The sequence below is a fragment of the Meles meles genome, chromosome 3 (assembly GCF_922984935.1).
Source record: "Meles meles chromosome 3, mMelMel3.1 paternal haplotype, whole genome shotgun sequence".
Taxonomy (NCBI): Eukaryota; Metazoa; Chordata; class Mammalia; order Carnivora; family Mustelidae; genus Meles; species Meles meles.
In genome coordinates this window covers 58764778-59053135 of record NC_060068.1, presented here as the reverse complement: position 1 = coordinate 59053135, position 288358 = coordinate 58764778, and the positions used below count along the sequence as shown (strand labels likewise).

At 36.1% G+C, this 288358-nt stretch overlaps 1 pseudogene; it reads left to right on the top strand.

Moving 5' to 3' along the window:
- The first annotated feature begins 66764 nt into the window (after window positions 1-66764).
- Window positions 66765-223403, top strand: LOC123939227 (annotated as a pseudogene).
- Window positions 223404-288358: the final 64955 nt, after the last annotated feature.

Genomic DNA, 288358 nt, shown 5'->3' with positions numbered 1-288358 from the left:
ATTAAATTTTCTGCATTTCTTTCGCCGTTCTTTTCCATATCATAGATACTCAATAAATATCCATCATTTGATTTATGTCAGTATAACTTTAAGTTTTCAAGTCAACAAACTAGGTTTTGGAAACTTTTTATGGAGACATACCATAAAATATAATTATTGTTGAGATGTTCATTTATAAACTTTTGTCTTAGATCTATTTAATCTACTCATTCTTAATTGTTTACATTACTCATGAAAATTTCATAAGACCTTAAATAGCTAACCATCATCTTAAGTTACATTTCTTGCTGACAAATTCTGTAACAGAGATAACAACCTATTTGACTTTTTGTAAACCTAGATAGAATAAAAGCATTACATTTAATGGTGATAACTCTAAAGACACTGCTATATTAATTAGAAAAATAAACTTATACTAGCTTTTATTTATCCAAGTTTATACTAGGCCATGTGAACTTGAAAAACCTTTGAGTTACTGTATTTTTGAGAGCATATTTGATTTATATAAGTGTTTAATTTTTTTAACATCTTAATTTTATTTTATTTTTTTCATGTTCCAAGATTATAAATGTTTAATTTTTTAAGCCAATTAAATAAAGCTCTTTAAAAATTCATTTTGGCAATGCCATTCAGAGGTAGAAAAATATTATACATCTATAACATACTTACTGTGATGCCACACCCCAGCAGACTCTAAGCCTAGGGTGAGTGATGATTCAGGAAGGTCAAAGAAAAGACCCAGAGACAGCAGCTGTGACATAGGTTTATCAGGGGAACTTACCTACAGAGAACCCAGGAGTAGCCGACTGCACAAAGCATCTGTTCCTGGGATCTATATAGCATAGCAACTGAATCTAGTGACTATCCTTGTCCCTTCCCCTCCTCCTGCGGCCAGTGTTTCCAAGGAGATCAAGGGAGATCTCCTTCAAAAGGGAGATGTGATAGGTTGACCACCCCCAGAACCTCAGACCTTGAATGTTGAACAACACCTTCTGTGAACTGTGCTTGATGGGAATATGGAGGGAGGACTAGATCTCTACACTCTCAAGATAACAGGGGCATTCAGGGTGTGCTCGCACAAACTATCCAGCATATACCATAGACATACATAAACATACACAGACATACACAGAGATCTTAGAAGCTTTTGTTTTAAAAGTTTAGCCCCAAGATGGTATGACAAAGTAAAATTCGCTAGTTTATAAAGAGTAGGTGGATCCAAATTGTACTTCTGGAAGATGGTGTAAGTTTAAGGTTATCTGTTCAGATAGCTTCAATGTTTACTAATATTTGTGTAGAAGACTTTAAAGATTTTTTTTATTCTCTTAGTTTCCAAATAACATTTTCTTTTTCTCCTTGGTAAAGCTTTACCTCCCTGAAGTTTGTATTTCAAAGACATGGCCTAGATAAGAGTCCTTAGAGAAGTCAGAGAACATTTACACCTCAAAGGCCTAGGAAAAGAATTTAAGTTCCTCCAAGATGGCCATTGGTTCCTAAATCTAGAATTTTACAATACTTACAAGTCTTTTGAGATGAAAGGGAAGGTTTGGGGATGGATAAAAGATAGCTGGACTTTTCCTGTTCTTGCAAAGACTCAATTTGTAAAAAAAGGACAGTTGTTTTTAACTCCTCAATGAATGACTGCAAAGGGTTTACCCACCCATTTAATCCCAAGTTTCCTTCTTTAGATCAGGGAGAAGATCTTCCACTAACATGGAAATCAAAATACTCAAGTTCCTGATGTAGAGTTCTTTATCTTTGCAATGTTTTTCTTTCCCTCTAGGTGTGTCATTTCATTTACCTAAACATATTTACATATAAACATATCATTTACAAAACATACCTGTTAGGCTCTGAATATCAACTTCCAATTTGGCCAACTTCTGACCATAGAGCTACTTTTCTTTTTTTAAATATATATCTATTTTTTATTTCTTATTTTTTATAAACATATAATGTATTTTTATCCCCAGGGGTACAGGTCTGTGAATCGCCAGGTTTACACACTTCACAGCGCTCACCATAGCACATACCCTCCCCAATGTCCATAACCCCCCTCCCCCTCTCCCAACCCCACCTCCCCCCAGCAACCCCCAGTTTGTTTTGTGAGATTAAGAGTCACTTATGGTTTGTCTCCCTCCCAATCCCATCTTGTTTCATTTATTCTTCTCCTATCCCCCTAACCATTGAGCTACTTTAAAAATCCTTTCAAATATCTAGTCAGGTTTTAGGAAGTACAAACCATTATTTGTGACAGTGTTGAATAACCCCATGGATGAAAAAACCATCTCCAAAGAGGGTGCAAAAGGCACTCTCCTCCCAAGATCCAAAGCTACTTCCAAAGATAGCCCAAGAAAAGACTTAGACAACTCCCAAGAGAGCTGCCGACAGTTGGTAGGAGCCTAGGCAGCACAACCTATGAGTTGTTGGAGGGCAACCTGTATTTCTGTCTGGCCATATTTTCGGGGCCCCCCACCTGACAGTTTAGCCACTTGCATAAACAAGAACCTGACCACCTGCATGCCCCAGGCAGGCAGAAAACCAAGCAAAAGGAGACAAACATGAAGGAAATAGCTGTCACTGGGAGAAAAAAGGATCAACAACAATGGGTACTCCAAAATGAAATTCTCAAGAGTCTCAATGTGGAAATCAAAGGATTGCATTTCATTTTACGTTCCTTTCTTGACTGGGCACTACAGAGATTCAGAAGAGTTGACTCTGGTGAACATTCTGACCCCCTGATGGCTTCTGCCAGTTTTCCCAGGATCCCATCTGTAGGCTCAGGAGTGAATGGCATTTAAAGTAGAAATTATAGGCCTGAGATCTACCAAAACATTGGCAATGTTTTCCATTAACTTTAATTTTACTTTGCCTTTTGGTGTTTAAGGGAGTAACTGATAGTATTTTACTAGACACTCCCCCTGCCCCTTTGTAGCCTCTTCAACTCTATGAGGGGAGCCATTTAGGGAGGCCCTCCTTCAAGGATTGATAGAGGGGCATTCAAATGAGTGTGGAAAGATTTGACAAAACCTTTGAGGACAGTTTTTCTCGTGTCCTACTTGATTGAGAATGAGACATTGATTTCTGGGAGAGTGTTTTGTAGATGGACCCCTGGGAAAGTACAATGGGAGAAGCTGAGGTGTTTTAGGTTCTGGGCTTGGAGCTATTACAACTCTTAAGGGCACTAACTTGGCAGACTTTACTTACAGTGTTGATGTGTCTTCAGAGTGGGAGTCAATTCATATGGAAGATTAGTAGAATGAGTAGTCAAGTAAAGAAAGATAGAGGGTAGTAGTAGGAGTCATGTTAATGTTATAGTCTTTTTTTCTTTCCTTTTTTTTCCCCCCTCTTGTGTCTTTAATTTTTCATTGGTCTTTTACAATGAATCTTTCAGTGAATCCATTTTGGAATCTTTAAGACTTTGGGAGTCTTCTACATACCAGTTAAAATCAATATCCCGCTCTGTTTGTTGATTTGAGAACCAATGCTTTCAAGTGCACTTCTTAAATGAATGACCTTATGTAATTGAACGCTGACCATAATGGCCATTGAAATTTTAGCTTGTCTTAGTAAGATTTTGCCATTTTTGTCGATATCTACTGCTTCTGGGACCACAGTTCTCAGATATAAAGTAAGTAGGTCCTCTGAAACTTGAGGACCCCATTTCTTCAGCTAAGCATTGGGTCTCTGTAGAGAGAAAAATGGAGTCTCTCATGTCAAGCAGGAGCCTGTGTAAAGCAATGACATAAGCAGTTAAGATTCTACAGCTAGGAGATATCACTGGGACCAATGTCAGCTGACACTGCAGAACTGATAACTAGAGGAGGTCTGCAGAGACACAAAGCCAATTTAATCCCTTTGAAAAGGGAAGGATTTTGGCAGCAAACTGTCAGACTCTTCAGATCTGACCTCTCTATGTCTGATAAAGGCAAATGCCACCAAAGGCTCTGCCCTATCACTGAACAGAACTGAGATCCTTCACTGCTTGAAGATCAGAAGCAGCAAGTGCCAAGAGCTGACCTGGACCAGACCACAAGGCCTCATCTCAACTTCATGCCCACAGACTGGCATTGCTTTTGGTTAGTAACTTCCGGCACCCTTCTGTTATCTTGTTTGTTGTATGGTTTGTCTGCTGTACTGTTTTGTGTGCCATGAAAGAAACCAAGTTTATTCACATGGAGAATTGTCATTAAATTTGGAATCCTGAGCCTGCTTTATAATTGTGATTTAACTTTGCTTTTTGATTGAATAAAGCTGACATTGTGGAAAGACACAAGGGGTGTGTGTGTGTGTGTATTCATAGCATGCTCATGACAGTCTCTTAGAGCCGAAATAACACCTAATAGGGATATGCACAGAGTTGAGGATTTTGTGTTTTTTTACCATGTACCTGTTACACAGAAATGTTCTTGATGTTAGTGGGTGACCTAGTGTCAATTTAACCTGTTCTATGACCAATTTATCTGACATGGAAGTCTTAAAGTTAGACAATGAGCACTCTAATAGTGTTTAAGAGCCCAACTCATGCCCACCAATTTTGTGGCTTTGGCTTCTGAGATTCCCATAGCCACAGATCTCTTAATTCTTTCATGTGAAGATTTCTTTATAGTGGCAAACACCCTAATGGCTGTTGATATGCAGATTTAAGCCTACTTAGATTTTGATATGCCTTGGTCAAAAACTGTCTGATTTTCTTGTCTTAAATTATTTCTCCAAGACCCCTAGCAATTTATGCTGTGGACTGAGCTTGAGGCAGTTGTGAGTTGTGGGTGCCCTCACAGCTATCATATTGTTTCTTAGACTGAAGCATAGCTATAATTTTCTCTTGAAATAATTCTCCCTAATTTCATCTGATTTGGTATTTCTGGCTGCTTTCACACAGCTCCTGAAACCTTTAAATCTCACCATAAGTCTGGAATCTCTCCTGTCCCAATATCCACCCCGTGGAAATCTAGAGTCTCTCAGACTCCAGAGTTTTCCACACAGAAGAATTATGGAAAACAAACAAACAAACAACAACTTGAAGGGCTCAGAGCACAAAAGAAGCGGAGCTCAGTCCAGGAGAAGCTTACCAGAGATCCCAGAGAGTGGCTAAAGAAGAATTGAGCCAAAAGATCTCTACAGGTACACTCACGTTCATATAGGAGTTATCCTCAGAAACTTCAGAAGCTGTCTTCGGGTGCCGCCTCATCACCAAAACCATCAAATGATGAAAAATAATACATTTTGGTAATGAGTTTGGTGTCCTTTATTCAAGGGAAAACAGTCAATGGATTGGGGGAGTACAGTGCCTCATAAGCAATGAAGTACTTACTGTTCTTAAGGAATTTGGGGCATGAGTGAATTTTACAGAGCATTAGAAAAGGCAATGAAGAGACAGGGCATGGTTGGGTCAGAGGTCCTATTTTCTAGGGCAAGGTAATCTAGCTAAAGCTGAATTGTAATGGAGGATAGTCAGAAGAAAGGCAGGTAGGGGCAAGCCATCCTCCCCTGCCCCAAAGAGAAAACTATCCTTAAAAGGAAAAAGACCCCATCCTGTTATTTTACACCACCCTGAGAGGAGCCCTCCACCCTTTCCCATGAAAACAACTACTTGATAAGTAGATGAGTAATACATCATCTGGCAAAAATCTGATTAGGTGACAGGCACTTGAAGGGTTAATCAGATTAAAACAGCCTGCCACCAATCTCATAAAACCCCCTAGACTTAGAAACTCCAGTGGCAACCCTATCAGGTTCCCTCCTTCTTTGAGTGCTTTGTACTATCACTTTATTATACTCAATAAATTTTGCTTTGCTGCCCATCTCTCTTCATCTGGTCTGCCTCTTCATTTTTGAAGCAGTGTGATCAAGACTTGCCAGCATCGAAGGAAAAGAAAATCCTGAAACAACTGGACGATTGTGATGAGTGTATGTTAGGATTCCTTGACAGGTGTTTCCCATATATGCAGGTGTGCAAGTTTGGATTTGGGATGTGGGGTGAGCAATGGAGGCAGCCTCCATTTTGTGGATTCTAACATGCAAATTTATCAGTTGTGACTCATTCTTCTTAAATATAGAATATTTCCTCAACCTTTCTTTGTTTTTAACTTTGATATTTTTTAAGAGTATAAGCTAGTTGTTGTGTAGACTGTCTTACAATTTGAGGTTTCATTGACATTTCCTCATGACTAGAGATAGGTTATTCATTTTTGTCAGGAATGACACAGTTGTGGCAAAACTGTAGGAAACTCTGGGGAACAAAGAAGACTATGCTTTTTAAGGAGAGAAGGGGTAACCTGGGAAGGATATTAAGAACTAAAATTCCATTAGAATAAACTGAGAGTTAAGAATGCGGTAGCTTTTCACTGGCTGAGCTCTTGCCCAGAGGGGATGAAAAAAGCATTTCTTCTTCCACTGAAGTAGAATAATAGTGATGTGGGAAAGAAATTTAGGATTCATGGATGACAACAAAAAATTATTCTTGAGATGTATTTGTTGCAAAAAGGTGGTTTTATTAAAGAACAGGGACAGGACCCGTGGCAGAAAGAGCTGCATTGGGGTACTGAGGAGTGACCCATTATATACTCTGATGTGGGAAAGGGTTAGGCTTAGCATAAATTTTTGGAAGCAAGGTTTCCAGGACCTTGAAGAGACTAGCTACTGTTTGGAAAAGGTCACTTATTACTGTCTCATACGATCTTAGTCATGAAACCCTTTAGATGTATATCAGTGAAATATATACTTGGGGGATGATTCCCAACACTTATCTTGGGGGGCTTAGAGATAAAGGAAATTCCAAAAGGAATTTTTATATGGGGGCCAGACTAAGATTGCTTTTTGCCCTTAGCAAAGTATTAATAATGGAGGCAGTTGAGTCCCTAGAGGAGTGTCACTGCCTGTTTCAAGGACTTGTCAGTGGGCTGTAAGTAGTAAGGAAATGTAATAATTTCTCCTCTGGCTTTGTTTCCCACATCATGAGTAAATATGTGCAAGGTCAAGTCTATGGGAAGTCAAGTCTGTCTCTTTCTGTTGGGTCTGCGATTGATCATGAGTGGTAGGACATGAGAGCTCCCCTTGCTGAAACTTCCCAACTCCATTTTAGCAAGATTTCCCATTACTAATTTTCACAGTCTAAATAACCTTTACTGTTTTCATCCATAAAATGGGCATAAAAATATATTACAAAGTCTCTTTAATATAAGAAAATGAAAAATTAAAGTGATTAATGTTTACAAATATATTTTTCTCTTTCTTCCAAGCAAATTTTAGTTATTTCCTAAATACTGAAAAAGGCAAACCCTCTTACACTGAAACTAACAAATCTGAAAAAGTACACATACATATTTTTATACACACACACATACACACACATATATAAAGTGGGATAATGATTTCATTGATTTGTTTTATGTTTAACTGATTTAAAAGGCAACACCACAACTATGTATCAACTCAATACCCAGATCCTTACTCTTCTATCTTAATTCTTTTAAAAACTTGTGTACCTTTAAACTATAATACTTATAGATTTTATCTGTAAAGCTATGCTTTATAAATCTATACAAACTGAATGAATAAGCTAGACATGTCATTTTAACAATTGTAGAAATTAAAATAGTGGGGAGGTAACATAAGAGACAGAACCACTAAATTTAAAACAATAAAAAAATTCACTAAAAAAATAGTTGTTCCCAGCAATCATTTTCTAGAGTACTCAGTGCCTAAGAAATTTTGTCCTTGACATTGCTAGGTCATTTTGTTATGGTGATGAATGCATTTGGTCCTCAAATTAAACACACACACACACACACACACACACACACACAATTTTCTTTTATAATAAGATTTGTTTTTATTATGCCAGTTCTTTGTTAATCTTAACTAGGAGATGGTTCTCATTCAAATAACATTGCATCCACATTTAGGAGGGCCTGCTTCACAAAGTACTATCTGATAATGTTTTTCAATCAACAGAGCCCTTGAAACTGTTCAGTTTGTTTGGCATTTGCTACTGAAGAGTGCATCCATCTTTGAAAACAAGATGCAGGGAAATACAGTCCTTGTTTTCTCCAGTACTTAGTTTGTTCAAAGGACTGTAGCCATTTCAAGAGGTGCTAAAGATATGCATGCATAAGGCTTGATCATGCTTACAATGAAGAAGTATAATGAGCATTTATGATTTGAATTGAAGAGTTTCAAAAGGATGCAAATTAGCATCTTATCTAAAAGGATAAAAAATACCCCATCAAGTTAAAGAGCAATTTTCCAGACTCCAAGCTTATCATGAGCATTTTTAAAACAACCAGTGTTTACTACAATTGCCAAGAGCATACCACATCAGTTCACTTCCCCAATGGGAGAGTATTTCAGAAATATCAAGGACTCTCACAACTCTTTATAAAGTGTGTGGGGATAGTAATAATTGGGAAATGTCTTCTGAGAAAACAGGGTATACATTTAACTGTCAAAGTTCAGAGCAAGAACATGTCATTCATATCCATCTTTATTAGTTTTCTATTGTTGCGTAACAATTACCACAAACTTACTGGCTTACATCAACACTCGTCAATTCTGACCCAGTTCTGTAGGTGAGGGAGGAGTCTGGGCAGGCTTGGCTGGGTTCTCTGCTTAGGCTCTCCCAAGGCCAAAGCCAAGGTGTCACTTGGGCAGAGCTCTTTTTGGGATGTTCTGGGGAAGAATTTGTTTCCAGGCTCATTCCTGATGATGGCAGAGTTCGGTTCCTTACAAATCTGTAGGACTGGGCCACCTGGGTGGCTCAGTGGGTTAAGCATCTGTCTTCAGCTCAGCTCAGAATCCTGGGGTTCTGGGATCAAGCCCCAAGTCTGGCTCCCTGCTCAGCAGAGAGTCTGCTTCTCCCTTTCCCTCTCTCTGCCACTCCACCTGCTTGTGCTTGCAAGTACCCTCTCTCTCTCCTCTGTCAAATAAATCAAATAAATAAAATCTTAAAAAAAATTTACCTGCTGCCTATGTATTGATTCCCAAATGTGTACCTCCGGATTTAAAAAACAAAACACAAAAAACTGTAGCACTAAGGAGGAACAAAAGAAAAAGAAGTCACCAACTCCTTCCTTAATAAGTCAGGATGGTAAAGGGAAGCGAAATACAATAATTAATAATTATAATAATAACTATTGCCTCTTTAGCATATTTTTCAGCGGGCTGTTTTTAAGAAACAGCAGGCACAGGAGAAGCTCAGAAAAAGTGAAAGACACACTTTTGTAAGGTTCATTTACAGGGAATAACTCACTTTTCCTAGGTATCTCCCTAGTATGCAAGAGGTATACAAGTTATTAAACTTCTGTTGGTTTTTCATCTGTTAATCTTTTATTATACCAGGGTCTCAGCCAAGAACCTAGAAGAGTAGAGACAGAATTATTTTCTTACCCTCCAGTAGAAATTTCCTACTCCTCTTTCATTCTTCCACCCAACTTTCTTTCCTTTAGACATTCCCCTTTCTCACCTCCCTAAGAATAATTGAATGAACAACATTCAGTCACTTAAGTAATGTGAATTACAAGATTATAAACCCACATTCCAGTCCAGATATCCACAGAAAGCTACACTTGGGCAGACATGAATTGAGCTGCTGCAACAGGAAGACCTAATGCTCCTATATAGTGTGTCTATTTTTAGTGACACCACCCAAATATCATTTTAGTTGATAAAAATGAAATAATTTCCCACAGTGTTACCATTAGAGCATTTTATGCTCTAATGGTATAATAGAGGTGCTAATTAGCACACAAAACCAGGGACTATTTTTTGTCTTTCCTCTAAATTACAGAAATCATAAAAAATTCTATATTTAATACCATTCCTGTTGTATGTTCTTTATAGATAGAACTTCAGAGCCCTGCTAAACTCATTTTGCAAAGCACACACATTCACAAATCATTAATGACATGTATTTACTCTGTAAGCATTTTTCTTAAAAGGAAATGTTGAGTTTATTTTAGACATTAAAAATTTTTCATTTTTGCTACATAACTATAGAAAAGAGTTCTATTAGCATGCCTCTGGCTTTCTACAAATATTCCACATGAGAAACAATTAAACTTTCCTGCAAATGTAAATAAATTTTTTAAATGAGAGTTTTCAAGGGGAATGATTCAAAAGTTATCTTTGTCCTCCAAGCACTAAACCTTCATAGAAGAGGACAGAGGAGCATCATTTTGTTTGATTTTTACAAATTATTGTCTAGAATGTACTACTCAAAACATGCGTCTGTGATGAGATAAGAAAATTACTCTAGAATGTAAATAATTGTTGCATATACCCAACTTGGATTATATAGTCACCTGTTTCTTCCAATGTCCAAACCATATTCTAGGCATTTTAAAATCATTTTAATATTTCAGGGCAAAGGTACAATTTTTAGGTTATTACTTCTACTTATCACAGAACTGTGGTCAATATGGGTCCTCAAAAAATACTAGTTGACTTAAGCAGTTATAATGATCATATGCTCAGGTGCAAAAAAATTAAATGATCTCATATATGTAAGTATATACATTATAATTTTAAAGTGTTTACAAAATGTAGTGGGCATACAAATATTTCTGATTATGTTAGAGTTTAATGCTTTCATAAATTAATAGTTTCATTATAATATTTTGAAGAGCTAGAGAAGGAATTTTTCCATGGGTTGTTAAATAAAATAAAGAGAAAAACCACACATCATACAAAACTTGATCAAAGGAAGAATACAGACAAGACTGGTTAGAGAGCACCTACTTCTTTCTTATAAAATGTTATTTCTGATACTGTCTTTTGGACTTAACAGGATAAGCTGTAAGGTAACACTATCTGTCTTAAGAAGTGAGAAGGGAACATTTAAGTTTTAGTAATCAAAAGATCATTTCCAGATGGTAAAATATTCTCTTGGGTCAATTTGGCCTCAGTTACTCAGCTAATTCCTCATCTGTTTTAGTTTGAAAATAAGGAGGGTGAGTGTGTGTAGGTGTGTGTATGTATCCATTAACATTTATAACAATCAGTTATTTATATAGAATAAATATCTGTGAAATTTATTTCTTTATCTCCCAACCTGTGACTCCCAGCTTCCAGTCTTCTGACTTTTCTATCCTGATGCAATTTGAACCCAACTACTGAAAGCAGGAGAGCGAGGTTCTTGTCTCATGGAGCTGAAGAATGAATCTCTCCGACAAAGGAGAGTGAGCAAAGTGATAGAGTTTATCACGCGAGGATACAGAGTAAGCGGAGTCCCTACCAGGTTGCCAGTGAGGGCTTTTTATCTCTGGCTTTTTATTAGGACTTTAGCAGGAAACTTGCCAGTGGTTAGGTCAGTGGCCTGGAACCAGACATGATGTTTACATGTTGTGCACAAGTCTTTGTTTCTGTGACATCTGTGGTCTACAGTTAGGTAATGCTAAGTTTGGTTTATCTTCATAGTGAACTTTTCCTCTGAGGCTTGATCAGTTTTTGTGGTTATATTATTTTCTGTGGTTACAATGTAATTATTAGAAAAACATTTCAACCCTTGAAATTGGGATAGGTTGGCCTAAATTTCCCCAAAGTCTACAGTTCTGTCTCAGAATCTGCAAACCTGAAAAGCCCTCAGATCTAGTCAGGGGCATCCTATCTCTCCCTGCCTATACCCTTTCCCTACTCACTGCATTCTTGTAAAGAAAATAAGCCCTGGAAACAGAATTATGGAAGAAATAAAGAATGGCTTACTTCAAAAATACCACTTTGACCCTCCCCAAAACCAATTTGCCCCCAAACAGAGAGGCTCTATTCTATGATCCTGAGATAGGCCCTGAAGCCAAGGGCTGGCAGAACCCCATGGACACATGATCTGTTTAGGTATGTTTTGTTTTTAATTTCCTTCCCATCTCCTTATCGGTCTAGGGTTAGGAGGAACCACAGTATTTCACATTTCACACTTTAGAAGTCTAACGCCATCAACATTAAGAAGTTCATCACCTTTAACACCATGTAGTGCCTGTGTTCAGGTGTTCAGGACCAGGAGATTTTTCCTCTTTTTCGTGTGAAATAATTTTTTTTTTCCTTTTTCCTTTTTCCTTTTTTTTTTCCCCCCCCCTGAGGTAATAGATACAGTTATGGGTCTCAATCTTCTAAAGAAACCTGGCCCTGAACACTGAAGTTTTACCTGTATTACTCAGTAGTAATCAATGCTTATTGTAACCAGGAAGGTGTGGGATCACAAAGTTTTCCTGAGTCCAGCTCAAATGGAATGATTTAGGAACACCTCAAATGCCTGTGGATAGAAAAGAGTCAATGGATACCAGATCCTCTCCCAGCTAGAAAACATCTGTGGAAGAGTCTAGAGACACTTCTGAAAAGCAGCCCTTAAAGATTTTTGGCCACTTGTACAAACTCTGGCTCTGCCATGAGTGCTCTCCCTGCCTGGCCCTTCTGGAAGACACAGCTTCAAGTCTCTGTCAGGCTCATGCTGCCCTGAGTAGTAGATTCAAGTTAACACCCATCTTGCCTTGATTCTACATCTGGTCACTCATGGTTAGACAACATTTCTCACCTCCGTTTCTTCCCTGCCAGATCTCCACCGTGGCCAACCCAACACTTCCACACTGGAGAAGGGGAAATCAGAGGCCACAATGCTGTAAGAAATCACTGAGGCACTATTCACAATTGAAAGGAATTTTTGAAGAACGGCATTTTAGAAATGTCAATCATAGCCACACCCACAGAGTTCTTAATAAGAAAAAAAAGGTTGATTAAAAATAATCAAAGCTAGAATCACAAAAAGAAGGAGGAGTGCCTAATAAATCTGACAATTTTTAAAGCCAGAATACAGAGAGTCAGAAGGAGAAATCCAAGTACTAATCCGACGCTGTTTTTAGAGTACTTTCAACACACTACAGCATACAAAAGACCAATTTAGGAGGTCAGGACTTTGGCATCATAGCAAGAGCACTGGAAACAATTTAGGAAATTTTAGGTGGTAACAGGCTTCAGGCAGACAAAATGCTTTAAAATGGATAGTGCCTGAGAGAAATGTTACTCAGATAGGTATCTAGTTTTAGGCAATTTCACTGCTAATGACCTAGGAGAAGGAAATGGCATGAGATAACAAAACATGCAATTAATAGAAAATTCAGACTTTTGATAAATCCGTAAAGTAAAAATAAAAGAAAACTGAATGGTTTGCCTAGATTAGAACATCAGAAAAGAGCTTAGTTATAATTCCTTTAAAGATTTATCTAGCACACAGAAATTGTAAAGTAATACAATAAGGATAGGGATAAATAGGGAAAGAAAGAAAAATATTGCTTACATATTCAGGCAAAGATGTAAACGAAAGGCTGAAAAGTTATTAAGAATTAGGATATTAAGACCTTACTTATCATATAGATTGAGGATAAAGTGGAATAAAATATTAAAATGAAGCTGGTTAAAATTAGTTCAAATTAAATTGAAAATATTTTTGAGCAAGAACACTATTATTTACTATCTAAAATGATAGTAAATTATTCACATTTTTCAAATCTATAATTTCCATAATTTTAAAACTTATTCCATTTCTTAACTTTTTTCTTCTTTTTTTTGTTTAGGATTTTTGTTTATTTATTTGACAGACAGAGATCACAAGTAGGCAAAGAGGCAGGCAGAGAGAGAGGAGGAAGCAGCCTCCCCGCTGAGCAGAGAACCTGATGTGGGGCTCAATCTTAGGACCCTGGGATCATGACCTGAGCCAAAGGCAGAGGCTTTAACTCACTGAACCACCCAGGTGCCCCTTTCTTTTTTGATCACAGCAAATCTAATGTCATACACATAGGACTTCTCAGCATCCACCTTTCACACTTCCACACATGGATACCTAAGGCTTCTAAGTATGGTACAGAATATCTGAGTTCTTGTATAGTAAATTAGCAGAAAGATGAGTCTAAGCCCAGTATTACACTCTGTAAATCCATTCTCAGGTATCCCCATTTTTCCTCTCCTAAATGTATGTTTCCCAGGTTACTAATGGTGTTTATTTTATAGGAAACCTTTACTAAGGTCTTGCTTCATATGTGCAATTTATTACAAAGTTTTAGATGTAACCATCTTTCTCACTAGCCTTGAGAATGAATGAATAAATACAGAAGTGTGAATAGTCTGTTCTAGTCAAAGTAGTATATTTCATCAGAGCATTTGTGTGGCATTGTATTGAAGAATCCTCTAGCTAGGACAGCAGTGATTTTCAAGTGTCTATGATTGTACAGAGGCAATCTTCTGATACTTTACACAAATTACCAAATTTAATGCTCACACACTCAAAACTATTATGAAAATTATTCTTATTTTGGAGTTATAAATTTGAGGTACAGAGAAGTAACTCCCACAAAATCAATCTTCAGTAACTTACTTCATCATTGCCAGACTATGAGCCTTAATTTTTTAATTTAATTTTATTTTTATGTGTGTGTTCAAAAATTCATTGTTTATGCAATAAACAGTGCTCCATGCAATACTTAATTTATCTTTAAAAAAAAAAAAAACTTATCCTGGGGACCACTCTGATACCTGTGCACAGTGAAATAATATGACAGCTAAGTAAATGGATCATAACACAATTTTACCTAAGGTCAGCTCTCTCTCAATGGGATGTAGTTGAAGCCAAGATATTGATTATTACTGAAAAATACCTATATAATATTATAATCTTGATATTTCTCAAAAATAAAAGGGACCCTAGGATATTCTGCAAGAAGGAGAGAGAATGCTTGTCAGGAAGTCTGAAATGGTATAAAATGTGACTCTTTAAAACAATGATACAAATCCCTCACTGAATGGGTTCATCCACATCAAATGGAGCCTTCTAACAGGTTATTACAACATAATATTTAATCCACGGTACCAACTACTAATTGAAGAAACATATCCACGAACATTTTTACCATTAAAGAAGCTGGTTAAAAGAACGCTTTGTGGGCACCTGGGTGGCTCAGCGGGTTAAGCCTCTGCTTTCGGCTCAGGTCATGATCCCAGGGTCCTGGGATCAAGCCCGGCAACAGGCTATCTGCTCAGTAGGGAGACTGCTTCCCCTCCTGTCTCTCTGCCTGCCTCTCTGCCTACTTGTGATTTCTCTCTCTCTCTCTCTCTCAAATAAATAAATAAAATCTTTAAAAAAAAGTACACTTTGTACCTTAATTTTATTTGTGTATTTCAAGCAGATCAAGAAAAAGTAAAGGAAACAGTCAACAAAACAAAAAGGCAACCCATGGAATGGGAGAAGATATTTGCAAATGACAGTACAGACAAAAGGTTGATATCCAGGATCTATAAAGAACTTCTCAAACTCAACACACACAAAACAGATAATCATATTGAAAAATGGGCAGAAGATATGAACAGACACTTCTCCAACGAAGACATACGAATGGCTATCAGACACATGACAAAATGTTCATCATCACTAGCCATCAGGGAGATTCAAATTAAAACAACATTGAGATACCACCTGACACCAGTTAGAATGGCCAAAATTAGCAAGACAGGAAACAACGTGTGTTGGAGAGGATGTGGAGAAAGGGGAACCCTCTTACACTGTTGGTGGGAATGCAAGTTAGTGCAGCCACTTTGGAGAACAGTGTGGAAACTCCTGAAGAAATTAAGAATAGAGCTTCCCTATGACCCTGCAATTGCACTGCTGGGTATTTACCCCAAAGATACAGATGTAGTGAAAAGAAGGGCCATCTGTACCCCAATGTTTATTGCAGCAATGGCTACGGTCACCAAACTGTGGAAAGAACCAAGATGCCCTTCAACAGATGAATGGATAAGGAAGATGTGGTCCATATACACAATGGAGTATTATGCCTCCATCAGAAAGGATGAATACCCAACTTTTGTTGCAACATGGACAGGACTGGAAGAGATTATGCTGAGCGAAATAAGTCAAGCAGAGAGCGTCAAGTATCATATGGTCTCACTTATTTGTGGAGCATAAGAAATAACATGGAGGACATGGGGAGATGGAGAGGAGAGGGAGTTGAGGAAAACTGGAAGGGGAGATGAACCATGAGAGACTATGGACTCTGAAAAACAACCAGAGGGTTATGAAGGGGCGGCGGGGGGGTGGGGGGGGTGGGAGGTTGAGGAACCAGGTGGTGGGTAATAGGGAGGGCACGTACTGCATGGAGCACTGGGTGTGATGCCAAAACAATGAACACTGTTATGCTGTAAATAAACAAATAAATGAATTTAAAAAAAAGAAAAAGTAAAGCATAAGTATATGGTTATATTTCATAATGTGCTGAGCTGTGAGTGCATTCAATGGTGGTTGCATTGCATAATAAGGATAAATAATGGCTAGTTAAATGAAAGAAACAAAGGTATGTCAGAAGCTAAGACAGGGACTAGCAGAGGAGAAAAAAATAGGAGAGGAGAGGGAGTGAAAGGAGAAAAGGGAAAGAGGGTAGGAGGGGGAAGTAGAGGAGGAGGAGGAAGTTAAGAAACAGGAAAAAGAAAAAAACTCAATCTATTGCTTGCCAGGCAAAGAACACCTAGGAAGAACTTCACATAACAGTATCCTCAAAGGGAAATCAGGAGATATTAAATATTAGAAAAAAGGAGTTCATAATCCTTGTATTAATTAATCATCTAAAATGAACCCTCCAGGTAGGGCAGAATGGATCACTAGTTTGTACGTATTCAATTAGAGGACGTCTCTTTTGTTCATTGGAAAGCATCTTCAGTTTGTAATAAGTGCCCCGATGATGTTACTCAGAACCAGTTATAAAAACACAATTTTCAGGGTTTTAAAAATATATTACTTAAAAATTTGTATCATAGGGGTGCCTGGATGGCTCAGTGGATTAAAGCTTCTGCCTTCGGCTCAGGTCATAAACCCGAGTCCTGGGATCGAGCCCCATGTCGGGCTCTCTGCTCGGCAAGGAGCCTGCCCTGCTTCCCCCCCTCTCTCTGCCTGCCTCTCTGACTACTTTTGATCTCTATCTGTGAAATAAATAAATAAAATATATTTTTTTAAATTTATATCATAGTGTTAGATTTATATAAAATTTGTGAAAATTGTAGCAGTCCAACCGGAACCAAATCCAATTTCTCTTGTTAGTAAAATCTCACATTAGTACAGTGCATTTGTCATAACTAATGTACTAATATTAACGGTACGTTAACTAGACTTTATACTGTATCTGGATTGCCTTAGTTTTTGCCTAACTTCCTTTTCTGTTCCTGAATCCCATCCATGACATCACACTATATTTAGAAGGCATATCTCCTTAGTCTCCTACTGGCCATGATAATTTCTCAGACTTCCTTGTTCTCAGTGAATGGCTTCTACAGTTTTGGGGGTTACTAATGTAAAGAATGGCCTTTAATTTGAATTTGTCTAATGCTTTTTCTCTTGTAGGACTGTCATTATATATGTTTGGGAGGGAAGTTGTAACCCGAATTCTGTTGTTTTTAAATTAGTGTACATTACATTTCTTTCTTTGTGCTACCAAGTTCTGTGTTTTGATAAATGCATGTTTTCACAAGTATCACATCTTACTGAATAATTTCAGTCCCCTAAAATTTCAAGTGTACTTCATATATTCAGTCCCATCCCCAAACACCTGGCTACAACTGATCTTCTCACCGTCTTGGTAATTTTTTCTCTCCAAAATATTATATAATTGGGATCATATAATGAGTAGCCTTTTCACATTGTTTTTCTTCACTTAGCAAAATGCATTTTTAATTTTTTTTTCTTTTAGATTTTATTTATTTACTTGACAGAGAGAGTGAGCATGAGCGGGGGGAAATGTGGAGGGACCGAGAGAGAGAATCTGAAGCTGACCCCACACCCACCGTGGAGCCTCCAGGGGACTTGATCCCATGACCACCAGATCATGACCTGATCTGAAATCAAAGAACCAGATGCTTAAACTACTGACAACCGGATACCCCTCACTTAGCAAAATGCATTTACATTGACCCAACTCTGCATAGACTGGTAAGTCATTCCTTTTTGTCTATGGGTAGTATTCCATTATAATTGATGTACCACAGTTTGTCCACTTATTCAAGGACATCTTTGTTGATTCCACTTTTTTGTGTGTGTGACTATAAATAAAGCTGCTATAAATATGTATCTTCACATGCAGGGTGTTGTAAGGACATAACTTTTCAAACCAGTTGGGTAAGTAAGTAGGGGAATCATTACTGGATCATATGGTAAAACTATATTTTGCTTGAAAAGAAACTTCCAAACTGTGTTGAAAGCGTATCATATTTCATTCCCACTGGTACTTAATGAAAGTTTCTGATACCACATATCCTTGGCAGCAACTTGTATCATCTATTTTTGGATTTTAGATATTCAAATATGTGTATAGTGGTGTCTCCTCTTGTGTAAATTTGTAGTTCCCTATGAAGGAATGATGTCAAACATCCTTTTTAAATGCATACATGCCATCTATACATTTTCTTTTGTGAGGTACCTGGTAAGCTCTTTTACCTATTTTTTAACTGGGCTCTTTAAATTATTTTTGATGGAGTTGTAAGCACTGTGTGTACTGTGGACATGCATTCTTTATCAGAGATGTACCTTAAAAATACCTTCTCCCGTATGTGGCTTTTCCTTTTCTAACATTGTCTTTTTTAGAGCAGTGGCTTTTTTTAAAGTCCAAGTTATCAATTTTTTTCTGTCAGAAATCCTGATTTTAGTGTGGTATATAAAAACTTATTGACAAAGCAAACCAATTTTTCTGTTATGGTTTCTTCTGGAAGTTTTATATTTTTGCATTTTACTTTCAGGTTTACAATCCAATTTGTCTTAACTTTTTTTTTTTAAAGATTTTATTTATTTGACAGAGCAATAGAGAGACAGAGAGAGAAGGAACACAAATAAGAGGAGTGGTAGAGAGAGAAGCAAGCTTCCCTCTGAGCAGGGAGCCCAATGTAGGGCTCGATCCCAAGACCCTGGGATCATGACCTGAGCTGAAGGCAGATACCCAACAACTGAGCCACTCAGGTGCCCCCAATTTGTCTTAACTTTTATGTAAAATGTAAGGTATATGTATAGGTTCCTTTTCTTGCATACAGTTATCCAGTTTCTCCAGCACTATTTATTGCAAAGCTATCATTCCTCCATTAGATTGACTTTGTGCCTTTGCAAAAAAACAATTTGTGTAGGCTATGTCTGAGTGTTGTTATATTCCACTGACCAATGTGCCTTTTCTGTCACTAATAACATGCTGCCTTGGTTATCAAAACTTTAAATTGTCTTGAAGTCATTAGTGTGAATCCTTCATCTCTGTCTTCCTTTTTCAGAATTGTGTTGACCCTTCTAGGTCTTTTGCCTTTCCATAGACCTTTAGAATCAGTTCATCAGTATCCCCAAAATAGATTGCTGGGACTTTTACTGAGATAGTTTTGAAAATATAGATCAAGGGGTGCCTGGGTGGCTCAGTTGGTTAAGCGACTGCCTTCAGCTCAGGTCATGATCCTGGAGTCCCAGGATCCAGTCCCACATCAGGCTCCCAGCTCCATGGGGAGTCTGCTTCTCTCTCTGACCTTCTCCCTCTCATCCTCTCTCTCACTCTCTGTCTGTCAAATAAACAAATAAAAATCTTTAAGAAAAAGAAAATATAGATCAAGTTAGAAAGAATGTATATCTTAATACTTAGTTTTCTAATAACAAACATGTAATAACTTTAAGGTTTATTTATTTTAGAGAGAGAGTGTGCTCGCGCACATGCATGAATGAATAGGGGGAGGCAAAGGGAGAAATTCTTGACTCAGACTCCCCGCTGAGCTGAGCCTGACCTGAGGTTTGATCTCATGACCCATGAAATGAGGACTGGAGCCCAAACCAAGAGTCTAACTGCTTAACTGACTAAACCACCTAGCTGCCCAGACAAACATGTAATAACTCTTAATTCATATAGATCCTCTATAAGTGTTTCCTACTTCCTACCACACAAAACCTATATATGTTTGATTAGATTTATACATAGTTTACATTTATATTAGTGCTATTGTAAATGATTTTTTTTAATTATCCAGTTTACTTGGGTATTGCAAATATGTAGGAAAGTATGGCTTTTGTATATTGACCTTATATGTTTCCTGGGAATGTGCTTTAATTCTTTATTAGTTTTAAGAGATTTTTGCCAGATTCTTTGATTTTTCCACATGGACCTCTCTCTCTTTCTCCAAATAAAGACAGTCTTATTTCTTCCTTTCATATATATATTATGTATTTCTTCATGTTTTTAAAAAATTTTTGCCTTACTGCACTAAAACTTCTAGTAAAATACTGACTAGAAATGGTGAGAGAAGACATTTTTGTCTTGTTTCTGATCATAGAGGGTGAGTGATCTCTTAGCACTGAGGATCATGTAAGTGCTGGTGTTTTATAGGTGTTTTCTTTAATCTGGCAAGGAAGTTTCCAGTTATGCCTAGTTTGCTGAGAGTTTGCATTATAAATAGGTATTGGCTTTTGTCAAATGCTTTTTTTTTTTTCTACATCAATTACTCTATTATATGGTTTTCATTCTTTAGTGAATTAATGTATAAAATGTATTGGGTTTTTTTTTTTTTTGAATGAACATACCTCACATCCCTGGCATCCCTTGATGTAAATTTTTTTCTTAAGTTTTTTGATTCATTTGCAAATATTTTATTTCAATTTTGGGGGGGGTCTATGTTCATGAGTGTATTTAGACAATAGTTTTTTTCCCCCTTGCAATGTCTTCTTCTGGTTTGGTACATAATAGGCCTGACTTCACAGGATGAAGTAGGAAATGTTCCTTCTGTTTCAGTTAGGTGGAATATTCTATAAACATCAATTAAATCAAGTGGATTGAAAGTACTGTTCAGGTCGTCTGTATCATTACTGATTTTCTGCCTGCTATATAAACCCATTACTGGCAGACAAGTGTTGAGTTCTCCATTTAGAATAGTGTGTTTATTTCAAAATAAAAGTTAAAAAATGGAAAGGGAAATAGCTTTAAAAAAATCAGGAACTGATGAAATGTAAGGATGTGGAGCAGGAATAAGGAGAGGAAAACCTCCATCATCCATCAGGGCTGTCTGTGTTCTGAGTGTTGGGAAAGGCGTATCAGTGAATATGAAGTCCTTGGACGGCAGGCTGTGGCAGGCCCAAGTTTTCCATTCAGGGGAACAGATTAAGGGGCAGGAACTGCTCAGTTGGAACTGTAGGGGCTGGTTGGCCAGAGGGAGCCCTTTTGTTGGGGGCTTGGATTGACCCTGCCCCTCCCGGAGGAACTTGCTTTCAGGCCCCGGATGTAGGGGTGGGCCAGCCAGATGGAGACGTCCAATCAGTGGGGCGCACATATATTTGCTATGGTGGATTGAAATTCAATTGGCTGCCCATATTGCTGACCGAGCGTGACTGTGCAGTTTTCCCTATGTGTTGCAGTCTCATTGGCCACCTGTGTGGGGGCCGGGCGGCCACCTCTATAAAGGTTAGTCTGTGAAGTAGTGTAGGAGTGGTAGCATTGGGGTCATCAGGAGCATCAGGAGCAGCAGTGTCGGAAGCATCAGGATCGTCCGGAGCAGCGTCATAGGGGAAGCATAGTCATCGGGAGCAGCATTCTCGGGAGCGGCCTTGCGGGGAGCAGCCTCGCCAGCCAGGCAGCGGCCTCGCCGGGGAGCAGCGCGGCTGGAGTATCATCATCGGGAAGCGGCCTCGGTCAGGGAGCAGTGCCGCCAAGAGTGTCCTTGTTGGGTAGGGGAGCCATGGGGTCGTGGCCGTCATCGGGTAGCGGGAGTCATCGGGTAGGGGGAATCAGGGGGAATCGTGGGGGAATTGTCGGGTAAGGGAAGTAGTCGGGGTCAGTGTCCCGGTCGTCGTCATTGCCTCTTTGTAAGAGAGGGCCCGGACTGGTTGGTTTGATTTCCGATGCTTGGCGCGAAATAAAGCTTTGCTTGACTTTTGCTTTGTGTCGGTCTCGTTCCTTTGATCACAGACCCTAACAGAACCTCCTTCCTAGCCTTCCCTTAGCTTGTATTTGCATAGGGTTGTGTGACCTGTTCTAGTCCATAGAATGGCGCAAAAGTGAAACATACATTTTCAGACCAGAGTTTGTGAAAGGCCTATAAATTCTCATCTTTTCTCTTTTCAGTTCAGACTTGATGTCAAACATTCAGGGCAATTTTGAAGATTACTTTCTAGATGACACAGATTTTGTAGTTTAGGAAGCCCAAAGACTGTGTTAAACAAAACGCGATTCACATAACTAAGAAATTTTCTTTTTCACTGTGTTCAGCCACTGATTTAATACATATTACTTGTAGTGCAGATAGTTACCATTATAAATACAGTAATTAGGACACGGGGGTGGCTCAGTGGGTTAAGGCTCTGCCTTTGGCTCAGGTCATGATCTCAGGGTCCTGGGATTGAGCCTTACATCGGGCTTGGGCTCTCCGCTCAGCAGGGAGCCTGCTTCCCTGCCCTCCCCCCCGCCTGATTCTCTACCTACTTGTGATCTCTGTCTGTCAAATAAATAAAATCTTTAAAAATAAGTCAATAAATAAATGCAGTAACCTATGGCTTATCCCTTCCCACAAGACCTAAAGGGACAGAATTAGGGCGGCAGGCAACCATAGAATATGATAGGGTACTTCAAAAATGAAATAAAATAAAACTATAACAATAATAACAAAACTTGAAAATGCAGGCTTATTTAAGACTGTCATTTAACAAGACAGTAATATTTCTTGCCAGCCAAAGGTAATTAGAATGCAGTCATTTATATGATGTTATAACTATGTAGTTAATTGAGTCTCAAGCTTTTGGAAAAACTGCAGGTGAAAAACTTCCTCACGCAAAGTAAGTAACAAAGAATAAATTCTTATCTAAATGCACAGTGTTTTGTTCATATAATACCCATTAACACAAAATGAGAAAAGGTATACATATAAATTCTTTCTCATTAAAGTAAAATTATGCACTTTAGCATTTTTTAATGTTATATTTAAAAAGCATATACCATAAACTGACAACTAAAACTGCCTAAGTTCATTTTCAAGTAATTGGTAAAAATGATCTCCCACACACACATACACACACACACACAGAACACACCATTTTTCTTCTTTTCTAGCAAATAATGACAAATTAATGAAGACAATTCTTCATACATCCCCTTGATTTATTGATAATATATTTATTCATCAGATGAAACACAGAAGATAACAAGGGGGTTGAAATCTGACAAAGTCGTTTTCCATAACATAGCAAAGTAAAATTGATCAAAAATTATGAAATGAAATCACAGGTCAAAAATTTTGTCAGAAATGTAAAAAATAACTAAAGGAAGTAAATGGATTCACAGATTTTAGAACCTAAGAGGCCTGAATTGCACAGTTCTTTGCGAGTACCGTGACCACTCAGGAACTTCTCTCACATACTGAATTTCGTATAGCAATTAGAGCCTTTCAGATTTCTGTGGTATGCCTGGGTTCAACCTCAGATCTCTAATTCACATTCATGTCATAATATACTAAAACAAACAATTGTTGTCTAGGTGAGTTTTATTAATAAGGATGAGTCTATTTTCAGTCTCTTGCTTATAAGTAAATCTCTTTGAGCATGTGACACAAGAACATTATTAGACTGAATTCTACTCCCTTAGCATTTATCTCTGAGAAGGATTATAGCTAGAACTTGAAGAAACCTATTTCATTATGTTAAGATGATGATAAGAAAAAAAGAAAAACAGCAATAGTTAAAATTTATTAAGCACTGTACAAGTCAAGAACTTTAGTAACCATTTTATATTATTTATCTCATCTACAGTAATTTTAAAAAAGGAGAGCTGCCCACTATTGTGTTTAACAGATAAGAAAAGTGAAAAATTGAGAGATTAAGCAAACTGCCCAAATTATTACAACTCTTAAAATTTAGAGCTGAGAGTTGAAGCCATCTGTCTCTAATTTCATGTTCTTTACCATGTTTTGTGTTGAGTACCAACCATTTGTTTTCTCTATTTGTTAACACTCTGACACATTGTGGTTGTACCCTGCATTTCAATGTCATTTTTTTTTAAAGCTCTCTTTTCTCCATGACTCCTTTCAATGTCTCCTTGTACATGCTGTACTTCTGTATCACTCCTGCTTCTACAATCATAATTTTACAGTTTAGACCACCCTAATAAGTGTATACCAAAGACAAAAATATGTGTGATGGTATTTATAGGAACCCATGTGGTTTTGAGATAAAGACAGTAGGATCACCTCTGTTAACTGCAATACATCTTGGTGAATACATGATCAAGAATGTCAGGAAAGTTAGAATGGAGTCTGAAAAGCTGAGTGGCTATATCAGTTTTCATGGCTGTTTTGAAGAACTACCACAAGCTGGGTGACCAAAAACAACATTTTTTTTTTTCTTCTCATAGTTCTGGAAGCCAGAGTTGGAAATCTAAGTGCTCTCAGGGCCCCCACTCCCTCTGGAGCATCTAGGGGAGGCCTTCCTTGAACAGAACCACTTCTGTTGGTTGTTGACAACTGTTGGCATCTGCCCTTTCAAAATGCTAATACAAGAAACAGAGCCACTTAAAATGTGACTTGTAAATTTTTTAAAAGATTTTATTTATTTACTTATTTATTATTTATTTGACAGAGATATCACAAGTAGGCAGAGGAGCAGGCAGAGAGAGAGGGGAAAACAGACTCCCCGCTGAGCAGAGAGTCCGATGCAGGGCTCGATCCCAGGACCCTGAGATCATGACCTGAGCCGAAGGCAGAGGCTTAACCCATTGAGTCCACCCAGGCACTCCATGATTTGTAAATTTTCGGGGCAAGTAATATTGTAGGAAAAGCTACCAAACATTATGTCACATACACTGGGGTGTTTAAATTATTTAATTGGTATGGTATTTAAACTGGGATGCTTAAGTTATTTTTGGTTGAGTTGTAAGAGTACTATGTGTACTGTGGACACATGTTCTTTCTCAGAGATGTGCCTTGAAAATATCTTCTCCCAGTATGTGGCTTTTTCTATTCTTTTTTAGAGCAATGGTTTATATTAAAGTCCAAGTTATCAATTTTTTCTTTCAGAAATCCTGCTTTTAGTGTGGTATATAAAAAATTATTAATAAAGCAAATCAATCTACCAGGAATGTAGATTTTATTTATTTAAGCATATTATTTGGATGTATGCATCATGGGAAAGGGAGAGGCACATTTGAACAAAATAAAATAGTTTAACCTGCTGAAATTTAGTGGAAAAGTAGGATGTAGAAGTACTATTTCTAGGACTCCTACTAAGTGTATGACCTGAAACATGTTATTTTAATTTTGCGTCACCAAGTGCCCCAAAATAGAAAATAAATATTAAAAAGTTAAGTCCTGCTAGACCTAGATAAAAGCTTCAATACTATTAACTATTATAACACATGCTATATAAAATATTAAGCACTACCTAATAATATTGGAATCAACTTGAATTTTTAAATTATTTTCCTAGTTAAAGATAAGGGTGTTACCTCACCCTGTGTGGATTCCTTTAAGTTAGCATTGTGTCAGATTATATGAAAATCAGTGCTTATGAATATAAACTGCCTTTTTTTAAGGTAGATAATTTAAAAATAGAATTTTTAGTAAAACTTTCTCCTTAGCAAGGACATTTTTCACAGTGCCTGATAGCATATCAACGTAATTGTTAAACTTCACATTGTCCAGAATGTATTTTGTACTTTTAAATTGCTGAAAAGCACATTTTTAAATAGTTTTATGGTACACTATATAGCTCTTCTCAAAAAATTTGTGGATGTAAATGTATATAAGTATGCTTTATAATTTCAAAGCCCAATAACTGCCAAAATTCCCAAATTATTCTTTAAACTCCGTACCTAATAGAGTTCCTGTCCCTTTGATGTCCTTGGAAGCTATGGAAGCATGGAGAACTTCTCGCCTTGTCTCACTGCTTAGCATACCCACCATCTCTGCAAGACATGGCTTTTATTGTTACCCTTAATTGCCCATTGTGACAATTTGGCATCATTTTTCACTTTGAGTCAGACCCTGAATTTAAATCCTGCCTCACCCCTTAGTCTGTCATTGGCCTTGCATGATTTTTCTCTATTTTTCTCATTTTAATATTATCATATATAAATAGAAATGTCATTAATCACTATCCCACAGAGTTATCATAAAGGTTGAATGAGTTAAAAGACTGCTTGGAAGAGTGGGGGGGGGGGGGCAGCTTATAAGTATTTATCAAAAATGACTGAGCAATGATGATGATGACAATGATGATTTAAATCTGTTGTGTAAACTTTTTGTACTACCGCATATTGTGGCAAGGAGCTAAAAATAATAGTTAATAGGTATTATTTGCACAGGTGATAACAGAGGACAGATCTGAAGAGTAAATAAGCTACTTACTCTCATGTGACAGGAGCTAAGCCAAACAATGCAGATGAAATTAATGGTAGGCAAAATATGCTAGAAAAACAGTAAGAGCTAGCTATCTATATGAGTGCACTACATGATAATCACTACATGAGAATCACTAGTCTCTTCTCTGATCTCTTAGGTATAACATGTGAATCTTCCAAAATTTGTTGAATTCTGCTCATGTTCATGTATGAGTCACAATTTCTTACTGATGAGTTCGTTTCTAGGAGCACAGTTCCATGTTTTCGATATTTCTACCACCCTACAATTTTATCTCAACCTTGGCCTAGGTGCTTTAGCAAGTGGATAAATCCTGCAATTTTTATAAAGTTTAGTTAAGGTCAGTATAATATGAGAATTTCATTCATGACTCGGAGAACCTTCAAAGATACTCCTTTCTACATTAGCACAACCTCGACATAAAAATGATAGGAATTATAATAATATTGTAATGATTAGGGATTCAACTGCTGACCCTCCAGCCTGGCAGGCTCTTCTTGAACTGAAATCTCTTTCAAGCAAAAGGTGTATATCGTCTAATGCTTTCCCTCACATCCCTGGAAGCGAAGAAGTAGATCTCCACAAGGTCTTTTAAGCACAACAATGTGGCAGAATTTACTCTCCCGTGAATAGGAGGTAAAGAGTCCTGGCTGAATTCAGCCTCAAAAGCCACTACAGAAAACATGGCTTTAAAAGTTTGTTGACTAAGCATGGAAAGAATGAGTAGGATACAGTATTATGGATGGGAGTCCAAGAAGGAGAACAGTGACCTATTACCACAACTGATGATGTCACAGGTACTGAGATCAGTGAATACAGCTGTTCCCTTCTCTCTCACGGCTCATTAATTGTAGTACAATCACTACCATTACAAAATCAGAAGTCAAAGTGAGAAACGGCTGTGTGATTTAAACAGCGGTTTTGTTAGATTAATGAACTTTTTGTAGTAAGCGATATGCCTAACTGAATACATAAAATAGCTACCACCCAGAAAGTACTGAATACATGAAAGGTATTATTCCAATTTTACAAGTATTGAACATATTAACTAATTTAATACTCAAAACAACTCTGAAAGGTGGTGTAATTTATCCTCAGTCTACAGATAAAGTAACTGAGGCACAGAGAAATTAAGTTGATTTGTTCACAAGAAGTCAGACTCTAGAATCTGATCATCACTGACCCTTCGTGGTGACTCATGGTATTTTCCTGTTCACCCCTCTGCCACAAATTCAAATGTAAACAAAAGTGCAGCAAGAAACTTACATTAAACTGTTAAGAAGCCTAGAGGTAACAAGACTCCTGGGGAAATTGAAGCGCTAATGAGTCATCTGTGAATAAACTGTGAATTTCTTTCTTTCTTTCTTTTTTTTTTTTTAAGTGTCTTTTTCAATCTGGCATCTTTCACAACCACTAAATAAATTTTCAAACATAACAAACAGGAAACATAATAAAGCCTGTAGCAAGTGTTTGTTTATTTGCCTTCTAAGCTGTAGCTATAAATTTACACTTATATCCTTGAGCAACAGAATTTTTAATTCCAGCCAACACGGACGATAAATTTTCAGAGTGTTTAGAGACCCCTGAAAATATCTACATACTCTTGTAGCAACTTAGTGCTCTCTCCTACTGCATACCCACAGAGCCACCGCAGCTACTGTCTGGACGGAGAGATCCCCTGATGATCAGGCAGTACCCTAATAGTCTCCCTGATCCTCTGTGTCCATATAGGTAGAACAGCACTTCAGTTTTTTTTTTGTTTTGTTTTTTGTTTTTAAGATTTTATTTATTAATTTTGACAGGGAGAGATCACAAGTAGGCAGAGAGGCAGGCAGAGAGAGTGAGAGGGAAGCAGGCTCCCTTCAGTGCAGAGAGCCCGACGTGGGACTCGATCCCAGGACCCTGAGATCACGACCTGAGCCGAAGGCAGCGGCTTAAACCACTGAGCCACCCAGGCGCCCAGCACTTCAGTTTTTAAGTGAAATTATTTTTCCTACACACCACACAAAGTTGTGATTTCCAGAAATACTGAAGAACCCATGTGGACAAAAATGAAATACACATTATGGTCACTACTTAATGAGCTAACAGAGAACATGATGAGTTTGCCATGACCACTGGTTATATCCTGTTGTGCAATACAGGCATGCATACGCATACTCTATTTTGCCTTTTAGGAGGCAGTGACTTTGTCCAATTCGTGTCTATTTTTCTTAAAATAGTTACTATACAGCTTGGCTCTGAATAATCACTCAATCATAATAGCTGAATGAAACAAATATCAAGAAGAGGAAAAAAATCTTTGAACTGATAAAAGTATTTTATGTCTAGGTTTTACCTATTCCAAACATATAAACATCTTTTTAAGCCCTTTCAACATCAACCAATAAACATCTCAACAAATGATCATCCATGTTCTAAATGCCACCTTCAGTGAATCAGAGTTGGTTTGTCATAGAGAATTATAGCACATATAATGTCTTTGGAGTTTGGGCTCTGCACTCAGACAGCACCAGGAATTGATATTTATACCATTGTGAACTAGGTTTAATTATTTAAACGTCCGTGCCTCTGTTTCCCTCATCTTTGAAGGAAAAATTGCAATAATATGACCTTCCTGGGTTTGGAGGATGATTGAGGAAATAAAAATCTGTAAACACTGGTCCCTTTTAATATATTAGTAAGTATTAGCTGCTATTATGATTATTATTATTTTATCACTTAATTTTAGCTTCATCATAACCCTTGTCATACACTGAGACTATCCCAGTTTGAATGAGAGAGATTTGCTCTTTTAGTTAAGCAACTTAGGCCAACTTTTGCTGAAATTCTTACTCACACTAAGTGGAAGATTCATGATTCTTTTATCAAGTAGTCTTTTAACCAAATGTGATTTAGGTGTTAAAAGATCATTTTTCATTCCTGAGCCTTAGCCAGTCCTATTTTGGCTGTTATTTTGTATTTTTAAAAACACATGAGAAGGCTGTGGTCAAGTCGACATTTTCTAAAATTGCTATCCCCTGGGATATGTCCGTATGTACCATCCTTCCTCCCTAAATAGGTTGAAAAAACATTCAGTTTACACTCACACAGAGAAAGTGCTTGGGAGTCATCCCCCCCCCCATCCTGTCAGCAAGGAAAAAGCTGAACAAACTCAAAATCAACAACTCTTCCCAGATCCACTGGAGAACTGAAGTCACAGGACAGATGTCTGCCCAGAAAACTGGAGTAGGTAGTGAATCACAGCTCACTGGGAGCAGAAGCTGTTGCAGCCAGAGACTGGGGGAAGATCATCATTACTTGATGAATTCTGGAGGGTGATGGTGAACTAGCCTCAGAACTCAAAACTAGAGGCTCAGTCTTGTTCCGGCAGTGCTACACTCTCAGCAGACTTACCTCTAAGAGCCCCATTAGGTCCTCATGGTGAAGACTGGATTGTGCTTAGGTCAGAGAGGGGACAAGTGACCATTTTGCAGTCAGCTTAGAGCTTTCTGTCTCTAGGAGCACAGTTCCATGTTTTCGATATTTCTACCACCCTACAATTTTATCTCAACCTTGGCCTAGGTGCCTTAGCAAGTGGATAAATCCTGCAATTTTTATAAAGTTTAGTTAAGGTCAGTATAATATGAGAATTTCATTCATGACTCGGAGAACCTTCAAAGATACTCCTTTCTACATTAGCACAACCTCGACATAAAAATGATAGGAATTATAATAATACTGTAATGATTAGGGATTCAACTGCTGACAGGAGCTTGGCAGGATCTTCCTCAACTGAAATCTGTCTCTTTCAAGCAAAAGGTGTATATAGTCCAACACTTTCCCTCACATCCCTGGGAGCGAAGAAGTAGATCTCCACAAAATTCTCTTCTGAAGGGAAACAACTTTACCAGAACCTTATCTGACTTGGGGGAAGAGGAGCAGGCAACATGAATCCCTGTATCTAGGTTTCCCGTATCTCCTAAAAGAAGTGGGGAATATGCCAAAAAAAAAAAAAAAAAAAAAAAAAAAAGAAAGAAAGAAAGAAAAAAAAACCTACAAAGGCCAAAACCAAGGGACCCTCGACCTCTAAAAAAGACAAGATTATAATCATAAGATCATTATATGCTTCCCCCCCTAAATGTCTTACCCATATCGACAGGACTCCAATATAGTAACAATAGATTACAACTGAAAGAAATGAAAGTCACAGGCTCTAGTTTAGATAGAATTTCTAGGGAAATGCAGAAATAAAGAAGGTAAAATAAAGACAACAGAAGAAATGGAATCCTCTGAGACAAACAATAAACACACCTAATTCCAGCCAGATAAACAAAAATCCTCACCCTAAAGGTCTTTTACTAAATACCTATTGGCTGATACATTGTGCTTGGGTTTCAACAAAAAAAGAAAGGCGGGCGCCTGGGTGGCTCATTGGATTAAGCCTCTGCCTTCGGCTCAGGTCATGATCTCAGGGTCCTGGGATTGAGCCCCGCATTGGGCTCTCTGCTCCGCAGGGAGCCTGCTTCCTCCTCTCTCTCTGCCTGCCTCTCTGCCTACTTGTGATCTCTCTCTCTGTCAAATAAATAAATAAAATCTTAAAAAAAAAAAAAAACAAAAAAAAAAAAAGAAAGGCATGCTAAGCAGAAAACAACAACAACAACAACAAAAAAGCAGCGTAAACATATAAAGCAAGCATCAGAGCTTGACACAAATATGGCAAACACTTTTAAGTTATCGGGCAGGAAGTTTTAAATAGCTGCAGTTACGATGCTAAGGGCTCTAATGGAAACAGTAGGTGATTAATGTAAGATGAGAGATGGAAACTCTAAGAGTTTGTTTTAGTGGTAGGAATAAAAAAACACTGTAACAAGTTTTTAAAAAGATGCTTCTGATAAGCTTGTCAGTAGATTGGACTTAAGTGCTGAAAGAGTGAGTTTGAACATAGGTCAATGGAAACGTCCTAAACCGAAAAGCAAAGCATAAAGGAATTAAAAATAAAAGAACAGAAGATCCAAGAATTGTATGACAGCTACAAAAATGTGACATATATTAAATGGGAATACCTGAATGAAAAGAGAAAGGAGAGATGTTATAACTGAAATAATAATGGATGAGAGTTTTCCAAAATTAATGACAAAAAAATGAACCACAAGTCCAGGAAGCTCTGAGAAGACCAGGAAGGGTAGTTATTAAAATGTACAACCACATATCCTATTCCAGCAAAACATAGATAAATACAAAATCTAAGAAGCCAGGAGGTTGGGGGAGGGGTGAGTAACTTACCTATAGCCAAACAAAGATATAAATTACACTGGACTTCTCTTTAGAAAATTTGCATGTGAGAAGATGGTGGAGGGAAATATTTGAAGTGTGGAAAGGAAAGAAAAAAAAAAAATCCAGCAAAACAGACTTATGTATCCAGCATAATTATCTTTCAAAACTGGAGAGAGAAAAAGTCTTTCTCAAACAACAACCACACACACACACACACACACACACACACACACACAAAGAGAATTCATCACCAGTGAAACAATCTCACAAGTAATGTTAGAAGAAATCCTTCAGAAAGAAGGAAAATGATTTGTTCGAAACTCAGATCTATGCTTGGGGACAGGGAAAAAAAAAAAAAGAGGAAGAGGGGTGGATAGCTACTGTGTCTGATATAGCTCTATGAGATTGAAAGAAGGCCTCCAAGCTGAGGTTTCTTCACCAGGCAGGAGGGAGAGAAGGAAAGCATGCCTCCAACATTCCCAGAGTTGAGGTGTGCTAGCTGAGAGGCTAGTACCTTTCTTGCCTCACCTGGAACAACAGAACTCTCACAGTTTCATCGGGGCAACTAAGAATAAAGGAAAAGGAGCAGGTACTCTACTGTGCCTTGCACAGCTCAGTAAATTTAGGAAAAGACACAGAACTTGAGGCTTCTCCAAGGAAAGGAGGGAGAAGAGTGGAATGTGTCCTAAGTCCTGCCCTGTGGTATGGCAGTAAGAGACCCCAGAGAAGGCAGATTATGAGCACCTGAAAATAAGTGTAAATGCCCTCTATTTAGGAATCTATACAGATGAGTCCAGAAGAGACACATCCATAGAAAAGGTTTGAGAGGCTCCAGAATTTCTAGCCATGCTGATTCATGAAGGTCTTTTTATCAAAGTCGGTAGGAAAAGACAAAGAGAAGTACCTGTTTCTTCAAATGCAGACACCAATAAAGCTATGAGGATAACAAAGAACAGGAAACGTGAACAGAACAAAGCAAATCTTCAGTAGCTGACCCTAAAGAAATGGAGACTGAGGAGTGACATTGTCCACATGGTGGACAAAGCTGGAAGAAGCAAGGAAGGATCATCCCCGTGAGGTTTTAGTGGAAACAGCCCTGTTAGCACGTGGAATTAAAGCTTCTAGCATCCCAAACTATGAGAAAATAAATTTCTGTTGTTTTAAGCCATTCAGTTTGTAGTAATTTGTGTGGCAGACCTAAAAACCTGTTATAGTGTATTTAACTAACTACAGAAGCAGGAGAAACAATTCGTACCTCATTCTGTGAGGCCGGCCTTACCATAATACCAAATCAGCAGAAGACATTACAAGGAAAGTAAACGCTGACCAATAATTTCATGAACATAGACCCCCAGATCCTAAATAAATATTTGTACGTAAGGCCAAAATTTTAAGAAAATAATTAGATACCATGACCAAATCAGATTTATGCCAGGGAGCAAGGAAGATTCAACAGTCAAAAAAAAAAAAAAAAAAAAAAAAATCCATCAATGCAACTTACCATATCAACTGGCTAGAGAGAAAAACAATATAATCAGGTCAATTGATGCAAAAAAATCACTTAACAAAATTCAACACCCATTCATGATAAAAACTCAGTGGATTAGAAATAAAAATTCATTCCCTTGTTACAAATGTACCACACTAATGCAAGATGTTGAAACAGAAACTGCAAGGGAGAAATGAATGTGGAAATGGTATATGGAAACCCTGTGCTGTCTGCTCAGTTTTTCGTAAACCTAAAAGTATTCTAAAAAATAAAGCCTATCAGGGCACCTGGGTGGCTCAGTGGGTTAAGCCTCTGCCTTTGGCTCAGGTCAGGATCTCAGGGTCCTGGGATCCAGCCCCATGTCAGGCTCTCTGCTCAGCGGGGAGGCTGCTTCCCCCTCTCTCTCTGCCTGCCTCACTGTCTACTTGGGATCTCTCTCTCTCTCTCAAATAAATAAATAAAATCTTTAAAAAAAAAGCCTATCAATCACAAAAAAATTAGGGAAAATCTTCTCACTGTGCACCTATTCAAAATGTTTCATTGGACATTCATTTGTTAAAGACTCTGACATATCTTTCAGTACACATTTTATTTATCCTAATGTCTCCCCAACTTTTTTTTTTTTTAAAGATTTTATTTATTTATTTGACACACAGAGAGAGATCACAAGTAGGCAGAGAGGCAGGCAGAGAGAGAGGGGGAAGCAGGCTTCCTGCTGAGCAGAGAGCCCGATGCGGGGCTCGATCTCAGGACCCTGAGATCATGACCTGAGCCGAAGGCAGCGGCTTAACCCACTGAGCCACCCAGGCGCCCAACTTTTTTTTTTTTTGACAATGAAATCTTTCTTTTAACCGATGGCCCATCTAAATGAAGGATATTATTATATCATATGGTCCATATTGAAGCATCATGTTGCTTCTTCACTTCCATTCACAGATTCCTAGGTGGAACCACCAGCCTCCTGAAAAATAAGAAGTGGTCATTAACCTTTTAATTTTCACTCAGGCATCTTGCTAAAACAGGTATTTCTGCCTGCGGTTATTCTCGCAATGGTTACTGACATCCCAGTGATAGTAGCCGTACCAAGACTTTTGTAATCATTCCTTTTGCTCCTTTGTGTACTTTTTTAAATTTTCTTATTATTTTCCAAAGTACTACTTTTATTTGCTATTTATCAATCGTTCTGTATTTACTTAGATTTCCATCTCTTTGCAATCTGATCACCGTTTCATCTCATAGTAGAGTAGTAACCATGTCTCAAACTTTCAACTCATTAGCAGTGGCATGAATTAGTTGATAAAACTATTGCATTTAGCACTGCTCTGCAGGCACCCTTCTTACCTTCAGCCCTGTCTACAACCTTACCAACAGGTAATGTGTGTATCATTTGTATTTCTTTTTTTTTTTTTTTAATATTTTATTTATTTATTTGACAGACAGAGATCACAAGTAGTCAGAGAGGCAGGCAGAGAGAGAGGGGAGGAAGCAGGCTCCCTGCCGAGCAGAGAGCCCGATGCGGGGCTTGATCTCAGGACCCTGAGATCATGACCTGAGCCGAAGGCAGAGGCTTTAACCCACTGTGTATCATTTGTATTTCTGTGTAACTTCTAACATCATCCTAGTAATCTACGCAGTATGCATCTGTCTTAATTTCCAGCCCACCGTTTACATGTAAAAGTCCTGTCTGAAAGTCATCAGTTTTCTCATACAAATTCAGTGTCAGAAATTTCTTCCAGCATGCTGAGCAATGCATTCTATCACTCTTGTAAAAATGAAACATTCTTACACCACGAACTTTCTCCTGGGGCAGCCATGTACATTTTGACACAAGCATATATTGACTAGATTTTCTTTCATTTTAATGTCAAAATTTTATTGATCCAGGAGAACTGAGAAGAATTGTAAAATAACTAGCAGAACCATACAGTTTCATCACCGTTAGGATTCAAACCAATCTTAGTTATTATAATTAGACTGCTCTACTCCCCAGTGAACATGCTGTCATACTACTCTTGCTGTCAAACTTAATTGAGCAGCTTACCCAACATTTTAAGACTGCATACCAAGTTGATATTTAACAACTGAGGCATTAAAAATAAAAAAAAAAAAAGGAAGGAAATAAACAAGGAAAGAAAGAAATCCACCACTTCATTCTAATGAACAATTCAAATTATTTGGGGACTCACCCTGGTGATTGGAAAAGGAAATTGGCTAACCAAGTATCTGAAATGAGAATATAGAGGAATATGGATAATTAAAGGAAGAGCAGCCGTACAATACAAAACCATACGGGACACAATATAATTATACCCAGTCCTATCCTTCATGTGTCTACTTCAAATTTTCACTCTTACATTATTTAGTTTGAGTAAATATGTGTGGGTAATGGCTAATTAAGTTCAGGCAGAAACAACATTCTTGAAGCAACCAAATTGTGTAATGGTTTTGTCTTTTCACATGGGTGGATCACTCCCAAAATAGATGGAAACACATGAGTGGATATAAAAGAAAGAGTACTATATTAAGATCATTGTGGAGCTCATACTTAAATAATGATTTTAGGGGCACCTGGGTGGCTCAGTTGGTTGAGCGACTGCCTTCGGCTCAGGTCATGATCCTGGAGTCCCGGGATCGAGTCCCACATCAGGCTCCCTGCTTGGCAGGAAGTCTGCTTCTCCCTTTGGCCTCTCCCTTCTCACGCTTTCTTTCTCTCTTTCCCTCTCAAAGAAATAAATGAAATCTTTGAAAAAAAAATAATGATTTTAAATTTGACCCTTTCTAACAGTTCTAAGAAACTGATCTTTTTGTCTAAGAAGGATTTCCTTAGTTTAAGTCACACTGTAAACACCGTTTCTCACCAACATATTTGTACAATGAAATTTTATTTATTTATTTATTTATTCAAGATTTTATTTATTTATTTGAGAGAGTGAGTGAGAGAGAGAGAGAACACAAGCAGAGGCAGAGGGAGAGGAAGAGGTATAAGAAGACTTCCCTGCTGAGCAGGAAGCCAACATGAGGCTCGATCCCACAACCCTGGGGTCATGACCTGAGCCAAAGGCTAATGCTTAACTGACTGAGTCTTTCAGCCACCCCACATACAATGAACTTTTAAGAGTGGACCATGCTATTAATAATTTCCCAAATATTCTATCACCCTTATCACTATAACAATTAACTCCTACTGACTTTTCCTATTTCTGTTTCATTAAACTTTTCTCTCTTTTTTTCTTTCTTGTTTTTGGATTATAGCTGCCACTGTGTTCTAATATTTGAAAAATTTTGAGATAAAATTATCATCTTGATAACAGCTATATTCCCTTCATATCCATTTGAAGAAGAGACTGTTATCATTTTGAAGATTGCTCCACACAAGTTAAGAAATGTACAGATGGCTGAATCAAAATAAATAGTAATAGTCAAAATAGGAACAATAATCTCACAGGAAGCTCATATACTCTGCATGCTTTATAAGTGTTTTTACATTCATCTTCTCCATCCATCTTCTTTATCCTCAGAGCAACACTGAGAAATGGAAATATGTGAGAAATACGTAAATTTTTTCATGAGCACACATAGCTAATTAGAAGCAAAATAAGCATTATAAAACAGATCTTTGTTTCTTTTTCTAATTATAAACACTAGTTCAAAAGTGGGTATTAACTTTTTTATTGGAACCCACAGTTTTCAAAATACAGTAAAAAATTCTGTCACAGATCGGGCTACAAAAACCTGAGAAGCATAAATAGTACCACGCCTACAATATGAACCTACTAGCTCAATTTTAAGAAAAACCACTCAACTGCAAATTGGTGGAGACATGTTTTCAAGTCAGAGAAACTAGATTCATAGATTAAAATTTAAGAAGCAATTTACTCAGTGATTACTGAAGTCACTTGATAGGTATCTATAATTATGTTTTTAATGCAGTTATGCTTTGTAATAATGAATCAACTTGGTCAATGATTCCTTTCATGTTTCTTTTCAGCCTCAGATTTTTAGGAAAATATCCTAATATTAGAAAAAAAAAGTTATTTCTATGGTTGGACTTTCAAAGTAGGTTTATTCTTATCAAATAAAAATTTTGTTTTAATTAGAATAGATTTTATATTTAGAATTTCCATAGCAAGAAGTGCAGCAGAAACAAATATTCATAGAACCATCCTAGGCGCAAAAGAAATATTATAATTAAGTGTTTATGTTAGGCCTGTCAAGGCCCCATTATAGCACCAATAACACAGGTAGCTATATTGCCAATTACAACTCATGCACAGGAATTTACTCATTTGCTTAATAGAAGAATGTGAAATGTGGTATTTGACCCTGAGGGAGAGCCTAAACTAAAATGACCTCTACCAACTCTCCAGAGTGAGTGCCAACTGTTCTTTCTGTAAGGGCTAGCTTTCTGCTCATGACCACTCTAGATCCCATTAAAATGGTTAAAGCCTATTGCTTATGTCTGGGCTAGATGGTGCTAAGAAAATGATCAAAGCCATTTCCATGGCCCATATTCCTTTTCTCACTCCTGGGTCTCCCTCATCTTTCTAAGACACTTTCATCCATCTTCTGCAGTTGGATTCCTTCTGCTAAAGCTACTTGTCTCCTAAGTGTCTGTAAGTTATTTAGAAATTATTATTATTGTAGTAATGTAAGCATTCTAGAGATCATTTTAGGCTTTGTATTTGGTTTTGAAGACTAGAACACTCTTTGAAGAAAAACGTATTTTGCTTTGACACAGATGCAATAAGAAAGTGCCATGGATTCCTGAGGAGGACTGAAAACAGCTTGGGGACAAAAGAAAACACAACCAAGGAACAAACAAAAAAAAATAATGTCTGTATCTTGGTCTCACACACTTTTTTTTTTTTCTAAACGCCTTCACCTGTAAAATGACACTAGCAATCTAAATCTTCCCTGCAGTGACTTTGTGAGGTATGACTAATGATGCTAAATCATGCTCAAAGAGAAAAACAAAGCTTTATATTTAGAAGAAGTTGTGACAATTAGACAAGTACCTCCGCAAAGCCTTTGAACAAAATCACACATTTCCACTTCCATATTCTGGATTATGGCATGTCTTTTCTGAACATTTATAGAATTTCTGAAAAGGAAGGCATTTTCTGATGCCCCCCAAATGAAGCTTATCTTGTTTTTCAGTTTCACAATGGGGAAAAACAGCATTTCTTTGCTTCATTAATTTAAAAATAGGACTACAGAAGCTGAATTACCTGACAGACGAGAGAAGAATTACAGGATACTCTGCAGATGTCAATTAGAAATATTTAGCACAATGCTATTTCCTGCTAATGCAAAATGCTAGAACTAGAGAAGACCAAGATTGAACTCTGAAGGTTTGAAGAAAGATGGGAAAGTTTTAAGTGAAATCTTGATGGAAAAAACATCTGCGACAAGATTGGCCGCTTAAACACATGTAAGGGAAACACTGTTTACCTGAAAATGTTAATTTTATTTTCATTGGTGGGAAGAGACTAAAGGAGGCTTCCAACTATAGAATTTATAAGGAAGAAGCAATTTTTATTCTGGATGAGAGGCCTTTTATCATTTTGATCCAGGATGAAGTCTTTTGCACCCTAATAAGATTTTCTCAAGGACTTTGAAGTAATCAGAATAGCACATGCATGATGCTTTTTAAAAAGTTACCCATCAGATTATACATATATTTTTCATCCGAGTGGCTCTTTTCAATTTAAAATCTCTTTTACCTATTTTTTTCCTATTTTTCTATGAAAAATGCTAGGTTTGTTACATTTTATAATATTTCAGGTGTCATTATTAATTAACTATTTATATTGGTTCATCATGTACTCAAATAAGACAGCCAGTATAACAAGCAAAAAATAAATGTATAAACAATAAACGGAAACTTCTAAGAAGCTATGGATATATGTTTAAAAGTCAGAATTTCCTAACACTCTGCACAGTGAAATTAGTTTGATTTGCAAATATATCTTATTGCATATCATTGTTCTTACTCTACGGTGCCATCTCTCTGACTCTGTCTCTTTCTATCATCTATCTAATCTGTGTATTTTCAGAATGTGAATCACAGTAAAAAGACTATAGTGATATTGTATGTGTGGATAGGTGGGTTGGGGAGAAAAGCTCAGATAATGCAGATGTGTGCACTAGTTGGAGAAGGATCATTCATGTCGCGGCAAGGTCACGTACTTGCAGGTGACTTAAAGAATCAGGGAAACTGGAGCATCACTCCCACACAGGAAGAGGGATGTCCTACGAAGGAGCACAAGTATTAAGAGTGTTTTATTCTGAACTAAGAAGGATAGAGTGACATTCTCTTATTTCCCATCAGATAGCATAGCTTCCATGTACACAAACAGGCGCAGGAAAATTAACTTCCTACCTCATTCCATCTCCCATATTAGGTTCTTATATAGATATTTTATTTTGGATGTATGCCATATGTGTAGCCTCAAAGGCACACATCTTCAGACTAGGCTATACATTCTCCTTTATAAGAAAGAAAATGTCAACATATAAAGATGGAAACTAAAACACAAACCTTCCATAGTAAAAAACTTTAATGTTAGTAAAATAGATTTAGCTGTTTCCATTAAAAACCATGTTTTTATTATAATTATTTCTAAAGGGACACCTATGTTAATTTCCCAGGGCTCTATAACAAAGTATCACAAATTGGAGGGCATTGAACCCCAGAAATATATTGACGGTTCCAGAGGATAGAAGTTCAAATAAAAGGCCAGCAGGGACATGGTCTCTCTAAAGACCCTAGGGAAGGACGCTTTCTGGAGTCTTCCAGCTCTGACAGCCTCAGATGTTCCTTTGCTGATGACAGTATGACTCTGATATTTATACGGAATTTTCTCTTTATTTGCTCATATAATCTTTCTTTCGTTATATCTGTTTCTGGGTCCACATTAACCTTTTTTTTTTTTTTAATGAAGACATAGTCATATTGGATTAAGTACCACCTTAAAAGTCTCATCTTAGGGCGCCTGGGTGGCTCAGTGGGTTAAGCCGCTGCCTTCGGCTCAGGTCATGATCTCAGCGTCCTGGGATCGAGTCCCGCATCGGGCTCTCTGCTCAGCAAGGAGCCTGCTTCCCTCTCTCTCTCTCTCTCTGCCTGCCTCTCTGCCTAGTTGTGATTTCTCTCTGTCAAATAAATAAATAAAATCTTTTAAAAAAAAGTCTTATCTTAATTTGATCATCTGCAAAGACCTTTCTTCAAAATAAAGTCACATCTGGGGTGCCTGGGTAGCTCAATGGGTTAAAACCTCTGCCTTTGGCTCAGGTCATGATCCCAGGGTCCTGGGATCCAGCCCCACAGCATCAGGCTCTCTGCTCAGCAGGGAGCCCGCTTCCCCTTTTCTCTGTCTGCCTCTCTGCCTACTTGTGATCTCGGTCTGTCACGTAAACAAATAAAATTTTTAAAATAAATAAATAAAGTCACATTCAGAGGTACTGAGTGTGGAGACTTGACAGTCTTTTAGGGAAATGCAATTCAGTCCATAAATACTTCCTAAAGTCAGTGGTGCGAGATCCTTTTCTTAGAGCCACATCCTACGTTCACTTACTTTGTTATTCTTTCAGTTCAGTATGTACCTGTTCGAGTGTAGCAGACCCAGAAAATGTGCACATTTTAGCAGTTGGAGCTATCCTTTGAAAAGGGGTTCACTGTATTATTTCACAAAATCATGGGCATATTCACAAATACTCTAATCCTTTCTGGTGGCTTTTCTAATTTATAATCATCCTTCTCCTAAGCATCTGGTTGTACATTCCCTTTTGGAGAGCTAGTGTGAAGATAGGCAGGAGCTGTGCTGTTGATGAGTGTGGCCCACGTTTTCCCTTAGTCTGGCATTCTTTGTCCCACAGCAAATGCTGACCCTACTGCCGACATCGGTGGTCCCCTCTGCTAACTCCTGAAACAACTAACTCTTGAAACAACTAACTCTTGTTGGTCCTCTGCCCATCATGGTGACCTCCCCCCTTCTAAATTCCTACTATTTCCTATCATCAATACAGATGCTAAAGGAAAATAAAATCAGTCAAATTAATCTACATTGAGATTTGAATGGCTGATAATGCTAAGAACCTACTTATGCATGTCTGTTGAATCCAATATATTTCTTATAAGATTTTTGAAACTGCTTTAGAAAAATTTCAGGGTTGAGAACACTTCTCTTAAACTGTATCATTCCATGAATCCCTCTTTCAACAGAAATCCTTCTAGAAAGATAAAAAAGAAGAAAAATACAGTGCAGACCTAACTTAGAACCATAACCTAATCCACTAAGGTCTTCTTCAGCTGATTCCTGTCTGGGAGAGAGTTATTTTTAGCTTTCCAAAAATATGCTCATTATTGTTGCTTACATTAAAAAGAGACCATTTATGCCCAATACAGAACTAAATAACAACATGGCAAGCTTTGTATTAAGAATATTGTAACAAGAAAAGAATTATGTAGCTTGTACGTTGATGGATGTTAACTTATTGTGGTGATTATTTCACAATATATACAAATATTGAATCATTATGTTGCATACCTGAAACTAAAATAGTGTATGTTAATTATACCTCAATTTAAAAAAAAAAGGTTGAATCCTTGGCTCTTTATATCTCATAAACCTAAATCACTGAGTTTGGTTCACTGCTTTTGTGCATTTATTTTATTTTATTTATTATTATTATTTTTTAACCTACTGCTAATCCAGTTTAAGTCCAGGGTCTCCTGATTAATTTTCTAGAATTATTTTAGGAACGGAAAGAGTAAATTCCAAAAATGGTCAACTTTTTGTTGGTCCTAATACTAAATGGAATCCTTCTAAACTTTTTTAATTACTAGTTACATTTGATCAGTGGAAGATTAGCTAATCTCTGGAACCTAGGGAAAATAAAAAGATTTGGGATATAAATGAAAAAGGCAATGACTTTAAGGGCTATTTCAAAGATGTTTTCAAAGATCAGAATAAAAAGGGTGACTTTTTTTTTTTAAGATTTTATTTATTTATTTGACAGGCAGAGATCACAAGTAGGCAAAGAGGCAGGCAGAGAGAGGGGAAGGGAAGCCGACTCCCTGCTGAGCAGAGAGCCAGATGCGGGGCTCGATCCCAGGACCCTGGAATCATGACCTGAGCTGAAGGCAGAGGCTTTAACCCACTGAGCCACCCAGGCACCCCTGGGAGATTTTTTTTTTTTTAAGATTTTAATCTATGTATCATCTATCTATCTAAGGTAGAGAGAACTCATGTGTGAGGGACAGAGGGAAAGGCACAGAGGGAAAGGGAGAGAAAGAATCTCAAGCAGACTCTGCGCGAAGTACTGAGTCTGACACGGGGCTCAATCTCATAACCCTGAGATCATGACCTGAGCCAAAATCAAGAGTGAAGGCTTAATATAATGAGACACACCAGTGTCCCCCAAGGGAAATGTTTTAAAGGACTCGGGAAGGAAATGCAAAATTTTATGGACTGTTCTAGTTGATTTAAATGGCTAAGCAGAGTAATTGTTTCCCCTATGATCCATGTAAGAAATCTGTCTTCTGAGGTTCAAGGGGGAAAAAATCAAATAAAACAAAATGAAAGAAAAATGTCAGATATTTGACAAACTTCTGGAAGCTCTTTTCATGGATTTCAGACAACCAAGCGAGGCATCCTTCTGAGTCTTTCCAAAAACAAAGGAAGATATTTATTGTTAATTAAAATGGTTGCAGAACTCCTTCAGTATGGAGAGGTTTTAAATCTTGGTGTCTATAAACCAGAGCTCACAATGGTTGTAAAGGTGTTGATCTTTTATGCCAAGAGGATACTGCACGGTTATGATTTCTCATAGCAAAGAGGGTTTTGTGTCCTGTCATCAAGTTCAAAATGTCTTTCAGAACTTGGATTCAGTGGATGTAGCAGAAATTTAAAAGATTTAGAAGACACACAAGAAGCTTATTTTCAGCTTCTCATTTTCCTAGAATGGATAGGTTTTTTTTTTCTTTTTTTTTTTTTAAAGATTTTATTTATTTATTTGACAGAGAGAGATCATAAGTAGGCAGAGAGGCAGGCAGAGAGAGTGAGAGGGAAGCAGGCTCCCTGCCGAGCAGAGAGCCCAATGAGGGACTCAGTCCCAGGACCCTGAGATCATGACCTGAGCCGAAGGCAGCGGCTTAAACCACTGAGCCACCCAGGCGCCCGAATGGATAGTTTCTTATGAGGAATATTTTGATAGAGAAGTTTATACAAACTCATTAAACATCAGAGGCTGACCTCAGTGGGAGACATTATTTGAAGCTCTTAAAGAAAGGCCACAAATAACTTTTTGGGCAGAGAGAGAGAATGTGGGAGTTCAGGTGTTCTTTTTTTAAAAACACCGGAAGACCAAAAGCAAGTTGCCTGAAGTTCAATAAAATGTTAACTATGCTTAAGAGTAGTTTATGAGTCATTTCATTAAAACACTAATCTTTATCCATTTGTGTTCCATCTTCATGGTTGATGGCTGTGGCAGGCAGATTAATGCCCCTCACCCAAAGATGTTCGGGACAGACTCTCCACAACCTCTGAATATATTAGGTTGCATGACAAATGAGAACTAGGCGGCCGAGATAATTAAGTTTACTAATCAGATGACAAATTAAGGAGATTATCTGGGTGAGATCAATATAATCAGAAGCATCTCTAAAAGTATAAGAGAGGCAGAATAAGAATCAAAGTGAGAGTTCTATGGTATGAAAAGGAGTTGACTGGCCACTGATGACTCTGAAGCTGGAAAGGGACCGGTCAAAGATGTGAGCAGCCTCTAGAAGCTGGAAAAGGCAAGGGGATAGATTTTTCCCTACAGCCTCCAGGAAAAAATGCAGCCCTGTCAGTACCTTGATTTTAGCTCAGTAAGAGTTGTGTTGGGCTTCCAAAGTACAGAACTAGAAGATAACAAATTCATGTCATTTTAAGTCGCTGAGTTTGTGGTGGTTTGTTAAGGCAGCAATGGAAACTAACACTATGACTGGTGTGGTATGATAACTTCTCTGAAATATAGGGCTGAATGCTGCTCAGGGGTCACCGCTTTGGTGGGTCATACATTTCAACAAGTAAAAAAAAAAATAATTTTCCTAAGTCTTAGTCATTTCTATTGATCAAGAAACACATAGAATCTTCCCTATCCTTCATGGCACCTACAACATTGTTATAAACATTGTTGAATAGACTTCTCTTCCTGATAACTTGAAACAAAGTAATACCTCCCCTTTTTTTCCTGTCATCATCTTTTATTCGCTTCGTCTTCTTAAGAACTAGTCATCCCTATCTTTAGTCACATTTCCCATCGTGCTTTGTACTTTATCAAAAATCATCAAAGGTGATTGAGTTTACCTACTTAAAAGTTCTAGCTAATTAAAAACAAAATAAAAAGTGTTATTGCTCATCATCTAATTAATTCAGACTCCTCCCAGTGCTAAAATAAAGAAAAATTTTGTAGTATGCAAATTCCTTTTGATATAGTTATAGATGTAAATGTTCTGAATATTTAAGCTGTTTCCATTTTAACTAAACCTAATGAAGCTAAGAAAGTTAACCTCATAACTCCTAATTAGAAGATTCTCTATTATTAGGTAGTTGTGATTTATATCTTCATATAAGAGTGATGCATTGCTGACATTTTCATATTACTGACTACTGTTGCCTATTTCTAAAAATAGGAACACTTATGTTTCCCTAGGCAATTCTTTACAGATCATTAGGAATACCTTCAGAATAACTAAGACATTAAACCTAAACAATTTCTAAAGAAAACCACTAACAAGGCTTCTTTATCTAAAAACTTCACAATTTAGGCCAATGCTGTTTTATTCTATGGCATTAAGAGTTAAGCACACTTGTTTGAATGAAACATTCAGAAAGTTAATAGTCATAAGAAACAAACATATTTTTAAAAGTGTGTTAGTGGATACTGTGTTACACTTATTATAATAACAAAAGCAAAAATAATTATAATCTTCAATGAAAATAAACATTTACCTTAGTTTTCAGTGATACACATTTCTAGAAAAATCTATGAAAACATTTTGACAGCATGTTTCAAAGGCATTAAATATATTTATATAATTACTTTAAGATGTTAAGGATGATTATCTCTAGGTGGTAAATCACTTCTATATTTTCTATTGCTTGTCTCTTTACTGATATTTTTATATTTAACAGTTAGTAATAATATCATTTGGAGATTATCGCAATTTTAAAGGCAACAATGTTCCAAAAATTTAAAAAATCTTTATAAACTTTTCTCCTCCATTTCTAAGGATTTATCACAAATAAGCTCTGAAAAACATTTAAAATAATTTAATTACCAATAATGATGCATTTTTAACATTTATTTCTAATTTTTGTTTCTTGAATTTTCTTTGGATCGAGCATATAATTTTTTTTAAATGTGCATTTAAGTTTTTTTTTCTTCAAAACACCCAATTCTTGCAAAACAGCTAGAATCCACCAGTTTTTTCAGGTATACTCTCAAGTGCTATGAAGAAATGTAAGGTCAAGTCCTGAAACATTGAATCCTGAATTCATAATGAATACAATAAGTCACCACATTTAAAAAAAATCAGAATGTACATTCCATTTAAGTTAATAGCAAAGCAATTATTTTTACAATCATAGTAGAAGAGAAAATTAACCCAAAGTTAACACCTGCATATGAAGGCTGAATATCAATTCACATTAGTTGCTACAACCTATATATTTTGAAATAACTTTTTGTCAATGTCATTTTTCCCATATCATCTCTCTTTATTCTATTAATTGTATAATGGTGCTTTCAGATGCGAATGGCAGTGTTTTTAGGAAAGTATATTTATTCATAAAAAATATTTAGCTCTTGACAAATATTCGACAAGTGCACATATCCTTAATCTAGATTCTTACAATAAAGAATAAAAGGTATTCCTAATGATAATTATCCTATAGGGAAAAGGACATTATACCTGGTGTAGTGTTCATCCCTAGGAATTTAAAAACAGTTTTCCAAATTAATCTCTTCTATGTGAGAAAAGTAACTGTTATGGTAGCCCAATACGCTCAAAATATGTTTTTGATGTTTGTTGAAGCATAGTAATAACTAGGTAGAGTAGCAACAACAAAAAGTTGAAGGGTAATAGATATTAACATCCCAATGATTCAATGAAGGACCAGTAAAGGAAGGGTAAAGCTTGTTAGAGAGTCGGCCATGACCTGTAGAAGCCAAAACACATGGTCTCCTGCACTGCTGCACAGCATAACTAAAAAGACACTTTTGTGCTTATTGAAACACATTTGATATTCAAGGCCAAACACTGATGAGTCAAGTGTGTCCTCTTTCCTGAAGAGACTGCCAAGGAGATCTGGAGGTCATTTTGGTCAACATACTCAGTGTGCAAGCAAAGGGCAAATGAGTCCAGGATAAATATCCACTCCACCTGACATATACCATCTCGTTTTACTCAGTTCACAAAGGAATAAGAGCTTCAGCACAACTGTCATCAGAGTGAAAAGACACTTGGTCTGAATAAAAAAGAAAAGTTAATTGTTTTCTTTTTTCCGTGAAATCCACAATAATTTTGCATAGTTTGAAGATTTAATATTTTGCATTCATTTTATGAAGAACTACGAAATAGGAAAGAAATCTACATGTGGATTAATTTTAATCCCCAAGATTTGTGTGACCTAAGGTTGTGAAGAGAACTCAGATTGTGGAAGAGACAAATCTTCCCTTCAGCGTCATCATACAACAATTAGGTGTTGGGGTCAGAAGGCAATAAAAGGTATTACTGACTAACCCAAATGCTGCTCACTATTACAGTGCACTGCCTCATTTGCTGAAAACTTTCTTGACTTAAAAATCTTTACCACATCACTTATTCATCTATGGGATTTCTCAACCCCAAGACTCAAGATGGTCTTTTTTGTGTGGAGATACCTCACAGGAGAAAACTGCATCTTATGCTATCAGAGAAAAAAGGAAGAACTTGGAAGCCTGTGTGTAACTTCTTTTGCATAAGTGTATCTTTTTCCTGATCTTCCTTTATTGTACTTTTGTTATAATAGATTTTATCCACATTATGACTTTATGTGAAAGTGTGTTAATCCTTCCAAAAAATAAACGAATGACTTGGGTACCTACTCCCCGAACAGTAATGACTGAAACATATGCCAATAGAGCTAACAGATATATTGCTTAGCTTTTGTTGTGTAACACGATATTCTCCCCTCCAATTTACTGGCTTAATTACTAAATAAAAATTAGAAAGCCTTGTAAGTGTGGCTTTTTGAGGTTTGCAAGATATCACAAAGGGAGGAAAGCATCTCCAATTCTTGACGTTCAACTTGGTTTCTTTTCTTTTCTTTTCTTTTCTTTTTTTTTAAGATTTATTTGTTTGAGTGAGAGAGAGAGAGAGCGTGCATGCACAAGCAGGGGGAGGGGCAGAGGGACAAGGAGGAGAGAGAGAGAGAATTTTAAGCAGACTCTGTGCCCAGAGGAGAACCCCACTCGGGACTCAATCTCACATTCTGAGATGATGACCTGAGCCAAAACCAAGAGTTGGATAGTTAACTGACTGAGCTATCCCTGGGCCCCACCAGCTTGGTTTCAATTACATAAAGTCATGTCTGTGAATTTCTTGAGTTTCATAAATTTGATTTTTTGCTTCTTTTTATCAGCACAGACATAGACTGGGATTAGACATTCAGACTTAAAAGACAACATTTTTCTAGGTGTAAAGAATCACCCATGAACTTTTTTAAATATGAAAATTAAGAGTAATTAATGAAAAATAAGTTATGAAAAATCTTAGAGTATAACCAACAACATGGAAAATAAGTTTTCTGAGGCTCAGTTTCCACTGGGCAGAAAAGATGACCACTGACCAGCAAAGCAGTCTGAAGCTGAAGGGACCCAGTCCACAAACTGTCATAGGGAAATATATATGCTCAGGATGATGTGCTAAAGAGACATTCCATTGTGGAGAGATGGCTGAGGATTGCAGAATATTGCAGCAGCTGGCCACTAGCTCTCAAAGGGTGGGTTCTTATAAGAAAGAAAACAAACGAAACTTTCTTTCAAGCCTCAATAAGACTTATTAAAAAAGGATTGCAAGATAACCAGGGAGTTAGGGAATTGGAGACCAGTTTGTATGCTTTCTGTCACAAAAACTTATGCTCATTCATGGCTTTTCAGAAATATTTCTCCAAAACAATCACACTATTTTCTATGTACCATTTTCACATACACACTTTTCTATCAAAGAGAAAAAGTTTATTTCACAAGACAAGTGTACTTATTAATACATGTATTTCTCAAGGGTTTCAAGCCCTTTATGAGGAAATGTTATAAAAATAACACATATACCATGTTTTGAGGATTGTTGTCAAAAGTGGATGAAGATTTAAAAATAGCATGTGTTTTTCCTATTCTTTCATTTTTCTAAAGGTCATTTTGACTGTTCCCAATTGGATTTTCTTATCAGTGTAATACTCCTTATGCATCTAAATGGACTATTAATTAGTTGTTCCATTTACTAACCTCTCTGGTTTTCCCTTGGGAGAGAAGGAAATTCATGTGTAAGAACGGTTTTGCACAAGTATTAAGCAGCTAGTAGAACGTCTCGACGAGGACAGAAAAGTACCTGAGAGCTAATACAATTTATTCATTCATATTCAACTTACTAGTAAGTTTTAACCTTCTGGTAATGCATAAGGACCGAACATCCAGTGAATGACATGACAGCTCTTTGGTTAAAAGCAAGTAATTTCTTTTCCAGGAAGGAAAATGGGACATAGGTGAGTAAAAGAAGAAAGAAGAACAAGGGGGAAGGCAGTGAAAGAGGTAAGAAAATAAAATAAACAAAATTTATTTAATTCATAAGAAAATATTTTTTGAAATATATTTTGAAATATCTAGAATATGGATGAAAATATTTTCAGTATAAATATAAATGATGTCATTTTTCAGAGCTTAATAATACTGCTTCTGGTTTTCAGTTTCAGAATATTCTCACTGAAGTCATCCTACTAAAGTTATTAATTTATGTTACACCAGCTGATGTCTTTAAAATTATCTTGTTAGTAATTATATAAATTTTCTATGAAAACATAGGCATGCCTTACGCACACTCTGGTGTCAGGGACACTTCACTTTTGTATTAAAATAATAGTTTACCTTCCATTATATTTAGGGATTATAACTATGTTTTGAATATATCCATCTCTTTTTTAGTGTTCTGATATTTTTTTATTTGGTTTAGTTTCTAAGATGTGTTGCTTTTAGCCTGTAATACTTTATTCACTTTAAGAAAGAATACATGTTTACATTAATCAAAAGTCTATAATATTATTCATGGGAAAATGATGCCATATCAAAAATGCAATAAACTAAAATATAGATTACATTGACATATTCTTAATGTATGATTTTCACAACTAAAGTAATGTTCCTCAATATCAGCAAGCCCATATTATATGATTAAATTTCAGTACTATTTGAATCAAAGGGTCATTAATTTAGATTTTTAAAAAATATTCTTCAGGAGAAAATAGAAATCACAATATAAGTTTCAAACATCTATCTCTGGTAATAGATAATGATTAAATTGATGGGGGAATAGCTGAAGAAAATATAGTACATACATACAGTACAATATGATTTAGCCCTAAAAAAGGAAGGAAAACCTGCCATAAGTGAAAAGATGAATTAACACTGGTAATCACTTAGGTAAACTAAGTTTAATAAGCCAGGCCCAGGACAAATACTCCATGATTCCACTAATGACACTTTATGAAATATCTAAAATAGTTAAATTCATAGAAACAGCAAAATGGTGGTTATCAGTGGCAGGGGGTTGGGGAAAATGAGGAGTTACTAATCAATGGTATAAAGTTTCAATAACTTCTGGAGATCTGTTATGTAACATTGTGCCTCTGGTTAACAATATTGTATTGACATTTAAAAATCTGTTAAGGAGATCGACCTCGTGTTAAGTGTTCTTACTACAATAAAATACAATTTCAAATGAAAAAAAAAAAAAAAAAAAAAAAAAAAAAAGAACAAGAAGCCTAATGACCTATACCCAGCATGGATCTGGACTGCAAGGCTGCAGCGCTTCGGCAAGTACTGGCTTTGCTGCTGCGGAGCCTCCGAGCTGCCCTCCGACACCAGCATAGCTCTGCCCACTGCGGTGTCCAGGCAGACAGCTTGGCGGTGGGCTGAGTCCTCTGTGCTAAGGCCTGTAGCTCTCCTAACCACTACACAACTGAAGTCCCTCTCGGGCTGCTCCAAGGCTGCTGTCTTGAGGATGTGCTCCAGCCACTGTTCACGGCTGCGCAGGGTGGGGAGCTGCTCTCCTTTCTCCCGAGCATCCCCGGAGTGGACCCTAAGCCGTCGGATCGCCACCTACGGGGAGTCGGTCCCCAACCTGGCTCCTGGCCTCGGTCCTCCTTCCTTCTCCACATCCATCTCTCGGGTGTTAAGAGTCTTGTGGGCAGGCGGGCAGCTTGGGAAAGTGGCGGGCCTCGACACTGGGCTCCAGCCTGTGGTCTTACTGCCTCTTGGTGGGCTGTGTGCTCCCGGCTGAAAGTTGAGAAATAGGCAAGTGTGGTGACCACAACGCTGGCCAGCTGCTGCTTCTTGCAGGTGCCGAGAAGCTGCAAGCTCACTGGCGGTAGCTTAGGCACAGGACGTCTAGGAGCGGGCAGGGGGCATCCGGGGCAAAGCTCGGGGGCTTAGACTGGCAGCAGGTGGCTGGCTTGCTTAGCCATACACCCAAAATAATTTTATAAACTAAGTCATTTAAATAAATCATATTGATAGATGATTGATAGTAGATAATCTGCTACTGGTTTAGGTTCTTTATTTGGAGCCTGATAGATCCTCACCTCTTCCGCCATTATGGGGACGATGGGAGAAGGGAAGAAAATGCCCAGAGAGATTAAAAAAGAGCTAAGAAGATCAATTATCACTAAAATCTATGTGCAATTATATCAAGTCTTATAAGCACCTTTTTCTGCCTTTTTCACACAGTTCTGGTAGTCAAATTTGTATATGGGTTTTGCGAACCAACGACCTGGTTACTTGGACCCTTAAAAACCTTATAATTTTCTTTCTTTTTAAAATTTTAAGTAAACTGGGGCACCTGGGTGGCTCAGTGGATTAAGCCGCTGCCTTCGGCTCAGGTCATGATCTCAGGGTCCTGGGATCGAGCCCCGCATCGGGCTCTCTGCTCCGCAGGGAGCCTGCTTCCTCCTCTCTCTCTGCCTGCTTCTCTGCCTACTTGTGATCTCTGCCTGTTAAATAAATAAAATCTTTAAAAAAAAAAAATTAAAAAAAAAATTTTTAAGTAAACTCCATGCTGGACGTGGAGCGTGAACTCATGACCCTGGGAGATCGACAGTCCCATGCTCTACTGACTGAGCCAGTCAGATGCCTCCAAAAAATGAGAATTTATATAAAAGACATTAATTTTTATGGGAGAGAATGTAGCTCCTTTCCTGCAGTTGCCATTTTACCTCTAAGTAGCAACAAACATCCAAACCCTCTGCTCTTGGCTTACTTGCCTTTTTATGTGAATTGATACAAAAGGTGTAACATATTACATGTAGTTTTCCTTTCAGGCTGGGAAAGACTATTTGTTTATCACATGGAGAATGAAATGCTCAAGTCCATCTAGCCTGGAGGAAGAACAAATGATTGAAACATATGTCAGTATGCTGCATTCAAGAGGGAGTCACTCGCCAATTTAAATAGTATAACAGTAGTGGCAAACAGTTATTTTTTTTCCTGAAACCTAGCGGATTATTATAACACAAATGTTAAAATGACATTAAAGGGTAAACTCAAGTAAATCCAGTGCTAGATCTATCCCCAGTTCCCTGATTTGGCAGTATACCAAACAATAGAAAACAAATAGGGATATGCTTTCAAAGTTCTACGCTGAGGCTTTCTGGGGTATCAGTGATTGAAGGAGGAAAAAAAGTGCTAAGAAGATAATGTATTTGGTCAAGTGCCAGACAGTCGATTCCAAGGCACATTTGGAAGTCAGAGAAAATTATAAAAGCAAAACAACTAAAATAGATGGATTTTGGTGTGATAAAAGAATATACAGTTAGAGAAGCAAAGTAGAACATTTATGGATCATCTTGTTCTTACATGCTCACTAGTGAGAGTATAAATTAACCATATCTCCTTTGGATGTTAAATCTGAGAAATCTTTTTTTACGTAGATATTCACATATAGGTACAGGTACATCTATAAAAGGATATTCATTTGTAATTAGGGGTATAAGCAAAGACTAGAAGCAACCTGAGTTATCCATCTATCCATCCATATAGGTGTAACTGAAAAAAGAATGATGATATATCTATATACAATAAAATATAAAATACTATACAGTCATTAAAAGACATGAAGTTACGCTATATACTGACATGAAATTATTTTCAAGTTACATTGTTAAGTGAAGTCAAAAAGTATGTGTAGGAGACTGTTATTGTGTGACAGGTTGATATTTACATATGTATAGACTATCTCTTGAAGAATATATTACTATTATACAAGTAGTTATGAGGGAAAGATGAAACAGAAGACAGCATGGAAAAGAGACTTACTTTTAACAAGATTTCATTCAGTTTAGTGTGTGTGTGTGATTGTGGAAATATTTTAGATAATTAAAAAATTATATACAATAACCATTTGAGTGCAGTATTCTGGATAAGATTACATGTGGCTTTATAAATTGAAAGCTTTATGATATTTGCAAAGAGGCATGTCATAATGCTGGAAAATTGTGACTTGTGGTAATTCTGCTGATGGACATGAGGCCTCTAGAAGAATGGGATATTTTCGTGTCTCTGGGGAGGACAAAAAAAGTATTGCTGAAAGTTTACTCTTCCTACTGATTCCAGCATGTTCAATGGATTACTTCACTGAGTCAAAGGTTTGCTTAGCTGACAACTGAGATTTAAAGGAAACCAACAAAAGGCAGCAAAGCCCCAAATGGCACAATGCCCTGGCCAGCTCATGGTGCTGTTTAGTCACAGTTGGCTCTGAGAGCAACTTGGAGAAAAGGTTTCCACGTCGGCTTTATTCTGCCTTGTTATCAGCCTCCAAACAACACTGAGCAGTGGGTGATGCCCCAATCTTTCCTCCTTGTCACCCTTGAGAAGGCTGGAGTTTTAATCTTCTCTTTTTCATGAAGCTCTCAAGCGTCTTTTTCTGTTGGCAGCTTGATCTTCTGGTCCCTCTCTCAGCATGGCTTTCTGTTTCATTGCGTACTTGGAGACTCTGTACCAAAAACCAGAAAAGGAATCAACTGGAGAGTCTGACCTGGATATTTGTATTATTCAGTTTCCTAAGTTATAGTTCTGTAGGTGTCTTTGCTGTTTCGTACCATGTTCAATCACCTATGGCTAAGGAATTTTTATTAATCTGCGGGAGGGATACAAATATATCTTTTTTGGAGTTTACATATTCCATCAAACCAAAGAAATTAACTCAGGAGGTCTAGGAAAGACTAAACATTTTACAAATTATTTACAAATCATTTGCCTATAGTCTTTTGGAAACACTTCTTCTTTTTTCTTTCTTTCTATTTTTACACTGGCATGCATAATACATTCAAACTCGACTCTTAATATCCCTTTTTAAGAGCCACAAAGAAGATTTCCAAGCCTATTAAAGATGATTAAAGATGAAATTAGGATTCTTATTTCCTTGGTCACAAACATTACTCATTGGAATCTCAGTTATGCCTGGCAGGGTGAACTTAAGCTCTTTCAAGTAGATGTCATCTACCAGCCCAAGAAAGATTTCCTGAAATGTTTTATTTTATTTTTTTTATTTTTTTATTTTTTTATTTTTTGGTCCTGAAATGTTTTAAATTAACCTTATTTGTTACTCTCTGAATCAATTGAGGAGGTGTAGCATAGGACACATGAGCTCTGAAATAATCTCTTCTGAGAAGTGTGTAGTCCAGAGACACAACAAGTACCTGGGCTCCACCATAAAGACCATTTAGGCCCTCCCAGGTCCGAGTCTGAACACCTAACTCTTCTCAATGTCATTTATCTTCTTTTAATCTCCACTAAGTCATAACGAGACTTAGAGCCATCTCCGTGCATGCTACTTTCCTAACCAAGCCCTTTTTTTTTTGACAGTTCTAAACCACCCATGCATCTTGCTATTCTTCATTCTTTCAAGTTATTATGTTATACTTACTGCTTATGTCACACAAGTTAGCAACTCCTTGATAATTATCCATTTCCTGAATTCCTCTCAGGTTTTTTTTTGTTTGTTTGGTTGGTTTTGTTTTTTAGAAATTTGCTTTAAATATTTAATTTTTTATTTGACAGAGATCACAAGTAGGCAGAGAGGCAGGCAGAGAGAGAGGAAGGGAAGCAGACTCCCTGCTGAGCAGAGAGCCTGATGGAGGGCTCAATCCCAGGACCCTGGGATCATGACTTGAGCCGAAGGCAGAGGCTTAACCCACTGAGCCACCCAGGCGCCCCTGTTCTCAATGTTTTGAAAGGACTGTTTCCCTTGAGAACAGGACCCATAACTTTGGTTTTACTGTACCCTTGTGTTCCCAGCATGGTGCAAATGTTAGAAAAAACTCAATAAAGTCCTGTCCATTAATGATGTAGGAGGATTAGAGGAATAGTGGCTCCATTTTGTTATACCTAAATGGATCAAGGTTCAAATCCTATTTAAAACATTCAATTTAAGTAATTAAATTAAATAAATCATCTCTTAACCTTCCTGTGAACCTTGTATCAAATCTCTATTTTTGTCAATAGTGACAGACAAGGTTGTGGGAAAATGGCTTTGTGCTCAGTTCTGGGAAATGTTTATCATTTTCATATAATAAAATTCACTTTTCAGTGAATAACAGACATTTTAAAAACATCTGCCAAAAGATTGTTTACACAAAACTGTTTCTCCCCAAGAGAAGCTGCTGTTCAGTTGGAAACTTACGTGTCCTACTTGGTCTCCACAGTCAGCATTTCACCTAAATTTATTTACTTGCTTCTTTCAAATGGATGAAGCCGAAACCATAGTTTTTACCAAAAAAAACATAATATTTTAGGTAGATAGTTCTCTTTCTGCTCATATTTTGGTGATTCACACTGCAAAGATTGAAATGTGTTCAAAACACTTTAAAAAGAAATATTCTTTGCAAGAAGAATGTTGCCCCCACTTCTATCGAAGTGACTGCAGCCCAAAATATTGTAGGTGTACACACTTCTACAGGACATTTCAGAAATAACAATACTAGGTTGATTTATAACATACTGATTTTCAGAGCCTGTGTATTATGCATTCTCATAGCAACTTCTATTTCTAATTTTGTTGCATTTATAAGATTTGGATTAATTATTCTTCTGCATGTTTAATTATTTAATGAATATTTTCCTTTCTAAGCTCCATGAAGGCATGATCCATATTTGTTTTTATACTTCTGTATCCTCAGTGCTTAGTACTTGCAAATAATAGGTGCTACATTTATATTTGTTCAAAAATTAATGAACAAATAATGAAAAAAAACAGAAATAATAGATTCTCTGTGGCTTGAAACTTATAAATTAGAATCTCTTAGAGAACTTCTATTTCAAATCCCCATGGACTATTAAATATTAAATTTACTCCCCTCTCTTATTAAAAAAAAACCTGGAAAATCTGGACAAAATATACTTAACAGTTCTTTTCAAGCACTCAACACCACATAATGTAGGGACGTATTCATTCTCCCTTGCTGTCCCCATAATTCAGGAAAACAGAGCCCCATCAGGACACAGAGATTTCTGCATGGGTTACCAGAGTTCCTGGGATTTGATGTCAGGATTCTGAGAAGGAGAAAGATACAGAGAAGAAACACCAAAGATTTAGATAAAAGCTTACCTTGAGTTCTGGGCCAACTTCTACTAAACTTTTTGTATAGAAGTGTTTCTGGAAGGCCTAGCAGGGAATGGTGCTGAGTGGCCGAAAATAGAGAAATATCTCAGAGTGTTGAGGAGGAGGTACTGAAGATCCAATTCAACCAAAGTAGAGAAAGCTTTGTGAACATTCCTGGCTTTTAGGTGAAACTCCAGAGAGGACATGGCCTGAGTATGGTTCAGCACCCTGAGCATAAGGGCCACACTCTAGAAATAAGAACAAAGGTCATTTTGTCTTACTCTAACAAAACATAAAACCAAGTCAGTGACAGAATCAAGAACTACCAGTGATTTTAAAACAAGTCAAAAAAAGTTTGCCATTGCCAGGAACAATATTATCATCTAGAATTCCATCATCTGGTTATCTATAATGACAAAATATAGTATACCATTTTGAGACATGGAAACAAGCAGCAAACTGATAAGAGATAAAATAAGCAGGAGAGGAAGACCCAGACGTGGTCTAAATTTGAAATTAGTAGACGGGAGCCTCAACATGACTATGAATGATATGTTAAAGATGTAAAAATTGAAAAGGAGAATACAGCTCTCACACAAAAAGAACGGAATAAATGGAAATTTTAGGATTGCAAGATGCAGTTCATTAACTTGAGAATTCAGTGGATGGGGCACTTGAGTGGCTCAGTGAGCAAAACATTTCCCTTCAGCTCAGGTCATGATCCCAGGGTCCTGGGAAAGAGTCCCCCATCAGGCTCTCCACTCAGTGGGGACTCTGCTTCTCCTGCCCACTCTATCTCTGTGCTCCCTCTCTCTCTCAAATAAATGAAAATAAAAATCTTTGGAAAAAAAAAAAAGAATTCAAAGAATAGATGCAATAGTGGCCTGGATTGAGCAGAGAGCATGACTGGTAATTTCCAAGACAAGTAAACAGACCCAAACTTATACATATGGAGGAGACAAATTGTGGAAGAGGACAGATTTAAAGTGAAATATGTGATGTTGTGAACAGGTCTAATATATATGACTGAGCAACAAAGGTGTGGAGAAAATAGAAAAATCATTCAGATAAAAGGAAAACATGGACAAGAAGTTTCCTAGCATCTTTATTTAAAGTAGTCTCTAACTGGAAAACATACAAGTTTATAAATTTAGAATATATACATGAAGGTGACATATTCATAAGATGAAATATTACTCAACCAAAAAAATTAATGGAATACAGATACGCAGAACAGTTTTGATGAATCTCAAAAGCACCGCCTTCAGCTAAGAAGTTATACTCAAAAACAGTGCATATTTATGATTTGATTTATAGGAAGTTCAAAATCAGTGTAAATTTACCATTGAAGAAGTCTGTAATAGCTACCTCTGAATGGGCACTGACTTGAAAAGGCACTGGGGAACTATCAGAGAAGATAAAAATAATCAGTGTTTGATTTGTAGCATGTTATTTACTCTAAGGTTCTTATGCTTTACATTTTTAAAATGCAGATTACTAAAAATATGGGTGAACAATTAAAATCAATATTATTTAATATATTTGTGTTTGTGCAATGACTATTTGTTTCCCAGTAATATTACGCCGTCCAAGAGCATTTTGCAGGGACAGTTTGTAGAACTTAATTTTTACCTGGGAAACAGAATTTCTGTGTTCCTGTTTCAGCCTCACAAGTGACTGACTGCAAAACACAAGGGAAATCACTGAGTGCTGTTCTCTAGGAGCCAGCCTGTTAATGGGGAGAGGAAAGAAATGTGTAAGGAAAGACATATGTGAGACAGAAATGAGCAGGGCAGTACGAGACATAGGAAGCTAGAGTGGACTACTTAAGGTAGGGTGGTTAATGAGGAATCTCTGAGGGTTTAGGATTTGAAGTTGAAGAATCCAACAAGCCCAGCCATGTGCAGAGTCTTATGTTGCTTTGCGAAGGAACGTGCAGACTCTATTTTGTCTAAAATAGTTACTCTGCTGATTGTCATGAAATCACCTTCTTTTTTAATAGCAAACATAAATTGAGCCTATTTCCTCTTTCATTGCTCCCTCATTTACTCATCCATTCATTCTTTCATTCAAAGATTGGAGTGTGAAGAAATTAAAAAGAAAAAGGAAAATGGCAGATCATCACAAGGTTTCAGGTGGAGCCCAGCCATCCCCCATTCTAACACATGTAATTGATTCTGATATAGGGGGTCCTAATATAGTATATTGAGGAAAATATCTATACATTTTTTATACACATTACATGCTATAATTTGATTTCTGGATTTTTCTCTTCTGTTCTGGCTTATGAGACACCTTAAATTTAAAGTAACTTCTGCACACCATTTTTTTTAACTTAAATGTATTTATTTTATTAATATAACTCTCAGGGTCATGACCTCATTTATAGTGTCAGAGACATAGCACAATCCTTCTTATGTTCCTAATGTACTTTCCATGCAACAGTTCAAACACTGGAACTTCAGAAATACACCAATGTAAATGGGCTTAGGTCCATATCAGATGAATATATTTGTCAGGCTTTCATCTTTTTTTCTCCTTTCCAGATACTGTTTATTCTTCCAAATTTTAAGTTTTCCAATGTGGACTACAGGTACTTACCCGTGTATGTACTTTTTCTGGCTATTATGGCTTTGCTCTCTCTATCCTTCGCGTCATTGTTATAGCTTCAGAATAAGCATATCAGATTGGAATTAAGTAGGATTTTGGAGATTGCTTTGTCCAATCCATGTATTTGAGAAAACTGACAATAGGAGATTAAAACAAAGGAACAAACAAAACAGAAACCCTCAAGAAGCCGAGCAAATCTGGGACACTTGGGTGGCTCAGTCAGTTAAGTGTCTGCTTTCTGGGGTACCTGGGTGGCTCAGTGGGTTAAAGCCTCTGTCTTCGGCTCAAGTCATGATCTCAGGGTCCTGGGATCAAGCCCCGCATCGGGCTCTCTGCTCAGCAGGGAGCCTGCTTCCTCCTCTCTCTCTGCCTGCCTCTCTGCCTACTTGTGAGCTCTCTCTCTCTGTCAAATAAATAAATAAAATCTTTAAAGAAAAAAAAAAAAAAGTGTCTGCTTTCTGCTGAGGTCATGATTCCAGGGTCCTGGAATGAAGTCTTGCATGAGGCTCCCTGCTCAGTGGGGGGTCTGCTTCTCCCTTGGCATGTCGCTTCCCATGTTGTGTGGGTGCTCTCTTTCTCTGCCAAAAAAAAAAAAAGGAAAGAAAGAAAGAAACATAACAAATCTGTGATACAACTAAAGAGCCATACCCTGTAATTCATGACACAGAGCCCTCTAAATCCGTCCCTACTTAGCAAGAATGGCCTCTATGCATTACACAATCAAGTCCTTCCTGCTATTTCTACTTTAGTTTGTTTTTTAATCTTCTCTGATTATGTTTAACCTGGATTATAAATTTTGTGATGACAAATACGTACCATGGCCTAAACTTCCTTTTCAGCCCCTCTTAGAAGCTGCTGGCATAGGGCATTACACATGACAGTGATTCTAAAGGTAGTCAGTACATTTATTTTTTTTTTCCATTGACACAATGTATAACCATGTTCATAAAAGAGTAAATCCATGTATTTAGAAAGAACAGAGGAAAAGTGGCCTAGGGAAAAGCTAGAACAAGCCAAGCAGGTCACCATGGTAACACCAGGTTGAAAATTGTCATTCTAAAGTTGCAGCCATTTCTCATATGTTCAGGATACAGGGCACCATCTAGTGGTTTCATTTACATTCCAGACATTTCACACCCTTTCAAGCTTCACTTCCAAATAAACAAAAGAAAACATTTCGTTTTTTAGTGTGCACACTTGTAGCTGTGGAATGCAGTCAGAATTTGGTTTGCAAAATGAGTAGGTAGAAGTTTTGTCATTTACTTGTTTGCTCTCAATGCTTAAGAGCTCATTTCAAAAGAGGCACATGAAACATTTAAATCATTATTAAGACTCTAAAATACTATGTAAAATTTTAACTTTATGACATATTCAGAGTTCCATACACATGAAGATATTTATTCTGAAGAATTTCATTCCCAAATCACTCATTATGATTTTTTTTTTTTTTCGGAGAAGTAAAGAAAGACCTTTTCTTTTTTCCTGTTGAAATCTAGGTATATCAAACTAAGTGCATTTAAGTATATTTGCAAAAGGAACAGAAGTTTTCATCTTATACATGCTTTTTCTGTTCCTCATGGGAAAAACAAAAACAAAACTCAGCCTTATTGGGATATTAACCAGCTCCCCATGTATATAAACAGAACATTATATTAAAAACCCAAGTTTGGGGGCGCCTGGGTGGCTCAGTGGGTTAAGCCGCTGCCTTCGGCCCAGGTCATGATCTCAGGGTCCTGGGATCGAGCCCCACATCGGGCTCTCTGCTCAGCGGTGAGCCTGTTTCCCTCTCTCTCTGCCTGCCTCTCTGCCTGCCTCTCTGTCTACTTGTGATCTCTCTTTCTGGCAAAATTAAAAAAAAAAAAAAAAAAAAAATTAAAAACCCAAGTTTGTGTTTCCCAAATATACATGGAGTAAAAATATGGACCTGTCAAGATTATTTATTTTCCTTTTGGCCCTGTTAAAAAAAAGTATCTAATTAACAATTATATTTATTTATGCACTTATAAAAAGTACAATAGAAGAATATCAAACTATTTTTTTTAAGATTTTATTTATTTATTTGGCAGACAGAGATCAGAAGTAGGCAGAGAGGCAGGTAGAGAGAGAGGGAGGAAGCAGGCTCCCTGCTGAGCAAAGAGCCCGATGCGGGGCTCGATCCCAGGACCTTGAGACCATGACCTGAGCTAAAGGCAGAGGCTTTAACCCACTGAGCCACCCAGGTGCCCCTCAAACTATTTTTAAGAAGTATTTTTTGGGGGCACCTGGGTGGCTCAGTCAGTTAAGCGTCTGCATTTGGCTCAGGTCATGATCTCGGGGTTCTAGGATCGAGTCCCATATATCTCCCTGTTCCTGAGGGTGTCTGCTTTTCCCTTTGCCTTCCCCCCACTTGTTCTGTCTCTCTCTCAAATAAATAAATATTTTTAAAAAATAAAAATATTTTTGGTGTGTTCAAATCTGTGAACTAAGTAAGTTTTCATGTTATACTATGCCATGTCATTCTGAAAAATCTCTCTCACCTGTCTGCTAATATCTAGGGGCCCAGACTATAAAAGTGCCAAGGAAAGAACACAGGAATTATTTACAAAGCTCATATATTAAAAAAAAATTGTCAGCATTTCAGATAAGCCAATGGGTTTATGGATCATGCCTCTCTCATAGTATTTTCTATACCTGGAGTGGTTATGCTCTGTCTCGTGGGTAAGATGACCCTCAGTCATCCCTCATGTGTTACCTCAAGCCCCTGTCTGCACAAAACCTTTATCAAATGTTAGGCTAACTCGCAACTTGATATGCCCAACTCTCGATGGTTCTCAATTATTGGCTGCAAATTGGAATCGTCTTCAGATGCTTCTGTTCATCCTCAGAGACTTATATTTAATTGATCCTGGGTGATGACTTGATTATGGGAATTTTCAAGACTTCATAGGCGAATCTAATGTGAGCTCTATATTATCTCTTCCTCTATCTATTGAAATAATCTATCCTCCATTTCAGTATATGTTCCTTAATGGAAGAATTTCTATCTTAGTTGTCCTTTTATATCACCAGCATTTATCATAGTGATAGCATAATATTAGGCATTGAAAAGATATTTATGAGACTGTGCTGAGTAAAGAATTGGTGAACAGTCATAGGATGGTTTCTAACATAAAGAGTTCTTAGGGAAATGTGATGGAAATATATAAGGCCTCATATCCTGAGAAAGGTATGGATGTGTTGAGGTTCAGGAATGCTTATTAGGGTTAAGGTGGAAGCAGGAGTTCCTAGAATAGTTGTTGTATTGGAAAAAATATATATATCAAGGGCAAAGTAGCCATGAAAGGAAATGATATCATGTGATGTGCCAGTGACTTCTCCTCTCTAGTGCTTTTATGTAGGGCTGTAGGCACTGACTATACACCTTTCTACTTGAGTGTCTTTCACCATAGGGCACTAAAATGACAGGGAAGAAAGTAAAGTAGTCCAGGAACTTGGGCCTGATAGCTAATATCCCATCCCTGACCCCAGGACTTTGGACACAAAACCAAAAGAACAAAATGTTTATAATGTTCATAATGGTTTATTATGAAGAACAAGGAAATTGAAATCTAACAATGTGCCTTGTAGTGAGATGCCTGATCACCTGACATTTACACAAGGCATGGCCGAGAAATGATACCATTGAAGTCCATGGTTGAAATAGGAAAAAGAGCTTTCTATTTTTGTTGGAGAGTTTCCTTATTGTAATTAAACCCAATCCCTGTTTATTTAATACCTCATGGAGCTCCAGTCTTATTAATAGTTGCCTGGTTCCCTGAAAATAAGCATATAAAAATTTGCCTTTATATCTGTGTTAGCATAAGCGGACCCTCATATCCATATCCCGCACATAAAAGAGGCATGAAAGCTGCGTTCAGAGTACTTGCCATTGCGTGATTAACAGCTATGTTTTAATCACCGAAGTGAGCAGGCAGAGCTGTCCAAGGCTCTTTCTGAAATCACTACTTGCATGACTTCTAAAAGAAAAATGAAATATCTTTACAAAATGAAAAATCAGTAAGAACATTGATCTCAGGATCAAGCATCCCAGAGAACCAGTCCCAAATTTATACTTGAAAACAATTACTTAAAAATAGGAGCCTTTTCTTTTCATGTATTTAAGAAATGAATTAGAGGTAGATGTTTGTAGAGGAACTAATAAGCAGTAATCTCAGTGAGGGTAAGTTTAGTTGTTTCCATATATATGTCTGTATTTCTATAGATATTTATATTATACACATATAAAAATGTTTATATATATTCATTTATGTATTCCTTTATATATAAAGGAATTTTTTATTTATTCCTTTAGTTCATATATACATATGTTTCCTTACATATGTAAGGAAACACAGATCAAGAGAGATTAAACAATTTTTCCAAGGTCACTTATACAGTGTATTCATTTAAGAATAAATAGTTATTGAGAAGTTACTGAACACCAGTACTTTTATAGGGTAGAGTGGGTAGTAGTGATCAAGAAACAAAGGCACTTATGCCAAAGCTTACTTTTCAGTAGGAAAAGGAAGCAATATAAATAAGTGTAAAAACAATAAAGAAATAACAATGGCAATAAGATCTATATAAAGAATCAAAAGATGCCAATTGAAAATTTAAAATACCATGTGGGGGGGCACCTGGGTGGCTTAGTAAGTTAAGCCTTTGCCTTCAGCTCAGGTCATGATCCCAGTGTCCTGGGATCAAGCCCCTCATCAGGCTCTCTGCTCAGCAGGGGACCTGCTTCCTCCTCCCCCTCTACCTTTCTCTCTGCCTACTTGTGATCTCTCTCTCTGTCAAATAAATAAAAATAAATAAATAAAATCTTAAAAAAAAAAGAATTTAAAATACCACGTAGGATGGCATCGAAACACGAAACTCTTAGGGATACATTTAATAAAATATGTGTAGGATTTGTACACCTAAAGCATGAAAGCCTTGGTTTTTAAACCAAATTATGAGACCTGAGTAAACGACAATGTATACTGTGTTCACAGATCAGAAGACTCAATATTGCTAAGATATCAATTCCACCCAACTTGATTTATAGATTTAATAAAATCCCAATCAAAAGTTCCTAAAGTGTTTCATAGAAATTTATAAGATGCAAAGATTTATATGAGAGTGTAAAGGATCTAGAATAGGCAAAACAGTTTTAAGAAAGGGACTAATGAATGGCTCATGATATGAAATTTTAAGATTTGCTCTTGGGTTACTTTAATAAAGTGAGGGTAAACATACAGATCAGTGCATAGATGGCAGAATACAGAAATAGACCTATGCGTACATGGGTAATAGTTTTTTGGTCACAGTGCCATGGTAACTCTATGGGAAAGGATAGTATTTTCAACTTACAGTGTTCCCATATCCATACAGGAAAAAAAAATGAGCCCTGCATGAGCAGACCATGTGCAATAATGAATATACAATCAGTTATCTAACACTTCTGAAGATTCTTCCAAATTTACACTTTATCACACAACTCAGCAATACCTCTTAAAGAAGTGAAAACTTAGGTCATACAACAATGACTCACATTTTCATAACAACCTTAATTGTAATAGCCAAAACCAGGAAACACCTCAAAAGTTCATCACCTGTAAGTGAGTGAACAGATTGGTGGTGTATCCATACTGTGGATAAAAAGCAACAAAATGAAACTCCAGAGTCATTAAAAAAAAATGTATGAACCTATAAAAAATAATCATGTATGAAAGAAACAAGACACAAAACACTACATATGGTTTGATTTCACTTATTTGAAGGCAGATTATTGATTTGGGGTTGATAGAAATGTTATATATCTTGACTGAGGTGATGTTTACAGCCCTGTATATATTTGCCAAGATATATGTTGACTAAAAGGAAAGACATCTCCAAGAAAATAACACATTTTTTTAAAATTGGGGCACCTGGGTGGCTCAGTCAGTTAGGCTTCTGCCTTGGGCTCAAGTCAAGATCCCAGAATCCCCAGATCGAGCACCAAGTCAGGCTCCCTGCTCAGCGGGGAACCTGCTTTTCTCTCTCCTCCCTACCTATGCTCTCTCTCTTACTTTTTAAAGATTTTATTTATTTTACAGAGAGAGAGCACATAAGCAGGGGGAGCAGCGAGGGATAGGGAAAAGCAAGCTCTCTGCTGAGCATGAAGGCTGATGAGGGTCTCGATCCCAGGACCCTGGGATCATGACTTGGGCCGAAGGCAGACAGACTGAGCCACCCATGTTCCTCTGCTCTCTTGCTCTCTAACTCTCTGTTTCTCTGTATCTCTCTCTCTCTCTCAAATAATTAAATAAAATCTTCAAAAAATAAAACAAAAATTAAAATATTAAAACCAATAAAAATAATACAAATGCAGAACCTATTGCTACCTCTACAGCAAGACTTCCTCTATAGCAAGAATTGTGCTAAAATTCCTCCAGCTCCATTTAAACTCTCTGGAAGAAATGTTTCTCCCAAAATTTGGGAGAAACTACCTCCCCACAGGCAAGAATAGAGAAGCAGAAATAACCGAATCACTTTGCAACAAGAGAAGGAGGGACGGCTTCTCTAGTGTGGGCGAAGAGAAAAGGCATATGAGACAAGGGCATGGAAGTAGACAGAGACTAGTTACTTAAGGCTTTACAATTCATGGTCAAGGGTTGAATTTTATTCTAGTTTTCAAAGTGGAGAGGGGTAAAAAGGAGTGGATTGTATAATTTGTATTTTAAAAAATCAGTCTAGGGGCACCTGGGTGGCTCAGTAGTTAAGCATCTACCTTCGGCTCAGGTCATGATCCCAGGGTCCTGGAATTGAGCCCTGCAACAGGATCCCTGCTTTGCGGGAAGCCTGCTTCTCCCTCTCCCATTCCCCCTGTTTCTGTTCCCTCTCTCACTGTGTCTCTCTCTGTGTCAAATAAGTAAGTAAGCAAGTAAATAGATAAAATCGTTTTAAAAATTCACTGTTTTTATTGAAAGTAGGTGGTGCGAGCACAAGAGAACCAACACAGAAAAGATCTGGATGACTGCTGCAGTGGACCAAGAGAGATGTGTCCTACCAGAGTGGTGGGAGGTGGGAATTGCTTAGGAGCTTAGCAAATAGAACTGATGATAGATTGGCTGCAGAGAGTGAGAGACAGAGAAAAATTAAAGATGTTGCTAAATTTTTGTCCTGAGCTACTGGGTGGATGCAGTTGCTATTTGCTGAGTTGAGAGCACAAAGAACTCAGGTTTGGGGATATTGTGGGGGAAGGGTATACAGTTGAGATCTTGGACTTGAACATCCATCTTCTTTTGTAAAAGATCACAGCACTACGTGTCGGGGGAAAAAAAGCCTCTTAATAGCTTTTTTTTTTTTTTTTCTGTTGTAACTTGGATACATGTTTGCACCCATTTTATATTGCTCTTTCCTTTTCGTCTCCTTTCTACATCCACTTAAACTCAGAAATCTCTAGTGACAGAAGTCAAAGTATGTAATATATTTTATGATGTAGCATTCTTTTGTTTTTTATATGTAGCATTCTTAATAACAAGAAGACAAAATAAATCACAAGGACAAAGCCAAAAAGAGCAGCTCAAAATCCCCAAGGGTTAAGCCTGCAAGCAGGTTTTAAAGTCTTTCAAGAGAATTTCTGAGAAAGAGACTGTTTGGTAAATATATGGTAAAACCGAAAGGAGTAAGAAGAAATGGAAGAGCATTAATTCATTTCTTCACAGATAATTCTCTGTCAAAACTGTATGTTTAACCACTGCATATTAAAACGTGTGCCCATAAAGTCAAGAAAAATAGTAGGCGTCGTAGAGAAAAAGAAAAAAATATATATATCACTACCTGCAGAGAAAGAATCACGTTGTCACTGCCCTGGTATACATATGGCACGGAACAGGTGGTTAATAATGTCTGTGGAACTTAACTGTATCCAGTTGTTGCCTGTGTCAGAGAAGTACCGTCACTGCCATCTCTATTATTATTGTCATCAACAGCATCATCAAAGCCAATATTTCTTGGGCACTGAAAGATCTAAGTCACTGGTTTTCAAACTGTAAAGTGTCCCCAGTTTCTGCAGACAGACTCAGAGACCAAAAGAGGCCACTTGGGCTCTAAACCTCTTTCTTCAGGCTCCATGTGACTAAAAGAGCTACACCTGAATGTTTGCAAACCATGACGGATAGAACAGGGGTCAATAAGGTACCTTCTCTTTTAAGTTTTTATTTTATTTCCATTTAGTTAACTTACAGTGTTATATTAGTTTCAGGTGTACAATATAGTGATTCTGCACTTATATACACCACCCAGGTGCCCTCCTTAATCCCCATCACTTACTTCACCCATCCTCCCATCCACCTCCTCTCTGGTAACCATCAGGTTTTGTAACCTATAGTTGAATCTGTTCCTTGGTTTCTCTCTCTTTCCCTCCCCTTTGCTAATTTCTTTGGTTTCTTAAATTCCACATATGAGTGAAATCATACGGTATTTGTCTTTCTCTTATTTCATTTAGCATAATACTCTCTAGCTCCATCCATGTCATTGCAAATGACAAAATGTCCCTCTCTTTTTTGACTGAATAATATTCCATTGTTTATATATACCACATCTTCTTTATCCATCATCAGTCAGTGGACACTTGACTGCTTCCGTAAGTTGGCTATTGTAAATAATGCTGCCAGAAACAGCACAGGGGAACATGTATCACTTTTTTTTTAAAGATTTTATTCATTTATTTGACAGAAAGAGAAATCACAAGTAGGCAGAGAGGCAGGCAGAGAGAGAGGAGGAAGCAGGCTCCCTGCAGGGCAGAGAGCCCGATGCGGGGCTCGATCCCAGGACCCCGAGACCATGACCTGAGCCGAAGGCAGTGGCTTAATCCACTGAGCCACCCAGGCGCCCCAACATGTATCACTTTGAATTACTGTTTTTGTTTTCTCTGGGTAAATACCCAGTAGTGCAACTGCTGGATCTTAGAGTGGTTCTATTTTTAAATTTTTGGAGGGACCTCCATACTGTTTTCCACAGTGGCTGCACCAGTTTGTAATCCCGCCACCAGTGCAAGCGAATTCCTCTTTCTCCACATCCTCACCAACACCTGTTGTTTCTTGTGTTGTTGATTTTAGCCGTGTCTGTTGTATATGTCTTCCTTGGATAAATGTCTATTCATGTCTTCTGCCCATTTTTAATTGCATTATTTATTTTTGGGGTGTTGAGTTGTAGAAGTTCTTTATATATTTTGGATACTAACCTTTTATCAGATACATCATTTGCAAATATCTTTTCCCATTCCTGTAGGTTGCATTTTAGTTTTGTTGATAGCTTCCTTCTCTGTGCAGAATCTTTTTATTTTAATGTAGTCCCAATAGTTTATTTTTGCTTTTGTTCCCTTTGCCTTAGGAAACATATCTAGAAAAAAGATTCTTTAGCCAATGTCAAAGCAGTTACTGCCTGTGTTCACTTGTAGGATTTTTATGATTTCAGGTCTCACACTTAGGTCTTTCATCCATTTTGAATTTATTTTTGCGTGTGGTGTTTCATTCTTTGACATGTTGCCGTCCAGTTTTCCCAACACCATTTGTTGAAAAGATTGTCCTTTTCCCATTGAATATTCTTTCCTGCTTTCTGGAAGATTAATTGACTACTCAGTTGTGGGTTTATTTCTGGATTTTCTATTCTGTTCCATTGATCTATGTGTCTGTTTTTGTGCCAGTACCATACTGTCTTGGTGATTACAGCTTTGTAATATACCTAAAAGTTCAGAATTGTGATGCCTCCAGCTTTGCTTTTCTTTTTCTAGGTTTCTTTGACTCTTCAGGGTCTTTCGTAGTTCCATACAAGTTTTAGCATCATTTGTTCCAGCTCTGTGAAAAATGCTGTTGGCATTTTGATTGGCATTGCCCTAAATGTGTAGATTGCTTTGGCTAGTATAGACATTTTAACAATATTTGTTCTAATCCATGAGCAGGGAATGTGTTTCCATTTCTTTGTGTCCTTTTCAATTTCTTGCATCACGGTTTTAGGGTTTTCAGAATACAGGTCTTCCACCTCTTTGGTTAGGTTTATTCCTAGATATATTGTAACTGTAATTTAATTGTAATTGTAATTGTAAATGGGATTGTTTTCCTAATTTCTCTTTCTGTTGCTTCATTACTGGTGTAGAGAAATGCAAGAGATCTGTGGATTGATTTTGAGACCAGGGCTTAGGCTAGCAGGCTTGGAATAGGCAAGTCCTCAGGAGAATTCAAGGGCGTGGTACATTGCTACCCAGTTAGGTAGCAAGTGTCTGTGCAGTATTGCCTCCTGCAGGTGGCTCTGAATTTATGCTATGGGACAGGAAAGGAAAATGGTGACTGCCAGCTCCCTTGTCTTTAGAGAAGTCCCCTGTCATGCTCTGAAATCAGTATGAACAGATCTGTCTCCCATTTGCCTCTTCTCCACCCATCTTGTGTAAACTGCCATTTTATGTTGCCTCTCTGCACAGGTGCTTTCTCTGTAAGGGCAGTGACCCAGTTATCACTCACCCTCCCGACAAGCCCACTGGGGATCAGCTGACTTTTACAGCTCCAAGCTCCAAGTATACAAACTCACAGGATTCAGCCCCTCTGTTTTCCAAAACCAAACATTATGGGGATTAGTCTTCTCCCTGGGAGATACCCGGTGTGAGGGCCCATTTCTCTGCTCTCTCTAAGAACACAGCTCCCTCCTTCCTGCTGACAGCTTCCTTCTGCCTTTCTGAACTTCCTAGCCTTTCAGACATAGCTTCGTCTCTATATTTAGTTGTAGTTTGTTTTGCCAATCTTCAGATTGCTCTCCAGTTTATTTACTTGGGTGTGGATGTTATCTAGTCGTAAATATGTGACAGGGAGCAGTTAGGGTCCTCCTACTGCCTACTGCACCATCTTCCCAAGTTCCTCTCTTCTTTCTTTTTTTCCTTTTTGTAAGGTCCCAGAGAATAAATATTTTATTTTCTTTTTATTTTTTATTAATTATTTCTATTAACATATAATGTATTATTTGCCCCAGGGGTACACGTCTGTGAATCGTCAGGCTTACACATTTCATAGCAATCACCATGGCACGTACCCTCCCCAATGTCCATAACCCAACCACCCTATCCCTACTGCCACACCCCATAGCAACCCTCAGACTCTTTTGTGAGATTAAGAGTTTGTCTTATGATTTGTCTCCCTCCTGATCCCAGCTTGTTTCATTTTTTCCTTCCCTACCCCCCACAACCTCCCTCCCTGCCTCTCAAATTCCTCATATCAGAGAGATCATATGATAATTGTCTTTCTCTGATTGACTGATTTTGCACAGCAAAATACTCTCTAGTTCCATCCACATCCTTGCAAATGGCAAGATTTCATTTCATTTGTTGGCCGCATACTATTCCATCATATACATATGCCACTTCTTTTTTTTTTTTTAAAGATTTTATTTATTTATTTGACAGAGAGAGAGATCACAAATAGGTAGAGAGGCAGGCAGAGAGAGAGGAGGAAGCAGGCTCACTGCGGAGCAGAGAACCCGATGCGGGGCTCGATCCCAGGACCCTGAGATCATGACCTGAGCCGAAGGCAGCGGCTTAATCCACTGAGCCACCCAGGCGCCCCACATATGCCACTTCTTTATCCATTCATCTGTTGATGGACATCTAGGTTCTTTCCAAAGTTTGGCTGTTGTGGACATTGTTGCTATAAACATTTGGGTGCACGTGCCCCTCCAGATCACTACACTTGTATCTTTAGGGTAAATACCCAGTAGTGCGATTGCTGGGTCATAGGGCAGCTCTCTTTTCAACTTTTTGAGGAATCTCCATGCTGTTTTCCAGAGTGGCTGCACCAGCTTGCATTCCCACCAACAGTGTGGTAGGGTTTCCCTTTCTCTGCATCCTCTCCAAAATCTATCATTTCCTGACTTGTTAATTTTACCCATTCTGACTGGTGTGAGGTGGTATCTCATTGTGGTTTTGATATGTATTTCCCTGATGCCGAGTGATGTGGAGGACTTTTTCTTGTGTCTGTTGGCCATCTGGATGTCTTCCTTCCTTCCTCTACCCATTTCTTGATTGGATTATTTGTTTTTTGGGTGTTGAGTTTGATAAGTTCTTTATAGATTTTGGATACTAGCCCTTTATGTGAAAGATCATTTGTGAATAACTTCTTCCATTTTGTCAGTTATCTTTTAGTTTTGTTGACCGTTTCCTTTGCTGTGCAAAAGCTTTTCACCTTAATGAAGTCGCAACAGTTCATTTTGCCCTTGATTCCCTTGCCTTTGGCCATGTTTCTAGGAAGAAGTTTGTGGCTGAGGTCAAAGAGGTTCCTGCCTGTGTTCTCCTCAAGGATTTTGATGGATTCCCATTTCACATGGAGGTCTTTCATCCATTTTACGTCCATCTTCATGTGTGGTATAAGGAAAGGGTCCAGTTTCATTTTTCTGCATGTGGCTGTCCAAATTTTCCCAACACAATTTGTTGAAGAGACTGTCTTTTTTCCATTGGACATTCTTTCCTGCTCTGTCAAAGATTAGTTGACCATAGAGTTGAGGGTCTATTTCTGGGGTCTCTATTCTGTTCCACTGGTCTATGTGTCTGTTTTTGTGCCAGTACCATACTGTCTTGATGATGACAGCTTTGTAATAGAGCTTGAAGTCTGGAATTGTGATGCCACCAACTTTGGCTTTCTTTTTCAACATTCCTCTGGCTGTTCGAGGTCTTTTCTGGTTCCATATAAATTTTAGGATCATTTGTTCCATTTCTTTGAAAAAAATGGATGGTATTTGGATAGAGATTGCATTAAATGTGTAGATTTCTTCAGATAGTATAGACATTTTGACAATATTTGTTCTTCCAATCCTTGAGCATGGAACATTTTTCCATTTCTTTGTGTCTTCCTTGATTTCTTTCATGAGTACTTTATAGTTTTCTGAGTACAGATTCTTTACCTCTTTGGTTAGGATTATTCCTAGGTATCTTATGGTTTTGGGTGCAATTATAAATAGGATTGACACCTTAATTTCTTTTTTCTATCTTGTTGTTGGTGTATAGAAATGCAACTGATTTCTGAGCATTGATTTATTTTATTTTGTTTTATTTGGACATTTATCTGTTCCACATTCAGACTGCAACATATTTCGTCATGATCTCGCATTTTGAAGTTTAGCTGAGTCCTAAGTAGTTTGTACCTAGCCACAAAAAATGTATTTCAAAGAAGAACATTAAGATCTGATGTTTAGATGTAAAACACTTGTCTTTCCTATGTACAATAATGGGACATTTAATTTTAATTTTTTTCTCTTTTTTAAAAAATTTTTATTAACATATAATTATTAGCCCCAAGGGCACAGGTCTGTGAATCGCCAGTTTTACACACTTCACAGCACTCACCATAGCACATATCCTCCCCAATGTCCATAACCCAACCACCCTGTCCCTCCCCCAGCAACCCTCAGTTTGTTTTGTGAGATTAAGAGTCTCTTATGGTTTTTCTCCCTCCTGATCCCATCTTGTTTCATTTTTCCTTCCCTACCCCCCCAAGCCCCCTACATTGCCTCTTAAATTCTTCGTATCAGGGAGAGCATATGATAATTGTCTTTCTCTGATTGACTGATTTCATGCAGCAAAATACCTTCTAGTTCCATCCACGACATTGCAAAAGGCAAGACTCATTTCTTTTGATGGCTGCGTAGTATTCCATTGTATATATATATATATACCACCTCTTCTTTATCCATCATCTGTTGATGTACATCTAGGTTCTTTCCATAATTTAGCTATTGTGGACATTGCTGCTGAGCATTGATTTTATACCCTGATACTTTACTGAATTCCTGTATGAGTTCTAGCAGTTTTGGATGTGGGTTTTCCACATAAAGTATCACATCATCTGCAAAGAGTGAGAGTTTGACTTCTTTGCCGATTCAGATGCCGTTTATTTCTTTTTGTTGTCTGATTGCTGAGGCTAGGACTTCTAGTACTATGTTGAATAGCAGTGGTGAGAGTGGACATCCCTGCCATGTTCCTGACCTTGGGGAAAATCTCTGTTTTTCCCCATTGAGAATGATATTCACTGTGGATTTTTCATAGATGGCTTTGATGATGTTGAGGTATGTACCCTCAATGCCTACATTGTGAATAGTTTTGATCAAGAAAGGATACTGTACTTTGTCAAATGCTTTTTTAGCACCTACTGAGAGGATCATATGGTTCTTCTTCTTTCTTTTATTAATGTGTTGTATCACATTGATTGATTGACTTGTGGATGTTGAACCAACTTTGCACCCCAGGAATAAATCCCACTTAGTTGTGGTGAATAATCCTTTTAATGTACTGTTGAACCCTTTTGGCTAGTATTTTGATGAGAATTTTCACATCTGTTTTCATAAAGGATATTGGTCTGTAATTCTCCTTTTTGATGGGGTTTTGTCTAGTTTGGAGATCGAGGTAATGCTGGCCTCATAAAATGAGTTTGGAAGTTTTCCTTCCATTTTTATTTTTTGGAACAGTCTCAGGAGAATAGGTTTTAATTCTCCTTTAAATGCTTGGTAGAATTCCCTTGGAAAAGCCATCTGGCCTTGGGCTCTTGTTTGTTGGGAGATTTTTGATGACTGCTTCCATCTCCTTACTGGTTATGGGTCTGTTCAGGTTTTCTATTTCTTCCTGGTTCAGTTTTGGTAGCTTATATATCTCTAGGAATGTATCCATTTCTTCCAGATTGTCAAATTTGCTGGCATATAGTTGCTCATAATATGTTCTTATAATTGTTTGTATTTCTTTGGTGTTCATTGTGATCTCTCCTCTTCCATTCATGATTTTATTTATTTGGGTCCTTTCTCTTTTCTTTTTGATGCCTGGCCAGGGGATTATCAATCTTATTAATTCTTTCAAAGAACCAGAACCTAGTTTCCTTGATTTGTTCTACTGTTGTTTTGGTTTCTATTTCATTGATATCTGCTCTGATCTTTATGATTTCTCTTCTCCTGCTGGGTTTAGGCTTTCTTTGCTGTTCTTTCTCCAGCTCCTTTAGGTGTAGGGTTAGGTTGTGTACTTGAGACCTTTCTTGTTTTTTGAGAAAGGCTTGCGTTGCTATAAACTTTCCTCTCAGGACTGCCTTTGCTATGTCCCACAGATTTTGAACAGTTGTGTTTTCATTTTCATTTGTTTCCATGATTTTTAAAAAATTTTTCTTCAATTTCCTGGTTGACCCATTCATTCTTTAGTAGAATGCTCTTTAGCCTCCACGTGTTTGAGTTTTTTCCAACTTTCCTCTTGTGATTGCATTCCAGCTTCAGAGCACTGTGGGCTGAAAATATGCTTGGAATGATCCTAATCTTTTGCTACCAGTTGAAACCTGATTTGTGATCCAGGATGTGATCTATTCTGGAGAATGTTCCATGTGCACTAGAGAAGAATGTGTATTCTGGTGCTTTGGAATGGAATGTTCTGAATATATCCGTGATGTCCATCTGGTCCAATGTGTCATTTAAGGACTTTTTGTCCTTGTTGATCTTTTGCTTGGATGATCTGTCCATTTCAGTGAGAAGGGTGTTAAAGTCCCCTACTATTATTGTATTATGGCCAATGTATTTCTTTGATTTTGTTATTAATTGGTTTATGTAGTTGGCTGCTCCCATATTAGGGGCATATTTATTTAAAATTGATAGGTCTTCTTGCTGGACGCACCCATTGAGTATGATAGAGTGTCCTTCCTCATCTCTTATCATAGTCTTTGGCCTAAAATCTAATTTTTCTGATACAACGATTGCAACCCCCAGCTTTCTTTTGATGTCCATTAGCATGGTAAATTGTTTTCCACCCCCTCACTTTAAATCTGGAGGTGTCTTCAGGTCTAAAATGAGTTTCTTGTAGACAGCATATTTATGGGTTTTGCTTTTTTATCCATTCTGATACTGTGTTTCTTTTGATTGGGGCATTTAGCCCATTTACTTTCAGGGCAACTATTGAAAGATAGGAATTTAGTTCCATTGCATTGCTTGTAAGGTGACTGTTACTGTATATTGTCTCTGCTCCTTTCTGGTCTGTTACTTTTAGGCTCTCTCTTTGTTTAGAGGACCTCTTCAATATTTCCTGCAGGGTTTGTTTGGTGTTTTTCAATGTCTTTTTAATTTTCGTTTGTCCTGGAAGCTTTTTATCTCTCCTTCTATTTTCAATGATAGCCTAGCTGGATAGAGTGTTCTTGGCTGCATATTTTTCTCATTTAGCACTCTGAATATATCATCTAGGCTTCCAGGTCTCTGTGGATAAGTTTGCTGCCAATCTAATATTTCCACCAGTGTATGTTACAGACGTCTTGTCCCAAGCTCCTTTCAAGATTTTCTCTTTGTCACTAAGACTTGTAATTTTTACTATTAGATGAGAGGCTGTGGACCTATTTTTATTGATTTTTGAGGGGGATTCTCTGTGCCTCCTGGGTTTTGATGCTTGTTCCCTTTGCCATATTAGGGAAATTCTCTACAATAATTTGCTCCAATATACCTTCTGCCCCTCTCTCTCTTTCTTCTTCTTATGGTATTGCAATTATTCTATTATTGTTTCATCTTATGGTATCAATCATTTCTCAAATTCTTCCCTCATGGTCCAGTAGTTGTTTGTCTCTCTTTTGCTCAGCTTCTTTATTCTCTGTCATTTGGTCTTCTATATTACTAATTCTCTCTTTTGCCTCAATTATCCTAGCAGTAAGAGCCTCCGTTTTTATTACACCTCATTAATAGCTTTTTTGATTTTAAGTTTGTTAGATTTTAGTTCTTTTATTTCTCCAGAAAGGAATTTTTTTTTTCTTCAGAAACGGTTTCTCTAATATCTTCCATGCCTTTTTCAAGCCCAGCTAGCACCTTGAGAATTGTCATTCTGAACTCTAGTTCTGACATATTACCAATGTCTGTATTGAATAGGTCTCTAGCTATCAGTACTGCCTCTTGTTCTTTTTTTTTTCCTTTTTTCTTTCTTTTTTTTTTTTTGTGATAAGTTTTTCCACCTTGTCACTTTATCCAGACAAGAATACATGAATGGGAGAATAAAATACTAAAAGGGTGGCAAAGGCCCCAGAAAAATGTATGCTAACCTAATCAGAAGAGACCCAAAACTGGTGGGGGGAGAAGGAAGGGGGAAGAATGAAAAAGGAAAAAAAAAAAAAAAATATATATATATATATATATATATATATATATATATATATGACTGGTAAATAGTACAAAGCCACCCATTTGATTTTGGTTGTATTTCGGTCTCTTAGAAGAAACTACCTCCCAGAATTTTAAAGAAAGAAAAACTTATATATATATATATGAAAATAATGGTAAACACAATGAAGGGATGGAATATGACTGCAAAGATGAAAATTTTTTAAAAATTCTAAGAAAGTTATTGATAAGATAAATTGGTTGGAAAAAGAAAAAAGAAGAGAGAATGTGTTCAGGCTGGAGACTAGAACAAAAGCCATGTGTTAGATTTAGGGTATATTTTGATCTGTTAGAAGAAATTGTATCCCAAAATTGTTTTAATGGTTTTATTTATTTATTTGATTGAGAAATCACAAGTAGGCAGAAAGTCAGGTAGAGAGAGAGGGGGATGCAGGCTCCTCCCTAAGCAGAGAGCCTGATGCTGGGCTCCATCCCAGGACCCTGAGATCATGACCTGAGCCAAAAGCAGAGGCTTAACCCATTGAGCCACCCAGGCGCCCCTCAAAATTTTTTGGAAAAAAAAAATCCTATATGTATACAAAAAATAAGGTTAAATACAATGAAGGGATAAAATATAACTATAAAATGAAGGTTTAAAAAGATTTTTTTTTAAAGAAAGGTATTCTTAAGATAAACTAGTTAAAAATGTTAAAAAAGGAAAGAGGAAAAGTTAAAAAATAGAATAAGAAAAAAATAAAATTAAAAAAAAATTTAACTTTGCAAGACTAAAGTTTCATGGGGAAAAAGCCATGGATTCTATATGTTGCTTTCCCCTTAATCTGGAGTTCCACTGTTCTCCTTGATCAATGAGCTTGGTCTTGGCTGGATGTTCTTGCTGATCTTCTGCTGGAGGGGCCTGTTGTAGTGATTCTCAAATGTCTTTGCCTGAGGTAGAATTACTCTGCCCTTGCCAAGGGCTAGGCTAAGTATTCTTCTCAGGTTCGCTCTTGGGAGCTTTTGTTCCCTGAAGGCTTTCCGTAGAGCTCTGGAGGATGGGAATGAAAATGGCGGCCTCCCAATCTCCCACCCAGAGGAGCCAAGGGCTCAGGGTCCCACTCCTCAGTGTGCCCTCAAAGAAGAGCAATCAATCACTCCTGTCTCCCTGGTCTCTAGCCACGCTCTCACCTGACCTGTGACCAAGATTTCTATCTCTGGCACACATCCCCATTTGGAGTCTCCAAACCTAGCAGATTCCTGCCATGGTGCTCCTTCTGGAGGAGGAAGGTGAATCTCCCTGGATCTGCAACTTGTGGGATCTCTGCTCAAAGAGCAGTGGCCCGACTATGCCTTGGATCATGGTTTAAGGTAAACCTGAGCTGAAAGCTCACTCCTCAGCTTTGTCTCTGTAGCCAGCTTCCCCGTTCTGATACCTGGTAGCTCTGCCATACTCAGACACCCCCAATCTTTCTGTGACCTCATGGAACCGGAGACCTCACTGCTCCTGTGATGGCTCCACCCCCGCTAAGCCTCTGGAGCGATGTCCTCAGTGCAGCAGACTTCTAAAAGTTCAGATTTTGTGCTCCACTGCTCTACCACTTGCCAGGAGCTGCCCCCTGCCCCACCACAGTATATCTTCCTGTCACTTTGGATTCATTCTCTGCATGTCCTTTCAGAAAGTGGTCGATTTTCTGTTCCTAGAATTGCTGCTCTTCTTCTCTTCTATCTCCTGTTGAGATTGTAGGTGTTCAGAATGGTTTGATAACTATCTAGCTGAACTCCTGGGACCTGATGTCATTTCAGTCTATTACTCTTCCACCTTCTTGCCTTTCACTGAGAATAAATATTTAAACATTGTAGGCCATATAGCTCAAATATGCATGGTAGCACTAAAATAGCTATGGGCAATACATTAATGAATGAAAATGGCTATTCTTCAACCTATTCACAGAAATCAGACAGCTAGGTGAGCTTGGCCTGTGGGTTGTACTTTGCCAGATCTACATCTAAGGAAATTATTTCATTTTTCTTTAAATTTCTGCTTCTCTAGTTTGGCTGCCTGAATCTTGAAATTGATGTAATTTAGGGTGACTAGGAAATTTGCATGAAAATATGGGGTTTTGTGTAACCCTCATTAATCTTACAGATTCACTTTCTCATTTATTATAGCAAGAGCTATAAAGAAATCAGTATAAATATTCTTTGAAATTAAAACCTTTTAATATTCCTTTGCATATGATTAGTTTATTATCTCAATCTTAAAAAGAACCTGTTCAGTAGAAAGAAAGGAACTTAGAGTGAGTGTATGTGTATAGGGGAAAGAGAGTGAGAGAGGGCTCAGGATTGCTTTGATTTTTTACATCTATGTCTGGCGTTTGAGTAACTTCCAAACTGAGAAGGAAATAGCACAGATTCCATGGGATCTGACAGACATATTTGTGTTCCTTAACCATAAGGACTGGGACTAATATCCTGGTCAAAGGTAAGGAAAAGAGAAATCCGTGAAGGGAGGCATTGGGCTGATAAACATTAGCCCAGTGTTTCTCTACCTTGACATTTGGGGTCAGGTAATTCATTATTATGGATATTTATCTTGGCTTCACAGAATATTTAGCAGCATCCCTGGCCTTTACCCACTAGATGCCAGTAGCACCCTCCACTTATGACACCAAATATGTCTGCATTCCTTGGCAAATTTCTCTGGGCAGTGAAGCTGCCCTCAGCTTAGAATCACTGGGCTAGAAGAATCAAAGGAGACTGCTTTTCATGCCAGCCTCAGCTAGAAATTATACATCTGCTTCCTGCCCTTTGCAATCACAAATATCTTTTCCCTTGGCAATAGTAACTTCTATTTTAGAAGGTAATAAACAAATATATATGCATTAAGGGGGACTTTGCCCTAATCTATTCTAATTTTATAGATAGTTTATGAAAATAAAATTACAGGAACAAATAAGTTAAATTATCACTAGAATGATTCTGTATGTTTCTGATAGTTTATGTGGACCATTCACATATATAACTTACTAAAAATAATGGTAGAGGGTGTCTGCTTTGCATTTACTTTCTGACTACTTAGCCTATCAAATGGGAAAGTTGTATTTAGTTAAATTCCAGTTTTAAAAAGAAGCATAATGGGAAAACCATAAAAGAAGTCATATTAAAAAGTTGCAAACCAGTTCCATTCAGGTAATTGGTTTCATATTCCATAATAATTTCATATTGGCTTTTCTGAATCACTGTAGTAGACCTGACTGCAAATCTCACTGACATTTAAACAAATATTTAAAAGCACTTATTTCTTACAAAAGACTAACTCTGTTTATTGTGTCATAGTATAATATGTTTAGAACAGGGAATTCCAACTCTGTACAATCTTGAGAGATTAAAGTATCATATAAAATATAGTTTGTTGCATACACAATGATATTACTATAGACTTTCAAAGTTCTGATGATTTCAATGAATTCTGAACTATTAAATTTTTAATACAGTCATATAAAATTCTATGAAATCATTTATATTTATTGAGCATTTAAAATGTATTAGAGCTGGGGTGCCTGGCTGGCTCAATCAGTACAGCATCTGACTCTTGATCTTGAGATCGTGAGTTCGAACCCCACATTGGGTATAAAGAACACTTAAAAAAATAAGTACGGGGGCACCTGGGTGGCTCAGTGGGTTAAGCCGCTACCTTCGGCTCAGGTCATGATCTCAGGGTCCTGGGATCGAGTCCCGCATCGGGCTCTCTGCTCAGCAGTGAGCCTGCTTCCCTCTCTCTCTCTCTGCCTGCCTCTCTGTCTACTTGTAATTTCTCTCTGTCAAATAAATAAATAAAATCTTTAAAAAAAAATAAGTACGTAGTTAAGTAAAAATTTTTAAAATGTGTTAGACCCAAGGACATATTGGGTGAATAAGAAATAAAGATTGATACCTAAAGATCTCACTAATTTAAATACTGGCTCAAAGCTCAGTCAAGGTGTCTAGAATTCAATAGAGAGTCAGACTTGCTAGGAAATGTTATTAGCTCTCTGATGCTTAGGTGCACAGAGGCCTCAAATGTGCAAAAAACCTTAATACTCCTTTTTGCTCTTCGCTATTGAAATTCATGTTATTTTGTAGAAACGTAAAAAATCTTGATGCATATATTACAAGCACCTAAACCATACTCAATAAAGTAGAAGCTACACTTATCTTATGAGATGTTCAGTACAATATACATCATCAGATACATATTGCTTTTTTGAGCAAGGCCTTTTGGTACATGCAAACATGACTGAAACAAACTCTGCCCCGGACCACCTTACAGACATAATGCCAAGAATGAAGATAGAGACTCAGACATTTTTATTTCATGGATGTTCATCCAAAGTGTGTATTAGAGACATGAATAATAAATAGTAAATACCACAGAATGAATAAATAAATAATAAATACCACAGAAATGCAAAGAGGAGAGCAAAAGTATAATCTAAGGCAATACAGACGTGGGCTGGTTTCATAGAAGAAGTATCTTACAATGGCATCAGAAACCCCGACATGTTTTAAATGAGAGGCAGAAATATGCAGTTGAATCACAATAACCAAATGGGTTTATGATAACTGAATTTTAGCTGTATGAGTGAGTACAGTCTTAGTGGGTTATAAGACTGGAAATGCTGCTGACTAGTTGAAACCAAATGGTTGAAAGCCTCAGACTTCACACTAAAAAGCATGTAATATCTCTCCAGGAGATGGGAAGCAAACAGGTCTCTGCACAGTGCATTTCAAATGCCACAAAAATGTTCATCCCTGGCAAGTCCACTTTTAGAAAATCCTAGTGGAAAGATTTAGCTTAAATGGTGATCTTAGACGTACTGTTTATAGTAATACAAAACAAAATAATTCATAAGCTTACCAGTAGATATGGATTCAAGAAATTGCAATCCATTTACTAACCAGAATGAAAGTCCTATGTGTACAGGGTCCTTTTTCTGGTTTGTTACTACAGTTTCTATCTCTTCTGAAACTAAAACAGCTTTTTCATAAATGTTTATCCAATGGATATGTAACTGAATGCATTTTCTCAATATTAAATATACACATGACTCCTCACTTTCTTACATAATATGCCTGTGAAGAAAAAAGTAGCTGAGATAAGACATAAAATGTCCAAAACTAAAAAAACAAAACGAAACAAAAGAAAAAATCCCCAAGATTTTTCAATATCAAGAACCAAATGCTTTATGAAATTACCAAACATATCTGCCTGTTAGACATAGATAATAAAGATATATTTCTAGCATGCATTTTGATCATTGATTTTATTTTTCAACATAATACAACGTTCAAAATGACGTTAAAGTGTCACTCTCTTTATCTTTTTTCAAATACACTATTTTCTTTCAAGTATTTTTTTACTTCTGTCTTCTGTCTTACTAAATAAGGGAGAAATGCAAATCAGTATTCAAATACATATTGAATATATTTTAATACATTCAACAACGGCGATGTTGATAGTATTGGAGCAGAACTCTTTAGGTAATAGGTAACATCATGATGTAATGATGTTTAACTTTCATCAGTTGATATACAAAATACTAAATATGGTTTCTTTTTTTTTTAAGATTTATTTATTTATTTATTTGACAGAGATCACAAGTAGACAGAGAGACAGGCAGAGAGAGAGGAGAAAGCAGACTCCCTTCCAAGCAGAGAGCCCAATGCAGGGCTCAATCCCATGACCCCAGCCAAAGGCAGAAGGTTTAACCCACTGAGCTGCAGAGGCTTTAACCTGCTGAGCCACCCAGGCATCCCCTAAATTTGGTTGCTAAAAGGCAGATCATGAGCAGTAGCTTGTGAGAGAGTGGACTGTCTAGGAGTTGAATGTAAAGTTTGTACAAAATTGGGGCAAAGCAGCTGATTTAGTCACCTCTAAACTCTAAATCAGTGGAGTGAGAATTTCCTCATGGTCCAAACATGACAATGCTCACATGCCTCCAACCTCAGAGATCCTGAGTTCCTTGATCCACCTTACACGACAAATCTGGGTTTTTAGCAAGAAACTAGGGTGTTCCTGGTATAGGATACCTGAGATTAACAGATAGTATATGAGGAAAGCATATTATGATAGTGCCTACATTTTTGGTTTCTGGTTGTCTTAATGCTTACTTATGTTCCCTTTTTCTTGGTATTTCAAGCTTATTGACATGATTCAAAGACCTTTTGAAACTGCATCAAGGACCTCCACATCCTCAGCTTTGCCTCCTTAATCTCCTTGAAACAAATAGCATGAATAATCTTTTGCCTTCCTACTTACTTTTGGAGAGTGTAGATAATAGGAATTTATCTAGAACTGGCTCTTTTTGCCTTGGGCTACTCGGTAACGACTTATAACTATTCCTTCCATTAGTATATCAGTTTCTCTCGAATCCCAAGGAAGAAACCATAATGGGGGTTGCAGAAGATGTGTTTTCTTTGAAACTGAAAAAGCTACAGCAGTTAAAATACGGGTAAAATTCTGTCTTGGCAGGATTCAAATACTATTTCAGGTTCAATGTTAAATAAAGGTTTTTATATAATTCTATAGCTGGAGGTTTTTATATAATTAGCTGTAGTTCAGCTTATGCTCCATTATAATAAAAGTGTTATTTTGCAAGGCAGGAAAAATCAATTGGGGTTTTTTTTTCTCTGAAGACTGTGTACTTATATTAATACTTCACCAGCTATATAATATGCATTTTTCTCCTGTAGTATTCTTCCCCTTAAGAGTGAAATCTTACTAAACAAGTTCATATATTTCAGAAATGAATAACTGAATTCAGAATGCTCCTTCAAATACAATGTTAAATTTTGGATTAGATTAAATGCAATAAAACAAATTCAGGAGCAAACCAATATATTTACCAATTTTAATAGATATTTATAATTATCTTAAAATTATGTAAGTTAATAAATATTTTACTAGCATATCTAGGCCAAATGAGTTTAAAAATACTTAAAAATCTCTCAGTGACCAAATAGTATGTACTCGTGGACATTCTTTTGTATTCCCTGATAACAGTGTATCATAAGGGGCCCTTGGAAATTTTTCACATTTGACCACAATTAACAAAACCAAAGCAAGAGCAGTTAGATGAAGATAATATACTATAAGGACAGAACTATGATTTTATAAATATCAATTATCTGAAGAGTGCTAGTGAGGAGATTTTATTTGTAAAGTAACAGAACTACCCTACCTGAAGTGACTTAAATGAAAAGGAACTTATTTTCTTTCTTTTTCTTTCTTTTTTTTTTTTTTTTTTAATTGAGAAGTTCAAGCATAGCTGGTCTCTTTCCTTATGTATATTCTTCACTCAGGGAGGCAATTACCACTCCTTAAAGGACTTCGGCTACAGAAGCTCCAACCTACAGTTTCTTTTTCCAGCAAAACCTACAGAAGAGAGATTTGGATTTACCAAAATTTCAGTGAAATAGTGAGCTTGAGAGTATGTGTTCCAAACCGGATCACATAGCAGTCTGTGAATTAGGGCAGTAAGGATATGCTATTGACTGAGGACTCACTCATGGCCCCGTGTTTGGAGCTAGGATTAGAATCCTCGTCAATTCTGCAAGGAACTCTGGACTCAGTGTGAGGAAGACGGTTCCCCACAGTGTGATACACTTTTTGTCAATGATAAACTGGAAACTGGGTAGACAGAAAACTCATTCATCACCATGAAAATTGCTCCATATTTGGTTTAAGATTAGATGGAACGGGTTTAATGTACTGCTTATTACTGATCAGTTTATAAATTCCTCTACTTCATCTTTACCCGGCATTCTGTGGCTGGATATTTGGAACAGGCAGTCGGTGGCAGCTAGTTCTGTAGAGTATCTTGTGATAAGCAGGTGAGGAAAGAGTGAGAGAAAGAGATTCTTTTGTCATTCTCCTTCCACTCTCAACTTCTCTTGAACATGCAGGGTTTTTACTATTTTTTTGGAAGCATCAGTATTAATCCATACTAGCTCCGCAGTCCTGTTTCCTAAGACTTCCAGAAGTAGGTGTCACTGCTTTGTTTCACCCAGCCTGGAAAGAAAACTAGGTTTAATTTGTTTTTAATGAAATGAAATCTACAGTGAAAACTCTTCTCCCTATAGTTAAGGAAGCTATTTTATTTTCTTAGCTATTTATAATTCTCTTTTGTTATTTTCTTACCAAATCTGCATCTATATTTCAGTTAACATCATATCTTCCATAAGAGCTAAGCAGTAACTTCTGGAGAACATTTTGTACAGAAAAAAAAGAAAGAAGGAAGGAAGGAAGGCAGGCAAGCAGGTATGCAGGCAAATAAAAGCTTAAATTTGTTAAATATACTTAGTTTTTTCCATCATGGAATAACTCATTGTCTTGGTCAGGTATATTGATAATGAACTTGAGACAAGTTGGAAAATTAGATTGCCATTGGATTCAGATACTAAAAGAAATGTAATTTCAATATTTATATTTAATCCATCAGGTAAAGCTGGATAATGATTAAATATAGCTTTAAAATAACATGTATTAAAAATTGGCCAAGAATATATCAGAAGATCACTAATCTCTTATGACAGTGACCAAAATGATTCCTTTTCCTCTACATTGAACATTTCATTGAATATTAAAATAAAAAGAAAATCGAAAAGTCATCTAGTTTAAACCTTTTCCCTTATAAATGTGTTATTTGAACATAGAGATTAAATGTCTTGCCCACAGACATAGCTATAGCCTAATTTGAAAATAAAACAAAGATCTCTTTCTCATAGACTAATGGTCTATCACCTATTTAAAAATGTATGGACACATAATGCTGTAAGTTCAGATCAACTGTAATGTCTTTTGTCAAGCTAATTGCCTTAAAACTTGGTTCAATAAGTAATAATATGCAACCTTAAAACACTAAGATTTTGATATATGTTGTATGGATAAAAAGGACCAAGAAAGTTTTATTTACAATATACAATTTGCCATTTGTTATTTGTCATTTTACTGTAATAGTAATGAAAGTTTAGGTATTTTACCATTGATTTTAGTTTTAGCATTTGAAAATGAAGACTACTTTCAATTCAGAGTAATTTAAAAATAGCGATAACTGTTTATGACAGGTAAACAATACAAATTACCAAAAAAAAAAAAAAAATCAGCTTACATATGTGTAGAAATCTATTGCCCTAAAGCTCGTCTGTTGTTACATGGGTCACTGATCAATAAAAATATATTAATTTTATGCTTAGTTTTAAGTGGCAGTGGGTGAGAATAAGGGGGAGATGTAATAGTCCTTGTCCAAAAAATTTAGAAAGAGGATCAAGAAGAAAAGACTTCAAATGAGATACCATTTGAGAAAGATACAAAGTATTCTATAATGAAGGAATAAACATGTTTACTCAAACTCATGTATAAACATTTTAAGGAAAAGGAAAAACCAGACAATTCCATTTTACTGCATTTATTTATCATCTGTTAATCAATTTGCTTTAGTCTGCTCCTTCTGCTGTATTTTCTAATCCATAAATTACAACACCATACAATGTAGCATAAGAACTGTGAGGGGTGCCTGGGTGGCTCAGTGGGTTAAAGCCTCTGCCTTCAGCTCAGGTCATAGTCCTGGGGTCCTGGGATTGAGCCCACATCAGGCTCTCTGCTCAACAGGAAGCCTGCTTCCTCACCCCCCCCATCTCTCTCTTCCTGCCTGTCTGCCTACTTGTGATCTCTGTCAAATAAATAATTAAAATCTTAAAAAAAAAAAAAAAGAACTGTGAGAAAGCTCCATACGGAAACTCCTTGACATGGTATATAAAAGATCACTCTTTTGTCCCCTCCAAACTAATATAAACTATATATTTTTTTCACATTATGTTATTTACTGAATACTATACTGAATTACTTGAAATTTCTCCAATAGGTCAAATTATTCACAGTCCTTCTGAATGCCCTTTCTTTAATCATCCCCCAAATATGTTCGTTTTTGATGACCTTCAGTTTTGAGGATTATCAGGTAGGGTTTGATATTTTTCTCATAATTTGATAGGGCTTATATGTTTTGGAGATTAAGACCACAGAAAAAGTTGTTATTTTCATTACATTTCAAGGGTGCATACCAGCAACTTGACTTACTGCTGTTGACATTTACTTTGATCATCTGACTAAGGTAGTGTTTGTCAGGTTTCCCTGCTGAAAATATATTCTTTTTTCCCTCTTTCTACATTGTCTGCTTTGACCACTGTGTGCAGCCCACACTTAAGAGGTGGGGAATTCTGTCCTACAGCCTTGAGGGGTAGTGGAATACCTATATAAATAATAGAGTTATTCTGCATGACTTACCTTGTCTCATCCTCAATTTATTATTTATTCAATCTTTTATTTGTAGAAGTATGGAATCCTAGATATTTATTTTGTACTTTGAGCTATAGAAAAGATAAATGTTTTACCTCCTTTAAACATGGTAAACGCATCAAATATTTATAGAACTTTTGATTTTAAATGAATTTTATAGATATTACTGCCATTGAAGAAGTTCTGTCTTAAAGTTAACAATCAGATAGATCAGTAACAACAAACTATACATTCAACTTCCAATCAAGAAGTTTAGAATTAAAAGAGAATATGAAGAACCAGACACTGACTGTGTTCTTTTTTTATAAACTTTATTTTCCAAGGGCTACAAGAAAGACTATGAATTGATATGCTAGAGATAAGCCCACATTTTTTCTATGCCACTCTCTCTTCCTTATTGGAATAATACTAAACCTGGTTAGGCTGGAAGGGAAAGAAAAGTGGTCAAATAAATGTGAAGGGCATTCTAATGCTGGGGTGCTTCTTTCTCATTTTCAAGACATAATTTGGGGAAATTCAAGTGCATTTTTTGAGGCTATTGATGCAAAAGGTGTCTGGATGGATGGACTGAAGAGTCAACAGAGTCAGCCTTTTCTGACTTATAGCCTAGAGGTGGTGTAAATAGAATCAGAGATTTCTTGCATATTTTGGAGTAGGATAAAGAAGGTCCAAGAGTACTGGTACAGTGAAAGTGACCAAGGTTGAGCTGATTAGGCCATATAGTAAAAATACCTCAACAACAGGGTCCATGGCCTTCCGCGTGTTGTGTAAGCAAAATAACCAAAGGAATAATTAAACCAGAAAGGTTTTAGTAGATCGATGAAGGAACCCTAATGAACAGAGAAAGGAAGGTAGAAGCTAGATCACAGCATATGGCATATACGCCAGTTTTAAGACCTGAGATAGAATCTATGTTTGGAAGAGAAGAAGAGAAGAAAGAAGTGCCTGCTTAGCTCAGTTGGTGAAGCATCGGACTCTTGATTTTGGCTTATGATCTCTGGGTCCTGAGATAGAGCCCCACATTGGGTTCCATGCTCCACACAGAGTCTACTTGGGAGTCTGTCCTTCTCTCTTTACCCTCCACCTGACTGTGTATGTGATTTCTCTCTCTTTAAAAAAAGAGAGAAAGACAAATTGTAAAGAAACCAGCAAGACTTTGTATTTATATGTTTGTATTAAAGGTAAATAATTTTTTAAAATAATTTTTAAAATTTTTTATAAACATATAATGTATTATTAGCCCCAGGAGTACAGGTCTGTGAATCGCCAGGTTTACACACTTCACAGTACTCACCATAGCACATACCCTCCCCAATGTCCATAACCCCACCATCCTCTCTGTCCCCCCCCTCCCCCGGCAACCCTCAGATTGTTTCGTGAGATGAAGAGTCTCTTATGGTTTGTCTCCCTCCCGATCCCATCTTCTTTCATTTTTTCTTTTCCTACCCCGCAAACCCCCCACGTTGCATCTCCACTTCCTCATATCAGGGAGATCATATGATAGTTGTCTTTCTCCAATCGACTTATTTCACTAAGCATAACACCCTCTAGTTCCATCTACATTATTGCAAATGACAAGATTTCATTTCTTTTGATGGCTGCATAGTATTCATATATATATATATATATATGTGAAATATATATATATATACCACTTCTTCTTTATCCATTCATCTGTTGGTGGACATCTGGGCTCTTTCCATAGTTTGGCTATTGTGGACATTGCTGCTATAAACATTCAGGTGCCCGTGTCCCTTTGGATCACTAAATTTATATCTTTGGGGTAGATACCCAGTAGTGCAATTGCTGGGTCATAGGGTAGCTCTATTTTCAACTTTTTGAGGAACCTCCATGCTGTTTTCCAGAGTGGTTGCACCAGCTTGCATTCCTACCAACAGTGTAGGAGGGTTCCCCTTTCTCCACATCCTCACCAACATCTGTCATTTCCTGACTTGTTAATTTTAGCCATTCTGACTGGTGTTAATTTTAGCCATTCTGACTGGTGTAAGGTGGTATCTCATTGTGGTTAACATATAACAGACTAATCGTTGATCTTGAAACTGAGTAACTCTGTAATAGCAAAATTAATAGTTTCCCTTCATTACCACAATTGAGAAATATGACCACTTTAAATACTAAAAAAAAATCAAGTTATTTAAATATTTCTGATAAATGGAGTCCCCATAATTGAAGTTAAATGACTACAAACAAATAGATCCACTGAGATTAACTATACCTCCCAGAAGAAGGGATGAGTCAGGTAAAAGATTAACCCTGAGGCCTAAAATTCCAAGGGACTTACAGTTCTTCAATGGCTGATGCTAGGAACCTATCTTACCTACTCCCATCTATGACTTTCAGGATAATGTGTGTGTGTGTGTGTGTGTGTGTCTACAAAAATTCTCACTGGATATATATACTGCTCTGGATTTTACTTTTTTCATGAGAAAATCTGCCAGAATGTAAAATTGACAAAGGCTTATTAAGGAATCACCAAGACCTAGGAGAATTACGATAGACTCACATTAGTTAGATTGATGAGTGTCATTAGATGAGTTTGTCAGGAAACAAGCAGTATTGGGCTACTAGGGTGTAACACAAAAGCTTATCCTTTTGGGACCATGGTAAATGAAGATCATGGCCCAGAAAAAAATGATTATAATGGGATATTCTCTTTCTTAAGAAATGCCCATCATTTCCACACAGTATGCAGCAAAACATGCAAAGTGAAGATCTAATAGAAGCAATAGAGACTGGGAAGTTGAGCCACCTGAAAATAAAGGGGTTTTGTTTCAGAATTCTCCCTTATGATAATCCAACCTTCCTGGTGACAACTGACATTAATAGACATATGATTCATATTCAAATGTGAGACAACTTGGAAGTCCTCTGAGGTATTTCATGATGAACACCATAAGATATGACAAGACTTTTTTGGTAATTTTGTAGGTTATGTGGACCTATTTTTTAATCATAAGCAGATAGGTCTTGTAGATTTATATTACATACATAATAATCTTTGAACATTTAGAACTTTAACAGAATCAGTGAGTTATAGTTACATGCCCTCTCTACAAAATTTTTTATTGGACATTTTTTTTTCTGACAACCAGCCAAACTTATTATTCTGAAGGTGTTAAAACTATAAAGAAAGAGTTCAGAAAAGGACATAAATCATGAAACTCCAATAAAACACAACTTTACAAGAAAACGATTTTACAAGTTAAACAGATATTCACAAACTGTGAGATTCCAAGTTATCTATTATTTGTGAAGCTATGTAATTGTCATGTTGATAATCTTCTTTCTTTGAGGATATGCCTTACCCCTCTGGCATCTTTTTATTCTTTATTGACATTATTAGCCTGGGAAGAAAAACTGAATTATTTGAACATAATAGCTATGGGGAGTATATTCTTTTCCTAAGACTATAAAAATATTTATTGTACCCCCATTATGTGATAGGCATCTCATGAAATAAGCAGGAATCCCAGTCAGATATATATTGATAGTTTTTAAAGAAATAAAAGTTCCAGTAGATCAGTACTAATACATTTTCTACCATAAGATATTTTACTAAGTGAGCACTACTCAAGTGAAGTTGAAAGGACATACACCTACTATAAATGCCAAATGAAATTGGCAATAAGTAATACATAGGCCAATTTCTTTTGAAGATATTTACAAATTACTGGAGAAAGAGAGACATTTCTATGACTATTGGTTATCAGGGTATTTTTCTCTTTTATTGAGATATAATTGACATATTATGTACGTTAAGGTCTACAGGGTGTTGATTTGATAGTGCTCTTGAAACAGCTGACCAATATGTTCCACAAATCAAGTGTCTTTTTATAAGTATTCTCAAGTCTTGCTTCTTGAACTGATTCATACCAGTATGAGGTTAGACAGTTAGCTCTAGGAGTAGGAGCCATTTGTTTTGAGTCTAAACATGATACCTAGTAAGTCAGAAATTCCAAAAAATTAAGGATGTGATAGTAGTTTAAAAAGAAAACAAATATCCTATTTAGAACAATATTAACATTTTGGAACCCAACATTATGTATTGCACTGTCCATATATTAATCCCCAATTTATGAAAATGGAAAAATTATGTCTCTACTAAAGTTTAAACTGTAGGTCTGTTAAATTCAGCATCTGCTTGTGAGATTTGTTTTTAAGTATATGAAGAATTCCCTTGAATTATTCTCCTTCAATTGCCCTCATCTGTTATATCCAATATCTGAACTTTTCTATCATGTCATTTATTTTTTGTACTGTAAAAGGATTTTCCTATGCCTAAAAGAAAGCGACCAAGAAGAAAAATATGCTAAAATTACTTAATCATGAAAAAAATGGCAGAGACAGAACAAGCTCAACAGGAAATAGTTTTTGCATATAACCATTCACTGTTGAAATAGGAAGCTGGATGGAACTACAGCTTTCAAATGGCAACCACCCCTAGCTGTCATGTTCAATTATCCAGAGCCTTCTTCATTTATGGGTGAACATATGATGCAGTTCTAACAAATGCTATTTAAAAGAAAGCTTCGTGTAAAGAATCTTATTTACTGTTTTGTTTTAGATAAAAACAGTAGAAGAAGAGAAAAATTTGCTCATAATTCCTCTTTGTCCTTCCTGCCTTCTTGAACACATGTGGGAAAACTGGACATGAAACAGTGTTCTCATTGCTCCTCTGCTGAAATCCTTACCGACGTGGTGCTTTGAATTGTAATTTTAGTCTCTGTAACCCGAAATAATGTCATAAATTCAATGCCACTTTTATATTGTCATCCACCATGCTATGCATTTTGAAGAGGAAAAAGTCCGGGGGAGGGGGGGGGGGAGTGGCAATGTATATATTTTTGTACACATATCTATTTGTATTTCAAAGAATGTTTGAAATGTATGTTATCCTAATATTCCTTACTTTATGATGTGGCTCTATTATTAGAAATGTTTTTCTAAAGCTAACTTTGTTGAAAGCAATGTCTGGTTAATTGTCATGACTTCCAAATTATCACTAGATTTTTTTTTAAAACATATGAGTTTAGAGAAAAATTGAAAAATTGAAGAGAGAGAGAGAAAGTAGAGGAAACCTAAAACAGCAAGCTGCTCAATCTAAGAGTTTAGCGTAAGGGTGCCTGGGTCACTCAGTCAGTTAAGCATCCAGCTCTTGATCTCAGCTCAGATCTTGGTCTCAGATTTTTTGTTTGTTTGTTTGTTTTGGTTTGGTTTGGTTTGGTTTTTAAGATTTTATGTATTCATTTGACAGAAAAAGAGAGAGAGAGAGAGCACAAGCAGTGGGGAGAGGAGGCAGAGGGAAAGGGAGGAGCAGGCTCTGGGCTGAACAAGGAGCCTGACATGGGGCTTGATCCCAGGACCCTGGGATCATGACCTGAGCCGACACTGATGCTTAACCCACTGAGCCACACCGGTGCCCCATTGTTCTTAGGGTCTTGAGTTCATTTCCCACATGATGCTCTATGCATATCTTACTTTAAAAAAAAAAAGTTAAAGAGTTTAAAGTAGTGTTTGTCCTTCCCCACTGACTGCTTTCTTGTATAGACCCAAGATCTAAACTACACAGAAAACTCAATCCATTCTCTCTGACATTTTGGTAGTGATTTATGAAATCAGTAGAGAATGATTTGTGTGTTCGTATCAATATTAAATCTATCTTCAACTGTAAGTATGCAACTTCAACTCTAAGAAAACTCTGTGTGTGTGCACATGTGTGTGTTGTACTGAAGATAAGGGCATAGGAAAAAAATTGACCAGGTGCATTTCAATATAGTAATGTATTCCTAATAAGTAATGTGTTCTAATGAAGATGTAAGTCAGGAAGTATGACTTAGTGTATGGTGATCAGGAATGAGCCAAGATTCATATTTCAGTACAAGGACAAACAACTGTTTGACTCTAACATGTTTATTAATCTACATTGTTAACTCTGTAGTACATACAGAAGGTTGGAAGAGTGACTGTGCACAGCTGGCTGCCCTTTTGTTCATACAAGGATTTTGTCAACACCCACAAGGCCATGAGTGGGCATGGTGCATACACCATCTCTTTATGAACACCTATTATAAACTAAGGTCATCGGATCCTAGAACAAGTAACCAGAAGGTGGGGGGAGTATTACAGAGCAAAGAAAACGGAAGGTCATTATGCATATTTTAGGAAAATCAGATCAGAAATGATTTGTGTGTGTGTGTGTGAGGGAGGTGGATATAAGAAATGTTTAAAAAGGTATTTGATAGAATAATATAAATAATATCTTCTCTATGAAACTTAAACAAAAATAATAGAGAAGTCGAGACTAAGATTTTAAAAATGAGGGTCAAATAAAGTATTTACTATGGAAAACTGAATTAATTATACTGAACATCAAAGCTGCGGTTCTTTCAAAATAAAGAAGAAAAGGATCACTGATGAATTTGATGATAAAGAAAATATAGTAAACAGATTACAGCAAAAAAAAGGCAATCTATTCTTAAACTAAGATAATTACAATCAGAAAAAAATGACAAAAGTAAAATATTGTTGTTAATCACTTCTCATTATCCCACCCTTGTGTATTTTCAGAGCAACAACTTGGACTAATCTGATGTTATAGGGAAATTCAGGCTTTTACAAGCCAAAATTCATTTACAGACCAGAACATCAAAGAAACTATAAAAAAAAAAAATGACACTGCAAATTAGAGACATTTCCATTCCTAAAAGTGAAAGATAAAAAGTATTATGGAATAGTATCTCATTCATAAGACATTTTAAAATCTGTAAACTATAACTAAATAAAATATTTTTTAGTTATGAGTGCAATATTGAATACACTGGCATGATTATTTTGGGATGATGTCTGTCATTATATCTAATTTCATATCCATAAGATAGCATTAAATTCTGAAGTATAGGACACTAGTACTAGAATGTATAGAAAATAAAATTTATTAATAGGAACTTCTATTAAGGCCCTGAACAATCAGCTGTTAAATGTTAAATTAGCTGGTATAACAACAATGGTAAATTTAAGATTTTAATAATGGTTTATTTAAAAAGTAGTTCCATTATAGAGTCATTTATAATATGTATACCTTATGTATGCATAATACATACTTTATGTATACTAAACGTATTCAAACTTTTCATCATAACCCAGAATGTAGTAAACTCTTTATAATCTTTCATGATTGGGAAGTTCCAGTGAGCCCTCTTTCGAAATGGATGTGATATGGTACAATTTTTATCAGAAACAGATAATGATAAAAAGTAAATAAGGACATATCTTATGTGCCAAGAAAAAATTTAAATTACTTTAACCAAATTGGATCAGAATAATAGACTTTATTTTATCAAGTAAAATCCCTGATTTTTAATTTTTTATCATATCAAACATATGGTTAATGATAATGTATCAGGGAATAATTTTACCACTAAAAGTCTAAGTGAATAAACTGATAATTTTGGAGATCAATTTCCATTATTTTTGTGAAAAAATCTGAAAACAATCCTTATTAATATTGGTTATCATTTCAGGTTATCATTTCAGGTTAAAATTTATGTAAGATAAACTATCTGAATATTATAGAACTACACCTATTTTACCATTTGGCATTTTTTTTCTGTGAAGGCTAATATTTTCAGTTTCTACACTGGTGAAAGTAGACATGTAATGGGAGCTTCCAAATAAATTGATAGAAATTAAATAGAATGATAAATGCAAGATGCCTAAAATAGTGTTGTAACAGAGTAAACAAAGTGTAATTGATATTAAGTTGTGAAGATTTACTTTCAGATGTGTACTTGTTTTAAGCCAGAACATAAAATGTCACCTCTTCCAAAGACACAAGGATTGTAGGAGTAATAAAAACCAATTTCCCGGAGTCCCTTGATTGTGAGAAAGTTTTCCGTTACCTCTACCTGTCCAACAGTGAAGAACTAGAATGGACTGGTGTTATAGGAATAGTATTTTTTTTTCTTTTTTACCTGTAGGGGAATAATTGTGTTTTTTACTCAGGTGGCTACAACACTGTGGCAGTTTCTTAGGTATGAGATGTAGGTAGTTTATCTTTGTCAAAAGAACATTCCTAGTCAACTTGCACAGATCACAAACAGCAGTAGGAAGTAAGTGGGAAAACAGAGGCTGGGTGATATAGTAGCCAAATCTGGTAGAAATGAAAGGAGAAAAACATGAAGGGCAAGAGAAGAAATGTCAGCTAGCACTGAAGAACTGAAACCTTTTCTTATGTATCCTGGGATATGTGTTGCCTTTGCCAACCTCACAGATAACATAAATGAGGTTTAACATTAATGCTTAGTGGTTATCCAAAGTGATATATATATAAAATCAAATATGGTTATACCCAAATGTAATCTGCCATTCCTCCTCTCATTCTTATAATTCTAAGCATTTATTTTTTATTATGTTAATTGCTTAGAAAGAAACAGATTAGGTAAATCAATGGCAATATCAGCATAGTGGACATTTAACAAGTGCCTTTTAACTTGTTTACCAATTAAAATAACTGAAATAATCGACAGCAAAAAATAGTTTTATGTCTGGAATATCATACATGGGACAGTGCTTACGTGATATAAACTTTAAACTGGAAGCACTTTCTGTAGTTTTTCTAGAATAGAATATCTAAATCTAGTGGTTTGCTAAGGTTTATTGATAAGCTAGGGAATGATTAGGGTCAGAAACCTTGTGATTCCTATTAAATAAATGTGTGTGTATGTGCACACGCATACACATGTGTGTGTTTGTGTAATTGTGTGTATGAAAGAGAGACCTCAGGAAACAAAAAGCTATTTAATTGCAAAAGACATAAAATCCTAAGGTCCTAAAGGATATATCATGTTTAAATAATCACACACTTCCAAAGATACAGTTTTAATATTATGATTCTATTTGGCTGTAATTCTCACTCATGTATCTCAACATTTAAATATTTATATAAAGTGTTTTAAAATAAGTTCCAGGAGAAGTTTTATAAATATACGTTAAATGTCAATGCCTTTTTCTTCTTTTATAATCTATTTTATAATCTTTTCTTCTTTTATAATATATTCAAACAAACCCTAAGCAAAACTTTCAAGTATATATATATCTACAGAAAGAATTCTGGACATTAATAAAAACCATGTACATTACATTTTAAAGAAGTCATGGCATTTCTTCTCTGTAATTTGTGCCAAAATTATCATGGGACACTTAAATCCAAGAAATTAATTAATTCCTTACTCTCAGCAAGCCATACCCTCAGTATGCTCCTAAAGTATGATCCACAGGGTGTTACGAGACTTTCCCCAAAATGCAAATGTGTCTAGCATTATAACAACAGAATGACAATTGTAGTAGTCAATGAATAATGTTTTGTCAATGGCCTTATAAGCATAAATATCATGAATTTAATGAACTTGATGTCCAAGAAACTGGATTGTTGAAATGTTGAAAACTAACACCTCCTGTAACCTCACCTATGATATCTAGCCTAGCTGATGTCCTGCCTTCTGTGAGCTAGGGATGAAAATGTATTCATCTCACCTAAGATCTGACCCCCCCACCCTTGATCACAATGGACATTTGGTGCCTGTATTGTAAGAGGACCTTATTCTAGATGATTTCTAGTTACTTACACTCTGTTCTTCTTTATATATGGTTGTGACTTACTTTGTTAATTCCGTTTCCTATGGACTAATATATAATTTCTCCTGAAGCACAACACGGCCAAAGTTTTATAAATAATAGTATCACAAACTGTGGTGTCTGGGTGTCTCAGTTAGTTCAGTGTCTGGTTCCTGGTTTCAGCTCAGGTCATGATCTCAGGGTTATGAGATGGAGCACTTCATCATCATCATTGGGCTCCGTGCTCAGCAGGGAGTCTGCTGGAGATTCTCTTCCTCTCCCTCTCCCTCTGCCCTTCCCCTGCTCACATGTTTGTGCTTGCGTGTATGCTCTCTCTCTCAAATAAATAAATCTTTTAAAGAAATAATATGGCAAATATTTCTAAAAAGTAAAAAAGAATGGCTCCCTTTTATGGAAACAGAGAAATCTATTGATAACAAGGAAATAAAACAACAGAATTTTTATAACCTTACAGCAATTGATCATAGTCCTTTATTTACACATGTCTACCCTATTAGAACTGGCCACTCCATGTGTGGCCATGATCAAGTGGCATTGGCATCACCTGGTAGCTTTTCAGAAATGGTGGAATTTCAGGCTCCACCCAAATCCACTACACAGATTTAAGAAACAAGTTTCCAGAATATTTTACTGCCACTCATGCTAGTCATGTTTCCTGAACACCAATCATATTCCATACCTTCTGGTAAATAATACTGTATTATAAATCTTTAAGTCTTCACATGTTCCTGATGCCTTAACATCCCCCAAAACAGGTTAGGAGCAACCCTTCAGGTGACCACCACACCAGTGTGTTCCGGCTGGTCCCTTCTGCCCTTCCGAAAGTTCCACACTTTGCCCTCCTTAATTGTGACCTAGTAATATCCGGATGTGCCAATGAAATCCCCTCATGCCTTTTACTTGTGTATTCCATCCTGACCCTCAACAAAGACCCTTATCCTGGAGTCCTCACTCTCTGTTTTGGCTCTCACCTGCTTGGTTGAGTCCACTTTGTTGGCTCTCCTCCCATATTGTTCTTGTGTGTTGTGCTGTGCCTTCCTTTTCTAAGTCCTATGAATATAATAGATCCTTTAATTTCATATTCTTTTCTAAGTGTAACTTTCATGGTCATGTTGGAGTGATCCTTCAAAACTCCAGAAGCAGAGCTTACTCCTCCATTTACAGCACAAATAGAGATACGATTATCCCTGGTCCTTGAATTCAGACCTCATGCCCTAATGGGAAAGATAGCAGGCACATAGGATGATATTGGTGACAAGATGCAAAGTAAAGAGTAAAGAGAAATTATATTTCTTCCCTTCTGATGTTCAGAAAACTGAAATGGGCCTTAATAGTTGGGTCTTGTCATTTGAGAGAAGGAAAGTATATTTTTCATTACTCCCCAAGGTATTTACCCTCCATCATCAGGGGCTCATGAGAGTCTTACTTATAGTAAGTCTTACTTATAGTAAGATAGTAAGTATATATAAGTCTTACTTATAGTAAGACTTTCTTCCTCAGAAGTTCTGAATTCTATCAAAAGGGTCATTGTGAAAAAAGAAAATGAACACTTAGAATAAATGTACCTTCATGGACATGGATCAGGGCTAATCTTAGTGAAGGGATTGATATGAGATACCCTCCACACCTCATGTCCTGCATGGTTAGGTGTTAAGAAGAACCTGTGAACCACTGCATCTCATCAAAATTGCCCTGCCTATCCCGAACAGTCAGAGCCTTGTTATCACTGTGTACCTTGAGTTCTGTAAGACCAATACTGTTATGTTTCAGAATGTCAGTCATCACAGGAGCTGCAGACAACCACATCACCCCAGTCATCTTTATGCTGCAATCCCCATAAGCCCAAGAACATCTCGAAGACCTCTTTTTCATCTCTACCCAGCACCCCAAATGCTTCCCTTGTGCCCTCTGGAAGTCATGCCCCTTTAACAAGTGAAAGCTCACATGTTGTTCACCTTTATTTTGAGTGTTTCCTTCTCTTTTTTACTCTAAAGTGACATGGGCTTTCCACTGGGGCTACAGCTGCACCTGCAGCCCTCTCAACTCTGAGGTCCCCAGATTTAGAGGCAAAGGATTTCTGGTTCTGGCTCTCCCTTGTCACTTCTCAAACTTTCCACTTCCCTCCAACCGATACCCGAGTTTTAAAACTTGTCAGCGCGCAGTATCACTACTCTCCCTCGTTGTGTTGTCAGATACAAAAACCCAGCCATATCCCTCATTTTGCAATAAATATATCTCTTAATTTATTGCCTTTAATTTTAGGACTCTTCCTACCTTATTCTTTGGTAATCAAAAATACAAATCTTTTTAGGAAATCTTTTTAAGAGCCTGGCCTCTCTGTCTTTTGAGCTCTTGTCTTTCAATGATAGGGACTTCCAATTATTTGAGCTCTTAGCTCGCATGGTCAGAAACTAGACCCTGTCATTACCAGTATCTGCAACCCCTCCAACATATCAGTTTCGTACATTTCATTCACTCATTACCTCCTGAAGCTTGACCTCTTTCCTTCCAGAACTACGAATCCTCAGTGTACCTCCCCTATTCATTGTTCCTATCAAACTTCTTGAAAGTTCTTTCCTTTCTCTCTTCCCCTAGTCCTTGAAATTATCTCTTTAAAAAATTTTACCTTATTTCCCTTATGAGCTCCTCGAGCCTTGTGGCTTTAAATATCATCTATGTGCAGATGTTATTCAAGTTCATATTTATAGCTCACTTCTCTCTCTTGAACTCCAGATTTACACTGCAAAGAAAGTCTAAGAAGGCAGAAATCTCTTCCTATTTTTAACTTTGGGGATATAGTAGTTGATCAATAAATATGTGTTCAATATGTTTAATATGTACGTGTATGTACTAAAATACATCCACATAAGGTAATAAGAAGGTGTACCCCTTATTGAAGTGGTTTTGGATTAGGAGCATTGTTTGTATCTTGTAAGAGTTCACAAATGCAAAAGTTTAGCTACTCTATTTTCATAGAATTAAATGAACAAAGGTCATCAGTCACCCTGGGTGATTTTGCTATAAGGAAAGAGAACTCAAACAGATACTAGATGACATGATATGAAAAAAATTAATGACTAACTTATTTGATATGTCATATATATTTATATGAATTGATTATTTTAATAACCATATAAAACACAAGCATAATAATTCTTAGTGTATTGAGAAGATACATCTTTATTGGTAATATATTGATGAATATGAAATAGGTAGCTAGAATCTTATGTTAAGATTGTTTTTAAAGTATACTGGAAAATAACTTGTGTTCTCTTATGCTTACGAGAATCTTCATGAGAACTTGGAAAATATAAGGGTCTTTTAACTTATGGAGTTTTACCTCAACTTAAAAATGTTTCTCAGTAATAATGGGTGGTCTGCTCCCACTTCATTATATGATAGAGTTGAGTCCAAGAATATTGGCCAGAATTCACTGTAAGAACCCTCTGTTGTCTCATTGCGATTTAGGAAATCACTGAGCTTTGTGTCACTTTGAATGAACTGTCATTCTTCCTTGCTAACAGTGCGTGAACAGGAATAATGATTTATAATAAGTGGGCTATTCTTTAATAAAAGATTTCTGAGATGGGGTTGGGGTAGAGAGCTCTGCTCCACTGAAGCACTCGTAACTGTCCTTGGATGTCCTCAACACTCAGCACAGAGTCTCAGTAGAAGGAGCTGAGGAATGACATTTATCAAATTTCAATTTTTTATCTCTTTTCTGTTAAACAAGGCAGCAAAATATTATTAACCCTCCAGTATTACTTATTAAGTAGCTTATGGTATAACTGTTAAAGTTTCTAGACTTGTATTCTTAAACTTATTTGCATTTGTGCATGCTACATACACTTTCTGATTTCAAATTAATTACTTCTCAACATTTCCAGCTTTGTTTCCTATATATGTACCAACTGAAGAGGCTAAGATGAACTTTCAGGCCATATCCTAAATAGATTTTATTTGCCTAAGTGAAATATTACCAAACTGGAAAAGTATAAAATGTTGAAAAATATTAATAATACCAACGTTAGACTTTTATAACATGTAATTTATTTTTAAACCCAAATGTCTGAAGTATTATAAATTTACAAGATTTTCTTCATTCAGCATCAGATATATTTAGAATTAAAAAGGTCAGGCCTAGATTGTTCTCATTTTCTTCTTCTCTTTGTTCTTTTGTAATTTTTGTGTTTGTTCAGAAGAATCGGGAATGCTACATTCAAAGTAGTTACATTTCTGAAGTTGAACTAATTAGCAAGTGCTCCAGTCAGTGTTAGAAGGAGAGAGACCGAGTTCAGTGTTATTCTTTCACCACCTGATCATACAGTCTTCTTATTTGACACCTTTAGAGGAAACTTCCTGTTATGTTCTTAGAGGAATTTACATGCCAGACTGAGATAGGTGGATATCTTTGAGGAATTTTTCTTTATAAGAGCAAGATTTTTTTTTTTATTTTGTTATGTTAGTCACCAAGAAAGTCAATTATCATATGGTTTCACTTACTTGTGGAACATAAGGAACAGCATAGCAAGATATTTTCAATTGCTATTTGGTTTACTTGGGTTTTTCCTTGTTACCATATATTTTATTTTTCATTTCCATAAGAATTTAACATCCTATTAATCTTACATATTATTGATTTTAACCTTTCAGAAATAGTTCATTGTGACTAGTAAAACCAAATAAAGGCATATTTTGAAAATTAATACCTCATCACCCACACTTCTATTAATAATCCCCTGATGTAATGAAGATCAACAACTTTGTGAAATCTTCAAATCTTTCAACAGATCACAAGTTATATACAACAAAGGTGATTTTTGCCATAGTTTACACATTCCTTTGGATCTGATTTTCTCAATTAGCATTATGAATGGGTATTTCTTCATTTAAACATCTTCTGATAATTGTTATGTCATGCATATATTTCCTTCTCTTCAACTACAGCCTGTACAGTGGAAATTCAGATTTTTCAAAGATCTCTGCCAGTGTAGTAACTCCTGGAATAAATATTACTGTGCACAGAGCTTTACATATTGGTGGCACTTTTTCTAATATAGAGATTCCCACATACTTATCACTATTAACTGAAAGGATATATACATTTAATGTGAGTACATACTATCAGATTATTCTTAATTGAAAAAAATTACTGGAACATGCATTCCCACAGCCATATATGTAATTATCTTTTTTCTACATCCTCAAAAGCATAACGTTTGTCTTCATTCTTATTCACGTTTTTTTTTCTGATCTGATTTTAAAAGCTTTTCTCAATCTTTATTTTTATTTTCCTTACCACAAGTGAAATATAGTATTTTCTATATCCTAATAATGTGTGTTTTCCCTTTAATGAATTTTCTAATATGTATTTTTTTCTGTAAGATTCTTTAGCCTTTTTTTTTTTTTTGCTTAATTTAAGAGTTCTTTATATACAATGGATAGTAGCTCTTTTACGTATATATGTTGCAAAGTTTTTGCAAGCTATTATTCATTCATTGACTTCTTGATATATGCTGTCTACAAAGATATAAAACTATTATTTGGGCACTGACCTATTATCCAAAACCCTCTTTCTAAAGTAAATTAGAAAACTGAAAAAAGTATGTCAAATAAATGATTTTAGAAATTGGACACCGCGGAGCCATGATCCCTCATAGGGAATACAAGTGAGGAGAGATCTGAGAAGATACAGGCTTTCTACCTGAGGTTGGGGAAGGCGGTGGTTCGCTTAAAGAGATCTTGGTATTCTCAACAACTGGAGATACAGAAGTTGGTCTTTGGGGAAATGTAGATGACTGGAATTTGTAGGGCAGACAGCCAGACAGGAGGAAGTTAATCATAGAAAGAAATGCAGGAATTTGCGTAGAGGCCGTCTTAAATACCTGGCACAATCCTAAACTGTGCGTGCATGTTAGATTCTGTCAGACTAGGCCAGCAACCACCAATGAGAAAATTATTACTTGGGAAATTATGAGCTAACCATTTCCCATAGTTCGTGCAGGGATTAAAGGTTTTCCAGATTTGACCAGGTAGTTGAAGTTTTCTTGTTGAAAACATGGGCGTTTAGTAGAGACCTTAGGTATGGAAGTCAACTAGCCTACATCGAACAACAATATTATTAAAAACTGAAGGTGAAATGTACCTTCGTGTGTTTATTTTTTATATTTTGTTCTGGTGTCTTTATCCTTTTATTTTAAAATTTTAGTTATTTAATCTCTCTGGATTTACATTTGGATATAGCATGAGTTAGTAGAGTAAAATTTTTTTTCTTGTTTTTTTACAGAGGAATAGATATGGTGTCCTAGTTATTAAACTACCTTTTTCTCATTATTCTGATGAATAGTCTACTTCTCTTACATAGTTTTCATATATACTTGCATTATCTATTTATGGATAATTAAATGTGTTTTACAGATTTGTTTTTATTTTCCCATGACATTTGAACTTTTAAATTACAGTGATTATTTTGTAAACTTTACTGTTTAGTACAGGATTACCCCACCCAATAGCTGACATTTATATTGTCTTCATTTTAAAATATTTCATGGATATTCTTGGGCATGAGTTAAAAAAAAAAGACTATTTCAAAAGGGGAAAAAGAAGAACAACAAAAAGCACAATAGCAAAATTTCCTTTTAGGATTCTGACTGCAACTGCATATAAATTATAGAATATTGAACAACTGAAATATTTATGATTTTACTAACCAAGAAGCAGAGCATTACTTTTTGTTATTTCAAGTCTTACTGTATATGTATGTATGTATTTATATATAGGTACATATAATATGAATATACTATACACATAAAAACTATGAAGTATACATATATTTCCTGCTAAATATCCTATATACAACAAAATTTTTATAGTCATGTATTTGTTTTAAATGTATAACTCTATATATAAAATAGGAATTATAACAGATATTTGGTGTTATATACATGTGTATATAGATAGATACAGATATTTCCCATTAAATATTGTTGAATATTATATATTTTTGAAACATTTATGAGTGGCACATCAGTTAAGTACTGATGTTGATCAAGAAAATACCTAAAAATTCAATTGATTACAAAAATAACAACTCATGAATCAGAAAGCCAATTATTTAGATTAGGTTTAGGGGTTCTTTTGGTTTCTATGGCTCTTTCCATGTATCTGCCAACAGCTGCTGGTTGGTTTGTCCTCCTGGTTTCTGGGTGTTTGGTAACAGTGAGCAGGGGTTAGTTTCTTACTCTCTTAGAGGTTAGCCTGTTCTCATGAAGGAAGTTGGATTCAAAAATTAGAAATGAAAGTGCAAGACTTCCCAGTGCCTAGAATTCAACTGGCTAATGTCAGTTTCTCACCATACTGATCTGGTGAAAGTAAGTCACACAAGCAGAGTGGTTTCAAGGAGTCAAGAAACAGTGGAGACTATGGATACTTCTTTTGTTGGGAGAACAAGCAAAGTCACATTGCAAAGCATATGCATACAAGGAGAACACTGTGGTCGTTAATGCAATTAATCTATCACAAAAGTAATGTATGGTACTTGTATATTTAAATGGTTATTATAAAAACAGGCACAACTCCTATACTTAATTTTTGTAGATATTTTGGAACTGAAGATTAGGCTTTCAGATATTTGACTGTACCATCTAGAAATGCATATAATTTTGTCCAGTATTTTGTAATATTTTTCCCTTTATTAAATTTATTTACTTATTTTTTCAGCATAACAGTATTCATTGTTTTTGCACAACACCCAGTGTTCCATGCAATACATGCCCTCCCTATTACCCACCACCTGGTCCCCCAACCTCCCACCCACCCTTCAAAACCCTCAGGTTGTTCTTCAGAGTCCATAGTCTCTTATAATTCACCTCCCCTTCCAATTTCCCTCAACTTCATTCTCCTCTCCATCTCCCAATGTCCTCCATGTCATTTGTTATGCTCCACAAATAAGTGAAACCATATGATACTTGACTCTCTCTGCTTGACTTATTTCACTCAGCATAATCACTTCCAGTCACATCATGTTGCTACAAAAGTTGGGTATTCATCCTTTCTTTCTTTTTTTAATAAACATATAATGTACTTTTATCCCCAGGGGTACAGGTCTGTAAATCACTAGGTTTACACACTTCAGAGCACTCAACATAGCACATACCCTCCCCAATGTCCATAAACCCCTCCCACTCTCCCAACCCTACCTCCCCCAAGCACCCCCAGTTTGTTTTGTGAGATTAAGAGTCATTTATGGTTTGTCTCCCTCCCAATCCCATCTTGTTTCATTTATTCTTCTCCTACTCCCCAACCCCCCATGTTGTATCTCCACATCCTCATATCAGGGAGATCATATGACAGTTGTCTTTCTCCGATTGACTTATTTCACTAAGCATGATACGCTCTAGTTCCATCCACGTCGTTGCAAATGGCAAGATTTCATTTCTTTTGATGGCTGCATAGTATTCCATTGTGTATATATACCACCTCTTCTTTATCCATTCATCTGTTGATGGACATCTAGGTTCTTTCCATAGTTTGGCTATCGTACACATTGCTGCTATAAACATTCGGGTGCACATGCCCCTTCGGATCACTATGTTTGTATCTTTAGGGTAAATACCCAGTAGTGCAATTGCTGGGTCATAGGGTAATTCTATTTTCAACATTTGAGGAACCTCCATGCTGTTTTCCAGAGTGGTTGCACCAGCTTGCATTCCCACCAACAGTGTAAGAGGGTTCCCCTTTCTCCACATCCTCGCCAGCATCTGTCGTTTCCTGACTTGTTAATTTTAGTCATTCTGACTGGTGTGAGGTGATATATCATTGTGGTTTTGATTTGTATTTCCCTGATGACAAGCGATGTGGAGCACCTTTTCAAGTGTCTGTTGGCCATCTGGATGTCTTCTTTGCAGAAATGTCTGTTCATGTCATCTGCCCATTTCTTGATTGGATTGTTTGTTCTTTGGGTGTTGAGTTTGCTAAGTTCCTTATAGATTTTGGGTACTAGCCCTTTATCTGATATGTCGTTTGCAAATATCTTCTCCCATTCTGTCAGTTGTCTTTTGGTTTTGTTAACTGTTTCCTTTGCTGTGCAAAAGCTTTTGATCTTGATGAAATCCCAATAGTTCATTTTTGCCCTTGCTTCCCTTGCCTTTGCCGATGTTCCTAGGAAGATGTTGCTGCGGCTGAGGTCGAAGAGGTTGCGGCCTGTGTTCTCCTCAAGGATTTTGATGGATTCCTTTCTCACATTGAGGTCCTTCATCCATTTTGAGTCTATTTTTGTGTGTGGTGTAAGGAAGTGGTCCAATTTCATTTTTCTGCATGTGGCTGTCCAATTTTCCCAGCAACATTTATTGAAGAGGCTGTCTTTTTTCCATTGGACATTCTTTCCTGCTTTGTCAAAGATTAATTGACCATAGAGTTGAGGGTCCATTTCTGGGATGTCTATTTTGTTCCATTGATCTATGTGTCTGTTTTTGTGCCAGTACCATGCTGTCTTGATGATGACAGCTTTGTAATAGAGCTTGAAGTTCGGAATTGTGATGCCACCAACTTTGCCTTTCTTTTTCAATATTCCTTTGGCTATTCAAGGTCTTTTCTGGTTCCATATAAATTTTAGGATTATTTGTTCCATTTCTTTGAAAAAAATGGATGGTATTTTGATAGGGATTGCATTAAATGTGTAGATTGCTTTAGGTAGCATGGACATTTTCACAATATTTATTCTTCCAATCCAGGAGCATGGAACATTTTTCCATTTCTTTGTGTCTTCCTCAATTTCTTTCATGAGTACTTTATAGTTGTCTGCATATAGATTCTTAACCTCTTTGGTTAGGTTTATTCCTATGTATCTTATAGTTTGGGTGCAATTGTAAATGGGATGGACTCCTTAATTTCTCTTTCTTCTGTCTTGTTGTTGGTGTACAGAAATGCAACTGATTTCTGTGCATTGATTTTATATCCTGACACTTGACTGAATTCCTGTACAAGTTCTAGCAGTTTTGGAGTGGAGTCTTTTGGGTTTTCCACATAGAGTATCATATCATCTGTGAAGAGTGATAGTTTGACTTCTTCTTTACCAATTTGGATGCCTTTAATTTCTTTTTGTTGTCTGATTGCTGAGGCTAGGACTTCTATTACTATGTTGAATAGCAGTGGTGATAATGGACATCCCTGCCGTGTTCCTGACCTTAGCGGAAAAGCTTTCAGTTTTTCTCCATTGAGAATGATATTTGCGGTGGGTTTTTCATAGATGGCTTTGAAAATATTGAGGTATGTGTCCTCTATCCCTACACTTTGAAGAGTTTTGATCAGGAAGGGATGTTGTACTTTGTCAAATGCTTTTTCAGCATCTATTGAGAGTATCATATGGTTCTTGTTCTTTCTTTTATTAATGTGTTGTATCACAATGATTGATTTGTGGATGTTGAACCAACCTTGCAGCCCTGGAATAAATCCCACTTGGTCATGGTGAATAATCCTTTTAATGTACTGTTGAATCCTATTGGCTAGTATTTTGGCGAGAATTTTTGCATCTGTGTTCATCAAGGATATTGGTCTGTAGTTCTCTTTTTTGGTGGGATCCTTGTCTGGTTTTGGGATCAAGGTGATGCTGGCCTCATAAAATGAGTTTGGAAGTTTTCCTTCCATTTCTATTTTTTGGAACAGTTTCAGGAGAATAGGAATTAGTTCTTCTTTAAATGTTTGGTAGAATTCCCCTGGGAAGCCGTCTGGCCCTGGGCTTTTGTTTGTTTGGAGATTTTTGATGACTGTTTCAATCTCCTTACTGGTTATGGGCCTGTTCAGGTTTTCTATTTCTTCCTGGTTCAGTTGTGGTAGTTTATATGTCTCTAGGAATGCATCCATTTCTTCCAGATTGTCCAATTTGTTGGCGTAGAGTTGCTCATAGTATGTTCTTATAATTGTCTGTATTTCTTTGGTGTTAGTTGTGATCTCTCCTCTTTCATTCATGATTTTATTTATTTGGGTCCTTTCTCTTTTCTTTTTGATAAGTCTGGCCAGGGGTTTATCAATCTTATTAATTCTTTCCAAGAACCAGCTCCTAGTTTCATTGATTTGTTCTATTATTTTTTTGGTTTCTATTTCATTGATTTCTGCTCTGATCTTTATGATTTCTCTTCTCCTGCTGGGTTTAGGGTTTCTTTCTTGTTCTTTCTCCAGCTCCTTTAGGTGTAGGGTTAGGTTGTGTACTTGAGACCTTTCTTGTTTCTTGAGAAAGGCTTGTACCGCTATATATTTTCCTCTCAGGACTGCCTTTGCTGTGTCCCACAGATTTTGAACCATTGTGTTTTCATTATCATTTGTTTCCATGAATCTTTTCAATTCTTCTTTAATGTCCTGGTTGACCCATTCATTCTTTAGAAGGATGCTGTTTAGTCTCCATGTATTTGGGTTCTTTCCAGCTTTCCTCTTGTGATTGAGGTCTAGCTTCAGAGCATTGTGGTCTGGAAATATGCAGGGAATGATTCCAATCTTTTGATACCGGTTGAGACCTGATTTGTGACCCAGGATGTGATCTATTCTGGAGAAGGTTCCATGTGCAATAGAGAAGAATGTGTATTCTGTTGCTTTGGGATGAAATGTTCTGAATATATCTTGTGATGTCCATCTGGTCCAGTGTGTCATTTAAGACCTTTATTTCCTTGATCTTTTTCTTGGATGATCTGTCCATTTCAGTGAGGGGAGTGTTCAAGTCCCCTACTATTATTGTATTATTATTGATGTGTTTCTTTGATTTTTTTATTAATTGGTTGATATAGTTGGCTGCTCCAATGTTAGGGGCATAGATATTTAAAATTGTTAGATCTTCTGGTTTGACAGACCCTTTTAGTAGGATATAGTGTCCTTCCTCATCTCTTATTATAGTCTTTGGCTGAAAATCTAATTGATCTGATATAAGGATTGCCACCCCAGCTTTCTTCTGATGCCCATTAGCATGGTAAATTGTTTTCCACCCCCTCACTTTAAATCTGGAGGTGTCTTCGCATCTTAAATGAGTTTCTTATAGGCAACATATTGATGGGTTTTGTTTTATTATCCATTCTGATACCCTGTGTCTTTTGATTATGGCATTTAGCCCATTAACATTCAGGGTAACTATTGAGAGATATGAATTTAGTGCCATTGTATTGCCTATAAGGTGACTGTTACTGTATATTGTCTCTGTACCTTTCTGATCTACTACTTTTAGGCTCTCTCTTTGCTTAGAGGACCCCTTTCAATATTTCCTGTAGAGCTGGTTTGGTGTTTGCAAATTCTTTCAGTTTTTGTTTGTCCTGGAAGCTTTTGATCTCTCCTTCTATTTTCAGTGATAGCCTAGCAGGATAGAGTATTCTTGGCTGCATGTTTTTCTCGTTTAGTGCTCTGAATATATCATGCCAGCTCTTCCTGGCCTGCCAGGTCTCTGTGGATAAGTCTGCTGCCAATCTAATATTTTTACCATTGTATGTTACAGACTTCTTTTCCCGGGCTGCTTTCAGGATTTTCTCTTTGTCACTAAGACTTGTAAATTTTACTATTAGGTGACGGGGTGTGGACCTATTCTTCTTGACTTTGAGAGGGGTTCTCTGCACCTCCTAGATTTTGATGCTTGTTCCCTTTGCCATATTAGGGAAATTCTCTCCAATAATTCTCTTCAATAGACCTTCTGCTCCCCTCTTTCTTTCTTCTTCTTCTGGAATCCCAATTATTCTAATGTTGTTTCATCTTATGGTGTCACTTATCTCTCAAATTCTCCCCTCATGGTCCAGTAGCTGTTTGTCCCTCTTTTGCTCAGCTTCTTTATTCTCTATCATTTGGTCTTCTATATCACTAATTCTTTCTTCTGCCTCATTGATCCTAGCAGTGAGAGCCTCCATTTTGATTGCACCTAATTAATATCTTTTTAAATTTCAACTTGGTTAGATTTTAGTTCTTTAATTTCTCCAGAAAGGGCCTTTATATCTCCAGAGAGGGTTTCTCTAATATCTTTCATGCCTTTTCTGAGCCCGGCTAGAACGTTCAGAATCGTCATTCTGAACTCTTGATCTGACATATTACCAATGTCTGTGTTGATTAGGTCCCTAGCCTTTGGTACTGCCTCTTGTTCTTTTGTTTGTGGTGATTTTTTCCGCCTTGTCATTTTGTCCAGATAAGAGGATATGAAGGATGAAATAAAATATTAAAAGGGTGTCAAAGACCCCAGAAAATTGCACTGTAACCAAATCAGAAGAGACTCCAAATTGTGGGGAGGAGAAAGGGGATAAAAAGAGGTTCAGAAAAAAAAAGGAAAAATTTAAAAAATAAAACAAGTAAAGAAAAAATATATAAAAGAAAGAAAAATATATATATATATTAGATAAACTAGTCAAAAAACGTTAAAAAAGAAAAGGGTAAAAGTTTTAAAAAATTTAGCAGAAAAAGAAAAAAGAAAGAAAAAAAATTGAAAAAAAAATTGAATTAACTGCAAGACTAAAGAATCTTGGGGAGAAAGCCATGAGTTCCATGCTTTGCTTTCTCCTCCTCTGGAATTCCGCTGCTCTCCTGGGTATGGAACCTGCTTTCCTTGATAGATGAACCTTGTCCTGGCTGGATATTTTGTTGGTCTTCTGGGGGAGGGGCCTGTTGTAGTGACTCTCAACTGTCTTTGCCCCAGGTGGAATTGCACCGCCCTTACCGGGGACCGGCCTAAGTAATCTGCTCGGGTTCGCTTTTGGGAGCTTCTGTTCCCTGAACGCTTTCCATAGAGTTCCAGAGGACGGGAATGAAAATGGCGCCCTCCTAGTCTCCGGCCCGGACGAGCCGAGAGCCCGGGGCCCCACTCCTCAGTGCGCCCCCAGAGGACAGCGCCCAATCACTTCCATATCCCCAGCCTCCAGCTGCGCTCCGAGCTAACCCAGCCCGCAAACAGTTCAAGGTTACCCCGAGCTGAGAGTTCAGTCCTCGGCTCTGTCTCTGTAGCTGGCTTCTCCGTTCTAATACCTGTGAGCTCTGTGACGCTCCAACACCCCCGATCCTTCTGTGACCCTGTGGGACCTGGGGCCATGCTGACCCTGCGTGGGCTTCACCCCGGTTTAACCTCTGGAGCAATGTCCCTCAGTGGAACAGACTTTTAAAAGTCTTGATTTTGTGCTCCGTTGCTCTGCCACTTGCCGGGAGCCGGCCCCTCCCCCCACAGTCTATCTTCCCATCGTTTTAGATTCACTTCTCCGCCAGTCCTACCTTTCAGAAAGTGGTTGATTTTCTGTTTCTAGAGTTGCTGTTCTTCTTCTCTTCAATCTCCCATTGGATTTGTAGGTGTTTGCAATGTTTAGGTAAGTTATCGAGCTGATCTCCTGCTACCTGATGTAGTCTCAGCCTGCCACTTTTCCGCCATCTTGACTCCTCCCGCCTGTAATATTTTTTCCTTTAAAATTTTCTTCCTATCATATCAGCCAGAAGTTGCAAAACATATTGAAAATAAGGGCAATAGCAGGCTTCTTTAACTTGTTCCTTAGGAATTATGTGGATTAAATGAGAAATATATGTTGTTTTGGTTGTACTTGCCTTCTATCTAATTTCCAGGTGACAATAATTCAACTTCAAAAGTCAAAAGATTTACAGCTTGCTATGTACATTTTAATTATAACTACCTCAATATAGTGAAAATAGTTCTTTTTTTTTCTTTCAAATGATACTTGAATACTGTACTTTGTTATTTAGAGTTCCGACAAGAAATAGAAAACACTCTGAATGCGCCAAGAGAGTTTATTTTTGAAAGTTTAGAGACCACAAGGGATAGTAGGATTAGTAGTAAACCCTTGCTACCCCAAGCCTGTGCCAGATTAGGTTTTCCCAGTATGTCCATAGGAATATCTGGGATCCTGTGAATACTTTTAGAATCCCCCAAGTAAGAGTTAGGATCTATTTTATCTTTTTTCAAAGCTGGACAGGACATAGTGATGCCTCAGTAGGAAGAATGGGGTCAAAGTGATGCTAGAAGACATCTGAGATGGAACCTAGTCCAGCTTTTTTGGCTAAATCTAAAAGACAATAGACCTCTTTCTATTTTCTCTCTCTCTCTGTCCTTCTCTGTCACTGTTCCCACATGTTTATGTCTCTCTCACAAAGAGGACACTCACATTTTAAATCCAGTCACCATAATATGAGGAAGTCCAGGCTTTCTGGAGGGTTCCATGACAGTGTCCCAGTGTACAGCTAAAATTCTGGCTGATAATCAGCATTAAATACCAGTCATAAGAATGAGCAGGTCTGTAGACAATTCCAGTCCTGGGTTATTTACTATTTCTGAATCTTTTAATCTTCCTCAGAGGCTTCAACCATCGTGAATCAGACACAGCCTGACCATACTCCACTCCTTCTGGATAGCTGACCCATAAAATATGTGAATATAGTAAATGGTTATTTTACCCCACTGAGTTTGAAGGTAATTCTAATTGCTAATTAAGACCAAGAGTCAAAGGGAAAGACAGTTACTAGAACGAGAGAAAGGACAGAGAATGATATAGGGTCGTCCATAGTGAAAGATAAGTACACTTTGTTGGTAGGTAATAGCCAGCTCAAGACAAACATGTTGGGAGTGTCAAAGGAATAAACGCCCTGACCTCATTCTTCAGTATCTCTTCTTCCAATTCCTGATGGACTGCAATAATTTTGGAGCCTAGCAAAAAGACAAAGGCCCTATTGATGTGGTTTATATATCTCAGCTTTCCAGGCAGAAGACGGGATGGAGAAGTGTGCAGTGTGTCATGAGGCACAAATGAATGATTCCAAGTCTATGTACCACTCACAATTTTCCAAATGACTTTCCCTGAAGCAAAACAGTTTAAAAGGCAGGCATAACGGGAGAGACAAATCCTATTTGTTGTGAATGGAAAGCTTACTTCTCTTCCGTGTTGGTATTTAGGTTAGCATTTTGAGATCAGGGAATAAGGGACAAACTAAAATGTATTCTCTGAGTTCACAAGAATAGGAAACACCTCACTAGCAAAAGTACTGATATAATTTAAGGAAATCTAATACCAAAAATTACTCTCTTTTCTACTTTAATTTGTTTTTACTAGGAATTTATGAAGAAATTAGAAAAGATAATTAAAATTTATACTGACCTATTAATATGAGGGGCAGTGTAAACTAGCACATATGGTTAGGAATTAGAGGTAGTAATATTAGTATGGCCAACATCAATGCCATTTTAGGGGCCACATAAAACTATTTTATTAGAAATATTTTTCAATGCTGTTATAAGCTGTGTGATAGTTCAGTAATGGCTCCTAGGAAGAAAAATATATTCCATAGCTATCAGCCCATCTTTTGTGTCCTTTCGTTCTCTCCAGAATTTATAATAGTATGATGATATCATTCTTACATGAATATTTGCAATGTAAATAAGTCAGTAGTCTTTATTGATTCGTTGAGTAGCAAAGAACAAATATATGTCATTTGTTCTGATTGGTTCAAAGTAGAAAAGGATAGTAATTACCATTTGCTTGTTTATTTTGTTTTCTGTAGCTACAAATGACATCGTTGTGATTGCCTTTGTCTAATCTTTTATTTTCATTTCTTCCTTCCCCCAACCTCACACAAACACAAATACACATATACACATAGAAATGGTGATGTCTAGTAATTTCAAATCCCATAATAACACAATTTAGTACTTTCTTTAAATAATGCATTTTAAGTAATTTTTTAAAGCCAGGTAGGTACATGTGAAAAAGCAAAATTTCCTTTTCTTATTATACAACTACAGTTTCTATCCCCAAAGATATCTGGTGTTTACTTTTTATTTTGCAAGAGCTGATACATCTATCCATTTTTTATTTTCGTTCTTTATACAAGAGACATAATATTATAGCTATTCTATACCTTTGTAATATTTCTGAAATATATTTTTGCATTTATTAGCCAATGTTTTTTAACTATTTTTTTAGAATAATGTGTAATATCTGTTTTGTGAATGTGTCATGATGTAAATCATAACTCTTTGCTCAGTTGTTCATTAATCAGAAATGACCTTAATATAAATACAATAGCTCATTAAACTGTAGAATGCAGGTTCATATAACTGATATTTAATATCAAAAACTGAGAACTAAAACAGTGTCCTGTTAGAGTTAAAACCTAGAAGTCTTACTACCACTATAATAAAAATATATTTTTTTAAGATTTTATTTATTTATTTGACAGAGATCACAAGCAAGCAGAGAGGCAGGCAGAGAGAGGGGGAAGCAGGCTCCCCAGTGAGCAGAGAGTCCGACGTGGGGCTCGATCCCAGGACCCCAAGATCATGACCTGAGCCAAAGGTAGAGGCTTTAACCCACTGAGCCACCCAGGTGCCCCTATTATAAAGAATATTAAATGATATTTTATAGTAAGTGCTATTTTTTAAAGTTTTATTTATTTATTATTTTTTCCCATTTTATTTATTTTTTTCAGCGTAACAGTATTCATTGTTTTTACACAACACCCAGTGCTCCATGCAAAACGTGCCCTCCCTATTACCCACCACCTGTTCCCCCAACTTCCCACCCCTGACCCTTCAAAACCCTCAGGTTGTTTTTCAGAGCCCATAGTCTCTTTTGGTTCACCTCCCCTCCCCAATGTCCATAGCCCCCTCCCCCTCTCCCAATCCCAACTCCCCCCAGCAACCCTCAGTTTGTTTTGTGAGATTAAGAGTCATTTATGGTTTGTCTCCCTCCCAATCCCATCTTGTTTCATTTATTCTTCTCCTATCCCCCTAACCCCCATGTAGCTTCTCCATGTCCTCATATCAGGGAGATCATATGATAGTTGTCTTTCTCCAATCGACTTATTTCACTAAGCATGATATGCTCTAGTTCCATCCACGTCGTCGCAAATGGCAAGATTTCATTTCTTTTGATGGCTGCATAGTATTCCATTGTGTATAGATACCACTCTTCTTTATCCATTCATCTATTGATGGACATCTAGGTTCTTTCCATAGTTTGGCTATTGTAGACATTGCTGCTATAAACATTCGGGTACACGTGCCCCGTCAGATCACTATGTTTGTATCTTTAGGGTAAATACCCAGTAGTGCAATTGCTGGGTCATAGGGTAATTCTATTTTCAACTCCATGCTGTTTTCCAGAGTGGTTGCACCAGCTTGCATTCCCACCAACAGTGGAGGAGGGTTCCCCTTTCTCCACATCCTCTCCAGCATCTGTCATTTCCTGACTTTTTAATTTTAGCCATTCTGACTGGTGTGAGGTGATATCTCATTGTGGTTTTGATTTGTATTTCCCTGATGCCGAGTGACGTGGAGCACTTTTTCATGTGTCTGTTGGCCATCTGGATGTCTTCTTTGCAGAAATGTCTGTTCATGTCCTCTGCCCATTTCTTGATTGGATTGTTTGTTCTTTGGGTGTTGAGTTTGCTAAGTTCCTTATAGATTTTGGGTACTAGCCCTTTATCTGATATGTCGTTTGCAAATATCTTCTCCCATTCTGTCAGTTGTCTTTTGGTTTTGTTAACTGTTTCCTTTGCTGTGCAAAAGCTTTTGATCTTGATGAAATCCCAATAGTTCATTTTTGCCCTAGCTTCCCTTGCCTTTGCCGATGTTCCTAGGAAGATGTTGCTGCGGCTGAGGTCGAAGAGGTTGCTGCCTGCATTCTCCTCAAGGATTTTGATGGATTCCTTTCTCACATTGAGTTCCTTCATCCATTTTGAGTCTATTTTCGTGTGTGGTGTAAGGAAGTGGTCCAATTTCATTTTTCTGCATGTGGCTGTCCAATTTTCCCAGCAACATTTATTGAAGAGGCTGTCTTTTTTCCATTGGACATTCTTCCCTGCTTTGTCAAAGATTAGTTGACCATAGAGTTGAGGGTCGATTTCTGGGCTCTCTATTCTGTTCCACTAATCTATGTGTCTGTTTTTGTGCCAGTACCATGTTGTCTTGATGATGACAGCTTTGTAATAGAGCTTGAAGTCCGGAATTGTGATGCCACCCACTTTGGCTTTCTTTTTCAATATTCCTTTGGCTATTCGAGGTCTTTTCTGGTTCCATATAAATTTTAGGATTATTTGTTCCATTTCTTTGAAAAAAATGGATGGTATTTTGATAGGGATTGCATTAAATGTGTAGATTGCTTTAGGTAGTATGGACATTTTCACAATATTTATTCTTCCAATCCAGGAGCATGGAACATTTTTCTATTTCTTTGTGTCTTCCTCAATTTCTTTCATGAGTACTTTATAGTTTTCTGCATATAGATTCTTAGCCTCTTTGGTTAGGTTTATTCCTAGGTATCTTATAGTTTTGGGTACAATTGTAAATGGGATGGACTCCTTAATTTCTCTTTCTTCTGTCTTGTTGTTGGTGTACAGAAATGCAACTGATTTCTGTGCATTGATTTTATATCCTGACACTTGACTGAATTCCTGTACAAGTTCTAGCAGTTTTGGAGTGGAGTCTTTTGGGTTTTCCACATAGAGTATCATATCATCTGCGAAGAGTGATAGTTTGACTTCTTTACCAATTTGGATGCCTTTAATTTCTTTTTGTTGTCTGATTGCTGAGGCTAGGACTTCTAGTACTATGTTGAATAGCAGTGGTGATAATGGACATCCCTGCCGTGTTCCTGACCTTAGCGGAAATGCTTTCAGTTTTTCTCCATTGAGAATGATATTTGCGGTGGGTTTTTCATAGATGGCTTTGATAATATTGAGGTATGTGCCCTCTATCCCTACACTTTGAAGAGTTTTGATCAGGAAGGGATGCTGTACTTTGTCAAATGCTTTTTCAGCATCTATTGAGAGTATCATATGGTTCTTGTTCTTTCTTTTATTAATGTGTTGTATCACAATGATTGATTTGCGGATGTTGAACCAACCTTGCAGCCCTGGAATAAATCCCACTTGGTCATGGTGAATAATCCTTTTAATGTACTGTTGAATCCTATTGGCTAGTATTTTGGCGAGAATTTTTGCGTCTGTGTTCATCAAGGATATTGGTCTGTAGTTCTCTTTTTTGGTGGGATCCTTGTCTGGTTTTGGGATCAAGGTGATGCTGGCCTCATAAAATGAGTTTGGAAGTTTTCCTTCCATTTCTATTTTTTGGAACAGTTTCAGGAGAATAGGAATTAGTTCTTCTTTAAATGTTTGGTAGAATTCCCCTGGGAAGCCGTCTGGCCCTGGGCTTTTGTTTGTTTGGAGATTTTTGATGACTGTTTCAATCTCCTTACTGGTTATGGGCCTGTTCAGGTTTTCTATTTCTTCCTGGTTCAGTTGTGGTAGTTTATATGTCTCTAGGAATGCATCCATTTCTTCCAGATTGTCCAATTTGTTGGCGTAGAGTTGCTCATAGTATGTTCTTATAATTGTCTGTATTTCTTTGGTGTTAGTTGTGATCTCTCCTCTTTCATTCATGATTTTATTTATTTGGGTCCTTTCTCTTTTCTTTTTGATGAGTCTGGCCAGGGGTTTATCAATCTTGTTGATTCTTTCAAAGAACCAGCTCCTAGTTTCATTGATTTTTTCTATTGTTTTTTTGGTTTCTATTTCATTGATTTCTGCTCTGATCTTTAGGATTTCTCTTCTCCTGCTGGGTTTAGGGTTTCTTTCTTGTTCTTTCTCCAGCTCCTTTACGTGTAGGGTTAGGTTGTGTACTTGAGACCTTTCTTGTTTCTTGAGAAAGGCTTGTACCGCTATATATTTTCCTCTCAGGACTGCCTTTGCTGTGTCCCGCAGATTTTGAACTGTTGTGTTTTCATTATCATTTGTTTCCATGAATTTTTTCAATTCTTCTTTAATATCCTGTTTAACCCATTCATTCTTTAGAAGGATGCTGTTTAGTCTCCATGTATTTGGGTTCTTTCCAGCTTTCCTCTTGTGATTGAGTTCTAGCTTCAGAGCATTGTGGTCTGGAAATATGCAGGGAATGATCCTAATCTTTTGATACCGGTTGAGACCTGATTTGTGACCCAGGATGTGATCTATTCTGGAGAAGGTTCCATGTGCAATAGAGAAGAATGTGTATTCTGGTGCTTTGGGATGAAATGTTCTGAATATATCTGTGATGTCCATCAAGTCCAGTGTGTCATTTAAGGCCTTTATTTCCTTGTTGATCTTTTGCTTGGATGATCTGTCCATTTCAGTGAGGGGAGTGTTCAAGTCCCCTACTATTATTGTATTATTATTGATGTGTTTCTTTGATTTTTTTATTAATTGGTTGATATAGTTGGCTGCTCCAACGTTAGGGGCATAGATATTTAAAATTGTTAGATCTTCTTGTTGGACAGACCCTTTGAGTAGGAATTAGTGTCCTTCCTCATCTCTTATTATAGTCTTTGGCTGAAAATCTAATTGATCTGATATAAGGATTGCCACCCCAGCTTTCTTCTGATGCCCATTAGCATGGTAAATTGTTTTCCACCCCCTCACTTTAAATCTGGAGGTGTCTTCGCATCTAAAATGAGTTTCTTGTAGACAACATACTGATGGGTTTTGTTTTATTATCCATTCTGATACCCTGTGTCTTTTGATTATGGCATTTAGCCCATTAACATTCAGGGTAACTATTGAGAGATATGAATTTAGCGCCATTATTAGTCTGTAAGGTGACTGTTACTGTATATTGTCTCTGTACCTTTCTGATCTACTACTTTTAGGCTCTCTCTTTGCTTAGAGGACCCCTTTCAATATTTCCTGTAGAGCTGGTTTGGTGTTTGCAAATTCTTTCAGTTTTTGTTTGTCCTGGAAGCTTTTGATCTCTCTTTCTATTTTCAATGATAGCCTAGCAGGATAGAGTATTCTTGGCTGCATGTTTTTCTCATTTAGTGCTCTGAATATATCATGCCAGCTCTTCCTGGCCTGCCAGGTCTCTGTGGATAAGTCTGCTGCCAATCTAATATTTTTACCATTGTATGTTACAGACTTCTTTTCTCAGGCTGCTTTCAGGATTTTCTCTTTGTCAGTAAGACTTGTAAATTTTACTATTAGGTGACGGGGTGTGGACCTATTCTTGTTGACTTTGAGGGGGGTTCTCTGCTTCTCCTGGATTTTGATGCTTGTTCCCTTTGCCATATTAGGGAAATTCTCTCCAATAATTCTCTTCAATAGACCTTCTGCTCCCCTCTCTGTTTCTTCTTCTTCTGGAATCCCAATTATTCTAATGTTGTTTCGTCTTATGGTGTCACTTATCTCTCAAATTCTCCCCTCATGGTCCAGTAGGTGTTTGTCCCTCTTTTGTTCGGCTTCTTTATTCTCTGTCATTTGGTCTTCTATATCACTAATTCTTTCTTCTGCCTCATTTATCCTAGCAGTGAGAGCCTCCATTTTTGATTGCACCTCATTAATAGCCTTTTTGATTTCAACTTGGTTAGATTTTAGTTCTTTAATTTCTCCAGAAAGGGCTTTAATATCTCCAGAGAGGGTTTCTCTAATATCTTCCATGCCTTTTTCGAGCCCGGCTAAAATGTTCAGAATCATCATTCTGAACTCTTAATCTGACATATTACCAATGTCTGTGTTGATTAGGTCCCTAGCCTTCGGTACTGCCTCTTGTTCTTTTGTTTGTGGTGATTTTTTCTGCCTTCTCATTTTGTCCAGATAAGAGGATATGAAGGAGCAAATAAAATACTAAAAGGGTGGCAATGGCCCCAGAAAAATGCGCTGTAACCAAATGAGAAGAGACCCCAAATTGTGGGGGGGGAGAAAGGGGATAAAAAGAGGTTCAGGAAAAAAAAAAGAAAAAAATTTAAAAAATAAAACAAATAAAGAAAAAATATAAAAAAGAAAGAAAAAATATATATATTTAGATAAACTAGTCAAAAAACGTTAAAAAAGAAAAGGGTAAATGTTTTTAAAAAGTTTAGCAGAAGAAGAAAAAAGAAAAAAAATTGAAAAAAGGAAAACAAAAATTGAAGTAGCCGCAAGACTAAAGAATCATGGGGAGAAAGCCATGAGTTCCGTGCTTTGCTTTCTCCTCCTCTGGAATTGCGCTGCTGTCTTAGGAATTGAACCTACTTTCCTTGATAGATGAACTTCCTCCTGGCTGGATATTTTGTTGATCTTCTGGGGGAGGGGCCTGTTGTAGTGACTCTCAAGTGTCTTTGCCCGAGGCGGGATTGCACCGCCCTTACCGGCGGCCGGACTAAATAATTGGCTCGGGTTCGCTTTTGGGAGCTTCTGTTCCCTGAATGCTTTCCGTAGAGTTCCAGAGGACGGGAATGAAAATGGCGGCCTCCTAGTCTCTGGCCCGGAGGAGCCGAGAGCCCGGGGCCCCACTCCTCAGTGCACCCCAAGAGGACAGCACCCAATCACTCCCGTATCCCCAGCCTCTAGCCATGCTCCGAGCTCACCCAGCCCGCGACCAGTTCAAGGTAACCCCAAGCTGAGAGTTCAGTCCTCGGCTCTGTCTCTGCAGCCGGCTTCTCTGTTCTAATACCTGCGAGCTCTGCAACACTCCAACACCCCCGATCCTTCTGTGACCCTACGGGACCTGGGGCCACGCTGACCCCGTGTGGGCTTCACCCTGGTTTAGCCTCTGGAGCAATGTCCCTCAGTGGAACAGACTTTTAAAAGTCCTGATTTTGTGTTCCTTTCCTCCGCCACTTGCCGGGACCCGGCCCCTCCCCCCATGGTCTATCTTCCCGTCGTTTTAGATTCACTTCTCCGCCAGTCTTACCTTTCAGAAAATGGTTGATTTTCTGTTTCTAGAGTTGCTGTTCTTCTTCTCTTAGATCTCCCGGTGGATTTGTAGGTGTTTGCAATGTTTAGATAAGCTATTGAGCTGATCTCCTGCTACCTGATGTAGTCTCAGCCTGCTACTTCTCCGCCATCTTGACTCCTCCCCTATTAAGTGCTATTTTATATACATATTTTATATGTATATCTTATGAATATAATACAATGTTTACATTTTGTCCTTTGATGAAAATTGCCTCATAAATAGTTTCCTTCTGAATTTCCTGGTTTAAAAATGTCATAGTTTACGGGCTCCTGGGTGGCTAAGTGGGTTAAGACTCTGCCTTCAGCTCAGGTCATGATCCCAGAGTCCTGGGATCAAATCCTGCATCTGGCTCTCTGTTCAGCGGGGAGTCTGTCTCCCCCACCCCCTTCTGCCTGCCTCTCTGCCTACTTGTGATTTTTGTCCAATAAATAAATAAAATCTTTTAAAAAAATGTCATAGTTTAATAGAGGTGACTGGGTGGTTCTTAAGTTTCCAACTCTTAATTGTCCAACACTTAAGTGTCCAACTCTTGATTTTGGCTTGGGTGATGATCTCAGGTTCATGAGATCAAGCCCTGAATCTGAGCTCCATGTTCACTGGGGAGTCTACCTGAGATTGCCGCCCTCCTTTTACTCCTCCTGCTGCTCATGCTCTCTCTCTCTCTAAAATAAATAAATAAATCTTTTTTAAAAAGTTATAGTTTAATAAACATCTTCATATAATATCTTTGAAGTCAAGCAATATATAATAAATATAATACTATGAGCAAGCAGAATTTGTTTTAGGAATAAAAAGAAGGTTTAACTAGGAAAATTCATTTTAATTGCAACTTACCATATTAAGGAGTTCAAAGAGAAAAAAATTATGATTCCAATAAAAACATAAAAACTTTTTCACAAAATAAAACTATTTATGATTTTGGGGCTCCTGGGTGGCTCAGTGGGTTAAAGCCTCTGTCTTCGGCTCAAGTCATGATCTCAGGGTCCTGGGATCAAGCCCCGCATTGGGCTCTCTGCTCTGCAGGGAGCCTGCCTCCTCCTCTCTCTCTGCCTGCCTCTCTGCCTAGATGTGATTTCTCTCTGTCAAATAAATAAAGTATTTTTTAAAAAAAAACCTATTTATGATTTTTTTTAAAAAAGCACACTCTTAACAAGCTGAGAATAGAAGTTCCTCAACTTAGTAAAGCAAATCAATGAAAAAAAAAACTAAGCTAGTATATCTAATAGTAAAAAATCAAGTACTTACACAGTTGACCTTGAACAATATGGTGGTGAGATGTGCTGACTGCCCTGCATACGCAAAAATCCAGGTATAACTGTTGACTCCACCAAAACTTAACTACTAAAAGTCTACCATTGCCCAGAAGCCTTATTGACAGCATTAACAATTAACACATATTTTGTATATGTAGTATATATTGTATTCATACAACAATATAAACTAGAGAAAAGAAAATGTTATTAAGAAAAATATAAGAGGGGCATCTGGGTGGTTCAGTCTGTTAAGCGTCTGCCTTTGGCTCACATAATGATCCCAGAGTCCTGGGACTGAGTCCCACATCAGGCTCCCTGCTCATCGGGGAGCCGGCTTCTCCCTCTCTCCCCTCCTGTCATGCTCTTTCTTTCTCTCTCTCTCAAATAAATAAATTAATTCTTTAAAAAAAAAAAAAGAAAAGAAAGAAAGAAAGAAAAATATAAGAGGAACTAGTTTGCTCGGTTGGTTAAGTGTCTGCCTTCAGCTCAGGTCATGATCCCTGGGTCCTAGGATCGATCCCCGCATCAGGCTCTCTGCTCCACAAGGAGCCTGCTTCCTCCTCTCTCTCTGCTTGCCTCTCTGCCTACTTGTGATCTCTGTCTGTCAAATAAATAAATAAAATCTTTCAAAAAATATTTACAGAGGACATGTTTTTGATTATAGACAGTCTTTTAAAAAAAAGATTTTATTTATTTATTTGACAGACAGAGATCACAAGTAGGCAGAGAGGCAGGCAGAGAGAGAGAGAGAGAGAGAGAAGCAGGCCCCCTGCGGAGCAGAGAGCTCGATGCAGGGCTCGATCCCAGGACCCTGAGATCATGACCTGAGCTGAAGGCAGAGCTTTAACCCACTGAGCCACCCCGCTGCCCCATTTTTTATTATAGACAAACTTGGAGAACTTAACAAAATATCTTTAAGAACTAGTAAGTGATTTTAGCAATGCTACAGAATGAGAATACCAAGAGACTATCAATAGTCAATTGTTTATCTACATATTAGCATTGAAAATTTTTAAAATGAAATGAAAATACCATTTATTATAGACTCCAAAATACTAGATATTTAGAAATTTTAAAGAAGAAATTTTAATCTAAGTTGGAAAAATATATATGGAGGGGGAGGGGACTATGAAATGAACTTTAAAGCATTATGGAACAGGTACTTTACTATAAAAAGAGGGTACAGAAGAAATAAAGAAATAGAAATCGGCCTGTTCAGGTTTTCTATTTCTTCCTGGTTCAAATCACTTGTTCTATACTTTATTACCAGTAATAACAACACTTTAGTACAGTAATGATTTGACACAGAAAAAATATGTACAAGTGGCAGCTAAATCTGACTGAATCAAACTAGTGTAAACAGGAGGTAAATAGAGAAAAATGGTCAAATGACTTTGCTCTTTCGCTGTGGACCTCACTGCTGTGACTGATCAGTGGCCTACCTCAGTTTATTTTGTTGCCATCAGTAAATATGATTTGTCACTGTTTTCAAAGTGATTTGAAATCAATGGAAAGCTACATTGCTGCCACCTATGACCCTAGGCAGATACAGCAACTAATCAACTCAAAATTCCGAGGCTGAAAAAGTATAGAACAACCTAGAAGTTGACAGACTTTCCTCTTTCCTCTGATTTAGATAATGGATTCCCTGCTTTCTAATGTAATATATTCAATGTCTTTTAAAAAAATCAAATAAAAAGAAGCTTTGGTTTATTTAGTTGAAGCTCTAATTTTGTCTTTTGCTAATCACTAGTGAGTGATACCAGCTGTTTTTCAGAAAAGGCTAGGCAAAGGCAGGATGGCTAGACATTTTGTCATAGTAGGAGCTGTAATATTGTAACCCTCCCCTAGTGTGTAGCTAAGCTTTTAATGCCTAAACTAAAAACACTAAACCTCCGGGATTATGGCTAACTTTTATCTCAGATGACTATCTCAGTTTCATCTCTGAGATTGATTTGTACCTTACAGCTTGAAATATGAGTCAGAAAAATAAGGGCTGCATGAAAGGTCTCACATGATAAAATTAGCTTCTCTTTGTCACTTGGGTGGTAAGTAAAATATTGTATGGACAATACAGAGGCTATGCCTATATTGGCATATTGGAAAGACTGGAAGATTGGAACTTCTCCTTTCCACATTGTTTCTCTTCCTTATACAGTCTAATGAATCATGGCAGTATATTGTTGGTTTATTTTATCTATACTATAACATAATGCCTAATTTGAACATGCCCTAAATGACTCCTCTTTTGAACAATAAAAATGCAGTTTCTACTTGTAATGAGGGAAGACCCTTTAGGAAGCAGGAACTTACACAGAACAGATATTTGCATTACAAAAGCTCATATGCCAGTGCTGGCTTTACCAGTTCAGAGCTATGTGAACTCAGATGGTTTACTATTTGATGTTTAGTTTTCTCATAACTCATAAGTAGTTTATCAGATATATATATATATATATATATATATATATATATATATATATATAATTTGCCTGTTGTATAAAGTATTTGCCTTAAGGCTATCTAGGTACAAATATAATTACTTTGCTCTCACTACATTCTCATATTCTTTGCCTTCTGAGCAGGAAGATGTACTAGAAACTTCCACCTTATTGAGAGTACAGGAATTTGATTTCATAACGATCACTTTTTAGTGTTTTGGTTTTTTTTTTCATTTTTCCATCTTGTACTTCTGCTTTAAGAGCTGAAAGAGGGGGTACCTGGGTGGCTTAGTGGGTTAAGCCTCTGCCTTCGGCTCAGGTCATGATCTCAGGGTTCTGGGATCGAGTTCTGCATTGGGCTCTCTGCTTGGCAGGGAGCCTATTTCCTCCTCTCTCTCTCTCTGCCTGCCTCTCTGCCTACTTGCGATCTCACTCTGTCAAATAAATAAATAAAATCTTAAAAAAAAAAGAGCTGAAAGAGGAACGTAAGAAAAGGAGAGATGTCGTCACTATACAGAATTTATTTTTTTAAACAGTTAAACTTTAATTCAGATTCTCAGGTCTCAACCTATAATAATGCATCCGGAGTAAGGTATACATTTTTGCTCTTATGTATCCTATATCCATTCACCATTGGTAAAGGAAAAAAAATAGCCTAAAGCCATCCAAACCAGGTGTACCTAAGTTCAGATATAGAAAATCGATGACTTATTATCATTCATGTACCTTCTGTTCATCTTTTCTGTTACACTACAGTTATATGCTCCACCCAGCTATCTGGGCACAGACATGTCACTCTTTTGTTTTCTAAAAATGACACTGGCCTTCTTTCTTCACACGAAGTATTGAGTAGTGGTGCTAGGACCTCATCTAATACCGGGCTGGGATGATTAGGTTCTCTGACTGCCAGTGAATTTGGTACAGACATTTAAAAAATGTTCCAATAAAAGTATTTGACAAATGACGTTTTGCTCTTTTTAGGTGGTGTTTATAAGTACTTATTTTCTTTCATCTTCTGATTGTGTTGTATCACCAATTATAAATTCCTGCCATTTCTCCTCTGTTAATTTATCCTTGGTTGAAATATAATTTACATTTGGCTCTTGTAAATAATTCCAAAATAAATATAGGGGTGCATATATCTTTTTTTGTTAGTGTTTTCATTTTATTTAGATAAATACCCAGTACTAGAATTATTGGGTCATATGATATTTCTGTTTTTATGAGGTACCTCCAAACTGCTTTCCACAATGCCTATACCAACTTAACATTACTGCCTACAGTGTATGAGGGTTCCTTTTTCTCCACATCTTCACCAACCCTTACTATTTCCTATCATTTTGATTTTTGCCATTCTGACAGTTGTGAGGTAATATCACATTGTGATTTTGACTTGCATTTCCCTGATGAGTGATGCTGAGCGTCTTTTCATGTGTCCATTGGCCATCTGTATGTCTTCTTCCGAAACATGTCTATTCAAGTCCTCTGCCCATTTTTTAATTGGATTGTTTGTTTTTTGGTGTTGAATTGTATATGTTCTTTATGTATTTTGGATATTAACCCCTTATCAGATACATCATTTGTAAGTACCTCCTCCCATTTGTAGGTTGTCTTTGTTTTGTTGATGTTTTGCTGTTTGTTGTGTTGTGGAACTAGCAAAAGTCTCATGTGTTATTAGGAGAAGTATAAATTTGGTACATAACCCCTTTGGAAAACTGTCATTTTCTTTAATTAAACATATCACTCTATGGTCCAGCAGTTCTGCACTGAGGCTTTTTAATTTAAGATAAATAAAAAGGTTTGTCTCTCACCTTAGAAGACATTCACAAAAATGTTTCTATGGCCATCATCAGAGAAATTACTGCGTATTGTCACTTCTAGGATTTTTGTAGTTTCAGGCCTCACATTTGTTTTTGTGTACAGTGATAGGAAGTGGTCCAATTTCATATTTTTACATATATTTTTACCAGTTTTCCAAGCATTATTTATTGAGGACACTCTGTTTTGCCCATTATATATTCTTGCCTCCTTTGTCATAGATTAATTGACCATATAATTGTAGGTTTATTTTGGGGGATCTCCATCCATTCTGTTGCATTGATCTGTGTCTAGTTTTGTGCCCAAAGCAACTTTTGATATTTAAATACAGTATCTTCTTTCTTTTCTCCTTGAACCAGAGGTAATTATCATAGATATATGTGCAAGAAGCCATGGAGGATATTTCCTAAAAATAAGAGGGCAAAGAGGCATATTTGCCTAGAATTAACAATTAAGAGAGGCAAAAAACAAGTTTCCTGAAACTAATGTGTTTTCCATCAATTATTACTAGGAACACATATGATGACATTATCTATAAAAAGTATGTTATTTGGATTATGGCAAGTTTCTTAGACTTTTTTCTGAAATAATACTTTCAGAAAACAATGTAAATTTTCTCTACTTTAGAAATATAATATTTTAAGTAAATCTATGGGTAGTTCCCTTTTTATGATTAAATAATCATCATTAACCCTGAAAAAATCCATTTGTGTGTTGAGAACTAGACCATCTAAGAGCTATGATCATTTGCTTAAAAAACCTTTACAGATAAAACTGTAAACAATTATATAACTTTATTCCTAGTTCTGGAAATCCATTTAGATCAATTTATTTGAGACAATGCCCAACTTGAGCAAACAGCTTGCTTAACAAATAACAGTTTACTTATCAAGGCTCACTACAGGAACTGTACTTGCTATGACTACTAATACTCAACTATTATTTACAAATTTTACTCAATCCCAGACAAGTTCATGCCTTGAAAGATCCACCTCAAACCACTTAATCCCAGTCCCCAACCCTATGAAGTTCTCTCTTATTTCTCCCTTCTGAGATATACTAAGACTGCCAACATAGTGCTATTTCTTACTGCAGTGAGTCCTAACAAACTGATAAATTTTGTTTGTAACATGTTGTTAACAGGGTGATAATATGCAGAAAACTCATCAGTGTATAATTTCATATTCATATTTTCTATTTGTCTTTACTGATGATTTTCTAATTATTTAATATGTATTATCAGGCAACTGAAGTCATTTAGGGATACAGAAATATGAATTTTTTACATACAATTTTTTACATTGTAAAAAATTTTAACTCTTAAAATTAACCTGTCAAATGGCGTAATTAAGCATTCTTATTACAATGCCATATGACAACTTAGCATGAACAGTATTCTCCACGAATGAAAATAAGTATGTTTTCTCTTTATGACAAAGTCATTCTTTTTACTTATTTGTTTGTTTGTTTTTATTTGGCAGAGAGAGAAAGAGCACAAGCAGCGGGGGTGGGGGGGGAAGCAGAGGGAGAGGGAGAAGAAGGCTCTCTTGTTGAGCAGGGAGCCCGATGCAGGGCTTGATCCCAGAACCCTGGGATCATGACCTGAGCTGAAGGCAGACACTTAATTAAGCCACTCAGGTCACCCCAACAAAGTCATTCTTAAGTCCTAGTTTTTTTTATTCTTCTATTATCATACATTTAGATTCCAAGTCTACATTGACATTAAGATGCTGCTGAGTATCACAAATGCTGTACCAAAGATTTTGCCTTCAGAACTAGGTCACTGTTGCCTCTGAATCCTTGAGACCTCTGTCACATTTCACTGCCTTCCCCCAACATGGAGCACATGTAATCCATAGGTTTCCCTTTTTTTCACTATCTGATATAAACACTTATTTTTTTAATTTAGATGAAGATGTAGGTAGACTGAAAAGCATTGTTATAGTTTGCTAATAGATGACACAAGCAAGGGCGTTCCACTCTGAATCTCATGTCACTGTTTCTTAGTGATTTATTAAAATATCAAGCACCTTTTCTAATATTCAGTATTGCATGTTGACATTTTCACATTTGAAGATATAAAAATTATTTTATACCCTTCCATACTGTAAAGACTATTTAACATTGAAGGAATACATATACAATTTCATAATAATTGATACCAATTTGTGATTTGTTTCAAAAGAGATTAATACAAGTTACAGTAGTTAAGAAGGAGATTTATAGTACATTTCCAAGTGTCCAGTCTTATTACTATAGAACCATAGATGCCTTCATTCTTTAGACTTTATACTTGGAGCTTCCTATTCCCATATAGTAGTAAGGCAGACCAAGTTACTATGAAAATGAAAGGCTTTATGTGTGCTCCTAATGAAAAGAACAGGAATCCATAAGCTAATAATAGGATTTGAAGCAGAAAGACAAAAAAAAAAAAAAAAAAGAAACCCTATGGAAAGTTATATTTCAATTATTTAAAGATTATGCCAAAACCTTTGTCTTAGCTTTTGATCATTGGTGTCTACCAGTTTACATAAAGAGAAAAAGTTATATACGTTGAGGCAAAATTTTTGCACATATTTTTAAATTGCTATGTTGTGCTAACTCAGATATACATTTGAAATGTTTTTCTGAGCTAGATTGCTAATATGTATGAATCAAAAGTTGGGAAAGGAGCAAGCCACTACGTTCCACTTCAGGTACTGAGAAATCTCAAATACTCTCTGGGCACTTGAACGATGTTGCCATTTATACTGTGGTATTCAAGGGAACAAAAGACTAAAGAAAGGAATCTGTTTTAGGCTTCTAATGAGGCTGTCAACATTAAGCATGTGATTCTTGTTCTTTATCTAAAATTAATAATCTAACTTTGTATGATTATATTCTGAAATGAATCCATCTCTTAGCTGCCCATGTTATATATGGGCAAGATATACCCAAGAATGATGTGTGTCTGTGTGTGTGTAATTTAGAGATTCACTCAGAAAGTGGAAAATCTATTTTGTCAGTACCTGATAGCTATGTCTGCATTGCATTGCTTTTGTAAAATGTAAGCTCAAAATAAATGATCCATTCTGAATTCAGTAAAATTATCAGTAATATAAATAGGAATATTAGATATCTGGTGAATATATATAGACATAAATACAGACTTAAACATCAGATAGGTTTTTAGCAGATGTTGATTAAAACAAAGATAGTTCAGTCTTCTGTTTATATACTTGCTTCAAAAAGCACTAAAATATTACTTCAAACAACTTCTCTATGTATTTTCTTATCAATGAAAATATAAGAATGTAATGATAAAATATGCCAGCACTTCAAACAATTTGCCTTTATAGTTATGTCTAATCATATTAAATATTTAATAATTATCCTTTTGACTTAAGGATAGAACAATACAATAACTAAGAAATAGAATTGCTTAGTAATAACAGTAAGTACACAATTTTCTTCATTTACATTTTAAAGAACTCTTTTTAATGGCAGCTGGTATCATAACTCATTGCATTATTTTGCGGAGACTATGGGTATAAAGGAAGGGCAAGTGTCCACAAAGAAGGTAAGACTTTGGTCAATCTGTCGATGAGATAAAAAACAATATACTTAAAAGTTAATGTTAAATAATTGAATAAGGCCTCTGCAATAGCTTTTAGGCCAGTGATCTACAAAGACGGCTTATTGTTACTTTTGTAGCAGGATAACATATCAGAAAACAGGTTCATTTAAAATAAACTTGTAGGAAAATGATCAAACCAAGGCTGCAGGACCATGCAAGTCACTTTGGAGCTGTAATAACTATCATTTTGCAAAAATTTATGAGGTGTATCTATTAAGTGCAATAAGGCACGCACATTCTTCAAACGTGGTCGCTGTCTTAAAGTACTTACAGTCTGGGTGAACAGATAAGACTTGCAAACAAAGCTACAAATCAGAGGGTTTTGAGATAAGTGTCAAGAGCAGGGTGGAAAAATTTTCTATTGAAATTCAAAGGGAAAAAGGACTGGTTAGAGATGTACATGAAGCATGACACATTCTCAAAGAAGAAAAGTAATGATGAAATGTTCTGATTTGGGTTCAAGGTAATATTGTTTCCTTAGAAAATACTAAGTTGTTAGTATAACATCAGGGCCTCTAAAGACATTATGATACAATCCACAGAATAATTTCAAAGAAATACATTTAAAGTGATAAAAACATATTACTCAAGTGCAATAACCACAATAAATTAGAGTTTGAAGCTCCTTAAATATCTTTCTAGTATATATTAAGAAGCACACTTTATATTACACTATGAAAAACAGAATAGGGATGGATGAGTTTTAAAATTTTCCTTTACACATTATCAGGTCTCACTGGCTTATTGGAGAGAGAGAAAAAGAGAATAAGAAAATTTCTATGAGCGATAGTCTACATACATTATGTAAATTCAAATTCCAGTTATCATTAATTACATGTACAGGTTAAAATATGTAAGGGAAGGAAGTCAAGAGCTCAACTCAAAGGTTGAGTTTCTAAGTGCATCACAGTGTGAAACAGGTCAGACAGTTCTTGTAAGTGTTTTGCTCTGTGAGGTGAGTCACAACATAGGTTTCTTCCTAAATGGGTTTTTGTCATCTCCTAGTTATTTACTTCAAGCTCCATAGAGGAGAGAGAGAGGAGATGGATATTCATGGTAGACATCTTTGTATTTAGACTTGGGATTGTTCAATGTTTCTACCCATATCCACTTTGGGTGCTTTGATGTAAGGTAGGGAATAGATGCTAGGAAATAAAGTCCACTGATGTTTCTGGGAAAGAAGTAAACCATACAGCATTTCCTATGTTATTTTTTTTTTCCAGTAGATGTGAGGAGAGTAAAGTAATATATTTATTTTGAACACCCAGCACCCATTTCTCCTTATAACATCACTTTTTGCTTGTATTTAATGTGAGGTACAGCATCTACTTCATTTTCTGTCATCCTTCTAGAATAATAAAGGGTTTGGTTTTGTCACCATGAAAGTCCTGCCAGATGTTCTTACTGTTAAATCCCTTCTCATTCAGTCACAGTATAGTCAGAGGGTAGACAGGCCAATTGATTTCTTTCTCACATGTATATTTGAATCATGAGAGAAATTATTCAAAGTTAAAGAGAAAAACTGGGATTCAAAAAAAAACAGGGATGATACCTGCAAAATATGGTTAAGAGTCTCTTTGTCTCTAGATCCTTGTAATTGCCTGATTTCTGTTTTGGTTGTCATGGTTTTGTTGTTGTTTTTGTTTTAAAGATGTTTGTTTGTTTATTATTTAGAGAGAGAAAGCATGTGCACAAGTGTGGGGGAGGGGCAAAGGGAGAGGGAGAAAAAGGCTGAAGCAGACTCCTACTGGGCACCAAGTCTAATGCAGGTTTGATCATGACCCTGACCCTGAGATCATGACCTGAGCTGAAATCAAGAGTTAGTCGCTTAATTGACTGAACAACCCAGATGCCCCTTTTCATATTTTTTTCTTACCAAAGTATCCTGGTACAATAATCCGTGATGTGAGCTAATAAGTATTCTGTGAATAACCCCCCCCTTTTTTTCCTTAAGTAAATCTTAGTTATTTTCTTTTTTTTTTTAAGATTTTATTTATTTATTAGACAGAAATCACAAGTAGGCAGAGAAGCAGGCAGAGAGGCAGGCAGAGAGAGGGAGGGGGAAGCAGTCTCTCTGCCGAGCAGAGATCTCAATGCGGGGCTCCATCCCAGAACCCTGGGACCATGACCTGAGCTGAAAGCAGAGGCCTTAACCCATTGAGCCACCCAGGTGCCTCAAACCTTAGTTATTTTCTATTGCTTGCATCAAAAGTCCCTAATAGATACATTTATATTTTTATACAAAATATGAGATTATAATTGCCGTGACCTACAAACTAATAACAAATTTTAAAATGATAGTTATCTGGATTGTGAAATAAATGTGAAAGAAGTTGGTTTTCATAATTTAAATTAATAGAGAAACACATTAATTTGGCCAAAGGTGACAAATACTAAATCAGCATATAGCAGCATTTTTGCTGACTTTGGTTCCTATTTTAAAGAATGAGTTATTAACTCAGATAAAAACTTCCATTGATTGAAATGAGTCTTCATTATTTCTCCTGTTAATATCTTGCTACAATATTATGATATGCAAACAGAGTTAAAATTTTCAACATTATATAAGTGAGTGTAAAGATTAAGGAATATGATTTAAAGCAAAGAATTAGCCTTTGTAATGTATGTAGTATCCTAATTCAGGAGATGGCAAACTTCTTCTGTAATAGGCCATATATTTTCAGCTTTGGTAGCCATATAGTTCCATTAAGCCTTCTAAAGTTTATATAAGTGCATACGCTGCCTTTGCTAATACATACTGGAAGGTGCGTGGCTCTATTCCAATAAAACTTCATTTGCAAAGCAGACTGCCCTCCAGATTTGGCTTTTAGGCAATAGTTTATAGATCCTTGCCCTAAGTTGTCAAAATTCGCTTTATAAATTTCCATAATGAAATATGCTTATAATTATAATGAAATAGCTATCCTATCCCAATACTCATCTGGGCAGGTAGTCGAATTGACTAATCATTTCTGCCATCACCACCTACATTAATAACAACAAATCACTATATTACTAAAACCATGGCTAAAATGGTCTCATAGGTGCACCTACCATACAGCTAATATTGCTGTTCTACACCTGTAATAATTAACTGTAAAAATAATAGTTTATTCTTATTTAATTCAAAATACTATTTGTACTAAATCTAATTGTGTTATAAATGTGTGTAAAGTTTAGTTTTCCCCTTTCATTGTTGTGAGAAAACAAATTTCAAAGTACTTCCATTCATATATGTCTACATGTAGTACAAATCATTTAGATAAAGGATATGCATATATTTCATTAAAAATTCTATTTATTCTCCACATTTCTTTTCCTTTAAAAGAGGAGGAAGAATGTGTAAAACTAAAGAGAAGGAGAGAAGAGGAAAGAAATTGAAGTAAAAAATGTCTAGGGGCCTCATATCTTGCAAGAAGTGAACAATGAACAATCTCACTGATTAAAATCCCTTTTAGTAGAAGTGCTTGAGCACCTGCCTGCGTACAAGATAAAAAATAAAGTGCTAAGATGTCTTTAAAATAAGCCATTAAATATGACTTATATAGAGAATCCCATTTAAAGATGGCATAGTTAATATATTTTTACTCTGCTTTTCCAAAACCCAATGGAGAAAAAAAGATTAAGAAGGGGAAAATTGTGTCTTTGGAAAAGAATGGAGATAGTTACAATTTTATCTAACAAACTGTAGCATATCTAAGACAATGCATAACATAATATTTTTGAAATATGTGACAAATATGTTGATTTGAACAATTCTTTGAAGATAAAGTAGAACTCTCACCTTATTTTCTTATAATACTTTTGAAGTGTTTGTGTACTGTTTCACAGAGGCAAAGAACATAAAGAAGACAAACTTTAAAAAGGAAAAAGAAAGGAAAGGAAAGGCGGGGGAGAAGGAAGGAAGGAGAGATAGAAGAAAGGAAGAGGGATATAAGAGTATAAGGAAATGGATGTCATCAACGTGACTTTTGCTTTATAGGAAGAGAAAATATAATGGAAATGAAAAGGCTGAGTCTGTAGAGACTTAGATCAGTATCACAGATCACAGGTAGGGATTGAGTCAACACAAACCCTTTCTTCTCCTTTTGAATGTTTGCATCTTAGATTCCCCACATGAGGACAATGATAGAGTTGAGGCAAAGTGGAATCAGAAAGGAGACACAGAACTAACTTTCCTTTCCAGAGCCTGTGATTTAAAAACTAGATGGAGTCACTGACACATTAAGCCAAAGCTGAATACTGATCTGCTCAGAGGGATAAAGAAAATAAGCAGCTGGTTGAGAGTAAGTGTGAGAAAAGAAATAAAATTCAAAATTTTTTAATACCCAACCTTCCCATAACTTGTTTTTTGGTTTTTGTTGTTGTTGTTTTATTTCTTTTCAGCGTAACAGTATTCATTGTTTTTGCACCAGTCCCAGTGCTCCATGCAATACGTGCCCTCCCTATTACCCACCACCTGGTTCCCCCAACCTCCCACCCCCCCCTTCAAAACCCTCAGTTTGTTTTTCAGAGTCCATAGTCTCTCATCGTTCACCTCCTCTACGAATTTCCCTCAACTCCCTTCTCTTCTCCATCTCCCCATGTCCTCCATGTTATTTGTTATGCTCCACAAATAAGTGAAACCATATGATACTTGACTCTCTCTGCTTGATTATTTCACTCAGCATAATCTCTTCCAGTCCCGTCCATGTTGCTACAAAAGTTGGGTATTCATCCTTTCTGATAGAGGCATAATACTCCATTGTGTATATGTACCACATCTTCCTTATCCATTCGTCCGTTGAAGGGCATCTTGGTTCTTTCCACAGTTTGGTGACTGTGGCCATTGCTGCTGCTCATACTTGTTTTTAAATAAATGCTTACCATTCTATGCATATAATTGGAAGAAAAGGAACATGAGTTAATGAAAGATAATAATCCTTCAGAGAAAATAATTCAACTAAATGTAGATTTCAGGAAAAAATATTTCTAAACAAACAGTATTATAAAAATAACAAACTATAGAGAACATAATATATATTGAAAAGTTAAAAATATTAGGAAAATTTTTAAGAAACCAGAGAGATAAAGTAAGGTTGCAAATTTTTAATAAACAATGACTAAAAACAGAAAAATAAAATTATCATAGAAATGAAGCACCATGTAAAAGTAATTACTTAAAAAAGAAGAATTAAAATGACCAACCTGGACAATGAGGCAATACCAAACAAAACTTAATCACATAGCAATTTTATTTTCCTTAAGTTACTTTGTTGGAAGGCCAAACAAACTTTTCCAACATATTCGTAATTTTTTCTTGACAAAGTAACATAATAAACAAATATATTTGTAGGTACAATAAAAATGTTTCTGAAATTCTGAAGTGACGCTGTATTCCTCAGGTGAATATCAAAAATAATCAGCCCCATGGCATATTCTGGTAGAGTCACTAAACAAAAAACTCTAGTGACCTTTATGAACAGCAGCACACATCACATGTATCTTCACACAGAAAGGCAAAGGCTCCAGCAACAAGTGCAACAGACAGATATTGAATTTTGAATTCATTTAGTGTTAATTGTGATGACTGTAAATATAGAAACAAATATGTTGTACACTGACAATTAAAGTGATGCTATAATTTATTACAGGAAGTGGGTAGTCTAAATAGAAAAATATGAAATGTCAACACCACAGTCTTCTCTCTCTCTCTCTCTCTCTCTCTCTTTAATATTTTATTTATTTATTTGTCAGAAAGAGAGAGAAAGCACAAGTAGGCAGAGTGGCAGGCAGAGGTAGAGGGAGAAGCAGGCTCCCTGCCAAACAAGGAACCCAATGTGGGACTTGATCCCAGAACTCCAAAATTTGGAACAGATAGCACTCAGAGAAGTCAGATATCCTCTTGTAACAATCTTTTTAAATTTGGAGATATTTAAATATATACCTCTATCTTGTTAAGAAAGTACTTACCTGAATTTCAACACTGTCTTCAAATTCTTTTTTGTCTCACTAAGAAATGAAATGCATTTAAATATTTTATTTCATTTTGATAACCAGATATAGTCCAATCACAATTTATTACATGATACCTGATATGTAACTCTTTATAGGTAGGAAGGAATGTGTACAGTGCTGCCCACAAAAGCTTTAATATGATTGTATGTGAGTAAAGAGATTTTAAGTTAATGTAATACCCTTTTCATTTTTCAAGCAGCTTCTTATTTTTATAAAAATCATATATTTATTTTTTTGAAAAGTAAACTTCTTAAAAGACTATGGAATACTTAGATATGTAGAAATACCTCCACTAGAAGATCATGTGTTAAAAATAATAGAGCAATGTTTTTGAGTGTATGTCCTTGGCATTCTTTCTCAGCGATACTTTATGAGTAACAAGCAAAAGAGACTTAATATTAAGTTAAAAATACACATTGAATATAAACCTCTTATCCTATTAGAAGTTTCCAATTAGAAGCACAAATATCACTTCTAAAAACATTACTGTTGAGAGATTACTGTTGTTGGGATTATGTGGCTTTTTTCTACACACCCCTCTTTTACTTCATGAAAAATATGAGGAAAAATTATAAACATCATTTCTAGGACTTGAATATTATGACTGTGAAATAAAAAATGATGTTTTTAAATTTTTGAAATATTAATTCAGTGAATATAAATGGTACTATCATGCTAGGGCAGAACAAACCATTGCATACTACTTCAAATCAATTGTATGTCAATGGCCAACAGACACATGAAAAAATGTTCAACATCACTTGGCATCAGGGAAATACAAATTGCTTATACGTGGAATATAGGAAAGGGCACAGAGGATCATAGGGGAAGGGAGGGAAAACTTAATGGGAAGTCATCAAAGAGGGAGAAAATCCATGAGACTCTTAAGTTAAGAAAACGAACTGAGGGTTAAGTTAAGAAAACAAACTGGCAGTTGATGGAGAGGCAGTGGTTGGGGGTTGGAGTAATTAGGTGATGGGTACTAAGAAGGGCATATGATGTGATGAGCACTGGGTGTTATACATAACTGATAAATTGTTGAACACTACATCCAAGACTAATGATGTACTATATGTTGGCTAATTGAATTTAAATTAAAAAATCAATTATATGTCTGCTTACATTATCTGTTAAGATAGTTGAAGTGAGAAAATTATACTTTATAGCATTGTTAAAATTGTAGGTCCAATACTGATGACAAAACTTATGTAATAAAAATATTTATTGAGGGCGCCTAGGTGGCTCAGTTGGTTAGGCAACTGCCTTCAGCTCAGATCATGACCCTGGAGTCCCGAGATCGAGTCCAGCACTGGGCTCCCTGCTCAGCAGGGAGTCTGCTTCTCCCTCTGACCTCTCCCCTTTCATGCTCTCTCTCTCTCTCTCAAATAAATAAATAAAATATTTTAAAAAAATATTTATTGAATCACTATCAATATCATAAACATCTGACTTGAACTCCATGAAGCTTAGCCATGTACATGATTAATTGTAACACCTTTCACCAGTTTTAGAGGATACTTTTAAATTCAGAAAGATGGGGCACCTGGGTGGCTCAGTTTGTTAAGCATCTGCCTTTGGCTTGGGTCATGATCCCAGGGTCCTGGGATTGATCCCTGCGTCAGGCTCCCTGCACAGCTGGGAATCTGCTTCTCTTTCCCCCTTCTCATGCTCTCTCTCTCTCTTTCTCACTCTCAAATAAATCAGTAAAATCTTTAAAAAATAAATAAATCCAGGAAGATATATTGATACATTGATGTTAAATTTGAGTTGTTAAAAAATGAACTAATTATCAAATCATGGATCATGATTATATATCTGAGATTTTGGATATACAAAATATGAAATTAAAAATGCTAGCAGAAAAAGAGAGGGAAAGAAACGGAGGGAGGGAAGGGAAGAGAAGGGGAAAAAGGGAAGGGAAGGAAGTGAAGTTTAACACAACTGTAACAGGAAATAAAGGGAAGGGAAGGGAGGGAAGGGAAAGGAGAGGAGAGGAGAAGAAAGGAAAGGAAAGGAAAGAAAAGGAGAAAGGAAAGGAAAGGAAAGGAAAGGAAAGGGAAGGAAAGGAAAGAAAAGGAAAGGAAATGAAAGGAAAGGAAAGGAAAGGGAAGGAAAGGAAAAGAAAAGAAAGGAAGATTAACACAACTGTAACAGGAAATAAGTTTAGTGTGAAAGAGCAATAACACAGTGGTTACCTAGAGGGGAAATCTCATCTGCTGTAATAAACATCAAGGTAAAAAGCCAAGATGAATTTGAACAATTTTCTCTCTCTAGCAAGAAAATTGAACAAGAAAGTTGTTAATCACTACTGGTCACCTTCCCTGCTGTTATGTGAAATTGTTCTAAAGACTTTCTGGTTAAAAAGCTATTAGTTAGAGATTTATGTAACATTTAAATTGGGATAGTGGCATACACATTCTCTGAAGGTGTTTGGAGCTAAGCTCTGAAGGAAGATATTTTGTTAATTTTATGAGTATTTTTACCTTTTCATTTCTGTCTGAGTGTAACAGATACCTATCTTTTACTTCCCATTGAAGCCAATAAAGAAACAAGTTGAAATGAAATTTGTCATTAAGGATGAAGAAAGTTGCTTATGGTTGCTCTTTGATTTGAAGCTGGATGTATATAGATCTTAGGAGTATAGAATTATACATAGGAGTAATAAATGGCACATCCTTTGCAGAGTAGGAAAGAATGAAAGACAGAGTTGCCTCAAGGGAATGAGACTATACTTATTTATTTTTTTCTTCAAGATATTTGATCTTATATGGTCACTCAAATTGGGTCAAGAAGCTTCAAAGTTAAACCTAAAAGCATTGTGTTATCTTGATCTTGACATCTATCTATTGATAAAATAAAAGCAACTTTGTGATGAAGGGGATTCCATTTTAGAGAATCAGCATTCTCTGAAGTGTTTACAAGCATACCTTCCAGACCTTTTCTTCCATGTTTATTTCATGTATCTAATGATGAATCACAATTAAAACATAGATACTATCACCCTCCCATTTTATTAATTTGTTTCCTTTTGACTTTTCCGTGCAAGTGATCATATTCTATAATGAGATTTGACTTTTGCAAAGCATTGTGGCTGTTCACAAAATGGTTAAACATAGAGGGTGGATTCTCCACCCTTAATTTTAAGTCTCAAATTTAAAGGATCAAGTTTAAAGCTTCACATTTGATTCTCCTGATTTTGTGTTCATTAAAAGCACCTAATTTTTTCACTATTTTAACCTAATATAGGAACAAAAGAAAATATTTAGAAGGTTCTCAGTGCTCCAAACTTTTCATATTACTAAGTTTAATTTAGGTTTGAAATAATTTTTACTCCATGATGCAGAGCTATTTTGGACAGACATATCCTCCTTATCCTAAAACAAAAGAATCATGGTAATATGAGTGGGTAATATAACAGTTTATATTACTTAATAAAAATTTTAAAAATAAACAAGGAAACAATAGAACTATAGCATAATCAGTAAAGTATCTTTTCATTGATAATAGATTCTAAGATCTGTCATAATCTGAAAGTCAGTGTTCAGATAATAAAGAACTTCCTTTTATCCCCCCATACTTTTTTTCATACATTTCTAATTGTTGGAAGAAGGTATTTCACAAAATAGGACATGAGTTGTTGAATATTGATTATACTATATACCTTTTTAAGTCTACTCCTGTAGACTTTGCATAGAGTGTGGAGCCTGATGTGGGACTTGATCTCAAACCTTGTAATCAGGACCTGAGCCAAAATCAGGAGTTGGGCACTTAACTGACTGTGGTACTAAGGAACTCCTAGTTTATCACTTTCTTTTTTTTTTTTAATTAATTTTTTAATTAGCATATAATATATTGTTTGCTTCAGTGGTACAGGTCTGTGAATCATTAGTCTTACACAATTCACAGCACTCACCATAGCACATACTGACCCTAATGGCCATAACCCAGGGAACCTATCCCTCCCCACCCCACCCCCAGCAACCCTCAGTTTGTTTCCTGATCTTAAGAGTCTCTTATGGTTTTTCTCCCTCCCTGGTCCCATCTTGTTTCACTTTTTCCCTCCCTGCCCCACGTGACCCTCCAGGCCTGGCTATCAAATTCCACATATAAGAGAGATCATATGATAATTGTCTTTCTCAGATTGATGTATTTTGCTTAGCCTAATACTTTCTAGTTCAATCCACATCATTGCAAATGGCAAGATTTCAGCTTTTTGATGGCTGCATATAATTCCAACTCTCTCTCTCTCTCTCTCTCCATATCGCTTCTTCTTTATCCATTCATCTGTTGATGGACATCTAGGTTCTTTCCATATTTGGGCTATTGTGGACATTGCTGCTATAAACATTTGGGTGCATGTGCTCCTTCAGTTCACTACATCTGTATCCTTAAATACCCAGTAGTGTGATTGCTGGGTTGTGGGGTAGCTCTATTTTAAACTTTTTGAGGAAGCTTCATGCTGTTTTTCAGAGTGACTGCACCAGCTTGCATTCCCACCAACAGTCTAGGGGGTTTCCCTTTTCTCTGCATCCTTGCCAGCATCTGTCATTTCCTGACTGGTTAATTTTAGTCATTCTGACTGCTGTGAGATGGTATCTCATTGTGGTTTTGATTTGTATTTCCCTGATGCTGAGTGATGTGGAACACTTTTTCATGTGGTTGTTGGCCATCTGGATGTCTTCTTTGCAGAAATGTCTGCTCATGTCCTCTGCCCATTTCATGATTGGATTATTTGTTCTTTGGGTGTTGAGTTTGATAAGTTCTTTATAGATTTTGGATACTAGTCCTTTATCTGATAGGTCACTTGTGAATACCTTCTTCCATTTTGTCAGTTATCTTTTAATTTTGTCGACTGTTTCCTTTGCTGTGCAAAAGCTTTTCACTTTGATGAAGTCACAACAGTTCATTTTGCCCTTGCTTCCCTTACATTTGGCCATGTTTCTAGGAAGAAGTTGCTGCGGCTGAGGTCAAAGAGGTTGCTGCCTGTGTTCTCCTCAAGGATTTTGATGGATACCTCTCCAACATGGAGATCTTTCATCCATTTTGAGTCTATCCTTGTGTGTGGTGTAAGGAAATGGTCCAGTTTCATTTTTCTGCATGTGACTGTCCAATTTTCCCAACACCATTTGTTAAAGAGGCTGTCTTTTTTCCATTGGGCATCCTTTCCTGCTTTGTTAAAGATTAGTTGACCATAGAGTTGAGGGTCTATTTCTGGGATCTCTATACTGTTCCATTGATCTATGTGTCTGTTTTTGTGCCAGTATCATACTGTCTTGATGATGACAGCTTTGTAATAGAGCTTGAAGTCTGGAATTGTGATGCCACCAACTCTGGCTTTCCTTTTCAACATTCCTCTGGATATTCAAGGTCTTTTCTGGTTCCATATAAATTTTAGGATTATTTGTCCCATTTCTTTGACAAAAATGGATGGTATTTGGATAGAGATTGCATTAAATGTGTAGATTGCTTTAGGTATCATAGACATTTTCACAACATTTATTCTTCCAATCCAGGAGCATGGAATATTTTTCCATTTCTTTGTGTCTTCCTCGATTTCTTTCATGAGTACTTTATAGTTTTCTGCATATAGATTCTTAGCCTCTTTGGTTAGGTTTATTCCTAGGTATCTTACAGTTTTGGGTGCAATTGTAAATGGGATTGACTCCTTAATTTCTCTTTCTTCTGTCTTGTTGTTGGTGTACAGAAATGCAACTGATTTCTGTGCATTGATTTTATATCCTGACACTTTACTGAATTCCTGTAAAGTTCTAGCAGTTTTGGAGTGGAGTCTTTTAGGTTTTCCATGTAAGGTGTCATATTATCTGCAAAGAGTGAGAGTTTGACTTCTTCTTTACTGACTCAGATGCCTTTAATTTCTTTTTGTTGTCTGATTGCTGAGGCTAGGACTTCTAGTACTATGTTGAATAGCAGTGGTGAGAGTGGAAACCCCTGTGTTCCTGACCTTAGTGGAAAAGCTCTCAGTTTTTCCCCATTGAGAATGATATTTGCGGTGGGTTGTTAATAGATGGCTTTTATTTATTGAGGTATGTTCCCTCTATTCCAATACTGTGAAGAGTTTTGATCAAGGATCAAGAAAGGATAGTCAAAGTCTTTTAGAATCTAATGAGAGTATCATATGATTCTTGTTCTTTTTTTTTTTTTTAATGTATTGTATTACACTGATTGATTTGCAGATATTGAACCAACCTTGCAGCCCAGGAATAAATCCCACTTAGTTAGTGTTCTCTTGGAACCTCTTGGCTAGTGTTTTGGTGAGAATTTTCACATCTGTGTTCATCAAGGATATTGGTCTGTAATTCTCCTTTTTGATGGGGTCTTCAGTTTTGGAATCACGGTAATGCTGGCCTCATAAAATGAGTTTGGAAGTTTTCCTTCCATTTCTATTTTTTGGAAGAGTTTCAGTACGATAGGTATTAATTCTTCTTTAAATGTTTGGTAGGATTTCCCTGGGAAGCCATCTGGGCCTGGGTTCTTGTTTGTTGGGAGAGTTTTGATGACTGCTTCCATCTCCTTACTGGTTACGGGTTTGTTCAGGTTTACTATTTCTTCTTGGTTCAGTTTTCCTAGTTTATACGTCTCTAGGAATGTATCCATTTCTTCCAGATTGTCAAATTTGCTGGCATATAGTTGCTCATAATATGTTTTTATAATTGTTTGAATTTCTTTGGTGTTGGTTGTGATCTCTCCTCTTTTATTCATGATTTTATTAATTTGGTCCTTTCTCTTTTCTTTTTGATAAGTCTAGCCAGGCATTTTTCAATCTTATTAATTCTTTCAGAGAATCTGCTCCTAGTTTCATTGATTTTTCCCACTGTTCTTTTGGTTTCTATTTCAATGATTTCTGCTCTGATCTTTATTATTTCTCTTCTCCTGCTGGGTTTAGGCTTTTTTTGCTGTTCTTTCTCCAGCTTCTTTAGGTGTAGGTTTAGGTTGTGTACGTGAGACCTGTCTTGTTTTTTGAAAAAGGCTTGTGTTGCTTTAAAATTTCCTCTCATGACTGCCTTTGCTGTGTCCCACAGGTTTTGAACAGTTGTGCTTTCATTTTCATTTGTTTCCATGACTTTTTTCAATTTTTCTTTAATTTCCTGGCTGACCCATTCATTCTTTAATAGGATGCTCTTTAGCCCCCATGTATTTGAGTTCTTTCCAACTTTCCACTTGTTGTTGAATTGTAGTTTCAAAGCACTATGGTCTGAAAATATGCAAGGAATGATCCCAATATTTTGGTACTGGTTGAGACCTGATTTGTGACCCAGGATGTGATCTATTATATAGAATGTTCCATGTGCAGAAAAATGTGTATTCTGTTACTTTGGGATGGAATGTTCTGAATATATCTGTGATGTCCATCTAGTCCAGTGTATCATATAAAGCCTCTATTTCCTTGTTGATCTTTTGCTTAGCTGTTCTGTCCATTTCAGTGTGGGGGAATGTTAAAGTCTGCTAGTATTATCATATTATTGTGGATCTATGTCTTTGATTTTGTTATTAATTGGTTTATATAATTGGATGATCCCATGTTAGAGGTATAGATATTTAAAAGTGTTAGATCTTCTTGTTGGATAGACCCTACAAGTATGATGTAGTGTCCTTCCTCATCTCTTATTATAGTCTTTGGCTTAAAATCTAATTTGTCTGATATAATGATTGCCACCCCAGCTTTCTTTTGATGTCCATTAGCATGGTAAATTACTTTCCACCCCCTCACTTTTAATCTGGAGGTGACTTTGGATCTAAAATGAGTTTCTTGTAGACAGTATATTTATTAGTCTTTTTTTAAAAATCCATTCTGATATGCTATGTCTTTTGATTGGGGCATTTAGCCCATTTACATTCAGGGTAACTATTGAGAGATATGAATTTAGTGCCATTGTATTACCTGTAAGATAAATGTTACTATATGTTGTCTCTGTTCCTTTCTGGTCTGTTACTTTAAGGCTCTCTTTTGGCTCAGAGGACCCCTTTCAGTATTTCCTGTAGAGCTGGTTTGGTGTTTGCAAATCCTTTTAGTTTTTGTTTGTCCTGGATGCTTTTTAATCTCTCCTTCTATTTTCAATGACAGCCTAGCTAGATATAGTATTTCTGGCTGCATATTTTTCTCATTTATCACTCTGAATGTATCATGCCAGTCCTTTCTGGCCTGCCAGGTCTCTGTGGATAGTTCTGCTGCCAATCTAATATTTCTACCATTGTATATTACAGACCTCTTGTCCCAAGCTACTTTCAGGATTTTCTCTTTGTCACTGATACTTGCAAGTTTTACTATTAGATGACAGGGTGTTGACCTCTTTTTATTGATTCTGAGGGAAGTTCTCTGTGCCTCTTGGATTTTGATGCTTCTTCCCTTTGCCAAATTAGGGAAAATATCTGCTATAATTGGCTCCATTATTCCTTCTGCCCCCCGTTCTCTGTATTTCTTCTTCTTCTGGGATTGCAATTATTCTCATATTGCTTCATCTTATGATATGACTTATCTCTCGAATTCTCCCCTCATGGTCCAGTAGTTGTTTATCTCGCTTTTTCTCAGCTTCTTTATTCTCCATCATTTGATCTTCTGTATCACTAATTCTCTCTTCTGCCTCATTTAACCTAGCAGTAAGAATCTCCATTTTTTATTGCACCTCGTTAATAGCTTTTTAAATTTCAATTTGGTTAGATTTTAGGTCCTTTATTTCTCCAGAAAGGGATTTTATTTCTCCAGAAAGGTATTCTCTAGTATCTTCCATGCTTTTTTCTAACCTAGCTAGTACCTTGATAATCATCATTTTTGAACTCTAGATCTCACATCTTACTAATGTACGTATTGACTAGGTCCCTAGGCTTCAGTACTGCCTCTTGTGTTTTTTTGTTTGTTTGTTTGTTTGTTTGTTTTGAGGGAATGAGAGAACAAAATACTAAAAGGGTAGCAATGATCCCAGAAAAATACCCACTAACCAAATCAGAAGAGACCTGAAACTGGATGGTGGGGGGAGAAAGGAGGGGAAAATTTTATATATATATGTGTGTGTGTGTGTGTGTGTGTGTGTGTGTGTGTGTGTGTGTATACACACATACATATTAGACTGGTGAATAGAACAGAGCCACACACTTGATTTGGGGTGTATTTTGCTCTGTTAGAGGAAACTACCTCCCAAAATTTTAAAGAAAGAAAAACTTATATATATACAAATAATGGTACACACAATGAAGGGATGGAATATGACTGTAAAGATAGAAATTTAAAAAGATTCTAAAAAAGGAATTGATGAGAAGTTGGTTGGAAAAAGGAAAAAAGAAAAAAAAGAAAGAATGTGATCAGGCTGGAGACTATGTAAAAAAGCTATGTGCTAGATTTAAGGTATATTTTGATCTGTTAGAATAAACTTAACCCAAAATTTTAAGGAAAGAAAAAACGGGGGTGCACCTGGGTGGCTCAGTGGATTAAGCCACTACCTTCAGCTCAGGTCATGATCTCAGGGTCCTGGGATCGAGCCCTGCATCAGGCTCTCTGCCCTGCAGGAAGCCTGCTTACTCCTCTCTCTCTGCCTGCCTCTCTGACTACTTGTGATTTCTCTCTCTGTCAAATAAATAAATAAAATCTTTAAAAAAATTAAAATAGGAAAGAGGTAAATTTTTAAAAAATAGAATAAGAAAAAAATAAAATTAAAAAAATTAACTTTGAAAGACTAAAGATTCATGGGGGGAAGCCATGAATTCTATGTGTTGTATTCCCTAGCTCTGGAGTTCTGCAGTTCTCACTGTTGGGTGAACTTGGTCTTAACTGAATGTTCTTGCTGACCTTAGGGTTAGGGGCCTGTTGTGGTGATTCTCAAATGTCTTTGCCTGAGGCAGAATTGCACCACCCTTGCCAGGGGCCAGACCAAGTAATCTGCTACGTTTGGTCTCCATAGCTTTTGTTCCCTGAATGCTTTCAGTAGAGATTTGGAGGGCAGAAATGAAAATGGTGACCTCCAAGTCTCGGGCCTGTAGGAGCTGGGAGCTCAGGGCCCCACTCCTCAGTGTGTCCTCAAAGAAAAGTGATCAATCATTCCCATCTCTCTGGTCTGTGACCGCACTCCATGCTCACACAACCTGTGACCGATCATATCTATCTCTGGTGCACAGCCCCATTTGGAGCCTCCAAACTCAGCAGATTCCTGCCACATGCCCTGTGCCACTCCTCCCAGAGGAAGAAGGAGAGAGTCTCCCTTTATCTGCCACTTGAGGGGTCCCTGCTTAAAGAACAATTTCCCGACAGTGCCTTGGATCACAATTTAAGGTAACCCCGAGCAGAGAGCCCCCTCCTCAGTTCCATCTCTGTAGCCAGCTTCCCCACTCTGATTCCTGGGGGCTCTGTCACACTCAGGCACCCCTGGTCTTTCTGTGACCCCATAGGTCCTGAGACCACACTGTCCTGGTGAGGGCTCCACACCCTGCTTAGCCTCCAGAGTAATGTCCCTCAGTGGAGCCAACTTCTAAAAGTTCTGATTTTGTGCTCTACTACTCTACTACTTGCCAGGAGCCAACTCCTCCCTCTGTGGTCTGTCTTCCTATATGCTGCCTCAGATTCACTTCTCCACATGTCCTACCTTCCAGAAACTGGTCGGTTTTTTGTTCCTAGAATTGCTGCTCTTATCTTTGCTCTCCTATTGAGTTTGTAAGTGTTCAGAGTGGTTTGACAACTATTGAGCTGAACTCCTGGTGTCTGATGATATTAGGTCTCCTACTCTTCTGCCGTCTTGCTCCTCTCTTCAGTTTGGAACTTTCTAAATGGTCATTTTAATGAGTATCATCAGTACCTAAACTTGTGTATCTTTTTTCTAGATTTGTAAGTGGGACCATAAACACACACACACACACACACACACACACACACGCACACGCACACACATGCACACACATGCCAGAAAATGGTGGAATTTCATGATATTGACCTACTATGGTTTTGGTTTTTCTGTTTTCTAAATAAAACAAAGAGCCAATCTAAGCTATTAAATGATCTTCTAATTGTAAAAGGGAATTAAAATAGTACATGAAGTTGCTCAAAGAATAAATGGAAAAATTAGTTTTAAGAATAATAAAAGGTGCCCAACACCTTGATAGTACATTGTATAGGACTGTTCCCCCCTGTTTCTCTTGTGAGAATACTGTTTGTCTGCTTCTCTCTGTTTCCTCTAGTTCATTTTTAACTCTCCAAGCCAAAGTATGTTTATTTCAGCAGGTAAGACATTCATTGGCTAGCATATTTAGATTTATATTTTAATCATGTCTTATTGTGGATAAGCTAAGTGTTATTTATCTTAGGATTCTGAGGTAACAATGGTACTTTATAAATACTGGGTATTTTTTAGAAAATTTATGTCTTGACAGTGTGGTGAAACTCTAATAGTGAACATCTAGTGAGAGCATCAGATGAAAGCAAATCAGTGCCTGGACAGAGGAGTTCACAGTAGATAAGAACTATCATATATGAGAACCTAAATTGAAATTTTTGACAGATTCAATCCCATTTTATTTGCACCATAAAAATTCCATTTTGTGGATAGATACTACATTCTAGAAAAAAAGTTATTCGTCTTAACAAGAAATGAAATGGATTAGTTTTACTTTAGACCTGAAGGATAACAATCCATATATACCCACATATAAGGAAATACTCTCAAAGAGACTTTTGAATTAAGAGAGAGAGAGAGAGAAATTTTGACACCATGTTATTTATAAGATATTCATCTGCATTATACTTATCTTTTAATTTTAAGAAAATCACTCTGATTTGAAACATGTTTACTTAAAGCATGACCTGCACAGATACATAAAATTGGAGTTAACACAGTTTAATGATTGTGATTCTCAACAGAAAGCCTTGTAGCTCCAAACATGTTGAATTTAATCAAGAATACAATATCTAGATTATAAGGCAATTTCTGTTCTATTCTTTGATTTCTACCTTATTTTTTCACCAGTCCAAAATTATTTAATATATACTTTTTAAAATGAAATAATTTCTTTTCTGAATATAAAACCAATACATGTACAATGCAGAGAATTTTCAAAATACAGGGGACAAAAAGGCAAAGGCTAAATTCACTCATGCCCTTCCTTTAAGTCTGTGGATACAAATGAAATCACACAAAGATGGTAAATCTTACTCTATGGTCTGGATGAGGTGATAAACCAAGCGATATCAACCAAGTGATAAAACCAAGTGAAAGGACCACTGCTCTATTCTCAAATGATGATGGAGCTTGTCACATGTTCCCATCAATACACATCTCTTGGTCAGCCTGTCAATGTAACAGGCATGATCAATGTAACAGATGATTCCTAGAAGAAGGCACTTGCCACAAAATAATGTAAAAATCACCTGCCATACCACCACCTAAATATAACCATTCTAAACTTTTCATGTATTTTTAATGTCAGTATTTTCAATGTCAGTATTATTCTCTATACATGTGTGTTTTAAAATGTTTGCTTATACAATATTGGTTTGTTTGTTTTTTTGCTTTTGACCTAAATTTTATGATACAAATAGTTTATTAGGCCCCTACATATTTAAGGTAACATTTTCATATTTTGTGGTGTTTCCCTGTGTAACTGTATTGTAGTTTATTTTATATTTTCATATTGTTTATTTTGGTAATTTCCAAATGTTTATTATTATAGATTTTATCAAGCTATGAATATATTTATTCATACAATTTGCCTCACATTTTTTATTTAATTAGAATTGGTCTTTAAAAGGGAATTGACCCTGAATATAGGCATTTTTAAGGATTTGAACCCAGTTTACTATCTTTACAGTTGGTCCTATCAGTATACACTGAAATGTACAGTCTCTAAGTACACTTATATCACCAGAACCTTCCAACATTTGATTAGCTATCATTATTTTAAATAATGATGCCCTGTCTCTTCTTATCTTTCTTAATGTCTTTATCACATTAAAAATTGAACTTACTCTCACTTGAATATAATTAGGGAGTTAAAACAGAATTTGTTAGCCATAACCCAGGAAATTTTCACCACCCTGTGTGAAACCAGGGGAGGTTTGTTTTTTATTTTAATCATTTAAAAAATGTAACTTGGCTTAAATATATTTAATATAGACTTTGTGATAAGTTAACAAGTTCAGACTTTTTCAGAGGTTTTCATTATCTATGAAGTATACATAATAACAGTCTGGTAATAAATTCCCATGTTTCTAATGAAGAAAAATATGTACACAGATATGATAAACATTTTTTCTTTGTATTCATAGAACAGAGAAAAACTTATTTGGGAATGATTAAAAAGTATCAACTAGGAAGGTGAACTCTGGATGTTGAATAATAGAGTGAGGCATGGTTTATGAACCTGTATTATCCAAACCCTTTCATAGGGAGAGTTTGTCAGTTGCATTCAGCTATTTGATAAGGGTTGAAGAGTTAGGGAAAACAGAGTTGAATCCACTCCTCCTGTACATGCCATACAAATTACAGGATCATTCATGGGGTGGATATTCATCTAACAATCCTTATTTATCACATATAATCATAAGACCACCACCATAAGGAAACTGTCAGCTCAAAATTTTATATTCCAAATATCATTCAAGATGAAAAGTGAAATAAATAAATTCACTTTCTGGATAAAAGAATATAAAATTGTTCTGTGTCAGCAGAATTGCTAAAGGGAAACCATTCAAGTTAATGGGCAAGGTACCAGTTAGAAATTCCAAGCCTTAGGGAAACCAATAAAGGAGTGGAGTATTAGAAATGGTAAATAACTGGGTAAATTGCAAAAGATTATTTTTGGCCTTTTCCCTCTTAGCTTGCTATAGATCATAGGTATTTTAAAGCAAAATTTCAGGAATAGTCTTAGAATTTCTTAATGCATTTAGATTTATTATTTTTAAAATATTTTATTTACTTACTTGTCAGAGGGAGAGAAAGAACAAGTGAGCACGAACAGGGAGAGCAGCAAGCAGAAGTAGAAATAGGCTCCCTTCTGAGTTGGGAGCCAGATGTGGGACTCGATCCCAGGACCCTGGGATCATAATCTGAGCCAAAGGCAGATGCTTAACCGACTGAGCCACCCAGGCAACCATGCATTTAGATATAATACATATAATAACTATAATATACAGACCAAGGATGAAAATGAACCTATGAATTTGTAAGATTTCTTATATCAAAATATTTACTATAGTTAAGCTGTCAACACTACCCAAATTCTAATAAAAATTCAGAAAACTATTTGTTCAAAAAAATTTACAGTTTGATTCTAAAACTTATATGGATATGCAAAAAAAAGACCCTAGAGCAACAAAAATATCCTTTTTTTTAAAATAAAAGAGCATCATTGAAGGAGTTAAGCTACATTAATATTTTGCCCAAACTACACTAATGAAACTGAGTGATACTGACATTAAGGATAGAAACAGAGATCAAGTGAATGGTATGGGAAGTCCAGAATTGTATATGTTGATCAATTCAGTTTTAACAAGTGTGCCCAAACAATTCAAAGGTAAAAATATACGTTTCAACTCATGATATTGAAACAGTTTCACAGCCGTAGGACAAAAATGTGAACTTGACCTGTGCCTCAAACTATTTTTTTTTAAATTAACCAACCAAACAAACAGAAAGTAACGATCTAAATGTCAGAGTCAAAACTATAAAATTACCGGAGAAAAATTAGAACAAAATATGGATGTCCTTGGTCTAGATAGTGTTATCTTAGATAGGATATTAAAAATAAGCATGAACCATGCAAGAATTACAAAGGTACTTGGACATAATCAAGATTAAAACTTCTGCTCTTTGAAAAAAAAAATTGTTAGAAAAATGAAAACCCGGGGCGCCTGGGTGGCTCAGTGGGTTAAAGCCTCTGCCTTCGGCTCAGGTCATGATCCCAGAGTCCTGGGATCGAGCCCCACATCGGGCTCTCTGCTCCACAGGGAGCCTGCTTCCTCCTCTCTCTCTGCCTAGTTGTGATTTCTCTCTGTCAAATAAATAAAATATTTAAAAAAAAATGAAAACCCAAGTAATGGAATGGAAAAAATTATTTGCAAAACCCATATCTAATACAGGACTTATATACAAAAGTACCAAGAGTTCTTACAACTCAATAATGAGAAACCAAAAGAATGAGTTTCAATGAGCTTAATATTTTATAGGCTCTATATCAGAAAAGTTATACAAAGGTACATGTGAAAAGATGTTCAAAATCATTAGCTGCTAGGCAATTGCAAAGAAAATCTACAATGAGAAGCAACTACACTCTCATTAGAATATCTAAAATTAGAAATACTGATAGCACCAAATGTTTAAAAGATGTGGATCAATTAGACCTGTCATGTATCAATAGTATATTATTGTTATATAAATGGAAAAAAATATGCAACACAAAATTGGGTTAAAGATATATTCTACATAATAACCAAAACCTGGAAGTAAACCAAGTGCCTGTTAATCATGGAAGAGTACTAAAACTGTCTTATGTCACTACTGTACTACTCAGCAACAAAAAAGGAATAGATTAATGATAACCACCACCAAGATGAATGCACCTCAAAAGCATTATGCTAAGTGAAATGAGCCAGATACAACATACCACTGTATGATTATATTTGTATCATTTTCTCAAAATCCAAATCTCTACTTCAAGTAAATGACTAGTTGCATGATATCAGGTCCTGAGTAGTAAATTCATTTGGCTTGAGATATAATCCTCTGTCTTGATTTTCATGTTAGCTATACAGTAATAAATATCAAAATAGGTTGATTTATCAAAATCTATCAAAGATTTATCAAAATATGTTGAACTTTAATGTAAATTATATCTGACATTGATTAATCAGGAAATGAATCAATATCATAGGGATTTTTTTCATCAATAATATACATTTCACCCAAACTAATGTGTATCCCCAACCTCTTCCTCAGACCCACTAACTCTAGAAATGTAGCTCAGGAATCAGTATGTTTAAAAGCTTTTCCATGACTCCCCCTGCTATGTAAAAAGTATGACTATAGTTAGTCTTCCATATATACTTCTTTTTTTCACATGTCACTACAATATTTATTCAAGGAAACTTACATTACTTTAGGTTTCTAATTCTTATCTTTTGTGGACCAACAAGTAGATTAACACTTTTATTCATAGCTCAACTATGATCTATTAGACTGAAAGCTCTATATTAGTGAGAATAATTATTGTTATTGATCACTTGTGTGTCTTCGATGTCGACTGGAATGCTTGGTATGTGGAAGGTCCTTAATATTTTTTTTCTTTTTCACATTTTAATTTTAATTCCCGTTAGTTAACATATAGGGTAATGTTAGTTTTGTGAGTAGAATTTAGTGATTCATAACTTCATATAACACCATAAGCTCATCACAACATGTGCCCTCCTTAATACCCATCACCCATTTAACCCATTCCCCCACCCACCTCCCCTTCAGCATCCCTCAGTTTGTTCTCTATACTTAAGAGTCTGTTTTATGGTTTTTCCCTTTCTCTTCTCCCACTATGTTCATCTTTTGCATTTCTTAAATTCCACATATGAGTAGGTTCATACAGTATCTTTCTCTGTCTTACATATTTCCCTTAGCATAATACACTCTAGCTCCATCCACACCATTGGTGATGACAAGATTTTATTCTTTTTGATCACTGAGTAATATTCTGTTTTATATAATAAAAATATAAATATGTGTGTGTGTATGTATATATATATATACATATATATACACACACATATATATAGTGTATGTATATATGTATATACACTATATATATAGAGAGAGAGAGAGTAACATCTTCTTTCTCCATTCATCAGTTGATTGACCTTTGGGCTCTTTCCATAATTTGGTTATTATTGATAATGCTGATATAAATGTTCCAGGTAATGTGCCCCTTCAAATTGGCATTTTTGTATCCTTTGGGTAAATACTTAGTAGTGCAATGGCTGGATCATAGGATAGTTCTATTTTTAACTTTTTGAGGAACATCCATACTACTTTCCAAAATGACTGCACAAGTCTATATTCCCACCAATGGTGTAAGAGTGTTCTGCTTTTTCCACATCTTCACCAACATTTGTTGTTTCCTGCATTGTTAATTTTGTCACTGTGACTGGTGTGAGAGGATATTTAAATGTAGTTTTGAATTGAATTTCCCTGATGATGAGTGATGTGGAGCATCTTTTCATGTGTCTGTTAACCGTATGATATCTTCTTTGGAAAAATGTCTATTCATGTCTTCTGTCCATTTCTTAACTGTATTATTTGTTTTTGGGATGTTGATAAGTTCTTTATAGATTTTGAATACTAACCCTTTATCAGATATGTCATTTGCAATGCCTCTTGCTGATTTGAAGGTTGCCTTTTAGTTTGGTTGACTGATTCCATCACTGTGCAGAAGATTTTTATCTTGCTGAAGTCCTAATATTTCTGTTTTGTTTTTGTTTCTCTTGCCTATGAGACATATCTAGTAAGAAGATGCTATTGCTAATGGCAAAGACGTTGCTGCCCGTGTTTTCCTCTAGGATTCTGATGTTTTCCTGTCTCACATTTAGTTCTTTCATCCATTTTGAATCTGTTTTTGTGAATGGTGTAAGAAAGTTGGTCCAATTTCATTCTTTTGCATGTTACCATTCAGTTTTCCCAACAACATTTGTTGAAGAGACCATCTTTATCCCATTGGATATTCTTTCCTGTTTTGTCCATGATTAGATGACCATATACTTGTGGATCCATATCTGGGTTTTCTGTTTTATTCCACTGATCTTTGTATCTGTTTTTGTGCCATACCATAATGTCTTGATCACTACAACTTTGTAGTATAGCTTGAGGTCCAGAATTGTGATGCCTCCAGCTTTGCTTTTCTTTTTCAAGATTGCCTTTGCTGTTTGGGGTCTTTTGTGGTTCCACACAAATTTTAGGCTTGTTTGTTCTAGCTCAGTAAAAAATACTGGTGGTATTTTGATAGAGATTGCATTAAATGTGTAAATTGTTTTGAGTAGTATAGACATTTTAGCAATATCTATTTTTCTAATCCATGAGCATGGACTGCGTTTCTATTTCTTTGTGTCATCTTCAGTTCCTTTTATAAGTCTTCTGTAGTTTTCAGAGTAAAGATCTTTTATCTTTTTGGTTAGGTTTATTCCTAGATATCTTATGGTTTTTGGTGCAACTGTAAATGGGATGGATTCCTTGATTTCTCTTTCTACTGCTGCATAATTGATGTATAGAAATGCAACAGAGTTCTGAACATCTAGCAATTTTTTGGGTGGAGTCTTTTGGGCTTTCTATATAGAATCATGTCATCTGGAAATAATAAAAGTTTGGCTTATTTCTTGCTGATTTGAATAACTTTTATTTTCATTGTCATTGTTATTGTTGTTGTCTGATTGTGGAGACTAGGACTTCTAGTACTATGTTAAATAATAGTAGTGAGAGTGGACATCCTTTTCTTATTCCTGACCTTAGTTAGAGGAACAGATCTCAGGTATTCCCCACTGAGGGTGATATTAGCTGTAGGTCTTTCTTAAATATAGTCTTTATAATGTTGTATGTTCCTTCTATCCCTACTTTCTTAAGTGTTTTGATCAAGAATGGGTACTGTACTTTGTCAAATGTTTTTTTCTGCATGTACAGAGAGCATCATATGGTTCTCATCCTTTCTTTTATTAATGTGGTGAATCACATTGATTGATTTGGGAATATTGAACCACACTTGTAGCACATGAATAAATCCTACTTGATTGTGGTGAATCATTCTTTTAACGTACTGTTGAAATTGATTTGCTAGTATCTTGCTGAGAATTTTTGCATCCATGTTCATCAGGAATATTGCCCAGGAATTCTTTTTTTTACTGAAGTCTTTGTCTGGCTTTGGGCTCAAGGTGATTGATAGAATTATAGAATTGATAGAATTCATTCATAGAATGAATTTTGAAGTTTTCCTTCCATTTCTATTTTTTGGAAAGTTTTGAGAAGAATAGGCATTAACTCTTCTTTAAATGTCTGATAGAATTCCCCCAGGAAGCCATCTGGCCCTGGACTTTTCATTTGTTGGGAGATTTTTTATTACTGATTCAAATTCTTTGCTGGCTATGGGTCTGTTCAGTTTCTCTTTTTCTTTCTTTTTCAGTTTTGGTTGTTTATATGTTTCTAGGAATTTATCCATTTCTTCCAGTTTTCCAGTTTGTTGGCGAATAATTTTTCATAATAGTCTCATAACTATTTCTATTTCTGTGGTGTTGGTTGTGATCTCTCCTCTCTCATTCATGATTTTATTTATTTGGGTCCTTTCTTCTTCTTTTTGGAGGTTTATCAGTTTTTAATTCTTTCAAAGAACCAACTCCTGGTTTCATTGGTATGTTCTAGTGTTTGTTTGTTTGTTTGTGTATTATTTATTTCTACTCTAATCTTTATTATTTCCTATTTGCTGCTGGTTTTAGGATTCATTTCTTCTCTTTCTTGCTCATTTAGGTATAAGGTTAGTTTACATATTTGAGATTTTTCTTCCTTCTTGAGTTAGGCTTGAATTGCTATAGACTTCCCTCAAATGACCACTTTTGTTGAATCCCAAAGGTTTTGGACTATTGTGTTTTTATTTCATTTATTTCCAATTTTTTTTTTAATTTCTTCTTTAATTTCCTGGTTAGTACATTCTTTCTTTAGTAAGGTTTTTTTTTAAATTATTATTATTAAGTTAAATTAGCCAACATATAGTACACCATTAGTTTTTGATGTAGTGTTCAATGATTCATTAGTTGCGTATACTACCCAGTGCTCATCAGAATCACGTGCCCATCACCCAGTAAGGTGATCTTTAACCTCCATGAGTTTGTGGTTTTCCAAATTGTTTCTTGTGTCTTACTTCAAGTTTCATAGCGTTGTGGTCAGAAAATATGAATGGTATGATCTCAATCTTTTTGCATTTGTTGAGGCCAGACTTATGGTATAGTATGTAATCTGTTCTGGAGAATGTCTCATGTGAACTCGAAAAGATAGTATATTCTGCTACTTTAGGATGAAATGTTCTGAATATATCTGTTAAGTCCATCTGGTCCAGTGTGTCATTCAAAGCCCTTATTTCTTTGTTGATTTTCTGATTGATGATCTATCCACTGATGTAAGTGAGGTGTTAAAGTCCTCTATTATTATTGTATTATTACCAATTAGTTCCTTTATGTTTGTTATGAATTGTTTTATCTATTGGGTTCTCCCAAGTTGGGGGCATAAATATTTGCAAATGTTAGATCTTCTTATAGAATAGACCCTATATTATAATATAGTACCCTTCTTTATATCTTGTTACAGTCTTTGACTTAAAATAGAGTTTGTCTAACATAAGTATGGCTCTTCCAGATTTATTTTGATGTCCATTAGCATGATAAATTATACTCCATTCCCTTACTCTCAATTTGCAGATATCTTTAGGTCTAATATGAGTCTCTTGTAGGCAGCATATGGAGGAGTCTTGTTGGGTTTTTTTCTTTGTTTGTTTTTTAATTATTATTTTTAAATTTTTTATTTATTTCTTATTTTTAATAAACATATAATGTATATTTATCCCCAGGGTACAGGTCTATGAATCGCCAGGTTTACACACTTCACAGCACTCACCATAGCACATACCCTCCCCAATGTCCATAACCCTCCTCCCCCTTTCCCAACCCCCCTCCCCCCAGCAACCCTCAGTTTGTTTTGTGAGATTAAGAGTCACTTATGATTTGTCACCCTCCCAATCCCATTTTTTTCATTTATTTTTCTCCTATACCCCTAACCTCCCATGTTGAATCTCCACGACCTCATATCAGGGAGATCATATGATAGTTGTCTTTCTCTGATTGACTTATTTCACTAAGCATGATACCCTCTAGTTCCATCCACGTCGTTGCAAATGGCAAGATTTCATTTCTTTTGATGCCTGCATAGTATTCCATTGTGTATATATATCACCTCTTCTTTATCCATTCATCTGTTGGTGGACATCTAGGTTCTTTCCATAGTTTGGCTATTGTAGACATTGCTGCTATAAACATTCGGGTGCACGAGCCCCTTTGGATCACTACGTTTGTATCTTTAGGGTAAATACCCAGTAGTGCAATTGCTGGGTCATAGGGTAGTTCTATTTTCAACCTTTTGAGGAACCTCCATGCTGTTTTCCAGAGTGGTTGCACCAGCTTGCATTCCCACCAACGGTGTAGGAGGGTTCCCCTTTCTCCACATCCTCGCCAACATCTGTCACTTCCTGACTTGTTGATTTTAGCCATTCTGACTGGTGTGAGGTGATATCTCATTGTGGTTTTGATTTGTATTTCCCTGATGCCGAGTAATGTGGAGCAATTTTTCATGTGGTTGTTGGCCATCTGGATGTCTTCTTTGCAGAAATGTCTGTTCATGTCCTCTGCCCATTTCTTGATTGGATTGTTTGTTCTTTGGGTGTTGAGTTTGATAAGTTCATTATAGATTTTGGATACTAGCCCTTTATCTGATATGTCGTTTGTAAGTATCTTCTCCCATTCTGTCAGTTCTCTTTTGGTTTTATTAGCTGTTTCCTTTGCTGTGCAAAAGCTTTTGATCTTGATGAAATCCCAATAGTTCATTTTTGCCCTTGCTTCCCTTGCCTTTGCCGATGTTCCTAGGAAGATGTTGCTGCGGCTGAGGTCGAAGAGATTGCTGCCTGTGTTCTCCTCAAGGATTTTGATGGATTCCTTTCTCACATTGAGGTCCTTCATCCATTTTGAGTCTATTTTCGTGTGTGGTGTAAGGAAGTGGTCCAATTTCATTTTTCTGCATGTGGATGTCCAATTTTCCCAGCAACATTTATTGAAGAGGCTGTCTTTTTTCCATTGGACATTCTTCCCTGCTTTGTCGAAGATTAGTTGACCACAGAGTTGAGGGTCTATTGGGCTCTCTATTCTGTTCCATTGATCTATGTGTCTGTTTTTGTGCCAGTACCATGCTGTCTTGATGATGACAGCTTTGTAATAGAGCTTGAAGTCCGGAATTGTGATGCCACCAACTTTGGCTTTCTTTTTCAATATTCCTTTGGCTACTCGAGGTACTTTCTGGTCCCATATAAATTTTAGGATTATTTGTTCCATTTCTTTGAAAAAAATGGATGGTATTTGGATAGGGATTGCATTAAATGTGTAGATTGCTTTAGGTAGCATAGACATTTTCACAATATTTATTCTTCCAATTCAGGAGCATGGAACATTTTTCCATTTCTTTGTGTCTTCCTCAATTTCTTTCATGAGTACTTTATAGTTTTCTGCATATAGATTCTTAGCCTCCTTGTTTAGGTTTATTCCTAGGTATCTTATAGTTTTGGGTGCAATTATAAATGGGATGGACTCCTTAATTTCTCTTTCTTCTCTCTTGTTGGTGTACAGAAATGCAACTGATTTTTGTACATTGATTTTATATTCTGACACTTTCTGAATTCCTGTACAAGTTCTAGCAGTTTTGGAGTGGAGCCTTTTGGGTTTTCCACATATAGTATCATATTATCTGCGAAGAGTGATAGTTTGACTTCTTCTTTGCTGATTTGGATGCTTTTAATTTCCTTTTGTTGTCTGATTGCTGAGGCTAGGACTTCTAGTACTATGTTGAATAGCAGTGTTGAGAATGGACATCCCTGCTGTGTTCCTGACCTTAAGGGGAAAGATTTCAATTTTTCTCCATTGAGAATGAAATTTGCGGTGGGTTTTTCATAGATGGCTTTGATAATATTGAGGTATGTGCCCTCTATTCCTGCACTTTGAAGAGTTTTGATCAGGAAGGGATGCTGTACTTTGTCAAATGCTTTTTCAGCATCTATGGAGAGTATCATATGGGTCTTGTTCTTTCTTTTATTAATGTGTTGTATCACATTGGTTGATTTGCGGATGTTGAACCAACCTTGCAGCCCTGGAATAAATCCCACTTGGTCATGGTGAATAATTCTTTTAATGTACTGTTGAATCCTATTGTCTAGTATTTTGGTGAGAATTTTTGCATCTGTGTTCATCAAGGATATTAGTCTGTAGTTCTCTTTTTTGGTGGGATCCTTGTCTGGTTTGAGGGTCAAGGTGATGCTGGCCTCATAAAATGAGTTTGGAAGTTTTCCTTCCATTTCTATTTTTTTGGGGGGGGGGAACAGCTTCAGGAGACTAGGAATTAGTTCTTCTTTAAATGTTTGGTAGAATTCCCCTGGGAAGCCGTCTGGCCCTGGGCTTTTGTTTGGAGATTTTTGATGACTGTTTCAATCTCCTTACTGGTTATGGGACTGTTCAGGTTTTCTATTTCTTCCTGGTTCAGTTGTGGTAGTTTATATGTCTCTAGGAATGCATCCATTTCTTCCGGATTGTCAAATTGGTTGGCGTAGAGTTGCTCATAGTATGTTCTTATAATTGTCTGTATTTCTTTGGTGTTAGTTGTGATCTCTCCTCTTTCATTCATGATTTTATTTATTTGGATCCTTTCTCTTTTCTTTTTGATCAGTCTGGTGGGTTTATCAATCTTATTAATTCTTTCAAAGATCCAGCTCCTAGTTTCATTGATTTGTTCTATTATTTTTTTGGTTTCTACTTCATTGATTTCTGCCCTGATCTTTATGATTTCTCTTCTCCTGTTGGGTTAGGGTTTCTTTCTTGTTCTTTCTCCAGCTCCTTTAGGTGTAGGGTTAGGTTGTGTACTTGAGACCTTTCTTGTTTCTTGAGAAAGGCTTGTACCGCTATATATTTTCCTCTCAGGACTGCCTTTGCTGTGTCCCACAGATTTTGAACCATTGTGTTTCCATTATCATTTGTTTCCATGAATTTTTTCAATTCTTCTTTAATGTCCTGGTTGACCCATTCATTCTTTAAAAGCATGCTGTTTAGTCTCCACGTATTTTGGTTCTTTCCAAATTTCCTCTTGTGATTGAGTTCTAGCTTCTGAGCATTGTGGTCTGAAAATATGCAGGGAATGATCCTAGTCTTTTGATACTGGCTGAGGCCTGATTTAGGACCCAGGATGTGATCTATTCTGGAGAAGGTTCCATGTGCACTAGAGAAGAATGTGTATTCTGTTGCTTTGGGATGAAATGTTCTGAATATACCTTGTGATGTCCATCTGGTCCAGTGTGTCATTTAAGGCCTTTATTTCCTTGTTGATCTTTTGTTTGGATGATCTGTCCATTTCAGTGAGGGGAGTGTTCAAGTCCCCTACTATTATTGCATTACTATTGATTTGTTTCTTTGATTTTGTTATTAATTGGTTTATATAGTTGGCTGCTCCCACGTTAGGGGTATAGATATTTAAAATTGTTAGGTATGCTTATTTGATAGACCCTTTGAGTATGATATAGTGTCCTTCCTCATCTCTTATTATAGTCTTTGGCTGAAAATCTAATTGATCTGATATAAGGATTGCCACCTCAGCTTTCCTCTGATGCCCATTAGCATGGTACATTGTTTTCCACCCCCTCACTTTAAATCTGGAGGTGTCTTCGCGTCTTAAATGAGTTTCTTGTAGGCAACATATAGATGGGTTTTGTTTTTTTGATCCATTCTGGTACACTGTGTCTTTTGACCTAGGCATTTAGCCCATTAACAGTCAGGGTAACTATTGATAGATATGAATTTAGTGCCATTATTACCCTGTAAGGTGACTGTTACTGTATATTGTCTCTGTTCCTTTCTGATCTACTACTTTTAGGCTCTCTCTTTGCTTAGAGGACCCCTTTCAATATTTCCTGTAGAGCTGGTTTGGTGTTTGTAAATTCTTTCAGTTTTTGTTTGTCTTGGAAGCTTTTGATCTCTCCTTCTATTTTCAATGATAGCCTAGCTGGATAGAGTATTCTTGGCTGCATGTTTTTCTCGTTTAGTGCTCTGAATATATCATACCAGCTCTTTCTGGCCTGCCAGGTCTCTGTGGATAAGTCTGCTGCCAATCTAATATTTTTACCATTGTATGTTACAGACTTCTTTTCCTGGGCTGCTTTCAGGATTTCCTCTTTGTCACTAAGACTTGTAAATTTTACTATTAGGTGATGGGGTGTGGACCTATTCTTGTTGATTTTTGAGGGGGGTTCTCTGCACCTCCTAGATTTTGATGCTTTTTCCCTTTGCCATATTAGGGAAGTTCTCTCTAATAATTCTCTCCAATATAACTTCTGCTCTCCTCTCTCTTTCTTCTTCTTCTGGAATCCCAGTTATTCTAATGTTTCCTCTTATGGTGTCACTTATCTCTCAAATTCTCCCCTCATGGTCCAGTAGCTGTTTATCCCTCTTTTTCTCAGCTTCTTTATTCTCTGTCATTTGGTCTTCTATATCACTAATTCTTTCTTCTGCCTCTTTTATCCTAGCAGTGAGAGCCTCCATTTTTGATTGCACCCAATTAATATCTTTTTTGATTTCAACTTGGTTAGATTTTAGTTCTTTTATTTCTCCATAAAGGGCTTTTATATCTCCAGAGAGGGTTTCTCTAATATCTCCCATGCCTTTTTTGAGCCCGGCTAGAACCTTCAGAATTGTCATTCTGAACTCTAGATCTGACATATGACCAATGTCGTGTTGATTAGGTCCCTAGCCTTTGGCACTGCCTCTTGTTCTTTTTTTTTTTTTTTTTTTGTGGTGAATTTTTCAGCCTTGTCATTTTGTCCAGATAAGAGTATATGAAGGAGCAAGTAAAATACTAAAAGAGTGGCAAAGACCCCAGAAAAATGTGCTTTCACCAAATCAGAAGAGACCCCAAATCGTGGGGGAGAAAGGGGATAAAAAGAGGTTCAGGAAAAAAAATAAAGAAAAAAATTTAAAACAAAATAAAGAAAAAATATAAAAAAGAAAGAAAAAATATATATATATTAGATAAACTAGTTAAAAAATGTTTAAAAAGAAAAGTGTAAAAGTTTAAAAAAATTTAGCAGAAGAAGAAAAAAGAAAGAAAAAAAAATTGAAAAAAAAATTAAATTAACCGTAAGACTAAAGAATCATGCGGAGAAAGCCATGAGTTCTGTGCTTTGCTTTCTCCTCCTCTGGAATTCCGCTGCTGTCCTAGATATTGAACCTGCTTTCCTTGGTAGATGAACTTCATCTCAGCTGGATATTTTGTTGATTATCTGGGGGAGGGACCTGTTGTAGTGACTCTCAAGTGTCTTTGCCCAAGGCGGAATTGTACAGCCCTTACCAGTGGCCAAACTAAGTAATCTGCTTGGGTTTGCTTTCGGGAGCTTTTGTTCCCTGAATGCTTTCCGTAGAGTTCCAGAGGACAGGAATGAAAATGGCGGCCTCCCAGTCTCCAGCCTGGAGCAGCTGAGAGCCTGGTGCCCCACTCCTCAGTGCGCCCCCAGAGAACACTGCCCAATCACTCCCATATCCCTGGCCTCTAGCTGCGCTCCCAGCTCACCCACCCTGCGACCGGTTCAAGGTAACCCTGAGCTGTGAGCTCACTCCTCAGCTCTGTCTCTGTAGCCGGCTTCCCCATTCTAATACCTGCAAGCTCTGCGACACTCCGACACCCCCGATCCTTCTGTGACCCTGTGGGACCTGCGGCCATGCTGACCCCGCGTTGGCTTCACCCCGTTTTAGCCTCTGGAACAATGTCCCTCAGTGGAACAGACTTTTAAAAGTCCTGATTTTGTTCTCTGTTGCTCCGCCGCTTGCTGGGAGCCGGCCCCTCCCCCTGCATTCTATCTTCCCGTTGTTTTGGATTCACTTCTCCGCCAGTCCTACCTTTCAGAAAGTGGTTGATTTTCTGTTTCTAGAATTGCTTTTCTTCTTCTCTTCGATCTCCTGTTGGATTTGTAGTTGTTTGCAATGTATTGATAAGCTATCTAGCTGATCTCCTGCTACCTGATGTAGTCTCAGCCTGCTACTTCTCTGCCATCTTGACTCCTCCTCCGTTTGTTTTGTTTTTTGATCCAGTCTGATACCCAATGTCTTTTGATTGGAGCATTTAGTTCATTTACATTCAGAATGATTATTGATAGGTATGAATTCAGTGCCATCTTATTACTTGTTTTGTCCTTGTTTCTGGAGATTTTCTCTGTTCTTCCTGGTGTTTGTTGCTTTTGGCCTTTCTTTCCCGCTCAAAGAGCCCCACTTCATATTTCTTGCAAGGCTAATTTACTGGTCATCACTCTTAGTTTTTGTTTGTCAGGGAAACTCCATTTCTCCCATTCTCAATGACAGACTTGCTGGATAGAGTATTTTTGGCTGCACACTTTTGCCATTCAGCACCTTGAATACATCACACCTTTTTCTTCTGGCCTGCCACGTTTTTACGGAGACATTTGTTTCTAATCTTAGTTTTCTTCCCTGATAAATTAGCGGTTTCATTTCCTTTGCTGCTTTTAGGATTTTTTTCTTTATGTCTATATTTTGCAAATTGTTCTATGCTATGTTTTGGCGTTGTCCTCCTTTTGTTGATTTTGATGGGAGTACTCTGGTCTCCTGGATTTAGATGTCTCTTTCTTCAGATTAGGAAGGTGTTTAGCTATAATTTCCTCAGATAAATCTTCTACCCCCAGGGGCACCTGGGTGTCTCAGTTGGTCAAGGGTGTGCCTTCCATTGAGTTCATGATCCCTGGGGGTCTTGGCATCTAACCTTGCATTGGACAGGGATGTCTGTTTCTCCCTCTCTCTCCCACTGATTGTGTGCTCTCTCTCTCTCTCTCTCCTCTCTCTGTGATCATAGATCCCTTCCCTCTACAGCACCCATGATCCTTTTCTCATCTAAATCATATCTCTGCAGGGCCTACCTTCCACAGTGTGGCCTCTTTTCTTCCTCTAGTTGTGCAGTTTGTTGTCTCAGTCTTCAGATAGATTTCTTGGGTGGTCAGAATAATGATATTTATCTAGCATAGGGTCCTCCTACTACTCCACCATTTTAACTCCCCTTTCTTCCATATATACTTCTGCTCTTTGGAAGATATTATATGAGAAATAAGAAGACAAATTTGAGAGTTAGGGACTTGGAGAAATATTTACGAATTATTGGTCTGATTAAGAATTTTTGTTCAGTTTATATATATTATAAACAATTCTTCAAAACTCAATTATAAGATAACAAAATACCCAAATAGTTTTAAAAGCACAAAGATTTGAATAGGCATTTTACCAAAGAGGATACATAAATGGCAAATAAGCATAGGAATATACTTAGTATCAGAAGTTATTAGCAAAATACAAAGTAAACAAAATTCACAATGGACACTCCACACACCAATTAGAATAACTTTAGCCAAAATATGAAGTTTTAGGGTGGGGGATTAGGTGAGAATGGTGATGGGTTCTAAGGAGGGCATGTATTGCATGGAGCACTGGGCGTGGTATATAAACAATGAATCTTGGAACACAGAAAAAATAAAATTTTTTAAAAATATGAAGTTTAAGTAGTCATATAGAGGAACTGGAATTCTAAAATCTGGTCATGACAATGTAAAATGTTATTATTACTTTGGAATCCCCAGTTTCTTAAAATATAAATAGACACCTCTCACATGATCCTGTCATTGCATTCCTGAGTGTTTGCCCAAGGGAAAAGAAAGTATGAGCCTACACAGACATGTCTACACAATGTACATAGCAGCTTTATTTGTAATAACCAAAATTGTTTATCTACAGGTTAATGGATAAGCAAACTGTCCTATGGCAAAATAGTGTTATGCTACTCAGCAATACACAAATGCACTATTGATATGTAGTACAATATTGATGAGTCTCAAACTAATTATGCCAAGTGGAAAGGCCAGGCAAAAGAAAGTCTGTACTGTATTATTTTAATTATACAGAGTTCTAGAAAATGTAAACTAAACCATAGTGACAGAACACAAATGAGTGGTGTCTCAGGCAGGGGGTTCTAGGAGTAGTCAAAAGGAGGCATGAGAGAGTGGCACAAGGAAAGTTTTGAAGGTGATGAATATGCTTAGTATCTTCATTGTGGTGATGGTTTCATTGGTGTATATATATATGTCAAAACATCAAATTGCACACTTTAAATATGTGCAGTTTTTGCATGCCAACCATAGCTAAATTAAAGAATTAAGTTTAATTTTAAAATGCAGAAAGAAAAACCACCCTTTTTTTGATTATTTGGCTGATTGAGAAACCAATAACTCAGTAGTCCAATCTGCGGGATTTCACTTTTAAGAAATAATGACTATTTCAGAATGTTTTCTTTCCTCCACATTTTTCCTAGCATGTCACTTGTATTTAATTATTTTAATAGCTATGAATTTATCTGAAATTGCTTTGGAAAGTAAATAAATTGGTTTCAGAAGCAACCAGTGATTCATTATCAGGTTATGACTTAGTAGCTGATAATTCTCTTAAAATTCTGGCTGAAATAGTGATGTCAAGTTATTAAAGTTTACACTTTTCAATGTTAACCTTTATAATCATTGCCTGAACTGTACCTTTGTCAAGTGCCATAACACCAGATATTTTAATTGTCTCAACCTATAAAACAAATTATCTGATGTTGTGATGTCTGAAAATAGACTCTACTGGTTAACTGTTTTCTTTTTTTTTTTTTAAGTTTTATTTATTTATTATTTATTAGAGAGAGAGAGAAAGTGGGGAGGGATGGGGGAGCAGATGGAGAGAGAGAATCTCAAGCAAACTCCCTGCTGAGCACAGAGCCCAAGGTGGGGCTCCATCTCATGACTCTGAGATCATGACTTAGCTGAAATCAAGGGTTGGACACTCAACTAACAGAGCCACCAGGTGCCCCAGGTTAACTGGTTTTTGTCCAGCTGCTTTCCCCAAGGACCTGTGTTATCTTATTTTTACTTGTTTAAGGGAGGGGGGATGGATTATTTTGTTTGCCATACTATTTTCTCTGTAAATCTTATTTTAATTTCACTAAGCCTTTTAGGGCCACCAAAATCTGCCATCTTTTAGGCATAATATCCTTCTTGACTCCACTACATATGAAAATGCGGTTTGAAATTACTGCAAAAAAGCATACTCAGACAGGCAGGAAAAAAAATGTTATGAAGATTGCATGTGCTAAGAATACATCAGGGTTTTTAAGACTTCCAGATTTTTACTATGTCTCACAACAATTAATAACAGGTTTGTTGTGGCTGGGGGAAGAGCAAATTTATTGAACTTGATGTATTAAAATAAAGTCATTTTATTTTAGTTAGTGTTTTCTTATTTATTTATTAAACTATATTTTATTTTTCCAGTGTTCCAAGATTCATTGTTTATGCATTACACCCAGTGCTCCATGCAGTACATGCCGTCCTTAATACCCACCACCAGGCTCACCCAACCCCCCCACCCTACGCCCTTCCAAAACCCTCAGTTTGTTTCTCAAAGTCCACAGTCTCTCATGGTTTTTCTCCCCCTCCAAATCCCCCCAACACCCTTCTCCTCTCCTTCTCCCAATGTCCTCTGTGTTATTCCTTATGCTCCACAAGTAAGTGAAACCATATGATAATTGACTCTCTTTGCTTGACTTATTTCACTCAGCATAATCTCCTCCAGTCCCATCCATGTTGATACAAAAGTTGGGTATTCATCCTTTCTGATGGAGGCATAATACTCCATTGTACATGTGGACCATATCTTCTTTATCCATTCATCTGTTGAAGGGAATCTTGGCTCTTTCCACAATTTGGTGACTGTGGCCATTGCTGTTTTTGCTTGTTTGTTTATTTGTTTGTTTTTTAGAATAAGAGCAACTGATAGAAGGCTCTTGCCTCTAAATGTTTATGTAAAAGAGAACTCATGATGAATTCTCAAGAAATATAAAAGATATGCACATTGTGACTATAACTTTATTCATTGTCCATCTGGAACCAGATGTTGTGTTGCCACTACAGAATTAGGGAAGGGATTATGATTAATTGGAAGAGGTACCTGTATACCACTTATGAGCAAACCACCTGCCATGTCATGAATGGACACAGCAAGTGCTGAAGCAATTGGTGGACACTTTTGATGTCCACTCATTGATATGAGTTTTTATTTTGCCCAAATAAATGAGTAACTCTCTACCCTATTCAACTTCTTCTATTTGAGAGTTAAACATTTTATAGAATTGGAAACACGTGTGAAATGGTTACAGTTAAAGCTGATACGTCAGTGTTGGAACAGTTTTGTTTGCAAATGTGGCACACCATCATGATAAAGATCCTTCCATATGTGGAGATTGATGTGATAGATCCACAATCCTATACTTTCAGTGCTTTTGCATTAATTGGATCTTTCCTAGGTCAACTCCAATCTACTCTATTTAATCACCATCCTAATTAATTCCTCCTTAATAGAGGTATCAACAAATGAAAAGCTGAATTGGACAGCAGGGTTTACAATAGAAATTCTGTGAACCTGTCTGAAACTATTGTGCAGCCTAAACTGAATGAATTGCTTTCCTAATTCTCAACACTTTCTAGGTTATCACAACATTCAGGCATTGCCTTGGAGGTAACTTTTAGTTTTTATTTTTTAACCTGTTGGCTAAGCTATTGGAATGACATATGAAATGAAATCTAAATTCCCTATTAAATTGGATAACTTCAGTGATTTACTATGCAATTCTATATCAGAGACAACAATATAAACTGGAGAAAGAAGTGATATTTATTAGAATAATAACATTTATTTAACAACAATGATAGATCCCACAAGTAGTGATTTTGCCATATATATTAATTAATTCATACGCAACTATTCCTTTTACCCCATCTCTTATGTCAATAGTTGGCAGAATCCTTACACTATAAAACTAATTCCTCCTGTGATTATTGTAATATTCGTCCTGCCTTATTTCTCCTATATATATATATATACCCTACTAAACACTCTCAAATCACAACCTTTAATCATTTTGGAAATATTTAATTGTCCTGCTGCTGTATATTGGTTTAAGTTCCACTAAAAAAAGAAAATGTTGGCTTTTTGGCATGGAATTTTCTATAATATATGTCAGACAATTTCTTACTCTTTTTTTCTTAAAAGCACAAAAATATATGAATATAAACACTATGTAATAATCTCACTGATGAATCTGACAAAGCTTAGTGACAGTTGATGTGAAGTTTCAAAAAAGAATCTTGTGTGAATCACTGAAATTCTTTTTGTCCATTATTCAAAAAGCTTTTTCTGACCATCTTATCAAAAGAACTTTTCTCAGTTTAATAGCATATTTCCTTATTTATTTGATTTATGGAAATTCTCACAATCTCTTTTCTTAATAATGTATCTGCTTAGTATCTGTCTTCTCTTCTAGAAAAGGTATCATTTTTTAAGGGATAAATATTTTTTCTCTTAAATTCACACTATAAACCCAGTTCAAACTCTATAACCAGAACAATTTATCATTGGATGAATTACTAAATAATTCAAGTTTGTTTATAATCTTCCCTCATGTAAGTATCTTAGATTTAGTGATCATATATATAGGTTGGTTTCCATTCATTAGACTATTATTTTTCTCATGATTAATGTCTTATTAAATCTGGGGCACCTGGGGGCCTCAGTCATTAAGCATCTGCTTCGGATCAGGTCATGATCCCAGGGTCCTGGGATTGAGCTCTGCATCAGGCTCCCTGCTCAGTGGGAAACCTTCTTCTCCCTCTCCCACTCCCCCTGCTTCTCTTCCCTCTCTTGCTTTGTCTCTCTCTGTCAAATAAATAAATAAAATCTTAAAGTCTTATTAAATTCATCTGGGTATGATTCCCATTTACATAGAGAAAAAAATGTCATTGAGATATTGGGTATTAGTTATGGAAATGTGATCGATGACAATGGTATTGAAAATTAACATAAAATAGAGAAATACATACAAAATCGCATATTTGAAGAAGTAATATTTTAAATGGAGTATATTTAATTAGATGATTTTCTAATTTTATAGGAGAAAAAAATAAAAGGTTACCTGGTAGACTATAACTTTCTGGCAAATGCAATATATAATTGTATTCTTAAACATCATACAACCCCTTCCTTGCCTCATTATTCATCTTTTTATTCTCCAAAAAATTATCAGGAAAATGTCTTATCATTATGTAAAGATATTATGTTAAGCAATATTGAGGCAATCTATGCTTTTAGAGAGGAAATAGACTGTAAAGTATGGATTACTCAATAATATAAAAGATAAAAAGAGATCCTGACTTATTTATAAAATCTGGAAATTTAGTATATTTTGTGTATATTTAACTATCCTTTTTTCATGTGATAGTCTGTTTTCTCTTCTCACAGACATCACATTTTCTCAAAAATTATCATCTTAATTAGTATCATTGGATAAAAGTTTTTGACAACATATATTTTATGTATGAAGGCCCATCTTCTATGCGAAATACCAGAGGACCCAGTCTTGCAATTGGTAGGTGATATAGAGACTTAGACAAGTATCTGATATTAAAGGTAATAACATCGCCAACCATACATTACTATGAAGAGAAATGGCATTGATTAATCCCAATCTTTCTACCACACCACCAATATTATCTCTACTTCAATTCAAAATATAGGGTTGTTTTGAAAGGAATTGTCTTTAGAAATCCATCTTTTTAATAAGAGAAAAGAACAAAAATGATTGCTAGATATAGAGGAGAAAGCCAAATACAAGAAAATAGTCCAAATTGTCCAAATAGTGGTCCAAAATAAAATATGGCATGATTTTTGGAACATGAGGAAAAATAATTTCCATCTAGAACTCATTTTCATTGAATAACAGATAAATTGTGTTATTGGAATCAGAGAGACAGAAATAATCCTAGTACATTCTTGGATCTATAACAAAAAAATAATTTACAAAGTTGTAACAAAGTATACTGCATTTACTGGTTTCTAACTTACAGAACTTTTAGAGGTATTGTACATCAAAAGTATAGTACTAAATGGGATAGATATTGAAAGGGGAAAATTATGATAGGGTGGACAGATGGAGGTAATGGAGGAGCTGCCAGGGTGGTCACATTACATGAAGAGAAGCCAAGGGATACTCTTCAGCTAATAAAACAAGAATTAGAAATTTAGATATTTGTTATATATATATATATATATATATATATATATATATATATACATATATATATATTTGTTATATATATATATATACATATATATATATACACTATGTAGTGTGTATATATATAGCACAAATATACTGTATTTGACATTGGAGAATGAAAATTCATGATGAAAGAATTTGGATGGGGATAGCCCCTTCTTTTGTCCACTAAAGATAATAAATCAGTAACATTTTACATTTATGTATTATTTAGAGTTATAGAAGCTAAAATGAAAAATTTAAAATATAAAAACAAAAGTTATTTTTTTCTAGAATTTAGATGAGAGTAAGCAGTATGACTCAGGGCAAGAAGAGTACAATTAATTATACAACTTTCTGTAGGAAGTAACTCAACCTAAATCCAAACACAGTTATTTTTTAGAGTAGCATATTTAATTTGACAATAACTTAAATCTTCAATGTTGGCATTAATATTAAATTTTATTTTTTAATTTTATTTACCTTCAATTAATTAAAATATAATGTATTATTTGTTTCAGAAGTACAGGTTTTTGATTCATTAGTTTTATATAATACCCAGTGCTCATTACATCATATGCCCTCCTTAATGTCCACCACCCAGTTACCCCATCCTTCCAACTCCTCCCTCCAGAAACCCTGTTTGTGTCCTGTGATTAAGTCTCTTATGGTTTGTCTCCCTTTCTAGTTTCATCTTATTTTATTTTTTCCTCTCTTCCCTATGATCCTGTTTTGTTTCTTACATTATGCATATCAGTGAGAGCATATGATACCTGCCTTTCTCTAATTGACTTATTTCACTTCACATAATATCCTCTAGTTCCATCCATGTCATTGAAAATGGCAAGGTATCATTTTTGATGGTTGTGTAATATTCCATTGTGTATACATATTCTTTATCCATTCATCTGTTGATGGATATATAGGTTCTTTCCATAGTTTGGCTATTGTGGACTTTGCTGCTATAAACATTGGGGTGCAGGTGCCCCTTCAGGTCACTACATTTCTATTTGGGGGTAAATAATCAGTAATGCAATTGCAGACATAGGGTACCTCTATTTTCAACGTTATGAGGAATCTCCATACTATTTTCCAGAGTGGCTATACCAACTTGCATTCTCACCAACAGTGTAGGAGGGTTCACCTTTCTCTGCATCCTTGCCAATATCTGTTGTTTCCTGACTTATTAATTTTAGCCATTCTGACTGGTGTGAGGTGGTTTCTCATTGTGGTTTTGATTTGTTTTTCTCTTATGATACAAGTGATGTTGAGCACTTTTTAATGTGTCTTGGCCATTTGGATGTCTTCTTTGGAGAAATATCTATTCATGTCTTTTGCCCATTTTGTGATTGGATTATTTGTTTTGGGATGTTGACTTTGATAAGTACTTTATAGATCTTGGATACTAGCTCTTTATCTGATAAAACATTTGCAAATATCTTTTCCCATTCAGCCAATTGTCTTTTTGTTTTGTTAACTGTTTCCTTTTCCTGTGCAAAAGCTTTTTATCTTGATGAATGCTCAATAGTTCATTTTTGCTTTTGTTTCTCTTGCCTTTGGAGATGTTTCTAGCAAGGAGCTGCTGCAGCCAAGGTCAAAATATTGCTGTCTGCATTCTCCTCTAGGATTTTGATGGATTCCCGTCTCATATTTAGGTCTTTCATCTATTTTGAGTCTATTTTTGTGTAAGGTGTAAGGAAATGGTCCAGTTTTATTCTTCTGCATGGGGCGTCCAATTTTCCCAACACCATTTGTTGAAAAGACTGTCTTTTTTCCTTTGGATCTTCTTTCCTGCTTTGTTGAAGATAAGTTGACCATAGAGTTGAGGGTCCATTTCTGGGTTCTTTTTTCTGTTCCATTGATCTATGTGTCTGTTTTTGTGCCAGTACCATACTGTTTTAATGACTACAGCTTTGTAATAGAGTTTGAAGTCTGGCATTGTGATGCCACCAGTTTTGGTTTTCTTTTTCAGCATTCCTTTACTTATTCAGGAGCTTTTCTGGTTCCATATAAATTTTAGGATTATTTGTTACAGCTCTGTGAGAAAAGCTGATGATATTTTAATAGAGATCGCATTGAATGTGTAGATTGCTCTAAGTAGCATAGACATTTTAACATTATCTGTTCTTCTAATCCATGAGCATGGTACATTCTCCATTTCTTTGTGTCTTCCTCAATTTCTTTCATGAATTTTTTATAGTTTTCTGAGTACAAATCCTTTGCCTCTTTGGTTAGGTTTATTCCTAGATATCTTACAGTTCTAGGTACAATTGTAAATCGGATCAACTCCTTATTCCCCCTTTTTAAAAAATCTCATTTTTAGTTTGTAAGAATGCAGCAGATTTCAGTCCCTTGATTTTATATCATTCCACTTTGCTAAATACCTGTATGAGTTCTAGCAATTTGGGGGTGGAGTCTTTTGTGATTTCCACATAGACTTTCATGTTATATGCAAAGAAAGAGAGTTTGACTTCTTCTTTGATGATTCAGATGTCTTTTATTTCTTTTTGTTTTCTGATTACTGAAGCTAGGACTTCTAGTACTATGTTCAACAGCAGTGGTGATAATGGACATCCCTGTTTTGTTCCTGACCTTAGGGGAAAAGCTCTCAGTTTTTTCCCATTGATAATGATTTTCACTGTGGGCTTATCATATATGGTTTTTATGATATTGGGGCATGCTCCCTTTATCCCTACACTGTGAAGGGTTTTAAACAAGAAAGAATGAAGTACTTTGCCAAATGCCTTTTCAGCATCTATTGAGAGGATCATATTGTTCTTGGCCTTTCTGTTATTTATATAGTGTATCACATTGATTGATTTGTGGTTGTTAAACCAACCTTGAATCCCAGGAATAAATCCCACTTGGTCATGGTGAACAATCCTTTTAATGTCCTCTTGGATCCTCTTGGCTAGTATCATCGTGAGAATTTTTGCATCCATGTTCTTCAGGGATATTGGTCTATAATTCTCCTTTTTCTAGGGTTTTTGTCTGGTTTTGGGTTCAAGATAATGCTGGCCTCACAGAAAGAATTTGGAAATATTCCTTCCACTTGTGTTTTATGGAACAGCTTTAGAAGAATAGGTATTTCTTCTTTAAATGTTTGGAAGAAATCCCTTGGGAAGGCATCTGGCCCTGGACTCTAGTTTGTTTGGAGATTTTTGGTTACTCTTTCAATTTTCTTGCTGGTTATGGGTCTGTTCAGGTTTTCTATTTCTTCCTGGTTTAATTTTGGTAGTGTATATGTCTCTAGGAATGCATTCATTTCTTCCATATTGGATAATTTGTTGGCATATAATTTTTCATAATATGTTCTTATAATTATTTGTTTTTCTTTGGTGTTGGTTGTACTCTTTCCTCTTTCATTCATGATTTTATTATTTGGGTCCTTTCTTTTCTCTTTTTGATAAGTCTAACCAGGGATTTATTGATCTTACTAATGCTTCCAAAGAAACAGCTCCTATTTTCTACTGTTCTGGTTTCTATTCCATTGATTTCTTCTCTAATCTTTATTATTTCTCTTCTCCTGCTGGATTTAGGCTTTCTTTGCTGTTCTTTCTCCACCTCCTTTAGGTGTGAGGTTATGTTGTTTGTTGTTTGTGTATTTGAAACCTTTCTTGTTTCTTGAGAAAGGCATATATATATATATATATATATATATATATATATATATAAAATCTCCTATATACTTAGGACAACATTTGTTGCATCCCAAAGATTTTGAACAGTTTCCATGAATTTTTAAAATTCTTCTTTAATTTCCTAGTTGACCCACTCATTCTTTAGTAGGATGCTCTTTAGTCTCCACGTATTTGAGTTCTTTCCAAATTTCCTCTTGTGACTTGAGTTCCAGTTTCAAAGCATTGTGTTCTGAAAATCCGCTGAGAATGATCCCAATCTTTTGGTACCAGTTGAGACCTGATTTGTGACCCAGGATGTGATCTGTTCTGGAGAGTGTTCCATGTGCACTGGAGAAGAATGTATATTCTGTTGATTTAGGATAGAATTTTCTGAATATATCTGTGAAGTCCATCTGGTACAGTGTATCATTCAAAGCCTTTATTTTCTTATTGATCTTCTGCTGAGATGATTGTCCATTGCAGTGAAGGGGGTGTTAAAGTCCCCTACTAATATTGTATTATTATTGATCTGTTTCCTTGATTTTGTTATTAATTGGCTTATATAATTGGCTGATCCCATGTTAGAGGCATAGATATTTAAAATTGTTAGATCTTCTTATTGGGTAGACCTTTTAATTATGACATAGTATCCTTCCTCATCTCTTATTCTAGTCTTTGGTTTAAAATCTAATCTGTCTGATATAAGGATTGCCACCCCAGATATCTTTTGATGTCCATTACCATGATAAATGGTTTTCCATTTATACCCTTGCTTTCAATGTGGAGGAGTCTTTGGATCTAAAATGAATCTCTTGAAGAAAGCATATTGATGGGTCTTGCTTTTTATCCAATCTGATATCCTATATCTTTTGACTAGGGCACTTAACCCATTTACATTCAGAGTAACTATTGAAAGGTTTGAATTTAATGCCATTGTATAACCTGTTACTTTATATAATCTCTGTTCCTTTCTGGTCTATGTTACTTGTGAGATGTCTTTGCTTAGAGGATCCTTTTAGTATTTCTTGTAGGGGTGTTTGTTGATCACAAGTTCTTAAAAGTTCTGTTTGTCCTGGAAGCTTTTTATTTCTCCTTTTATTTTGAATGATATCCTAGCTGGAGAAAATATTTTTGGCTGCATGTTTTTCTCATTTAGCACTCTGAATGTATCATGCCAGTCCTTTCTGGCCTGCCAGGTCTCTGTGGGTAGGTCTGCTGCCAATCTAATGTTTCTATCCTTGTAGGTTACTAGCCTCTTGTCCTGAGCTGCTTTCCAGATTTTCTCTGTCTCTGAGATTTGTAAGTTTCACTAGTGTATGTCGAGATGTTGACCTATTTTTATTGATTTTGAAGGAGTGTTCTCTGTGCTGCCTGGACTTTAATTCCTGTTCCCTTCCCCTGAATAGGGAAGTTCTCTGCTATAATTTGCTTCAATATAGCTCTACCCTTTTTTCTCTTTCCTCTTCTTCTGGGATCCTAATTATACTAATATTATTTTACTTTATGATATCACTTATCTCTTAAATTCTCCCCTTGTGATCTCTCTTTGTTTATCTCTCTTTTTCTCAGCTTTTTATTCCCCATAATCTGGTCTTCTATATCACTAATTCTCTCTTCTGCCTAGTTTATCCTAGCAGTTAGAGCTTCCAGTTTTGATTGCATCTCATTAATAGCATTTTTTTCTCTCAACTTGATTAGACTTTTGTTCATTTATTTCCCCAGAAAGCATTCTCTAGTGTCTACTATCCTTTTTTCAAGCCTAGCTAGTATGTTTATAATCATTATTCTGAACTCTATTTTCCAACATCTTATTTATGTCCATCCTGATTAGGTCCCTGGCCGTCAGTAGTGCCTCTTGTTTTCTTTTCTGAGGTGAGTTTTTCTGTCTTGTCATTCTGTTCAAAGATTATATGAACAAGAGAGCAAAATACTAAAATGGCAACAACAACCTCAGAGAAATATACACTAAACAAATCAGTTGAGACCCAAAACTGGAGGAAAAAATGAAAACAAAACAAAACAAAAAAACCCAAAATACAAAGTGAGAATATAATCGGGCAGGTGAGTAGAATAGAGCAATGCCCTGGATTCTATGTGTATTTTGGTCTGTTTTTTAGAAAACTAGAAATTATAAAGAAAGAAAAACTTTCATAAAGTTAAATACAGTGAAAGTACAGAATGTAACTGTAAAAATGGAAATTAAAGACAAGAAAAATAAAAAGAGAAAAAAATAAGAAAGACAAAGAAACAACAACAAAAAGAAAGGGATATGAACAACCAGGTGAACAGAACAGAGCAATACACTATCTCCTAAGTGTATTTTGGTCAATTTGTTAGAAGAAACTAAATCTCAAAATTGTAAAGAAAGAAAAACTTATATATACAAAAAATAAAATTAAATACATTGAAAGGATAGAATGTAACTCTAAAGATGAAAATTTCAAAAGACTTTAACAAAAACAAAACAAAAATTAGAAAAGCAGGAAAGAAAGGAAGAGGAAAAAGAAAAAAGAGAGAGAGAAAATAACAGCAACAACAAAAAGAGAACATGATCTGGGACGCCTGGGTGGCTCAATCATTAAGTGTCTACCTTCAGCTTCATAATCCCAGGGTCCTGAGATTAAGCCCCACATCAGGCTCCCTGCTCCACGAGAGCCTGTTTCTCCCTCTCCCACTCCCCCTGCTTGTGTTGTCTCTCTGTCATATAAATAAATAAAATATTTTAAAAAAAGAAAGAGAATATGATCAGACAGGTGAATAGAACAGAGTCATACACTAGATTTTGGGTATATTTTGGTCTGTTTGAAGAAGCTTCATCCCAAAATTATAAAGAAAGAAAAATTTATCTATATGTAAAAATAAGATTAAATACAATGAAGGGATAGAGTGTAACTGTAAAAACGAAAGTTTAAAAGCATATTTTAAAAAGGAGTTGATAAAATAAGAAATTGGTTGAAAAAGGAAAGAAAAAAAAATTAAAGTTGAAAGACTAAGGAACCATATGGAAAAAGCCATGAATTCTATGTGCTGTTTTCCCCTAGTGCTGGAGTTCTTCATTTCTCATTGATCAGTAAACTAGGTCTTGGCTTGATGTTTTTGCTGACCTTCTGGGGCAGGAGCCTGGTGCATTGATTATCAAGTGTATTTGCCCCCAGGCAGAATTGTACCATCCTTGCCAGAGGGCCAGGCTAAGTAATCTGCTCTGGTTTGGTCTATGTGGATTTTTGTTCCCCAAAGGCTTTCCCTTCAGCTTTAGGGCATAAAAATGAAAATGGTAGCTTCCGAATCTCTAGACCTGGAGCTGAAATCTTGGGGCCCCAATCCTTAGTGAGCCTTCAGGAAAAAACAATCAGTCACTCCTGTCTCCTTGGTCTCCTGCTACACTCTGTGCTCACTTGGCCTGTGACAAAGCATTTCTATCTCAGGCACATGACCCTCTTTCAAATCTCTAATTCCTGCAGACTCCTATGGTGCATTCCTGTGCCATTCACAGGGGCAGAAGGGGGTTCTCACTGGTTCTGCCACTTGTTCAGCCCTGCTCAATGAGCAGTCACCGCACTGTGCCATGGATCATGATTTATGTCAACTCCAACCTGAGAACCCAGGTTGGGCTCACTCCTGGGCTCACTCTTTGCAGCCTGCTTTCCTGCTCTGACACCTGGGAGCTCTGCTGCACTCAGGCACCCCTGGTCTTCCTGTGACCCTGAGACCACACTGTCCCACCTAGGATTCTGCCCCCGCTTAGCTGCCAGAGCAACATCCCTCACCAGAGCAGGTGTCTAAAAGTTCTGATGTTATGCTCTACTGCTATATCACTTTCTAGTATTGTGCTATTGGAGACTATCTTCCCCAAGCCTATCTTCCCCTATATCACCATGGATGCACTTCTCTGTAGCTCCCGCCTTGCAGAAAGTGGTCACTTTTCTGTTCACAGAGTTGTAGCTATTCTTTTTTTATATCTCTAGCTGACTTCGTAGATATTCAGAATGACTTGATAGCTATCTAGCTGAATTCCTGGGACCAGATAAAATTAAAGTCTCCTACTCCTCCGCCATCTTGAACTCTCTCCAATATTGAATTTTAAAATTGCAATTAATAATAATTGAGACTTTAGGATGCAAATGCTAAAATAAAAAATTACATTAACCACTGATAAAATGTTTGTAGCCATTTATCATTCTTTAGTGAAAACGTTTTTTCACATCCATTTTTTTCTTCCTTTTTTAAATTCAGCAAGATGCTTTTATGAATTAACATAAAATTAATACCAAATACAGCTAGGAAAAATCACATTTTATCAATAACATGGAAAAAAAATAAATTTCTTGATCATATCCTGTGGTCCATAGTCACAACTAAAACTGGCAATTTTGATGGAATGAATAAAGTTATTGCAAATTTAATATCATTTTTCAAAACTTTTATTGGTAGCTTAATAGATATTATAAAAATTTCTTAATGATTTTCTTCTATTAGTACTACTATATCTATCAACACACAAACACACACACATTCCCTTATTTCCCAAGGATAGTTATCTCTGGAACATTTTTTGGGAGGGGGAGGGGGTTGATTTCAATATTATATGTTTTAATGTAGCTCTATCACTCTATTATATAATTAAATTTTTATTTTGAAATTCCTGAGGACTCCAATTCTGTTTAAAAAAATATAGAATTCTCGTGTACTATTTATACAATTTCCTCCTGTGCTAACATCTTGCAAAATTATAGTGCAATATCACAGCCAGGATATTGATAAGTCTTACTGCTTACCAATAAACAATAAAAGCAAAGTCTTATTTGAGTTAGTGCCTGTTTTAGCTGTACTTGTGTGTGTACTTAGCTCAAAAATCACATAGGTAATTTGGGGTAAATACTAATAAAACTCTGTTTTTCTAAGTCTAATAGTACTCTATGTGATTATCAACATATATATAATAGCACTAATTGCATCACAATTAAACATGGTTTACTCTTCATTGAACACCTACACAATGTTAAACACTGCAATTTTTATTTTTTTATTTAATCTACTTGACATATAACATTATGTAAATTTGTGGATTGCAATATGTTAACTTCATACATTTATACAATGTGATTGTCATTGTAGCCATATTTAGTACCTCTCTCACATTACATAATTATCTTTGCTTAAATATCTTAAAATTTAATCCACATCAGATATGACCCATTGTGCATAAAAAACTGCAGAATTATGATTCTAAGTTTTTATTCTTTTAATTGTTTCCATCTTATTATGATAGTTATTTTAATTAAAATAAATTTGGAAGAAAAATTTTCTCTTCAAAAGAAGGTACAACAATTTTTTATGTAAAATCCAAAGTTTAAGCAGTAGTGTCAAATACAAATGAAAATCCTTAATATAATTTTAAGTAAATCTTTCCAGCAAAAGAGGCTTCACAATAAACTAACACTACTTTCAGGGAAACCAAGATAAAATTGAATTTTTGAAAATTTGATGAAATATACTGTATTAGTGTGAGAGTTACTGTAAAAAATTACCAAAAATTTGACGGTTTAAAACAACAGAAAATTTTTTTCTCATAGTTTTGGAGACTAGAATCCAAAAAAAAAAAAAATGTCAGCAGTGTCGTGTTTCCTCTGGAGGCTCTAGGAAAGAATCCTCCTTTGCTTCTTAGGTTCCGTGTGGTTGTGGGTAATCTTCAGCGTGAAGCTCCATCACCCCACTTTTGGCCTACATGTTCACCTGTCCTTTTTCTTTGTGTATCTCTGGTATCCCCTCCTCTTATAAGGTATAAGGATACCAGTCATTGTATTTGCAATTCAGTGTGACATCACCTAAACTAACAACATCCACAAAAATCCTACTTCCAAATAAGTCACATTCTTAGGTTCCAAGTGAACATGAATTTCAGAGGGATACTAGTTAGCACACTAAATACACTGAAGAAAGATAATTCTAATGAATGGAGTTATGTTTTTACTCATATTTAGTCAGCTCGAATTGTGAGACTAGAGGTGGCTTTTGAACCACATGGAGTTAGGGCCACCAACCCCTTACACAGTCAAGAATTCACGTATAACTTTTGACTCTCCCAAAACCTAACTACTAGTATCTTACTTGTTGACTGGAAGCCTTACCGATAACATAAACAGTTAGTTAACACATATTTTGTATGATATATGTAATATATACTGTATTCTTACAATAAGGTAAGTTAGAGAAGTTATTAAAAATCAAAAGGAAAATAATTTATAGTACTGTATTGTTTAAAAATCCTCATATAAGTGAACCTGTGGACTTCAAATCTGTATTGCTCAGGGGTCAATTGTATGACTATTTTGTCTATGGTAGATATAATCAGAACTCATCCCCATCCGCATCTCCTTTTGGGCTCACAAAGAAAAGTAAATTTTCTTACTTTTTCAGTAAGATAGAGAACATTGTAACTTACTTGATCTTGTCATAGTGGTGTAAGCAGCATGACATACCTGTACTTCCAGGCTAAATCATTTATGAGACTCTCTCTCTTTCCCTGATAGAGTGACCAGAGACACTTCATCTTCACAGATAATGGATTAACATAAAAGCAAAAACAACTTTTATTATCCTGTATCCTTCATGATATTGTGGAGCTGAATCAACCAAACAGGAATTGGATATTTGGGTGAGTGAAAAACAATGATTTTTTAGAATTAACCTAATAAAATTTTTTTTTTTTCTGTAGCATACCCTTTCTTACCATAAACAATATTTCCTTTCTAGACACTTCCTGTTTCAGGCTCTCATTCACTCGTTATTAGTCAAATATCCAGTATCAAATTATCCTTTTTATCTGCTTTTTGGTAACATGATCAATAAAATCTCAACTGCTCTATATTACTAAAAATACAATTTTAAATTATATTCAATTCATAAATAAATCTTAGGTAAATAAGTAAATCCGCAAACTTTTTGCTTCAAGGAGCAAACATCCTCTCTCACACTTGTTAGTTCTTTCAAGGTGTTATACTTGAAAGTGTATATTTATATCAGTGTAAACATATGTAAACATCTCAAGAAATTAAAATGATTGCATATTCTGTTTTTATTTCCAGATACTCTATAATTTTATAGTAGTGAGTTTATAATAAAAAGGGTTGTGGACCATAAGAAAGTGTGCTAAAATGTTTTATTAGTTGGTTTACAAAGTGACTCCTTTTTAGGCAATACTATTTCCATGAAGCTATATAAGTGAGTTCATGTTATAAAACATTCTGTAGTCCTTGATATGAAGAATTTGCAGGGGATATGGATTATAAATAGATTCCTAGGCAGAAATATATAGCTATAACATAAAAATTACAAGTCAATTACCTGCAGAAATAAAAAAAACAATTATGTTTGACAATTTAGGAATATAAATGTAAGAAATATACACTTGTTTTCAATTTCGACTCTCATAACAGAGGAGACCCAATTACAGTATGTTCCTAATTAGAAGGCTAATTAGATGCTAAAAACTGGCATCTTTGTGGTACAAAGCATTATATTTATCTCACCATTTTACTTTCAAGAGAGCATGTTTTAATTTATAGTCTTATGTGGTATATACATACTGTGTGTGTGTGTGTGTGTGTGTGTGTGTGTGTGTGTGTGTACATGCAAGTTTATGCACCCATATTGTTTCCAAATAATTTTTTCACTTCTTTTGAACTATATTTTTTTGGGTCAGAGTCAAGCAAACAAAGTGATACTGGGCTTCAGAGAAGTACTAAATGATAAAAGGTATGCAAGAGAAAAAAACTTCATCTGGTTCCTAAAACAATTTTTCAGATGTGTAGAAACACCAGTTATCACTTCATTTACATCACAATTATTTTTAATGTTTTCCCCCCAAGAGTACTTTACATTTGATCACAGTATTCTTTAGTGTACTACAAAAAATTCACTGGGTAATTAAAATTATGAAATGAAAGAAAAGAATGAAGGAGAATGCATCTGCCAGTATAGGGAGTAAAGGGGATACAATGAGCAGAAGGATGTTTCAATCTACCAAGGCTTACTAATCCTCCTTTTGACCACATTGCTAATATGAGAATTATTAATGCTGGGAAAGTATATCTAATAGGATATTAAAACCTAGAGACTCAGTTCATGACCATAAGGAATTATAAAGCCAATTGGACAGAGTTTGAATCAACATGAGTATCAGCTAATAAATACAAAGCAGTAACTGAATAAAGGGCCAATGAACTCTGGCCCTTCAGAGTTCAGAAAAGTTTTGAGTGATGAGAATTAATGTAGGTGTAGTTGAATTTACGAATTTATTATTTTCTGATAAATTTATGATAAATGTACTCTTCATAAATAAATTAATAATAAATTTGTGTGTTACATATAATCCCTTTTGAGCAAATATATTTGATGCATATGTATGCATCATCATATATGAAGAATAGATCATATTTTCATTAATATAGATTTACCTTTAATGACATAACAAAGAATGGTTGTGAAAATAAAATGATTCTCATTTATACTTAAACATCTGCATACTCATTTGTGAGGAAATGAATTAATCATTCAATCTATATTAGATCACCTAATATATCCAAGACTGAATCAGAGAAAGTGCCAGGGATTTTTGTTACTTTTGATAACTAAGATGGTCATTTTTTTAGACAACTGAAATCTTGACAGAAACAAAATTCAGTATGTCATTCTCAAAAACAACAACAGTAACTACTAACATTAGAAGGGGGAAGAAGAAAAACTATTGAATTAGAAAGGTCCCAGTTATTCATGTTTTTTAATCATAGAGCATATATATATTTATCTATTTTTATGTATATTTATCTATAGATATAGATATTTAGATATTAAAAATAATGTCAAAATCAGGGGCACCTGGCTGTCTCAGTCAGTGGAACATGTGACTGTTGATCTTGGGATTGTGTGTTTGAGCCCCACTTTGGGTTTAGAGATTACATACATACATACATATGTACATATTTAAAAACTAATGTCAAAATCCATACTGCCAATTTTTTTTCATTTCCTGTCAAGTCAACACAAATGACAAAGAAGTAGCCTGATTTTATAATGTGTTATTTCTGGGACATGTATTGATATTAATAAAGATTAAAAATCTTTCCTAATTTTTCTACTTTTAAATAATAGCATAAAATGAGAACTCTGAAACTTCGCAATATTCTAAAGTGACTTATGAATTAATAAAGACTATGGTGTATATTCAGCACATCTTTAGTGTTCATCTTTCCCCCTTGAAAACTGATACTTCATTTGTGCAACTGTATTAAGCACAACACTCCTAGTCACACAGCAGGAAGCACAACTCATATTCAGTACTAAATTAGAACTTCTAAATGTTTTCATTGTGTATATGGGCTGTTAAGAGATGTTGCTTATAACAAAAAATCTTACCAAGTTGGGAATGTTGAGTTAAACATGTTTCTTTATTGTAAGAATTCCCATGACCTTAACAGGCAAATATTTATGATGAATTATAAGGGGGAACAGCATGGGTAAAATATTTTCTAATGCCGTTTGACTATGGATAATTTTTTTTATAATATAGCAGTTACTATATCACCAAACCAGGGTTCCACTTCCAAAACACTTCCCTAAGCTATAACCAGAATTTATCAATGAATTTTTGTCTCTTGCTTACTCCTCTATCTACTATAGACCAAATTTCGTCAATCTTCCATGTTACACTTCCTTCTTATTTCATTGCCCTTCACCTTAACTACTGGCATTTGGCTTCTCACTGTTTATTCTTCCATTCTCACTCTAATCTAGTCTGTCCTTCGTGCTGCAATGATCATGTGCTTTCCTTAGCAAAGATTGCTCAGGTGCCTCTGCAACTACTACTTGTCCTTGTAGAACTAGTTTATATGTCATATCCATGGAGCCTTCTGCAATACTCCTACTGAGAACAGTTTAGCTATTATTCCAATTGCTCCATGATCACATCTGTCTAATTTTGCAGCATGTATATCCATTTTGACTAAAATTTTTTGAAAAAACATTTTTTAAGATTTTATTTATCTATTTGACAGAGAGAGAGAGAGACCACAAGTAGGCAGAGAGGCAGGCAGAGAGAGAGGTAGATGCAGGCTCCCCACTGAGCAGAGAGCCCAATGTGGGCCTCGGTTCCAGGACCCTGGGATCATGACCTGAGTCGAAGGCAGTGGCTTAACCCACTGAGCCACACAGGTGCCCCCCCCAAAAAAATTTTTTTAAAGGCAAGAAGTAGACATTGGTGCAGCTTATGAAGTATTTCCAATGGTAGTGTAGCTCTTCACTACTCCTTGGATTAGGGTCATGTGATTCAGTGGATTAAATAGGAATGGAAGAGAGTTATTACTTTGGGTAAAGCCATAAGAGTCACTGCATAACTCACTACATTCTTTTTTACAATAGCAAATTGCAATATGTCAGATAACCAGCCTAATCCTAGAGTAAGAAAGATGGGCTCTGACTACTAAAACAAAGAGAGATAGTAATGATGCAGCAGGAAAAAAAAAAAAGTACTACTTGTTGAAATTATGGAGTTTTTGTTACCACAGTGTAACCAAACTTTTCCTTTGGCTACACAAAACGAAGAACAGACTGTCTTGTATGTAAAAGATGCAAAAAAAAAAAAAAAAAAAAAAAAAAGAGAGAGAGAGAGAAGGGATCCTAAAAGTATCAATGTTTATTTAAATAATGAGCTCAACTCATCTAACTTTTTGTTACTTACCAGATTTTAGAGAAATGCTACCAGAATAAACATACCAAATGAATTATTAATAAATTATTTTAGTTAAAAACATCTGAAAATAAAAAAGTTCTGTTATCATGAATTTCTATTCCAAATTGCCTCAGCCATTGCCTGCAACTTATTGACCTGTATTCAGTAACTATCCATGGTACAATCATTTCAAACTGAAAAGGGCAAACATATAATTTTTCATCATTGTTTCCATACTATGATTTTTTTCTGTTATCGTACATAATAAAATCAATAAGCTTCCAAAGAAATAAATCTAAATTTTAAGGTAGTTAGCAAACTCTTATTTTTTTATTAGATTTCTAAAATTTAAGATAAGCTAATCACGTCATTTGAGAACTCTGAGGGATTTTTTTTTAAAGATTATATTTATTTGACTGAGAGAGAGCGAGAGAGAGAGCAGGTGGAGGGGCAGAGGCAGAGGGAGAGAGATTATCTCAAGCAGACGAGGAGCATGACTTGGGGCTTGGTCTCATGATCCTGAGATTCTGATCCGAGCTGAAATCAAGAGATGGAGGCTTAATCCTGAACCACCCAGGCACCCCATGTACTTTGAGGGATTTTTGTGAGTCCCTAGAATCAGTAAACCAACATATATGTGTTTGTAACATTGTAGTATTTTGAGGGTATTAAGGACCAATATGGTTGTATCTTTAATACTTTTCCCACTCTATTATATCACAATTCAGTCAGTAATATTCACCATATAATTAGACACAATTGGCCTAAGCCTTAATTTTATAAACAGAAGTTGTGACCTACATGAAGGTTATCAAATCCACTTATAGTGTTGTTGTTAGCATTTAAATAACTAAAATTAAATAAAATGTGGGAGTTCTGCTATTTGAAAAATTGGTTTTGTGTATGTACACGTGTTCCTGATGGCTCACAATGTAAATACCTGTTTTTGTTTGATGAGGTTGGTCATCAGATAAGTTTAAACCCACTTCTCTGAGCTAGGCAGTATTAAGTAATCCTATCCTATTGCTAGAGGTTCATTTAGACAGGGACAGACTTAAAACAGTCAGTGCTTGGAAATCCCTTGGTTATATATATTAGTACTATAGAAGATTTACAAAGGGCCTTTCCTTCTCTCTTTTGAGAAAAGTTTTGGAAATTATTTTTCTCCTTTCCTTTGGAAATTGAGTGTGAATATATATGGCCTAGAATAACTATAGTTTTTCAGATACCAGCCTGAAGATACAATTCACACCAAGTATTTCAAAACAACACAGGCAGAGCCTTGATATATCCAACCACATTGCTTATAGTCCCCCCAACCTCTCCAGTTATATGAACCTACAGTTCTCTAATTTTTAAGCTAGGATCACCAAGAATAACAATCATTGAAATAGTCAATATAAAATGTATCATAGGTCATACAGAATCGTTGTAATAGGAAACTTCATAATATCTGCCACAGCCATGGAGTAATCAGTGAAGTTGCATGAAAGAAAAGCTAAATAGTGATCCAAAAAATAACAGTGACAATTGTAACAGATTTAGAGTTTTCAAGTAGAAATGAAGATGAGGCTGCTAATGGCGTTGTTTCAGAGGCCCAAAGACATCAGATCTAAAGTCTCAGCAATGCACTTGGTCATTTCCTTATGGTGTAGGGTGGCTGCTTTATCATCAGACATCTTGAATTTTGTGCAGGAACAGGAAATGTTCAAAGGATGAAGAGAGAGTGGAAAATGTAGATTTTCTTTTTATGCTGGGCAAATTAGGGTTAGAACATAGTTAGGGTTCTCATAAGGAAATAAGAAGAAAATGTATTTTGGAAAGGACAAGCTGTCTCTCCATATCTACTCCAGTGTGGACAGAACAAGAAATTTCAGTGTGCACTGAGAACTAAATATTTCATGTACACCAGTGAGATAAGATGGCAGAGGGTTACTCATTATTCTAAAGTTAAATAGTATTCTAAGTATTCTAGAAATCCAGGGAAAGAAGAAATATTTTTTCAGATGTCTCAAGGAAGAAAATAGAATAGTTATTAGGTTGTACAAGACGAAGTCTCTCTCTGTGTAAGACAAGAGAAGATTAATTCTCCAAGATGGTTATTTTGCAAAATGCATAAATCTGCTTTATGACAGCCACAGTTCAAAACACTAGAATTCTAGCACTATCAAGTAAGAAGTAATGATCTACAGACCAAATTAAAATTGCTCATTATGCTGAGGAAATACAACTCTCAATGGTATAATAGAATGTTTCTCTCTCTTTTTTAAAGATTTTATTGATTATTTGATAAAGAGAGACACAGCGAGAGAGGGAAGAGAAGCAGGGGGAGTGGGAGAGGGAGAAGCAGGTTTCCGGCAGAGCAGGGTGCCTGATGTGGGGTTCGATCCCAGAGTCCTGGGATCATAATCTGAGCTGAAGACAGATGCTCAACGACTGAGCCACCCAGGCACCCCTAGAATGTTTCTCTTGAAATAGCTACATTATCATCTTTAAAAAGACAATAGCAAAAGAAAACTTCTCCCATGGGAGTTACCAGTTGAAGAAAACCTCCTGTCTTTAGATGGCACACTGGATGGGGTGCCTGGGTGGCTCAGTTTGTTAAACATCTGCCTTCAGCTCAGGAGATGATCCCAGTGTCCTGAGATTAAGCCCCGCATGAGCCCCACAGTTGGCCCCCCGCTCAGTGGGAAGCTGCCTCCTCTCTCTCCCACTCTTTTTGCTTGTGTTCCTCTCTATGTGTCTCTCTCTCTCTCAAATAAATAAATAAAATCTTTAAAAAAAATGGCAGTCTGGAATAATCTTCTTTGTGGAAATAATTAAGTTCATAGGTACTCATATATCTAACTATGTATCCATACCTATAATCTCTATCTATGTAATATATATTATATAAATATTTTAAAAATTAATTATATAAATAAATGTATTATATATTACATAAGATTTTATTATATATTAAATATTGCATTTCTATATTAAGTATTTTTATATTATGTAGTCATCCAAAGCATATATAATCTTATAGAAATTTGATTGGTTTATATAGTGATAGATTATAGTTATATATTTATATATAATATGAATAGAAATACTACATTATATATTTACTTTTAGTGTCTTATATTTTATATAAAAATAGTTCAGGAGATTTAAAGAAAGATTTGTGATCAGATAATTCTGGATCAAACATTTTAACAGAAGTCGATTGTCCACTCAATCAAACGCAGATGTGATTTTTTATCTTCATACAGTTTTGCCCTGCTGTTTGAGGTGACCATTTTTAAAGTAAAACGTGGTTTGCTCTTTGAACAGACAAAAACTACTGAAAACGTTTTGCTGATGAAGTCAGAAGCACTGCTTCTCAGAAATAAGAATTTAAATTGTTAATTTTTCAATGTATAAAGGGAAGGCAGGGAGGATGAGTATAAGTACAGGGAGAAATAGACAAATCTACAATTTTATTTTGAAATTTAAATATTTATCTCTCAGTAACTGTAGGGCAAATGAAGTGAAAATCAATAAGATATAAAATATCTGAGCAACCCAAATAACCAGCTTTAACAAATTGACTTTTATAGAAGAATCTGCCAAACAGCAGAATACATTCTTTAAACACACATGGATTATTTACCAAGATAGACCATAAAACAAGTGCCACTAATTTAAAATCATACAACATATTCTCTGACCAAAAGTGAGTTAAATTAGAAATCAATAAAAGGAAGATGTGTGTAAAATTCACGAATATTTGGAAATGAAACACATTTCTAAGTACCCAAAGATCAAAAGAGAAGCAAAATTAAATTGCAGAATACTTCAAGATAATGAAAATGAAAAGAAAATCCTAATTTGAGTCCACTGAAGCAGTACTAAAGAAATCTATAACAATAGTGCCTTTGTTAGGTAAGAAAAACTTTTCAAATCAATCACTTCAGCTACCACCCTAAGAAACTAGAAAAGAGTAAATTAAATCCAAAGCTGATTAAAAAATGCATATTTAATTTTGAACGGATAAATAATGTAATAGATAAGGTAAAATCAGTAAAAAAAGATAAATGTAATAAAAAAGTAGTTTTTGAGATGATAAAATTGATAAACCTATAGATTATCAGATCAAGGGGAAATAAGAAAAGGCAGGAATTACCAATTCCAAAAATGAGAGAGGTGACATCACTAGAGATTCTGCAGGCTTTAAAGGATAAACAGAAAATATTATTAACAAATTCATGGAAGTAACTTGACAGTGTAGGTGAAATGAACACATTCCTTGACACAGTTTACACGAAGATTAAAAAGGTAAACAGAAAAAAACCTCAGGGCTCAATGACTTCGCTAATGAATTCTATGAAATAATTAAGAAAAAATTAATATCAATACTACACCACTCTTCCAGATAATTGATGAGGAGAGAATACATTCCAGTCAAAGACATTATAAGAAAAGAAAGCTGCAGAATGTAGATACAACAATCTTGAAAATTTTATTAAATTGAAGAATGCCTGGGTAGTTCAGTCCATTAAGCATCCAATTCTTGATTTCAGGTCAGACCTTAATCTCAGGGTTGTGAGTTCAAGTGACTCATTAGGCTCCACACTGGGTTACATTTTGGTCATGGAACCTACTTAAAAGAAAGAAAAAAAAAATTAAAATGGAACCCAACAGCTTATCACCAGGGTTTATGTCAGGAATTCAAGATTGGCTTAAAATACAAAAATCAACTATATAAACTACCATATTAACACTAAAAAGGAAAATAGAAAACATATAAACATGGCAATAGATGTATAAAAATATCATTTGACAAAATGAACAATGAAATAGAACAGAATTTCCTCAATTTTATAATGGACATCTATGAAAAACCTAGTATTAACAGCATGGTGGATAATGGAACACTGAGTTTTCTTCCTAAAATATTCATTTCTATGCAATGTTATCTTGAGATTTTAGGCAGTGAAATAAGCCAAAAAAGGCAATGAAAGTTATTCAGATTAGAGAAAAAGTAATAAAACTATTCCTAGAAGACACGATCATCTATGTAGAAAATTTTGTAAAACTCACAAAAGAAAACCTACCTGAATAAGTAAGTCAGTTTAGTAAGTCTGCCTAGTATCAGATCAGTAGACAAAAATATCAATAAGGGGCACCTGGGTGGCTCAGTGGGTTAAAAATATCAATAATATTTCTATGTACTAGCAACATAACCAAAAATTGAAATAAAATAAACCATATAGTGTAGCATCACAAAATATAAAATCCTAAAGGATAAATTTGGTGAAATATGTGGAAAACTGATACATGAACACTAAAATCATTTTTAAGAAAAAAATAAAGACCATCTAAGTTAATGGAGTGATACATGGTGGTCATGTGTCAGATCATTTGATATTAAGCTGTAAATATTCTCCATATTGATCTATAGATTCTATCTAACCAAATAAAAATCCCGGAAGGGTTTTTGGTGTTTTTTTGTAAAAATTGTCAAATTGAGTCTAAATTCTGTATGGAAATGCAAAGAGCCTAGTATGCTCAAAACAATTTTGAAAAAAAATATGAAGACGGAAGAATAATGATTTTATAAAGCTGTACTTTTGAAAGTGTTGTATTGGTCTAAGGGAACAGAATAGATAGTCTAGAAATATACCCAAACAGAAAAGGATAAAGGATTTTTTTTTTTTGAGACACACACACACACACACACACACAGCATGAGCAGTGCTGAAAAAAGGACAACTTCATCCCTTTTTTTTTTTAACTTTTTTTTTCTTGAGAGAGAAGAGGGTGCAAGTGGCAGAGGGAGAGGGAGAAAGAGAATCTTTCAGGTTCCACACCCAGTGCGGAGACTGATGGCAGAGCTCAATCTCGTAACCCTGATCAAGAGTCAAACACTTAACCAACTGACTGAGCCACCCAGGTGACCCAAGGATAACTGATTTTTAATGACTGTGCAGAAGAATTCAGTGGAGTAAGAATAGCCTTTTGAACAAATGGTAATTTAAAAAGAGGATATTTGCATGCAGAGAAAAGTGAAATTGGATCTATTTCTATAGAACGATTTAACTCAATATGCACTGTAGACCTAAATTAAATGTACAACCTAAAACTCGTAAGATCAGGAAAAGTAAAGAAAAATTATTTATGTCTCTGGATTTTAGATCTGACATAAAAATCATTTTCCATAAAGGAAAATATTAATAAGTTGGACTGGATCAAAATTTAAAATACCTGCTCTTTGAAAGCATTCCCAAGAGAATGAAGAGAAGCCACAAACTGGGAAAACTATTTGCAAACCATAAATGACATATACGCAAATAAATAAAGAATTCCTAAATCTGAATGATAAGAAAAAGCTCAATATAAAGTGATCCAAAGTTTAGATCAAACACTTCATAAAAAAGGACTGAGGATGGTAAAGTAAGCACATGAAAAATTGTACAGTATCATTACATACTTAGACTCCTATATGAAGTTTTATTGCAACTTTATTTGCATTAGCCAAAAACTAGAAACAACAGAATTATGTTCCAACAGGTGAATAGATAAACAAATTATGGCATAATTGGTATAATAAAATACATCTAGCAATATAAAGAAACAGATAGCTACATACAACAGCATAAATGAACCTAGACATAATTATGCTGAGTGAAAGAAGTCAGACAAAAGGAGAACATCTGTATGGTACCATTTACATAAAATTCTAGAAAATGCAAATATAATCTCTAGTGGTTGCCTAGGAACAGGTAAGGGACAGGAGGAAAAGTAAGGAAGAATTACAAAGTACATGAGGAGACTTTTAGGGGTAATAGACTTAGGGGTGTTCATTATTTTATAGTGAAATTTTCCACTGATGTACTTACTGCAAAATTTATCATATTTGTACACTTTAAATTTATCTGTAGTTTTTGTGTCTATTTTACTTTAATTAAATAAATTAAAAATAAAAGACTAGAAAAGACATATGCTAGTATAACAACAACAACAAAAAAAAACAACAAAAAGGCATATGCTAGTATAACCACAAAAAAAAAAACCAACAAAAAAGACAATGACAAAGAAAATAATAATGAATCCTAGGAACATTTCAATTTTACATGTACTATCTCATTTAATCCTTCAAAACAACACTATAAACTCAGTAGCATAGTTACCCAGTTTTACAAATGAGGAAACTGAGACACAGAGAGGTTAGGCAATTTACATGTGATCATTGGGACAATAAGGAGTAGATACTAGATTTAAACACTGATGGTTTAGTACTAGAACATATGCTTTAAATTACTTTCCTGTATTTTCTCTTAATTATAAACATTACACATTTGTGCTTTCTGTGTTGATAATAATGTTGATAATGTAAACATTAGTAAGTTGTTAAAAATTCTTCTGATAAATTCTTCATTTCATGCAAAGAGGACTTTTCTCTGTTTCCTCCTATACTTCTTATGCATAGAAATCATGCTACTATACCATAGAGGCTCATTAATCATGTCTTAAAACAATTTATTGGATAAAAAAAGAAAGTCTGCTACTATCATAACCTATCTGCTGTATTTTTAATTTTCTTTTTTTAAAGATTTTTATTTATTTATTTGACAGACAGAGATTACAAGTAGGCAGAGGAGATAGGCAGAGAAAGAGGAGGAAGCAGGCTCCCCATCGAGCAGAGAGCCTGATGTGGGACTCGATCCCAGGACCCTGGGACCATGACCTGAGCTGAAGGCAGAGGCTTTAACCCACTGAGCTACCCAGGTGCCCCTGTATTTTTAATTTTCAAAGATTGGCTCAATCCTTATAGATAAAAAGACACGTGGTAGTAATAAGCTAAGCCAAAGTTTATCAGAATACAAGTCAGGACTCACGAATCTCGTTTTCTAGACAAAATGATTTCTGACAAAATGGATATCATATGCGTCTTCCAAGAAGCTATTTCTTTTTCAGCAAAATTGAGCAATTAGAAATGACTACTGGCACTGAAATTTAATTTTTGCAACAAAATATTTTCCCTTAATCTTCCCTTCCTAGAAACACTTCTATATTAAGGGTAAGAAGAAATGTGATTTGAAGACTCATAAAATAAATGAACTCCATTTCCAGCTAAAAAATTCTGACTCTTGAAAATTTAAAGAAGACCTTTCCTATATATTTTTTTCAGTGTTACCCATTTCCTATGCCTTGAATTTCTTCTCTATGGTCACATCAAAGAAGGTCCTCTTGAGTCCATTCATCAAGGTCCATCTCAATCTCCATCTCTTCAAGTCTCCCATTCCTCCATTCAAATTAAACTCTGTCTTCCAAGTATTTCCCTAGTCCATTCCTTGTATCATGTCAGTAGAGTTTGCCACATTTGGCCCCAAATGGTTATGGAAGTGTTTGTCTTCTCCACCAGAATGTACATTCTGGAAGGAAAGAACCGTGCCTTATTTATCTCTGAACTCTAAATTATTTACTCATAATCGTCCTTCAAAGTTTGGGACTTTGCCACTGATTTCACGTTCTTTCTTGGAAGTGGTGGCAATAAATTAGATTTTTTTTTTAATTCAGGCTTTTAAACTTAATTCCCTGGTCCTGGTCCTGGTGAATAACTGAATGCATTCTCAGGGAGAGAAGCAGCAGCAGTTTTGCTGGAGGTGGTATAGAAGGTGCCTTTCTACATCAAGCCCTGAATTCTCTGAGAAAAAAACTTTTTCCTTAAGAAATATGTACTAGAGGGGCACCTGGCTCAGTGGGTTAAAGCCTCTGCCTTCTGCTCAGGTCATGATGTCAGGGTCCTGGGATGGAGCCCCACATCGGGCTCTCTGCTCAGTGGGAGCCTGCTTCTCTCTCTCTCTCTCTCTGCCTGCCTCTCTGTCTACTTGTGATCTCTCTCTATCAAGTAAATAAAATCTTTAAAAAAAAAAAGAAATATGTACTGGAGATAAAAGTCCAACTTCATAAAGACTTTTTTAAAAAAAATCTATATACTTCTGTCCTGGCCAACAGATAGCTTTGGACATTTTAGCATGCTTGAGTTGCCGGCACTTTTTCCTTGGAAATCTACACCATAGGAAACTTTGGCTGTCATAAATCTAGACTTGTGCTAAATTTTTCTTTTGATTTAATGTTCCATTTTGTGTTAGACTAGACCCTAGAAAAGACAAGAAACAGAGTTCTAATTCAGCTGACTTATATTCTAGAGCAAGTGGACTGCCAAAATAGGACAATAAAACCAAAAAGTATATATCATGAGGAAAGCATGACCAACAGGTAGACGTATGCTTTAAATACTCAGAAGGTTTTGTGATGATAAACAACATAATGTGGATAGAAAAGGCTTATAGTCTCCCAAATTCTCGAGCAAAGAAATTTCGGGTACTTCTAGCCCCCATTTATCCTAAGGAAATATAATGATGTTCATGACAAATAATGAAAATGTTCATTAAGTATAATCAAGAAATGGTTCATTCATTATATATTTATTACAGAAGACTAGATGGTATTTTAACAATTCCTTTAGATTATGTTGAACATTTTTTAAAAGATTTTATTTTTATTTATTTGACAGACAGAGATCACAAGTAGGCAGAGAGCAGGCAGAGAGAGGAGGAAGCAGGCTCCCCGCTGAGCAGAGAGCCCAATGCGGGGTTCAATCCCAGGACCCTAGGATCACAACCTGAGCTGAAGGCAGAGGCTTTAACCCACTGAGCCACCCAGGTGCCCCTATGTTGAATATTTTAAGATGGAAAGGGAAATGGTAGTGTTTCATGGAGAAACACATGCCACATAAAAAACCCTAGTAACTCTTTCTGCCTGCAGAAAGGGCGCCTGCCACACGTATGCCCTAGAGGGAGGTTTCCCTGCACTGTGACTCTAGGGGTGTGTTGGGGGGCTAGGTGTGATGGACATTGGAGTTCACTTGATAGATGGCATGAGCCAGACTTCTTACAAATGTGTGTGGCACAAGGGGTCTGGCACTGGGGCATCCAGGTGTTTCTCATAGTGGAATGTCACTACTCTCCTACAGAATTCCCCAGATCCCGAGAGATGAGGCTCCCTCTGGGAACAGTGGTCATAGTAACATTGCCTCCTGTCTGACTTCCCCATTCTCTGAGGCTCGCTGGTGCTTAATGCATCCCAGCTCATCCTCTCCCTGCCCTCCATCAGGACCTGCACTTATTTTCCCCACACACAGCAAGAACCACAGAGTGCACCTTGCAGGCTCTAAGTGCATCCTATTTACCCTTTTCCCTCCTCTTTTCATTCTTAGAAAATCCCCATGTGCCCAACCACCCTGACCACGTCCCAGCTTCTGCCAGCAAGCATCCCATAAAGAAAAATTAAATTAGACTAAATTAAAAGATTTGAAAATTGAATTTGTTATCAAAGTCTTCTTTTGCTCCTCCATTTTAACTATGAATACAGTAGTTTATAAAATGCTTTGCTAAATGTATTAAATTAGATACTATGATAACTATTAAATCATAGAGTTTTAAAAAGTGAATTTACTATGGAGATATTACACAAGTCTCTATTTATTCTGACCTACCTTCTGCCAAAGGAGGACTTTAGGTATTATTCTAATTTTATAATGAGGATATTTTTGCCTTGGGTGTTTATAACATGCTGAATCAGAAGCAAGCAATAAATCATTTCTCTCTCTTTGCTGAGAATTTATTAGCAATATATCCTTTGCTTATTCATTATTTTCTTATCATTTTTTCTTCACATAATCAAGAGTCTTCTGTATGCACTTTTGCTAGACAGTGACAATACACCAATGAAAAAGATGTGGAGGGCCCCTGCCCTCCAGGAATGTAAATCTACACAAGCAAAATACTTTGTATATATAATATAATAAAATAATTAAAGGGTGACTGATAAGTTCAACAGTTAGTATGCATATAAAATGTTATTTTGTGTCAAGTGTTGTGCTAAGCAATTCACCTATATTGAGCAGTATTATTAGTAAAAATACAACATATTTCAAAATTATCATTTTTGTGTGGGAAAAAAATATCAGTCAAGGAAAATATAAAAATAGAGATTTTTTATTAAATACCTTGCACCCCTCTTATCAAAACGCTAATCTGGATGCTACATTAGTAAATTCAGAGTATGTATATGACTGCTTAAAAACTTATAAAACTGAGTGTGTTGTATTTTTACATCGAATGCATTTAAAATATACTTATTCTCTGTAGCATCAGAAATTCTAAATAAAAAAATTAATATTTTTATTTTTGTTTGGCAAATAAACTTTAGAGAAACATATTTCTATTGACTTGAATTTCATGGCGGAGTCACTGCGGATGTGGCTCTTTGTACCCGGCGGACTGACCTGACCCATCTCTCTCTTCACCAGTCTACGGGGTTACAGAGAGTTGAGGCTGCTGAAGGGTATCAGGGGCCCCATGGAAAAAAATAAAATAAAATAGTGACAAAATAACCAGGTACTGCATAAGCTGAGGGAACCTATTTTTAACATTTGAAAAATTTAAGGTTGCTTTTGGATACATTCTGGTGTGTTGTTTCTTTTATTCGATCAGGGGAAACTGGAGTTACTAGCTTTTGGCATATAAAAATGGCAGATTTATTTGTCAACCCAATACCTGAATACCAGACAGGATGGTACCATATTTCCCTGCTAGCCGATCATCATGACCTATGTCTTTTTTTTTTTTTTTTTGAGTAAGTGAAATATGTGATATAGTAATGTGAATAATTGAGGAACACCTAAGTGATACTTCTGAATTTCAGAGTACACATCTTTCTTTAGTAAACAAATACATAAAATTAATGTTGCTGGAACACAGACTATCTTCTCAATGAAAGCTTCCACTACGTAGAAGTTATTAATTTTAAAAAAAGTTATTAACTTGCATCTCCTTTGCAATTCTCTTACCTATTTCTTTTTTTTTTTAATTTTTTTTAATTTATTTGACAGAGAGAGATCACAAGTAGACAGAGAGGCAGGGAGAGAGAGTGAGAGGGAAGCAGGCTCCCTGCTGAGCAGAGAGCCCGATGCGGGACTCGATCCCAGGACCCTGAGATTATGACCCGAGCTGAAGGCAGCGGCTTAAACCACTGAGCCACCCAGGCGCCCCGTTCTCTTACCTATTTCTTATGCACATTCTTAACACTTAATGAGTATTCTTGCTCATTTGTTTTTGTTTTAATTTAAAATTAACACTATTTCTACTCCTTCTGTGGAAGTATGGTAAAGTATTCATCCATGGTTTTGACATTCATTACATAGGGTTTCTCTAAATGCTTATTATTTTCTGATTTTATCCCATACATGGACTTTATTTAATAATGAATCATTGAGTTCCAATAATATTTGAGATCTGTTTTGAATAACCAAAAATGTCACCAAACAAACTTACCAATTCATGCACTCCCCAAAACATCAGTTAACACAAAGAGGCAAAAAAAAGATATATAGAGGGGGGAAAACACAGTGAATTTAAAGTGGAAGACAAATTACCTAACAATTTCTCTTTCAGATTTAGAAGACAGTATTTTCCAAGTTTAAACAAAGAAGGATGACCAAGAAGGTGCTATATAGGTAACAATTGAAATCATTCTTGTATACTTTGATGTTCACATCCAAGTTGCAAGAACAGAAGATACAGTTATTTAGGTGTATAAAGTTGCAATGAGTCAGTTGGTCTGGCAATCCCCTTTACAGTGTTTGGTAGAGACAAAGCTTGTACTAGAGAAGCCTCATTGGAGAGAAACATAATTAGCGTGTCATCATTGATTATAAGGCTAGCAACTCTGAAAAGAAGAAAAGGCTTGAAGAAAAAAGAGGAATACTATAACTGAAATAGAACGTGTAATGAAAGTATCGTGGGGTGTTTTCCTAGAAACCAACAAATGATTTACAGATACTTTCTGCTGGAGTCTTTTAGCTAAAGGGTCATTAATCTCCTTCACACTTTCACATATTGAGAACCAAGAAAAGATTTCTTCCAGGAACAATAACATTGTTTTGCATTTTAGCTCACGGGTGTAGACTTTGATATGTTGTTTTTCCTTTCAACTAATTAAGTTTTCTTCTTACACCCTCAAGTTATTTTTGTCAGCATTGGTTTTAGAAAACATTGTAAAGAAAAGGGGAATAAGCATAGTAGAGTTGGAAGTGCCTCCTGCCTATGAGAGTAAGCACAGGCCTATGATGTCAGGGTGCTGGAGAGACTGTTCAAGAAAGAATTGTCCTGAATTTTCCATTGTTAAAAGCATGTGTTGCTCTACCCGTTATTGGACAAATGGTCCATTGTGCTCAGGGTTAGGTGTTTCGAGGGATTGAAACATAAAACACAAATTAGAGGAAGCTTTAAACTGTGACATACTACATTTGTGAGTTTTGTTAAAAGCCATAAAATTCTAGTACTAAATTTTTATTATTTCTGAGTTTTGAGAAGGATAAGATACACACCTTCCCACACAACTTGCTCTTAGCCAATGGCAGAAATGTTCCTCCACCATAATTGATTATGATTAAAATGGAAAAAGAGTCTTGCGGGGCTCAGTGGGTTAAAGCCTCTGCCTTTGGCTCAGGTCATGATCCCAGGGTCCTGGGATCAAGCCCTGCATTGGGCTCTCTGCTCAGCAGGGAGCCTGCTTCCTCCTCTCTCTCTGCCTGCCTCTCTGCCTACTTGTGATCTCTGTCTGTCAAATAAATTAATAAAATCTTTAAAAAACAAACAAACAAAAAAACAATAAAAAAAAAAGAGGCTTGCATTCTATATATATATATATTTTCAAATTAGAAAAAAATGTAAAGTTTAATGCCTTTTTCTTAGATAAACCAGATCACTCTAACTTATTTGGGGTTTCAGTTCAGTATAATTCTCCAAGACTATTTTGTTTAACCGATTCAAAATATTTTAGTGATATAGTTTTCACATGTTATTTCCATATTAAAATGGAACTTTTTCTGATTTCTAATAAATGAGTGGAACACATAATTTTGGATACCAGCAGATAGGAATATGAAAGACCCTACATAATACCAGGTCATCTTCCAGATCTCAGATATTATTGTTACCTATTGTATGCCTTGATTCATCATTCCTTCCAGGTTAGGTTCCTCAATTCTGAAAACTCTTTTGTCACCCATTTGTAAAGTTTTCATATTTGAAATATTTTTCTTTTGTCCTGAGTTTTAACTCAGTTATATATACATGCAATTCAAAAGGTCAAATAGTTTTTTTTTAAATTTTAATTACTTTTTAAATTTTATTTTATTTTATTTATTTATTTTTTTTTTTTTAAGATTTTATTTATTTATTTGACAGACAGAGATCACAAGTAGGTGGAGAGGCAGGCAGAGAGAGGAAGGGAAGCAGGCTCCCTGCTGAGCAGAGAGCCTGATGCGGGGCTGGATCCCAGGACCCTGGGATCATGACCTGAGCCGAAGGCAGCGGCTTAATCCACTGAGCCACCCAGGCGCCCCTATTTTATTTTTTAATTAACATATAATGTATTATTAGCTCCAGGGGTACAGGTCTGTGAATCGTTAGGCTTACACACTTCACAGCACTCACCATAGCACATACCCTCCCCAATGTCCATAACCCAACCACCTCCCTACCCCCTTACCCCTGGAAACCCTCATTTTGTTTTGTGAGATTGAGACTCTCTTATGGTTTGCCTCCCTCCCGATCCCATCTTATTTCATTTTTTTCCTTCCCTTCTTCCCAAACCCTCCACGCTGACCCTCAAATTCCTCATATCAGGGAGATCATATGATAATTGTCTTTCTCCGATTGACTTATTTCGCTTAGCATAATACCTTCAAGTTCCATCCACATCATTGCAAATGGCAAGATTTCATTTCTTGATGACTTCATAGTATTCCACTGTGTATATATACCACTTCTTCTTTATCCATTCATCTGTTGATGGACATCTAGGTTCTTTCCATAGTTTGGCTATTATGGACATTGCTGCTATAAACATTCAGGTGCACATGCTCCTTCGGATCACTACATTTGTATCTTTAGGGTAAATACCCAGTAGTGTGATTGCTGGGTCATAGGGTAGCTCTATTTTCAACATTTTGAGGAACCTCTGCTGTTTTCAAATGTGGCTGCACTAGCTTGCATTCCCACCAACAGCGTAGGAGGGTTCCCCTTTCTCTGCATCCTCACTAGCATCTGTCATTTCCTGACTTGTTAATTTTAGCCACTGACTGTTGTGAGGTTAGTATCTCATTGTGTTTTTTTTTTCCATTTTATTTATTTTTTCAGCGTAACAGTATTCATTCTTTTTGCACAACACCCAGTGCTCCATGCAAAACGTGCCCTCCCCATTACCCACCACCTGTTCCCCCAACCTCCCACCCCTGACCCTTCAAAACCCTCAGGTTGTTTTTCAGAGTCCATAGTCTCTTATGGTTCGCCTCCCCTCCCCAATGTCCATAGCCCGCTCCCCCTCTCCCAATCCCACCTCCCCCCAGCAACCCCCAGTTTGTTTTGTGAGATTAAGAGTCATTTATGGTTTGTCTCCCTCCCAATCCCATCTTGTTTCATTTATTCTTCTCCTATCCCCCTACCCCCCCATGTTGCTTCTCCATGTCCTCATATCAGGGAGATCATATGATAGTTGTCTTTCTCCGATTGACTTATTTCACTAAGCATGATACGCTCTAGTTCCATCCACGTCGTCGCAAATGGCAAGATTTCATTTCTTTTGATGGCTGCATAGTATTCCATTGTGTATATATACCACATCTTCTTTATCCATTCATCTGTTGATGGACATCTAGGTTCTTTCCATAGTCTGGCTATTGTAGACATTGCTGCTATAAACATTCGGGTACACGTGCCCCTTCGGATCACTATGTTTGTATCTTTAGGGTAAATACCCAGTAGTGCAATTGCTGGGTCATAGGGTAGTTCTATTTTCAACATTTTGAGGAACCTCCATGCTGTTTTCCAGAGTGGTTGCACCAGCTTGCATTCCCACCAACAGTGGAGGAGGGTTCCCCTTTCTCCACATCCTCTCCAGCATCTGTCATTTCCTGACTTGTTAATTTTAGCCATTCTGACTGGTGTGAGGTGATATCTCATTGTGGTTTTGATTTGTATTTCCCTGATGCTGAGTGACGTGGAGCACTTTTTCATGTGTCTGTTGGCCATCTGGATGTCTTCTTTGCAGAAATGTCTGTTCATGTCCTCTGCCCATTTCTTGATTGGATTGTTTGTTCTTTGGGTGTTGAGTTTGCTAAGTTCCTTATAGATTTTGGATACTAGCCCTTTATCTGATATGTCGTTTGCAAATATCTTCTCCCATTCTGTCAGTTGTCTTTTGGTTTTGTTGACTGTCTCCTCTGTGCAAAAAGCTCTTGATCTTGAGGAAGTTCCAATAGTTCATTTTTGCCCTTGCTTCCCTTGCCTTTGGCGATGTTTCTAGGATGAAGTTGCTGTGGCTGAGGTGGAAGAGGTTGCTGCCTGTGTTCTTTTCAAAGATTTTGATGGATTCCTGTCTCACATGGAGGTCTTTCATCCATTTTGTGTGGTGTAAGGAAATGGTCCAGTTTCATTTTTTTGCATGTGGCTGTCCAATTTTTCCCACATCCATTTGTTGAAGAGACTGCCTTTTTTCCATTGGACATTCTTTCCTGTTTTATCAAAGATTAGTTGGCCATAGAGTTGAGAGTCTATTTTGGGGCTCCCTATTTTGTTCCATTGATCTATGTGTCTGTTTTTGTGCCAGTACCATACTGCCTTGATGATGACAGCTTTGTAATAGAGCTTGAAGTCTGGAATTGTGATGCCACCAACTCTGGCTTTCTTTTTCAACATTCCTCTGGCTATTCAAGGTCTTTTCTGGTTTCATATAAATTTTAGGATTATTTGTTCCATTTCTTTGAAAAAAAAAGATGGTATTTTGATAGAGATTGCATTAAATGTGCAGATTGCTTTAGGTAGCATAGACATTTTCACAATATTTGTTCTTCCAATCCAGGAGTATGGAACATTTTTCCATTTCTTTGTGTCTTCCTCAATTTCTTTCATGAGTACTTTATAGTTTTCTGAGTACAGATTCTTTGCCTCTTTGGTTAGGTTTATTCCTAGGTATCTTATGGTTTTGGGTGCAATTGTAAATGGGTTTGACTCCTTAATTTCTCTTTCTTCTGTCTTGTTGTTGGTGTATAGAAATGCAGCTGACTTCTGAGCATTGATTTTATATCCTGACACTTTACTGAATTCCTGTAAAGTTCTAGCAGTTTTGGAGTGGAGTCTTTTGGGTTTTCCACATAAGGCATCTTATTATCTGCAAAGAGTGAGAGTTTGACTTCTTCTTTGCTGATTCAGATGCCTTTAATTTCTTTTTGTTGTCTGATTGCTGAGGCTAGGACTTCTAGTACTATGTTGAATAGCAGTGGTGAGAGTCAACATCCCTGCTATGTTCCTGACCTTAGCGGAAAAGATCTCAGTTTTTCCCCATTGAGAATGATATTTGCTGTGGGTTTTTAATAGATGGATTTATGGTATTGAGGTATGTACCCTCTATCCCAATACTGTGAAGAGTTTTGATGAAGAAAGGATGCTGTACTTTGCACATTTTGGTAAGAATTTTCACATCTGTGTTCATCAAGGATATTAGTCTGTAATTCTCCTTTTTGATGGGGTCTTCGGTTTTGGAATCGCGGTAATGCTGGCCTCATAAAATGAGTTCAGAAGTTTTCCTTCCATTTCTATTTTTTGGAACAGTTTCAGGAGAATAGGAATTAATTCTTCTTTAAATGCTTGGTATAATTTCCCTGGGAAGCCGCCTGGCCCTGGGCTCTTGTTTGTTGAGAGATTTTTGATGACTGCTCCCATCTCCTTACTGGTTATGGATCTGTTCAGGTTTTCTATTTCTTCCTGGTTCAGTTGTGATAGTTTATACGTCTCTAGGAATGTTCCATTTCTTCCAGATTGTCAAATCTGCTGGCATATCATTGCTCATAATATGTTCTTATAATTTTTTGTGTTTATTTGGTGTTGGTTGTGATCTCTCCTCTTTTATTCATGATTTTATTTATTTGGGTCCTTTCTCTTTTCTTTTTGATAAGTCTGGCAAGGGTTTATCAATCTTATTAATTCTTTCAAAGAACCAGCTCCTAGTTTCATTGATTTATTCTACTGTTCTTTGGGTTTCTATTTCATTGATTTCTTCTCTGTTCTTTATGATTTCCCTTCTCCTGCTGGATTTAGGCTATCTTTGCTGTTCCTTCTCCAGCTCCTCTAGGGTTAGGGTTAGATTGTGTATGTGAGACCTTTCCTGTTTGTTGAGAAAGACTTGTATCATTATATAGTTTCCTCTCAGGACTGCATTTGCTGTGTCCCACAGATTTTGAACAGTTGTGTTTTCATTATCACTTGTTTCCATGAATTTTTTCAATTCTTCTTTAATTTCCTGGATGATCCATTCATTTTTTTAGTAGGATGCTCTTTAGCCTCCTTGTATTTGGGTTCTTCCCAAATTTCTTCTTGTGATTGAGTTCTAGCTTAAGAGCACTGTGGTCTGAATACACACAAGGAATGATACAAATCTTTTGGTACCAACTGAGACCTAATTTGTGACCTGGGATCTATTCTGGAGAATGTTCTGTGTGCACTAGAGAAGAATGTGTATTCTGTTGCTATGGGATGGAATGTTCTGAATATATCTGTGATGTCCCTCTGGTCCAGTGTGTAATTTAAAGCCTTGTTAATCTTTTGCTTAGATGATCTGTCCATTTCAGTGAGGGGGGGGTGTTAAAGTCCCCAATATTATTATATTATGGTTGATGTATTTCTTTGGTTTTTTTATTAATTGGTTTATGTAGTTGGCTGCTCCCATGTTAGGGGCATAGTTATTTAAAATTATAGATCTTCTTATTTGATAGACCCTTTGAGTATGATATAGTGTCCTTCCTCATCTGTTATTATAGTCTTTGGCTTAAAATCTAATTTATCTAATACAAGAATTGCCACCCCCAGCTTTCTTTTGATGTCCATTAGTATGATAAATTGTTTTCCATGTCCTCACTTTAAATTTGGAGGTGTCTTTGGGTCTAAAATGAGTTTCTTGTAGACAACATATTGGTGTGTTTTTTGTTTTTGTTGTTTTTTTTTTTTTAATCCATTCTGATACACTGTGTCTTTTGATTGGGGCATTTAGCCCATTTACATTCAGGGTAACTATTGAGAGATATAAATTTAGTGCCATTGTATTGCCTATAAGGTGACTGTTACTGTATATTGTCTCTGTACCTTTCTGATCTACTACTTTTAGGCTCTCTCTTTGCTTAGAGGACCCCTTTCAATATTTCTTGTAGGGCTGGTTTGGTGTTTGCAAATTCTTTTAGTTTTTGTTTGTCTTGGAAGCTCTTTATCTCTCCTGTTTTCAGTGACAGCCTAGCTGGATAGAGTATTCTTGGCTGCATGGTTTTTTTCTTTTAGTGCTCTGAATATATCATGCCAGCTCTTTCTGGCCTGCCAGGTCTCTGTGGATAAGTCTGCTGCCAATCTAATATTTTTACCATTGTATTTTACAGACTTATATTCCTGGGCTGCATTCAGGATTTTCTCTTTGTCACTAAGACTTGTTTTACTATTAGATGATGGGGTGTGGACCTATTCTTATTGATTTTGAGGGGGATTCTCTGTGCCTCCTGGATTTTGATGCTTGCTACCTTTGCATATTAGGGAAATTCTCTACAATAATTTGCTCCAATATACCTTTGGCTCCCCTCTCTCTTTCTTCTTCTGGAATCCCAATTATTCTTAAATTGTTTTGTCTTATGGTATCACTTATTTCTTGAATTCTCCCCTCATGGTCCAGTAGTTGTTTGTCTCTCTTTTAATCAGCTTCTTTATTCTCCATCATTTGGTCTTCTATATCACTAATTCTCTCTCCTGCATCCTAGCAGTAAGAGCCTCCATTTTTGATTACACCTCATTAATAGCTTTTTGATTTCAGCTTAGATTTTAGTGCTTTTATTTCTCCAGAAAGGGCTTTTATTTCTCCAGACAGGGTTTCTCTAATATCTTCCATGCCTTTTTCAAACCCAGCTAGCACCTTGAGAATCATCATTCTGAACTCTAGATCTGACATATTGCCAATGTCCATATTGATTAGGTCCCTAGCCTTTGGTACTGCCTCTTGTTCTATTTTTTGTGGTGAGTGTTTCCGCTTTGTCATTTTATCCAGATAAGAATACATGAATAAGAGAATAAAATACTAAAAGGATGGCAAAGACCCCAGAAAAATGTATGCTAACCAAATCAGAAGAGACCACAAATCAGGGGGAGAAGAAAGTTGGTAAAAACAAGTTTTTAAAAAAAAAAGTTTTAAAAAAATTTAAAATGTGTGTGTGTGTGTGTGTGTGTGTATCTCAGACTGGTGAATAGATCAGAGCCACCCACTTGATTTTGGATGTATTTTGGTCTCTTAGAAGAAACTACCTCCCAAAATTTTTTTTAAAGATTTTATTAATTTATTTGACAGACAGAGATCACAAGCAGGCAGAGAGAGAGGGGGAAGCAGTCTCCCTGCTGAGCAGAGAGCTCAATGCAGGGCTCGATCCCAGGACCCTGAGATCATGACCTGAGGTGAAGGCAGAGGCTTAATGCACTGAGCCACCCAGGCGACCCCCCCAAAATTTTAAAGAAAGAAAAACTTATAAATATACGAAAATAAGGATAAACACAATGAAGGGATGGAATATGCCTATAAAGATGAAAATTTTAAAGAAATATAAAAAAGGAATTGATAAGATAAGTTGGTTGGTAAAAGAAAGAAAACGAAACTGGAGATGATTTGTTCAGGCTGGAGACTAGAACAAAGCCTTGTGCTAGATTTAGGGTATATTTTGATCTATTAGAAGTTGTATCCCAAAAATTTTTAGAAGAAAAAACCCTATATGTATACAAAAAATAAAGTTAGTTACAATGAAGGATAAAATATCACTATAATAATGAAAGTTTAAAAATATTTTTTTAAGAAAGTATTGTTAAGACAAACTAGTTAAAAAATGCTCAAAGAGGAAAGAGGAAAAGTTAAAAAATTAGAATAAGAAAAAAATAAAATTAAAAAATTTATTTAACTTTGCAAGATTAAAGAATCATGGGGGAAAAGTCATGAATTCCATACATTGCTTTTCCTTCCTCTGGAATTTCACTGTTCTTGATCAGTGAGCTTGGTCTTGCTTCGATGTTCTTGCCGATCTCCTGGGTAGGGGCCTGTTGTAGTGATTGTCAGATGTCTTTGCCTGAGGCAGAATTGCACCCCCCCCCCCACACACACACCAGGGACTGGGCTAGATAATCCTTGAGTTCGGTCTCAGGAATTTTTGTTCCCTGAAGGCTTTCCGTAGAGCTCTGGAGGGTGTGAATGAAAATGATGGCCTCCTGAAGGCCTTCCGTAGAGCTCTGGAGGGTGTGAATGAAAATGATGGCCTCCCAATCTCTGGCCCAGAGGAGCCAAGAGCTCAGGGCCCCACTCCTCTGTAAGCCCTCAGAGAAAAGCAGTCAATTACTCTTGTCTCTCTGGTCTCCAGCTGTGCTCTGAGTTCACCCAGCCTGTGACCAAGTGTTTCTGTGTCTGGCTTACAGCCCTGTTTGGAGTCTCCAAACCCAGCAGATTCCTGCCACTGTGCTCTTCCGGTGGCTCTCCCCAGATATGCCACTTGTGGGGTCCCTGTTCAAAGAGTAGTGGCCTGATTGTGCCATGGATCACATTTTAAGGTAATCCTGAGCTGAGAGCTCACTCCTTGGCTCCATCTCTGTAGCTGGCTTCCTTACTCTAATACCTATGAGCTCTGCTACACTCAGACATCCCTGATCCTTCTGTGACCCTGCAGGACTTAAGACCACACTATCCCTGCAAGGGCTCCACCCCTGCTTAGTGTCTGGAGCCATGTCCCTCAGTGAAGCAGACTTTTAAATGTTCAAATTTTGTGCTACATTGCTCCACGACTTGCCAGGAGCTGACCTCTCCCCCTACGGTCTATCTTCCCATCACTTTGGATTCATTTCTCTGCACATCCTACCTTTCAGAAAGTGGTTGATTTTCTGTTTCTAGAATTGCTAATCTTCTCTTCAATCTTCTGTTGGGTTTGTAGGTGTTTGGAATGTCTTGATAACTATCTAACTGAAATCCTGCGACCTGATGTCATCTCAGTCTGCTGCTACTCCACCATTTTGACTCCTTCCTTGTCAAATTGTTTTTTAAATGTCCTTAAGGAAAAGAAAATCCTATGCCACAATTACTTTTCTACAAGTACAGTGTCTTTTAATTCTTTTAGGCAATTATTTTGACATTTATTTATATAATCTCTAAGTAATAGACTAACTTGTTAATTCTAGATTTCTTTTTTTAACTTGAGTCATTATCTGTTTACTTTCCACTGTCAAAAAGAATGAAGAATATGCCTCTGTATTCTGTCCCCTGTCCACTCCCTCTACAAACACAGTTTCTTCTTCTTCTTCTTTTTTTTTTTTTTTAGATTTATTTATGAGAGGGAGAGAAAGAGAGTACACACAGGGGTAGGAGTAGAGGCAAAGGGACAAGGAGACTTGGCACTGAGCATAGAGCCCATCTTGGGACTCCATCACAGACCCTGAGATCATGACCTCAGCTAAAACCAAGAGGAAGATGCTTAAGCGACTGAGCCATCCAGGTGTCCCACAAACACATTTTCTATACTTTCACTTTCCATATCCTTAATGTGGTTATATCAGGATTTAGATTAGAGAAATAGTGTTTACATTTTCTATTAATTACTCAGGCTACTGCTATAATAAACAATCCCAAATTTCTGTAGCTTGCCACTACAGAGGTTATAGTTCATCTATCAGTCAGTTTGGAAGGTACTTGGAATATGGCTTTCAGTGTGATATATCAGGCTCCTCCCAACTAGTCATTCTGAAAGTTACTAGGGCCTTGGAGGAGTCCTCTGCTGGATCATTTCTATCCAGCCAGCAAGTGTGGGAAAAGAGTAGAGAAAATACAGTAGCTTCACAGCCAGTTTATCTCAAAAGAGATACAGTTTGGTGAATGCATAGTAATTTCTACATAGTGTGGGTTTATTTTATTTTGTTTGTTTGTTGCAGTACAAGGTTAAAGATAAATCTAGGGAAACATTTTGTTGTTGTTGCTCTGAAAATGTTCTTGAATATTTTATTTCCTTAATGAGTTCACTGTTTTTAGGCTCTAACTATTTAGAGGTTGACATGCCTAAATAGATCATCCAGTCACTTTGGCTTTCCTTTTTATTTTCTATAGTTGTGTTTTGCTTTTTTCTGGAAGATTCCCACTACTTAAACTTTTCTTGAGTTTTTAAGTACTAACATTATGTTTTTAATTTTATATAGTTTTTAGAATGCTCTATATATACTTTTTTATACTATCCTGTTCTTGCAAATTTTAAAATATCTTCTTTTTCTGTTGATATTCAAAATATATTTTTATATTTATTTTTACCTTCAAATTGTTTGTTTCCTGGAGACTGTTTCCTGGAGGCTGTGTATTTATTTGCTTCAGTCTCCTTACATATCTGACATCTTTCTCTGATTTGAGAATTCTTATTTGTCTCATCATTTATGAGATTAATGCACTAAGACTTACCTAAAGCTAAGAGTAGTATAATGAAATTGCTGAGTGGGATATAACTAAGTAATTTGAATTAAATATCTACTTTTTACTTGAAAGATTTCCCAGAACACAATTTTCTGTTTTCTTAATGGAACTACAATGACCTGGAGGATATTCAACTCTCTTTATTCTGTACATTTTCCATATGGTTTCCTCGCTCTCAAACATGCCTGGTTTCCAAGTCTTCTGTTTAATTCTCTTCAGAGACTACAACCCCCATCTTTTACTGTGGTGGGGATATAATATCACAGTCTGCATGGAATGGGGGAAAGAGTGAGTCACTTACAGCTTTTTAAAGAAACTTCACCTGTCTTACTAATTTTAGCTTTGCCCATATCCCACAATTGCAAAGGCATCTGGCAGTATTAATTTTGGAAACTTTGTGGGAATTCCGATAGGGTAAAAAAAAGCTGCTTATTGGTTTTCTATGCTACAGACTCTGATACTCTAAATCTTCTCTCACTCAGTCATTTCTTTTTAGCTTCAGAAATATATTCTCTGCTCTGTTCTCTCTATTCTTGTAGAATGTTGCTTATAACAATCTCTTTAACCGTTTTAATTGTTGTTGATATTGCTTATATGACATTTAAGGAAGAATTAACTCTACTTGAAGGCATTAAGTCTTTTGTATCTAACCAGAGTAAGTTTTTATTTAATGTTGATATCTCCCTCATTAAGCTGTAAATATCATAATGTCAAGGAATTGGCTTGTGTAATTCATTGGTTTATCTATAGTGCCTGAGGAATGCTGGGAGTGTGAGCTCAATAAAATTTCATGGATAAATGAGGAAAGAGAGAATGACAATAACTTACAGAGCTATAGACACTAAAAAATCCTTGCCTTCCTGAAAGAGCTTCACTCGACTCATTTCTGATCTAAATTCTGATATAAAATTGGTCCTCCATATCTACTCTTTCCTCAGGAATTCTTGCCCTGTCTTCTGAACAAGCCAAACTCTAGTAATCGTATGAAAATCAACTTATGGAAGAGCTCATTTGAAAATATATTTGGGGAAATGCTTTCTATGAGGTAGTAAAACCAATTTGAACATAAATGTTATTAAGAGCATATCTTATATTTATCTCAATCTCTCATTCTCTCAATACCCTTCTTAAAATTGCCAAATTCCTGACTTTCAGTTTCCTTCTGGTACATCACTCCCCTCCTAGTCCACTCTTCAAAGCTCTTATTCCAAATCCAAAGTGATGGAAACTTATTAAGGAAGATCACAGAGCTTCACAGATTATACTTTTTAATTTAGCTGAAATGATGTTTTATTATTATACTTCACCTTGATTTATTGGATACTTAATGCCAGATACCATATACCCTCCTTATCTCCAGTAGATTTATATTTTAGAAGATGTAAACAGATGAGTCAGGTTTAAAATGAGATCATTTTAGATAGAGGAACTATAACTAAGAAGGAATATAGTATAGAGAATTACTAATGGGGCTACATGGTGTGGATTATTAAAGAAGATCTCTATGAAAAGATGAGATCTTAACAGAGGTATCAAAAGATGACATTTTACACAAGAACAATGTAAATGAGTCAGCCATGCAACAAGCATGAAAGGGCATGCTAAGCATATGAAGCAACATGTACAACATTCCTGTGGCTGTTATGAGGAAGAGCTAAACACCTCCCAGTGAGCTGTAACTTTAGTGTATGATTTCAGAAATCTGGCCTAGGTACCATATGTGAAATAGGTTGTTGTAAAAATTAGAGAATATATTAATAGTTCATAAGAGAATGGGGCTGGGATCTCAATAATATCAATATCTGTGGTCCACAAAATTATGTGAGCATCCTACAAGGAAAACCAGGATGTCTTAACTCAGTAAATTCTAGTCCAGATACATTTTTGATGCATAGAATATTTTTAATTATTTATGAATTAAAATTTTATTAACCTTAAGGCATAAAACCATGAGGATCCTCACGAGTTGTATAATAGTTTAAGTACTTTGCAAAAGAGTTAATGCCACTCAGCCAGAAAAATCATTGCTAAGCTATAAGATTATACTTATAATCTTATAAAGATTATAATCTTATAAAAAATCTTATATAAAGTATTAAGAGAAATACTTTTCATAATTTTAAACAGAAGAATATCATGTAAGTCTTAGGTCTTAGAAGAAAGTTATATTTTAATCTTTACTAAATAGAAGTGCAAGGATAAAGGTATACTGCATTTATTTTGATCTATGCATTTGATCTGGTATAGTGTATTAATATTTTAGAAGATTTGAAAATAAGGGAAAATCATTCCAATGAGTATCTCCACAGTAACTGTGTTTTAATGACCTACTGCAGAGCTGAACTGTTTACTTCCCCAATTCCAGCAATGAAGTATATTCCTTCCCCTCTCACCACACCCTTCCTTTATATCCACAGTCATTCTCAAATGCCCACCACTTTGAAAGTGGAATAAACCTAAAGGAGAGATAATAGAGGGGTCAGACCAAGTATCCTGATTCATCTTCTACATTACTCTCAAAAAAGGATGGAGATTTTTATGGAAACAGATTTGTAATGAAATCCCAGTAACTTCCCAAAGCAGAGCCCGAGAGAATTTGCCAGCCCGTTTCCCTGTCTTCACATTCAGGCAAGCATGACCACTCCATGGAGTTGCCAGAGCCTTAGTTTCATAGAACTAAGTTAGATGTCACCATAAGAATGCATGCAATTCTCCATATACCACAATATTTTACAAACAGGAAAGAAAAATAAAAGAAATAAGAGAACAGTTATGGGTTGAATTGTCCCCCTAAAATATATGTTAGAGTAACATATTCAGTATCTCAAAATATTCCTTATTTGGAAATAGGGTCACAGCAGTTGTAATTATCTAATGTTACTGCAGAGGGGTAGGTGCTTAATCTAATGTACCTACCATCCTCCTAATGAGAAATATTGTAACAGAAGCAGAGAGGAGAATCCTCTTTGATGACACAGGCAAATACTGTGCATTTTTTTCTGGAAGACAAACAATCAAGGATTTCTAGCAGATCCTCAGAAGTTAGGAAGATGTAGAAAGAAGGCTCCTTTACAGATTTCAGTGTAAACATGATCCTGCTGACAACTTGACTTTTAGACTTCTATTTTCTGAGCTGAGACAATAATTTCTGTTGTTTTTGGCCACCCAGTCTGTGGTATTTTTGTTACATAACCCTAGAAAATTAATGCAGAAATATTTATCTAAAGTCTTCTGGGCAAACAGATTCATCCAACAAAGACTACTTAAAATTGAAGCAGTCTAACTTTCTTTTAATGACCAAGTATATATAATTCTACATACCATCTCCAGCCATCAAGAAAAGCTATAGAAAGAGAAGAACTAGGCGTAATACATAATATAAGGAATACTATATTTTTTGAGATATAAGTATTGTAAACCATCTACAAAGTTTAAGACATCAACTTCTCACATCAACTTTTTTATAACTTTTTTTATAACGTTTAAGTTCTAAAAATTCAGAGATAGACCAGAGTTTACTCAGCACCTCAGTGTCATCATCAACCCATTCCATCTTTTCCCCTCTCCTTAACACATGGGCCTGTCATCTTTGTCTTATGTAAGATGGCTATCACAGTAACAAACACTACTTTCGTACTCCAGCAACCCAGCAGGAAGAAAGGGTATGAGCAAAGTCTTCTCTTTGAAAGGCTGTGGTTTTTGATCTTCAAAGAACTCATGCTTTTTTTTTTTTTCCACAAAAATCTTGTCCCTAACTCCATGGCAACAGGAGAAGTAAGAAAAACATGTATCCACCAAAAGGGTGAGGGATTATGATTGACCAGTGTCAATCATAAGATGTTTCTTGGGAAATCTTCCAGTGAGGTTGGTCTTCTGTTAGAAAGAGAGCAGGATAATGTCATCTGGAAAATTACTCACAATGACTGTCATATCCCCCTTTCATCTAGCTCAGTACTCAAGGCTAGGTGAGTCTTCAGCAAGTCTTCAGCAAATATTTAATTAAATATTAAATTAAATTTAAATATTTTAAATAGGCGAGTCTTCAGCAAATATATATTTATATAAATATATATTTATATAAATACAAAATATTTATTTATTATGTATAAATAAATGAATGGGCCAGATTATAAAGGAATGAGAATTAGCTTTGGCATTTTTCTTTATAACAGTTCTTCTTATTTTCCCTATTAATGTCAATGATTTGGGTAATTAGTCTGAGCCAAATTTTTCTTCCTTTGTAAAATAATAATAATATTCTTCCAATGTGTACAGAGCGTTAAACAAATACAGTGATGCGTGGGTGTCTTTTGCTTACCTGGGATATAGTCGATGTTCTACATCAGGAAGAAAGTGTAAAAATTGTGTCTCAAAATTAGAACAGTTGAATAGGGAAACCATATACAAGCCGATATCCCTGGAAAGGAGACTTTATGCTCCCTATTTAAGTTTTAATTAGCTTTCTTCTATGTATGAATAGAACAAGGCCAATCCCACACTAAGAGGGAAGGAAGCTGGCCATGCTGGCAGGTGAGTGGAATAGTTACCCTCTGGAACTCCCTCTGGAACATTTTTTATAGCTTCGCCTTCTTCCTTCCTATGTGTAGCCTTGAATTCATCTGGGTTCAGTAAATCCACTCAGACTATTTTAATTTAAAAAAAAACATACATAATGCTAGAAAAAAATAGGGCAGAGCCTGGAGCCCTACTTTGTCCCACTCATTCTCTTGCCACTTTTACTTCTGTGTTCTTTTCATCCAAGAAAACATTTTAAGGCTTGTCTATTCAGAAGCATCTTTTGTTAACTTCTATGCCAGCACTGCAGCTGGGCTAATTGAAGGTGATTTTCTAAGGACAACCACTAGATTCAAAATACAAACAAAACAACAAAACAAAAAAAAACTTCATAGAGGTGCTTTATAAAATAGTAAATACAATGTGAGCATTTAGTAAATGAGACAGGATGAGGCCACTGTTGCTTGCAAAGCACCAGGCCTGGAAGTGTGTATGTGTGGTAATTCTTATATAATGTGTAAGACCAGTCAAGTTGAAAACCTGTGGCATGGTCATAAATCTGGTACCAGGAGGACAGAACTGAGGTCTCTGGAACCTACAGATCCAGAGTAGTTTCATTGCTGTGGAAGGCAGCTGTGAGATCCTTTGGATAGAAGGATCGAGGGCAAGTTGACTCAGAGTTCGTGATACTGTGTTATGCTCACACTGAAAAAGGTCCTTGAGACCAGATGTCCTCAAAGGTTAAAGAATTCGCAGTAGAATTTCCATTATGTTACTCTGTACTGTATCTTTTAGCCTATTATTTTTGAATTTAGTATTTTACTTTAAATAAATAAGCACTCGCTGTTGTGATAAAAATACAGTCAAATACCTAACTTTTTTCTAACCCGTTAATTTCCTGAAAGGTATTAGGCAGATTAAGAAAAACTACCTTTACAATAACCACAGAAACAAAACCCAGACTCCCAGCTCTTATACAAGTGCTGTGAAAACAAATTTTCTCTAACAATATACAATGTTTTCACTTGCACAGCATCCTTCTTCTCCCAGTCCTGTTAGGTGAACCAGCCACCATTATAATCACACTCTGAGCATTTGAAGTATTCAGATGAAAAGCAATATGGAATTGCAAACATGCAATAATGTGTACTATTTTTACTTTCAAGAGAGAATATTACTTTAATGTGACTTTCTATTATATTCCTCCTAGATCTTTCCCAGTGCTATTACAATGCATTTCTAGAAATCTTAGAATGAAATATTATAAAATGTGCTTTTAGAGCAAGCTGTTTTACTGTTATGGTTCTCAAATAAGAAATCAGAAGAGGAATTACTTATTCTTCATTAGTCTACGTATGTTAAGCTCTAGAAAAGGAAAATCAGAGCATGGTGTGAATTTGAATATTGAGTACTATTTTAGAGAAAAAAGTGCAGTTTCTCCCCTTATTAAAGTTTTCCTTTAAAAAATAGGCCTATCTAAAAATATACTGTCATAGTTAATGGTGATGCCCGTGTAATCCTAGAAGTATCATGAATACTCAATAGACAACAAAACTTTGTTTCAATCTTACAAATACCAGAAATAGGAATTTCCATGTGCATTATTAGTCCAATTCATATTTTTGTGCAATAAATAAAAATAATTTCTTAAAGTGCATTCTGCAGAAATTTAGTTCCTCAAGATGGCCAGAAAAGACAACAATTTTATGGTCCATTATGTTTGGAGATCATATACCATAACCTTCTTTGGAGAACGTGTTAAATTATTAACATTTCAATGAGCTTTGAAAGAAGCAAATCATAGATAGGTAGATAGATACATACATATATACATTCATACATATATAGATAGATAGATATACACATATATGTGTATATATATGTTATCTTTATAAACTATATATGTGTATATAATTTAACTTATAGTTTTCCTCTTTAATTTATCTCAGAAGATTTTTTTTCTGCCTGATCTTCTATACTACCCAGCATAAATATGGTGCCAAAGAATTTTCTCTAAGTCCCCCATAAAGTGTAACATATATATGTCTCTATTTTTAACAAGAAAAAAGGTCATGAAACCCTGACTAGTTGTAAGATACTATGAAAATTCCAATAAGCTCTTATATTGATCTTGCTTAATCCTGTCTTAGAAAGTAGTGACCAACTTATTGTTGAGTTCTCTAGCTGTTTCTGTATCTAATATAATAGAGGTGTAAACTTCTCCCATTTTCTCTTATATCATATATTTTATTGGTTTTATTTGATATGATGTCATTTATAATACTGCTGTCATAATACTTCCTTAGTATTACCTTTTATATGACTCAATGTATTCTAACATTTTTAATTAACATTAACAAGCAATATAAATACTTTTAAAAGTTATTTTTATTCTCTTAAATGCTGTATATCCCATATGATTTTCAACTGGGCAATTACCGAAATTTATATATACTATTTATAGAATTTGTGCAATAAATGAAAACATAATTGCCTAAGATGCATTCTGCTGCCATATGGTTCAGCATATAGAAATTTTTGTTTTGTAAACATACTTGGGAAAGTTCTGTGTGATTTACCTTTAGTACATTTTAAGTATTTGTCCTTTTTGAGTGTCACCTTGGACTAAGAACTTTTATAAAATCAATAAAACTGACAGTAATTACTATTTTTTTTAATATTTTATTTATTTGACAGAAATTGCAACTAGACAGAGAGGCAGAGAGAGAGGAGGAAGCAGGCTCCCTGCAGAGCATAGAGCCCGATGTGGGGCTCAATCCCAGGACCTCGGGATCATGACCTGAGCCGAAGGCAGAGGCTTTAACCCACTGAGCCACCCAGGTGCCCCTACTATTTTCTTTTTTTTTAAGATATTATTTATTTATTTGATAGACAGAGATCACAAGTAGGCAGAGAGGCAGGCAGAGAGAGAGGAAGGGAAGCAGGCTCCTTGCTGCGCAGAGAGCCTGATGTGGGGCTCAATCCCAGGACCCTGGGATCATGACCTGAGCTGAAGGCAGAGGTTTAACCCACTGAGCCACCCAGACGCCCCTACTATTTTCTTGTTATGAATCTCAAATTGTCACTATTTGGCAGGTGGGAACTCTAATTCCCTGGCTGCTTTATTCTCACTGGTACTATTTTAGACATCTTTGAAATTATCTTTGCTTTCTGGAAATAACAAGATACCCCTGGGTTATCTTGACTTTTCTTCCCCAAACATTGATTTAGCTGAGTCTTAGGACAGTATCAGAAGTCTAAATTTGGGTACTAAATTCCACTGACAGTAGCTCTTTCTAAGCATAGGTGGCAATCAGGGTAACACCAGAAGTTTCAAAAACTCATTTGTGTCCTAGAGGGGATTTTTAAAAACCCATTTTGAGGTCATATTTATTTTTCTAATTTAATTTTAAGTTTACAGAGTTCTTATCCTGCTCTGTTATAAGCTGTATTTAATGCATTTTCCATTTTGTTGAGCTAGAAACTTATCTCCTTTCTGTCACTAAAGCCTTTTTTATTAACTGTATTATATCATGATATTTTTTTCTATCAAAGGACATTCGTTAAGTAGTAGTCCACTTCCCATTAATATTACTCAAATATTTGGGGCGCCTGGGTGGCTCAGTGGATTAAGCCTCTGCCTTCGGCTCAGGTCACAGTCTCAGGGTCCTGAGATCGAGCCCCGCATCAGGATCTCTGCTCAGCAGGGAGCCTGCTTCCCCTGCCCCCCACCTGCTTCTCTGCCTACCTGTGATCTCTCTCTCTGTGTGTCAAATAAATGAAAAAATAAAATCTTTAAAAAATATTACTCAAATATTTAAAGAACTATGTATTCAAGGTAAAACACTGAGTGGCATTTTTTAAATTTTCCTTGGTCTAATTGGAATACTGACAATAACTCACAATTCAATTTACTGTTACTGATTTCGTAATTTGTATAGGTGAATGGCAAAACATATTTTGGATCTAAATGTAGTGATGAGACTTGGGCCTAATGTTAAAGCAAAGTGAGAAAGTGTCATGACGAGTACAGTCAAGTAGGATTCCTGGAGGACCAGAAAATGTACAGAGCTGAGGCACCCCCTGCCAAGAGCCCTAACATGTAACTGGGTGAAAATAGCCCAAAGTGCCATCACCTTAAGGAAGTGATAAGAGTGATCATGGTGAACGGTGTAAAGTGTCTTCCTTAATTGTAACATAGCTAGAATAAAAGGATACATACTCTGAAAAACATGTAAGAAACTGAGGCTCTGCAGAAGGGTAAGGCATTTAGAAGCAAATGAAATGGAGTGAGGCTGGGATAATTCCTGAACTTTTTTGTTGTTGACTATTGGTAAGTGCATTCCTGAAACACTGAAAAATATCAGCATAGACTAGAAATTAAGGAACCAGTGAAGAACAGCACTGTGGTATTTATTTAACAGGCATGATAATATGAATAATCTGAACTTTCCTTTGTGTGTGCTGAGGAGGATAACTGGCAGTATGAAAGGACATAAATAGATGAAATAGTTTTGATGATTGTTAGTAATGGTAAAAACCAAGTACTAAAGCACACATGTACGGGTAGGGGGGGGTGTGTGTGTGTGTGTGTGTGTGTTTAAGATCACTTTGGGAAGATCAATACCAGTCTAGATTTAGAAAAAAACCTATGGCTGTGCGATGTGTAGAAGTCCAACCAAATTAAAATCATGAATTAAAATCCTATAATGAGTTAAAGAGGACTGATATTTTAATTTGCTAACAAAAGATTATAATATATTTGAATGAAGTTCCTTATTTCTATATGACCAAATTAGTTTGTGTATTAATAAAACTCACAAATACACAAAGTATAACATATTGGATCTATATAATAGTTTGAAATTGCATATTTTGCAAATAGATAATAATTAAGCTTTCTCAAAAGCAAACTGTTCAATCTGTTGTATGTAAATGAAAGTTTTTCTGTTATTTAATGAATTGACTGTTTTAAATTGCTTCTCATGTTTACAAGTTACTTTCAAAAATAATAGATAACTTTCTTAGATTTTTGGTCTCAGAAAACCATTTGCAATTTTTTTACATCAGTTTTGAGGATTGTTTATGATTTATCAGCTTCTAATTTCAATATTAATATTCTTTCAGAAGAAGAGATGCTTAAAACTTGATTTTGACCCTATAAAGTCACTGTGGATAGTGAAAATTGATTAATAGGCAGTTTTGTATTAATTTAAGACATTTTCATTTCCAACTTTATTAGCAATATTGATAAAAACATGTACTGTGAGTAAAATGAAAATATGCAGATTGTATCTAGACATAGACAGGATGTTAGCTCTTTAGTTTTATTTGGAGTAGAATGTAGTTCCATAAAAGCCTTAATAAATAGAATAAACATTCTATGAGGAGGAAGGGAAATATGGCAAGAAATGTCTTGCCAAAAATGGTATTTTTATATTAACTATGACTATAAAATAACAAATGTTTCCCTGAGAAGAAAAGCCAGCTTCAAGATGATGTCGTCACCCTTTTGAATAAAACACCAAAAACATTTAAAGGGAAATGTAATACATTTCTAATAAAGTAAAAATCTGACCTTTCATTTGAGAAGTAAAGAGCACAATTTAACTGAGCTAAAAGGCTCAAATTAGTCATATTTGGATTTATTTATTTATTTTTAAAGGTTTTATTTATTTGTGAGAGAGAGGACAGAATTCATGCAAGAGAGAGAGCATGAGCTGGGAGGAATGTTCAAGAGAGAGGGAGAAACAGGCTCCCTACTAGTAAAGTGTTGGACACAGAGCTCAATCCCAGGACCCTGAGATCACGATCTGAGCCAAAGGCAGATGCTTAACTGACTGAGCACTCCCCGGCCTTAAATTTAAGAAACTAAAGATGATTCATGGAATTCTTTCCACTGTAACTTTTCAAGATCTAATTGTTATATTAGATTTTAGAACTTAATATGTTGATTTAATCCTCTTCAGTGTGAACTTATGAAGACCCTAGTTAAACTAGTTAAATAACAATTCTTACTCCTAGAAGCTGATTATTTCTACACAGCCTTTTGGTTTTAATAAGGAATCAGAATGTTTTTCAGGCTCTTGGTTTGGATGTAGGTAGTCTACTTTTCTAAGTTGCCATTTTTTTAGAGCTATCATCACACGTATTTTTAACATTTTATTTTCAATACCTATCATGCTGAAGTTTTACAAAGTTATGTTTAGGAGAAATAGAAGTACTCTATCAAAAAATTATCTCATTTGGAGATAATGCTAACCAAAGATATGAATCCTGAAAAAGAGGTTGAATTAAAATAATGAATGGAAGAACTAATGGACAATCTCAAGAAGTATCACACTTGTTTTCAGATCACTTTTCTCTGATTTTTTTCTGGTGAAGAAATTACATTTAAGGTCAGAATACTGAGAAAATAAACAGTAATAAAAATAGCTTTAACTAAGCAGTGATCATGTCAAATACAGTCTCTGTGTGTAATATTTATATAGAGAAAATCCTAAAGACTACACCAAAAAATGGTTAGAACTAATCAACAAATTCAATAATGTTGCAGTATATTAAATTACTATACAAAATCAGTTGCATTTCTATTCACTAACAATGAGATACCTGAAAAAAGAAATGAAACAATCCCATTGACAATAGCATCAAAAACTGGAAAATATTTAGCGATAAATTTAACCAAGGTGATGAAAGTTTGTACACTGAAAATTATAAGACACTGATGAAAGAAATTGAAAAAGATACAAATACATAGAAAGATATCACCTGATCATGGATCAGAATAATTAATACTGTTAACATGTCTGGAATACCGAAGCCATTTATAAATTCAGTTAAGTATAAAAATTCCGATGGCATTTTTCACTAAATAAAAAAACAAAACCTAAAAATTATACGGAAACACAAAAGATCCCAAATAGCTAATGGAATCCTGAAAAAGAACAAAGCTGGAGTCTTCACACTTCTACATTCCAACTTAATTACGGAGCTACAGTAAACAAATCCTGTGACACTGGCTTAAAAACAGATGCACAGAGCAATGGAACAGAATTGAGAGCCCATGAATAAACCCACACATGTATGATCAACAGATATTTGATAAGGAAGCCAAGAATATTAAATGAAGAGAAGATAGTCTCTTCAATAAATGACATAAAACTGCACTTTCATCTTACACCACCCAAAAACATTAACTGTAGGTGGATGAAAGCTTTAAATATAAGACTAGAAACCAGAAGAGTCCTAGAAGAAAACACAAAGGTGAACTCGTTCAGATTGGTCTTGGCAATAATTTTTTAGGATGTGACCCCAAAAGTGCAAGCAACTAAAACAAAACTAAACAAACGCGATTCCTTAAAAAAAATGGGATTGCGTGAAAAAAATTTTTTACAAAGCCAAAGAAAGAATCAACAAAATGAAAAAGTCAGTCCATAGAGTGGGAGAAAATATTTGCAAACCATCTTATCTGAGAAGACACTAATATCCAAAGTGTATAGAAGTTATACCTCTCAATAGCAAACAACAAACATCGTAATGTGAATTAAAAATGGGCAGAAGACTTGAGTAGATGTAGATGTATTTTCCAAAGAGGAAAGAGGCTCAGCATCACTGATCATCAGGGAAATGCTAATCAAAACCATTATGATTTATCACCTCACACCTGTTAGAATGGTTATTATCAAAAAGACAAAAGCTAGCAGATTCTGGCCAGGGATGGAGGAAGGGAATCCTTGCACAGTCTCTATGCAACCACTATGAAAAACAGTATGGAGCTTCCTCAAAAATTAAAGACAGAACTACCAGAATAAGATCCTGCAGTTCTACTGGGCACCTTTGTTGTTTTCTGTATGCATGTCAACATGTATTTAAGAGACTTTTCCCTAATTTGACTTAATTTTCTTATTTTTAAACCTGTCACTGCAATTCTACATTTATTACTTTCGGAAAGGTTTTAGTATTTTTATTTTATATTTACCTATTAAAACAACAATGTAGAACTCTTTTTGACAGGCTATAACACAGGAACAGAATCAAAGTATGTAGTATATCTGCTGAGGAAATCATAAAATAAGATTCGTAAAATAGATATCTTGGTTACTGCATAAATTTGCTCAGCAAAATTTTGCAACATGAATGTCTCTATCAATTGGCTTATTTTATATTATCAACTCCATTGTCAACATAGAGTCTCATTTCCTTTGTAACGTCATTGTTAATAGTCTCGTTTTTAGTACAAAAATAGTTAAATCTAGTTTTATTATTCAGTTGTTTGTCTATTTGTTTTTGTCTGATGTTTATAGATGTGGGCTTACAGTATAGTTCAATTTATTAGGTACTTAAGTGACTTTTCAAATTTCCATCAGATACAAGCAATATGTGGGAGTGCCTCATTCAAATTCAAATTCAAATCTGAATTATATCATGTTCCAATTACTTTAATATATCATTATCCTCAATCCTTTCTGCAGAAAAGGGCCATATATTCTACATTAACTCCTTTTAATAGTGCTAGTGAACATTGAAATAAAGATACTTTTTAGAAATGTGTAATAAAATAAAAATACAACTGCTGCTAGTTTCTACAAAGCTGTGAATGCATGATTAAATTTAAAACAAAAATTACATTATTGATTTCCTAAGAGAGAGAATAAACACTTAAAATACAGTATATGTAGTCATAGTCTGATGCAGCATATTAAATTATACTTCATTAGTATATTTAGTATATTTCAGAATGTGTAGCTTAAATTTTATGTTGGATATTGGAGCCTGAGGCTATAAACACATATGTGTATGTGTGTGTGTGTGTGTGTGTAAGTGTGTATAGCTGATACTATCTATATTTAAAATCTTACTCTTGTATTTATCATGGATTTTTCACATTATTTTTGTTTTTGAGAGTTGCATTGAAATATTTATCTAGATAATCTGATTTTTTTGGAGCTCCCTTAAGTTTTTCATCATAAACCAAGTTCTGCAGAATGTTTATTTTCCTATCCTAGCAGGCAGTTCAATTAAAAAGTATTTTGATTTCAGTGTTCACTATAACTATTAAAAGGAGTTTAGTAAAGCATATATAGGCCTCTTCTAAGATTGAGAATAATGAATAATTAAAACAATTTCAATATGAAGTAATTTAGAGGCCACAATTTGCATGAGGCTTTTATGTATATCTGAATTTCTATAGGCTTGTGTTTAAACTTTGTTAGTTTTAACTGGCAAGTCCCAAGATATTCCATAGTTTTAACTAGGGGAGCTCACCCTCCAGACCCTTTGTCCCCTAGGGAATCTTTTCAGAACTTGCTTTAAGTCTTTCTTTTAAGATGATTCTAAAGTATTATGGGTTGTACAGTGTCTCCCTACAAATTCAAATATTGTAATCTTAACCCCCAAGTACTTCCGAATGTGAGATTACTTGGAAATACGGTTATTCTAGATGTAATTAGTTGAGATGAGGTCATACTGGAGTAAGGTGGGCTTCAACCCAGTAAAACTAGTGATTGTATAAAAGGGGAAATATGAACAAAGACACACATACAGGGAAGACTCATGTGAATATGAAGGCAGAGATACAGTACAGGGTCTACAAGACAAAAGATGTCAGAGATTGCTGGCAAAGCACCAGAAGCTAGGAGAGAAGCATGGTATCGGAAGGAACTAACTCGGCCAAAACCTTGAACTCAGACTTCTAGTCTCCAGAACAAATTTCTGTTGGTTAAGTCACTCACATCTTTGTACTTCGTTGTGGCAGTTCCAGGAAACAAATAGAAGTCTTACGATAGGGAATGGTCCTTGTTTTTCAGGTTCGGCCTTTTTGATTTCTCAGGGGAATTCCAGGGGTATCCAGGAGGTATCAAGTAGGTTGAACAATTCTGACAGAATTCCTATGTCCTAAGGAACTCTTCTACCAGGGTGTCCCTCACCTTCTGGTATCTATTCCTCTTTAAATCTTTGACAGCCACTTTCTGCTAAGACATGAGTGTACAAGCCAGCCCTCAGCCATGGACTCCCAAGGAATCCCTATGCTGACATCTGGATCCCAGTCTCTACCCAGCATCTTCCTCATCAATATCCTGGCTTGCAGAGTCCTGCCGCTTCAGCTGACCAGAACTCTGATTTCTGGCTCCTCAGCACAGTGGGACTTCTGTGCTCTGCAAAATTCCGCATCTTTATTTAGGCTGAGAAAATTGTCCCCAGGCAGAGGAGTGTGATTTGTTGAGTTCACATCACTGAGCTCAAGTCATTTCTGAAGTTCTTTTGGGATTGTAGCTTTGCACTCACTTTGTGAAACCAGATGCCTCATAGGCTTTGTCCAGTTTTATAGCTGTTCACAGCAGAAAACTAATCCGGTTCCAGTCATTCCACAAACACAAGGCTCTGTCTTTACGAGTGAAACACGTGAAATCTAAAAATTTTGATACTGATAAGCTACTATCTAAATTTCTATGGATGTCTGACTAAAAGACTATATCACAGCTTTTCCATAGCTACTATAATCTTTCGGTTGGTAGTAATCTCTCTTTTCTTCTCCTCTCCTTCCTTCTCTCCCTCCCCTCACCTTCTTCTTCTTCCTGCTCCTCCTCCTCCTCCTTCTCCCATGTATATATGTGTACATATATATATATATGTCTATCTATATCTGTATCTATATATACCCAAATGACATTAATTTCTCTACCATGCCACCCCCTTTGTTATTCTATAATTCAGTTTGACGGTAAAGTTTTTGTGATTGTTTCATCAAGCAGTACAATTGACCAAAATATATAAATGTTGCAATGCTATGTCAACAAGGCCCCACAGAAATCACACAGAACAATTTCTTAATTTTCTCTCTCCAGCCTAAGTAGTTTTCTGATATCATGATGCTATATTTTGTATTAACCTAGAGTGATATATAATATCTTTGATACTAGCAAATCTATTTTGTCACTTTTTTCTTTGCCTTGTTGGAAAAAAACAATGGTATAAATCATTTCCTTCTGGTAACAAAAATGTGGTTAATAATCTCAAGTGATAACTGTTATTCTAAATATTACTGAAAGAAGTGAGAGAGAATAGGCTTACTTTGTTTAAAATCATGAAAACAGTTATTTGATGCAAATGATCCTTAATTAAAATACCATAAGCTGCCAAAGAAAAAATGAAGATGTAGCAATCAATCATCAGTAAAGAGAACTATAAATATTGATAAATTTAACCACCTTGAACAATGGAGGCTATGGATAATATAGACTATAGAGGACACTAACCAGACAAATAGAGGTAAACAGAGTATAATGAGACAAACAGAACTAACCAAAATATAAATCATTTACAAATGTGATAATTCTAAAATATCAGTTTATAGCAGACAGGAGATTTTGACCCAGAAGTTGTCCAAAAGGATGTTACTATCTGGTTCTGTATGTCAAGTCATAGTCTGTTCTTTGCATAATATTACTTGATCTATGTTCCAAAGAAAAATACAGTTTTCTCACGATTATCTTGATGAAACAAGTTATCCAAAAAGCAGTCTTTTAACTTAAGATTAAACAAGAGAACACTTTCAGGGAGAGGATTTTCCCCTTTAAACAATAAATTCCCTCATGTATTAAAAAATATTTTAGTTGCAGGAAGCATCGTGTCCCAGGCAGTGGTGGTGACAGTTGCCCCAGTATGTGTTGGGGTGGGTGGCTGACCCTGGGGATCAGAGTAGACCTCTTGACGCAAATCTCGGTGGCCACTGTTGGAGCATGACCTGTGCCTAGCCACTTCGGACACCTTCTTTGTAGCATTTTAAGATACTTCATGAGATCTTCCATGGCCTCCATAAACACCTTTCAGGGGTGCCAGAGTGGCTCCTGTGGATGGCAGGGACAGAAGAGAAGAACAGCGGATCAGATTTTTCCTGTTGCAAGTGAAATTCTGGCAGAGATGGAAGAGAAACCACATCATGTACCTCTATTTTTCCCTAACCTTATGATGTCAAAGCTTCGAACCTACCAGAAGGCTTTGCCAAACCTTCATCAGAAAATAAGAAGCATATCTTTGACACCCCCACCTGGGGGGTGAGGACACATGAAATATGGCACATACACTGTAGAGAATGAGCATATGAAGGGGTTACAGTCTCAAAGAGAGTTGCTTCTGCAAGGTACTGACGGCCTGACCTGGACTACCTAGAGTATTGAGTGTTCTCATTGGACTACCACAAAGACCAGCCAGATTGGCCCAGAAATCACAGAAGAGCTGGGGGAGCAGCATGACCAGTTGGAATGTACCAAGAGGAGGTTGGTAAACAAATACAAGTGAAAACTTGAGCAGAAGTGGAAAGATTCTCTGTCCAGTGTTCAGAAAAGTGACAACCAGCAAGCTGCGACTGTCCATCCTCATGTCACTGGAGGTGGCCATCCCAGGGACCTGGATTATTACAGATTCTTTCACAAGCACTGAAATTCCTACAGGGAAGGGTTTGTGCACCAGAACTTTGATCTGTGAATGAATGGTGTTAGAGAAGGGGAATAGGCATAGTGCCGCTATGAGCTAATGGTTCAAGGATGTACTGTGTTTAGTAGCCAGACTTGGGGGAGGGGGAGAGAGAGAAAAGGCAGAAAAACATTTAATTGTCAAGGAAAAGTAACAGGACCAGTATGATAGACCAAGGTAATAAATGCTGCTTGACTTCTTTAAAAAAAAAATTTATATGCATATTACCAAGTTTTCAGGTAATAAGTAAAATGTCTCCAGAAAATGCCTAATTGCTTCAGTGCATAGATGTGAAAAGCCAGTGAAAGGTGAGGGTAGCCTGAAACTAAATTTCTGAGGGCCTTCAAGAAATTCTAAGTGACAAGAATTTTAAATCAATGCAAAGAAAGAAAACGATCAAATTGGATTTTAGGAAGAAACTCTCTCTGGCTTTGGGGGCCAACAACACAGGTAACTTGGATAATTCTTATCTGTTGTGTATTAGAATGGCAATATGTGTTAAATTTTCAAAACAGTCTGAAATATTATATTCCTAAAGCTAGTGGGCATAAAAGTTCTTTTAAAGAGCATTTGTAAGTTTCAGGTATTCAGGTGATTCTAGAAAAAGCCCAAATTGTTTATGTAAACTTTTAAGTTTAAAATTTAAAATTTAAAATTTTGATTTACCTCAAATTTGTCATTATACTTAAAAACTTTTTCACTTTTCACTTTGAAAAAGGCTAACAATCTTATCAATGTAAAGGAACTTTGGGGAACAAAACTAAACATCAAAACAGGTGTACATTTTTTGTGGTGAAAGAAGGGAGGAAGGGAGGAGGAGAGAGAAAAAGGAAGGAAGGAAGAAAGGAAAGAAAGAAAAGAAAAGGAAAAAAAGAAGAAAGGGGGGAGGAAGAAAGGGAAAAAGAAACCAACCACAAAGACAGCAATGTAAGCGTTTGGTGCACACTCCCTAGGCATAATAGTTTATTGAAATGTAAATGAGGTCTTAGTTTTAATTTGTTAGTCACCCCGAAATAAAAAGAATTAATATGTTTTAGAAAATGACAATAAATATGTAAACATTATTCAGTGTTTAAAAGGAGACATTTACCTTTTTACACATTGAAAACACATTTGCAAAATGTTCATTGGAAGTACAGAAAACAGGCAACAGAAAACAGGGTCTCTCTGACACTTCTCAAAAATAAAGAAACTGGACATAAAATACAGTAATTTCTTAGCTGATAAAATTTTAACATGCCACAGACTAACGGGGAGGATTGGAGAAGTGACATTTAATTAGATGCATCAAAATGGATTAAAACTGTCTTGGATCAACAGGTCGACTTCATTAGCTGGCAAGGATAGCCCTAAAATTAAGTGTATTAGACTATGAGCACTAGCTGTCATGCATGTCTCGATGAAATTAGGTTGAGAAAATTTTTTTGTTAATATTTTATTTATTTGACAGAGAGAAATCACAAGTAGGCAGAGAGGCAGGCAGAGAGAGAGGAGGAAGCAGGCTCCCTGCGGAACAGAGAGCCCGATGTGGGGCTCGATCCCAGGACCCTGGGATCATGACCCGAGCCGAAAGCAGAGGCTTTAACCCACTGAGCCACCCAGGCGCCCCAAGAAAATTTTTTAATAAAAATAATAACAGTTTGACAAATGTAAACTCCCTTGATTGAAATTATTTTGGACGAAACATTAAATAGTTCATTTAATGGACAAGGAAGCGAAGCAAATACCAATCACCATAAAATAATTTCTTCTAAAAATTTAAATGAACTCAACTTCTTTTCTGATACATTTATTTAAGTCAGTTACTTTTCAGTTCCCAAAATTTGTGCTATAATAATTTCCCCATCCCAAGTGCCAATTCTGGTTTAGGGATTTTCTGTGTCATAGTATCTCTATAGACAATTTTGTATTTCTGGCAAAATAATGTATAGATTTTGGAACACAGTCTAATATTGATTCTACAGCAGTGTTTAGAACCTGATAGGAAACAACATTAACTATCAGTTAAATGTCAGTTGTAATGTATGCAATAATTTATTTCTTATTAATAAATGATCATAACTCTTAGTAATAAATAAACAAAAACCAATCTTAATCATTGAGAAACACAAAGATATTGTTCTCTTTCAGGCTATGTATCCATTATGGTTGACTGGTGGTTATGCTTTTTAATTTTTGGCATCATGAGTCTTTGAGGATGATGGTTTAGGCAGGCTAGGACACTGTTGACTACTTCAGCAGCCCTTAAATCCTCAAAACTAGCACTAACATTTCATTGTCATAATCAAATCAGATGGCTGATTTTGATATCAAGGTGGTAGGGAACTATTATGTTGACTCTGGCAAAAGAATTTTATGTTGTTGAGCAGAAATATAATATATTTACCACAGTAAGTAACTGAAATATTTTGAGATTGCAAAATGAGATCTGTCTGATCTAAAACAACTGTTAAGTACTATGCCAATGTACAGTAACTTTAGTAAGAAAAAACTGGAGTGTTCTTTTAAAAAATCAAGATGCTGAGTGTCTAACTCAAAAGACGACAATCCAGTAGACTAAATTTGGGATATAGGTGAGATATTAGTGGGCTGATTTTTTGGTATTATTTTATTAAATTGTTAGTTTGTCATTTACCAAAAATTCAATAAAAAGAGATCTGCAAAGAACAAAGAAAAGAATATTAAAAATGTTACAATCAGTGGGTGTTATATGCAAACAATGAATCATGGAACCTACATCAAAAAGTAATTATGTACTGTATGGTGACTAACATAACTAAATAAATAACTAAATAACTAAATAAAAATGTTTAATATTCTCCATATTCTTGTGGATAAAAAGAAAAGTATAACATGATGAAACAAAATAGAAAAAGTTACAAACATACAAATGGCTAACAAACACATGAAAAAATCTTCATCATCATTAGCCATCAGGGAGATTCAAATCAAAACCACCTTGAGATACCACCTTACACTAGTTAGAATGCCCAGAATTAACAAGACTGTAAACAAGTGTTGGAGAGGATGTGGAGAAAGGGGAACCCTCTTACACTGTTGGTGGGAATGCAAGTTGGTGAAACCACTTTGGAAAATAGTGTGGAGATTTCTTTAAAAATTAAAAATAGAGCTACCCTATGACCCTGCCATTGCACTACTGGGTATTTACCCCAAAATACAGATGTAGTGAAAAGAAGGGCCATCTGTACCCCAATGTTCATAACAGCAATGGCCACAGTCACCAAATTGTGGAAAGAACCAAGATTCCCTCAACAAATGAATGGATAAAGAAGATATGGTCCATATATACAATGGAGTATTATGCCTCCATCAGAATGGATGAATACCCAACTTTTGCATCAACATGAATGGGACTGAAAGAGATTATGCTGAGTGAAATAAGTCAAACAGAATCAATTATATAGTTTCATTTACTTGTGGAGTGTAAGGAATAACACAGAGGACATTGGGAGATGGAGAGGAGAAGGGAATTGGGGGAAATCAGAGGGGGAGAGGAACCATGAGAGACTGTGGACTCTGAGAAACTGAGGGTTTTGGAGGGGAGGGGCGTGGGGGGTTCAGTGAGCCTGGTGGTGGGTATTATGGAGAGCACATATTGCATGGAACGCTGGGTGTGATGCATAAATAATGAAACTTGGAACACTGAAAAAATAAAGTTAAAAAAAAAACTTTGAAAAAATGTATCTGAAATGAAGCATATACTAGATAGGATTGCAAGCAAACTAATTAGAAGAAATAGACTATCTGATTAGCACCAAATATTTCCAGATATGCATGTTTATATCAATCTTCTCTGAAAAAATATACTAGACACAGATGGTGTTGCTGGTACATTTTATTAGACATTTCAAAAGGAAAAATTGCCAGATTTACTCAATTTTCCCATAAAATGAAGAGGAATAAATCACTGTTCTGTTTTACAGTACCCAGCTTCCATTCAGGATAAAAAGGATCAGCAAACTTGAAATATTAAGGAACTGGAGCTGATAAAGTGTAGCTTCCAAAACACCAATAATCAAAAATCATACTAGTGGTGAAATGCTGAATATTTTCTCCTTAAGCTGGAATACTAGGATATGTGTTTTCATCAGTTGTATTTGACATTTTATTAGAGGACCAAGCCATTCTAATAAGGTAAGGAAAATAAAAGTGTAAGATTAAAAAGGAAGAAGTAAAAATTTCCTATTTGTAGATGTTATGATTATTTAGAAAAATTATAGGAAATCTACAATAGTTGTAACTAAGAAGCCAAATAATTAAATGTATGAAGTTAGCAGATTCAAGTTCAGTATAAAAATTAATTGTATTTGAATAGGTAGCAGCAAAAGATTGGAAAATTGAAATTAAAAAATTAATTCCATTTATGATAGCAAAAAATACCTAAGACTATATCCAAAATGTTATGCACACATTTTCTACACTAAGAAGTAAATATATTGTTGAGAAAAATAGTTTTAAAGACTTTATTTATCAGAGAAAGAGAGAGCACAAGCAGGGGGGAGTGACAGGGAGAGGGAGAAGCTGTCTCCCAGCTGAGCAAGCAGTATTTAATCCTAGGAACCTGGGATCATGACCTGAGCCTAAGGCAGTCACTTAAATGACTGAACTACCCAAGCACCCCTTGCTGAGAGAAATGAAATGAATGAGAAGAAAAGTGATGCTCATGGATTAGAGAATCAACAGTGCTATGTGGATGTCTCCCATATGGATGTCTAGATTCAGTATATTCCTGATGAAACCCCCAGCAGGTTTTATTTCTGGAAACTGACAAGATTATTCTAAGATTTATAAAAGAATTCAAAGCATCTATAATGTCCAAAGCAATATTTAAAAAGAAAAATAATGCTGCAAAAGTTATCTTAAACTTATTTCAACATTTATAATAAAGTCATTGTAATCAAGATAGCTAGGTATTCAGAAAAAGAAATCTGAAGCTCAATGAAAAGGAGTGGAGAGTCCAGGAGTATAGCGAATTGATTTTTGTCAAAAATGCCAAGAAACTCATCAGAGTAAGGAAAATGACACAGCTTAAACCAGTAAGAAAAGTACTTACTTAAGAAAAGTAAGTAAATATTATGTCTTATCAGAAAAGATTTTTGCTCTTCACCATGCATTGTTGAAGGAATGAAAAACAAGTCACAGACTGGGAGGAAGTATTTGTAAAACATACTATCAGATCGAGGACTTATAACTATGCTGTATAATAGACCCTTACTAGTTAATAATAAGACAACAGATAAAAAAAATGAAAGCAAATGAAAAGACAATCCAGTCATCAAAATTAACAATATTTGTGCTTCTATAGAAACCAACAGGAAAGTGAAAATTAGCAATCCTATGGATCTAATAAGTGATTTATATCTAAGATGTAGGGGTGGGGGTGGGAGGTTGGGGGAACCAGGTGGTGGGTAATAGGGAGGGCATGTATTGCATGGAGGACTGGGTGTTGTGCAAAAACAATGAATACTGTTACGCTGAAAAAATAAATAAATATATCTAAGATATATAACCATCCCTTATAGTAGAATAAAAAGGGAAATCACCCAATTAAATGAGTAATGGATATGAATTAGATATTTCTCCAAAGAAAATATACAATATACCTGCATAGAACAGTCAGTTGAGCTCGCAACTTGGTTTGGGCTCAGGTCATGATCTCATGAGCCTCATGTGAGATCAAGCTCTGCATCTGGTTCTCTGCTCAGCATGGAGTCTCCTTAGAGTCTCTCTGCCTCTCCTTCTGCCCCTCCTGTTCATGCTCTCTCTCCCTCTCTCTAAGGTAAATTTAAAAATCTAAAAAAAAAAAAAAAAAAAAAGATATACAATGGCCAACAAATGTATGAAATGTTGCTCATTATCCAAGTAGAAACACAAATCAAGGCGACAATGAGATAATACTTCATACCCAATTTCATACCCAATATGATGGTTATCATTAAAAAGGTAGATAATAACAAGTGTTCACAAGCATGTAGAGAAATCAAAACACTCACACATGCTGGTAGAAATGTAAAATTGTTGCAGCTACTGTGGAAAACAATCTGACAGTTCCTCAAATGATTAAATGTAAAGTTATCATATGATCTAGCAATTCTACTACATAAATACCTGAGAGAAATGAAAACACAAAATCTTTTATATAAATGCTCATGGCAGCATATTCATAATAACTAAAATTTAGGAACAACCACATGTCCATCAACAGAAGAATAAAGAAGCAAAATGTGGTCTGTCTGTACAGTGGAATATTACTTAGCTGTAGAAATGAATGAAGTGATTATACATGTTAAAACATACTATGTACTACAACATAAATGAACTCTAAAAACTATGCTAAGTGAAAAATAAATCGGTAACAGAAGACCACATATTATATGATACAATTTATATAAAATGTTCAGACTAGGAAAATCTGTAGAGAACAAAAATAGAGTAATTGTTGCCCAGGGAAGGAGATAGATAGGTGGGGTTGAGGTACCTGCTAATGGGTATAGGATTTCTTACTGGAGTGATAAAACGTTCTCAAATTTATTGTTGTGTTGGTTTCGTAACTCTGAATATGCTAAATACATTGAAATGTATACTTTAAATGGATAAATTTGCATTATGTGATTGTATATCAATTAAACTGTCAAAAAAGGCAAATGATAAAGCAAACAAAAGCACTAGAGAACTTTTGTGGTGATGGAAATATTTTATATTTTGTTTGTGGTGATAGTTATATGACTATCCATTTGAATAAACTCATCTACCTGTACATTTGAAATAAATGTATGTCAGTATAAAGGTTCAAAGATAATTTATGTAAAGAGTAATTAGCAAACCAACAAATCACAACAAATTAATTAAAGAGTATACAAAAGCAAAAAAAAGTATATAAAGGCATTATTAAAAGGATTATCACATTAGAGGTAGAAAGTATTAAAGACTATAAACTCAGGAAGTTATATTGCAGTCATGCTAGAGAAAATTGAAATGAAAATTCAAAAGGAAAATATGAATATTTTGGTAGATTTAGTAATTGGCTTTTTGAAGAGGAGAATAGAACAGACAAATGGAAAATACTCCAGATAGAAGAAAGTATTCCCAAAGGAAAGACTTGAATCTGCAGGTGAAAATGACATACTGTGACTCAGGAAAAAATGATATAGTACAATCAACAATATTCTGTGTGATTTTATCTTCTGTCACAAACCCTTCCAATTTGTAACTAATAGTCTATCAACTATCTACCCCTGAACTTGCTCTACATCCTCCTACCTTATCATGTAACTTAAAGTCTGGTTGTTTGCAAGGAATCTTCCTTTTTTGCAGGCTTCTTAAGGGGTGACTAGTTACTTCCTCATTCTGCTAGCATCAGAGACGCTTTTTGCTTCTCATTAGGACATACAGGTTGCTGTCCCTACCTTCATCCTTAACCAAACAACCCCTGCCATTGGGTAATACCACTTACTCTCCATCTTGTTTCAGTCAATTCCAGAAGTCTCTATTACAGTCCCTCCTTTTGTGAAGATTTTGGCAATTTGTTAACTTATATGCTTTTCAGTAACACTCTGAGTAGCGAGAAGTTAATATGTTAGATTACCCTAATATTACTGGATTTCTCTCAATTTCCCTTATATTCCTAATAATTGCATCTATCTATCCATTCATCCAAATACAGATATACTTAGAGATATAGGTGTAGATATAGATAAAATTTGCAGGGTGACAAAAATATTTGCTAGTTATATATTCTTTGTGAATTTTATTATTATAGCATTGTTCTGTTTTTAATGAATTTGTCTTAAATGTTTTTCCTTGTTATTTATATTACAAGGAAATTTATTAGCATAAATTTGATACTATATCATTGCCCATGACTCTGTACTGTTATAAAATCTGCAAACTCACACAACATGCACAAGATTTAATTTGATGTGGCTACCTTTATATTAATTTGCTATTAACCTCACAATTTATATTTTAGTAGTCTACATTGATTACTAAGAATTAAAGAAAATTCTTGTTGTTTTGTTATAATCATTCTAAAGATAGGGGTTTTTTGACCAGTATGCATATGCACATATTACAAACTGTTTTGCATTAAATTATTTGTAAAGATAAACTAACTGAAAGCCATAAAATGCTCTTGCTGTAATTATTTGGTCATCTTAATTAAATACCTAAATAAATCTGTGATAATAATTAGTGAATTTCTGAGCAAACCTGCTTCAAACAATCAGTAACTTTGTCTTTTTCTTGCAGAAGACACTGCATAAGTTATAAATGAGGAATAAAAGACTCTATCTATCAAAGATGACATTATAATTACACCAAATATATTATTAGAAAGTCAAAATTAATTCCTCTGCATAGGGTCTATTTTCTTCTTAGTGTCATTTGTCAGCTTGGCAACTATCAAAGACTTTCATGATTTTCTAGCCTTATCTTCTGTTAAAAAGAGGAGAAAGTGAACGTTTAACTTTTTCCAATAATACACTTAGAAAATGCATCCCAACCAATAAATGGAAAATGTAGAAAATTTCAGGAAAACGATATGCACTGAAGTTCATTTTAATAGTTTGACTTATGCAGAAGTCAAAGTTTTTGGCCAGCCTTAGCTGATAATAAGAAGAATGTGTTATCAAATCTGTTTGCACTCAAAGTTTGCTGTTCACAGCTTTAGGTGAAAAATATAACTTACCAGAAAAAAAAAAATATTGAAATTTCTCACCTACTCTTTCTGAGATTCCTGAGTTTTACAGAAGCACTGCTTCTGACATGGTAACTGCATTCCCCTGGCATGTGTAAATGTTTAATTGGGCCAAACATTCTCAAGTATAACCCTTGGTTAGGTAACAGTGAGGTGAATCATACATACTAAATATATGTAGCTCTATTCCTCATGGAGAAGTTTTCTAAATATGCACAAGTCTTAGTAACAAACAATAAACAAATTGTGTAAAATTGATTGAAATGATATATGTACTTAGCTACTTAAATACCAAAATTAATTTATTCACTCTATAGGACTATGATCATCAACTAATCAAGAAAGCATGTTATTTATTGTCCAGATAAAACAAAAGATCATTGGAACTGAAGAGTCATAAAATAGAACTGTAAATATATGGAAAATTTTTTTTCAAAGATGCAAAGGCAATTCAGTGGTGGAATGAAATCTTTTAAATAAATGGGTTAAATCAATGGGATATCCATATATACAAAAGAATAATTTTGGTCTGTATTTTGCACAATGTATAAAATTAACTAAGATGTATCGTATGTAAGTGAAACAGCTAACATTATAAAACTTCTAAAAGAAAACATCAGAAAAAATATTTTTTACTTCACTTAGGCAAAGATGTCTTAGCTATGACACTGAAAGCCCAAGCTATTAAGAAAGACAATGCAGACTTCATAAAAATTGAGAAGTTGGCCCTTTGAGAAGTTATGTTGAGAAAATGAAAGATTTGTTACAGGTCAAGATAAAACATGAAAATCATATATCTGGTAAAAGGCTTACATCCAAAATATGTTTAGAGCATTTAAAACTTAATTAACAAAAAGATAAATACCCTACTAAATTAATAAATAACGGGCCAAATTTTTTAAATGAAACTTTTGTTTTTTTTAAAGATTTTATTTATTTATTTGACAGAGAGAGACCATACGCAGGCAGAGAGGCAGGCAGAGAGAGAGAGAGAGAGAGGGAAGCAGGCTCCCTGCTGAGCAGAGAACCCAATGCGGGACTCGATCCCAGGACCCTGAGATCATGACCTGAGCCAAAGGCAGCAGCTTAACCCACTGAGCCACCCAGGTGCCCCTAAATGAAACTTCTTGAAAGAATATGTATGAATGGCAAATAAGTGAAATAAATCATAGAGTAATATACACTACTTACATTAAATTCTACATAGTTCAAATTAATTTATAGTGTCAGAAAGCAGATCAATGATTTCCAGGACAGGAAGGGAGACATGGGGGAAAAGAGAGAGAGATTGCAAAGGATGTGAGGAAACTTCTTAAAAGGGTGAATTTATTCAAAGTCTTGTTTATGTTGAAGGTTTTCCTGATGGGGTTAGGAAATATTCAAAACTAGAATTACTGTTGAATCATAAATTAGTATAAAAATGTGTGGTATGTTTGACCATTCATCCATTAAAAGGCATCTGTGCTTTCCCCAGTTTGTGGTTATTACAGTTAAAGCAATAATGAACCTAGTGTACGTGTTGTGTGAACATAATTTTTTATTTCTCAGAGTGAAATGCCCTAGTGTACAACTGCTTATGCCATATAATACTTCCATGTTTAGGTTTATAGTAAATTTCTTTTTTTTTTTTTCTTTTTTTTTACAGAGAGAGAGAGAGAGAGAGAGATTACAAGTAGGCAGAGCAGCAGCCAGAGAGGGGAGGAAGCAGGCTCCCTGCAGAGCAGAGAGCCTGATGCGGGGCTCGATCCCAGGACCCTGAGATCATGACCTGAGCTGAAGGCAGAGGCTTAACCCACTGAGCCACCCAGGCGCCCCGGTTTATAGGAAATTTCTAAAGGATTTACCAGACTATAACATTTTTTTAAATTTTTATTAACATATAATGGATTATTTGCCCCAGGGGTACAGGTCTGTGAATCGCCAGGTTTACACACTTCACAGCACTCACCACAGCACATACCCTCTCCAATATCCATAACCCAGCCATCCTCTTCATACCCCCCTCCCCCCGGCAACCCTCAGTTTGTTTGTGAGATTAAGAGTCTGTTATGGTTTGTCTGTCTCCCGATCCCATCTTGTTTCACTATAACATTTTACCCTCCTGCCAGCAGTGTTTTTTCTCACCAGTATTGGTGTTACTGCTATTTTTTGTTAATCATTCTGGTGGGTGTGTAGTTATGTCTCATGATAGATTTAATTAGTGTTTCTTTAGTGGCTAATGATATTAATTTTCATGTGCTCTTTTTGTCATCTGTACATCCTTTTAGATGAAATATCTTTCATGTCTGTTACTCAATTTCTAATTAGATTATTTTGTTTTGTTTTCTGTTGAACTTTAAGAGCTAAACAGAGGTGGAGGAAGTAGGGATTTTTATAAAGGGGTAACATAGTAATCCTTGTGGTGATTTTGTATCCTGACTGTGGTGATGGTCTCATAAACCTATACATGTGATAAAATTATGAAGAACTAAACACACACAGACACATAAGCAAATGAATACAAGTAATACTGAGGAAATGTCGAAATAAGATCATGGGTAGTGTGAATGTCAATATCTTGGTTGTGCTATTATACTATAGTTTTAAAATATTTTCTTACAGAAGGAAATGGGGTAAAGAGTACACAGGATATTACTATATTATTTCTTTTTTTTTCCAAGGGTTTATTTATTTGTCACAGAGAGAGAGAGAGAGGGCATTCAAGTAGGGTGGATGACAGACAGAGGAAGAGGGAGAAGCAGGCTCCCTGCTTAGCAAGGAGCCCAATGCTGGACTGGATCCCAGCACCCTGGGATCATGATCTGAGCCAAAGGCAGCCACTTAATTGACTGACCGACCCTTGTATCCCTACAGTATTTCTTATAACTATATTTGAATTTACAACAATCTTTAAAATAGTTTCAAGTGAAAAAAAATGAATGTGTCCAAAGCTATACTGTCTGCAGGGAGTCTGCCTATCACTCTCAGTCTCCTTCTGTCCCTCCCCCCACCACCAGGTTCTCTCTCTCTCTCAAATAATTAATTAAAATCATATAAAAATTTTAAAAACTGAACTCTGAAGCCATGAAAAGACATGAGGAATCTTAAGTACATATTACTAAGTGAATGTAGTTGTTCTGAAAAGCCTACATATTGTATGATTCCAACTGTATTACTTTCTGAAAAAGGTGAAACTATGGCAACAATAAAAAGATCAGTGGTTGTCTGGAGTTGTGGGGTGGAGGGATGCATAGATGGAGCATGGAGAATTTCAGGGCAGTGAAAATACTTTGAATAATACTGTAATGATTGTTGCATATCATTATATATTTGTCCAAAGCCATCGAATATACACCACCAAGAGTGAATCCTAATATGAACTATGAATTTTTGTTGACTATGATGTGTTTATGTAGGTTCATCAACTGCAACAAATGTGCCACTCTGGTAGGGGATGTTAATAACTAGAGAAGCTATGCATGTGTGGAGGTGGGAGATATATGAGAAATCTCTGTACCTCCCTTGTAATTTTTCTGTAAACTTAAAATTGCTCAAAAAAATAAGATCTTTTTTGGGGGCGCCTGGGTGGCTCAGTGGATTAAAGCCGCTGCCTTCGGCTCGGGTCATGATCTCAGGGTCCTGGGATCAAGCCCCGCATCGGGCTCTCTGCTCTGCAGGGAGCCTGCTTCCTCCTCTCTCTCTGCCTGCCTCTCTGCCTACTTGTGATCTCTCTCTCTGTCAAATAAATAAATAAAATCTTTTTTTTAAGAGATTTTTTTAAGAGATTTTTTTTTTTTAAGAGATTTTACTTATTTATTTGGGGGAGAGAGAGAGCAAGATCATGAGTGGGGGTGGGGGAGAGGGACAGAGGGAGAGGAAAAAGCAGGCTTCTCACTGAGCAGGGAACCTTATCGGGGACTCCATCCCAGGACCCTGAGATCATAACCTGAGCCAAAGGCAGATACTTAACCACTGAGCCACATAGACACCCCAAAAATAAGGTTTTTAAAAAATAGTTGATGAGGTTTCTGGCTATTTGTTGTATAGTTATGATGTGAGTTATTTGCATTTTTAATTTGTGTAATAAAATTAATAAGCTTTCAAATAAATACTCCAATTTTAAATGCATCATAAGAATTATAAATGTCATGAGATAATTTACTTACCATCAATTGGGGATATCAAATCATTTGGGTCAATTTTTTCCTATATGTAACTAATGGAAGATTGTTGTTCCTAGAGAAAATAGATCATGAATCCACCATTCTTAAACAGTGTTTTCTCTCCCTATTCTCCTCAAGTCCAAATCGTAATATTTTCTTCATTGTTTTTGTGACTGGAGTTTAATTGTGAACTTCTTATAGTTGTGGATTTTTGGATATTTAACAAGTAATTCATGGGGCGCTTAGGGAGGCTCAGTAGGTTAAGTGTCCAACTCTTGATTTTGGCACAGGTCATGATCTCAGGGACCTGGAATCAAGCCCAGTGGTGGGCTCCATACTCAGCAGGGAGTCTGCTTGATGATTCTCTCTTCTTTCTCCTCTGCCCACCACACCCCATGTGCATGCATGCTCTCTCTCTCTCGCTCTCTCTCTCTCTCAAATAAATAAATCTTTTTAAAAAACTAACTCAGAGAAGTTTCTAAAAATTTAATTCATATCTTAAATTGACTTTTGAAATGCTTGCTTATATATAGGTTTTTTGTTTTGTTTTGTTTTTTCCATTTTATTTATTTTTTCAGCGTAACAGTATTCATTCTTTTTGCACAACACCCAGTGCTCCATGCAAAACGTGCCCTCCCCATTACCCACCACCTGTTCCCCCAACCTCCCACCCCTGACCCTTCAAAACCCTCAGGATGCCCCAACCTCCCACCCCTGACCCTTCAAAACCCTCAGGTTGTTTTTCAGAGTCCATAGTCTCTTATGGTTCGCCTCCCCTCCCCAATGTCCATAGCCTGCTCCCCCTCTCCCAATCCCACCTCCCCCCAGCAACCCCCAGTTTGTTTTGTGAGATTAAGAGTCATTTATGGTTTGTCTCCCTCCCAATCCCATCTTGTTTCATTTATTCTTCTCCTATCCCCCTACCCCCCCATGTTGCTTCTCCATGTCCTCATATCAGGGAGATCATATGATAGTTGTCTTTCTCCGATTGACTTATTTCACTAAGCATGATACGCTCTAGTTCCATCCACGTCGTCGCAAATGGCAAGATTTCATTTCTTTTGATGGCTGCATAGTATTCCATTGTGTATATATACCACATCTTCTTTATCCATTCATCTGTTGATTTGTTTCATTTCTTGGGGTAGTTCTATGCCTTATTTGAACCTCTACCAATTAGCACCATTCCTAGCACATAGATCTTAAATGAATATTTATGGAGTGAATGAATGAGTGGGCGAGTGAATGAAGATAGTAAACATGTTAACATCATATGACAGTCCTTTATTTTTTCTATTATATGCAATCAGTAAGCACTTTTTATTTTTTCTCATGACTTAAAATTTTATGGAAAAAAAGCAATTTCAATTATATGGTGATTAATGATTTTTTTAAGAAAATTAAGCTTCAAAAACTCCACATTGAAATAACTTGTATTCTCAAGTCATAAAAACTAACTGCTTTAGGTATCATAAGAAAAGGAGTCTTCTATGTACTCATAACCAGGGATAAAATACCTCTTCCAAGACAATATTATGTATGACCCCATAACAAATTTATTCCAAGCTTCCAGTTACTACTGTGTGCTTTCTCCTCCAGACACACTACCCACTCATAGGAGTATTTTCTCCTCCTTAAGACACCTCAGTATCTTAAAATCTGAGTGCTTTCTTATCCCCATTTTTTGTATCAGAACAATCTTTTGTGAAATCAGTTTCAACATGCAAAGCAAATTTTGCATTTATAGCTACCAATTTTAATCGATGACTGTGAAACTACACATTTATCTCTTGTTAAATTATTTTCAAATAACAACAAGTAAGTATAGAGTTGTGGAACCTCAACCAGACTTAATCTGACCACCCATGCCTACAAATTCCTGGATATATTTCACTCTGACAACAAAGGAACAAATGCTGCTGTCCATTTCTGGGAAGAAGTGAGGGTAAAATGAGTAGATTCTGTGGTCACTGGCTTTGTTAGGAGCATTAAGAAAAATAATGACAGGGGCACCTGGGTGGCTCAGTGGGTTAAAGCCTCTGCCTTCGGCTCAGGTCATGATCCCAGGGTCCTGGGGTCAAGTCCCGCATCAGGCTCTCTGCTCAGTGGGGAGCCTGCTTCCTCCTCTCTCTCTGCCTACTTGTGATCTCTGTCTGTCAAATAAATAAATAAAATCTTTAAAAAAAGAAAAAGAAAAAGAATGACAACAACAATCAAAGGACCTATACTGAACACTTTACCTCTCATAACTCATATAATTCACATATCCATCTAAGCAGGAAGGTAGTATAATTCTCATTTTTTAATGAGGGAATGAAGGTTCAGAGATTGTAACCCGTTCAAGAACAGACCCACAGAGGACTCTCGGTCTCATCCTAGGAACTGGACCCTTTCTGGTTCAGCACAGAGATTCAATACCACTCCAACCCCTTATATCAAGGGTAAACCTTCCATCCACTGCCAAAGTATAATCCAGTCCTTTGCTACTCAATTTTCTCAACACTCGCAGGTACACAGTTTGTGCTTGAGATAACATTTTTATCATTTTTATTCAGACTGATGTATAGTTCCCTGCCATGAAATCTTCCTCTTAAAATTCTAGAATGTATCGTAGGACTTCTCTATCATTTCAAATTATGGTGAGGAACTTCCTAAAAAGTTTGTAGATAGATAAAAGATAATCTTTTAATTAATAGAAGGATAGTTTTGTTACTTAATTGTGGATCAGGAATTAATCATATATTTATATAAGCTCTGTCTACCTAAATAAGTTTTAAATCATGTTACTTACATCCTTGGCTACTAATCATCTATAATCCAACACTAAGCTATTAAGCTATTAACTTAAAATACTAGTATATTTCACATGTGAGTAAAGCATATGTGAATTCTATTCCTTATATTGATGTACACATTTAATACATATGTAAAATATGTAATATATAATAAATGTATACATCATACATATACATATAATAAAATTTGGGATATGTATGTGTTGTGTATACATATATATGTGTGTGTGTGTGTGTGTGTGTATACATATATGTCACTTTGTTGCATCCAAATATATTCCTACAAATTAGTTTGCATCTAAATATCCATTCTTTTTAAACTGAATTTTCCCTTATTATTCATTCTTTCAGTAAATATTTATTGAATCTACACTTAACGTTGAATTAGAAATAACTTGTCATTTGCTATTTTTACTGAAAAATGAGATTCTTAGACAAGTTATACCACTTAGGAACATGCACTATCAGATATTTCATGCACTGACAAATCACTGAAGAATAACTGGTGTTATTGATTAAGTATTTCATTACCATTGTCAATTACTCAGAAATTTCACCAGTTCAATTATATTTAGCTAACGGTATTGATACATTTATCCTGATATTCTCCATTATTTTAAAAAGTCTTATTATGAGGTGGCTGGGTGGCTCATTTGGTTAAGCGTCTGACTCTTGGTTTCAGCTCAGGTCACAATCTCAGGGTCATGGGGTCAAGCCCCACATGGGGTTCTAAGCTCAGAAGGGAGTCTGCTTCCTCTCTGCCCCTCCCCAACTTGTGTTTGCTTGCTCTCTCAAACAAATAATCTTAAAAAAAAATAAGTCTGATTATATGATCTTTATAGCCAGGAAAAAGAAATGTAGTATGATTAAAGATATAGCAATAAATTAACTATGTATTTTTTCAAGTGCATTCACTGGATTTTGTGATAGAAATTTTATTGTGGACTAAATTTTAGCTTAATCTTCATTTGAAGGTATCTATGTACTAAAGTACTGTATTCTAGCCTATAAATTAATAGTTACCAGATGTAGACCAAACTAATTTTATATATATATATACATATATATATATATATTTGGAATAATCATCAAAAACATCAGCCAAGTATTAGTGTTTCTATAAACACCATTTTTATTTCCATTGCAGTATGCAGATGTTTGCCTGGAGTTGAGGGAAATATCTTTTATCATATATTTATTGTTATAATATTTTAATTTAGCAATTCTACTTGCTTACCTATAATTTAGATAGCAGTAAGATAAAGATTTCACTATCTGCCTCAGATATATGGATCTTTAAAAAAGTTTCTCTCCTTTAAACTTTGTGTTTCATAGTAGAAGATCAATGCCTCATTCTGATATCAAAAACCATGACATGCGGTCATCCATTTTGTTTTCTTCTGTTACAGTATTTAATCAAAATAGATGATCTAGAACTTCTTTTGCTGGGTATATGCCCATCTACTTTTGCAGGCAGTAATTTTTTCCTGGATAACACCGAGCTTAAATAAAAACAAAAATATTTTAATAGTTATAAACTCCCATATCATACATACAGTTTTGATCCTATTAAATGTTATTTTACTTTTATCATACATTTTCTTCTAAGTTTGAAGAAACTTCCCTTTTATCTTATTAATACCATGAAAAATTATTTTTTATCCAGTGTAGCACCTCAATTGATTCAATTATTTCACTATTTGGCAAAAATGCTAATATTTTTATAGCAGCTTTATTAAAGATGCAATTCATATTCCATGTAATTCATCAGCGTTGTATAATACATAGATGCTAATTCAGTGTCATGATTCAGGACACAGATAAGTGACTTTATTTCTTTCCAGTTCATATAAGTTCATGAGAAAAATATTATGAAGAGTATCTTAGTATACAAATAGTTCAGCTCTCTGATCTTTATACAGGTAGTACCAACATACATTTTGCATTATATTTAGTCATTTTGGCTTGAAAATTAACTTTTAGTTCAAATGAGAGTGTCTACAACAATATGAAAATGTCTTCAGTTGTCCATCCTGTGACACAGCTCTGGAGATTAAACAAGGTAGGAATAATGAAGTCTAATATTGTTGCAAAAATTATGTTTGTTTCCAAAATATTTTATATCAATTTTAGCTGAATCAAAAAAAATTATATATTTTACGTTAATATAGTAGTTTATATTTGTTTCCAGAATATGTTCACATCATTACCTCATTCTAGCCTCATGAGGTAAGATGGAAAGTAGATATCATCATGTGTATTTTATCACTGGGTAAGCTTATGGCTAGATAGCAACCAAATATGTTTTAAATACATACTATTTTCAGAGGTCTTAGACACATAAAGGTAGAAATTATAGGACTAGTAGATAAAGGAATATTTCAAAATTAGTACTATCTTACAAAGACAGTATTACCTGAGCATAAAAATAATTTCATTTTCCCTCTTGTAACCTCTTTTGAATCTGCTACTTTTTGCCCCCTGTTACTGAATTTACATTTATATTTCATGTTTTTCCTTCGTCTATTGAGAGAAAGGACTGTGTACTTTGGAATTGTATCTTCAGTATCTAGCAAAATGACTGAAATGCAGAAGATGGCTAATAAGTATCTGTTCAATTACTGAATGTTTCTTTTCCAGAAGCAATCTGCCTGCATTTTTTTTCTCTATCTCCAGTGGAAATCTGTTCAATGTCTAAAAAATATTTATGTACGTCTTAATTTTATTATATTGGAAACAAGAATTTCCATGCTAAGTCACAAACATTATCTGTCCAATGTAGTGTTGGTTGATTGAATGATTGTGTCATTCATTCACTCATCTCATTTTATTTAATTCACTAAATATCTCTTGGCCATCTAACTATGTATTTGATATATTCTGGACACTGAGGATTCAAAAACACACATATTCTTTACCATCATAGACTGGGAAGAGAGAAATTAATTAAACACATACCTTAAAGTGTGAAAACTCCTAGATTGGGAAAAGTGTGAGAGTTATGAAATCTTAGGGTGAGAGCTGGTTTACCCCACATGTAAAGCCAGAGAAGACATCACAGAGAATGTGAAAGAATTGCAGCTCTCTGAAAAATATGATTTAAAGTAAGTTGCAGGAAAGAAGTGATTCTTCTAGCCAGGGAAAAGATCATATATTAAAGGCAAAAGATTTATGCAATCTAAAGAGAAACCAGAGTATAAAGATCATAATTTCAGGAGGGAAGGTGACCTGTTCCAGAACAAAAAAGAAATGTGGTTAACAAGTAGAAGTATGATATCAAAGGAAGGATGAGATATAAGCAAGGGCCAGATTAGTGAGAAATTGCATGTTGTCTTAAGGAATTTTGTTCATAACCTCAAAATGAAATTCACTGAGGGTTTTAATTTATAGATGTGTACTCATAGTTGAGACTTAAAGAGTCATCATCATGATTCTGGTTTTATTCATGAATGCTGGAAATTAGAATGGAAAAAGTGCATAGAAAAATATTTTTGTGTCTAGGTCATAGTTTAAGGGATGATGCTTTAGGTAATAGTAAATACAGTAGAATTCTTTCAAGAAATTGGTTGGACTCCTGGCCGTTCAAGAGGTTAAAAAGTGTACAGAACTTACTGATTAGTTGGATGTTGGCAAGTGATGGAAGAAGGATTGATTGTATTAGGGAAGCCCAGTACCTGTCTGGATTTGAAACAGTAAAAACGACAAAAGCAAAATAAAAATTGGCAATGGGAGAACTTGAAGAAGGAAAGATTTCTGTCTCAGTCATTCCATATATGAGATGACTTCTTTTGTGTTTTGTGTTTTGTGTTTGTGTTTGTGTTTGTTTTATGCAGCCTCCATGCTGGGCTTGAATGTGGGCCTTATGGAGCTTGAACTCAATACCCTGAGATCAAGACCTGAGCTAAAATGAAGAGTCAGATGTAGGGGTGTCTGTGTGGCTCAGTCAATTAGGTGAGTGAATCTTGGTTTCAGCTCAGGTCATGATCTCAAGATCGAGATTTCAGGGTTGTGAGATTGAAACTCACTCTCCCCCCCACATTGGGATCCATGCTCAGTGGTGCATCTGCTTCTCTCCCTCTTCCTCTGCTCCTCTCCTCTGTCTCATGCTCTCTGACTCTCTCTCTCTCTCAAATAAATAAATATTTTTTTTTTAAAGAAGAGAATGTATCCAGAGATGGGAATCATTAAATATCTGGTAACTTCACTTAAAGGAGCATCTAGTTACAGGTTTCTATTTTCTTTGGAAATAAAAGCAAGAAAAGTAATGAGAATGAGGGGTTATGAGATGGTTGTGGAATGGGTTGGAAATAAGAGGAAAATGGAAATAGTCTTGTTGAAACTGGTCCTGGTTATCTTTCCTTTTTTTCACATGTGCTTTTTAATTCTTATTTCATTTACACAACTAATATGATTTTTCAAGCAGGAGAGAAAAATTGAAATACTCCTTGATGGATGCACATTGTTAATTAGATAGATCATAATTGAACCTTTTCTATCTGTTTAATTTATTTACAAATGTGTATAAAGAGAAATATAGTTTCTTTATTAGAAACGTGTTCATTTGCTTGCAAATGAGAGAAAGACAGTGACAAACATATAATCTTGTGAGAAGACAAACATATAAGAATCTTGTGAGTGACAAACATATAATCATGTGAGAAGATTATGGGAAAACAGGAGAAAATAAGCAGAATGCTGGTATTTTTAAAATTCTAAATCTTTACGCAGTTCTGACATTCATTCTAATATGTTGGTAAAAATAAATTCTTCAATATTAATTTTAGAAGGGTAGAACTAAATTTTTGTATTTTAAATAAAATATATAATCCATCAAGAAAAAATAAATTTTTAATAATAAAATTGTTAAACATTTATTAACATTCTAATATAAATTATTAGCTACTATATTAGTTCTACTGCTTCCATAGAAGCCTGCCCTGCTGTCAAGGACATTCTCATACCTGTCATCTCTTAAGGTAGTTTATCTGCTGAGATTTCCATATTTTCTTTTTATCTTTAACTCTTTTGAGAGAACACTTGCAAAAGCACCATCTCCAGAAGCTCTTCCGATCTTCGATCTTCGCAATGGTTCTGAGTTGCAGTACCTTTCCCCAATGCGTCATCCCTTTCGCTACTGAGAGTTTATCCCTCTTTGTGGTTTTCCCCTGAGTCCGTGATAAGACTTTATAAGGGAGTAGAAATGGAAGGAGGCAGAGGAAGTGAAGGAGGTCAGGGGTAAAGAAAATTATGAAGGCCTATGGTGAGATATCAGAGATAAGTGGCAAGGGTTTGTGGTTTTCCCTTGAGTCCATGATAAGACTTTATAAGGGAGTAGAAATGGAAGGAGGCAGAGGAAGTGAAGGAGGTCAGGGGTAAAGAAAATTATGAAGGCCTATGGTGAGATATCAGAGATAAGTGGCAAGGGAAGAGAGTAAAGAAGAGGAGGGGAAGGAAAAATTAGGGAAGAACCAGAAGAGTGCATAAAGCGTCTTTCCATAGTTTGGCTATTGTGAACACTGCTGCTATAAACATTCGGGTGCACATGCCCCTTTGGAAACCCTCAGTTTGTTTTGTGAAACTAAGAGTGTCTTATGGGGGGCGCCTGAGTGGCTCAGTGGGTTAAGCCGCTGCCTTCGGCTCAGGTCATGATCTCAGGGTCCTGGGATCGAGTCCCGCATGGGCTCTCTGCTCAGCGGGGAGCCTGCTTCCCTCTCTCTCTCTCTCTGCCTGCCTCTCTGCCTACTTGTGATCTCTCTCTCTCTCTTGCTGTCAAATAAATAAAATCTTAAAAAAAAAAAAAAAGAGTGTCTTATGGTTTGTCTCCCGCCTGATCCCATCTTGGTTTCATTTACTCCTTTCCTACCCCCCAAACTCCCCACGTTGCCTCTCAACTTCCTTATATCAGGGAGATCATATAATTGTCTTTCTCTGATTGACTTATTTCACTAAGCATGATACCCTCTAGTTCCATCCACGTCATTGCAAATGGCAAGATATCATTTCTTTTGATGGCTGCATGGTATTCCATTGTATGTATATACCACATCTTCTTTATCCATTCATCTGTCAACTGACATGCCGGGGAGGGGGTTAGGGAAAGGGTGGTTGGGTTGTGGACATTGGGGAAGGTATGTGCTATGGTGAGTGATGTGAAGTCTAAACCTGGCGATTCACAGACCTGTACTCCTGGGGTTAATAATATATTATATTAATAAAAAATGTTTTAATTAAACATAAATAAATAAATAAAAGTGCATAAGGCTGTTGACCAGTGTCTGAAATAGCAGTGCACTGACAAAATAAAAGTATTTTGATATAAAGATAATGAATTCACAGCAACAACAACAACAAAAATGCTTGCATTCTTCCTGCTGAGAACCAGTGTTCTAATTACCCACACAAAATCTTGAGATCAACTATTGCTCTCTTGCTGGGGCTGAGCTGTGCCACAGCCTGCCCTCAGTGTAAGAAGATGATCTGGAGCTTCAACAGTGATATCTGCATTCATGGCAGGAAGAAAGACATAAAGGAAGCTTTCAGGTGCTTTATGCAGAAATAAACTTAGAAGTAGTTAAGTCACTCTTGCAGAATGACATTTGGCCTAGCCATTATCAGCAGACAAAGTGGAAAGCAGTGTACTTTTTTTTTCTCTTTTGGCAAATTTTGGTTAGTATATAACAACTCAGTTCAATCTAAGATTTTTTGACTTGCAATAAATTTAGTATTTTCCAGTTACCAGTTTTTTTAATTTGTAGAAGGAAATAAAATACTGTATTTACCTACATTGTTTCCATTTCAATTTCTCTTACTTGCATCATGTAGATTCATGTTACTGACAGGGATTTCCTTTGGCTTGAGGGACACTTTTCTTTTAACATTCCCTATCTTTCTTTGTTTTCCCTTTCTGGCACTCATAATATACGGATATCTGTCCTTCTATTTATATTTTCCAAATCACCCGAATTATTAATTTTTTCTTTATTTTTTCTTGATGCTTTTTGAGGTAATTCTGTGACAGAGTATTTGAACTCATTAATTTGTAGTTTACATGTATCAGTTCTGTTATAAATCTCATTCATGGAGTTCTTTATTTAAACTGTTTTTATGTTTAATATTTTCAATTAGTCCTTCTGTTAACAGTTAATAAAACAGTTGTTTCTCCTTGTCCCTGCTCCATATTATTGAATTTTACCTCATATCTTTGAGGGTGTTGTAAATCTTATTTCTGCTTGCTTATTAATATTGCTTCATATAGTACAGTTTTTCAGTTTGTTCTACTTTATTTAGACCAGTTTTAATAAAATCTCATATATTTTCCTGGGAGCAATTTTTCCTCAGATAAATCAGCTAGCCTAGATAATGTTATTCCAAGTTGTGTGGTAAAAGATCTGGACTTTCTTCAAGTTTGGGAGTGGGTGATATAGAAGCCACTACAAAGATGATGACCCAAATTTGTTCTAAATTTGTTCTGTCTTTCCCTTGAACCACATCTACCACTATTGCATGAAAGCAATATTTTGACAACATCACCTTGCCCTTTGGGTATGAGAGTGAAAAACAGGAACTTTTAGTTCTGCCTGTACTTGTTTTTTATCTGCTCACCACATTTTTTTCCTCCCAGTGTTGGTGCTATGGTTACACTTTTTATTTCCACAACTTAGAAGTCCCAAAATATGTTGCATTGTTCTTCTTTAAAGATTTGATTATCTTTTAATGAGTTATAGCTAATTAGCCTTCACATGAAATTAATTAACTATAATGAGTTATAGTAATGAGCCTTCACATGAAATTAAGTGGAATCACTTCAACAAAGAAGATATGCTGATTGTAAATAAGCACATGAAAACTGGTTAATATCATTAGGCATTAGATAGTACTACATAGTTACAGCCTATCTGAAATTTAAACGTCCGACCATACTAAGTGTCGGTAAGGATTTGGAACAACTGGATATCTCGTACACTGACAGTGGAAATCTAAAATAATAAAATCATTTTAGAAAATTGTATGGCAATTTCTTTTTTTTTTAAAGATTTTTATTTATTTATTTGACAGAGACAGAGAGATCACAAGTAGTCAGAGAGGCAGGCAGAGAGAGAGGAGGAAGCAGGCTCCCTGCTGAGCAGAGAACCCGATATGGGGCTCAATCCCAGGATCCTGGGACCATGTCCTGAACCGGAGGCAGAGGCTTTAACCCACTGAGCCACCCAGGTGCCCCGTATGGCAATTTCTTAAGAAGTTAAACGTACACCTATCACACACGCCAGTCATTTTGCTCCTCTATATTTGCCCAAGAAAAATAAAACCATATGTTTGTGCCAAGAGTTGTATGTGAATATTTGTTGTGTTTTATCATAATGGTGAAAAACTGAAAATAATCCAGATGTGGATAATAGGTGAATGAATGAATGAATAGTTCCATAGCCATACAATGAGCTACTACTGAGCAGTTAGGAGGAATTACATATTAACACATGGAAAAACATCGATGCATTTCAAAACAATTATGATGAACGAAAAAAGACAGACATAAGATAGCATATAGCTTATGATTTTATTTATATTAATTTCTTGTTTTTAAGACTTTTATTTTTTATTTATTTATGAGAGAGAGAGAGCATCAGAGAGAGCATGAGAGAGAGTGAGCACATAAGCAGTGGGGAGGGATAAAGGGAAAGGAGACTCATTGTGGAACAGGGAGCCTGATGTGGGACTCAATCCCAGGACCCTGCGATCATGACCTGAGCTGAAGGCAGATGCTTAACTGACGGAGCCACCCAGGTGCCCCTATTTATACAAATTTCTAGAAAATGCACACAAATATGTAAAGACAGAAGGAAGGTATGCAGTTGTCAAGGGATGGAGTAGGCAGGACTAATCAGGCTGGGGAGTTTATGAAAGGGAATGATGGAACTTTCAGGGATGATGAATATATGTGTTATCTTGATTGTGGTGAGATATATATAATTACATATCCCACCTTGTCTGTTCTGCCTCAGTGAAAGTGAATGAAATAAGCGCGGATAGTCCCAATAAGAAAAAGCAAACGCTTGCCATAGGCAGCCACTACCAATTGCATTTGGCAGACTCAAAGGGAAGCTGAAGAGTGGGAAGGCTTGGACAGAACAAAGAGAAGCCTGCAGGTTCCCTGTTGAAGGCTGTTGTCATCGGGAAGCTGTAGATAGGAAAACCAGAAACTGGGCCGCTATGTGATGGGTGAGGGCTACGTATCTGGCAAAGACAAAATACATACCAGCAAAGACTAAAATTAGGGAAGCAGTGAATTATTAATCAAGACCTGCCATTTGGAGCTGATTGCTATGGGAATTGTTTGGCTTGTTAGAGAGAGACAGAGACTTTCAGAGAAAAAGAGAACTATGGAGTGAGAGATAGCCAAGTAGCTCATTTCATTTTTCTGGGCTGGTATTATACTTCAAAACTTTCATTTTATCATATATAATCCTGCTCAAAGTACTCTTTTTTAGACTAGAAAGTTCATTAAAGTGTCTATTTTCTAACATTCTTCCACGTGATTTAACTTCAGGCTCTTTTAACTTCTAACTTTAAAATGGCATTTGAATTTCTGACAGTGGCTCTGAACACATCACTTTGCCCTAATTTTTTTTTCTTTTTGTTAAAAACACTATGCTTTTAAAATTCTATTTGCTTTTTATTTCATTCCTGTGGGATGTTGAAGGATATCTAAGGAAGTTAATGCCTATTTTTATGGGACTTTATAAAAATTTATAGTGTCTAAATTTAAATAAAATAAAAACAGACAGTCACCCAAAAACTGTGTTTTTGAGACAAAGATTAGAGGCAGTAGAGGTGAGAATTTGATAAAAGCAGTGGTTCCAGAGTATCTGTATTAGGCAGCTGGGGACGGGGTGGGCGCTGTGTGGGGGAGAGACTGGATATTCAGAGAGTATTTCAAAGACTTTCTAGCTTTCAAGGTCACTATTAACATGCAGAGAAGTAAAGCACATATGCAGGGTTTAAGTAATAGAATGAGATAAGGTAAAACTCAGCGGTTCCTGGAGGCCGAAATTTTATTTTTAAAAAATACAACTTTTTTTCTGATTGCTGTACATCTGAAGAAAAAAATAATGAGGTATATAATACTGAAAATCACACTCACCTAAACTATGAATAAAGAGTAGTTAAAAACTCCTCATTTTCAAATATTTATGAATTCTAACACATGGAGCTTTCGTCAATGATTTAAAAATATATTGTTTTCAATTATTTATTACATAAACAAGTGAAGTATTAAAAGAGTATGTCCCCCCAATTAGCATAAGTCTTTGATTTTTAGTGAGAAAATAGGAGGTATTAATTGCCTAGAACAATATTTTCAACAAACGTGTTTTAGTTCACATTCGAGCCATGGTAATTCTAAGAGCGACACTTTCTGAAAATCTGTATTTGGACTTTCAGTGGTGAACAGATCAGTAGCAGTGAGGGAGACTAGAGCAATAAATAACTATAGATTTAAAATCAGATACACCCGTGTTCGGATCGCAGCTCCACAATCCGTTACCTGTGTGCTCATGAAAACCTTCTTTAAACCAGGGCTTATTGTGTTCGTCCACAAAACATGGTAATAAGAGCAATCATATCATTCCAATAGGAGCATCTATAAAGGACTTACTCGGTGTTAGGCTTCTTAAGTATTTAATATTAATTATGGCTTTTTATTCTTACAGCAGCCCAATGAGTCATGTACTATATATCATTGTTTCAGTTTTATGGACAAGGATATGAAGTCACGGAGAGGTGAAGTGATTTACTCAGGAGTCCCACAGCTGGTGAGTAGTTTGCTTCTCTCATCTGTGCCTGTCTTGCTTTTAAGACGATTACAGGAGATAATGCTTGTGTTGTGCTTTCCATAATTTACCAAATATGCCTCAGAAAAAAAGAATATCACTGGTTATTATGGAAATAAAATCTTCTACATCAGATGGACCTCTATAAGATATATGTAATGAGCCCTATCTCTTTTCATTTGCCAGTTTTTAGGTAACTGATTCAAATGATAGCAAAATAAACCTGAATTTTGGACTTGGAAATTTTGGAGATACAAATATACATCTCCATATATATCTAGATATCCTTTGTGACAATTTTTTTTTTTTTTTTTTTTTTAGCTTTAAGTAATTAAATTTTAGCTCTGGGCTCTTTATGTGCTAGTTTAATTGTTTTGGACTGTCTGGGAAAACCACAAACCAAACACATTCAGAAAGCCACATATCATTTAGCCTAGCCAAAACTACAAGAGCAACTAGACTGACTAATTGCCACGTGGATACTTTGCATTGTACCAGAAGTGTTGCTACTGTAATTTGAGGAACAGCTAATGAACAAGTATGCTGAAGGAATCAATAAGGATTTCTAAGTAAACTATGCCTTCACATTTGCCCTGTTTCCATCTCCTTTCTTCTTTGGAAATTCTAAAGAACTCATTTGCCTTTTGGGAAATGTTTAAATAAATCCTATTAGGATTAAATCATGTTGACAATTCAGTGAAAACCATTAGTCTCCATAGAAAATACTAGTTACATAATAACAAGAGAGCAGACTTTGATAAAATGATAACAAGATTCTAAGGTGGAATTGAAAAATTTTAAACTAACTTTTGTCACTGTACCCTCCAATTTAATAATGAGCACCTTTAGAAAATATAACCTATCAGATCAGAACAAGACCCAACTGGAGACCTTTGAATAAATTAGTTCTGGAAGCAAAGATGCCTTTTAAAGTAATTGAAAATTCAGTAATAGTGGGATATGGCACCAGCTTCTTTTTTTTTTTTTTAAGATTTTTATTTATTTATTTGACAGAGAGAGAGATCACAAGTAGGCAGAGAGGCAAGCAGAGAAAGAGGAGGAAGCAGGCTCCCTGCGGAGCAGAGAGCCCAAGCGGGGCTCAATCCCAGGACCCTGAGATCATGACCTGAGCCGAAGGCAGCGGCTTAATCCACTGAGCCACCCAGGTGCCCCTGGCACCAGCTTCTTAAACATCCTTTCTGGTGTTAGTGAGACGAAGAGTTTTATTTTATTTTTTTTAAAGAGTTTTACTTTATAAAGTACTCCATACAGACTAGAAAATCCACAAAAATTTCAAAAGACATAGACCAATAGCTTCCATCTACTCCTTGGTCTTCACTCAACTTCCTCTGAGCACATCTACTGAGACCAGGTGAAAAGAACATTTAAAGATAAAATGAGAGGGTAGACATGGGAACACAGTTGATACCTTATTTTCTGGGATATAAGAAGAACAATACATTTTTTCAGTTATACCTCAACTTAAAAAAAGGAGAAAAATTATGCTCAGTGACTCAGAAAAGGATGCCTCTTTATTCACTCTTTTGCTTAAATACAGAAAAGTAGATAGAAAACTGAAAGATAATGTAGGTGTACATAAAATACAGGTGTTTGTTGAATGACCAACTAAGCTTTGCTTTTATCATTGACTAAAAACAATAAAACAGAGGATCGTGAATACTAGTGATAGGAAAACTCTTGTTTTGGGAAAAGATTGATAATTTACTGTAAAGCAGAGCAGAAAATTAATCTCATGATAATAATGAAAAAATAAATCAACCATGTTTGGAAAAAGATTGCATGATTTTGATAGCAGTAAGATGTTTAAAAGCAAAAATTACCCTATCAACTGAAAGGGGGAAAATGTGGTCAGGGACTTTTGTTTTTGTCTTTTCATTAATTTTGACCCACTAGATGTGGAAGCATGTCTCCACCTTTGGCTACACAACAGACAGGTTTTGACATGTTCTGATAACTGAAAGGTAGATTCTAATGTGACATATATTAGTGGAATCTCTAGTGGCATCTCCATGGAGGGGGCATACCAAATTCATGTCCTTTCTCAGCAGCAGAGAGCGGCCCAGGCTCTGGATCCAGGTTTTGGAATTACTTCTGACTTTCGTCTTGGCTACTCTGCAATTATAGCTGTTACTCATGGCTCATTGAGAACACAGCAAAAAATCTGTAACTTATAGAGAGGAAGTAGTGTTTTAAATTCTTATAAACAAAGCTCCTGCAAAAATCTTGGATAAAGAGCAGAAATGAAGGAGGAGGTGGTTTGGGCCATGGTCCCGAGGATGTTAAATAATCATGAGTGTTTTGAAATAAACTGGAATGGCTAGGTAGAGTAAGATTGAAAAAAGAAATCCTGGCAGTTTGCCCCCCTGAAGGCATCAGAACCTCCTGGCAGATGCCAAAACAACTTCTGATATAGAACACTCTGGAAAGCTGTTGCCGAGGACCCAGAGAACTTCCCACTGCATTGGCCTTGGATCCAGTGTTTGCCGTCCACTCCCAGACGGCATCACAGATCTTAGTGGTGAGGAAGCAGAAGGCTAGCTGAGGACAAAGCAGAAAATGGCACCCTCCACCACCCCCTCATGTGATATGTGTGACATTCCCCAGGCAATCCTGCCTAACCTAAAGGAAGAACAAATGGTCAACTGATAGAGATCCCAGTCCTGCAGGACAGGAGCCCCCCTCAGTTTACAAATGTCCTAGTGATTTATAAGGAAGAAGCTTTCTTATCAATAGCCTAACTTCCGGAGGTACACAACTCCATTTTCTGAAGCCCTAACATCACCCTCCGCTCCATGAAATTGAGGGAGGTGAGGTGGAAGGAAACATAAATATAACTGAAATTTTTTAAACCTGAAGCCCATTGACAAGGACATGTGATAGGGGAATGTAGCATTCCTCCAGGAAACTCCCAACTGTCTTCATGTTAGTGCCTCATTAGAGGGGAAAACAGCATTGGCTTCACAATAACCAACCCTGAGCGTCTTCATTAGCACAGGACAGTCCTTCTGGACACCTCCTTTTTCCTCACCTCACCAGCTCCTGACTATATAATCAGCCACTTCCCAAGACCCCAGTGCAGCAGCTCTTTCTGCCCACGGGTCCTGTCCCTGTGCTTCAGAAAAACCACCATTTTGCACCAAAGACATCTCAAGAATCCTTCTTGGTCATCAGCTCCAGACCTCACCCCACCGAACCTCATCTGTATTTCAAAAGTTTATCAATAAGACTCATCTCTTTTACGCTGGCTCTCTGCCCAGGCCCAGATACTGACTTGTGTATTTCCAGGTCTGAGACACTAACCGGGAACCCCTAGCCAGCAGGAGGGTAAAAGGGCTCAAGCAGAACCAAACTCAAACTCAGAGATCCTAAACAGCAAGAGTTATTTTTGCAAAAACACTAGCGAACTAGAGGAAGTAAAGCTGACACAGGAAATTCATATTTCTTTTCTTTTCTCTTCTTTTCTTTAAGATTTTATGTATTTATTTGACAGAGAGAGAGAAATCACAAGTAGGCAGAGAGGTAGGCAGGGGCGGGAAGCAGGCTCCCCACTGAGCGGAGAGCCCCATGTGGGGCTTGATCCCAGGACCCTGAGATCATGACCTGAGCCAAAGGCAGAGGCTCAACCCACTGAGCCACCCAGGTGTCCCGGAACCTCACACTTCACCCTAATATTAAAGTCACATAAATCTGCCTAACACTAGCTGTTACATTATTATTATACTACTAGTGGTCATACTACTTTATATCTCACAAAGTGTTTACCATCTACATTCTGTAATTTTTATAACACCAGATAAGCTATGTATTGTGAAAAAACCTATTTTGTAAATAAGAAGAAAAGTTACAGCACCTTGCACGTGACCACAAAGGTAATGAGTGCCAGGGCAGGACTCAAATTCTGACCCTGATTCCATACTGTGTGCTGCTTTGACAGAAACATTGCTGTTTGGCTGTGAGATCTAAACAGAAATCTAAACAAAGCTGAATTCAGAAAAAGAACAGTCATGAAAATAAAGTAATCAAGTAAAATGCTTTTAAAATCCAACGTGTATTATTTTGATGTTGATTTTACAATGGTTTTTTGTATGTTCCCAATATTTTATCTTCCAACATTTATCCTGGATCTGGTAACTTCCCGGATAGAATAACTGTGGCCTTCAGCTTTCATTTTCTTCCCTGTCTCACCTGTCCTGAGTCCTATCCCCAGTAGATCCTAATGAAGCTTATGAACCGCCTCCATTTGGTGTATCTTCCTCCATCTTCTAATTCAACTTATATTTCTGATTCAATTAAACTGATCTGTGTCTAGAACTATATACAGATACAGAACAAGAGTACATTGCTTGTTTTAGGATTGGTGGTAACCATAGCCTCATACACTTCCCACTGGCATTTCAGCATTCAGGAGCCAGTGCCAGGAGGCTACCAGCATAATTCCTTCCAGTTACCTTCTAGAAACACTCTCAGCTGGGGGCACTGATGTGTCTCAGTCAGTTAAGCATGACACTTGGTTTTGGCTCAGGTCGTGATCTCGCAGTTTTGGGATGAATCCCACTTTGGGCTCTGTGCTCAGTGTGGAGTCAGCTTCAGATTCTCTCCTTCTCCTTCCTGCTGTCTTTCTCTCTTTCCCTCTCTCTCAAATAAATAAATAAATAAAATCTTAAAGAAAAAAAAAAAACAACACTCAACTTGATCTGCATACAAACTCATCCTTTCCATTACCCAGGTATTAAGGAAGGTATGAACAGGGAGGAAATTCCTCCCATATAAGACCTGGGCCCTTTCTAGTCCTAGCATCCCTGCTTCTCTCATCTAAGAAGATACACTTCAAGAAAAAAAAAAAATTTCACTTTTCTATGTTGAATTGTTCAGGTTTCATTGAGAAGAAGTGGCTGCTGTTTGTTGAGAAGTAGTCTTACAAATAAAGGCAAAGGAAACACAAAACCACAGAGTAATGTTAGCTTTTACTTCAAATAATAGGGGGAATTTCAGCAGGCAGAATAACTACTGACTTAAATACTCTTTGTAGAAGAGAGCCTAAGGCCAACTAGTGTTCTGGGTAAACTGGAAACATCATAACATTATAATCCTTTATATATCCTTATATGTCATGGAAAGAAATGATTAGGGAAATGGGGTTTTTGAAAAGAAAGCAATTGGACCCTATGTTGAGAATGTGATTAGAGCGCTTACGGTAGTCACTAAACTGACCCTTTCTGTCTATACTGCAAAAGCATCTTAAAATTCTTTGCTGTTTTTACCAATGGGATATCTTTATTTAAGCATCCTTCAGTGTTCTCATAAGACTGATGATTATCTTTGGTTTCTTACATATTCTGCTAAAAGAGCATTAGGCCTTTTCTTCTTTTAAGATTTTATTTATTTATTAGAGACAGACAGGCCAAGCACAAGCAGGGGGATCAGCAGGCAGGGGGGGAAGCAGACTCCTCACTAAGAAAGGAACCCAAAGTGGGACTCAGTCCCAGGACCCCAGGATCATGACTTGAACCTAAGGCAGACGCTTAACTGACTGAGCCACCCAGGCATCCCAAGAGTGTTAGGTCTTTATGTTAGAACTGGATTCCCATTGTTATTTCTACCCAAATCACTCTGATATTAGGAGACTGTATTTGAGGATGACAGAAGTAGCTAACTCGGTGAATTTAATTTTAACTGTGCTTATCTCCTTTACACACAATAAATAAATAAATTTCTCCCATTTACCAAAGCACCATTTTTAAATTTTTTATTATTATTTCTTGTTTTTACCAGAGCACTATTTAATTGATTATTTGAGGTGTGAGAAAACCAGGCAGAAGTCAGAGGAAACCTGGCCTTCAGTGGTTTTGTTCTGTTGTCCTGTTTATCTCCTCCCAAAAATCAAGTAGGAGTCTAGGTCTGCTCTTGATCTCTCTTTCCTCCAGAGCACCTGCCACTTAAAAAAGATGTGGTGAGGCTTACCTCTTGGTAGCACTCTGACCCAGGTGTGTGAATGCATGAGTTCCTTTTCTACTTACTATGCCCATTGACATTTAGTGGATTTCAAAAAGAAATGTTCTTCTAAGTCTCTTTAACTAATAACCCTGGTATTCACTTCAAGTAAGTCAATTGTGATCTCCATAGTAAGTTCATAATAATAGCAAAAGAACACTTACCATATATCAGGTATTCTTCTAGCCCTTTTATATAGACTATGGCACTTAATACTCAAAATAACCTGTGAAGCTGTTACCAAGGTATCAGACATTATCCCCATTTCACAATTGAGAAAGATGAGGCAAAGAGAATTTAAGTAATTTCCCTAAGGTCTCACAACTTTCTAGCAGTCTTCAGGCAGTCCAGTCTCTGAAGCAATGGTTTCGACCGTTATGCTGAAATGACCTTGAATCTTGAGCTATTAAATATGAAGGTGTACTAGATGAATTTTTAAATTTCTGTGAAGTTCTAAAATTTAAACTCTTCCTAATATTCTATAATAGGTATGAATGACTAATAAACCAAATTAATATACATCCTGAGACAGCTAGATTTTTTAAAAAAAGGAGTTTGCTAACCTAATTGGTCAGAGTTGAGGCAGTGTGATTAAATGAAGACCATTCAGAGCAGAGATATTTTCTGAAAAGGTCACCTTCCTTCAGAGCCTTAAGAGATTCATCATGGGAAGCTGCCTATGCCAAAGATAGATCTAGGTCCTACTTATTTTAATGTGATTTTATTTACAAATGAAAACCTGGTCTTTCTATAGATTTTTTTTCAGAATTGGATATGTATTCTAAAATGACTTTTTAAATATCATTTAGATGATACAGAATCACTTTTTGAAGGTTTTTATTTAAGTCCAAGTGATAAGATATTTAGTGTTATAAACATATGATGGGCTTCTGTGTTGTGTAACCCTTTTGTTCATATAGGTTAACCATTTCAAGCAGAGTGCAAAATGCTCCTACAATACTAAATGAATCAATCACAGTAGTCATCATACGGGGTTGGGGAGCATTGTACGTTCATGGAAACACTGAATATGTTACTTTATACTTGTCAGATCATTCCACTTTTCATGTCTATGCCAAAATATAGAACAAGGTTAAGAACAAGATAGTCAGGAAAAGTTGCTTTAGAAAGAAATCCCCAGGAAGCTTGAGTCCTGACTAGTCTTATATTAGACAAAAGTATATTTTTAAATTATTAATGATGTGAGTAATTAGATATAAGAAATGAGGTAAGATTCTTATCCCATTATATGAATATATTAGAGAGATGGAAAATTTAACTTCTACAAAAAATGCAGATGTAATCTACATTGTATGTAAACATATAAGTTTCTCTTCCATTGTCTTATAAACCAAAAGCATTATTTCAGTTATTCAGCTGCAAGAGTAAATTGGCAATCCATTTGTATTCAAAATTCCCTGATTTACCAGAAGAGATAGCAGATTCCTAGAACTCTACCAAAAAGAAAACAACTATATTTCTTCTTGCCAGAAGCCACATTTTACTAATTGTCGTATTGTCCAACATGCTACTTCCGTGTTTGCTTTCCTAGGGTGGATTGAGTTTTCATGACTTGGGGTAACAGAAGAAGACAGAGGACAGTGTGCTTTATATGTGAGTTAACTGAGGGACCAGTTAAAGAAATAAAGCCAAAGCTGAATTACAAATTAATTTTTTTAAAGCATCAAAATGAATTACATTCAAGCTAACAGACTTCATGTCATGGGAGCACTACAGTTTTGCTACAGGGCAGCCATGAGATTGCAGTCTACGACACAGGGTGTTCAGGATGTTTATACAACTTTTTGAAGCTACTGCTAGTTGAGCATTCTGAGTCAGGTTTTGTTCAATGTGATTTATACTTATAGAGTCCTTTAATTTTCACCATAATTCTGTGAGGCAACAAATTTGTTTTCATACCTAAATAAATAAATAACCCTCTAAAGCAAGAGATTTTAATTAAATTATCAGGGTTACATGATAAGTGATAGAGCAGATTTAAAAGTTGGCAGTATGACAAGGGACCTCTCTTAAATACTACATGATACTCTTTCTAACATAATATCTATCACAACACTATTTCTTTCTACCACTCAGTACTAAGCAGAGTCATAAAGGGTAGTAAAATGTTATCGGGGATTAAAATATAAAATATATTTCTAATATGTATAAGGGAGGAAATACTTTTCCTCTACTATCTTATGTTACATCACTGGAACCTGTGCATTAAATGCACAAAAGACAGATTAATTGGAAAAAAGGGCTTTCAAACTTTATTTCATGTTACTCTTTTAATAGTTTAAGTGCATGGAGGCCTACAAGTCAAGATCCCAGAAGCAGTTAGACTCAGTGCGGGAGCAGGGGGAGGGCAGGGAGAGGAGGAGTTATATACCATTTTAACAAAGGGGAACAAGTTGTGGAGAAGTAGAAATGTTGCAGAAAAAATAATCAGACCGGCGAAAAATCAAGTGACAATCAGAGACGTAGGAGAACATTTTACCCCAGTGGACCCAGAGGAGCTCACACTAGAAATTCTGGGCCCAGGCAGTGAGGTTATAGGGCTTTTTATAGGGAAATGCAGTAGGTCAGGTTCCAAGGGCCCTGCTGACTGCTGGTAGGTGGGTTTAAACAGGGGTGGGGGTGGGGTTGTGGAGGGAGCTGCTTTAGGCAGAAAGCCTGTTTCCAGACACAGAGACAGCTGGTTATCTCTTGATCCCAGCGGGGCTTCTGGTTATCTCTAGCTTATTGTTAATAACTTCTCACCTACTGGGGTCTGCCAGCCTGGGCCTGCTCTGGGTAATTTGCCTCTTCATTAAGACAAAGGAAAAGGGGTTTGAGATTCTAGGGGTGGTAAATTATGGAAGGTAGATACATGAAAGATATTGGTGAGTGGAAGATGAGGGTAATTTTATAAGATTTTGTTTATGCAGGCTCCTCTTGGCACTGCCTCTATCTCTGCTGAATAAAGAATGTTCTTTCCTTCCTGGTATAAGGAAAGAGGACACCTCCATAAAAGATATTTGTGCCCAGCTTTTAAGCAGATAGGGAAGAGAATCACATGTCTTGCTTTTCTCAAATGCCTTCATATCAAAGTGGCTTATTTTGGATCTTCTGATCCTTCTCACATGGAAATAAGAATGGGGCTATTTAAAATAAAAATATGGTGTGTATGGAGCACCGGGTGACTCAGTAGACGAAGCATCCAACTCTTGATTTTGACTCAGATTATTATCTCAGGGTCCTGGGATCCAGACCCCTGTCAGGCTGGGCAGTCAGAAGGGATTCTGCTTCCTCCCTCTCCCTCTCCCTCTCCCTTTCCCCCTCCCTTCACTTGCACACGTGCCCATGTGCTCTCACTCTCAAATAAATAAATAAGTAAATACATCTTTTTTAAAAATTAAAATAAAAACAGTGTGTGAGGAATGCATTTGGAACCTACAGTCGTGGAAATCAGGGCCAGTTGCTGGAGGCCTTTTAAGTTGCTTGTCCATAGTCGTGAACCATCATGGTCATTCTTAGTCAAGTAGAAACCTAAAGAGATCAAGTTCTTAATAGTTGTTTCCTGCTTTTCTGGATGTATTACATGCCTGATGCAAGGTGGGGAATAGGTTACTACATATTTCATATGCTTAGTCTTCAGGAGTACAGTTGTGATATGACAGGATAAGGAAGGTTTAAGCTAGCTGGATAGGATGGCGTACAACGATTTCAAAAATTTAAGTGCACTCAGATTTCTTTCTGAAGAGGAGTAATAAAGCTCACAATACCTGTCACCATTTTAGATCCAATCACAGGGAAGAACAGTAGGTACAGAAAATATACCAACCCACCTATTAGTCAGAGCTGGATTCACATGAAGCCAGAGTGTTGTTCATGGTATTTGTATTTGCTTTAGGTGGCTCATGTGACAGTAGGAAGTAGAGATGTCCCAGGTCCTTGGTGAGGATTTGCAGATGATTTCTGGCCTGTCATTCATAGGGCAAATGAAATGAATGTAAAACAGAGTCATTAAATAGCTTTGTTCTATTTCCCTCCACTTAACTGTCTTGTAGGTGTAACCAGCGCTCTGTAGTCATGGTACGCCAATTGTCCAGGGTGCCCACACAATTCTCTACTCAACAGCAGAGTTGAACGCTTATAAAAATAGTACTATTCTTTCCCCAGAACTTGGTTATACCAATTTTGTTATCATTGTAATTAATTTCATTAGGTTAAATGCTTTCAACATTGCACAAAAATAAAAATGAAATGAAATGTGAGAGACCAAACAAGATTAGGGAAAATGATGGTATTTATATTTATCAAGTCCTTTTAAAATAGATTTAAATGCATTGTCTAATTTAAAGAAACCAAAAATGAAAACATAGATGCCCTGTGAATACAGGTGAGGTAAGAAAGAGCTGAATTTTAATCAGTTAAAGTCCTATATTGGTATTTTAGCAAATAAATAAACATTATTCATATGGAAATACATATTTATGCTTTCCAACATTACTTTTTAGGTTAATCATTTCAAATTTGTGTTTTGTCTGTTAGTTTAATTTAGTGAAATAAATGGAGAATGACATAAATAAACTCATTTTAAGGTTTGTGTATTTGGGGATGCATGTAACACATTATATCAGGCCTTTCCCTCCTACCTTAAAACTGCCTGCCCTTTGTCCCACAATTAGAGTCATTGTGACTGAAGACCAAAAACCATCTTTGTAGGGTTTGAGTTTACCACAATGGATTTTCATTTCTTTTTTGACAAGAAAGAAGTAAAGAAAGAAAAAGGAAAAGAAAAAGAAAGAAAGAGAGAGAGAAAGAAAGAAAGAAAGAGGAAGGAAGGAGGAAGGAAGGAAGGCAGGCAGACAGACAATATGTATTACTTTAAAAACTTTAAAAAAATTCTTATGTTTCATAATTTGCAAAGCTGATATCTGTTAATTTCATAACTTATGCTTTATTACATTTTTTAATTTTTTGAAGATTTATTTATTTATTTGAGAGAGAGAATGAGAGAGAGAAACAGAGCATGAGAAGAGGGAGGGTCAGAGGGAGAAGCAAATTCCCCACCAAGCAGGGAGCCTGATGTGGGACTTGATCCTGGGACTCCAGGATCATGACCTGAGCCTAAGGCAGTCATTTAACCAACCAAGCCACCCGGGCGCCCCACTTTATTACATTTTAAAATGAAAGGGAAATGTGTTTTTCTCAAGAAAATTGAGATATTATGGTGTGATTTTGTGTGAGAAGAGAAATAATAATGGTAGGATGTTGAGATTTGTGTCATACCCTCTTTATAATCCAAAGTTGGCACTATTGTTTGAAAAAGTCAACATCATTTAACAAATTATTTCCTTGGTCCATAAGCCACTCTTAAAAAAATAAATGCAAAGAGTTAAAAGGTACACTTAATACTATGAAAGAATTGCTATCCTTATTAAAAATTAGCCAACTTATATCAAAAGCACAATTTATAATTTAAGAAAAACTGTCTTAATGATAAAGGAAGCATGTCAGTGTATAAAGTGTTTCTCAAGAAGTTTGAGCCACTGGTGACATATTATTTATGAATTGCCATAGGAAAAAGGCCAGAATTCCTTTCCCTGGTTGTTGTTTTTTTTTTAATTTTTTATTTATTTGACAGAGAGAAATCACAACTAGGCAGAGAGAGAGGAGGAAGCAGGCTCCCTGCGGAGCAGAGAGCCCAATGTGGGGCTTGATCCCAGGCTCGATCCCAGGACCCTGGGATTCTGACCTGAGCCGAAGGCAGAGGCTTTAACCCACTGAGCCACCCAGGCGCCCCTCCCTGGTTGTTTTAAAAGTAATATACTACATCTGATCAAGTATTATAACAAGTGAGTTTCTTTTTGTCAACATATGCCTTGATTAAACCATTTCGTATATAAAGCATTAATTTATTATTTCTTTTTTGTTTTCCTTATTGTGTATAATTTATATAAATATTTAGTTTTCATTTTGGTGCAATATCCAACATTCATTTCCCAATATATATCAGTAACAACCCATATAAATTAATCAGATAAGTAGAAAGCAAATGGACTTTGTCATCTGAAAGCACAGATTCAAATTCTATGCTTAGCCACTTACTGGACCTTTATTCTAGTGGTCTACATAGAAAATTAAAGGTATCAAGCATCCAGAAACTAACAAATGAATTCAGTAAAATTGTAAGATACCTCGTTAACATATAAAAATCAATTACATTTCTGTATGCTACTAATGAATAAGTGAGGAATGAAATTAAAAGATAATGCCCTTTATAAATTGAATACAAATGAAATATTTAAATTTAATTCTAAATTTAAAAAAAAGAGTGAGGGTGATTTGTTTGCATGCTGAAAACTATGTAAGACTAATGAAATAAATCAAAGATTTTTTAAAATGGAAATTCAAAAAAAATTAAAAAATAAAAATGGAGATTCATACCATGAAAATTGCCTGGAAATCTCAACATAGTAAAGAAATCCATTCTTTCCAAACTGATATACAAATTTGACAAAATTCCCATCCCAGCAAAATATTTGCACTCATAGAAAGTCTTATTCCAGAATTTTTATGGAAAGGCTTTGGAAATAGAATAAAATAATGTTTAAAAAAGAAGAATATGAGAGGAATCATTCTACCCAATTCCAGCACTTACTATGTACCATCAATCAAGTCTATGTGATAGTGCCAGAGAAGTAAACATATTGATCAATAAAGTAAATAGAAAACCCAGAAACAGACCCACACAAGTAACACTCAGCTGACATCTGGCAAAGTTGCCAAGGCAATGCAATGGAAGAGTCTTTCAACAGTGGGCTGGAACAGTTGGACGGCCATAATAAATAGTAGGAAAAAATGAACTCTGATTTAAATCTCACACACTACAAAAATTAAAGAGATTGGATGATGAACTTAAATAAAAAAGGTAAAATGTGAAATCTTTTAGAAATAACATGTAGGAGAAAAACTTTAGGATCTAGCATTAAACAAAAAGATCTTAAACGTGAGAGAGCTAAGGTTGTAGCATAGTAGGACGACCCTAGGCTTGCCTAGTCCTTCACACACAGCTAGATAACCATCAAATCATTCCAAATACCCAAGGAATTAATCTGAGGACTGAGAGAACAAACTGCACAACTAAAGGGAGAGAAGAAGTCACTTGGAGGAAGGTTGAAAGTGCAGAGATGTGGTTTGGGGGAGAAAGAGATGGCTACTATGGAGGTGAGGGGGCTGATCACAGAGGAAAGGTGAGGGAGAGTGGGGGTACACAAGGATAAGCACAAAGATCTTCCTCAAAGCCACTGCTTGGGGAAGGGGGAGGGGCTGAATTTCATGAGTTTTTGCAACCAGTGGGGCTCAAAGACTGGGATTTCAGAAGTCCCCATACTTGGCTGTGAATGAGACCCGATGACCCTGTTCTACTTCTGGAGTGGAGCCAGACAAGCAATCCTGGGGCAGATTGTACAATCTGAGGATCTCCTAAGGGGATTGGGAAGAGAATTCTCATACTTTTTGGAGTGCATCTGTGAGATTCAATGCCAGCATTGCTTCTCCAGGGACAAAAGAACCAGCAGGTCCTATTACCTCCCCACCCCCTAACCCATCAGAGGTGCAGAGACACCTGCTGAGTGCAGCTTACCAGGCTGCTCCTATTAAGCTTGCTTGCTTCTTATCCCCACCCCTGTGCTCTGGCACAACTGTCCTTCTGGGTCAAACCTGCAGCAGTCCCAGCACAATAAGACCCTTTCCCAGAGGATTAGTGCAGGTCTTCACCACAACAAGTGTCTGATGTTTGGAACTTTAAAACTTAGCGGGGCTGCTAGGGTAGAGCCCAAGTTGTGCTGTACTGTTCCAGGGAGGCAAGTGACCCAGAGACAGTGTGAAATCAGCGCTCTGAAAAACACCTGTGACACATGAGTGGGAAATTATTTGCTCCTCTGAAAGTGTTTCCCTGAGAGCAGCAAGCAGGAACTCCCCTTTCCAGGGACAAAAGAACAAGAAGGATGCCTCCTTCCACCCATTAGCATATACCAACTTCAGTAAACAGGACAGCATCAACCCAGGCTGCCTGAATTGTTTATCCCTCTGTGCTCCACTGGTACTGCTTTTCTGGGGCAAGGTTGCATAACAGCTAGCATGGTTGCCTCCTCCCAGATCAGAACCCCAACATGTACCACATCTATGACCATAGAGTTCTGCAAACCTTAGTTTCTAGTGGGAATAGCATCAGGGTTCTTTAAACAGGTTCACCAGAACACACCTAGGTAAAACTTCCCACACTCTGGCCAAGGTCCAACCACTCCCCACTGCTGGCAAGGGAAAACTCTGCAGAGGACTGACCTAAGGGAGAGAGCAGCGAAAACACAGCAGCAGAATGCACACAGGAGAGTGCACACCAGAGACACTTCCTGAAGTACCAGACCCTGGACATTATATGACCTCTTCTTAATAAAGCCATTACTCTCAAGAGAAGGAAACATAGCACACTTTACTTTACTAACACATAGAAGAAGATAGACCTAGACAAAATGCCAAGACAGAGGAATGCATCCCAAAAGAAAGAACAAGAAAAGGTCATCACCATGGATCTAATTGAAACAGATATAAGTGAAATGTCTGATCCAGAATTTGAAGCAAGAATCATAAGGATACTAGCTGGGCTGGAGAAATTCATGGAAGACATCAGGGAGAACCTTGCTATAGAGATTGAAGAACTAAAAATAAATCAGGCTGAAATGAAAATAACAATAGCTGAGATTTGAAACTGACTGGATACAAGGACCACAGAATTGAAGTAGAGCAATGAATAAGTGATATAAAAGACAGAATTATGGAAAATAATGAAGGTGAACAAAACAGAGGGAAAAAAATCTTGGATCATAAAAGTAGGTTGAGGGAACTTGGTGACTCCATCAAGTATAGTAAAATTCATATCATAGGAGTCCCAGACAAGAAAGGGTAAACAGGGCAGGTTTACTTAAGGAAATTATAGCTGGAAACATCCCTAATCTGGGGAAGGAAAGAGACCTTCAAACCCAGAAGGCACAGAGGACTCCCATCAAAATCAACAAAAGCAGGCCAATACCAAGACATATTGTAATAAACTTTGCAAATATATAGAAAAAAAATCCTAAAAGCACCAAGACAAAAGAAGTCCCTAACTTTTAAGGGAACACCCATAAGGCTAACATCAGATCTCTCCAAAGAAGCTTGATAAGCAAGAAGAGAATGGCATGATGTATTCAGCAAGCTGAATGGGAAAAATATGCAACCAAGAATACTCTATCCAGCAAGGCTATCATTCAGAATAGAAGGAAAGATAAGTAGTTTCCCAGACAAACAAAAACCAAAGGAGTTCATCACCACTAAACCAACCCTGTGAGAAATATTAACGGGACTCTAAGTGAGAAAGAAAGACTAAATATGACAAAGACTAGGAAGGAGAAAATCTCCAGAAACAAGGACAAAACAAGTAATAAGATGGTACTGAATTCATATCTATCAATAATCACTCTAAATGTAAATGGACTAAATGCTCCAATCAAAAGACATAAGGTTTAGAATGAATAAAAAAACAAGACCCGTCTATATGCTGCCTACAAGAGACTCATTTTGGAGCTAAAGACACCTGCAGATTAAAGTGAGAAGATGAAGAACAATTTATCATGCAAAAGGATGTCAAAAGAAAACTGGAGTAGCCATGTGGATATCAGACAAACTAAATTTTAAGTCAAAGACTGTAACAAGAGATGAAGGAGAACATTATATCATAATAAAGGATACTGCCCAACAAAAACACCTAAACATTTATGCCCCCAACATGGGAGCACCCAAATATATAAAACAACAACAATGATAAAAACAACAGCAACAAAAACAGTAGAACAGATCAACTAAACCAGAAACTAGTTCTTTGAAAAAAATTAATAAACTTGGTAAACACCTAGCCAACTTTTCAAAAAGAAAAGAGAAAGGAGCTAAATAAATAAAATTGGAAATGAGAGGAGAAATAAGAATTAACACTACAGAAATAGAAAGAATTATAAGAGAATATTATGAAAAATTATATGCCAAAAAATTGGACAATCTGGAAGAAATGGATAAATTCCTAGAAAGATATAAACTACCAAAACTGAACCAGGAAGAAGTAGAAAAATTAAAAAGACCCATAAGGAGCAAAGAAATTGAATCAGTAATACATAATCTCCCAACAAACAAAAATCCATGGCCAGATAGCTTCACAGGGAATTCTAGCAAACATTTAAGGAAGAATTAACACCTATTCTCCTCAAATTGTTTCAAAAGATAGAAATGGAAAGAAAACTTCCAGACTCATTCTATGAGGCCAACATTACTGTGATTCCAAAACCAGACAAAGACTCTATAAAAAAAGAGAACTGTAGGCCAATATCCCTGATTAACATGGATGCAAAAATTTTCAACAATACTCTAGCAAGTCAAATCCAACAGTGCATTGAAAGAATGATTCACAGGGTGCCTGGGTGGCTCAGTCAGTTAAGTGTCTGCCTTTGGCTCAGGTCATAATCCCAGGGTCCCGCAACCAAGCCCCACATCTGGCTCCTTGCTCAGTGGGATTCTGCTTCTCCCTCTCCCTCTGCCCCTCCCCCACCTCTGTTCATGCTCACTCCTTCTCTCTCTCAAATAAATAAAATCTTTAAAAAAAAAAAAAAAGAATGATTCTCCACAATTAAGTGGGATTTATTCCTGGGCTACAAAGGTGGCTCAATACTCACAAATCAATCAATGTGCTACACCACATTAATAAAAGAAAGGATAAGAACCATACAATCCTCTCAATAGATGCAGAAAACAATTTGATCAAGTACAAAACCCATTCATGATAAAAACCCTCAATAAAGTTGGGATACAAGGAACATGGCTCACATCGTAAAGGCTGTATAAGAAAGAACCATGGCTAATAACATCCTCAATGGGGAAAAATTGAGAACTTACCCTCTATGGTCAGGCACAAGACAAAGATGTCCACTCTCACCACTGTTATTTAACATAGTACTGGAAGTCCTAGCCACAGCAATCAGACAACAAAAAGAAAGAAAAGCATTTAAATCAATACAGAATAAGTCAAACTTTCATTTTTTGAAGACAACATGATATTCTATATAGAAAACTCCAAAAGACTCCACCAAAAAAAAAAGAAAAATGCTAGAACTGATATCAAAATTCAGTAAAATTGCAGGATACAAAATCAATGTAAGTTGCATTTCTATACACCTATAATGAAGTGGCAGAAAGAGAAATCAAGGAATCCATCTCATTTACAATTTCACCAAAACCTGTAAGATCACAGGAATAAACCTAACCAAGGAGGTAAAAGATCTGTACTCTGAAAACTATACAAAACTTAATAAAAGAAATTGCAAAGGAAACAATGAAATGAAAAGTCATTCCACGCGCATGATTTGGAAAAACAAATGTTTTTTAAATGTCTATACCACCCAAAGCAATCCATACATTTAATGCAATCCCTATCAAAATATCCCCAGCATTTTTCACAGCACTAGAACAGACAAGCCTAAAATGTGTATGGAACCACCAAAGACCCTGAACAGCCAAGGCGATCTTAAAAAAGAAAAGCAAAGCTGGAGGCATTACAATTCTGGACTTCAAGTTATAGTCAAAGTTGTAGCAATCAAGACAGAATGGTAGTGGCACAAAAACAGATACACAGATTCATGGAACAGAATAGAAAACCCAGAAATGGACCCACAAGTGTATGGTCAACTAATTATCAACAAAGCAGGTAGAATATCCAATGCAAAAGAGATAGTCTCTTCAACAAATGGTGTTGGGAAAATAGGACAGCCACATGCAGAAGAATGAAAATGGACCATTTCCTTATACCATTCACAAAAATAGATTCAAAATGGATGAGAAGAACTAAATGTGAGAGAGGAAACCATCAAAATCCTTGAGGAGATCTCAGGCAGCAACCTCTTTGACACTAGCCTTAGTAACTTCTTACTAGATATGTCTCCTGAGGCAAGAGAAACAAAAGCAAAAATAAACTAATGGGACCTCCTCAAGATAAAAATCTTCTGCACAGTGAAGGAAACAATCAAAAAAACTAAAAGACAACCTTCAGAATGATAGAAGATATTTGCAAATGACATATCTGAAAAAGGATTAGTATTCAAAATCTATAAAGAACTTATCAAACTCAACACACCCAAAAATAAATAATCCAGCTAAGAAATGGGCAGAAGATGTGAATAGACATTTTTCCAAAGAAGACACCCAGACACATGAAAAGATGCTCCACATCACTTATCGTCAGGGAAATACAAATCAAAACTGCAATGAGCTTATTGCTTAACAATAAAAAGTAATGAGCTGTAGATATTTGCAACAATCTGGTGACTGAAATAAGTCAGTGCCAAACGGTTATACACAGTATGATTTCATTCATTCATGTGGCATTCTTTCCATTAATTCTTATAAGAATAGATTAGCAGAGTGAGATTCTTCTGTCAGTTATGTTCGAGTTCCTATGATTTCATTGCCTTGAGGAAGAGAAAGCTTCCTCCCCTTTGGATGACCCATCTGTTTAGGGGAAAAAAAAAAAATCAAAGAGAGGTTAAGTGAAAGAGTAATCAGCTAAGTCATTTCCAGCACGTAGAACAGGAATTTGAACCCCTGCTTTTCACTGCTTTCTATTCTTCCCAGCACTTGAACACACCACAAACGCGTGCGCGCGCGCACACACACACACACACACACACACACACACACACCACACACACACACACACACACACACACAGATGCAATTGTACTTTTCAGATCTGCTAAGAGTAGTGGAAGTGCTCTCCTCGTTGATTTTAACTCAGGCAAGAAAATATACTACAACCAAAATAGTGCTTCATTGAGAAACCAATCAGCTATAGAAATAGTTCAAAAACCAAGTCCATGTTTCTGCAAGGTAAAGATTTCTCTTATATTTAGATTCATTTTCCTAAAACCCACTTTAAGTAAGCCTATTAATAAAACATTTGTTTTCAAAACTTTACTTAATAAACATTCACATAGAACTTTGTAGAGGCCTGTTAATCTTCCAATCATATTAATAATACTTAATCCTCATACTAACTCACTGACATCAACACTATTACTATTCTCATTTTAAAAATGAAAAACTGACAGAGAGAGAAAATAAGTAATTTGCCCAAGTCATGAGAGTTAGAAATGGGATTATATTTACATTGTCAGGCCTCACTATGTGTGCCCTAAACTACCTTACTAAATTTATTGAAAATTCAGTGTTGGTAATTTGGAGACTAATATTGATATATCTGTGCTTTTCAATGTGTTGTTGCTTTAAATGTAAAAATTCTAAAAAGAAAATACACTAAGAACAATTTGTGAGATTCTAAAATACTCTGAATATGATGTATATAATGACTGACATTTTGGCCTTCATACTTCATAGTGATAATAACAATATAACAATAATTCTTCATTGCATATCTATTATGCAAAACAGGTGCTAGGCACATCACATATATTATCTCTTTTAATCTCCATAATAACTTCATGAGGTAACAGTCATCATCCTTATTTTATCTTATTTTATCTGAGTAAATTGAGATGAATTTGGTTATCATGTACAGTAAGTGTCAGAGCTAGGAATTTACCCAATTCTGCCTGATTTCAAAGCTCATGTGCTTTCTTTATAAGTTGCTGTCTCTAACCACCTGTGTTAGACCTTCTGTTAGTACTGATTCTGGTAGTCCTCATTTATCATTTGAAATACTAGAAACAGAAAATAATTCCAAGCATTTTTCACTTTTGTTTTTTCTTTGAATGTTTAAAAAAAATTTTTAAGAGAGAAAGAGTGAGCATAAAAGAGAGAGAGAGAGAGAGCACACAAGCCAGGGGAGAGGCTGAGGGAGGGGGGGAAGCAGACTCTGGATCATGACTGGAGCAAAAGGCAGACACTTAACTGACTGAGCCCCCAAGTATTTTTTACTTTTGAATAATGTTAAGGCTACTCTCAGTTCTCACACCTAAATCTATATACCTCTTATTAGAAAAGAAAGGAAAATATGTTGTTTAATACTATTTTGTTTAATACTTTTCAGCCAGCAAAGACTGTTTACATAAATTAGTAAACATACAAGAAATTGTAGCACCATGAGCAAGAGCCAGCAGAGGATCCAAAAAAAAAAAAAAAAAACAAAAAAAAACCCACCCAAAATCTAATCATCCAAACACTAGAATGATCAAATATACAATATAAAAAATTATTTCAAAAAATAAGAGATGATGAATTATGAATTAAATATGAAAAACTATATAAAAGAAGAACCAAGCAAAACTACTAGAAATAAAAATACAACAGTGGCAATTTGACTTGACTTACCTGATTCTTTTTAATGAAATACTATTTACTTCTAGAGAGAAAACAAGAAGACAGACTGAAAAGAAATTATAAGTGACCCGAAAGAGGCTTATCAGTGAAAGGTAAAAGGAAGGATAAAGTGAGAAAATCTAAGTGGAGTTTCAAAAGAAGGGGTGAGGCAAAGTTATAAAAGATAATTGAGATTTTCCCCAAACCAGTACAGAGTACCATCCACATTTTATAAAACCCTCAAACCTCTAACATCATTTTTAAATTATATAAATTACATTCCTAAGATAAATGTCATTGTAGTGCACACATAACTTAGTTTGGGAAAGTAGAATATAAATTAGCTGTGCTGTGTTTATTCAGACCGAGAGAGGAAAAAAAGAAAGCATGTGACCAAGACTATCCTCCTTCTCTTAAATAAATCACTGATATTTTCTAGGAACAAGAGTCCTTATTTCTGGAATGGTCTTAGGGAGATGTACTTGACTAAGGATTAGGTAAAATAAATGAACTCAAAATCTATGGTGTGTGTGGCATGGATGCCTGGGAAATGTCACATTATCTAGAGTGTAAAATGGAGCTATTTCACAACTTAAATGCTTCCCTTCTTTATGAAGTTACTTGCTAATCTCATCTGTTTTCTAGGCCAAATCATTCATATCCAATAAGGGGTGGGGGGGGACCTTGATAGCTATGTGCAATGTCTTAGACCTACTTTGTCTCCATCTTGATTACCTATAGCCTTGAAATGATTGGCAAAGCTTGATATTGGATAAGATCTATGTTTTGTCTGAGCCTTTTCTGAGAAGGCACTCTTTCTTGTTTGTTCAGCCAAGAAGAACAAATTTTTATATGTCCTTTATGTTTGGGGGTTCCCAAGACCACACTTAGTTTCAGTGATTTGCTGGAAAGGCTTTCAGTACACAAAAACTATTATACTCACAGTTATGGTTTATTACAGTAAAAGATAGACTAAAATCATCATTAGGAAAAGGCATAAAGTGGGGTCTGGTAAAGACCAGATATAAGCTTCCAGTTGTCCTCTCCCAGTGGAGTCATATGGAAAGTACTTAACTGTCCTAGCAATGATGCATGCCAAATGCAAGGAATATTACCAAACAAGGAAGGAAGCTCACCAAAGCATTGGTGTCCAGGAATTTTATTGGGGGTTGGTCATGCAGGAATGGCTGACTACCTACATGGCTGACCTTCAGTTTTTATCCCCTCCAGAGATCAGGCTGATTCCACATAACCTAAGGTTTCTACCATAAATCACATGTTTAGCATAAACTTTATGGTATGGCATACAGAATCAGATAAATACACACTGTACAAGCAGGATATTCTAAACAAACATGGTCTGTACAGACAGGATAAGGACTTAGAGGTTAACTCCCAGGAGATGAACAAGAACCACACCTTTCTTTAAAATGTATAAAATTTGGACAACCCAGACCTGTTAATTTATAATCTGTGTGCAATATAATCATAATTTATGTATTAAACTGAAACCTTATAATTGACAAAACAAGCAAATAGGTAGATAGGAAGGGTAGGAGTCTAAAAATCTATAGAAAAGAACTTCAGTAAAGAAATTCCTAAGGGAACCTAGGTGGCTCAGATGGTTAAGCCTCTGCCTTCAGCTCAGGTCATAATCCCAGGGTCCTGGGATCGAGTCCCACATTGGGCTCCCTGCTTGGTGGGGAGGCTGCTTCTCCTCTCTCTCTACTGCTCATCCTGCTTGTGCGCTCTCTCTCGCTCTCTCTCTGTCAAATAAATAAATAAAGTCTTCTAAAAAGTTTTCCTAAATGTTTTTCTTCTAAAAGAAAAATGATCTCAGGTGGATGATTTGAGATAAAAGAAGAAATGAAGAGAAAGAAAAGAGATACCTATACAGGTAGATTTAAACAACTGACTAGAGAGAATAGTAGTAGTAAATATTTGGGAAGTTAAAGAAAAAGGAGTGAGAACCAAAATATACGAGAATAATAGTTTATTAATTTGGGTAACAAGAATTTAATTGTTTTAACCTCCCTTTTTTGTGGAAGGAGGAGAGTAAAAGTATCAATAAAACTTTGTTTCAAAAAATGCTTATGGGGGCGCCTGAGTGGCTCAGTGGGTTAAGACTCTGTCTTTGGCTCAGGTCATGGTCTCAGGGTCCTGAGATCAAGCCCCGCATTGGGCTCTCTGCTCAGTGGGGAGCCTGCTTCCCTCCTCTCTCTACCTGCCTCTCTGCCTACTTGTGATCTCTCTCTCTCTGTCAAATAAATAAATAAAATCTTTTAAAATTGTTTTTAAAAATTAAAAATGTTTATGGTTAGGTAAATTTCCAAGCATCTCAACTAAAATGGATAAGAAGGACAACTAAATAGAAATAGATATAAATAGAAATAATAGAAATAGAAGTAGAAGGACAACTAAATAAGAAAGACAACTAAAAGAAACATAAAAGAAGAAAAAGAACATAGAAAAGATGGATTTCTCACTCTCATTCTCTTATTCTCCTTTTTACTGTGGACTACAGATAAGTCCAAATTGGACAAACCATTATTCTTGGTTTATGGTGGCACATCATTTTCTTCATAGGTCCATGAATGCCCCACGTTTAATGATTCACTTAGCCATCTTAAGAATGTAGAAATGCCTGCAGAACGACAACCTCCAAATAAATAACTAAATAAAAACTGGGACATACACAACAATCTATGCAGAATGATATAATCCCTACCTCATGTCCACTCCCATTTTCCTCAAACCACAGAAATATTTCCCTGAAATTATTCATCAACTTTTCCTTGTTTTTTTCTATTTCCCTTAAAATGATTTTTAAAATTTTCCTTAAAATGATCTAACATAATCTCTTAATTTGTTTGTGTTCTTGTTTATGTTTCAGAACATAATCTCTTCCTCTCATCACAATCAGTAAACCTGTCAGTTTTGTTGACTGTAGATTCAATAGCACCTAGAGCAACATGAGATACATTATAGGAATTTAAAATAATATTTTGTTGAATAAATAGATGAATAAATGCATAATTCCATTTTTAAATTCTCAGTATTCCACACGATGCTTATTAGACACACCATGAATGTTTGCTAAAATAAACATATGCATGCATTAAGTCATGTTTCTTTTTCTCATAGCAGATTAAAACCCCTGGGTGGCAGTGACTAAATACTATGTATTTTTTGTTACTGTATCCTATTACCTAGATCAAATCCTTGCACAGTGTGGTTACTGAATCATGAAACTAAGGGGAAGAAAAATGCCTTATTTCAAAAATCAGATTTAATTGGCATTTTAGAAACATAAACTATTGGGACTTCTGGATGGCTCAGTTGGTTAAGGGTCTCCCTTTGGCTGGAGTCATGATTCCTGGGTCCTGGTATCAAGCCTTGAGTCCCACTCCCTGTGCCCCTCCCCCTCCCTTTCCCCATGCCCCTCTCCCTCCTTGAACTTTCTCTCTCAAGTAAATAAGTTAAAAAAAAAAATTAAGATTTCATTTACTTATTTGTCAGGAAGAGAGAGAGAGAGACAGCATGAGCAGGGAGACGGGCAGGCAGAGAGAGAAGTAGGCTTCCCATTCAGCAGGGAGCCCAATGTGGGACTCCATCCCAGGACCCTGGGATCATGACCTGAGCAGAAGGCAGATGCTTAACCAACTGAGCCACCCAGGCATCCCTAAGTAAAATCCTAAAAACAAAACAAAACAAAAAAATTAACTACTTAAAAAATATATACAAAGAAGTAGTCCATTCAGAGCTAACCATTTATAGATTTGTTTCATTTAAATTGCTCTCTTTTCCTATCTACACTCTAGTAACAGAAAATTAGGGTTTTCCATCTTCCCAGTTGTCTTCTAAAGCAAGTGTATAGCTAGTATAGATACAAAAAATTTAATAACTTTTTATTCTATGTCTTAGGTTTGCTATATGCAGTATGCTATAAGATCACTTCTCAGCTTAAAATATATGTGTGTGTGTGTATATATATACATGTGTATATACACATGTATGTATATTACTTCTTAGCTAACCCATACAGATGTCATTTCCATCTATTTATTTCTAGGATACTTATTACTACTGAATCTAAAATAAATATATACTACTCACGTTCTTCACATAGAATATTTAAGAAATTTATGTTACAGGGGCACCTGGGTGGCTCAGTGGGTTAAAGCCTCTGCTTTCAGCTCAGGTCATGGTCTCAAGGTCCTGGGATGGAGCCCGGCCTCAGGCTCTCTGCTCAGCGGGGAGCCTACTTCCTCCTCTCTCTCTGCCTGCCTCTCTGACTACCTGTGATTTCTGTCTATCAAATAAATAATAAAATCTTTAAAAAAAGGAAATTTGGGGCACCTGGGTGGCTCAGCGGGTTAAAGCCTCTGACTTCAGCTCAGGTCATGATCCCAGAGTCCTGGGATCGAGCCCCGCATCGGGCTCTCTGCTTAGCGGGGAGCCTGCTTCCTCCTCTCTCTCTCTGCCTGCCTCTTTACCTACTTGTAATTTCTATCTGTCAAATAAATAAATCTTTAAAAAAATAAATAAATAAATAAATAAATAGGAAATTTATGTTACATATAATATTTTCTTGTCTTAGAGGAAGCCATATATCCTGCTCAGGTGGGCTATTTTTTGAAGAGAGCCACTTAAAAAAATTACTAAGAAGCTCTGTCCTGTGAATGAATAACAAATGCAATCACAGCAGCTTATAAATGTGAAACCAAGACCTGTAGAAGCTTCAGAATGTAAGGCATGCCAAAGGCTATTAGACGACAGGAGATTTTAGGAAGCCTGCATGCTATACATAAAAAAAAGATCACAGCAAAGCAGGCAGTTGCCCATGTTCCTCTCTGGTCAGCCGATAGGGGTTCGACCTATAGGACTTTGATCCTATAATCTTAAGAACCCATGACTCTTTCACTACCAACCACAGACAGCCTCCTTTCACATTACCTTCATTACCCTGCTTAAGTTTCACAGTCCATCATTATCATTGTCCTGCGTAAAATTTCACTCCCTTACCTCTTTCTTGATTTGTGATATTAGCCTAGCAAAGCTAATTCCTGTTTGAAAGCCATTTCTCTATCTATTACATAGATCCGCAAATGATCCTTGCTTAAGAAAAACACACAACTGCTAACTTCCTCTCACTTTAAATACACACTCAGTAGCCTCAGGTGTGACCCTAGTGCTGCCTGGTAATCTCGCCTTGTTTCCACGGTCACCTCACTGGACACCCTCCCAGTTCAGCTCCAATACATTGGCCCTGACCCTCATCCTCACCTGATCTCTGCTTTCTATTTCACACACGAAATAGAGGCAAACAGAGGATTATTCTCACACTTCCATGCTTACCTGTATCTCAGATTTAATACCAAAAACCATGATAAGTTTTCTTGGAATAATTCTTTCAGTGGTTATGCCACTGACTGATAATTGATTTATTTCATTCGCTTTAGTTTGTTGTCTTTATTTAGACATTCTTATTTTTTAAATAAACCTTTTATTTTGAGATAATTATGGATTCACATGCACCTGTAAAAAGAATGCAGAGAGATCTCATGTATCTAGTACCTAGTTTACCATCTTGTGAATCTAATAAAATTTCATCAATGAATATGGATATTGATACAGTCAAGATTCAGAACAGTTCTGTGACCACTAAGATCCCCATATGTCTCTTTCAGAACCATGCATATTTTTCCTTGGGACATTGGAAACACTTCCTATTCTCCACTTCACTCAGCATAACTACCTGGTGATTCATCCAATTTGTGGTGTAAATTAGTTGGTTTCTTTTTATTGCTGAGTAGAATTTCATGGTATAGATGTAACAGTTTTTCAACTGTTAATTTTTTTTTATTTTAGCATGATAATACCAAAAATGTTATAAATAAACAAAAAAGTGATATAATTTTAATATGCTTTTTAAAGACAGAAATAGGAATAGATTTTTAAACTAAAAAACAGCTTTAGACTTACAGAAAAATTTAAAATTATAGTACAGAGCCTCACCAAATAAAACATACCCAGTCTCCTCTACTATTGTTTTACAATAATTAGTATGGTATATTTGTCACAATTGAGGAACCAATATTGATACATTATTACTAACTAAAGACCATAGTTTGTTCAGATTTCTTTAGTTTTATATAATGTTCTTTTACTATTTCAGGATTCCATTCAGGATGCCATGTTATATTTATTTGTTATGTGTCCTGAATTTCCTCTGGACTATGAAAATTTTTCAGTTTTCCTTGCTTTAATGTCTTTGACATTTCTTTTTTTTTTTTTAAGATTTTTATTTATTTATTTGACAGAGATCACAAGTAGGCAGATAGGCAGGCAGAGAGAGTGAGAGGAAAGCAGGCTCCCTTCAGAGCAGAGAGCCAGATGTGGGACTCGATCCCAGGACCCTGAGATCATGACCTGAGCCACCCAGGCGCCCCTGTCTTTGACATTTCTGAGGAGCACTTGTCAGATATTTTCTACTTCTGTTTATACATTTATATTTTGTACATATATTAACACATTTATAAAATGTCTATCAATTGAAATTTGTCTGTTATCTTTCTCATGATTATACTGTGGCTATGGGCTTTTAGGAGGAAGAACACAGAGGTAAAGTGCTATTTTCATCCCATCATATCTAAGGTACATACTATCAGTATGACATCGTTATTGCTATTAACATTGATCACCTAATTGAGAGGTTTCCCCACTGTAAAATTATACATTCAAACCCAGCTTGCAGTTAAAGAGTGAGGGGCTAGTATCTATCTATGTGAGGGGAAGGAATCTACATAAATTATTTTAATTCTGAAAGTTCAGTGTCTGTATCCTCAGTTTAATTTTTTATTCAATAATTTATTTATATCAGTATTGACTCACGGATATGTATTTTATACTTCAGGATGTAATCCAATATGACTTTATTTTGTGACTCAGATTGTTTCAGCCATTGGCCATTAGGAGCTCTTTCATTTGTTTCTTGGTTCCTATGATAGAATCACAACAGGTTTTTTGCTTGGTTTGGTTTCTTGTTTGTTTTTAGCACTTCTTGAAATTTTGAAATTACAGGGTGCTCCAGGCTCATTTTTTATATTCTCTGCTGCAGTCCTAGAATTGATCATTTCTCCAAGGATCCCTGGTTTATTTTATTGGAGAATGGTGTTAGAAACCAAGATGTAGGGACACCTAGGTAGCTTGGTCAGTTAAACATCTGCCTTCAGATCAGGTCAGGATCTCAGTGTCCTGGGATCAAGCCCCATGCTGTGTTGGCCTCTCTGTTCAGTCAGGAGTCTGCTTCTCCCTCTCTCTCTGCCCCTCCCATCCACTCATGTGCTCGCTTGCTCTCTCTCTCTCTCTCTCTCAAATAAATAAATAAAATCTTATAAATAAAATCAAGATGTAGGCTCTGAGTATGGATATTGCCAGGGAGTGTCATTGCTTTTGGGCCTTCTCAACTGACAAAATAAGGAAATATGTGTACATACTGATCCTTTTATATAGACATATCTATAAATATTTCTACGTGCAAACAATTATATCTATATTAAAGTCAACATGGTTCCATACTGATGTCTGCAACTCCAACCCACCACCATATAGATCATGCTAGTCTTCATCCTCCTACCTTGCTTGTCTGTAACCTGATACTCCAACAATGAGAAAATGAGCTCCTATCATCTGCTCCCTATGTACATAAATGTTCATTTCCAGTTACGTGACATACTGGTTTTCAGAGCCAGTATACATATGGCACACACTTGATAATGGTTTAAGAATCATTAACTTGTGACTTCATAGGAACAACTTTACCTATGAGAATACAATGCTTACGTGAGGTTTTTCATCTTTAGTCTTCAGTCATTTAAGTCAACACGATTTTCCCATGCTCCTTCAGTGAAGCGAGTTGATACATTTTTTTGTACAGTTACATCCTTTTGTCACAGTCTACATACCATTCTGGGATTCCCAATTTCCTATATTATCTTTTAATTTGCATACATTGACATTGGCTCTTTGAGCTGGAAACTTCTATTTGTTAAATTGACAAATAGTGTCATGTTTTCAGCATAACAGTATCATACAGACTATCTTAACTACCATTAAAAAAATCTCCTTTACTTCACCTATTCATACCTCCACCCTCTATAAAACCCTGGCAATCAATGATTTGTATACCATCTCTACAGTTTTGCCTTTTCCAGAATTCCACATAAATGGAATCACAGATGTTGGATTCTTTAATGTAGCAATATAGGATCATGTATTTGCATGACTTGTTAACTCATTTCATCCTATCACTAAACAGTAATTCATTCTATGGGTTTAACCCAGTTCATTCATACATAAACCTATTGAAGTTCATGTTAGTCACTTGCAGATTTTGGCAATTATTAATAAATATTCTGTAAACATGTTCACGTGAAGCATTTTGTGTTGATATAGTTTATCAAGCAAGTTAGACAAATTCATAGGAGTACAACTGTTGGATCATATGTTTAGCTTTGTAAGAAACTTTCCTACAAAGTGGTTGCACCATCTTGTATTCTCACCAGCAATGAATGATTACTCCATATCTTCACTTGCTATTAATTTGACAATCTTTCTTTAATTCTCACCATTTCACTACATGTGTAGCGGTATCTCATTGTTTTTCAAACTGTGTTTCCCTGGGGTCCATGGGTGGTCCAATTGGTTAGGCATTGGACTCTTGGTTTCTGCTCAGGTTGTGATCTCAGGGTCATGACATTGAGCCCCTCGTCAGGCTCTGCACTCAGCACAAGAGTCTGCTTGAGTTTCTCTCCCTCTCTCTCTGCCCCTCCCACTCATACTCTCTTTCTCTCTAAAATAAATAAATAAATCTTTTAAAAAATAGTGTTTCCTTAATGACAAATTATACTGAACACCTTTGCATATGTTTATTTGCCTTCTGTATATCTTCTTTGATGAAATATATATATCCTTTACCCATTTTTAGTTAGGCTATTTTCTTAATGTTGAGTTTCAAGTGTTCTCTGCATATTTTGGATACAAGTCTTTTATCAAATTTATGATTAGCAAATATTTTCTCCCAATAAGGGATTTACGTTTCTATTCAGTTAACAATGTCTTACATAAAGGAGAGAACTTTAACTTTATTAAAGCCCAACTTAACATTGTTATCTTTCAAGAATAGTATTTTTCATTATATCTAAAATGTCATCACCAAAACCAAAGTCATATAGATTTTCCTCTACATTTTCTTCTAGAAATTTGAGTTTTACCTTCTACATTTAGGTGTATGATGCATTTTGAGTTAATTTTTTTGTGTAAAACATAAAGTCATCGTCTCTGTTTATTGTTTTGCACATGAATGATCAATTTTTTCAACATCATTTGTTAAAATGAAATATCTAGTCTCCATTGAAATGTCTTTACACATTTGTTAAAAATCAATTGAATATATTTATGTTATTCTTGGCTCTCTATTATGTTTCATTGATCTATGTGGCTATTTTTCATCAATACATGTCTTGATCACTATACTTTTATACTATCTTAAAATAAGGCAATGTGCTTCTCTCAGCGTTGCTGATGTTATTGTTCACCTCCTTTTCACAATCCTCCTTCTTCTGTTTGTCCCCTCCTTCCTCCTCCTTCTTATTCTTCTTACCTCCAATATTTTATTGGATATTCTGTCTTTTGGCTTTTCATATAAATTTCAGAATAGGTAGCTTGATATCTACAAAAAAAGCTTATTGGACTTTTAGTTGGGATTGTATTAAATCTGTAGGTCAGGTTGAGAATAATTGTAATTCTTAACAATATTGAGAATGCCAAAAATGGACACAAAATATCTCTCATTTATTTAGAGGATTCTTTTAAAATCTTAATAGTTTTCCTTATATAGCTCTATGCATATACCACAAGATATATAGTTAAGTATCCAAATTTTTGTTGCTATTTTAAACATTTTTAAAATAATATCAAAGTCAAGGGTGCCTGGCTGGCTTAGTCAGAGGAGCATGTGACTCTTGATCTCGGGGTTGTATTTCAGGCCCTATGTTGGATATAGAGATTACGTTAATAAATAAAACTTTAAAATACAATAATATCAATTTAAAAATTTGTATTCTTCATATATAGAAAAGCAATTTTGTCTAATGATCTTATATCTTGTGATTTTGTTCTTCTTGTTGACTAGTTTCAAGCTATCTATTTTAACAGATTTTTTGGGAATTACTACATGGAAAATCATGTCATCTGTGAATAAGATTTGTTTTATTTATTTATTTCTAATCTTAACACCTTTTATTTATTCTTCTGGTTAAGAAAAACATACTTTGTTCACAATTTAGGGAGCAAATATTTAATCTCTCCCTATTAGGTATGATGTTAGCAGAGGATTTTCATTTATAACATTTATTGAATTAAGGAAGTTCCCATCTATTCCTTGTATTTTTTTAGTTTTTACCATAATTTGGCTTTGAATTTTGTCAAATATTTTTCCTGCTTCTATTGATATGAATATATGGTTTTTCTTATTCATTCTATTAATGTGATAAAATGCAATGACTGATTTTTCAATGTTAAACCACCATTCCTTTTATGAACACCAACTTGTCATCATGTGTTTTCCTTTTTATATATTACTGCATTTATTTGCCAAGTATTTTTATAGTTATGGTCATGAGAAACATCAATCCATAGTTTTACTTTCTTGTGAAGTGTTTATGTGGTTTTCATATTTGGGTAATTTTGGCCTTGTGAATTTAGTCAGATGTTCCATATATTTCTATTATCTAGAAAATATTTTGGAGAACTGCTATCATTTCATGCTAAAAATTTTGGTTGAATTCATTAATGAACCATCTGAGCCTGATGTTTTCTTGTTTTTTTGTTTTTTAATTTATTTGACAGAGAGAAATCACAACTAGACAGAGAGGCAGGCAGAGAGAGAGGAGGAAGCAGGCTCCCTGTGGAGCAGAGAGCCCGATGTGGGGCTCGATCCCAGGACCCTGGGATCATGACCTGAGCCAAAGGCAGAGGCTTTAACCCACTGAGCCACCCAGGCGCCGCTGTTTTCTTGTTTAAAAGATGATTAAATATTGATTAAATTTCTTTAATAGATCTAAGACTATTCAGGTTACCTACTTCTCTTTGCTCCAGTTTTGGTAGTTTATGTCTTTCAAAGAATTGGCCCATTTCATCTAAATTATCAAATCAAAAAAAATGAAAAAAATTATCAAATGTGTAGGGATAGAGTTATTTATCTTATTCCCTTATTATCCTTATAATGTCTGTGGAATCAGTAGTGATAACCCCTTTTTCATTACCAATCTTGGTTATCTGTATCTTCTTTTTACTTGATTAGGCTGGATAGAAGTTTATCAATTTTGGGGGTGCCTGGGTGGCTCAGTGGGTTAAAGCTTCTGCCTTTGGCTCAGGTCATGGTTTTAGGGTCCTGGGATCGAGCCCCGCATCAGATTCTCTGCTGAGCAAGGAGCCTGCTTCCCCTTCTCTCTCTGCCTGCCTCTCTGCTTACTTGTGATCTCTCTTTCTGTCAAATAAATAAATAAAATCTTTAAAAAAAGGAAGTTTACCAATTTTGCCGAACTTTTCTACGTACCAATATTGGATTTAATTTTCTCTTTCTCTGCTGTTTTCTTCCTTTCAACTTTTTTGATATATGCTCTAATTTTATTATTTCCTTTCTTCTTGAATTAAATTTATATTTCTCTTTTTTCTATATTTTCCTAAGGCAGGAGTTTAGGTTAAAAATTTTAGACCTTCCTTATTTTATAACATATTAATTTAATTCTTTAAATATCCCTTTAAGAAAAATTTGGGTAAGTTCTATTTTCATATTCATTTAAGTCATGATATTTAAAACTTCTGTTGAGACTTTTTGAACCAGGCTCTTTCAGAAATGTGTTATTTTATGTCTATTTGAGGATTTTTCAACCTCCTGTTATTAATTTCCAGTTTAATTCCATTTTGTTCTGAGAATATACTTCATGTGATTTTTTAGACTTTTAAATGTATTGAGCTGTGTTTCATGGTACAGAACATTGCCTATCTTGGTAAATGTTCCCTGTAAGCTTGGTAAGAATGTGGATTTTTCTGTAGTTACAGACTGGATTAAGTCTATAAATATCACTTAAATTAGGATGAGCAAAAAGTGTTAGTCAGGTCTTACATACACTTTCTGACTCTCTGCCTACTAACTCTATACATAACTGACAAAAGGGTGGTGAAGGAAATGAGCAAAATAGTGGATTTGTTGATTTTTCCTCATTCTCCTCATAAGTCCCAGGTTTCTTTGGATTCTTGGATCTTTGCTATAAATACTTGATGGGATACCCAAAAAAGAAAAAAAAAAAAAAACAGTAAAATTTGGGGGCTCACCTAAGACTGTGACCTCCAGGATTTTCTCACTCTTGTTAATCTACTCTCAGAATCCAGCAGTTCATCAAAATTACCATTAACTGTCCTTAACAATTTGTATCTCCAGCAGCTTCTGCCCCAGATAAGCAAATCTTGGTTTTTGTGTCTCTCTGCACGTGTGCCTTTTTCTCCAGATTTTCAGGGGGACTGTTTGCTTTAAGACTTCAGTTCTCTGTAGGTTCCAAGAAAAATCACTCATTCAGTCTTTCCAGATTTATCTTATTTTAAGGATGGGCATGATGACTTCCAAGCTCCTTACGTGTGAGATCTGAAACCAGGAGTTCTCTCCATATACTTTTATGTATGAATTTCCAATCATTTTAGTACTGTATAAAGGACCTCCATCACTTTAAAGACTTACAGTACATTTTACATATATGAATGTCGTACAAGAACTTTTGTACTTGCCTCCAGCAACATTCTGTAACCAGAGAGAGAGAAGGAAAAAGAGAGAGACAAAGAAATACAGAAAAATACGGGGAAAAAAAGCTTTGATATGAGACTTTTGCTATTTATGATTGAGAATAATGTTAAGTATCTCTTCTTATAACAAAAAATGTTATTAAAAAAAGGGACTCAGAGACAGTCTAATCCAACCATCTTACATATAAATAAATAAGTTCAACCCATAAAATTTATATTTATATTTAGTATAATCTGTAATATCTTATAAAGTAATTTGTTAAATTAGTTCCAGTGACAATTAACTAATACACCTCCAAACACGAGCAGATCCATATTCCCCAGTTTTACCTTTACAACAAGAATGAACCACCACACTTTAAACTCTGCAGAATAAAAATTTTATACCTTTCAGATACTATCATTATTATGACTCATGTTTTTCAAGCAGCATTTCAAGTAGTGTAATTAATCAGAAACCACCGACACATAAAAAGGTTAGCAATGGAAGACGTAGCATTCTTAAGTAAGCATGTGGGGGAAATGATAGGAAATTTTAGAATGTTTTGGGCTCTGAAATCCTGTTATACTTGGTCTCCAGCTGTGCCTTGCAAGCGCCTGCTTTTCATAGTGAGTCCTACACAGCAGGCAAGCTGGCCAAGAAAGGATTTAATAAGCAAAAATGTCCTAGCATTTAAGGAGGCTATGCTCTGCAAACATTACAATCACTGCTTCTACCCTAGGTTTCACTTTTTTCAGATTTTTAAACATTTCTTAAGTGACAGTTGAGCCTTTGATACCTGATTTTCCACCATGCAGAGAGTATACTACCTTAGGCTTTAAGCCAAGCCTTTTTTCACACTATCCTCAGTTCTTTGCCTTAGTTGAGGGTACAAATGATAGACATTCAAATGCACTGTGACAAATGGCTTTGGATATCAGTTGTTTCATCTTTTTTGTTCTGCTTAGCAGTTTATTTTATAATTACAAATACGTACCTTTCCTTTATCTACCCACTAATATATTTAAAAGGATCTATGTGTAGTAAAAGAAAAATAAATGCCATCTCCATGCCCACAAAATATACCAGAGAATTGAAACTTTTAATATTATAAATAATAAAACCATATTGCAGTTTTTCTTTTTAAACCTAGAAATCTACTATTATAGAAATCTAGAAATTTTTCTGTTTTTAAATGGTAGCACCTAAGGTAGATTAAGAGAAAATACATACATAAAAATACAAAGACAAATGGAACATACCTAAAAAAAAGTAAAGAAAGGAAAAAAAAACAACAAAAAGCAATAGGGATTGTTTTCCTGTGTTAAACTTTGAGAGAAGAATATGAAATTTTGACTAAAGGATAACAACTCTCTGTTTCAATTAGGGAATAATGAAAAACAAGAAAAGTTATGAGAAGTGCGTGTAAAAGTTTAAAGTCTCCCAATAAACAAGGAAACAAACAACAAGACCACCTGGGTCATGAATATTAGAAAGAAATTTAAATCTGATTAAGTTCAACTGCAAATCTATTTGATTTCTTGCTGTGATATCTCCATCAGTTGGAGGTCCAGTCTCTTTATATAAATAACTCCTTTAATGGGAATCTCACTACCAATTAGCCAATTTTTAAAACATCAGTAGAAACCCTGAGGCATCCTGCTGAAATTCAGGTGTTTTTTGACTAAATCAGTGTTTCTTTAGATTTCCTATAAAATTACTCCTGAAGGAAGAAGAGTTAGATTGAGTATCTCAGGCGTCTATACACATCATTCAAACATCCTTTCACATGCCCAAGTAGTCTTAGATCTTTGGGTTTATCTTTAAATTTTAAGGATATTTTGCATTGTGTCACAAAATGTACAGTATTTGGTTTTGTACCAATCTCTTAATGGCTGAGATTCATCTGTCAAATAAAAATAAATAAATAACTGTTCTGCACTGAAGAGCACCAGCCCACTTTGTTTGGTTTTGTTTTCTGGGAAATTCTCTCCTTTGTCTCCTTGTCAGAGTGTTCTCAGAAATAGACTCCCACAGTAACAGTGGATTTGAAGAGTAGCTTGTGTTTGTGCACTGAAACATTCTTAAGCATAAACAGGTTTTTCTTGCAGATGAGAGAAATTACAATAAATTCTGATGAACCAAAAGGGAGGTAGGGAAATATATCTCTAATATATCTCTAAAGAATGAGAAAAAGGGGGAAGTTTGTAAACAAGAGCAGAGAACAGGAAAAACATTCTCCTGACGACAAAAGCCAGGAAAAAACATTTCACCTGACAGAAATCAAGACATATTTTTGAAGAAATAGACTTAATCTAGATATTTTAATTAAGAGGAAAAAAAATGGAAAAAAGTACAATCATGAGGGACAATCAATTTCTAAAAAATATTCATATAATCTAAGGGAGTTTGTGGTTGTGGTAGAACTTACATGATAACATTTTTGTGAATGTTTCATGCTGAGGGCATTTCTTCAACAACCCATTCAATGCATTCTTTCTAAACCTATTTTCTGGGTTTGAAAGATAAATAGCCTCAAGGAAAGTAAATCATTGTCATCTAATCTTGGGCTTGAAAATAAATACATATGTCATTGTGACAATTTGCTCAATTCAGGGGTGTCGGGAAGCCTCAGCAGCCAATGGAGATTTAGACGTGTAGTTTTTGGGCCACTGGTCCTCCTTGGTGCCCATTAACATTAAAAGAAGAAGTTTCTAAGTGCTCTTTCAGGTATGAAGATGATCCGATTTGATACCCCTATGGGTGGTATGTGCTAAAATAGAAAAACTGACTCCATTTCACACGTTAGCTGACTTCTGATGTTGAGAGAAGTAAGTTACATGAGGGCCATTTAGAGATCATAGTTTAGGAACTGAAGAATGAACTACTGCATACGTAATCAAGAGGAAAGGTACTGTAATAGATTGTGTGTGTCTGAGGTGGGCAGAAATCAAAGAATGGAAGAAATGACGCCAGTGAAAGCAACACATTTTCAGCCTTCAGTTCTCCTGGCCATCGGTTAATATCTTTGAATCCTTGCTAGATACACTAGATACCAGCCTTCAGTTCTCCTGGCCATCGGTTAATATCTTTGAATCCTTGCTAGATACACTAGATACCAAAGTGGTGTCACAGTTGTCAGAGGCTGCATTGCTTCTCTGCAGTGAGCTGTGGATGCTTGATGCTGCAACTCAGAGCTCCGGCCAGGCCCCCTCTCTTCCTCACTCCTGAGAATCAAGACAGGAATTACTGCTCCTCTTTAGACTGTCTCATTAGTCCCTCAATTGTGTTTGTGTTAACAAATGCATTCACTGCAAACAAAAATGGATTTTTGTGAGGATCCAAAAAAAGCGAGAAAGGACCTAATGTCCTTACCTCTATAGGTATTTTTTTTTTTTAATTTCCTCTTACTTGAGTATCTGATGCACCAAGTTACTTTAGTTTCAGGGTAAAATGTAGTGATTCAACTTCTCTATACATAATACTCTGCTCACCACAAGTGTAGCTGTCATCTGTCACCATACAATGCTATTATAACATCACTGACCGTATTTCCTATGCTGTGCCTTTTGTCCTTATGATTTATTCATTCCGTAACTGAAAGCTGTATCTCCCACTGCCCTTTATCCTTTTTGCCCATCCTCCCCACCCTCCTTCTCTCTGGCAACCATCAGTTTGCTCTCCGCATTTATAAATCTGATTCTGCTTTTTGTTTGCTTATTCATTTCTTTTTTCTTGTTGTTAATATACAGTGTTATATTAATGTCTGGTGTACAATACAGTGATTCAGCGATTCTATACATTATTCTGTGCTCATCATGTTAGGTGTAATTTTAATCCCCATTACTTTCATCACCCATCTCCCCTCTGGTAACCATTAGTTTGTTCTTTATAGTTAAGAGTCTGGTTTTTGATTTGTCTCTATTTTCCTTTGTTCATTTGTTTTGTTTTTTAGATTCCACAAATGAGTGAAATCATATGGTATTTTTCTTTCTCAGTCTGACTTATTTTACTTTGCATAATACCCTCTAGGTCCATTGTATAGGTAAAATTCTTATACTGAACATGTCTCTGGAGTGAGGAAATTACATTTTTAAAAATCAGAAGAGTATTGAAGAACAACAAAGTTGGAGGATCCAAGTTCAAGACTTACTATAAAGCCACAGTAATTAAGCCAGTGTAGTATTGGGAGAAGAATATTCAACTAGATCAATGGAACATAATAGAGAGCGCACAAATAAATCCACATAAATGCGGTCAACTGATTTTTAACAAAGGAGCAAATACAATGTAATAGAGCAGAAATAGTCTTTTTCAACAAAGGGTACTAAAAGAACTGGACATCCACATACAAAAAAAAATGAATGTAGACAGAGTCCTTACATACTTCACAAAAAATAATTCAAAATGAATCATAGACCTGAAGGATGAAAAATATCCCACCCTTGGCATAAGAATTATTCTAAGCTGATTATTCTGAAAAACGACAGTCACAGAAGGAGCTCTGAAAACAGAGTAGACGTTACTTTTTTGTAGAGGACATTTACACTTTTTTTAAAAAAAGATCTTATTTATTTATTTGAGAGAAAGAGAGAGCATGAGAGGGGGAGAAGTTTAGAGGGAGAAGCAGACTCCCCTAGAAGTTTGGGATCATGACCTGAGCCAAAGGCTGTCGCTCAACCAAGTGAGCCACCCAGGCACCCAGAAATTTACACTTTTATTTGAAAATTTGTCTCCCTCTCTATATAACGAAGAGAAGAATGACTAAATCATTAGAGACTCATATCAGTGAAGAAGGCACTAACTTAAATCTGCACAACAATTCCTACTTTTGTTTACCATACTTTTCCTAGTCACCTCATAATTGGTCTTCCCACACACTTCTTTGATTTAGTGAAAATGGTATGTAGGCCAAAATTCTAAGCTACCTCTTTTTTTTTTTTTTAAGATTTATTTATTTGACAGAGAGAGATCACGAGTAAGCAGAGAGGCAGAGAGAGAGGAGGAAGCAGGCTCCCCGCTGAGCAGAGAGCCTGATGTGGGGCTCGATCCCAGGACCCTGAGATCATGACCTGAGCTGAAGGCAGAGGCCCAACCCACTGAGCCACCCAGGTGCCCCCTAAGCTACCTCTTTGAGAGATACTCATTTTCCCCTGGGTATTGCCCATGGTATATATGAAATATATGTTTATATATATATATATATAT